Source organism: Schistocerca gregaria, chromosome 2 (assembly GCF_023897955.1).
Source record: "Schistocerca gregaria isolate iqSchGreg1 chromosome 2, iqSchGreg1.2, whole genome shotgun sequence".
Lineage (NCBI taxonomy): Eukaryota > Metazoa > Arthropoda > Insecta > Orthoptera > Acrididae > Schistocerca > Schistocerca gregaria.
In genome coordinates, this window is record NC_064921.1 from 513,835,509 (window position 1) to 514,123,866 (window position 288,358).

Below are 288,358 nucleotides of genomic sequence, written 5' to 3' on the forward strand. Positions count from 1 at the left end.
CATTCATTCACTGTTTCCCGTACTACACGTAGTTTTAGAGCGATGAGAAAGAAAGACAAAGACTTGCTAACCAACGTGAGAGGGCAAGAGAGAGTGGGAGTAGTGACCGTTTTGTCACATAATGAGTTCTTAGGAGAAAAAAATGATTTTAGCTGACAGCTAAAGGTTATAGGATTTCATCAGTGAAAAAGTTCAGTGCTACAGAAATCTACTTACAACTACAGGATTAGATTCTGATACTGTAGGTTTGGAGTATAGCACTGTACGGAAGTGAAACGTGGATTTCAGACAAGAAGAAACTGGGAGCTTTATATGGATGAACGACAAAAACCAATTTAAAAAAAATGTAAGAATGAAAATTAATCCAACGAGTAGATAGAAAGGAAACTATAGCTACAAGAAATGATATTTTTTAAGGAATAGTTAATTTGCCTATTACGAGTGCAGTGAAGGAGAGAAACTAAAACAGGGACAAGAACTGTATTATGTTACATAGGTTATCAGGAACATTGAGTGTAGGTCATGTGCGGAAATGAGGTTGGACAAAAAGGGAAGAGAAAATCGGGGAATAGCGTCGAAAGTGCCTGACGACTGATGCATATTAAAGAAAGAAGAGAAAGAGAAGCTGGGGACTCGTTTATTAGAACGGCTCGTTTTTGTAATCTATACTGTATCTCACTCTAGTAACCTGTAACGGAAACGTTGGGAGCTCTTATTTCTGTCACCGTGATTCAACGACACCTATGTGTATCGGTGAGCACATAATCACATATGTTTGTTGTGGTGTCAATTTGTGGGCATTATTTACAAGATGGAAATTTAAAACACAGTTCCTTAAAATTCCGGGAAGAAATGCTGGATGTCGGCACGATGCCGCCAAGAAATTTCGGCGCGCAGCCTTCTGGCCACTTTCGGGTGTATACTGACGAAAGGACCATGAGTTCCTCTATTTAAGACATCGTCAGTACGAACGTAGTGCAGTCGTGAGCCGCTGAGATGGCATTATTTAAGCACCCGCGGTGCTACTACTATAAGTCTCTGTATTGTCCCGAGCGTTCTATGTGGTGAAAACTTGTTTTATCGATATGACATCGATCATCTTCGTTCGATCAAAACGCAAGAAAGATGCCGGTCACGCAGAACGAATTTTCCCAACGATGGGATCCCGTGCGGCATCTAAATTGAAACCACCGTCCCAACTGATGAGGTCCTCAGGCAGTTGTCTCCTACTTTCATACCACACAGTTCTGTACAGTATTAGCCATTAGTGAAAATTTGACCAATATCCAGGTTGCCGAAAATTTTCCCCAAGAATTTTTGATAACGTAAACGACACTTTCACGTGGAAGTCTCGCAATAATGATCCCTGTGTGGTTATATAACGAATGTGATGTTCCTGACGTGTACTACGACATGAAATGTAACTAATTTCGAACGGACAATGAATCGCTTCACATTTGTTACAGAATTAAAATCACTATGCCATATCCAGGAGGAAATATATGAAAGTGAAATGGAGAAAGCGTTGTCATTTAGACGGAGCCTTTCCAAAAAAGCGACTCAATAACCAATCTAAATCTAAAACTTTAACATTTATTACGCAATATTATGCAATAATTTCAATGGTTGGCATAGTTGATGTGTTGCCACGCATTTATTACACACTCTCGAAACGCATCAGGTAGGCTAAGTTATCGACAGCTCTGTGTATAACTGCGGGTAGAAATTGGCCAGTTTCGTCTCCTGCTTCTGGAGTTAGCTGTCCACTCGTTTGGAGACGACGTGAGTAAACTTTAGCGTTACGACGGACCCAGATAAAAAGAAATATACCACATAAACTCGCATGGCTATTGGGATCAGTCATGTTCGTTTGTTCGCACACACAACAACAGTGTGGGCTTCTCATTGTCAGTTTAATAATGATTGGAAAGGTCAGAGGTGGAATACGATATTCAGTCATCTTCGGGAGTCTCCGCCTCTGTAAATGAGTGACCAACGTGGCTAACAGCGAGTAGGACGGTCCTCCGGTACTCTAAATGATTTTTTCTTGGCAGGACAAAAGGAAATGAGTGCACACTACCAATTGAGGAACTACTTGATGAGAAAAAGAAAATTACGATTTAATGTCCCGTTGACGGCGAGATCGATAGAGACGGAGCACGAGCCCAGAATGGGGAAGGATGAGGATCTGAACAGACGCCTCCGGAATACGAATCTGTTGCTTTATTGCCGCGCCATCTCTCTGGAATGATATGTTCACTGTACGCATACGGCCGTACGATGAGACATAATTATGCCATCTACTGATTACGCCTACAGCTGCTGAAAAAGCACGTGTCTTTAAAGCCCAAGCAGTTTTTCAGACAGCAAAGAATTGTGGGACAGTCAGTATAAATGGCGACAACCCGGAGCCATTTATCAAACAGAGAGCCGCTGGCACATTCGTTTCGGTTGCGATTGTGGCCGTGTGGAGTGTTTGGCGTTAACTCTGCGGCGGCATTTAAAAGGCGGTCGTGCCACTGTGAAGAGTTCCGCCGTGATTTATGGAGCGAACTGTCGGACGGCAACAGGTGACGATCTACGTGTGAACGGACTGACGGCCCGTCAATACAGGCGTGCCCGACATAGCACAACGCAGCGGAATGCGATGGAAGCGGAAAAACAGTGCGCTGGCTGTCACGGTTGTGACTGCATCGCGGGCAGCAGGCAGCATTCATCTTGTAGACCTGGACGGGTTACCGATGGCTTCTCAACTCACCTCTTCCTCCTACAGTTACAGTAAATGCCATGCGGTGTACGATACTAAAGTGAGTTAGCATGTTGTCTCCTTGAGTTCATTCTCTGTTTCCATAAGCACATTTGTTACTTGTATTATTGCGTACCGCCGTGAGATTTTTCAGAGGGGCCTTCGTTGTGCGTTCTGTTGCATTAATATACAGATAATCGAGAATGATGTGAGAAACTTAGGAACTCCGTAGTTTTCCTTGTAACTACCTGCGATTTTTATATAATTTCAATGCTCTAACTACAGAATGACGAACATAAAAATGACAGTTTCAAATGAACATTAATATAAGCCGTTGGTGGTGTACCGGAGCAGTCATCCACAAGCTGCTTTTGCCTTACTTCACTGGAAAAGTATCGTTACCACATTCGAATTGATACAGTTGACAAGCAGTCGGCTTGCATGCTGTTGTCAAAACACACGTTACGTTTGTTTACATTGAGTTACCCTAGGATCAACAATAATTTAGCGTTACAGAGGTGTTAGTTACGCTACAGACTTCTGTTGGAATCCAAATTTCGTGAAATGACCATGCGGAACATTTGAGTTTACAAATTTTCTCAAAGAGACGATTCTCATGTAGTTGTTTGTATTTACACACACACACACACACACACACACACACACACACACGCACAAACATATATACAAACAAGCGCGCGCGCCATGGTTTTCATGATTACAGTATACGCTTTCGTTGGGCATAAATCAAATTATTAACGCGCACGTGTTTTGACTCACTTATTATACATGGTTCAAATGGCTCTGAGAACTATGGGACTTAACATCTGCGGTCATCAATCGCCTAGAACTTAGAACTACTTAAACCTAACTAACCTAAGGACATCACATACATCCATGCCCGAGGCAGGATTCGAACCCGCGACCGTAGCGGTCGCGCGGTTTCAGACTGACGCGCCTAGAACCGCTCAGCCACACCGGCCGGCTACTATATATGGAAACAATCTTCGGAAACAAGGTGGACAAAACATCGCAACACACTTCCTTGGCTGCTACATCTGCCCTTTCATTCCCCGCACTACCCATGTAACCTGGTACCCAGCAGAGAGACATCTCCTTCACCGAGCGTTGTCGGTGGAGGAAGGCGTCGTGGAGATTATGAACGACTTCATATGCTGGTTATAAGCGTTGTGGAGATTGAAGGGCATCCAGCGAATCTAAACAGCCAAAGAATTTAGCGCTTCAGGCACATCTCATTTGCTCCAGTGTCCGAAAGGTAGCATATAATAGCCGGCCACGGTGGCCGTGCGGTTCTAGGCGCTGCAGACCGGAACCGCGGGACTGCTACGGTCGCAGGTTCGAATCCTGCCTCGGGCATGGATGTGTGTGATGTCCTTAGGTCAGTTAGGTTTAAGTAGTTTTAAGTTCTGGGGGACTGATGACCTAATATGTTAAGTCCCATAGTGCTCAGAGCCATTTGAACCATTTTGTAGCATATAATTCTGCAACGAGACAGTCGGACTTTGAGGACAAAATCTGGGAAAGCAACAAAGCATCCAACAGAGTCCCCTGCTTTGACTCATACGTAAGGACTACTGTAGAGTTGTGGTGCTCAGTTAAAACGTCACAATAACGTATTAGAAATATGCAAGAGTGCAATCTCTCTTGTACTGCACAAAAACGACTCTGGGCCTTAGTAGTAGCCAGGGTGACAGGTTGCTAAAACTCTGGATTTCGGTTTGTACGTGCTCCACACCAAGTGATGCCGGCACACGCTGCATGTGGATCCCAAACGGCATTGTTGCACTTGGACGATCGGAGAAAAGGCATTCCGGAGGTGGACGAGCAACTGTATGGTGTGCGGGTGAAGTCGGAACTGCGAGGAACTTACATACCTGACGCACGACGAGGAGCTGCCACCGGGTGGTGAGCGGCGGTTTCCCGGTCTCAGCACAGAGTCTGCGTACGGGGCTGGTCTTCGCTACTGTGAATCACATCTCCTCTATTGAACAAGTGCCCATAACCTCTTAAAGCACGCATCTTTAGAGCTCACGTTTACTAGAATCTCTTCTCGTTTGGTCTTTAGTATCACCTCTGAATGTAGCCTACTCTTTAAAATTAGCAACAACAGTATCAGTACATGAATTTCAATGTCAGAGGTATCAGAACGGTTTTGACTTATAACTTTCTACTCATTCGTTTCCGGCTCAAAGGCTCCTACCTTAAACTGATACATTTAGCCTCCTCCATTACCGTCGGAAGTTGGTAAGATCATCACGGAATCATCTTGTATATGCATACATTTACAGTCGTTGGCAGCTATAATTTTGGCACTCTGTAGCATTGTTGGATGACGTTCCCCGACATGGGTTCCTATGTAAAACTTGATGCCCTCTACGACCTATAGAAGTTTGAAACAATAATTGTGAAACACCCTGTATATGGCTTTGACTTAATGTACACATTTAACGTTCTACATTTGTTTTTGATTTCACTGATTACCTTTTCTCCTCTCTGTTTTTGTACATTTACGTATTGTACACTCACGCTATAAATACATATGGTTTGTAATCAAAATATTACAGTGAGTTTATGACCACAACTCTGTTTGTATTAGTGACATCTTCACTACCTGGATGTAAAACTAGGATCTCTGAGCATAGAACTTCAGCCTCTTGTAGTCTCCTGTCGTACGCCGCAATGAAGTTTGGAAAAAAGTATCGTGCAGACTGTACGTGATTGCTTAATGTTTATTTACCTTTATGTAATTCACCGTAACAGCGCCAGTAGCAAGAAACTATCGTATGAGGAGTAATTCATTAGAAATAGCCTACATAACCAGAATTATGCTTTCTTGCAAATAAGTTAAGAATTTTATAATGTCTCTTGTGATTTTATTGCTTTAAATAAAAGACATTTTTCCATTCTCGAGAAATATTTTGTGTGCTTTCTATTTCTATAATGTACATCATGCAGGAAAATGACAACTCATTGCAGCACTATTAACGAAATCCATTAGCTGTCACCTTGCACATTTTTCTCAAAATAGGTCACATGTAGTATCCAGAAGAACAAATAATCTTCCTTAAAACTTGGTGTTTGATGTATTACTTAAACGTCTGACTAATATTGTTGATTGCTACTGTATCTGAATAAGTTCTTCTTCACGATAAGGGAATATACGAGTAAGGCATAAGTGAAACAAAGCGGAATCGTTTTCTCATTAGCTTGGAGCCCTATGAGGTTTTAAAACCGTCGCAGGTTTTTTCCACTAGTTTAGCACAGCCTTTTTGTTTCTTTTCCACAAACCTGGAAAATCCAGTGTGATAGGATCGAATGGGAGCAGAATAGGAAAATATTTTCTCTTCCGTTCTAGCGCGGCTGCCACATTTTCGATAGGTAAAGAATGATATACGAGGATCTGTGGCCAGCACGATCAGACAGCTGTAGTTCGACTCCCAGACGGTGTGTTTATGTATATAATTTCTGTTTATAGTCAAGGAGCAGATATTAATGTAATTCATTACAGTGGCTTTTTGTTCTTCCAGATGTATATCTATCGAAGAACCCAAAGACAATTTCGCTTATTTTTCACACTCGCGATACATAAAGGGCATGTCACGAATTACGATGCGTACTTCAGTATTATGTTGTGTTGTTATTCTAATATTTATTGAGCCGTGGTGACTGGCGGTGGGGTGCTCTACTTGCATCGCTGATAACGTTCTATTTTTGACTGCTCCCCCTGGCGGTTTTCCGGGTGAACGTATGACGAGTGAGTCTCTGGTCGGCGTTCAAGAAGCCAACTTGTGTTGAAAACAAGCCCACGCCCGTAACCGTGTGCAGTGGCCTCGCCGTGCTCGCCGCCCTTGTCTTTTGTCGCCCCGGATGTACGGTGCCGATCATTGCGCGCCTTGACGTGCAAAATTGAGGTGGGTTCGTCGTCTCACGCTGAACAGCTTCCCGGCTCGTAGTTTGCAAGATCCAAGTTACGTATGACTTTTATTCTGTGATTAACTAAGAAGATTGTTGAAACTTATTGTGGCATGGGTAGCTGCCGGAGATGGTTCTGAACTTGGTTCCACAGTGGCTATTTCAAGGAGGCTGATGTTCCTCATTTCGTTTCTCATCATTTGTGGAGTGTGTTTTTAGTTGTTTTCATGCAAATTTTAGCTTGTCTTAGGACATATTGACCGCTTTGGGACTGGTTGCGGTTGTCTACGCGCCCAGCAGCGACAGAGTTAATGGTTTAATCAATTGTCACGGCAGCAGTTAGTATTTTTACTTAATGCTGAAAGTGCCTTAAGGCAACTGGAAGTGATAAGTTTCCTGCTAATTTACTGGGAGACGGGTAATGTTAGAGTACTGCTCCATAAGAATTTGGGGGCATGCTTATTATATATTCCAGTGTCGCTGTGATTTGACTGTTTTCATTGCAATCTATTTGTGCTGCAGGCCATTTGTTAAGTCTGCTTGTTTCCTGGCGTCGGTGCGGTTATGGATTCTTGTCAGCACCGCACATTGTTAGACCGGTCGGACTATACATAAATATATACTGCCTGCTAGTGAGCCTGTGCACAATACGTGGGGAGTGAACGCTCGTATTGCCTGCCGGCCGTAACGTTATTGCTTCCAAATACCGCTGTGGGTCTTAACGCGGTTCTGAAAAGTTAAGTGAGGCCATTTTGTTAATATTAGCGTTTCAGTACGTTATTTTACTGGTTGAGTTATTACTAGCCATTCTTATTTAACACTTATGTTAATCATTTGTGTATCTGTCATGAATGTGCAGCTTGTTATTTTTCCTGTGTGCCTGTTTTGTGAGCTTGGTTGGCCCACTTTGCGTTTTTAGTGTAAGCATTTTCACTGTGGACTTTTAGGTGGGCAGTTCAGCTTTATTAAGCTTTAAGATCTTTGTTTAATGAAGTTGTGGTATTCTGTGGCCGTGTAACTTTGGGTTGGAAGTTTATAGTGTTACTAGTCTTTTGAGATATGGTTAAACAAGAACGATTGTTTATGATTGATTATTCACCGTGCCTACTATCTATGATTTTGGTTGCGAACACAAAATTTGATTCTTATTCGAGTTTATGTAATTCAAGTAAAGTGAAGATTTATGTATTGGATCAGTAAGAGGTCAAATGTGTGAATTGAAGTTTATAATAAAGCCTGTTTTGACTCAAATTAAAATTGTAAAACAATCACAAGCTTGTCCATCACTAGTGATCCTGGGCTTTCTGTTCCCTTTAAATAACTGTAGTGAGATTGTAATTTTTGATTTCCTAAAGAAGTGAGTAGTACCAACGGTTCATTTAGCATTATAATCTGTTTTCTCGTTTGTACAATGACAGAAAAAAGTCGCTACACCAAAAACAAAGTAATATAGAGCAATGAAATTTCGGGAATACATTTTTCCAAGTGACATATTTAAGTGACTAACATTGGAAGATCACAGATTAATGTAAATGTGAGATAAGCCATTGCAAATGTGAAATGGAACGTTACTAACCTGTTTAACCGCCAGAATGTTGAACGCAGCCATGCAAATGTGCAAGCATTGTGTAGTACGGGTGCCGGATCTCTGTTTCTGGGGTGGAGTTCCACGTCTGTTGCACTTGGTGAATCAACACAGGGACGGTTAATGCTGGTTATGCGTGACGCTAGAGTTGTCGTCCGATGACGTCTCATGTGTGTTCGACTGGAGACCGATCTGGTGATAGAGCACGGCAAGACAACATGTCGATACTCTGTGGACTATGTTGAGTTACAACAACCGTTTGTTGGAAAACAGGCCTGGAATGCTGTTCATGTGTGACAACACAACAGGTCGAACCACCGGACTGACATACAAATATGCACCCAAGGTGCGTGCGGTACCCACGAGAGTGCTCCTGCTGTCGTACGAAATCGCACCACAGACGATAAATCCAAGCGTGGGGCCAGTATGTCCAACACGCAGACAGGTTGGTCGTAGGCGCTCAATTGGCCTCTTCGTAACCAACACACGGACATCACTGAACCGAGGCTAAATTACCTAACCACATCATGTATTTGTTAAAGAATTGTCAGTAGAATAGCTGGTTAAGGTCGAGCATGTATTGTGGTTAACTGTCTCGAAAGCCATGCCGACGCTTTTAAGGCATCTCATACCATTTTCCTTAGCTTGTTCTACCCGCTATTCATTGGCTCCTTATGTGATATTTTGACTGTGGCTCTTCAGAGTCGAGGTAATTTGACAGATCTGAGACGGCGTATTCTCAAACAGAATTTGTCGCCTGTGCCTGCAATGAATTTGAAAAGACACACTATTGGCGCGTCCAAGAGCCGAACGAGTCTTTGCTTCCCTTTATAGAATGTGTTCGCACCGCAGGTGCCACCCTGCAAATGGCCATTGCGGAACAGCAGATTGTTTCTATTATCTTAGAAGGGATGAGATCCGAGGACGGGACACGTAATTTTTGCCAGTAGAGCTACCACATTTTCTGAGTTGAGTTGCTGACTGTTGTCCAGCGATCACATATGCCCGTAATAGCTATTACGAGACCAGTTAAGGGCACTGCTATATTTGTAACACGAAGGTTATTGGATTGGAGCAGTTTAGGCCTGAAGATGACATAGTGTAAAGACGAAACTGATTGCCTAGAAGTAAACCTATACAACGGCGATTAGTACTGTTTTTATTGAACACTGAACAGCGGTAGTCCCATACTCCACCAGGAGATGGAGGTAAGTTTCCTGAATGAGAGGTCTGTAGACTCTGATTTACGATTTTTAGTCTTGACTTCAGGCTGATGTTCGCTTCCCACTGTTTCATGTCATTTTGCTGAACATCACAAGAACAGTTCATCGTTCAAGGCGGAGTCATATAAAGGGAACAGTTCTTTCGAGCCGTATTTGTTACGTCCATATGCTGCTCTAGTTTTTTATACTTTGTGCGGGTTACATGTATATCAATTTTTTTTATTCGTGCCCACATATTGAGACGCGTATAGTGATCAACAAGATCGAAGTTGTTTGTGCTCTGAATTAATGAAAGAGCTTTACGTATACAGTAGTGGTGTTTTTCCAGAATGTCTTTCATGAAAGTCGTAAATGTTGTTAGTGACAGTTATAATAAAACTTTTACATTGTGTACGATGCAGATATTTCGTTCTTCAAAGATGTTGTACTGCAATCAATTTAGGTGAAATAAAAGATTTTTTGACACATAATCATCTCATGTTACCTATTGAGTGAAAGTGGATGCACTTTCTTCGATGCTGCTGAAAGATACCTAAGAGCCGGCCGGTGTTGCCGTGCTGTTCTAGGCGCTTCAGTCTGGAACCGCGCGACCGCTACGGTCGCAGGTTGGAATCCTGCCTCGGGCATCGATGTGTGTGACGTCCTTAGGTTAGTTAGGTTTAAGTAGTTCTAAGTTGTAGGGGACTGATGACCTACTGATGACCATAGTGCTCAGAGCCATTTGAACCATTTTTGAAAACCTAAGAGCACAACAAAAACAAAATTGAGAGAAAGAAGAAAGAGAGAAAGAAAAAATCTCTTTAGAACTGATTTTGGCAATGAAATCGTTTCGGCTTACTAGGTAATTAAACCAGTGCTTCACAGGAATTGTTGCTAGAATTCCTTAAAAATTTGGATTCTGAATAAGAGCTGAGGTGCTGGAAACTTTTCTCTATCCATTTTAAACATACGATCGACTGTAGTATTAATATCAAATGAACACTTTTTTAAAAGCTATATCTAAAATCACTGACGAAATATGAGATCGTTAAGTAGGAGTACCTTTAAAAAGGAAACTTTTTTCGCCTATGATGAAAATAGGTAAGTTACAAAACTTAGATAACAACCTCTTAATTTAGCTTTTCTCCTTCTTCTTGCTGTTAGGGAGACTGTTAACCCCTCACTTGCTGTTAAAGGCACAGAATTAGTTACAACTACAATGACTGTTGGAGTTCCATGTTTCATGGTAGAGTCTGATAACGAAATGGAGGCAGTTATTTTTGACTGCGGAGTTCCTAACTTCCCTTCCTCTATATTTCTCGCTCATGCTTCGTTTCAACAGTATTGTTTTGGGCGATCAGATATGGGTAAGGGATAGTTCATGGAGAGAACATGTTTCGTTGTGAAATTTTTCTTGCCTAAAACGAAACTGTGTCTCGTTGCTTTACGACTATTAATGTTCGTAAAATTTAAGTGGGAAAATGTTGCTTTGAAAGGATAACAATATATATCATTTTATTGCGTTTATGGTTTCGTAAGTAACACATTTCCCAACAATTCCTAGACACAACCGTGCTCTTATTAATGGTTGAATATATTCCAGTTTCATAATGAAGTTTGCCATTGCTGTATCGTGTTTCCAGATTAATCTCTCACGCTATGACATTCCACGGCAGCTTTTATAAATGTTCAAATAGTATGACGTCATGCTAGCGTAACGACTGGTTTCGAGCATAATTACTCGAACTTTCCGCGAATAATCCAATTAGTCACTCATTATTGCCCTATCATTCGACAATAAATTTCAAAACTCGTATTTAATCACGTCTGTAGACTGTTCGTACAGTTCTAACGCATCTCAGCTGTACGCGACCGATCCGCACGAAACCCGAACAACAATTCTTCGTGTAGCAATCTGGCTTGAACGGCAGCTCTTGGGCGTTCAGCGAAAATAGCAAGACGGAGCCCCTGCTGGAAAAGGCGCACTCTGCTCCGAATGTTCTAGAGCACTAGCGATTTACTACGATACGTGGTACGATTTACTATGTCTTACCATTATCGGTATTTGTACCGCTGACTAGTTGATCCGTCACTTTCACACTAATTTTGTTTATTGGCTGTACAGTTTCGACTCCTTAGTTATTTCCAGTATTCCGTAATGCTAGAGAAAATGACTAAAGACTCTATAATACCTAAAGGGTATATCCAGGAAATAAAATATGTGTGAGCACTGACTCATAATCTTTATAGTCATATTTAGTGAATATGATCGCTCTATGCCAGCAACATGGCAAGTATGAACAAAGTAGATTAATGATATTGTGTGTATCTCCCGGTGGCTTTTACTATATTTATGATGAATTAATGCATAATTAGTGTCGAAGAAAGATACTTTTTAACTTATCGTTAAGCGCAATAGCAGCTTAGAACAAGCAAAACAGACACGTAAGATTCCTGTTCCAGTTTTAAAATATTCCGAGCTATTCTTTGATACTCTCAGCTTTTCCTCGGGTATTATCAGTCAAAATACGCAACATTTAATTAAGTCATGTGATCATAATCTTAGGCAAAATGTTGAAGGTTTCGCACTCTTCGCGAGATTGGCACAAGATTCTCAGATTTTCTTTCTCGACGATATTAAACGACCAGAACATCATACTGATGAATGTAATATTTAATGCTTCCTACTGTACACTTCTATGGTAATATGAACTGGTACGCAGAGCGTTCCGTCACCCGTCGTTGTCTTGTGGCCGGCAGTGTTAAAGTAATCGTAATATTCTGTAGTACCACAGCCATATCACAATACACTGAACAATACACGCTGCTAACATCAAACGCGCACTCCGAGGTTAGTATATCAGCATTTCGGCTTAAATCCAAAAATATTTCTTATTAGGGGAAATCACTCAACCATGTCTTTTGAATAGTGATGAAATTTCCCACAGCCGTTCCACTGGAAAGAAAAATCCGCATTTTTTTCCGTTTTAGCTCGACATCGATAGTTTTTGAGAAAATTGACTTCCTCACTGACAAGAATGACTTCAAATTTCTACTGCACACTATCCAAAACGTCACAATGGATATCGGCACAGAACTAAAAACGAATAAACAGACCTTCCCTGATACGAGTATACAGTAACAGGTTACGCTGAGCAAATAGTTCGGTGTTTGCCTCACTACTGTTCGAAAGATCTGAGTACATGTAACTGGAATGTCAAATCTGGCAACATTAAAGCTAAGATTCTAAGATGAGAATTTTAAGATCTGGTATGTCGATAGATACGTTCTCATAGGGGTGCAATATTTATCTGTGGTTTTTCCCCTAGCAAAACTTACTCGTACCTCATGCAGCATCCGGACGGTGGCAGCTCCTTGGAACGAAATGATCATAGACATAATCCCACCAAGTACAATTACAATCGGACGTGATGAGAGCTATGTAGTTGCAACAGTGGAGTATTGGTTGACTTACAAAGAACTTTAAATTGACGGACTGAACGTCCAAGGAGGTGGCCTTCATCACTCGAAAGCGGCCGAAAAGCTTAAGCTTTAAAAATTTTATATTATCCTTTAGTCTCACTTCCTACGTCGAAAACTTATTTGTGGTTGATGGGACACACAAAACTATATCGCGACTTACACAGGACCCAATAAAGAGCTTTTTCTTCGGCAAAACAGCAATGGAAATCTTAGATCAGTTGTATTGCAGAAAACCAACGAACCTTCCAAAAGTATCTGAAGAAAGTCTTAGCCGCTATATTAGTTAAGATGCTTCGTGTCATGCCAAAAAGAATGTTGTTTTATTCAGTTTCTTTTCGTGATTTCAACGGACAGGAATAATCACATCTCCCCGAGTACAGTAGAATATTACTTGTACACTCCTGGAAATTGAATTAGAGAACACCGTGAATTCATTGTCCCAGGAAGGGGAAACTTTATTGACACATTCCTGGGGTCAGATACATCATATGAACACACTGACAGAACCACAGGCACATAGACACAGGCAACAGAGCATGCTCAATGTCGGCACTAGTACAGTGTATATCCACCTTTCGCAGCAATGCAGGCTGCTAATCTCCCATGGAGACGATCGTAGAGATGCTCGATGTAGTCCTGTGGAACGGCTTGCCATGCCGTTTCCACCTGGCGCCTCAGTTGGACCAGCGTTCGTGCTGGACGTGCAGACCGCGTGAGACGACGCTTCATCCAGTCCCAAACATGCTCAATGGGGGACAGATCCGGAGATCTTGCTGGCCAGGGTAGTTGACTTACACCTTCTAGAGCACGTTGGGTGGCACGGGATACATGCGGACGTGCATTGTCCTGTTGGAACAGCAAGTTCCCTTGCCGGTCTAGTAATGATAGAACGATGGGTTCGATGACGGTTTGGATGTACCGTGCACTATTCAGTGTCGACGATCACCAGAGGTGTATGGCCAGTGTAGGAGATCGGTCCCCACACCATGATGCCGGGTGTTGGCCCTGTGTGCCTCGGTCGTATGCAGTCCTGATTGTGGCGCTCACCTGCACGGCGCCAAACACGCATACTACCATCATTGGCACCAAGGTAGAAGCAACTCTCATCGCTGAAGATGACACGTCTCCATTGGTCCCTCCATTCACGCCTGTCGCGACACCACTGGAGGCGGGCTGCACGATGTTGGGGCGTGAGCGGAAGACGGCCTAACGGTGTGCGGGACCATAGCCCAGCTTCATGGAGACGGTTGCGAATGGTCCTCGCCGATACCCCAGGAGCAACAGTGTCCCTAATTTGCTGGGAAGTGGCGGTGCGGTCCCCTACGGCACTGCGTAGGATCCTACGGTCTTGGCGTGCATCCGTGCGTCGCTGCGGTCCGGTCCCAGGTCGACGGGCACGTGCACCTTCCGCCGACCACTGGCGACAACATCGATGTACTGTGGAGACCTCACGCCCCACGTGTTGAGCAATTCGGCGGAACGTCCACCCGGCCTCCCGCATGACCACTATGCGTCCTCGCTCAAAGTCCGTCAACTGCACATACGGTTCACGTCCACGCTGTCGCGGCATGCTACCAGTGTTAAAGACTGCGATGGAGCTCCGTATGCCACGGCAAACTGGCTGACACTGACGGCGGCGGTGCACAAATGCTGCGCAGCTAGCGCCATTCGACGGCCAACACCGCGGTTCCTGGTGTGTCCGCTGTGCCGTGCGTGTGATCATTGCTTGTACAGCCCTCTCGCAGTATCCGGATCAAGTATGGTGGGTCTGACACACCGGTGTCAATGTGTTCTTTTTTCCATTTCCAGGAGTGTATTTGTCTTATCAGGAAAGGCTTTCTGTTTTTAGTTCGCCGAAGTATTCTTTTATTTGGAATTTCTGTACTCTTTCTCAGTCCAAAGATAACTAATTCATGCTTCCCGTTTCTTATTTCACTAAAAACTTTTTCTTTTCCCCTGGAAACACTTCTTGAGAAAATAATCACGTCGTGCAGGCGAGCTTGCCAAGATGGACAGGCTGTGAGAGGATGAACGAAGCTAAAGTGAAGAAGGCTTCGAACTCTTCAGTCAGACGACTGGTTTGATGCAGCTCCCCATGACAGTTTATCCTCTGCAGACTACTTCATCTGCACACAGCTAGTACAGCCTACACTCAATTGAACATGCGTACGCCTTCCACCCCCACCCCCCCAAACCAACCTCGTCCCCACAAACTTCCCTCTATTATTAAATTTGATAATTTCTTTATGTCTCATGACGTCCTTTAAGAACCGACCCCTTCTTGTATTCAGGCAGTACCATAAACTATTTTACTGTCGAGTTCGATTCAGTACCTTTTATTACTTAACAGTTACACGATGTACCCAACTAAAATTCATTACTTTGTAGCACCATACTTCAAAATCTTCTATTCTCTTCTTAACTGACCTGTTAACGGTCAATACTTCATTTCCACTCTAGGCTACAGTTGAGACAAATACTTTCAGAAATGACTTCCTAACGATGACATTTATATTCTGTGCTAACGAATTTCTCTTTTTCAGAAAATATTTTCTTGCTATTGCCGTTCTGCATTTTGTATCTTTCCTACTTCCACTACCGTAACTTAGTTTGCTTCCTGATTGTGTAAATCTAACGTATAAAACTGTACCTCTGGACCTCGCCTTTCATAGGATATCCTCTCACCCACTGAGCTACCCACGCACGGTCGAGAAGCTGCTCGCACGGCTTCGGTCCTACCATTTCCTTTTCAAAATTTCCAAACTTCACAAAATTTCTCCTTCATGCGTCGATGGATGGGCGCTTCCAGAAAAAGGAACATCAAGGAGAACTTGCTTTATCACAACCTAGGGTTTGTTCCTGGAGACAGAAGGTCTGGAATAAGAACTACGAGTTGCAGCACACTTCTGGGGAACATTTCTGAATAAGCTGTAAGGGATTCAGGTTAGGAGACTGAGATGACCATTCCGTAAGCGTATCGTATAACTTACTGCCCGAGAAGGAACTTTGTGTTTGCCGCAGTTAGGAACTGGTATTAAACCCTTTGCATAACATAATGATAATACTTGACACTTACTTACATGACGTTAGACTGTTTGACCGCGTAGGAGTTCACTCATCAGCGAGGTCTCGGCGTCAACCTACTAAGCCGGCTTCTCAGCTTCTCGCAGCACTAAATAAGTCATCAGCTGACGCTCAAAAGTGTAGCCGACTGCTACGTACGGATGACATACACTGATTCCTGAACTACTTGTCTGAATGGATAAAAAGTTTCCGGTAAACTTGCCGCGTCAAACTCGCATAAAATCCGAATTTGCCAATGACTGCTTCCATCGTCGTCGTCAGGTGCTAAATCTGTCTTTCACGAAATTGGAAACTTTTACACCCGGAGGGTTAGAACCGATTGGCTAAATTACGTCACAGAGATGGCGCACACTGAGGTGGCTGCCTTTGCGTCAATAGATTATGTTTGCACATGCTCTTAAGTGTCGTTTTCAGCGCCACCGCATCACGCGGTAAACTGTCACAAGCCTTCCTCTCTGCTCTTTCTTTGTCAAATGCACGCTTCCATGCACTGCTTTAGCCTAACTTCAACTGCATTCTTGATCACAGAGCGGCAATAGTTCAGCGCGTGGACTAACTTCCGACCGGCAGCTGACATTGACACCCAATCTACTAATTATCCAACAGAAAGCCCACAATAGCACAAAAATAATAACTGGGCGACCATGGGGACTACAACGTTCTACTACTCTTCACACGTACAAATTCCTGAACCATCCCAACCTCTGTTATGCAAATGTCGCATGGTTATTCGCTCCTCCCAAGTTCCACAAGTCCCTCCAGACCCTCGAATGCCATTCACTATGCCTCGCTTTTCACGTGAGTTTATCTTCCCCCACGAGGATATTTTAACAAGTCGTCACGATCCCGCCCTCATCACTCACACTGGACACTTCCGAACATTCTACACCATCTGCAAACTCGACTATAATAATGCTATCTTTTCCCCTCTCCTTTCTACAAGCTCGACTCCAATAATCCTATGTTTTCCCCTCTCCTTTCTAATTATCGTCTTTACGAACAAATCCCGCCAACCCTGCACTGACGCAACCTCTACAAAGAAGCTTCAACCATCTTCCCCTCCCAGATCATGAACTCCACCTCGACATTTACCGCTCCTACCAGCTACAGGTCCACCCCACGCAATCGGCCTAATCAGGTCTTGCTCTCCCTGCCATTCCCTACATATCCTTATCCCCTTTTCTCCCTTTTGCCTTTCTTACCCCACCTCCCTTTCCAAGCATCAATAAGTGCCACCAATTCCCCCTCCGCTCCACCCCTCTTTTGTCTCAACAGCCATTCCTACCCCGTTGCTGCAATGCATCTTTCATCCATCCTTATACCACCATATTCCTACCCTCTCCACCTGCCAACGTTTTCCCTTGAGCAACGACTTCCTATCCTGTGGCAGGTCCTTCCGACAGGAAATTGCTTCTTTTACGTATCAGTATTTCGGCAACATGCATTAAATGAGCGCTTATTGGATTTAATTTTACCTTTTACTATTACCGTTTTTAACTAGCAGTTTAAAAAGTCATCCAATGTATATATCAACCAATCCGTTTTATTACTCACCTTTAGAAAGTTTTAAATCCAGTATATATATGGTGTCCCAGCTATCTTGTCCACCCAGTATATCTCTGGAACAATAACAGCTATTGGAAAACGACTTTCACCGGTATCAATGTAGGGCTGGGGCCCATGAATGTACATATTTGGAAACATTCTAAAACGAAAGCATGTGTGTTTTTTAACACAAACTTATGTTTTTTTAAACGGACCTCCTATATGTTTTCTTCAGCAATCCATAGCATGGCAAAGCACATACACAATGGCGTTGATTGCATCGCAATATTCCCATTACATCCCGAGATATTAAGACGCGAAGTTGACGCTTGAAACACCCGACATGCGCTGCTAGCGCACGTCCTGAGGCTCAGGCGTGAACCCCATGCTGCCCGTAATCGCAGCAGGATGGCAGCAGACCGTATTATTCGTTTCGGACCTCTTGATAAGTATGGAAGTGTGATTACGCATGTCAATCACATCGCGATTACGGGCAGCATGGGATTCACGCCAGAGCCTCAGGACGTGCGCTAGCAGCGCATGTCGGGTGTTTCAAGCGTCAACTTCGCGTCTTAATATCTCGGGATGTAATGGGAATATTGCGATGCAATCAACGCCATTGTGTATGTGCTTTGTCATGCTATGGATTGCTGAAGAAAAAAATATAGGAGGTCCATTTAAAAAATATAAGTTTGTGTTAAAAAACACATATGCTTTCGTTTTAGAATGTTTCCAAATATGCACATTCATGGGCCCCAGCCCTACATTGATACCGGTGAAAGTCGTTTTCCAGTAGCTGTTATTGTTCCAGAGATATTTTGGGTGGACAAGATAGCTGGGACACCCTTATATATATATATATATATATCACCGCTATCTGTTTTTTGTTTTTTTTCACCTACGTCAGTATTTTACTGTCCATTGGCTCAAGAGCGGGTTGCCTGTACCAACCATAAAAAAAAAAGTTCAGCACTTGAGCAAGAGCTTCCGTTTATTTAGAGAATCTTGTGTTTATTTATGAGGGTGCGCTTGACCACCACCGATTTTTTCGGAATTTCTGTATTTAAGGTGATGATGCTCAACAAAAAAATCGGCAACAGTCCCATTTAACAGCTGTCACAGTCGGAACTAAAACTCTAAATCCGTGGTGCCTCTAGGCCGAAATAATTTTTAAACTGGCCGCCACGTTTCTTTAATTTTTCTTAATCGGAGGAAGAATGATCTGATTCCTTGCCTGTTTAGTCTCTGGCGACCATGATGGATTCTGTTATCGGAAACTTGAGATTTCAACCCAATTTGACGTGACAAGATTACCGACAACAATTTACTCAGGGACTGGGTGGCGAAAGACTTCGTTGTCTTAGTGATTTGGATGTCATTGTTTTGACCAGCATTTAAACTTTTTTCTCAACACGTTTGTATATGTCTAACGAGAGAAGATTCTCAATTGTCAATAAACAATCTTGATGAAACATGGCGAGGGTGCAGAGGGAGCAAATTAACGCAATACGCGTTTTTTTGTACGTGCTCAATTTCACATAAGCGGTAAAACACATCCCAGAAGGTAACTAGGCATATTAGTTTTGGAGAGAATATCTTATAAATGACGATATATAAAAAATCTATCAAAGTTGATTAGTAATTGAAGTTCTTGAAGACTATGCAATCGAAGTTCGTTATAATTTGAAATTTTGCAATGTACTCCATTCTGGAAAATGAAAACTTTACTTACAACGTAGATCGAAGAAGCTTTCAAGCTATGTACATCTGTGTTTCAGGAAGCTGGTTTCTGGAACGCCAATCTTGAAACATAAGCTGTACAGAATGTGCTGTCAGAGGGCTCGTGGGCATAGCTGCAATCGCGATATATATACGAGCTTCGATGTTGGACGACCATTGTGACAAGCTTTTCAGATCTGATTCTGTTGAATGATTATGATGTCTATCGGCGCATGAGAAACAATGTAATCAAGGTGCAGATAGTAGTACATAATCAGTTCTCTGCACCGAGGCTTAACAATGAACTGCAATATGTCTGATGTAAATTTAGATATTTATAGGGTCACTTGCGGCAATTTGCAATCCTACTGAATTTTGTTTTATATTGTGTTCTCTGTCGTGTGTATTATGTGAAGAAATTTCGTTCATTTTATGTGCACGGCGTAAGAAAATGTTATGTTTTAAGAGCTAATTTAGAGATCATCATTATTGTAACGGTTTTGTATCGTAATAATGAGTTAATTCTTTTTTTCAGCTAACAAAATATACTTATGTCAAACGATAAATTAAAATAAAGTTTGTTAAACGTAAAATAACAATTAAAAACGTAAAACAAATAGAAGTAAAATAAATAAATAAATAGAGTAATAACGAATGTTTAGATGGTTCAAATGGCTCTGAGCACTATGGGACTTAACATCTGTGGTCATCAGTCCCCTAGAACTTAGAACTACTTAAACCTAACTAACCTAAGGACATCACACACATCCATGCCCGAGGCAGGATTCGAACCTGCGACCGTAGCAGTCGCGCGGTTCTGGACTAAGCGCCTAGCACCGCTAGACCACCGCAGATGTTGAAAATCACACCACACCACACTGCGTAGAGCTTATTTTCGAGAAACGGTATTTTAGAAAATAGTTTCATTACGCAACTTGAAAGTTTCTTTAAGTTGTTAGAGAAATTTTCATTTTTCAAAATTAATTAAATGCTGGTACGTATTTAGCACAATTTCAGATTACTACAAAATTCGATTCCCAACGGCCTTGCCGTAGTGGTAACACCGGTTCCCGTCAGATCATCGAAGTTAAGCGCTGTCGGGCTGGGCTAGCACTTGGATGGGTGACCATCTGGTCTGCCGAGCGCTGTTGGCAAGCGGGGTGCACTCAGCCCTTGTGAGGCAAACTGAGGAGCTACTTAATTGAGAAGTAGCGGCTCCGGTCTCGGAAACTGACATACGGCCGGGAGAGCCGTGTGCTGACCACATGACCCTCCATATCCGCATCCAGTGACGCCTGTGGGCTGAGGATGACGCGGCGGCCGGTCGGTACCATTGGGCCTTCATGGCCTGTTCGGGAGGAGTTTTAGTTTTTACAAAATTCGAATATCCAGTTCTCAAGAGCGTCACTTACCTATTAGCTCTTATATGAGGAACATTTTTTATGTCATCGTTTGTAGGATAATGCCTCCAAATCTAATATGCCAAATTCCCTCCGGGGTGTGTTCCGCCCCTTTAAAACGAAACTGGGGAGGGACAAAAAATACGTCTTGAATTATTTTGCCCCCTTTACACACCCGCCTAGTTTCATCAAGATCATTTATTGACGCTTGGAAATACTATCGTTAGATATAAGAGGAAATGTACTTGTCTCCTTAGGCACTGAGAGTGTGTTACTGTAATTGGTTGCTATTATCTAATGCGATTTAGTTTGAAGAGATAAGTTGTGTGCGGAGCTGGTGAAAAAACGCCACGAGATGGCGACAGCACACAGTTTGCAGCGTGTAAGCATAATTCTTCGGTATTTCCACTCGAGCTGACGTAATGCGTGGCAGCTGGCCTGGGGAAGCAGACGGCCATTGGCCGTAGCGCCTGCCACTGATACAGATAGCTTTGTCATCGGCTGCGGAACTGGCGCACCAATTTACAGCGCTGGCCGCCAGCCAGGACAACCTGTTGCTGGGCCGGGCGTCGCGCTGCGAGTTTCGGCAGTCGACGGGAAACTCGGCTGCTTCACGGGTGTCTGGGCGCTGCGCAGAACTGCCTGTTGAGCACTGGAGGCAGTGAGCTGGGACGAACTGACACGTGATCGGCATCCAGATTCTTCAAGAACGAAGTAATGGAAGACCTCATCAACCATTTCTACGAGTTACCATAATACGTCGTCGTAAATGTAAATTCCGCATATCCCTAAGATTTAAATTTGATACGTCTTGACTTTCCCATTACGGTATATACAGGGTGACCCAGAACAACCGTTAATATTTCAGAATGTACTAATTCACGAAATAATGTACGTAGTGAGGTGAAACTTGACACGCATGATTGAAATGATATGGGATTTTATTGAAACCAAAAACGAATGAGGAAACCGGCGAACAGACGGCGCTGGACGGCAATGCGTCACTGACGCTACATGATAATAATAAGCGCGACGGGTACCTGGTACACCGATATGTTACGGAATCGCAGAATTCTAGCCCGGCTGCCAAACATCTGCTGGAGGGTAAGACTTCTAAGCAAGACGGCGCTCCACACAACACTGCTACGTTTGTTAACGATCTCTTGCGCATATCGTTTGGGACGATCGCTTGCTGAGCTGCTACTTCAGTCGTGCTTAGCCTACCGAGTTCCCAGATACCAGTGTGATTATTGGTTGTGGGATCGCAAATCTATCGTGATCCTCCTACCTCATTAGTGATGCTGAAGGACAACATCCGAGGGCAATTTCTCACCACACTTACTAATGTGCTGTACACTTCTGTGCACAACATTGTCTATCGACTACAGGTATTGTTGATGAATGATGGGCGACGTGCTCAGCATCTGTTACAAAGAAGATCGTCTTCGCTACAACTCAGTTGACATAAAGGTTTCCTGGGCTTGGTACCGCGTCATAATGTAAAAACTACTGCTGTTGCTATAGAAAAGCCAACGCTTCGGCCACGATTGCAGCGGCCTTCTTCTGGGTCTAACCGTGGTTACAGAATCGTGGCCGAAACGTTGGTTTTTCTATAGAAGCAGTAGTTTTTACATTATGACGCGGTTCCAAATCCAGGAAACCTTTATGTCGACTGACTGGCCGCGGAAGCCTACGAAATTATATTACAACTCAGTTGTTATGCTAATTATTGCTTTTGTGTCATGTGAAGCGTCATTTGTTGGTCATTTTGGACACTTTTCTGGTTTCAATAAAACCCGATGTTATCTCAAGCATGCCTGTCCATTCTTATCTCTCTACGTACAATATTCCGTGAAATATTGAATTTTCAAACGATATTGAACTTTTGGGTCACCCTGTAGACAGCTGCTCCGCGTTAAGTTACATGAATCCGTTGTTTGAAGTATTAAATGATAACAGTACTTTTGTAGTATCTACAGGACAAGGAATACTACCTTTATCTTAGTAATATACGTAACTGTGCATAAAGTGATCTAGAAGTAGTGTCCATAGTTCTGAGTGTCAGTAGACCAGCACTGGCCATATTTTTTTGTTGGTATACAGCGCGGTTACAATTAAACTTTGGCTGTTTGAGATGGTCCCCATGACGAATGAGTGATCACTGGAAAACAAAACTTTGTGGAAACAATTGCAACGACGTGCGGAACAAAAATAACGAAAAAACCTTTGAAAGAAACACATTTTAATTTCAACGTAAGACTGTAATATTTGTTAACTGCGTACCATGTTTACGTTCCAGTTTAGGAACGCTGCTCGATGTGGTGACCATCTGCACCCGCGACAACCTATATCCACTCTACAGACTGCACTGACTGCACTATTGCTGTCCCAAACAACACTGGACCATGGAATGTTCAGCTGTCGTCACACAGCTCGTGCACTGCTGGGAGATCGCACGGTGCGTCCAGAATTCCAGCCATGTCAACAGTAACTTCTTCAACAATTTGTGGTGCAATCTGCCATTCGTCTCTTCGTGGCAAGTCTAGTCAACCGTCTCATTAGCGACAAGTCAAAGATAATGATACGAACATAAGGACAACACAACATCCACTGGCGAGCGGAGAAAAATCTCCGACGCTGGCTGGAATCGAACCCTGGCCCATTCGCTTGGCAATCTGCTGCGCAACCGCGCAGCTACTGAGGCGGACAACCCCCAATTCTTGTAATATGTCGACGCTCGCAAGCAAGAGCACCGCTGTAGCTGCTGTTGTGATAAAAGCGTTTAACGAGTAAAGCTCTACACACCTTTTGCAGACCCATGTTAATTGTCTGCAGCTGTAATGCACACCGATCCTTGTGTTTCAACCCTACATCGGTACCAAACCGACATCGCCGTACAGGTACCGGGGTGTAATGTGAGCTCACGACATTAATACTGCTAACATCGCAAACCCTGCAGTGTACAGTCTGAACATTATTCCTTTTAAGTTCAGTGTCCAAACGCTAAATAGTTTTCCGTTTACACATGTTCAAGCTACGACAGATTAATTTCAACCCCTCTACATGTGGCATAAATTGGGAGCAGTGGTTGCTTTAGTAGTTACACGACCCTGAATGCTCCCTTTCATTATGGGATTTACGGAACATGATGTGTGGATCAGAGATTCAATGAACTGCACCGTCTAGCGAGGCCACAGGCACGGAAGCTAACGACTGCCATGTTTCATTCTCTGGCCATCAAATAACATTATTCTCTTCTCAAAGATTGTACGGTGAGCTCAGTCGTTTAAAGTAAGTTGGAAATTCTTTCCGTAAGATACTATGATTAACAGTATCGCATCAATATTCACAATATAAAAATGTTACGTAACTAGCTATACACCATGCTTCTCAACGGAAGACAAAGAAGGAACTTTTGAAACCATCGCTTTTTAGGGTTCGGTATCTCCGCCGATAAAAACGGCACACTTATATCATCACTTTGTTTATAAATTCGTTTTTCCCAGCCAGTAAATTAATTATAAAAGTAGCCTATCGACAAGAACGAAACAATTTCGTGAAACTTTTAATGCAGATAGTGAAATCAGTAAATTCGTACATCGTAGCCAATTAAATTCAGTGTGAGTTTGTATTCGTGAAGACAATAGGGGGAGCTTAATTCTATCACTGACGTAAACTTCCGAAAACAGTTCTGTTACCGATGTAAAAAAGATAAGGAAAAGCTAACAGCGCTATCCTTTGGTTCTCTGGTATACTACGTAACTAACAGCGCCGTCTACTAGTCCCTTGGCGTACTATACCATCAGTAAGGTAAACATTCGATTATGTAAACTATAGGTGGAATGGGAGAAAGGAAACGGAAGGGAAGGGAAGGGAAGGAACTGGTGATGTGAGCTGCATGGGGACTAACTCCCGAATCGGTGGCGAGCGAAAATATGTGCGGGAACGGGACTCGAACCCGGGATCTCCAGCTTGCTAGGCAGTTGCGTTAACCACTGCGCCCTTTTCTTAAAAATTTCCTTTTTAATAATAATAATAAAAACCCGAGAACATAGCCGAGAAACCACCACCAAGCTCACATGATATGTATGAACAATTTTTTTTTATGGTTTCTTTAGTAATTGTGTGATTCTTTTGTTACTTCCTGTTTCTAATAGAATCTAAAAGTAGAAGGAAAAGGAAACCAGATTACATTCGAAATAACAAACTAAGAAAAATCTTAATTTAATTACAAGGATTGTAGACGCTCATGTGTATCTATACTTTCTCTATACACATTTTACAGTAGAACTGGAGCGATGCTAAGTCAATACACAAAACACGACGAACAGGGAAACCAGTAGAGGGCAAGCGGAAGCAAATCAGATGTGAACATACATAACAAAGGAAACCACTTATCAGAAAAATTAACCAACACCTTGTCGACGAAGAGATTCAACATGTTGACGAAGAGGCCTCGGTATCGAGGGATTCGCAGGCATGTCCAATAAGCAGTGGTCATGTACGGCACGAAGTTCATGTGATCTTCCCCCTCGCCTTCTACAACACAAAGAAAGAAGTGTACTAGCAACCACATAACGGTATGGATTTCTGACCGTGGAAAGAAGAATAATCCTGGCATAATATGGTGTCCGTAGTGTATGCAGCCTCAGAAGATCGAGTAACGAAGGCCAATTGTCCTGATCCAGGACCAGTTTGCCATATGACCTCCATAAGTGATGTCGTATCGTATCGTATTTGGAGACTTACAACGACTACAGAAATCCATGTCACTGAGCCCAATAGGGAAAAGTCGCTCCTTCGTTGGAGCCAAGTTATTTACTACTTTATACATCGGAAGACTGATATTGAACCAAACTGTTGTCCAGTTCGTTTGCGGCGATTTTCTATCAACGGGTTTCGGGCAGGTGACTGATTTCCCAACGAGTCTTTAGGAATTTCATGGTGAGGACAGGTCTCCATAAGACGTCAGCCCCTAAATAGCTCACCGCGTTTTAACTTATAATTTATGAGACAAACATCAGTAGGAGGTTCAAGACTAGCAGGTCGGACACAGATAAATAAATGTGAATGTGTGAGTTTCTTGAGTCATCGTCAAAACAGTACGACGCACATGTAGCGTCTGGGTCTTCCTTCGTGTATCAGTCAGGTCCAGCCGCCAAAAGGAACGAGGCTTCGTGATCACCTCATACCGTAAACGAAATGTACATCTTTTCCATAAGAAACAACCAGGCAATTGTTGTAGTTTCTTCGCCATCATCGAGGGAAGCGGATAAACTTGGGACACGTAGTATAAGCTTTTAATAAGAGATATGTATCCAGTATTCGGACTTTCAGGAGCAGAGTAAGAGAACGCCGTTCATGCTCTAGTATGTCTCCCTGAATTTTTTCCGTAACAGACTTCCAATTGAGCGCCGCCATTTTGAGTGGACGACGTTCGATGATGATACTGTGAGACTTATGCCGATCCACCGCAGTTGCCCATGGAGCAACCGCGTCATCCAAACCTCGTAAAGGAGGAAGCTTGCATTGTAACTTCATTAAGTTTTGCACCTTAACTCCAACAAAAAACATCGATTACAGCTTTCAGTCTAAGTATCTCAGCGAGATTGCGAAGCAGAACCATCACGTCATCCGCGCATGCACGAACAGCTATAGTTCCGCCGAAAAGCGTTCAACCCGTCAGCTGGGATGCTAGCATCTGAAGTAGGGGTTCCAGAGACAACACAAAAAAAGTTATTGACAGCGGGCTTCCTTGAGGCACTCCCCTACGGATATTTATTGTGGGCGTCAGTTGGCCATTAACAACCACCGAAGCCGAAATACCCGTAAACAGATTTGAGAGCACGCGCCGTGTTTCAGCAGTGAAACCAATTTCGTCCAGAATTCGAAGCAGAAAAGTCGTGATTAACACGATCAAATGCCTTATCGAAGTCTAGAAAAGGAAGGGCACAATTGACGGACGTTACAGCAGCAACCGAAGCCACGTCACGACACGCGACTGTAGGGGTAAAAATGGTGAGACCAGGTAAGCAGCTTTGATGTTTTGCAACAATCGTCTCCATCAGAGCCGACATCCTTCTATTAACTGCCCTCGCCACAGTCTTATTGTCAAAGTTTAACAAAGTAAGTGGGCGAAAGCTATCAGAGGCAGCCTGTCCAGTGCGATTCGGGATTAAAACAATTTTTCCCACTTTGAACGAGGTCGGCACTACTCTACACCGTAACACTTCATTCAAAAGGGAGGTAAAGGTAGCACCCAACGACGCCAAAAGCGCACGTAAATTTCCTTGGTAAGTCCATCTAGACCTGGGGACTTTTGAGAAGGCGATCCCACAATAAGTTTGTAAACTTCCTCAGGCAGAAAGGAAGTTGAGAGCGCTGCATTATGTTCAGGTGCAATTTTCGTATCCAAGATGCTGACAAGTGGGTCGTAAAAGGTTTCACTGGACTCATCGACACTACTGGTGTAAGGTACTCTCTATAACAGCTTGCGCCGTTACGAGACGTCCATCATTTGTCGTGAGAGAATGAATACAAGCACGTCGGCGGTGGGTCTGAAGCTGAAGCAAATGATGTGAGGAAGTCAGCTCTTCAGTCACCAACGAACGCGGCTTCGATCGGATTTTAAAACCTTCCATTTGTATATTCTTCAAGGTCAACAATTTTGCTTTTACACGCCCAACATCCGCAATTCGCAGAGGGCCATGATCCGAAGCAGCATAAAGTTCACGCAGAATGGAACAGTTATATTCGTAAGTTCCCCGAAAGTCTCGCACTTTGGCAGCACAGAAAAGTATCAAAGTTTCCCTGAGCCTCGATTTTGCTAGTTGTGCCCACCAGTCAAGGGCGGAAGAGTATTTTCCAGTGCACTGTAGAGTACGTCCAACACGGCTCGCAACACGTCATCGAGCGACGGGTCAGGTAGGTGAGCGACGTTTAACATCCACGGAGGGCGAAACAATTTGACTGGTTGCCGTTCAAGATTGAGATTTGTGGCCACAGCACAGTGGTCCGTAAAGGAAGCTGGGATGACTTCAACATTAAGAATACTATCGCTCTGGCAATCAGATAAGTTCAAATGGTTCAAATGGCTCTGAGCACTATGGGACTTAACATCTTAGGTCATCAGTCCCCTAGAACTTAGAACTACTTAAACCTAACTAACGACATCACACACATCCAGGATTCGAACCTGCGACCGTAGCAGCCCCGCGGTTCCGGACTGCAGCGCTAGAACCGCACGGCCACCGCGGCCGGCGTCAGATAAGTAAAATCTATCTGACCTGCTATTAGAAGTTGCAGTAAAATGCGTTAATTTAAGTAACATCGGTTATATACATATCCAGACGTCTTTTAGGCGTAAAGAGCGGACCAATTCGTGTAATTCACGAGAGAAACTTAAATTAGGACATTGATCTGCAGGATGTAATACACAGTTCAAATCACCGCCCAACAGAATACCCCGTAGACTCTTACGCAACAAATAAACAATATCCTCTTTATAAAACCGCGAACGATCCACTGCGCGACCAGCGCCACAAGGGACATACAAAAGGTCAAGGTAAGATTAAAAAGTTGACGACGTATTCCCCTGCCAGAATCCAACATTTCCACATCAGCAATAGGAATGCCTTTGCGAAAGAATAAGGCGGTCACCGTAGAATATTCGGGTGCTACATTCAAGATCATCCGAAAATTACAAAGTAACACCTCCTGTAAGAAAATTATGTCAGCACATCAATCATAAATGAACTGACGAAGCGAAGCCAATCGCAATTCTTATTCCGCACGATTAACGTTTAAGGAAAGGAACGTGTAAGCTTGGGTCATTGATCACAGCTGTACAGGGATGTACGGAACCTTCCAGTACAATTAGTTAGACAACTGAGAGTCTAGATTCATTGCGGAATCCACAGAGGGATCAGACATCGGGCGACCAGAACCCCCTTCATCTCAACCTTTTTTCTTCGATTTCTTACGTGCCACCGCACGGTCAGGTTGTATACGCTGTTTCTGTCGGCTACGTGGGTTGTCGGCCTCTGCAGACGGAGGTGTGTGAGGGGTCGAAGGCACAGCTTCTTCCTGCCCCCCCCCCCCCCTCCACCCCCCACAACTAGGGTCATGTAATGCAGCGCCAGTCACTAAGGCAGAAGCATTCTGTGTAAATACCAATACAACAGATAATACTAGGTCGCTAATTTTATTCTCAGCGGGAGATGCTGTAGTCGGAAAATGCAGAAAACCGTCCGCAGCTGAAGACGAAGGAACAGGAGGACATGGCATGGTCTCAGACTGTAACGGAGAACAGAAAGACGAAAGGGGGAACTCTGCTCCCTCTCCACACACAGGGAGCTAAGAAGGAGCCATTTCGCGAGCAGGAGGGATGCTGGAGATAACTTCTTCGCCACTCCCTGTACTACGGACGGGAGGTATCGTAGCATCGAGAGGAGCAGGGGACACAATCGATGCGCAGGAGGTTGGCGCAGAAGGCACAGCCAAATCCTCACCATCACCCTCCTGAGTGCGCCGTCGCTCGTTTGTCGCCGTTATAGGTTTTATCCTGGGGCCAGTAGGATTCTGAACCTGTCATGGAGGTGAAGGCGGAAATTCATTGACACGATTATCAGATCTGACTGTTTGTTCATTATAATCACAAGCAGAAGTATGGCCGACCGCAGGAATGGAAGGAACAAGAGCAGCAACCGTCAATTCACGACGCTGCACTAATGATGGCTTTAAAACAAAACCCCTACGCGGCCAATCAGACCGAATGTGTCCTCTTTCATTAGATAGGAATCTGGTTCCCTCTTGACCAGTATACATGACACGAACGCGATAACCACACAGTAGTAAATGTGATGGAATATTGTGTTTGACACGCATTTCCACGGAACGAATTCCACTATACCAATGTAATCTGTGTTGAGTAGATCAGCGTTCGAATCCTGCCTCGGGCATGGATGTGTGCGATGTCCTTAGGTAGGTTAGGTTTAAGTAGTTCTACGATCTAGGGGACTGATGACCACAGATGTTAAGTCCCATAGTGCTCAGAGCCATTTGAACCAAGATCAGCGTTCACGACGGACGTTTTCCACGATACTGTGAGGAGTCAATATGTGCTACAAAACGTTGTCATCAACTTCCGGCAGGAGGTTGAACACTCTAGCATGGATATATTCGATTTCAGCATCTGCGAGTGACACCATACTAACGGAATTGTCGCGATGCTTGAACGGGACTAGAGAACCATGTCGCGACAGTAATCTTTCAACGTGAAGGAGATCCATAAGTTTCACATAAAACACATACTCATCTGCATCAAACCAAGCGGTGTGGACCTGATCAGAGTTCACTTGAATTTTATCAACAACCCAATCGTGGATTTCTAGTGACCCAGGCTGCTCGTGTTGCGTTGTTTTATTGAAAGTAAAACTCACAGTACCTTTTCGTGGAATACTCGTGGAAACCATGGTAACGATAGCGGAGCGGCCGACGCCGCTACAAGTAGGGCCTAGACGAACGCAGACACACAGTAAAGGCGGAGCGGAGGCGTTACCACTCACTCGGCAGACAGAACAACACTAACTAGGAAAACACACAAGCGACGCTGCGGCAAGGGAAGTGAACAAGAGCCTTCCCACTCGGCGCTCGAAAAGGTACTGCGCCATTCGAACACAGTGTTTATCACAGATGCACAGTATCTCGGCACGCTCCCCGGCTGAGCCACATTCCAACCTAGCACCGCCAACCCACAGTCCCCGACCACGTCCGCGCTCGCTAATTGTAGATTGTCTCTGGAGATGAAGAAAGTATATGAGTGTGTGGTGTCTGTTGTTTCGCACATGTGCGAAAGAATCAACACCATTGTTTCATATCATGCAAACATCCCAACTGCGAAGCTGAGCAGACTCAAAAAACTTAAAATTATTTTTTTGTTTGTTTTCAGAGTTTGACGAAATAATGCCTACAAGCTGACACAAACTACGCCCAGGTTATCTGCGGAAACGTTATGAAAATTCATCTAGTAGTTTTGGAGGTTAGCATGTTCAAACAGGCAGACACAGCGGTTTTTCGGATTTGTTATTAGTACAGATATAGTAAAAAAAGCAACGTTATGAATATCGTCTCATTATAATAGTAAGCCATGTGTATCACTTCATATCCATCACATGTAAGGAGACGTTCCGAATATGAAGAGAGCAAACTTAGTGTACCACAGCATTCTGCCACTGAACTGTAGATTCGTAAGTTAATTATTTTCCCTCTACACTGTGAGAACGTGCTATTTTTTGCCTTCTTGTAAATATTCCTTTCCAGAAGGGAAAAACTAATGAAACATTTCCTAATATTCAAAGAATATAAGTTGTTCGATTCTGAAAAGACTCAGTGCAAGTACTTCAGTAGTTTTCACAGAACACCAAGGGATGTAATAACAGTCTCTTAAAGAGGTAAAATCCGACAGGTAAATAAAATCCAATTTGGGATTGCGACATGATCAAGAAAAGTGCACCATTTTCCCATGTGATGTGGAACGTGTCGCTGCGCGCCTACAAAACACTACTAATTTTTTTTGGCTGTTTCACCAACACGTGTAGAAAAAAAATGGCTCTGAACACTATGGGACTTACCTTCTGAGGTCATCAGTCCCCTAGAACTACTTAAACCTAACTAACCTTAGGAAATCACACACACCCATGTAGCCGAGCGGTCTAAGGCGCTGCGGCTGGTCCCGGCGGAGGTTCGAGTCCTCCCTCGGGATGAGTGTGTGTGTTTGTCCTTAGGATAATTTAGGTTAAGTAGTGTGTAAGCTTAGGGACTAATGACCTTAGCAGTTGAGTCCCAGAAGATTTCACACACATTTGAACATTTTTGAACACATCCATGCCCGAGGCAGGATTCGAACCTGCGACCGTACCGGTCACGCGATTCTAGACTGTAGCGCCTAGAACCGCTCTGCCACTCGGCGGGCCAACACGTGTACATTTATGGCTTTGAAATCCTCACTACTCGCAGACATCGAATGGCCATAGCAAACTGACTGATCTTGGTGATCGTCTTCTTTGCTTGCTCTCAAATGACTAGGTTTCACCTGCCTCTCTCTATTTTGTCCACCATCACTGCGAACATGACAGTGTGTACCACCACGCGTGTAGCATTTATCTATATTACAATATTTGTACGTGATACACATTATTCACTTACAGTGAAGAACAGTGTGGGTGACAGAAGACTTTTCCAGTTCGATAGATGAACAATCTCCAGGGATCTTCCAGCGAAATAGTGTCAAATAGTGTCATCAGATTATTTTTTTACCTGTTAAATGTCTCCTATTTCTTGTTTCGTGCAGGCTTACAGTAGTCATTTCTAATTTTATAGCTTAGGTGACATGGTTTCTAACTAACCTAAGGACATCACACACATCCATGCCCGAGGCAGGATTCGAACCTGCGACCGTAGCGGTCGCACAGTTCCAGACTGTGCCTAGATCCGCTCTGCCACACTGGCCGGCTGGTTTTGATTAAGCAGATAATTTTCGAGGCTTAAAAGTACATTAGTTTAGTTTGTATTACTTCCCCGTAACAGTACATACTATAGCATTTTCCGCTGCGCGGTCTAGGGCGTCTTGTCACGGTCCGCGCGGCTTCCCCCGTCGGAAGTTTCGAGTCCTCCCTCGGGCATGGGTGTGTGTGTGTGTGTGTGTGTGTGTGTGTGTGTGTCGTCCTTAGCGTAAGTTAGTTTAGGTTGTATTAAGAAGTGTGTAAACTTAGGGACAGATGACCTCAGCAGTATGGTCCCATAAGATCTTACCATGAATTTCCAAAAAAATTATACTATTTTCACCGTAACACAAAGTCTGCTATTATTAGATATCGCCATACGCGGAAGGGCGACAAGTATTTTTTGCTGTCGTGAGAAAATGTCTTACCGTAAAAATTAATTACTATGCATCTGTAAATTAATTTGAATACTTAAATGTTTATTTCTCTTCAGACATCTGATTAAAGAACATAGCTGCATGAAACTGTAGAGGATTTCGTTGTCACCTGTTGACGTATTCCCTCTTAGCTATTGTCTTGTACCTTCAAAAGGCTTTTGTTTAATTACTTATCTTCCGTTTCACCAGCACGAGAAGACAGGCATTGTCAAAGATTCACTCTGCATTGCAAGTATTGGAGTGCCACCAGCAATGGAGGTTGAATCTTTGACAGTGCCAGTGCCTTGTGCTGGAGAAATGACAAACAAATCGTGAAACGTTCATTGACTGAAGATCCAGAGACGATAGCCAACAGCCAATACGTCACCATACCTGCAGACTTAACACATAAAACAGTTTAAGTATCCTTATTTTTTCAATATTTCAACAACAGTTTACTAATCAGTATTCGTTTCTTCAGTGAGAACAGTACTGAATTCCATTATTCCGACAGCCGAGTGCTGGAAAGGACACATTGTATTTTGGTCCTCTACTTCTATTTCTTGAGGGAAGGAGATTTTAGGTATAATTTAATTATTAATTAGTAAGAAGAAGTAAAAGTACGTATTACAAAAATAATTTGTTTGCATATCTCATTCCAATCAAAATTCATTTTATTACTGTTAATACATTATATTTTAATACTGCTTCAAAAATACATATGGGGTATAAAATAGGAAATGTCACGTCTTCTGTCAGTCAGCCAGGTATACTGCTGTAGGTAAATAATATTATTATTGTGTGAATAACTATTCCGTGGTCGCTGCGAATCACTGCATGAAAGGAAGGAAGCAATATCTTCTTCTGACATTGTGTTTCTCTGTATTTTCTATTGTTTTTTGTAACTATCACGGTAATGCAAAGTGTGTAATATTATGTGCTCGGCTTTTCCAATAAATAAATTAGTCGAACAAATGTTTGTGACATTTGCGACGCGATTTCGGTGCTAAACTTATCACATTTAGTACTGAACCGTCTGAATGGGGCTTTGTGACTGATGCAAAAAGTGGAAAGAAACTTACGTTTAGAGTAAATCTTAGCTGCATTATATTTGCTTTGTGTAAATGTATATTTCGACGCTTTGTGCATCTCTAGCTGTCTTAGTGTAAAGTGCTTATAGTTGCTACTATAGCAGGTTAAGATGGGTGAATGGCAAAAATCCCCGTTATTGCTGTGACAGGACTTTCTTGGAAACACACGCATACATAATAAATGCGTGGTAGACGCATGCATATGAGATGCGTATCTGTGAATGAGTTATGATTTCCTGTGAGGAATTCTCTGGTAGTTATTTAGCTCATTTTTTGACTGGGATACTAGTAACATTTATGGTGTAGACATTACGAAAAGACATTGCTGTAATGTATGCCAGTGAAATCATTTAAGTATTGGATGGATGATGGTCCACAGCGGCGTGCTGAGATCAGCACATTACTGGCGTCTAGCCGTAGAAAGCGTGAAACTGGTACAGGGCTGGGGAACGCACTGCAAAACCGTGGTGGGTTCTGGTAGGTACGACACCGGAGCGTGAAGCCAGGCCACCAGTGTGGGCGACTGTGTCCTGGAGAACCATGTCGGCCAGTTTCTCGCCAGTCATTACGATGGCGGCCGTTGGGTTGCTGTTGGGAACCACAGGGAAAACAGACGCGTCGGCTACGCGCAACGCTCGTATGCCACGCACCCTCAGTCGCTCGTCCACCACAGCCATTGGGTCGTGCGGCGGGCCCATCTTGCAGGTCCCGGCCTGGTGGTGCTCCGGACCGGTGGCCGTTCGCACCACACACCGCCAGTAGCCGTCCGAATCGAAGGGGACCTTCTCGCATCCCTTCGAAGGCTTGGTGTCCAGGCGGAAGCCGAGCTTCTTCAGTGGCGGAGTCTTAGCCATGCGCTGTACGAGGCGGATGCCGTCGATCAGCACGTCCATGTCGCGTTTCTCGCGAAGGTAGTTGGGCTGCAGCTCTGGCGGCTGCAGAGGGTCTGCGCTCGTGAGGCGCACGTGCCCGCGGCTCCGAGGGAACAGGTTGGTGGGTCGCGCCCTCACGACGCGCGGACCGCACTTGCCCGAATCGCCCGCCTCGCACTCTCCGTCCGCTCCCGTTTTCGAGCAGCGGCAGTTGTAGCCGTCAAAGAAGACTTGCACGTCCGGCACGCCGTTGGACGCGTACTTGCTCAAGAAGAAGCCGGTCACCTGCGTCAGGCCGGTGCTCGCCAGCGTCCCGTTGCGGTACCGCAAGAAGTCCTGGACGCTCTTGTTGGAGAGGCATCTCGTGAAAGGTTCGTCTGTGAGGAAGGGCACTGCGACCGATACCTGATTGTGCAGGTTCCTCCCGACGCCGGGCAGGTCCAGGACCAGCGGGACACCGAACTGGCGCAGGTGCTCTTTGGGCCCAACGCCAGACAGCAGGAGGAGGTGCGGAGATCCGATAGCGCCAGCAGACAGGATGACCTCCCTGAGCGCCCTCGCCTCCTTCAGCTGACCGGCGCTGTCGACGAACTGGACCCCATACGCTGTGCGTGTGGCGGGGTCGATCAGCACTTTGGTGACGTGAGCGTTGATTACGACTCGCAGACCACTTCCCGGAGCGCGTCCCGCCGAACGGAGGAAGCAGCGACTGGGCTCGTCCCGCAGGCCGTCCAGAACCATCATCTGGGCGCGGTTGATGCCCGTCATGTTGAAGCCGTTGAGGTCGCCCCTCCGGTAGCCCATCGCTTCGCCTGCCTGTATGATCGCCTCCGTCATGGGCGGCGCGTATGGGAAGAACTGCACCGCCATTGGACCCGAACTCCCGTGGTAGCCTGGATCCACCTGGTCCAGATTCAAGTTGCGTTCACCTTTAAAACAGAGAGACAGAGTTTTCAGAGGGCTTAACTCACAGGTAACTTTCCTCGGAAAAAATTAAGGAAAACATTTTGGTGTTAAGAAGACAGTTAGGGATGGGGCTACATCTTTTATCATAGCCAATTAACTTCCGTTTTGGTTCAAATGGCTCTGAGCACTATGGGACTTAACTTCTGAGGTCATCAGTTCCCTAGATCATAGAACCAGTTAAAACTAACTAGCCTAACGACATCACACACATCTATGCCCGAGGCAGGATTTGAACCTGCGACCGTAGCGGTCACGCGGCTCCAGACTGTAGCGCCTAGAACCGCTCTGCCACTCCGGCCGGCGTTCCGTTCTGATAGAGCAAGGAACAGTTACTAATTCAAAGTATACACATAGCAACAAGATTCGCAGACGACACAGACAACTGAACACAGAACGTACATAATAAAGACTCCGCACTGTTGTTTTTCTGTTTCGTAGAAACCACTCTCAACTACGTTTGCTTCCGCCAGGGTTGTAGGTTGATTGTAGCTTAAGGTAACAGTCGGATGAGTTGCCCAGAAGTAATGGGCAAATGTTATAATAATTCAACATTACCAATTATCTTCTTATTAGTAGTTTGGTACCCGTATTTTCTCCAGTGGACAAGATATTAGATGCGATCTTAGAAGTGGCTTTGAAAGAACCAGCTGAGGGCCCACTATATATCATACTGCCAAATGAATGGGTGCTTAATAACGGTCGCATCACGTTTCGTATAAGATATGTCATGCTCTGTTTCGAGGATGGAAACAGTAAAACACTTCTAAAAAACCCTTTGACCTAGTGATACATTGGATTTGTCCACAAAGCGAGTTAAAATATACATTTCATATTTTTCAAGCTGTCGCAGAAAGTGCCTGGTTTTAAAAGACGGCTAGTAATATTATTTGTATTACGATTACCTGTTATGTATAATTTCACAACCAGATGATGTAACAGTTAATCTGAAAGAATACTGCAGACATTATCTAAGTTGTTTCCGTATAATTCCAACATACCATATTAAAGACTAATTCCTTATATAATTCCATGCCTTATTACTATTGTTTGCTATCATCATCAATATCGTTGGCTATTAATACAGCGAAGCACCTGTACATTTTTGGTAACTTCCATCTTATGGATCGGAAATCTATTTTTACGTAGTGAAATCGCCGATTATTATACAATATTGACAGCTACAGACGGCCAATTTCTTTCAAGTCCACACAAAATTGCTATGAAATATAATTGTAAAACCTCGATAGCAGAAACCTGAAATTCTCAGGATAAATCATCTTTACATCTAAGGTCTGTATCGACAGCAGTAAATTAGAACAGTTTATTAAGTAATTGAAATGTTTTAGCTATGACATCATTTACTAACAAATATGATTGGGACACAGCACACAACATATAATATTTTTCAAAAATGCCTTCCATAATATATTGCACTCAGGCAAGGCACCACAGAAACGACGATAACTAGAGATGAATCTCAGTTTCAGATAGCAGAACTGAGGTTCCCACTTGCAATATAGGAGCATGCAAAACAATCAGACCACACATGTAATAAGAATGAGTCAAAACAGGGCAGAATAAGCTAGTTTGCGTTCTGCATCCACTGGAAGACGAGTTGAAAAATGTCTTGATGAAGTGGGGGCTGTTTAACTGTGTAAAGTAACAGGGTCTAATAGCCGTGTAAACTGGGTCAAATGTAGTTTGTTGCTTTCTTTTAATTCTGATGGTTTGTCATACGCTATGACGGTGAGCGCATTATAGAAGCTAAGATAGACACAAAACCTTTACGTTCGTTCGTCATAATAAATGTTTTTTTAGAAGCCTTGCAACTGTGGCATCAATGATTTAACCCTTTTTTGCCTGACGGTACTTAAAAAGTACCAGTAAGTTTTGACTCTCATTATTTTCTCGTGGTGCAGTTTCGTGATCTGAGAGCCTGTCGGTACGTAACAGTAACTCTGCTCTACTGTTTCATAGATGTTATTGTGCAATACATAGACCTTTCTGGCGGTCAGAGCTTGAAATTGTTTTTCGCGCGCTGCTGTGAAAACAGAAGATTGTATGTGCTTGTTTCCATGGTCTTGCCTGAATTTGTGTGCAATTTATTGAAACTGTCGTTGAGTTTTCCATTGTACGTACTTACCTTCTTTGTTTTTTTATAATAGTTTGAAGCATTACGTTACAACTGAATGAGATAAAGTGGAAAATATAAGGCGGACTTATTAGTACCGTCAGGTTGTGCGAACACTTTATTGCAGCAACAATGCGTTACCTCTCCCTAGTTGTTCTGTCCACTTTTTCTCACACAGAAATCCGGGAATACATTTGCCTCTGGAACAATTAGAACAAACAGGAAAGGTTTGCCAAGGAATTTACCTAAAGAAAAATGTCTAAACCGTGGGGAATCAAATCACAGAGAGTCATCTTTAGACCAAACAGTATTTCAATGGAGGGAAAATAAAGTAGTGTATTTTACGTCAAACTTCCATGGCACTGAACAGAGCGTAGTGACAAGGAAACAGAAAGATGGAACTAGTATGACTATACCATGTCCAGTTATTGTATGTGATTACAATAAACACATGGGTGGTGTGGATCATGCAGACAGATTACGTTCAACGTATGGTCTTGACAAGCGATCAAAGAAATGGTGGCACCGTCTCTTCTGGGGAGCAAAAGAAATTGCTTTTGTCAATGCTTACGTCATTTTCAGTCATTTACATGGGGCACTGCCACTGCTGGAATTCAGGAGTGCTGTGGCACTAGAGCTAATGAATGAACAGCAAGTGCCAAATCTCAAAAAGAGAAACTCTGGTAAAGATGAAATAACTCCCCCCAAAGAGAAGGAAGGATAACTTTTCTGTTCCGAAGAATGTACATCTTGGCAACCGAGAAAACCATTTTGTAGTGTTCAGTTGTACAAGAGGGCGATGCGAAATGTGTGCTAAAAATAAAATTCAGTCGAGACCACATTCACAATGTAGTTCATGTAAAGTGTATTTGTGCTACAATGAGAAAAATAACTATTTCCTACAATTTCATGAAGTATCACTAACATTAAATATGTGATATGTATATACTGTCTAAAATGTATAGCTAAGTTACTATGTATTGTGAAGTTGCTCTAGAATAAATTTATGCGAAATTTAAAAAAAATTCAGAAATATCATATTTCTGTTAATTAATTTTCTAATCTAAAAATATTCAATATTTATGTGGAATAAAGTACAAGTTATAAAAATTGGAGCATTTTTCTGCGCATATTGTGATTCTGTCCATGGTGTCTGACGGTACTTCTAAGCACCAGGAGAAAAAAAAGTTGTGAAAAATAAAATGAAATTTTACAAAAGATCCTACCGTCATTTGAGGCCACAATAGCATAAATTCTGCAAAGAAGGTGTTGCAAAGTAAATTTTTTATTATGTCAGGAAACAAAGGGCTAAATAATGAAACATTTCACCAGCTACGTTTCTTCACGCGTAGCACGATGCGTTTCACGAATTTATTCCCATTATCAGCTGCAACTATTTACATTGGTATAATAAGTGATGTATGCATGCGTGTTCTTCTGTGCTGCAGTCGTCTCTTTATGGGTTTACTGCACTGAGAATATCGAGACATACAGTCTAAGACAAAAAAATAAAAAAAAGGAAATCGATACACTACGAAGGAATTATCCGAATGGGACGCAAATCGAGAGAGTGATGAACAGACCAACAAACCATTACAGTAGAACTGCCAAATTATTCCAATGGCACTTTAGATAGTCAACATCCCGAGATGGTTTGGGGCTCCTGCTCATAATGCTCCAAACGTTCTCAATTGTCTAGAAATGCGGGGACCTTGCTGGCCAGGTAGGGTTTGATAAACATGAAGACAAGCGGTATAAACTCTCGCCGTGGGCGGACGGGTTTCATCTTGCTAAACATGTAAGCCCAGGATGGCTTGCTATGAAGGGCAACAATACGGGGCTTAGAATGTCGTCTACTTACCGCTATGCTGTAAGGGGGCCGCGTATGACAGCGAAAGGCGCCTTGCTATGAAATGCAATGGCATTCCACTTCTGGATGTCAGACTGTTCGCCAGGCGACAGTCAGGAGCATTTCCAGACATTTCTTCCGCCTGAAATCTCATTCACTGGCGCAGAAGTATCTTCGGTGATGGGTCACACTTCGAATTTATCCCTGATGGCCAACGAAGCCGTGTCTGAAAACGCCCCAGACAGCGGTGGTATACCAACCCGACTGTCGTCAGCTATATGGTGCGACAACTGGAAGTGATAGTCTTGGGCGTCATTGCTGTTCATAGCAAGATGCCTTGGTTGGCATCCAAGGCACCCTTGCAGCAAAACGGGCGTAGGCGGTATTCTACGCCCCGATTCGTTGCCCTTGTTGGCAAGCCATCTTGAGCTTACACTTCACCAAGATAAAGCCTACCTGAACACGGCGAGAGTTTATGCTGCTTGTCTTCGTGTTTGTGAAAGACCACCTTGGTCAGCAAGATCGCCTGATCTCTCCTACTGAGAACGTTTGAAGCATTACGGGCAGGGTCTTCCAATCATACTGGGATTTTGACGATCTAAAGCGCCAACTGCACAGAATCTGGCATGATATTCCTCAGGACGACATCAAACAACTCTATCAATCAATGCCAAGTTCAATGAATGTTTGGAAAGGGGCCAGAGGTGTACCAACACTTTATTGATTTGCTCAATTTGGGAAAATCTTTCTCTTAAATAAATTATCCTATTTATCTGGAATTGTACTCATGTGTTAGTCTGCACATGTATATCACATCTACCAATTTCCGTCCCATTTGGATAATTAATTCGTGGTGCGTCGTTTTTTTTTGTCTTAGATTGTATAAATCCTGTAATTTTTTATTCGCTAATGTTAGAGAATAATAACTTTTTTGTGCCCACTTACAGACTCTGTGGCTCATTCATTATGTAGAAATTCATACACACGCAAATCAACATTGCTCCTGTTTGTTTATGTAAAAACAATATATAGTACAAAGATATTACTACAATATGGTTTCCCAAAACATCAGTCTACATCTACGTCTACATCTACATCTACGTGAACACTCTGCTATTCTCAATAAAGTGCCTGGCAGAGGGTTCAATGAACCACCTTCAAGCTGTCTCTCTACCGTTCCACTCTCGAACAGCGTATGGGAAAAACGAGCACTTAAATTTTTCTGTGCGAGCCCTGATTTCTCTTATTTTATTGCGATGATCATTTCTCCCTATGTAGGTGAGTGCCAACAGAAAGTTTTCGCAATCTGAGGAGAAAACCGGACATTGAAATTTCATGAGGAGATACCTTCGCAACGAAAAACGCTTTTGTTTTAATGATTGCTACTCCGATTCACGTTTTATGTCTATGGCACTATCTCCCCTAATTCTCGATAATACAAAACGAGCTGCTCTTCTTTGTACTTTTTCGATGTCATCCGTGAGTCGCACCTGCTATGGATCCCACATCGAACTGCAGTACTTCACAACATGGTTGCAAGCGTAGTGTAAGTAGTCTCCTTAATAGACCTGTTGCACCTTCTAAGTGTTCTGCCAATGAATCGCAGTCTTTGGTTTGCTCTACCCATAACTTTATCTATGTGATCGTTCCAATTTAGGGTACTTGTAATTGTAATCCCTAAGTATTTAGCTGAATTTACAGCCTTCCTATTTGTGTAACAAATCACGTAATCTACATTTAGTGGATTTCTTTTAGTACTCACGTGAATAACAATACACATTTCTTTATTCAGAGTCAATCGCCACTTTTCGCACCATACAGATATCTTATCTACATCTTTTTAAATTGGTTTTGGTCATCTGATGACTTTACAAGACGGTAAATGACAGCATCATCTGCAAACAATCTAAGACGGCTACTGAGATTGTCTCCTACATCGTCAATATAGATCAGGAACAATAGAGGGCTTATAACACTTCATTGAGGGTGTTCCATTGTATATGGCTGCATCTCATGGCTTATCTCACAAACATCAGAATCTACTTACGTTATCGATTACGATTTATTTTCTATTTTATACATTTTGGCAGCATGTCAAATAGTCATGAAAAAATTTGTGGGTATGATTTTCTATGTCATTTTACTTACATTTTCCGTCCTGTTGTGCGTGTATCTCTCCTTCTTTCGTTATTCCGTCCCCTGTTCTCCATTTACATATTGAACTCTCATCATTTTCTCTCTTCACACATATTTTATGCAAAAGGAGATTTGAGTAAACATTTTCGCCTTCATACTCATTGACAACCGCTATTTTCGTGTCGCTCACTCGTCATCGTTTTGCTACTTTTTAGTGAGGTGCTAGTGTTTAATTACTATAATGTGAGGAAGTAGCTTTGTACAACTAAAGGAAAAGGATTGGGTTTTGCATAGGGCAAAGATCTTAAAGCAACCTAAATTCAAACATGAACGTAATGTCAACAGGAGCCTGTAAACCGAGCAAGGTGATCCTAAAATAACCATAGTAGATTTAAAATATGTTAATTTCTTCACACCTTCCTTGCAATATTTGCACCAAATAGTATGAAATAGAATGCAGACGGGTAATTGATAATTTAAGTAGTCAGTGGAATTAGCGATAAAGGTTATAAGTGACAGCTCGATGTAAAGGATGTAATCTACGAAAAATGGATCACTTCTGACCGTACCCCAACTGTTTGGCTGTACTGTCGTAATATCTTTGTCACAAATTTTTATGTCGCGTAAACAAACAGTGACTGTGGTGCTTTACGTGTGGTTGAATATCTATATGATGAAGGCAGCACGGAAACTGTAAGTAAAGACGCAAAATTAGCAGCAGCATCGAAGACGAAATGAATGGGCGTAAACAGCAGTAATAGGTTTGTTGTATCTTACGACATGTGTTGTTCTGCTGCACCCACCTCCATCTCTGGTAGGGAATCACTGCTCTCATCTAACCATCCTAGACATCGCATTGTAAGGGAAACGAAAATTTATTCGAATGGGGTTGGAATCCGATAATAGAAAGAGAAAAGGAAGGAAAAATAGGACGACAACAACAGAGGTAACAAAGAGATGGGAAGTCGCCTGGGAAGTTGCACAGGGCACAATTTAACAATTACAGCCACTGGCGTTAAGAAACATGAAAGAAGGCTGTATACGTGAAAGAAACCTATAGTCGTCTGAAGGTTTTAAACAGCTTACATAACGGCGAGACAAAGATTTGCAAAGGAGATTTCCACGGGCTCTGACGACACTTTATTGATTGTAACTTATAAACTGCAAACCGAAATTGCATAAACCGTAAAACTGTAGAAAGTTGAGAGTGTGTGATCTGGACAACTAGAAGCAACCAGAGTATTTAAAAGGATCGCTACGCACAGTCTAACTGAAATAGTTTAAAAGGAAAAAAGGCAGGAGATAGTTGCCTAGCTTCGAGAGGTGAAATTGTGAAGACAGCCGAGGAACAACAAGGTGAAACGATAAACCTCACTACGAATTTTTGGATAACACACGAGATATTGAATTCCACTGACGTAAAGAGAAAATACAAAAATGGAACAAATGAAGCAAACCAGAGAGGATTCAGTCGTCTATGCAACTGAGATTGACAGAAAATACAAAACAAAAAAGCAGTAATGGCTAAAGGATAAATAGAGAGTTGTAGGATTCGGCAAGTCTGTGGGAAAGATAAATACCAACTACAAGAAATATGTTGACTTTGGGGAAACGAGAAGGTGGTGTCTATGAGTACAAGAGGTCAGAATAGAAATCAGTAATAAGCAAAGAAGAGAAGGCTGTAAGACAGCGGGATAAATAGAACAGTTATGCAGTGGGAACGGATGGGAAGTGTATGAAAATGAGATAAAAGATACGATACCATGAAAAGAATTTGATGGACCACTAAAAGATCTAATTCAAAGCAAGGCACTTAGAGTAGACAACATTTCTTCAGAATTATTGAGATCCTTCGGAGAACTACAGGTGAAAAAATTTATTCCTCATGGTACGCAAGAAAATCAGAGAGGAAAATGTAACAATCCTAATTTCAAAGAAGACAGTTGCTGACGAGTGTGAATATTATCGAACTATCAGTTTAGTAAGCCATGATCGCAAAATACTTACACGAATTATTTGCAGAATAATGAAAGAGTAGTAGGGGTTGATCTCGGCGTTACGGAGAAATGTATAAATCCAGGAACTCGCGAGTATCCAGGAAGAATCCTCTTAAACTGGCACCGCAAATATTGCTTAAATGAAAGGTGCTATTGATGTGCAGTTCGCACAGAATTTGATAGTCAAGGGCTCGTATCGTTAACCAATCAACATATTGTAATAATGCTTAGAAAGTGTATATTTGGTGCAAACATACATTTTTAAATGTAATTATGCACATTGACATTAACAGACTAAATGTAGTGAAAATTAGAATGTTAATGGTGTTCGTTACAGTAGACAAGTGCGAGTCTGTTACGAGGTATGGTACATTCAAAAGTTTCCACACAGGTACTTGTTTGTGGCATTCAACCTGTATAGTTGCTATGTACAATGTTGTTATGATTGTTATTTTTTCTTACAGTGTGCATTTGTATTCTTTGAGCGAATTGCTAATCAGATAATGTGTGACAATCCAAGCAGTGGGTCGTGAATCTACGATGGGATTTGCCAATGCAGGAAAATTTGACATGGTCATGGTGTATGCACTTTGTAGGAAGAATGTTGTTTATTGTAAGGTGCACACGGCAAGATATCGCAACAGACGTCTACCATTCGCAAATATTTATAAACCTCTTCAAACAGTTACGTGAAAGTGGCAGTGTAACGCCTAGACAACGTAACAGAAGGAAACAAGAGACGACAAAAGAAGGGGAAGTTGATATTCTTGTTGCTGTTGCAGTTGATCCGCACGTTAGGTCCCCGGGCAATCGCACGAGGAAGTGGCCTGAGTCCGGCGTGTGTGCTGCGCATTCTTCATCAACACAGGTTGCAGTATCACACCTCTTTCCATTAAGGGCTGCGTGGAAACGATCATGAAAATCGTGTTAACTTAGTACACGGGCATTAAGGCAAGATTCTCCAGAGGTATCGTGCGTTTTGTTTAATAATAAAGCCACGTTTGTCGATCATGACCAGATAAACCGTAGCAACATGCACGGCTGGTCTGCTGAGAATCTGCTTTGGCGCCGTCAGATGGAACGTGAGCGTCCATTATGTGTAAAAGTGTGGTGTGGGAAAGTGAAACATCTGCTCGTAGTCCCGTTTTTCATAGACGGAACAATGAACGCGACCAATTATCGCAGCCTTCTAACTGGCCGTCTTCCGCGGATACTAGAAAGTGTTCTTCTGCAGACGAGGAGATACCCTGTGGTACCAATACGTTTGCTGTCCAGCCCATAATGCACGAAGTACTGCAGCATGTCTTCAAGAATTGTTTCCAAATCGTTGGACTGAATACAGAGGACCTGTACCTTGGCTGGCCCGTTCCTCGGTTTTGGCGCCCGTAGAATTTTTACTGTGGGGAAAGCAGAAAGACACTGCTTGTAAGGACATACCAACTACACCCGATGATGTTTTACGATGTATAACTGCAACCTGCTTGGACATCTCCGCTAAAATGTTAAAATGTGTGCCGTAGCCGTTCCATACCAACAGGAAGCACATATTGCCGAAGCCGGTGGTCATTTTGCACACAAAAAATGGTTCAAATGCCTCTGAGCACTATGGGACTTAACTTCTGAAGTCATCAGTCCCCTAGAAGTAATAACTACTTAAACTTAACTAACCTAAGGACATCACACACATCCATGCCCGAGGCGGATTCGAAGCTGCGACCGTAGCGGTCACGCGGTTCCAGACTGTAGCGCCTTGAACCGCTCGGTCACTCCGACCGGCTTTTGAACACAACCTGTGATTGTCAACTGGTCAGAATCCACGTAACTGATGTGTGGACTTGTGTTATTCTTTAGTGCTTGCTACCAGAGGTACTGTACAGGTGTTGCCATGGAAACTTTTCAAAATATTATATCTCGTAAACGACTTGCACTAGAGTCCTGCAAGGAACACCACTGACGTTCTAATTTACTCTACATTTAGTCTGTTAGTGTCAACAGGCTTCGTTACATTTAAAACTGTGGAAGTTTGCTTAAAAAAAAACATTTTAAGTATTATTACAACCTGCTAACAATACGAGCCATTGACTATCAACCCATTCTGTGAAACCCGAGGAGCAATAGCACTTTTCATTTCCGCAATATTTCCGGTCGAAGTTTCAGGTGATTCACTTCGTATACTGACCCTAAGTCTTTTTCTAACAAGTCAAACTGAACAAAGCCAACATGCATTTACAGCTTTTGGAGAACGTGTTTGACAGTGTTGACTGGACTATATTCTTTGAAATTCAGATAGATGTAGGCAAAATTAAAAAAAGAAACCATTTTCTTCATCTCATACGGAAAGCAGACTACAATTAAAAGTCTTGGAACACGAAAGGGAAGCAGTAGTTGAGGCGAAAGTGAGACAAGTTGAAACTTAAATTGAATGTTATTCTAGCTGTTCATTACACATACTGTGATGCAAACCAAGAAGAAATTTTAAACATGACTTAAATTTGAAGGAAAAGAAAACTTAAGGTTTGAAGATGACATTGAGACTTCAATCGACATGGCAGTTGGGCTGAACGGAATGGATAATGTCTTGGAAAGAGATTATAAGATGAAAGATGAACAAACGTAACTCAAGGGCAATGGGATGTAGTTGAATTAAACCAGCGATGCTGTGGAAATTAGGTTAGGAAGTGAGACACTAAAGCAGTAAATAAGTGTAGAACTGAAAATGGTCGAAATTGAGAGTATATCAAATGCAAAATTTCAGTAGCTACTGGTAGAAAAGCGTTTCTGAAAAAGGGATATATTTAAACATGCAATATAAATCTTGTTGCTAAACATAATTTTCTGAGAGTAATTGTCTTGTGAGTTGCTTTGTCTTGACAGTAGCTTTGCGTGGAAGTAAAACGTGGCCTGTAAGCAGCACATAGACGAAGAAAACATAAGCATTTGAAATGTGGTTCTACAGAAGATTGTTGAAGATTAGAAGGGTAAATAGGATAACTAATAAAGATGTACTGAATTGAGTAGGGGAACAAAGAAATTTATGGCATACCTCGTCCAAAGGAAGGGATCCTTCGAGAGGACATATTCTGTTGTACCAAGAAATAGTAAGTGTGGAATTGTTGGGCTAATAATTGTACAAGGAGATCAAGATTTGAACACAGAAATAAAGTTTGAGCGGGTATGGGCTGTAAAGATGAGGAGTCTTGCAAAGGATAGACTAGCGTGGAGAGCTGTATCAAATCACGTTTCCGACTCAGAAAAACAACAGTAATAACAAGAACGACCGCAGCAGCAGCAGTGTGTGTGACTCACTCTTGATGAAGTAGGGCAGCACCTCGTTGTAGGACCAGCCCGGGATGCCGGCGGCGGCCCAGGCGTCGTAGAGCAGCGGGTGTCCCCTGGTGTACATCATGCCGTTCATGGAGGAGGTGCCGCCCAACATGCGGCCGCGCGGCCACCGGCAAACGCCGCCCTGGCTCAGGCACGCGTTTTGCTGCACCGCCTGGAACACCGGCAGCCGAGAGGCCTGTAGGGGGCTACCAAACTCAGATCATCGCTAGTGTGCGCCTATTAAGTACTGCGTCAGAACACACTAAGATCACCAGACAAAATACTAGCTGCCTCATTAAAAGTACACTTTGCTCGGTTACTTGTTGAGTTGGCATTGGATTAAGACTGTACTCTCCACAGAAGACGAGCCATGACAGGGAAGTGATGTTGTCTTCCAAACGGTTGCGAGGAATCAGCGTAATAAGATGGATCGACACGAAGAAGTAACAGAATGGCGGAAATTGGCTTCCGTGTTCCAATGTTCCCAATTAAAAGACCGTAGTTCCTCGATGTGTTAGTATATCAACGCGGACCGCCGAATGTGTCTACAGGAAGATGTTCACAGCTCGCGGACGTCTATTTAACGCGACATAAAGACAATGGTAATAAAAATATCTTAACCTAACCGACAGGGTCCGGAGACGAGTATCTCGCATTATCAGTGACAAATGGATTCAAACGAGACAGGAATTTATACTGTAGGTGAGTGCATGTCCATTTTACCCATTTTACGAACAAACGTGGCGAAGGAAACTGTATGCAACGGGCATCTGGAGTCGGGTACCCCGAAAACGGCCGTTTTTCATAGCCGTACGTCTTGAGCGGGCCAGACAACAGGCGTGTGTGTGTGTGTGTGTGGGGGGGGGGGGGGGAGGGGGGGGGGAGGGGGGGGGGAGGGGGGGGGGCACGACTAGTCCCGCCCTGCTTCTTTTCCAATGATGCAAGGCGTCGATTGCAGTGACGATCCAATGAGGACTCTGACGCCCAGCGCGAGAAGGATGTTGTTCAGTCCAGAGGTCGATCTGTAACGTTTTATAGGTGGTTTTTGGACCGTGACATGGGCTCACTCATTCAGATTGCCATGGACATCACTCAGGATGTTTATTTCAACATCGTCAGTAACCAAACGTGGTCCTTCCTTTTACAGCTTTGTGATCAGTATGATGTCGACACTCCCTCGGCTGGAAGACCCGTCATCACTCAGGCAATCTACCCCACTTTGACCGCCTCGCCAAATCACCCGATCACATTGTCTGAGACTATTTCGAACAGCAGTTGAAACGTAGCAATCAACACCCTCTAGGTAGCTGTGCGGCATGTCATCTCCGACGAGTGGCTTCAGCTGAACGTGGCATATTTGAAGACACGTGTGGACTATCTTCTTCACTATATAGAGGCCCTTACGAAGGCTAGATGCTGTGTCACATGGCATCGGCGCAATGTTTTCTGGGTCTGACTGACTTTTCGTCTAATGTATTTATATTGTAATAGTGCTCGGTGTTGTAGAGCCGCATTAAAATTGAACCCACATGGCATGTTAGATGCTTACGACGAATTATCCATAAATATATTCAGTTTTATTATCAACCACCGTTAGGACTTCCCTGTATCTTAACCTATACCATCACACACTGTCCAGCCACATTAATTTGAGCAACTGTCTAAAGCCAGAATAACGACCTTATACAGTGCGGATCACGTAGATGCGTGCAGGAAGAGAGTCAGTGAGCTTATGGAAGGATTGAGGATCCATGGCACTAACGCCCCGCTATAGGTGGTCACACAGATTCTTTACATCCGAGGAGATTGGTGGCCAGGTGAGTATAGTAAACGTATCCTCCTGTTCCTCGAACGACGCAGGTACACTGCGAGCTGTGTGACCTACCGCGTTGTTAGGCTGATAGATGCTATCGTGTCGAGGAAAAATAAAGTGCATGTAGTGGTGGACATGATCGACAAGGGTAGATACATAGTTAGACTGATCCACTGTGCCTTACAAAATGACGAGATCAGGAAAGGAATGCCATGGAAACGTTACCTAGACCATAACGTTTCCTCCTCGGGCTTGGATCCGTTCGACGCTTTTTACAGTGTGTTTGCTTTCAGACGTTTCACACCACACACACCAACGGTCATTTTGTATCTGAAAAGGCCACCTATAGCCACTCAGTGGACGTCCAGTGGGGTACTGGCCTGCAAATTCCACCTTTTGTCGCCGATGAACAGTAGTCAGCTTGGGTACATGAACCAGGCGTCTGCTACAGAGCCCCATACGCAGCAACGGTCGTTGAGGAGACTCTGTTGGTAGCCCCTTGGTTCGTCTGGGCCGTCAGTTGCTCAACGGTTGCACGTCTATTCGGCCGTACGCATCATAGCAACAGTACTTCACCCCTGTCAACTATGGCCTATGGTGCATCACAGTTGCCTCGGCGTCGGTTTTATATAGTTTTGGATAGTTTCGAATTCGACGATTTCGTTCATACAACTAAGTTCAGCTTCACGAAACGACATGATATGGTGTTTGGAATCCCCATCATATCTGATTAAGGAAAGATATCGAAGTAATTAAGACATGCTGTTGGGATTGTTACTGACTAGTTCAATCTGTTCGAGAGTCTTACGGAAATGGTCCGTGAGCTTACATGGGATTCCTTAAAGGAGGATGACGTTATTTTTGTAAATAACGTTGAAAATGTTCAGAGAACCAGCTCTTTTGATAATCGGCAATACCTTTCTATTGTTTCTTACACTCTCAAGCCGGGAGGTTTTTGGGGACACAGAGGTCAGTACAGATGCTGACAGGCATTCATTTTCCTCTTGCTCCACATATGTGTGGAACAGGGAATCGAATGACTAGCAATGGTATAAAGTCACGTCCTCATTGCATCGTGTACCGCACGATTGCTTATGTAAATGTAAGTGCTGCTGTAGAAAGGGAATCAGCTATCCTAACGTTGTTTCTATTTTGAAGATACGTCCAGGAAGATCATATGTGTCATAAAATATAACTGTGTCTAGGTTACAATTCAGATTTCCTGAAATGTATCTATTTGAGTTTTAGTTCTGAAAACAGGTAGTTGATGTATCTTCTGAGCAGGGGGAAATTAAATTATCGGCTATACAAACTTATAACGAAAAAGACATTCGCAATGTGGTCGTGGCATGAAATGGTGGAGCACCCATTGGGACGTTTCCACCTCCCCTCCCCTATATACCACCTTAGAACATCACAAACAATTCATTATTAGACTGATCGATGGGTACGAATTTCTGACGGAGAAGTCAGTCAATATCAACGAAGCAGACCAGCAAGGGCTTTACGTCGCACTTTATCAAACTTTTTCCGAGGATGAAGAGCCTATGCGCAGTCACAACCGTCGCACATCTTCGGTCACCAGTGACAAACGCGAAGAGAGTTATGATTCTCTTTCAGTTTTTGTGGAAGTTCCCCGTTGACTTCCAAATGGTATTTTTTTTCTTCGTCCAGCAACTTTCAGACAAAATTCGGTCTAATGTTCTGTAATTTGGCGTCAAACCCTGCACAGTTCTTGAATGATCTGTCTGCCACCTCGTATTACAAGACCGCTCTACTTTGCGATTTTATCTTGTGTAAGCTGTGAGTAATCGTTACCCACACTCGATGTTCAGTTACTTTTAGAACGCTTGTACGTAACATATATTTCTTTCCTGACTAAAGTAGTTATACGAAAAATTCTTTTGCCTTCAATGAATTTCTGTAGTAGTTTTCTTGAGTTTCAAACACACATTGGTACAAACGGGACCATTTTTGCACCAGGCACCGCAAAGCTGCGAACTATTGTAATGAAAGATAAAGCCAACTACATAGGCACACAACAGCTGCTACATTAAATTAAGAGAACTGGGTGGGACACACGCAACAGTATTACCTTTACAACTATCCATAGAAGACAGTTCAGTTCTGAGAACTACTGAATACCATTTTGTGTATCAGTTCTGTCCTCCGTACTTATAATTTCCGGTTTTGAGGAAGACTCACCATGCTGCCGCAAGGATCCCTGAATTTGTGTGAAAGTCTAGTGTCTTGAAAGACGATAAAGTCATGTACATTTAGAGGTAAATGAAGTAAAAGTTTACGAAGAAGAATCTTTTTGAAAAATCCGTAAGGGTCTCACATTACACACAGAGATGTTGGACGATAGTATTTTGTGAATAAAAGTGCGTCGACTGTTGGTATTTCTGTTTTTTAGAATTTTTGTTTACGACACGTTTTACAAAGAGAAACCTCCGTCATAAGGGGTTCCTTAATTCACTGGATGCTTACCGCATTACCTGATAAAGCTGAAGGACCTAGGAGCGTTGTCTTGCTGTACAAATGGAAACACATATGAGCGCTCGTAAAAATAAACCACAGCCCTATAAAGTACCTGCACATTGGGAGCATCTGATTCACTAGTGGACCATTGCGGAGGATCTCTCAGCTGGTTTAAATTTCACGTATGTTGTTTATTACGATTGTTTACTTACATCAGTTAGTTAACGATTCTGAATCTACACTGTTTGCCGTTCCTTCAAATGACAACAGCAATTCCTGTCGGGTTCAAAACAAAGCAGAATTTAAAAATCGAACTACCATGTGAAACTAGTTTTATACGTCTAATTATAAATGAATTAATGTCTTAAATATTTGGCGTTGAACATGTAAGCGAGAAAAAATTTTGAAACTATGAGTAAAATGTTTTGGAAGTCGCTAATTCCCCTCATTCTCAAATACTAGATGAATAAGTTTGGGCGATTTTTGCGCTGTGAGTGATGCGGTATCAAGACATCCACTTATATTATCTTTGACAGGTGCGTTAAAGGTTTAACATGAGATTATATTTGTTAATGAGTAGATTGTGAGCGCATTTTTAGTTTTTAAATTCTGTCAAAAACTAAATGAAATACATAAAATAAAAGCTTGGATTCCCATAAAAGCCACTAGACAGGCAATGTGCAAGTGGAAGCGTGTTGCTGGTTAGTCATTTAGTAATGTACGGAATTATTCACTAAGAACGACACTTTTTGAAATTGTGATTTCCAGTTTAAAACATATCTTTTGCGAGCTTCCATGTGTGTGAAAATACCCAGTGCCAGTTTCATCATACAGTGACTCAGGCATCATGGAGGTTTCCTGATTTCTAAACTCATTAAAATTTTTACAGAAGTGGCAGCTCAGTTGTTCTGTTGAACAGAGAAATGGGTCGCCATCGCCGTTTCTCTTTTCAGGCTGTTCGCCGCACTCTGCGCAAGTATACACGATCAAAAGCCACCAAGAAGACAACGTAAAATGCAAAGTGCGGGCAATGTCGCAGCAGTACCGGCCAGTACTGAGAAAGAGTCGGAGGTGGCAGTTTCAAGACGATCTCAACGGTTGCGGTTATCTGAGACATCAGCTTCACGTATCATGAGAGAGGATTTGGGATTGCATCCACACAAAGTTGTACTGAATCAAGACTTGAAGCCAAACGATCACATTGTGTCGTGAGTTCGCTGAATAGGCCCTACAGCAGTTGGAAGCTGAATCTGATTTCAATGGAAAAATCATCTCCTCAGACGAGGTGCTTTTTTCTATTAATGGTTTCGTCAATACGCAAAATTGTCATTATTAGAGATATAAAAGGTGCCATTGTATTCAGAAAAACTCGCTGTTTGATGTGGTTTATGGCGTTGCCGCGCCATATATTTCGAGGCGATGATACGAAAACTGTTGCCGTCGATGGAAAACGCTACTGAACCATGTTAGGCTAATTTCTGTGGCAGGAACGTGAGGCCATAGATATTAAAAACATGCGGTTCCACAGGATGCCGCTACGCTCGATTTGCCAAGGGAGAAGTTTATCGAGCGCACCGAGTCAAGATATGAATCTGTGAAGTGGCCGGCACGGTCGTTTGATTTAGCATCGATGGATTTTTATTCTTTGGGGCAGCATGAAAGCCCACGTCAATGCTGACAAGCCATAAGCTTTTCAACGTTTGGAGGCGAACATACGTCCGGCTATCGCTGACATAAGGCCAATCATGTTGGACACAGTGATTAACAATGGGAGCCATCGTGTACGTTAGTGTGTTCACCGCCGTGGTGGACATTTGAGTGACATTTTGTTCAGAACTTAACTACACATATGTTGAGTGGTTTATTTTTTTTTTTTTTTAATTTCCTGCCTGGTTCAGCAAGAGTAATCCAATTTCCAAATAAAGAGGCAGTCTCTGTTGCAGTTAATTATTTAAAAACTGATGCGTGTCGCTCTAGTGACGCATGTTCAGTAACGTATGCATTACATGATGTTTTGATCGCGAGCTAATCCAACCCCAGCTAAGTAACAACTGACATAAAATTTAGAACAGTACAAACTTCATTAGTCAAAAGTGGAAAAGGAAAGGAGCTTAATCGCAGTCGACGAATATACAATCGGAAGCAATGAAAGGTAAATATTTTTTTATAAAAATTCCTTATAAATCTGTTTACTGGAACAGATCTTCTTTATCTACGTGCACGAGGAACCTAACCGGGAGTTATTAGACAGTCACACTTACCAAACCATGGAGGAAACTGGTGTTCGGATGGGCTTGCGGTTAACAGGCGTACAGCACAATAGTAATGAATAAATGCGGTATGCAGCATATTGGCATCGAAAGCAAGCAGCGTACCGATCTAACGCGAATGAACAGGCGATTGAAGTGCCAACCGATGGCGCTAGTCGTGTGTGGTATGTGACCATCGTTTAGGTAGTGAAGGGTATTTACAATAGTGGTAATTTAAAAGTACACTTCTGGCCATCAAAATTGCTACACCACGAAGATAACGTGCTACAGAAGCTAAATTTAAGCGACAGGAAGAAGATGCTGTGCTACGCAAATGATTAGGTTTTCAGACGATTCACACAACGTGCTAAACGTGCTAAATGAGGAAAGTTTGCAACCGATTTCTCTTACACAAAGAGCAGTTGACCAGCGTTGCCTGGTGAAACGTTGTTGTGATGACTCGTGTAAGGAGGAGAAATGTGTACCATCACGATTCCGATTTTGATAAAGGTCGGATTGTACCCTACCGCGATTGCGGTTCATCGTATCGCGACATTGCTGTTCGCGTTGGTCGAGATCCAATGACTGTTAGCAGAATATGGAATCGATGGGCTCAGGAGGGTAATATGAAACGCTGTGCTGGATCCCAACGATCTCGTATCACTAGCAGTCGAGATGACAGGCATCTTATCCGCATGGCTGTAACGGATAGTGCAGCCACGTCTCGATCCCTGAGTCAACAGATGGGGACGTTTGCAAGACAACAACCGTCTGCACGAACAGTTCGGCGACGTTTGCAGCAGCATGGACTATCAGCTCGGAGACCATGGCTGCGGTTACCCTTGACTCTGCATCACAGGCAGCAGCGCCTGCGATGGTGTACTCAACGACGAACCTGGGTGAACGAATCGCAAAACGCCAATTTTTCGGATGAATCCAGGTTCTGTTAACAGCATCATGATGGTCGCATCCGTGTTTGGAGACATGGCGGTGAACGCACATAGGAAGCGTGTATTCGTCATCGCCATACTGTCGTATCACCCGGCGTCATGGTATGGGGTGCCATTGGTTGCATGTCTCGGTCACCTCTTGTTCGCACTGACGGCACTTTGAACAGCGGACGTTACATTTCAGATGTGTTACGACCCATGGCTGTACCCTTCATTCGATACCTGCGAAACCCTATATTTGAGCAGGATAGTGCACGACCGCATGTTGGAGGTCCTGCACGGGTCTATCTGAATACAGATAATGTTGGACTGCTGCCCTGGCCAGCACATTCTCGAGATCTCTCACCAATTGAAAACGTCTGGTCAATGGTGGCCGAGCAACTGGCTCGCCACAATACGCCTGTCGCTACTCTTGATGAACTGTGGTATTGTGTTGAAGCTGCATGGGCAGCTGTACCGGTACAGGCCATCCAAGCTCTGTTTGACTCAATGCCCAGGCGTAGGAAGGCCGTTAGTACGGCCAGAGGTGGTTGTTTTTGGTACTGATTTCTCAGGATCTATGCAACCAGACGGCGTGTAAATGTAATCACAAGTCTGTTCCAGTGTAATATATTTGTCCAATGAATACCCGTTTATGATCTGCACTTCTTCTTTGTGTAGCAATGTTAATGGCCAGTAGTGTAGGTAAAACAAATATGAAGTTGAAAATCGAGAGAGTAAACACAAGTTCATAGTAGCGCATGAGATACAGCAATCCTGATGGACCGCCTGGTAGCAGTTACAGCTCTCCAAGGCGACCAGCGTGCTCTTTAAATGAGTGACTATTACCTCTGGTGAGCTAGCGCTAAGAGCAAACAAGACTAGAGAGTGCAGCTGAGCGGTCACTAACCGTGGTGAGGTTCCAGTCGAGGCGCGTGCGGATGGGCGTGACGGCGAAGGCGGGCACGTGCGAGATGGTGGGGTCCTCGGGCCCCGCCTCCAGCAGCAGCACCGTGGCGCCGCTCTCGGAGAGGCGCGCCGCAGCCGTGCTGCCCGCCGGCCCGCTGCCCACCACGACGAAGTCGAAGGCGCGGCCGGTCGGCAGCTGCGCCGAGTCTCGGCCGACGCGGCCGCACGCGTCCGACACGTCGCAGCGCGCCTGCAGCAGCGCCTGCAGCGCCAGCATGAACGCCGACGCGCCGCCGCCGCACGCGCCCGACAGCAGCGGCGTGTCGCCGAAGTCGCAGCTCCTGCACTGCGCCGACATCGCCGAGCGCGACCTGCACAGCAGCACGCGCTGTCAGGCTCTGACGGCGGCGGCGAGTACCAAAGGTGTAAAACGGCAGTGTATTTGCAGAGCTGTCTTTCCACTCAGGTGATTTATGCGTAAGGGTTTCCATCGTGACGGGAACTAACAGACTTTGAACGCCGACTGGTACCTGGAGCTAGACAAACGGAACATTCCATTTCGGAAATCGTTATTAAATTGAGTAATCCGAGATCCACAGTGTCCAGAGTATGCCGAGAATACCAAATGTTAGGCATTATCCCTCACCACCGGCATCGCACTGGCCGACGGCCTTCACTTAACCACCGACAGCGGCGTCGCCTGTTGTCAGTGCTAATACACGAGCAACACTGCTTCAAATAACGGTCGAAAACCGTGTGGGACGCACGATGAACGAATTAGCTAGGAAACTAAGATGAAATTCCGCGTTATTGGAGTTGGAGCGATATGTGACCCCTGATACGTCTAGATACGACTCTGATAGTTTACACGTGCGTAAGCATAGTGTCTGACCACCTACGTCCATTCATGTCCGTTGTGCATTCCGACGAACTTGAGCAATCCCAGCAGGGCAATGCGACGCCCCACACGTCCAGAAAGGCTATAGAGTGTCTCCAGGAACACTCTTCTGAATTTAAACACTTCCGCTAGGCACCAAATTCCCCAAAAATGAACATTATTGATCTGAGATGCCTTGCAACGTACTGTTGAATAGAGATCTTCACCCACTCGCACTCTTACGGATTTATGGACAGCCCTGCAGAATTCGTGGTGTCAGTTCCCTCCAGCACTACTTTAGACATCAGTCGAGTCCATGCCACGTGGTGCGGCGATTCTGCGTGCTCGCTTGGGCCCTACACGATATTAGTCAAGTTTACCAGTTTCTTTGGCGCTTCAGTTTAAGAAGAGTAATAGAACGAATCCGCAAAATTACAGACTAATGGCCGGCCTCGGTGGTCTCGCGGTTCTAGGCGCGCAGTCCGGAACCGTGGGACTGCTACGGTCGCAGGTTCGAATCCTGCCTTGGGCATGGATGTGTGTGATGTCCTTAGGTTAGTTAGGTTTAAGTAGTTCTAAGTTCTAGGGGACTAATGACCACAGCAGTTGAGTCCCATAGTGCTCAGAGCCATTTGAACCATTTTTTTTTTTTTTTTTTTTTTTACATACTAATACGCTTAACTTCGGTTTGCTGCAGAATCTTCGAGCATATTCTCAGTTAGAATATATTAAACTTTCTTGAGACTGAGAGGCTTATGTCCACGAACTGGCATGGTTTGAGAAAGCATCGCTTGTACGAAAGTCAACTTGGCCTTTTCTCACATGATATCCTGCGAACCATGGTTGAAGCGTAACGGGCAGATTCCGTGTTCCAAAATTTCCGAAAATCATTTTACGCGTTGCCCCACTACAGACTGCCGACTAAGGTACGAGCATACGGAAAAGGTTCCCAGATATGTGACTGGCTCAGAGACTTCTTAAGCAATAGAACCAGCATGTTGTCCTCGGCAACGAGTGCTCATCAGAGAAAAGTGTTTCGGTAGTAGTGCCCCAGAAAAATGCAATACATCCGCTGTTCTTTTATGTATACATAAATCACCTGGCGGACAGGTGAGCAGTAGTCTCCGGCTGTTTGCTAGCGATACGGTGGTGTATGGGATCGTGTCGTCATTGAGTAACTGTAGGAGGATACATGATGTCTTTGACAGAATTTATATCTGGTGTCATGAATGGTAGTTTGATCTAATCGTAAATCATACAGATTAATGCAGATGAGTAGAAAAACAGCTCTGTGATACTGGAATACAGAATTGGTGATGTGCTGCTTGGCATAGCCACGACGGTTTAGTATGGAGGTTCAAGTTTGCAAAGCGATATGAGATGGAAAGAGCACGCAAATGTTATAGTGTGGGAGGTGAAATTGTGTGAACACACAAACATACTTGCAAACGGAATGTCTTCAGCATCTTTGCCCTTAGGAGTCCTGTCATCAGTTTGTAGCAGCCGGCGTATTTTAGTTCTGTACTGTTCACCTAATTCTTAGTTAAGGTATTCATTTCTGGGGAACATAAGCACAAAAATATTTACACAATGTTCAGATTAGAGAAAGGGTCCATAATAATAACAACAACAAAATAGTAATCGGGCACACTGTGATGATTGTTAAAACCATTAATTGAGTATATTTGCCAATCAATTATGCACATAAAAAAAACATTGAAAATTAGTGCAGGAACAACTCTGTCCATGATCAAGGAACAAGATCTCCAATGAACTTACATTTTCCAGGAAAATTTACACAAAGCTCAAAATAGCATTTTCTACGAAAGAATAAAACAGATAGATTAGCCGAGAAGAGTAAAGCAATTACTAAAACGAACTTATTTTTAAAAAGACAGTTGAAACGCACTTGTTAATACACTATACGCAGTGAAGGATTATTTGGATAACATATCGTATGGATTTGGTAAAAATATAACACACGCAAATAATTCTAAAAATATAGCTATCTACCATTTCACGTACCAGAGCTTTACCGCTGCGGAGACACCGGTTCGCGTGAGATTACCGAAGCTAAGCGCTGTCGGCTCTACTGTTCACGCTGGGGCGCACGCAACTTTCCTGAGACGAATTGAGGAGCTACGTGACTGAGAAGTAACGGCTCCAGTCATGAACGCTAGCAACGGCCGGAGACATGTGTGCTGACCATGTGTCCCTCCATATCTGCACACAGTGACGCCCAGCCGCGCTGAGTGGCCGCGCGGTTCGAGGCGCAATGTAACGGGTCGTTAGGCCCCTCCCGCCGGAGGTTCGAGTCCTCCCTCGGGCATGGGTGTGTGTGTGTTGTTCTTAGCATAAGTCAGTTTAAGTAGTGTGTAAGTCTAGGAACCGATGAACTCTGCATTTCGGTCCCTTAGAAATTCAACAAAATTGGAACATTTGACGCCTATTGGATGAGGATGAGATGGCGGTAGATCGGCTCCATTGGGCCTTCTGAAGTTTTGGGAGGGAATTTTAGGGTTATCGTTTCACACAATACTTATCGTTCTCGTTTTAGTTTCTGGGTGTTGTGTACTGTCCTTAGGTTAGTTAGGTTTAAGTAGTTCTAAGTTCTAGGGGGACTGATGACCATAGATGTTAAGTCCCATAGTGCTCAGAGCCATTTGAACCATTTTTTTAGTTTCTGGAAAACCTTACTCTCTAAGCTCTGCAATATATGATACTATAACCTCACACACTTTCTGAGTTTAACGTCACACTCATTATACTGACTCACTTTTTCAACTTTTCAAAGAGCAAACTGCGACTGATTAAATGAATGCCAAACATCGTCGCAATAGTTCTGATGTCAGTTGATAGTATATTTAGTCTTACACCTGTACCTGTACAGAAAACTGGAATAGAGATGAACTTAAACATCATTTCCACCCTTTTTATTGCTCATGAAAACTACACAGCGCATGTTGTACGACCACACAGCGAGAACGTTAGAGGTGGCGGTCCAGACTGCTGTACACACCAGTACCTCCAGTAACCAGCAGCACATCTTCCAGAATTGATGCATGCCTGTATTCCTCGCTGCATACTATAAACAAGCTCATCAAGGCACTGTTGGTTCAGGTTATCCGACGCTTCAACGGCGATTAGGCGTCGACCCCTCAGAGTGGTTGGTGGGTCACGTCGTCCATAAACCGCCCGTTTCAGTCTATCCCAGGCATATTCGATAGCGTTCATGTTTGGAGAACATGCTGGCCACTCTAGTCGAGCGATGTCGTTGTCCTGAAGGTCGTCATTCACAAGATGTGTACTGTGGGGGCGTAATTGACCTCCATGAAGACGAATGCCTCGCCAATGTGCAGCCGATATGGTTGCAGTATCGGTCGGAGGATGGCATTGACGTATCGTACAGCCGTTACGGCGCCTTCCATGACCAAGAGCGGCCTACGTCGGCTGCACATATTGCCACCCCAAAAAAGCAGGGAACCTCCACCTAGCTGCATTCGCTGGACACTGTATCTAAGACATTCAGACTGACCGGGTTGCCTCCAAACAATTCTCCGACGATTGTCTGGTTGAAGCAATATGCGACACTCATCGGCGAAGAGAACGTGATGCCAGTCCAGAGCGGTCCATTCGGAATGTTGTTGAGTCCATATGTACCGCGCAGCATAGTGTCGTGGTTGCAAAGCTGGATCTCGCCATGGGCGTCGGGAGTGAAGTTGCGTATCATGCAGCCTATTGCCCACAGTTATAGTCGTAATACGACGTCTGTGGCAACACGAAAAGTATTATTCAACATGGCAGTGTTGTTCTCAGGGTTCTTCCGAGCCATAATCCGTAGGTAGCGGTCGTCCACTGCAATACTACCCCTTGGGCGGCCTGAGCGAGGCGAGGCATGTCATCGACAGTTCCTTCTCTGTGTATCTCCTCCATGTTCGAACAATATTGCTTTGGTTCACTCCGAGAGGCCTGGACACTTCGCTTGTTCAGAGACCTTCCTGGCACAAAGTAACAGCGCGGACGCGATCGAACCGCTGCGTTGACCCTCTAGGCATGGTTGAAGAACAGACAACATGAGCCGTGGAATGACTGGAAGTGATCGGCTGTCGAACCCCCTCCGTCTATAGGCGCTAGTCGTGTATGGTTGTTTACATTTTTGGGCGGGTTTAGTGACATATCTAAACAAAGGGACTGTGTCTGTGATACAATATCTACAGTCAACGTCTATCTTCAGGAGTTCTGGGAAGCGAGGTGATGCAAAACTTTTTTTATGTGCGTTTATTACGAAGTAGTGTGTGCATAACGTTGTGTAATGTGTACAGTGGGTTGTTGTGACAAACGGAGAACACTGCTGCACCTTTTTACGTTGTTAAGGTACTTTTTAGGAAAGAGTATTATACACTAGGGATAAACCGAATAAGATAGCACCTTTTTAAGTAGAATGGCATTATATTCGGAAGGATGGACGGTCCTGTCTTCATTCGACCTTCCTGATTAAATTGTCCATGTCTTCCCTAAATTACTCCAGGCAAATGCCAGAACGGTTACCATTACTGATACATGTCCAAGGCCGATTACCTGTGCCGCAATTCACAAACTAGACTCTTAAGTACGTAAATCGGTACGGTATATATACATAAATTATGGTACTGTTTTGTTCTACTACTACTGCTACTACTACTACTTGTAGTAGTGGTGGTGGTGGTGGTGGTGGTGGTGGTGGTGGTGCTGGTCGTGATGGTAGTGGTAGTAATACTCCATATAAACGGAGCTGAGACGAATAGGGACTCATTAGAGCTACAATACAGGCTACAAATAGAGAACTCCACTGACATAAGTGACTTTGACAAAAGGTAGACCCATATCGCTCGACACTAGGGAACGATCATCTTGGAACCGACGGAGCTGGTTGGTTGATCACGTGCTGTTGTCATGAGACTATGTAAAACTGTCGAAGAAGGGTTAAAGCACAAGTAGGCGACTCATCACGCAACGTGGAAGTCGAAGGCTTGCCCTCTCTTTAGTGCACGGCTCGCTGTCCTCTGTTGCGTGTAGGGTAACAATGATGGTGCAGGCACAAGTGTCAGAGCACATTTTTGAACTTGGGGCTCCACAGGAGAATACCCTATGTGTTCCCACTTTGACTCAACGGTATCGTCAGTTAAATTTTAAGTGAGCATGAGATCATAGAGACTGGACCGTGGATAAACGGATAGGTGTAGTGTGAACGGATTAATTGGCTTTTTGTTTCAGTAGGTCAATAGCCGTGTCCAGATACGCCGTCATCCAGTGGAACGTTCACAGGAATCAAGCGTTTACGTTTGGAGGACTACCAGTATACGATCATTACCTGAAAATAAATGTAAACGTGACACCACTCAAGGATTAAGCCTTAGTCCTGGCTCCTGACTTCATAGCAGTAAGAGGAGCGATCTAAGATCATGGTACGAGTAATCAGCACGTCGCTAGTATCTCCAGTCGTTACTGCCAGTAGGTGAGTCCTGATGAGGTCACAGCCTCTTTAGTCAAGCAGCTCCTCATTTGGCCTCTCAAGGGGTGAGTGGACTTGTTCCAAACCTCTGTACCTCAGAAAAATCTACGAAGGTACCGAGAATCGAAGGTTAAATTTTTTTCTGTAGCTTATTGCAGTAGTAACCAATCAAAAAAAGTTGGGAATCAACAAAAAGAAAATACGAAAACATCGCACCTCCATTCAAATAAAGCACAATAATTATTATCTATTTTCAGTATCATTCTAAAATTGATAGCAGCTTTCGAACTGTCTTTCACATTTGGGTCCACATTTTCATCTTTTGGTGAAGGAAAGTAATTAAATGTTAATCACTTGAAATAACACATCTCATACATTGTTTCATGCAGAGAATGTGGTAGTTCCACATACACTATATTGCAGCAATCCACACGGATGCGGATTTTATCGAAATGCAGTTTGTCTTTGACCCTATAGAATGTGGGTTGACGTCATAATTCATGGGAATATTATCGACTTTCATTATTATTCTTCCAAGACGTTTTCTTGCATTTGTTTTCGTGTGATACTCTTCGGCGTTGCCCAACGCTAAATTAACGTACTCCTCGAATCCCACAAAAAAATGTCTCTGAGCACTATGGGACCTAACGTCTGTGCTCATCAGTCCCCTAGAACTTAGAACTACTTAAACCTAACTAACGTAAGGACATCACACACATCCATGCCCGAGACAGGATTCGAACCTGCGGCCGTAGCAGTCGCGCGGTTCCGGACTGCGCACCTAGAACCGCTAGACCACCGCGGCCGGCTCGAATCCCACAATACAGCCTTCTATGTAAAGAGACACGTTCTCAGACAGCCATATTTGTAGTCAAGATCGGTTTTGTAAACATCTAATGGTAAGTCTGGTGGGCTGCACCACCATCATCTAAACTTTTTGAGGACCTTTGCAGATTTTTGTAAGAACGGAACACCACACCACCACAAACATGAAACGTGTAACGAAGGAATACGGTAACGAAGGCGGCTTATTACCTGAAAATTATTAATTATCTGTGCGTCTATCTTTCCAAACATAAAGAACAATTTTTTTTAACCATATCAAGTCATAAGAAATGAAGTGACTGTTCCATTTTTTCCATTTTTGTATGCTAACTTTAGAGCAATTATTGAACGACGGAAATTTATGATCCTTGTGTACAGTGCTCGTACAAGGTGAGAGAAAAATCCGTTCTTCATGTTTATTAACTAACAAATGGTTCAAATGGCTCTGAGCACTACGGGACTTAACTTCTGAGGTCATCAGTCCCCTAGAACTTAGAACTACTTAAACCTAACTAACCTAAGGACATCACACACATCCATGTCCGAGGCAGGATTCGAACCTGCGACCGTAGCAGTCGCGCGGTTCCGGACTGCGCACCTAGAACCGCTAGACCACCGCGGCCGGCTCGAATCCCACAATACAGCCTTCTATGTAAAGAGACACGTTCTCAGACAGCCATATTTGTAGTCAAGATCGGTTTTGTAAACATCTAATGGTAAGTCTGGTGGGCTGCACCACCATCATCTAAACTTTTTGAGGACCTTTGCAGATTTTTGTAAGAACGGAACACCACACCACCACAAACATGAAACGTGTAACGAAGGAATACGGTAACGAAGGCGGCTTATTACCTGAAAATTATTAATTATCTGTGCGTCTATCTTTCCAAACATAAAGAACAATTTTTTTTAACCATATCAAGTCATAAGAAATGAAGTGACTGTTCCATTTTTTCCATTTTTGTATGCTAACTTTAGAGCAATTATTGAACGACAGAAATTTATGATCCTTGTGTACAGTGCTCGTATAAGGTGAGAGAAAAATCCGTTCTTCATGTTTATTAACTAACAAATGGTTCAAATGGCTCTGAGCACTACGGGACTTAACTTCTGAGGTCATCAGTCCCCTAGAACTTAGAACTACTTAAACCTAACTAACCTAAGGACATCACACACATCCATGTCCGAGGCAGGATTCGAACCTGCGACCGTAGCGGTCGCACGGTTCCAGACTGTAGTGTCTAGAACCGCTCCGCCACCTCGGCCAACCATTGACTAAGATTTAGCGATAGCGGGAGAATGTAGGTCTTTATCGCCCTCCCCTGCACACTATACACTAAGGTGACAAAAGTCATAAGATAAAGGTATGCACATATACAGGGTGTTACAAAAAGGTACGGCCAAACTTTTGGGAAACATTCCTCACACACAAATAAAGAAAATATGTTATGTAGACATGTGTCCGGAAACGCTTAATTTCCATGTTAGAGTTCATTTTCGCTTCGTCAGTATGTACTGTACTTCCTCGAAGTAATGTTGACTTCGGTGCTTGTGTTAACATGCGACTCATTGCTCCACAGTACTAGCATCAAGAACATCAGTACGTAGCATCAACGGGTTAGTGTTCATCGCGGACGTGGTTTTGCAGTCAGTGCAATGTTTACAAATGCGGAGTTGGCAGATGCCCATTTGATGTATGGATTATCACGGGGCAATAGCCGTGGCGCGGTACGTTTGTATCAAGACAGATTTTCAGAACGAATGTGTCCCAACAGGAAGACGTTCGAAGCAATTGATCGGCGTCTTAGGGAGCACGGAACATTGCAGCCTATGACTAGCGACTGGGGAAGACCTAGAACGACGAGGACACCTCCAATGGACTAGGCAATTCTTCGTGCAGTTGACGATAACCGTAATCTCAGCGTCAGAGAAGGTGCTGCTGTACAAGATAACGTTGACCACGTCACTGTATGGAGAGTGCTACGAGAGAACCAGCTGTTTCCGTACCATGGACAGCGTGTGCAGGCACTATCAACAGCTGATTGGCCTCCACGGGTACGCTTCTGCGAATGGTTCATCCAACTATGTGTCAATCCTCATTTCAGTGCAAATGTTCTCTTTACGGATGAGGCTTCATTCCAACGAGATCAAATTGTAAATTTTCACAATCAACATGTGTGGGCTAACGAGAATCCGCACGCAACTGTGCAATCACGTCATCAACACAGATTTTCTGTGAACGTTTGGGCAGGCATTGTTGGTGATGTCTTGATTGGGCCCCATGTTCTTCCACCTACGCTCAGTGGAGCACGTTATCATGATTTCATACGCGATACTCTACCTGTGCTGCTAGAACATGTGCCTTTACAAGTACGACACAACATGTGGTTCATGCACGATGGAGCTCCTGCACATTTCAGTCGAAGTGTTCGTACGCTTGTCAACAACAGATTCGGTGACCGATGGATTGGTAGAGGCAGACCAATTCCATGGCCTCCACGCTCTGCTGACCTCAACCCTTTTGACTTTCATTTACGGTGGCATTTGAAATCTCTCGTCTACGCAACCCCGGTACGTGCTCGTATTGTGGACGACTGTGATACAATGCGCCATTCTCCAAGGCTGCATCAGCGCATCAGGGATTCCATGCGACGGAGGGTGGATGCGTGTATCCTCGCTAACGGAGGACATTTTGAACATTTCCTGTAACAAATTGTTTGAAGTCACGCTGGTACGTTATGTTGCTGTGTGTTTCCATTCCATGATTAATGTGATTTGAAGAGAAGTAATAAAATGAGCTCTAACATGGAAAGTAAGCGTTTCCGGACACATGTCCACATAACATATTTTCTTTCTTTGTGTGTGAGGAATGTTTCCTGAAAGTTTTGCTGTACCTTTCGTAACACCTTGTATACGCAGCATGGCTCAATATTTCCGTAGGGAACTTCGAACGACTTGTTGAGTCCATGCCACGTCGAGTTACTGCACTACAGTGGGAGAAAGGAGATCCGACATGGTGTTAGAAGGTATCGCATAACATTTTTTTGTTACGTCAGTGCTATTTTTTGGCCATAAATTAAAGTCATAAGAAATTGAGTGACTGTTCCATTTCTCTCCATTTCTGTACGCTAGCTTTCAAGACAACATTTAACCGGGGAAATGAGTGATCCTTGTGCACAGTATTTGTGTAGCGTGAGAGCAAAACCCGTTCATTGTTATAGAATAAGGTTTAGGGAGGCTTAGCACTTTAACGCCCACTTAATGCACACTATACATTACTATTTCAGAAGCAAGACGTTTCGAACAAGTATTTGAAATACATCCCTTCGATTTTTGTGACTACCTATTCTGTCTTTTGACCAGCTGGGCAGATGAAAGGATTTCACGTCAGTCAGTGGTTGTACGATTGTACTTGGGACAGGCGAGCGAGTGCGTATTATGAAACTGCGGCGTGGAGAATGGTTTCCGCCAGGGGCGGAGCCCGTGTAATGTTCTGAGTAGAGGCTGCGCTTTAATTACTGCAGCGAGGCGTCGGCCGCGGCTCCCCCAGCTGCAGCTGCATCGCACAATGCACCCGCCACGTGCAGCCGCCCCACGGCCGCTGAATGCAACCGAACCCAGCCCGCCGCTGCAGCGCCTCGCCGCCTCACTCACAGGGCAACCAGCGCACGGCGTCTGAGCGGCCCCGCGGACAATGTGGCTCGCTAAACAACTCACGGCAAATCTGTGCTTTCGAAAGAATCTCTTTTTCACCCTTATCTGGTAATTTGACAACTAAATACAGTCTGTCGCAGTGAAAATCTGCCACTTTCCCTCCACTGCTCGGTAATGACCTTGTCAGATATAGAGGGTGAGAGGGCTGAGACAAGTCGCCCCAACTATACCAGAGGTAAGCTGTAGCGGACAGTGTAGGGGACATCTACATCTGCATTACTGCTCTGTAATTCACACTTAATTGCATGGCAGATAATCCAAACAAATTTTGGTTAAACATAAAGCACGCCAGTGGCAAGACGCAATCAATACCTTCATTGCGCGATGACAACGGTGAACTCACAGATGACAGCGACACTAAAGCGGGGTTATCAAACACGGTTTTCCGAAACTCATTCACCAAAGAAGACGAAGTAAATATTCCAGACTTCCAATCAAGAACAACTGCCAAGATGAGAAACAATGAAGTAGATATCCTCGGTGTAGCAAAGCAGCTTAAATCACTAAAGCCAAGGCCTCCGGTCCAGACTGTATGCCAGTCACGTTCCTTTCAGACTATGCTCATACAATAGCTCCACATTGAGAAATTATAGAACCGGTCGCTCACAAAATGATACGTACCTAAAGACTGGAAAATTGCTCAAGTCACACCAATACCCAAAAAGGGAAATAGGAGTAATTCGCTGTACTACACTAACGTCGATTTGCGGAAGGGTTTTGGAACATATACTGTGTTCGAACAGTATGAATTACCTCGAAGAAAACGATTTATTGACACATAATACAGATTCAGAAGACACGTTCTCGTGAAATACAACTATATCTTTATACTCATGAAGTAATAGGTGCTATCGACAGGGGATGTCAAATTGATTCCGTATTTTTATATTTGCAGAAAGCTATAGACACCGTTCCTCACAAGCGTCTTCTAACCAAACTGCCTGCCTATGGAATATCGCCTCAGTTGTGCGACTGGATTCGTGATTCCCTGTCAGAAAGGTCACAGTTCGTAGTAATAGAGGGAAAGTCATGGAGTACAACAGAAGTAATATCCGGAGTTCCCCAGGGAAGTGTTATAGGTCCTCTATTGTTCCTAATCTTTATTAACGACATAGGAGACAATCTGACTAGTCCTATTAGATTGTTTTCAGATGATGCTGTCATTTACCGTCATCTAAAGTCATCAGATGACCAAAGCAAATTGCGAGATGATTTAGATAAGATATCTGTAGGGTGCGAAAAGTGGCAGTTGACCCTGAATACAGAAAAGTGTGAAGTTATTCACATGAGTACTAAAAGAAATCCGCTAAATTTCGATTACGCTATAAGTCACACCAATCTTAAGACTGTAAATTCAGCTAAATACTTAACGGATTACAATTACAAATAATCTAAATTGGAACGATAACTTAAGATAATGTTGCGGGTTGTGCAAACCAAAGACTGCGATTCATTGGCAGAAAAATTGGAAGGTGCAACTGGTCTAGTAAAGAGATTCCTTACACTACCCTTGCCCTCCCTATTCTGGAGTATTGTGCTGCGTGGGATCCCCATCAAGTGGGACTCCCGGATGACATCTAGAAAGTTCAGAGAAGGGCGGCTCGTTTTGTATTATCGCGAAATAGGGGAGATCGTACCACAGACATGACACGTGAATTGAAGTGCCAATCATTAAAACAAAGGCGTTTATCAATGCGACAGGATCTTCTCATGAAATATCAATCACCAGTTTTCTCCTCCGATTGCGAAAACATTCTGTTGGCACTCACCTGCATAGGGAGAAATGGTCATCACGATAGAATAAGAGAAATCAGGGCTCGCACAGAAAAAAATATGTGCTCGTTTTACGCGCGCCGTTCGGCAGTGGAACTGTAGAGAGACAGCTTGAAGGTGGTTCATTGAATCCTCTGCCAGACACTTTATTGTGAATAGCAGACTAATCAGATGTAGATGTAGATGAAGTGCCTGGCAGAGCGTTCACTGAACCATCGCAGAGTTTTCTCTACCGTTCCACTCAAGAATGGCAGAAGAGAAAGATGACCAGTTAAATCTTACCTTACGAGCTCACATGTCTCTTATTTTGTAACGATGGCTAGTTCTCCTTTTGTATATAGGAGTGAACAAAATGTTTTCGCGTTCAGAGGAGGAAGTTCGAAATTTCGTGGAAAGATCCCGCCACAACGAGAAACGCAGTTGTTTTAATTACTGCAGCCCCACCTCTCGTATCATATCTGTGGAACTTCTTGCCTTTCTCGCGGCAGTAAAACAAGATGCCCTTCTTTGGACATTTTCGATATCATACGTCAATCCTATCCTGTTAGAAACCAATTACCGTGCATAAATACTCCAAAATAGTTTTAAGTGTAATGTAGGGAGTCGCTTTAGTACTTTTTCGCATCTTCTAAGAATTCTGCCAAGAAAACGCTGTCTTTGGTTTGCTTTCCTCACAGTATTTTCTATACGATCGCACAGACTTAGGCTGTTCATAAGTGTAATTTCCAGGTATTTACTTGAATCGACAACCTTTAAATTTGTGTAATTTATCGTGTACGAGAAACGTAACGGATTCTTTTTCATTGTCCAGACTATCACTTTTAGCTCCAAACAGATACCTTGCCAAAATCACTTTGCAATTCGTTTCGGTCTTCTGAAGACTTTACTGGACGGGAAACGACAGCGCCTTGTGCAAAATATCTGAGAGACTTGTCCCGATTGTGTTCTAAATCGTTTACATAGATTAGGAGTGCAGTGACATCGACTGCATGGTTTTTCGATGGTTTGGATAGATAGTCACATTTCGACCTGCTTCTTCCTTCGATGTTAAGTTGGCATATGCGAATAGATGGTCCAGTTCTACGAACTTGTGCGTCCTGAGAAGGACTTTTTAGTTGTTTGCTCTGCATTCTTTGACCGGGAGGCCTTTTCGGGCAGTTGGGTCTCATCCTGTTGTTGTTACCCAGGAGGCACGTGTGACTTTGGGTATGTCACGGACGCGAGTAACCTTGCAGAACATCAGCGTCTGAAATCAAGAAAACCACCTTGGCCAACTGCACGACATCTTGAAGCCTCCGACTTTAACATCAACGAGGTATGGAGAAGTCAGTGGGAAGAATCGTCAGTGTTCAACGGTCGTCTGGTTGAAAAGCCTTCCATGCGAGTTCCAGGTTTCACACTCCCCAGACGCCAGTGGAGAACCATCAACCGATCCGAACAGGACAATGGAACTGCGGATATCTAAGGCACAAATGGGGCTGGATAACATCTCCAGATTGTAACTGTGGAGCTGTCCTGCAACAATGAATCACATTGTTGATGAATACCCGAAACGAGCCTTTGGGGTATCAATATGTGACATTCACGATGCACCACCTGAAGGGCTCAACTGGATCAACATATTAGACATAGAAATCTAAGAACTTGTGTAATGTGTAGATAATTTAGCATAATACTTTCAACATTTGATTCTGCACAACTATTCTGCATGTCATTTCTTACACTGTATACTCTTAAAATTATGTATTTGATCCATGCTCTGTATCATCATACCATAAATAAAATAAATAGATTAGGAAGAACAGAGTGCCTGTACCACTTCCTTGGGAAATGCAAGATATCATTTGCGTTTTATTCGATGACTTTCCATGATTTACCGTGTCTTTCACGATAAGAAACCACGAATCCAGTCGCACAACAGCACGGAATATGATTAGAAGCCGCTTGTGAGGAACGGTATCAAAACTGGAGTCAATATGAGATTCCCTGCCGCTAGCACTTATTTCTTCGTGTGAATAAAAATCAAGTTGCGTTGTACAGTGACAACGTTTTCCGAATCTTTGCTGCCGACTTAACCATTTGCAGCTGACGACATCTGACACAGGCACATTTTTATTGGAGGAATATATTAGTTCTGTGGTATTAATAACACCTTTCGAACAGGACTTCAGCAGTTTAATGGTAACAAGATAACAGATCTGCAGACACGGTCCCGCTGTTAGTAAAAGAGGTCCCACAGAAGTGTTCCATTTGTAACAAATGAAAGCAAATACTTAAATCAGGTACGGTTCGGTCGCTATTATTATGACTCTTATGTCAAGTGATGAAAATTTCAACTCTGAGATATCATAAATTCTGTCAACCGATTCTTGATAGACAGTACTGCATGTTGAGAATTTCATCTGCACTTATTGCAATACAGGTCTGCGATATACAGCATTTCATGCCTTACGGAATCGATGGATTTTTCTTGTAGAACTCTTTAATCTTCGCCATATGTGGAGCTCCAGAAGTATTAAGTCTGCTGCGTGTGCACAACGTTTTATGTTTCTCGTCACGACCGGCTCATCAAATGTTCTGTAAAGATCGTCGATAATGAGCTGTGGGGAATTGGAGGGGCAGCCGCCTGAGTAAAGATGCGATTCTTCAAAAACCCGAATCACACGTTGACAGACCAAAAACCACTGTCTATCGCCTTCTCTTAGCCAGTGCACTTTTTCAACTGACCGAAATTGCGTACTCCTCTTCCTTTTCTTATGCCTTTGTCCTGCATTAGCGCAGAATCGGCATGGTTAGAAACGGATTTGGCATGATAAATTCAACGGATGGCCGGTTGGCTTTCCTGTCGTCACCCCGATACCACGCCGGACGGAACATGAAAAAATAACACATTGACACCGGTGTGTCAGACCCACCATACTTGATCCGGACACTGCGAGAGGGCTGTACAAGCAATGATCACACGCACGGCACAGCGGACACACCAGGAACCGCGGTGTTGGCCGTCGAATGGAGCTAGCTGCGCAGCATTTGTGCACCGCCGCCGTAAGTGTCAGCCAGTTTGCCGTGGCATACGGAGCTCCATCGCAGTCTTTAACACTGGTAGCATGCCGCGACAGCGTGGACGTGAACCGTATGTGCAGTTGACGGACTTTGAGCGAGGGCGTATAGTGGGCATGCGGGAGGCCGGGTGGACGTACCACCGAATTGCTCAACGCGTGGGGCTTGAGGTCTCCACAGTACATCGATGTTGTCGCCAGTGGTCGGCGGAAGGTGCACGTGCCCGTCGACCTTGGACCGGACCGCAGCGACGCACGGATGCACGCCAAGACCGTAGGATCCTACGCAGTACCGTAGGGGACCGCACCACTACTTCCCAGCAAATTAGGGACACTGTAGCTCCTGGGGTATCGGGGAGGACCATTCGCAACCGTCTGCATGAAGCTGGGCTACGGTCCCGCACACCGTTAGGCCGTCTTCCGCTCACGCCCCAACATCGTGCAGCCCGCCTCCAGTGGTGTCGCGACAGGCGTGAATGGAGGGACGAATGGAGACGTGTCGTCTTCAGCGAAGAGAGTCGCTTCTGCCTTGGTGCCAATGATGGTCGTATGTGTGTTTGGCGCCGTGCAGGTGAGCGCCACAATCAGGACTGCATACGACCGAGGCACACAGGGCCAACACCCGGCATCATGGTGTGGGGAGCGATCTCCTACACTGGCCGTACACCTCTGGTGATCGTCGAGGGGACACTGAATAGTGCACGGTACATCCAAACCGTCATCGAACCCATCGTTCTACCATTCCTAGACCGGCAAGGGAACTTGCTGTTCCAACAGGACAATGCACGTCCGCATGTATCCCGTGCCACCCAACGTGCTCTAGAAGGTGTAAGTCAACTACCCTGGCCAGCAAGATCTCCGGATCTGTCCCCCATTGAGCATGTTTGCGACTGGATGAAGCGTCGTCTCACGCGGTCTGCACGTCCAGCACGAATGCTGGTCCAACTGAGGCGCCAGGTGGAAATGGCATGGCAAGCCGTTCCACAGGACTACATCCAGCATCTCTACGATCGTGTCCATGGGAGAATAGCAGCCTGCATTGCTGCGAAAGGTGGATATACACTGTACTAGTGCCGACATTGTGCATGCTCTGTTGGCTGTGTCTATGTGCCTGTGGTTCTGTCAGTGTGATCATGTGATGTATCTGACCCCAGGAATGTGTCAATAAAGTTTCCCCTTCCTGGGACAATGAATTCACGGTGTTCTTATTTCAATTTCCAGGAGTGTATATGCTGCCCCGTTATTCATGTTTAAGTGAGCGGAAGTTTCTCTGAATGATTGTGGATCGGAGACTTGGGTACCAGCCCCGTATATGTCAAGTGGGACGTCTAAAAATCACGTCCAAACTGGCCGGCATACCGACCCTCGTTGTTAAGCCGTCGGAAGGATCTGATCCGGGGCGGCGTACCTCTCCGTAGGCTCTTCAACTTGCACGGCTGTCCGGGCTGACTTGAGGGCACTATTACAGAAATAGAAGGAAAAGAGGAAGCAGCTGACGACGAGGTGGGAGATATGATACTGCAAATAGGGCTTCACAGAACACTGAAAGACCTAAGTGGAAACAAAGTTCCCGGAGTAGACTACATAGCCTCAGAATTATTGACACCTTTAGGAAAGCCAGAAGTGACAAAACTCTTCCACGTGGTGTGTAATATGTAGTTGTGAGGCAGGCGTAGTACCCTAAGATTTCCCGCAGAGCGAAATAATTCAAATTCCAGAGAAATCAGGAGCTGAAACTTGTGAATACGACCGGATGATACGTTTAGTAAGTCATGGCTACAAAACGTCGAACGAATTATTTACGTATGAATCGAAAAATTTCCAGAAGCTGACTTTGGGCAGATCAGTTTATCTGCCATCGAAATGTAGGAACAAGCGAGGCAATACTGACTCTATATCTTATCTTAGAAGATTGCTTGAAGAAAGACAAACCTAGATTTAGGACGTTTGTAGATTTAGAAAAACTTTTGATAGTGTCAACAGGAAAACGCGCTTTGAAGTTTTGAAGGTACCAGCGGTAAAAATGATACTGAGCGACAGATTGTTTACCACCCGTACAGAGACCAGACTGCAGATATAATAGTCGGAGGAGACGAAACAGAAGGAGTGGCTGGGAACGGAGCGAGACAGGGTTGCAGGCTACACCCGATGTCAGCAAATGACAGAAAATGATAATAGGAATCCGCGAAGGAAAAATATGAAGTTCTGCCTTGATGTTTTGCACTAGAGTACAGCGCTTTCTCGACGCAGGAGTCTGGCGGAGATTCTGTATACCAACGTCCTTTTAACGTAATATAATGATGGCTCCAGCTGAAACTCGAAGTTTTTTGGTCTCTGAAAATAAAAGGCGATCGAGACGTAACTTACGTTAAGTATTTTTTAAGAGGTTAAAAAACAAGTGGAGTAGTGTTTTCATATTAGGCTACGTGGAATTACCACATGAAAACCATTTCCAACAAAGCCTAAAATCTCAGTCAATCAGAGTTCGACAGAGTGCTTCTTATTTGCAAAGATCGGGAAATTCAATAGAACTGTATCACAGTCTCAGTTATACAACACAGAAAAATTTGGATAAATGCAAGATTACATGAACACTACCATATATTTTCAGCTACATTGACCACGGCTTACACGATTTACTTTTCTGATAATATGGAATGTATCACTCATCTACATACTCAAGTGCGAGGCAAAAATGTATCGAAAATACACTTTTATTGGAATAAACCATTAGAAAAATAAGAATATTTACCAACAGATGTGCAGACCTTGTCCATCCGGTGTTAAAATGCCACCTCCGGGACGGAGAGAGGATCCAACCCCTGATACAATCCTCCCAGCAGATTAACGACATGGGCCAGTCTGCTGGCCAACCTGAATGTGGTTTTTAGGCGGTTTTCCACATACCAACTAGGTGATTACCGAACTGGTACACAAGTCCCATCTCAGTTACATGATCCACAAATATCTAGAGAAACTTTCACTCACTTTCAAACGAAAACCACCATTCGCAGACTGTAGGGGCATATATATTCTGCCTCAGGAGGTAAGGGTGTGGCGACAGGAATTGCATCCGACTACCCCTTAAAGTAAACGTGCTAAATGCTTTAAAATAACTATGGTGAACCTGCGCCGATGTGAGACAAGGGCACAAGGAAAAAAAAAGAGGTTATGTATATGTCATGGGAACCACATCAACGAAGGAAATTTGAAGGTTTGACTAGATTTTGAAAGTAACCAATGATAGCCCGCAGTGAAATACAAAGGAAAGAAAACGAAGGTTCAAAATCCGATTGACTATGATGTCATTTGCGACCTGCTACAAACTCAAATTGGCCAAGGCCAGGAAAGAGTGACTCCCGTGTTCTTTTCGAAAGACGCGCACTGGCATTTTCACAAAACTGTTTTCTGCTGTCGTTCGGAGTCTTCAACCCCCTTCTCTTCGACTCGAGTCCAGTGTTTGAATGATAGTGGTGTCACGTACTGTCCGGCGTGCAATGAAAGAAGCATCCAGTCCACAGCTTCATCTCCCAACACCTCGCATGCGCATCTAATGAGGTTTTCTATGGACGCAGTAATGGCACCCTTCAGTTATGAAAAGATTTGGCTGAGTGGTACGTACAAACCTCAGCCTCTGCGAAGCCACTCTGGAAGAAAAACAACACTCTGTCAGGTGAGAACTACAGTGACCATGACGCGCAAGTGAAGTATCCTGTGGGCACTCCATTAATTAGCAGATACTGAATGTGATACTCATGGCAATGTAGCTGGGCCCTCTCTTGTTTGGAAATGAAACATTGCCCCTCATCTTGCACCGTGTGTTGGTGCACTGGTCAATCTTCATCATGTCCAACACGTGTCCTTTGTCTGAAATCTTACAAACATGGAAGCTTCTACGAACATCCGTTCGAGCATATGCATATTTTACTTCTGTAAAAGTCCCGCTTCATCACTCATAGTGATTCAAACATGCCAGCACTCGTCCTGGAGGAGTACGGAATCACTTCTGTAGCATCTTTCTTGTTGTTGCTGTTGCCTTATTGTTAGGATATTTATATACAAGCTCAGTAAGAAATTTTCATTTATGTTTTCCTTCACTTACCCTTTTCTTCTCAAAACATCATTTGTAGTCTACTTGGCCCCTTTGTCATAAAAGGAGCACACCGACCAAACTGGCGTCCAGAAGGACTCAATAACACTAAATCTTATTGCGTATCCTAGCACACGCTATTTACTGCAGCAGGCAAAGCCGTTGCTCATCGTAGCACAGTTCGAAGTGGGATTCATCACAGAAGACAATTCTACTCCAGCCAACGAGATTCCAGGCCAAAGATTTGTCTGGAGAAGCCCCGAACATCGGTGGGACACCAAGCTGACTGTCGCCCGCCGTACGGTTCTACAACCAGGAGCGATGTTCTGAGTTGAAGTTTCCTTTCAAAGCGAGACCTCTTTGGTTGTCATCAGCACAGCGGTACGTCGACGGTATTCTACGCCCCGTTTTGTTGCCATTCATACATATCACGTTGGGCTTAAATTTCAGCAAGATAATGCCCGCCCTCACACGTGAGGGATTCTACTTCTTGTCTTCGTGCTTGACAAACCCTACCGTGGCCAGCAATGTGGCCGGATCTCTTCCCAACTGAGAACGTGTGAAGCGTTAAACAGGCCCACCAACCAGCTGATGATTTTGACGGTCTAAATTGGACAGAATTTGACACGATATCCCTCAGGAAGTTATCCAATAGCACTATCAATGATTGTCAAGCCGAACAGCTAACTACATAAGGGCCCGAGGTGGGCCAACGCGTTCTTGGCTTGCTCAATTTATGAAGCTCTTGCTCTTGAATAAATCATACATTTCGAAACTGTAATCATTTGTTCATCTGCACATGTAAATCTCATTTACGGATTTCCATCCTACTCGTATAATTCATTCATGGTGAAATTTGTCCTAGAAAGTGCTTCAGTTGACTGCAGCAACAATAATAACAGTTTTCCCAACACAAGATTAGGTCAGATACACTGAGTGTTCTGTCGACCCATAACGGAGGTCCTCAAGAAATAGAATCTATCATAAAACAATACTACATATACTCCTATAAAAATGTTCTAAAATACCTTCCCCAGCTCCTGAAAGACTTAAGGCTACAATCAATTGATAGAATCGACAATTCGTCCCATGGGATTGCAGTAATATCATCAACTTATGTTTTGTGAAATATGGCCTTCTAAAGTAAAATCGTATGTAATTGAGCTAATCGTAGAATGTAAAGTTCCGAGAAAAGGAAATGTTTTATAAGCATATTTTTGAGCCTTATGTCGCACAGCAACGGAGAAGCATGAGAGTTACGCAGCAAACGAGACTCATAAAGCTCTCTGAAAATGTGTAAATTACTTGTAAACATGCCTCTTAATTCAGGTAATTCGCAGTAGTTGAAATACGCTTTCTGTGGAACCTACCAACTCTCTTCCATGAAGCCGTAAGTCTAAGTTATAAGGTGTGTCTCAGGCATATCTTCAGCACAGTAAATGTGGAGGCAAAGCAGAATAGCCTGCGAGAGGTAGCGTTGTTGGGAATTCTACAGACGAGGACTCGACCGTCAGGGCCCCCATAAACTCTCAGACGCCTTCATTATCGCTGCTTCTGGCAGAATATCGGAAACTCATTTCGCAGCGCCTAACTCGATTTCAAATAGCAATCACGGCGTCGGGTGCATCTTTATGGGCGGTACGCACAGCAAAAGAGATACAGATTCCTTTTCCAAACGCCGGTAGCGCGAAGTTTCCCGAATTTATGAGCGGGAATGAGTTGTGAAAGTAGTTGTGCCGTTTGCATTGAGAGCAGCAAAGCGTTTTCCCTCCTTCCACAAATTTTACGATTCTCTCGCTGTTTGGAGAGGTGGAGTTGTGGTTCCTCTCGGCTAACGTTATTCTTTACGTCAGGAAGGATCTTCACAGAACTGGGGCAACCTGTGATGTATCGAGACGTCCTCTCTTGGAAAGAGATCGTTTGTAGCCATGTTCTCCACATCGGTGTAATCGATATACCGCCAAAGTCAGCCCTCAGTGTACGATACGATGAAACTGTTTGACTGTTTGGGTGAATCGACAGTGCGCATGGGTCACTCTGAATTATAGATCAAAATTTCATTCTAGAAACAACCCCCAGGCTGTGGCTAAGCCACGTCTCCGCAATATCCTTTCTTCCAGGAGTGCTAGTTCTGCAAGGTTTGCAGGAGAGATTCTGTGAAGTTTGGAAGGTAGGAGGTTCTGGCGGAATTAAAGCTGTGAGGACGGGACGTGAGTCGTGCTTGGGTAGCTCAGTTGGTAGAGCAATTGCCCGCAAAAGGAAAAGCTCCTGAGTTCGAGTCTCGGTCCAGCACATAGTTTTAATCTGCCAGGATGTTTCATATTAGCGCACTCTCCGCTGCAGAGTGAAAAGTTCATTCTAGATACCTGAGGACTGTTGCCTTACTCTGTGTTTTATGTTGTACGCTTTGGTGATTGAATGTTACAGGCTTTTCCACTGGCGTGGAAATACTTTCTGAGAAACAAATGAAAGTGGAAATGGAAATAACTTGAAGTGACAAATCTGACATTTCTCAGCAGAATCGAAAAACACTGTATCTCTGTTTGCATATAACTGGTTTGTATCCCAGAAATTGAGAAGGCGTTCCGATAACACAGAATTATACTGTTCACCTCATCATCGCAAAAAATAGTGAGACAGATTGGAAAATAAATCTTTATTAAGAACGTTCTAAATACTGCGCCAGGAAACTGACTGATCGTAAGTGGCAATAAGAATATTTTTACTAGCAGATTCCTCCGAACAAGGAAACTGCAAGCAGCCACTATTAATACCGCCATTTATTTTCACAAAAAACGCCGTTACCGGTTTCGAACAAACAGGTTCATCTTCAGATGGCTGTTCACCTTTATGTCACATTTCTTGTTGTTTACATTAAGTGTAGGCTGTTTTTTTCAGCAGCTAATGTAAACAACAAAAATTGCAATATAAACATGAACAGCCGTCTGAAGATGAATCTATCGGTTAGAAACCGAAACGGTGCCCTTTATGCAAATCAATATAGTTATCAATAGAAGTCAGTTGCTGTTCTTTGCAAAAATCACCTTGCATTTTATACACGGCTACCGTCAAAAAAAGAAGGCAGTATTTGACAAAGTACAGAAAGAAAGTCTTAGTTCCAAGTGCCATTAACTCTGAGGCATTACGTTTCATTTGTGATAGTAAAATGGTTCTGAGCACTATGGGACTTAACATCTGAGGTCATCAGTCCCCTTGAATTTAGAATTACTTAAACCTAACTAAGGACATCACACACATCCATGCTCGAGGCAGGATTCGAACCTGCTACCCTAGCGGTCGCGCGGTTCCAGACTGAAGCGCCTAGAACCGCTAGGCCACACCGGCCGGCATTTGTGATAATACAAGAAGAGAAATACAGCATTCGCTATTTAACTAATAGAACTGTAGTCACCAAAAACCACATCCCATATCTTTTAAATTTTGGAACTCCATAGGGAATCACAGCTTGGCACGAAGACCATGCGCCACCTACTAACCCTTATATGAAAGAAGTTCTCTGCGGCTTGTACCGAGGACACAGTAGCACTAAAATAGCGCTTTGTTAAAAATGGCAAGTAGGAAGTTTTCCATATCCACTCTTCAAATAAAACTGGAGAAATAGACCAAGCAAATCATAATTACGTTACTACTTTGTAACGAATTACGAGGGGCTATGGGTCTCTCTTATGATACTAATACAGGAAATATGTCCGATTAGTCGCGTAAGTCTGTCGGTGGGGCTTGGCTTCGCACTCTGTACTGAAATTTCTACGCCGTCTGAAATATATCTCCTCGCTTGATGCCATTTCAAAAGCTGTCAGAGTAGACTCTTGGCCACTTTGATTGTAATAACCAAACCGCACTACCGTTCACACTATAAAATCATGGTGTCCCAAACGTAATTAGTTCATAAATATTCGACGCATTTTCACATGCTACACAATGAATCAGCACTGGCAAAAAAGTATTCCGTGTTAGTCTCAGGCCGAGCGGTTCTAGGCGCTTCAGTCTAGAGCCGCGCGACCGTTACGGTCGCAGGTTCGAATCCTGCCTCTGGCATGGATGTGTGTGATGTCCTTACATTAGTTAGGTTTAAGTAGTTCTAAGTACTAGGGGACTGATGACCTTAGGTGTTAAGTCCCATTGTGCTCAGAGCCATTTGAACCATTTTTTGTTAGTCCCAATGAATTTTGCCAAGCAACGTTTGTTTGTGATCCTTAGTCTCTTTTCACGGACGTTCGATGAACAGCATTTTTTTTTTTTTCAGACTGGACTCTGGAATATCTTACTTGGAATGATGATACTAATTTGTAATGACTATTATAAAAGTATTGTGTCTCTTTCAGTGCTAAAATAAATTCTTTTGTATAGGAGAAAGACTTCCGCAGTTGCGAATACGAACCACCATCAGCTGTATATGAGAATGACGACAGTGAAAACCAGTGCCGGACCGGGGTCCAAACCCGGATTTCCCACTTTGCGCGTTCGGTCTTCTCAACCGGTTTGGCCGTCGTGTACCACTCCAGGGCCAGACCCAAACTTCCATATGTCGTCGTCCCTCCGTCATAACCTGTACTCGTTCACGCATTGTGTAATTCCCGTGCAGTGGAAGACATGGATGCATGTCCGAAGGAAATTGCATCGTTGTTCTTAGCGACACAAGCACTGTAACATCGTTTTTATCCTCCGATACGAGGCAGCGACTACTGGTTAAAATGTCCTCCTCTGTACGGGAATAACGTAATGTGTAAACGAGTACAGATTGTGAAGCAGGAACGGCTACATATGGAAGTTTGGGTGTGGCCGTGAGTCGTGCATGGATAGTGAAAGCGGTTAAGGCGACCAGTCGCGTAAAGCGGAAAACCCGGCTTCCGTTCCCGGTCCGGTACAAATTTTCACTGTCGTCATTCCCTTATACAGTTGATGGTTGTTCGTATTCCCGACTGCGAATGCATTTCATGCGTTTCTTTAAGGCTATAGTCCTCCAGTGCCTGTTCACTCAGATATGAATGCGTGTCGGAAAGAACATTGCATCATTTTTCTTATCATTCTTCTTAACAACAAGGGCACTGCAATAACATATAAATTATTTTGTTGCCCTCACGGTTAGTGAAAGCATGCAATCACGCCTTAAAGATACCTTCTGACCGCTAGACGACACATCTGTTAGCAAACGATGATACTTAAAATAGAACAATGCAGGATATCACGTACCCGAATGACGAATCTGTGTTATCATTGAGACTAAAGGGGTAGAAGATTAAGAAACTTCCCGGCCGATTAAAACTGTGTGCTGGACCGAGACTCGAACTCAGGACCTTTGCCTTTCGCGGGCAAGTGCTCTACCATCTGAGCTACCCAAGCACGACTCACACCCCCGTCCCCACAGCTTAGCATCACGTCCCCTACCTTCCAAACTTCACAGAAGCTTTCCTGCCAACCTTACAGAACTAGCACTCCTGGAAGAAAGGATGTTGCGGAGACATGGCTTAGCCACAGCCTAAGGCATGTTTCCAGAATGAGATTTTCACTTTGCAGCGGAGTGTGAAAATCGGAGAGCTTCTGTGAAGTTTGGAAGGTAGGAGACGAGATACTGGCACAAGTAAAGCTGTGTGGAGGGGGCGTGAGTCGTGCTTGGGTAGCTCAGCTGGTAGAGCACTTGCCCGCTAAAGGCAAAGGTCCCGAGTTGGAGTCTCGGTCCGGCACACAGTTTTAATCTAACAGGAGGTTTCATATCAGCGCACACTCCGCTGCAGAGTGAAAATCTCATTCTGGGTAGAGGATTGTTCCACGGTTTCTAATGACGAGACCTGCGGCTATGCCACACGAGATCCTTTGCTGCGAAACGTCATGAGCAGCGAATGAAGAAACACGATCTGTTTTTTTCTAGTAGCAATCTGACAGTTGCTACAGGGATCACTTTCTTGGTTTGGTTAGTTGGGTGCCAAACACCACTGCACTTGTAACAATAGCCGAGCGCCAGATAAAATATTCGTACAACTAAATAAATTCATAAATATATCTCCGCAACTGCAGACGCAGCGGTGCTGACTCTGTCTTGAATCACAGTTACTCTAGTTTGATAGAGACTCATTCATTATTGTCTGATTCAGTACAGATAATTTTTCAGGTTTAATTTAAGTGATTTCATGATAACCATACAAGTGATCAGCTAGTTTTCGACTAAAACTCTCAGAAAATTTGCGTAGAAGCATATGTCTGGCTCAGCTGTCTGCATTTTCCTAGGGTTATATGTTTCTGTCGTGATAACCAGCTGCTCTCTCGTCTTTGTGGCAACACGTGAGGAGAACCTTACTCTCTCGGATCAAAACAAGTATCCACCAGTGCTGCCTGTTCGCAAGCAGGCTGGTCGTGGAGGCGTGCTGTCCCCCCCCCCCCTCCCCCCACCCCCCCGCAGTGAAACAAAAGATGGCGTCTGTCCCTGCTCTGTTTTTTCTTTGTTCTTCCGCAGCCGCTGTTCCGCGACAGCAGCCACTTGCCGACTGTTCTTGCTGTTTTTCTTCTGCACGCGAGCAACTGTGCCTGTGTGTGTGTGTGTGTGTGTGTGTGTGTGTGTTTGCGTGTGGCATGAAGACGGATGGTGCCATAAATCAGCGACGGAGCGTGAAGTCTCAGTGCTGGAGCAGCAGTTGCCGTCGAATGCGCGACGCCTCGTGAAAACGAGTTAAACCGCTGTGACGGTCTTACTGTCGGCGTGGCCTGGCTGTCGCAGCACGAGAGGACCTCTTATTTTCGCTTGTCACTCACAGAGATTACCCTTTTTAAGAATACATGATTTTCGACACTGGAAGCAAGTATTGTGACATCTATTCAAGTACGGTGGAAGTTAAAATGAAAGAATTTAGAGCAAAGCTAGAAGTTTCCAGGCAACATACACAGTCCAGTCATATTAATGTGACCACCACCTGTGTTCGACGTGACCGAGAAAGAACCACTCGCAGACGACATGTGTTAGCACTAGCCGTGGAGTACATATGAAACGTGCCGTGGGGGACGTGGAAAACATTGCAGTCGTTGTCGTAAGGCGTAAATGGAGCGACTTATCTGACGTCCAGAAAGTCACGTTCATTGGCGTTCAGCATTTACAAAGTGGCTAAATTTCTAAACTACTCACGTGCTGCCGTGGTTAAAATGCATCGCCCATGGCAAAATGGCACTATCCAAAACCGTTGCACCACAGGCGACTGATGACAGGGGTCAGCAACAGCTACGGAGATGAGTACCGGCGAATAGACGTGCAACTGCTGAACAACTTAGCGCCGCAGATGAACCAAGGGGCTACAAACAGTGTCTCCTCGACGATAATTTAAATGGCTCTAAGCACTGTGGGACTTAACATCTGAAGTCGTCAGTCTCCTAGGCTTAAAACTACTTAAACCTAACTAACCTAAGTACACCACACATATCCATGCCCGAGACAGGATTAGAACCCGCGACCGCAGCAGCAAAGCGGTTCCGGACTGAAGGACCTAGAACCGCTCGGTCACAAAGGCCGGCGACGATCATTCAGTGAACATTGCTTCATACGGGACTCTGCTGCAGGCACGTGGTTCATGTACCTATGCTGACTGCTGTTCAGCGCCGACGAAGGCTGGAATTAGCCCGCCAATACCACAATTACACGTCCACTGACTGGCGACAACTGGCCTTTTCAGATGAATTACTTTTCATGGTCTATCGAACAGATGGTTTTTGGCGCTTAAGGCCCTGCAACAGTCGTCGGAAGCGTTCAGGTGGGAGGAAGGAGCGTTAAGGTCTGGCGAATGTTTTCGTGGCGTTCTCTGGATACCTGTTCCATGATGGAAGGCACAATACATCAAGACGAGTGTGCATCTACCCTTCGGAATCATGTTCTCTCCAACTCGAGGTTTGTGTTTCCTCGGCACTATGGCATATACCAGCAGGACAATGCAAAGTGTCACACAGCTCGCAGTGTATGTGCGTGGATTGAAGAGCACTAGCATGAGTTTACTGTACCCACCTGGACACTAAACCACTTCGATCATGTCCCAGTCAAGAATTTGTGGGATCGTCTCAGTTACGCTGCCCGCACCATGGCTCCCTCAACCGTCAAACCTAGCGCAGCTGGCCACTGCACTGGAGTCGACAAGGCACCATATCCCTGTCGCTACCTTTTGGAACCTCAATGAATCTATTTCTGCATGTCTACGCTACAAAAGGGTGTTGTTCAGTGAATCAGCAGGTGGCAACATTAATGTGAGTGGAGCGTGTAGTATTGTAGTTACAAAATGATGTGAGAAAATATTCAACGCCCTGAATATATACACTATGAGATCAAAAGTATCCGGACACCTGGTTGAAAATGGCTGGCAAGTTCGTGGCGCCATCCATCGGTAATGCTGGAATTCAGTATGGTGTCGGCCCACCATTAGCCTTGATAACTGCTTCCATATGTTAAATCAGGTGCTGGCAGCTTTCTTGGGGAACGGCAGACCATTCTTCACGGAGTGCTGCGCTGAGGAGGGTGTCGATGTCGGTCAGTGAGGCCTGGCATGAAGTCGGTGTTCCAAAACACCCCAAACGTGTTCAATAGGATTCATGTCAGGACTCCGTGCAGGCCAGTCCATTACAGGCGTGTTATTGTGTAACCACTGCGCCACAGGCCGTGCATTATGAACAGGTGCTAGGTCGTGTTGAAAAATGCAATCGCCATCTCCGAATTGCTCTTCAACAGTGAGAAACAAGAAGGTGCTTAAAACGCCAATGTAGGCCTTTGTTGTGGTAGTGCCACGCAAAACAACAAGGGGTGCAAGCCCCCTACATGAAAAACACGACCAAACCTTAACATCACCGCTTCCGAATTTTACTGCTGTCACTACACACGTTGGCAGATGACGTTCCCCGGGCATTCGCCATATCCACACCCTGCTGTCGGATCGCTGCATTGTGTACAGTGATCCGTCACGCCACACAACGGTTTTCCACTGTTCAATCGTCCAATATTTACGCTCCTTACACCAAGCGAGGCGTCGTTTGGCATTTATTGGCGTGATGTGTGGCTTATGAGCAGCCGCTCGACCATGAAATCCAAGTTTTCTCACCTCAACCCTAGCTGTCATAGTACTTGCAGTACATCCTGATGCTGTCTGGAATCATATCTTGGGTATCGATGTGTGTAACGTCTAGGAGACTGATAACCTCAGATGTTAAGCCCCATAATGCTCAGAGTCATCTGAAATGCTAGCAATTCAGCTTGTTATGCCCACGACAGCGCATTTCCAGTCTTTCCTTCTGAACTGTTTCATGTCATTCCTCACAATAGAACTGTTATAATTTATATAGTCTCTGCAAAAAAGACGATTTGGTAAAGAGCATTTAATTAATTTGCCAATAAAAACAAAAATGGCAAACTAAATTTAACTATGTTGACTGTGACGCATAGAAAGAAGTTTTGGTTTAGTCCAGCTTAAATGTTTCCAGCGCAGACAAAAGGCATTACTGTGTCCTGGACAACGACTGCATCATTGAATAAACATGTTCACCTGAAGTATTTCCTCTTCTATCCATTGTGGCAGCTAGACTCAGTGAAACACATTGTAGGATATCTCAAATAAATACAGAGAATACACCCCAATTCATAGGTAACTGACAGTTTGGGTTGTATGCTTTTCGTCGCTCTCTCCGTATGTAAACTCTCTGTGTATTTGAGAAAAGTGTAAAAAACTTCTCCACAAAATTGTTAGTAGTAACAGTTCTTCGGGAATATTTTATTTGTATAGTTACCGTTGTACTGTGCTCCGTTAGCACAGAGTCCCCGAAAGGAATATGAAACTCAGCACTCTTTTCATGTCAGTGGTCTCTATTTTGGAGATAACAATTTACCTCGATCGTCTCTCTTGCCTCCGTGTTACTATTTTGTCTTGCACTAATGTGTTTTGTAGTCTGGCGTTTCCCATGAACTCTATATAGTTTAATAACGCTGGATACTAAACATTTACTTGCGACTCTTGTTATTGATGCTCTGTCTCAGAAGGAACCTGCAATTAGCTTTGGTTGAAAATCTATAAAATCCAACGTGACAATAAATAATATAGCATAGCCATGTACTAGTGAGTCACAACTGTCTCAAACATGCTACAGTACAAGGGGAATCAAAAGATGTCAGTTTCCTAGAGCTGTATCGCAAAAAAGTGTCGTGCATCTGCTAGTTTATATTAATTTCTCGGTACCCATGGATTCCTCTGAGTTAAAGGGAACGAATTGCATCATGCTTGAAGAAAACTATATTTAATATTCACAGGGAAGACAGTAAATTTAACGATTTATCACTTCGACAATTTTCTTAAATCATTAAAAAAGAAATGCATTCCTCGTCAGTTATGGAGCGGCAACACACAATGAATACAGCCATAACAACATGTTCTCTGTTCGTTGACACTGATGTCGCAAGCCCCAGTAAAATAGATCGTTAATTAGAAAAACTATTGTAAAACTCCCCTCAATATATACAAACGAAAATTATAATCAATTCATTAATATCCACAAGGTTCAGTGCGAAACAGCTCTCTCTGTTCGAGAAAATTATTTGTCACATAACGCAATGCGAAATTGTTTCACAACTGGTCCAACCAATTTAGTTTCCCGCAGCAAGTAATTACAGCGGCGCGCTTTAAAAGTGATTAACATCCCGTGATTTATGCACCAATAATAACATGTGCAAACATTGCGTATTACATTAAGCACTCTCCTGCAACCTACTATAATCAGGTCTACGGTAAAAATAATTAATATGAAGGGGAAGCAGCAATGAAAACACGCATTTATATTGGAACGTTTCATTACATAATACAGTTCGCCAAAGAGAGAAAATTTTATTTTTGGAAGGTTCATTCAGTCCGTAGCTAAGTCATCGTATAGCTTCTCCCAGGAACGCCTCCACGTGATTTCGAAAAAGGAGAAGGAGTGCTTCATGTCTGAATCTGCCACAGTTGAGGTAGCTCATCTGGTAGTGTGTTTTTCACAACAGGCAAATATCCATCTACATTTGCAACTAAATACACTACTGGCCATTAAAATTGCTACACCACGAAGATGACGTGCTACAGACGCGAAATTTAACCGACAGCAAGAAGATGCTGTGACATGCAAATGATTAGCTTTTCAGATCATTCACACAAGGCTGGCGCCGGTGGTGACGCCTACAACGTGATGACAGGAAAGTTTCCAACCGATTTCTCATACACAAACAGCAGTTGACCAGTGTTGCCTGGTGAAACGTTGCTGTGCCTCGTGTAAGGAGGAGAAATACGTACCATCACGTTTCCGACTTTGATAAAGGTCGGATTGTAGCCTATAGCGATTGCGGTCTATCGTATAGCGACATTGCTGCTAGCGTTGGTCTAAATCCAATGACTGTTAGCAGAATATGGAATCGCTGGGTTCAGGAGGGTAATACGGAACGCCGTGCTGGATCCCAACGATCTCGTATCACTAGCAGTCGAGATGACAGGTATCTTATCCGTATGGCTGTAAAGGATCGTGCAGCCACGTCTCGATCCCTGAGTCAACAGATGGGGACGTCTGCAAGACAACAACCGTCTGCGCGAACAGTTTGACGACGTTTGCAGCAGCATAGACTACCAGCTCGGAAACTGTGGCTGCGGTTACCCTTGATTCTGCATCACAGACAGGAGCGCCTGCGATAGTGTTCTCAACGACGAACCGGGGTGCACGAGCGGCAAAACGTCATTTTTTCGTATGAATCCAGGTTCTGTTGACGGCATCATGAAGGTCTCATCCATGTTTGGGGACATCGCGGTGAACACATATCGGAAGCGTGTATTCCTCATCGCTATACTGGGGTATCATCCGGAGTGATGGTATGGGGTGCCACTGGTTACACGTCTCGGTCACCTCTTGTTCGCATTGACGGCACTTTGAACAGTGGACGTTACATTTCAGATGTGTTACGACCCGTGGATCTACCCTTCATTCGATCCTTACGAAACCTTACATTGTAGCAGGATAATGCACGACCGCATGTTGCAGGTCCTGTACGGGCCTTTCTGGATACAGAAAATGTTCGAATGCTGTCCTGGCCAGCACATTTTCCAGGTCTCTCACCAAATGAAAAATTCTGGTCAATGGTGGCCGAGCAACTGGCTCGTCACAATACGCAGTCACTACGCTTGGTGAACTGTGGTATCGTGTTGAAACTGCATTGGCAGCTGTACCTGTACATCCTAGCTCTGTTTGACTCAATGCACAGGTGTATCAAGCCCGTTATTACAGCCAGAGGCGGTTGTTCTGGGCACTGATTTCTCAGGATCTATGCACCCAAACTGCGTGTAAATGTAATCACAAGTCAGTTCCAGTGTAATATGTTTGTCCAATGAATACCCGTTTATCATCTGCATTTCTTCATGGTGTAGCAATTTTAATGGCCAGTAGTGTACATACTCCGCAAACCACGCAATGGTGCGTGGCAGAGGGCACCAATACTAGTCATTTCCTTTTCTGTTCCACTAGCAGATACAGCGAGGGAAAAATGACTATCCATTTGCCTCCGTACAAGCTCCAATCTCTTTAATCTTATCCTCATGGTCGGTACGCGAAATGTGTGTTGGCGGCTGTAGAATCATTTTGCAGTCGGCTTCAAATGCCGGGTGGGCAACGCTCTTGCCTCAGTCGCTACACCGGTTCCCGTCGGACCACCGATGTTAAGCGCTGTCGGGGGTGGCTGGCACTTGAATGGGTGACCATCCGGGCTCTATGCGGTGCTGCCATTTTTCGGGGTGGACTCAGCCTCGCGATGCGAATTGAGGGGTTAGTCGACCGAATAGTGGCAGCTCCGGTCAAGAAAATCATCGTAACGAGCGGGAGAGCTGTGTGCTGACCACACGCCCCTCCTATCCGCATCCTCAGCTGAGGATGACACGGCGGTCGGATGGTCCCGATGGGTCACTTGTGCCCTGAAGACGGAGTGCTTCAAATGCCAGTCCTCTAAATTTTCTAAGTAGCCTTCCCTCTAGTGATTCCCATTTGCGTTTCCGCAGCATCTTCGTAATACTCAGGTGTTGATCGAACCTAACGGTAACCTAGCAGTCTGCCTCTGAAGTGCTTCAATGTCTTCCTTTAATCCGCCCTTGTGCGGATCCTGAACACTGAAGCAGTACTCAACACGGGGTCGCACTAGCGTTCTATATGCGGTCGGTTTTACAGGTGAACCATACTTTTCTTAAATTTTCCCAGTAAACCGAAGTCGACCATTCACCTTCTTCACTATAGTCCTTACATGCTCATTTCATCATACGTATATTTCTTATCAACGTTACGCCTGGACATTTAATCTTTATGAGAGTGTTGTTTTTCTTACTCCTGTGCATTAACTTACGTTTTTGCACTTTTAGAACTAACTGTCATGTTCGTGCTCGCGTTCGGAGCGCAGAGTTTTAACATCCTAGGAAGTGTCGTTACGCCGTGTGTTACAATGTCGATCTGTAGGATCATTTGAGCAAGACTCGATCCACATCTACATCTACATAGATACTCTGCAAATCACATTCAAGTGCCTGGCAGAGGGTTCATTGAACCACGTTCACCATTCCCTATTATTCCAATCTCGTATATCTTTCCGTACGAGCTCTGATTTCAATTATTTTGCCGTGGTGATCGTTCCCCCCTATCTAGGTCGGTGTTCGCATTCGGAGGAGAAAGTTGGTGATTGGAATTTCTTGAGAAGATTCCGACGCAACGAAAAACGCTTTTCTTTTAATGCTTTCCAGCCCAAATCCTGTCTAGAAATATCCGGCTAGAAAGATGACTGTAACAGCTAGAATAAGCTTGATTATTAGCATTCGGAGGCCTGTCGTGTGCAAATAGTAAGCGTTCGTCATACAGCAGCGGCTTTCTCTTTGTCCGGCTCCTCAAGTACTAGTGAAACTCTTCCTTGACGTTGTTACACATTTCCCACTATGCTGTTCCTTCTTCTAGTTAGCGCGTTTTATATGCCCCATTCCTCTTCGATTCTGCGGAAAACCTCCTTATTTCTTATCGTGCAGGTTCACTTAATTATCCAGTAGGTCTTAAAAAGCTGTGGTCGAGTGAACATCGTGTACGAGCGCTCTCCGGTAGCGTGTTTCTTATTTCCGCGTGCAGTGACTCTAGAAGTGATTGTTGCCCAACTGAGTACACAGTTAAACAAGTAAACAGTAGCGGTATAAAACATTGGCTGTAAGTGATATTTGGTGGACCCTACGGCGAAAGAGCCGCAGTCCACCAGGCCGTTGTGGAGAAGCAGACATGAACAATGTAATATTAGGATGTAGCGAAAAAACAGATGGGACACTTAATGAACTGAGTGCTGTGGGGTACAAAGGCCCCCACTGCGTTACTACTCTTTTGGGAAGAACGGACGTGAAGGGGTATAAAGTCATTACACAGCTCTCAAGGAATTAGGAACACCCGTATAAGGAGTCACGGCAAAACCTAGGTCCTGCGAGTACGGCAGGGAATAAGAGGAGATCGGAAGCACGAGACCATAACGTGCAAGACCGGCCATTCAGGAGAAAGAGGGAGTGGGTAAGGGGGAGGGGGGGGGGGGGGGGGAATGGGGCAGAGCAAAAATGGAGAGATACATTGCCTGGAGGACGAACTCGAATTTCCCAATACATCTCAATACAAATCGGACATATGAAGGATAGAATATTTATAAACTTGCTTTTAGTTGCAAGTAATTCATATTTCGCTGCAGCTGCCTACAATTTAAATCTTATACATTCATAAGTGTAGTCCATATATATAAATTTTATGAAAATTATACCTCTTTTGCTGCAAATTTATTTAAATTTGTACACAGATAATAGTCAAAACTGACAGCAGTTACTGATATCTCTAAACTGTGATTGGTTGTATGGTCAATAAATTGAAAGCCACCAAATAAGTAAATAAATATTCAGTACCGTTTTGCAACACCGCATCTCTAACGCTTCAGTTATCCTTTTCCCTGGTTTTCTCACAGTCGATAACTCGCTTCCGTACAATGCTGTGCACCAGACGTAAGTTTTCAGAAATTTATTCTTCCAAATAGCTGAGTAGCCGGCGTTACCCGGATATGTATTTCAAATCGGTTACTCAATCTCCTCCTTCCCCTCTGTCTGTCAACCTCCTCCATCCCTTCCTCTCCATTCTTTGGCCCTGTCACTCTCTATCTGCTACTCCATCTCTCACTCTCTCTGTCGATCTTCTCCTCTCTCTCTCCCTGTCCACCTCGTCCTCTTTCTTTTCTATATCCATCTCCTTCCCCCTTTCTCTGTGACGTACAATGATATAATTATGTAGGTACATTCAACGGCATATGTGGATACTATGTGGTAAATATGTCGCTAAAGTGTCAATATGAATGACGTAATAAATTCAAACTTCATTGGCGATGCGGAAATTTTTCACGCATCTCAGTGTTTATGACGTCATATCTCCTCAACTATGTGCTGCACAATGATATAAGGTTGCATGTATATTAAGTGCTGTATATGAACACTGTCTGCAAAACGTGTCGTGAACACAGTCAGTAGTAGAGAAGAAATAAATCGAAGCGTTATGCCTGACGAGGCAGTTTCAATGCGAAAATGTAGTAAGTGATAAACTTTTATTCGTTTCTCCATTGTGTGGGAGGTGTCAGCAAGGAAGGGTTTCGTTAAGGTTTGAAATTATGTGTAAAGTTTGTTCAAAGTCACTGAGTGCTCTCATTCTCAAATGCTGCATGGATAAAATCTGGCTATTCGCACGTCATGACCTACCTTTGTTTTCACCCTACCCTTACCGCTTTCATAGGTAGACGGTTTTTAGCCACACAGCGATTTTTTCCAGACCGTAAGTGGTAACTGTTCCAAGTTTGTCTGAAACCAGTCCAGTGGTTTCGGAGGAGATGCCGAATGTTCGTACATAAATACCTAAATATTTATAATACATATGAATATCTTTTTTTCTCGTGATCCGATTTTGATTAAATAAGCCTATACGGTGTCCTAGCTACACTGAATTTACCCCTGAAAAGCCCATCAAAATCTCTATCAGTGCTGCTCTGCTTTTTGGATCCTCTTCGCTTCAACCATTACTCATTTTAGCCCATGGTATCAGAATTACAGCAAAGCGTCTGCTACTTGCTCCCCAATGTTATGTTTATTGTTAATCTCGTTTCTGCAACTCCTCACTGTTTTTGTCTTTTTTCGTTTTTACTCCCAAAACATACTATTTGCTCAGTGGACTGTACATTCTATGAACACGGCCTGAAAGTAGTCCTCTCATCCACTGTGCATATTAATACCATCGGCGATTCATCACTGATACCATCTGACTTTGAATTTAGATTCCATCCGTGAACCCTCTTTTTATTCTCGCTCGCTTCTTCGAAGTTCAATTCCAACAGTAGGGGAGAATATTCCGCAGCCCTGTCTTGCACCCAGAACGTCTTTCGTGGTCTTCCTTTATAACCTATCCCCTCTTGGTTCTTGTACATAGCCAACGATATGTTGCCCGTCTTTACCTATAGCTTGCAATTGTTTTGAGAATTTTTAACATCACATGTCATATACGTTGTCGAAAGCTTTTCTCTGGATCACCATATCCTGTGAAAGTATCGCGATTTTTCTTTAATTTGATCACCTTTATCAAGCGCGACGTCAGATCTATCTCTCTGGTGCTTTTACCTTTCCTAAAGCCGAATTCATCGTCATCCAAATGATCAATTTTCTTTCAGTTGTTCGTTGTATTGTTCTTCTTAACTACTTGGATACCACAATTGTTACCAAGTTAACATCTCCTCCTTACAAACACCTTACTTAAAACAACCAAAGGAAGTAAAAGTTTTGAGACAAGTAATAATTTACGTATCTGGTGCCCTTTGAGGAGAGATGGCTAATTAAGACATACGTTTTCACTCTTTCCTCCCCCTTTTCATCTCTGCACTGAAACCATCAACAAGACACAGATACTTTTTTGACGACTGAAGGGGGACCAAACCACATTATGTGGGCGTGTATCACGAAAATTCAAGTGCAACATTCGAATTTCAATAAATGACTAGGCACAGAGAGTAAAGTAATACACCGAGTAACTCAAGCTGCTTTGATATTTGATGGTATTAACCGCTTTGTAGCCTGAATTCCTCTCGCAAAATGTCGATAATCGCTAAGGAAGAGGTTAATGCCAGATCGGAGAGTGAAAACGTCGTAACAAACTATACGCCACAAGGTAGCACAATATCGATTTGTTGGTTCAGCAAAAATAATAATTTATTCATATTTTCTCCTTTAATTTTCCTCTTTTCACAGTTACACTTAACTTAGAACTATAGTATGGGATTACTAGAATCGAAGACTTAGATTTATTGGCAGAGTTCTCGGGCCAATTGTAGAATATTGTTCCAGTGTCTGCAACCCTTAGCAAGTGGGAATGAGAACAGACATCGAACGAATAGGTAGATACTCTGTTAGGATCGTATCAGGTCGATACAGCCCTTACGAACGTTTAATGAAAATACTTAAGGAAGTTAAGTGGGAATCCTTGGTAGGACACGGTATAGTTCTCGCAAAACTATGATGATTGCCTGTTGGTGATCTACGCACGTCAAAAAGAGCTTTGCATCACCTCAGTTCCGAGAGTTCCGAAAATTGTACAGAAAATTGGAATACATATCAACATAAACATCATTTTCGGTCTTTTTATTGCTCATGAAAACCACACATTGCATGTTGTACCACCATACAGAGGGACCTTCGGAGGTGGTGGTCCAGATTACTGTACACACTGGTATCTCTAATACCCGGTAGCACGTCCTCTTGCGTTGATGCACTCCTGTATTCGTTTGGCATACTATTCACAAGTGCATCAAGGCACTGTTGGAACAGTTTGTCCCACTCCTCATTGGCGATTCGGCGAAGATCCCTCAGAGCGATTGGTGGGCCACGTCGTCCATAAACATCCTTTTCCAATCTATCCTAGGCGTGTTCGATAGGGTTCATGTCTGGGGAACATGATGGCCACTTTAGTCGAGCTATGTTATTACCCTGAAGGAAGTCATTCACAAGACGTGCGGGATGGGAGCGGGAATTGTCGAACACGAAAGCCTCGGCGATATGCTGCCGATATGGTTGCACTATCAATCGGAGGATGGCATTCACGTATCGTACAGCCGTTACGGCGCTTTCCATAACCATCAGCGGTGTATGTCAGCCCCACATAATGCCCACCCAAAACAGCAGGGAATCTCCAACTTGCTCCATTCGCTGGACAGTGTGTCTAAGGCGATCAGCCTGATAAGGTTGCCTCCAGACACGTATCCGATGATTGTCTGGTTGAAGGCATATAAGACATTCATCGGTGAAGAGAACGTGATGCCAATCCTGAGTGGTCCATTCGGCATGTTGTTGGATCCACCTTTACCGCGCTGTATGGTGTCGTTGCAAATATGGACCTCGCCATGGACGTCGGGAGTGAAGTTGCGCATCATGCAGCCTATTGCACACAGGTTGAGTCGTAACACGACGTCCTGTGGCAGCACGAAAATCATTATTCAACATGGTGGCGGGGCTGTCAGGATTCCTCCGAGCCATATATAAGGTTCAAATGGCTCTGAGCACTATGGGACTTAACAGTTTAGGTCATCAGTCCCCTAGAACTTAGAACTACTTAAAGCTAACTAACCTAAGGACATCACACACATCCATGCCCGCGGCAGGATTCGAACCTCGTAGCAGTCGCGCGGTTCCGGACTGAAGCGCCTGGTATATATTACTGATTTTATATGTGTGCTCATCGACATACCTTGTAAGTAAGTTTAGGTGGGTGTGGTGACCTCTGCGCTTGTTCTGTACTGCTGAGGACAGGACAGAAGCTGCTCACAGGCGGACACCGCTAACACGTCGGTCAGCTCAGTCGGGCAGTCGGAGGCTGCGAGCTGGTGATAACTGCAACGGAAGAAGTATGTCAGTGGAGGAAAATACCTACAAGTTGTAACAGAACTGGTCAGTAACTCAATTCCGCTACGTATAATACTTGTAAATACATTAAACGAAATGGATTATTCGATGCACTCCATAAATTTACTGTACAGTACAGACAGGTTCGAAATCGTAATTTCGAACTCCATTAGTTTTAACGACAACAATAAAATAGTATTGTACACTTATATACAGAACATGTGTTCAAACATGGCTCTTACATTAATAGTATTTACGTTACTTTCATGTTTGAACACATAGACTGCATGTAAATGTACAAATGCTCCTATTTTTTTGTACGTTAAATGTATTCACTCATGCGAATAATGGCAACTTCGAACTGTAGAAAGGAATGACGATGGTAAAATTTGGCCAGACCGGGAGTCGAACCCGATTTCCTGCTTGTTGCAAGCGGTCCTCTTACCAATTTCGGCTATTAGTGCACGCCTCACGGTCACATTCAAACTTCCATATTTATCTTATTTGCCGTACTGTCGCTAAAACTACACGGAGTGAGCGGTTTATAATTTCTAACTTGTTTGATATGTACCAAATAATCAATTTATGTTAATGTATCGATAATTGTTATTCATAGCGCAAGATGAATTCTTGACCAGTTCTACAATGATGTCTGTTATAGAAAAGTAAAAAACGCTAAACTGAAATTACTATTATCTCATGTGACCACATACATTAGTTGTAATAAATACAATTATCTTTCTTATCTATGTTGTCTCTAAAGGCCAATAAGACAGTATATTTTACAATAGTTGTAACACGTTAGGAATCTGAATTACAGCATCCTCCTTTTTGTTTTATTGTCATGTCATAACGTGAGATACTTAAGAGTATGGCTCGACGTCAGCTTGTGCAAGGCACATATCGACATGCATCACGATAACGTTAAGAAATTTTGGGATACACAGGTCATTCAAAATAAACAAACATTGAAGAAATTAAAATAACATATTACTTATCAACCCTATCGGTTTTGGTGTTTCCAGAAGCCTGTTGTTCAATTAGTACAACATTTGCTATGGAAACTCTTTTACAAGTGTAACTAAGCTAACAATGAAGAAAAAAGAATTATTATTTATTTTTGCATATGAAATTGTAGGGTCGAATAGAACTATTTGAAGCTTCCCTACACGGGGTGAACGTCAAGAAAACCGACAAACTGCGGGAATGCATTACTGACTGGAAATGGAGGAAAAAAGGTCCTATGAACATGTGTCCGGAGATGGCATTGACAAATGAAACGTCTCCTGAGCACGGGCCGTGTGTTGCTTTTATGTTTCAGGCTTTTTGATTGACTAAGCTTACTGTAAGCAGCAGAATGGTCCGTTATTCATGTCGGGAACAAGACGAGATGATGTTTGTGTACGACCGAGCTTATAGAAACGGTCGAGAGGCAGAACCTGACCCTCCAAATCGGGTGTAAGCGAAGTCCGTCTCCTGCCTGCACGTTCGTCTCTCTAAAATGACACATGATGACACAAACACTCAAAAAGAGATTGAAATGGGGTGTGATGTGGTGGGTGTCTGCGAGGGTACTATTTTTGCTGCCTCTCGATAGTCTCCATCTGCTTGGTCATACATAAAGACCATCTCGGTTTATGCCCGACATGAGTACCGGACCATTCTGCTGCTTACAGTACACTGTTTCAATTACACAGCCTACAAAAACCAGGAACACACGGCACGTGGCCACAGAAACTTCATTCGTCGGCGCCATCTACCATGGCAACGATGCTCTTCCGGACACATGTTTATAGGACGTTTCTTCTTCTATTTCCAATAACGAACCCGTTTCTGCAGTTTGTCGGTTTTATTACTGTTCACCCTGTACGTAGCCTGAGTACAATATGTGCAATAAATAAATCCAACTTTGACCGTAGTCGACGCTGTGTCATCGCTGAGATGAGAGATTTCCAACTTCTTAAATTTTGTCTTATCCATGTGATAAGTACAGCTTGCCCTACTATTATCAGAAAAGTCGAAATTTTTCACAGAAATGTTGGTTAGGTGGAATGAGACTGTTTTGAATGAAATTCTCCTCCCTACTACATACCGGTGTAAAGGTATCATTTTCGAAGCACTGGAAGACTGTAGGTAACAGAAATTAATGGAGTGTGTTTACAGTAGCTACTACTTAGCGTGTATGTTTCGCATCATCAAATGATTGGACATCCATTAAAAGGAGGCATCGATATGCTGAGATCATATATTGTCTTAGTAAGACGCCTTATTCACGACTATTGATTAACTCTAATTCAGAGCTACACACCGTAACGACAGCTCCACCGAAGCATTCGCAGTTACTTACAATCAAAACAGCCATAGGATATACACATAACACGCACTAAATTAAATGAAATATTTACGAGCACAAAAAAAACAGTGGAGTGCATTTTGCAGGCTTTCAGAAGAAGAGCATCGTCTCCACATATCATATCCCACACAACAACAGGCCCCTCCATAACAATCTCATCAAATCCAACCACTTAAGTCCTGTCTGGAAGCCATCTTAATCATCCCTCTTGATCTCCGCTTTGATTAATCCTTGCATCCCCATATTTATAAACCTACAAACATATATACCCCACATGTCGCACCACACGTATACAGCACAACACAAAAATACTAAAAACACCAGTAACAACTGAAGACATAACACAGATACTCGCAGAATAGAGAAACAATGAGCTTGATTATAACACTATGACATACCGTCACCTCAAAGAATATTTCATATCCTAACACAAATTGCTTGCAGTCCCTTACAGTATTGTCCTTTAGACAGGTTATTACCCAGAGAAGTGGAAAACTATCAAAGTTTTAGTTTTCATAAAACGTGATACATGATCACATCTCATCCTACTCACACCAGCCTCACTTCTGTTTGCACCAAAACCCTTGACACCATCCTCCAGAGCAAGGATTCCCAAAGCTTCCCTCCAACGGAACACTTTGCCAATACTTGTATTCTGATGGAACACCTTGTACATTTTGAAGGTCATTAAATATTTTTAGAAATGAGAAAGACTTGTTTTATTGAGTGATCATTACAATTTTAAATCGTAACTTATAATACAGGAATAACAATAAAATTAAAAAAAATGTAAATAGAAATGTCAAAATATCGAAAGATAAACTCCACTATGTTGTTATCAGTTATTCTCGGAGCACGTATTAACTTCCCGCAGATTACCAGTGTTCCCTGAAACACAGTTTGGGGAATTCTACTCTAGAGCAATGCAAGCTCATGCCCGATCCACATGGACTCCACGCGGCTACGGTGTGCGAGAGAGAGCTCGAATAGAATTCGCATACTTTGCTGGAAGTTTTCAAAGATAACCAGTGGTGCTTCGCCTAATGAGAGCCGAGTGATCACAGGTACTACAGGGCCACGCGAATGGCACAGCTGTGTGTGCAATACATTGTTGGTGCCATGCCGGATTTCACGCTCGTGCCCTCAGTTGCACGTCGGCTGCGAATGTGCAGCGTGCGCATTCGTGAGGCGCTTCCCTTACACCAGAGTTGGGCAAAATTTGTTCTAATGACAAGTAACGAAAAATTTCTTCTTCATCTGTGAATAAAAAGTGTAATGAACAACAAAGCTCAAGTCCAAGACCGTTTATTATTCCAGTTCTCTGTCCTTTATTAAATGAATGTACTTTTTTAAATTAGTTTTCAGAACAAGTCTTTTTTGTCAGGCATCTCAACAGAAACTTTATTCGAGTTTCGAAGCTTTGCCGTTGTGATACTAAAGAAAATACTTTCTACACATGCAATGAGGGTATCGATGCGTTGTTGCTCCAGAATTTTTCTTTATTTTAGGTTTGTATATGACTATCAACACACAATCTGCGTCAGCAAAAACTGAGAAATCATCAATTTCATTGTAGTTTTTGGCAAATAATTGGTAGTGATTCCACATTAGTTTCACTTCTCAAATGACATTCGAAATTAAATTTTTCTTTACGTCTTAACAGCGTTTGAAACTCGTGACACTATTTGTTCATTTCTTCGACTGTTGTATGTCTGCAGTTTGTAGTAAGCTTGTCTTGGTCACGGACAGCAATACAGGTGAACTATTTGTTTTTATATCCTGGATAAGACGTCGCTGCAATAAGTGTAGTTGGTGTAGAAAGGCAAAAAGTACTCAAACCCATTGTCTCTTCCGCAGTTTTTTGATCTCGAACCTCTATATAACTGCATAGATGCACGTCTGATCGAGAAACCATTCCTTGTTCTAAAGGAAAACTCATTAAGTTAGAGGTACTCAAGGTACCCTCCGCCACACACCGTCAGGTGGCTTGCGTAGTATGGATGTAGAAGTAGATGAATAAATCATAAAAGAGTTTCGAATGACTCTGCACATCGATCAGCACACAACAAATGTTTTAGAAATTCTTTAGATTTAAAGTCTGTTGACGTTAGTCATTAACAACTGAGTTCTAACTTTGTTCACTCATTTTGTAGCACTACAAGCGCTAGCCAATTGCATAAATATATCAAAAGGGAAACCCATACGAGACAGTGTCAGAGTTTTGGTGCAATAGAGGAAGGTGCTGTAGATCAACAGTTTCTGGTAGATGCATTCTCATCCTTCGGCATGTTAGCAGCGGTAGAGGGGAAGTAGTGGCAGTGCTAAGCCTGTTGAGTAGGGCCGCGTCAGCAGTGAACCAGCTGAGACCTCCCGCCTATGAAGTACTTTTGTGTTGCATGTGCTACGCTGTTAATCAAGTAAAGCTGAGTTCAGTCCGAAGTTTAGTCTGAACACTGCAATGCTTTACTAGGCAGTGCGTTGTGCCCCTGACGTCCAAAACGCCTGAACAGAATTATACAACCAGTTGCAGAAGACCTACAGTTAAACGTGTACTCCAAAACACAGTGCTACTTGACTTGCATTTCTCTCAATGCTAAAGTTCAAAGAAGCCGTAAGTAAGAGAAACATTTGGCTTTGTAATTAGGAACATAACTCACAAAGCCATCGAGGCACTTTTACGTACAGTCCGTTACTACGTTTATCAATCAGTAACATACTGAGCCAAGGGAACAAACACTAGTCACAAAATTTGGTACAACAAGCAAACAAAGAAGACACAGGGGCATTCTACGTTATTCGTTATTTAACTAAGAAATAATTTATTCACAATAATTTCGTTCGAAAAATCTACTTATTCGAATAAATATCCGGATAACAATTTATTTGAGTAACTCACACCTCTGTTTACCACCACACCTTGCAAGTATTTCTTTCCTTTCATTGCATATAATATTATCAACTGAGGAGTCCTGTTAATTTATTTGCTCTAGTTATGCACGTGGTCTTACAGTATATCTGGGCAGACATTTTTTTGTCAGTTTTAAAGAAAGTTGACAATTCTAATCAGTTGTCACGATCCCGAACATAAACCGTTCTCATTTGTTCTATCTACAATATGTCTCGATATTGGAGCGACTTTAGCAGCAGACTGAAACACCTCTAAGTTTCCACGATAAAATATCTTGTCGCACGTATCTATAAACTTTGACGATGTTCATACATTATTTAACTCTACGTACACTATTGGCCATTAAAATTGCTACACGAAGAAGAAATGCAGATGATAACGGGTATTCATTGGACAAATATATTATACTAGAACTGACATGTGATTACATTTTCACGCAGTTTGGGTGCATAGATCCTGAGAGATCTGTACCCAGAACAACCACCTCTGGCCGTAATAACGGACTTGATACGCCTGCGCATTGAGTCAAACAGAGCTTGGATGGCGTGTACAGGTACAGCTGCTCATGCAGCTCCAACACGATACCACAGTTCATCAAGAGTGGTGACTGGCGTATTGTGACGAGCCAGTTGCTCGGCCACCATTGACCAAACGTTTTCAATTGGTGAGAGATCTGGAGAATGTGCTGGCCAGGGCAGCAGTCGAACATTTTCTGTATCCAGAAAGGCCCGTACAGGACCTGCAACACGCGGTCGTGCATTATCTTACTGAAATGTAGGGTTTCGCAGGGATCGAATGAAGGCTAGAGCCATGGGTCGTAACACATCTGAAATGTAACGTCCATGGTTCAAAGTGCCGTCAATGTGAACAAGAGGTGACCGAGACGTGTAACCAACGGCACCCCATACCATCACCCCGGGTGATACGCCAGTATGGCGATGACGAATAAACGCTTCCAATGTGCGTTCACCGCGATATCGCCAAACACGGATGCGACCATCATGATGCTGTAAACATCACCTGGATTCATCCGAAAAAATGACGTTTTGCCTTTCATGCACCCAGGTTCGTCGTTGAGTCCACAATCGCACCTCAGCACGTGATGCAGCGTCACGGCTAACCACAACCATGGTCTCCGAGTTGATAGTCCATGCTGTTGCAAACGACGTCGAACTGTTCGTGCAGATGGTTGTTGTCTTGCAAACGTCCCCATCTGTTGACTCAGGGATCGAGACGTGGCTGCACGATCCGTTACAGCCATGCGGATAAGATGCCTTTCATCTCGACTGCTAGTGATACGGGGCCGTTGCGATCCAGCACAGTGTCCCGTATTACCGTCCTGAATCCACCGATTCCTTATTCTGCTAACAGTCACTGGATCTCGACCAACGCGAGCAGCAATGTCGCGATACGATAAACCGCAATCGCGACATTCTGCAATCTGACCTTTATCAAAGTCGGAAACGTGATGGTACACATTTCTCCTCCTTACACGAGGTATCACAACAACGTTTCACCACGCAACGCCGGTCAACAGTTATTTGTGTATGAGAAATCGGTTGGAAACTTTCCTCAGCACGTTGTTGGTGCCGCCACCGGCGTCAACCTTGTGTGGATGCTCTGAAAAGCTAATCATTTGCATATCACAGCATCTTCTTCCTGTCGATTAAATTTCGCGTCTGTGGCACGTCATCTTCGTGGTGCAGCAATTTGAATGGCCAGCAGTGTAATTCCATTTTGAAGTGATTCACGATTTCTGTTTTCAAAAAAAGAGAATAAAGAAAAAAACAGAGGCTGCTCTCTACTTGATAACTGTAGTGATAATTTTTTTGTATGGTAGTCAATGACCAAATTTCTGTGCAAATTTGACTTAATAAATGTTAAAAATGTTTATGTCGTCTTTATTCAACCAGTCGGTAGACCCTTTGCACATTGTGGCTCAGTAAACTGTAACAACCCTCACCAACAGTCTCCCACAATATGTTGACGACACCACTTACTTAGCTACCTATCACACCCTCCAACTCCATCAAGTCGCTCTAGTTTGATCCTCGATATCAAGAGGTAGGACTTCTTTGCGAGAAACCGAGTGGCGCTTGCTGTAATCCTCCCGTGCCGTCGCACTCTATTCCCGGAAGGCGGGGCAAATGGGTGGGGAATTTACAAAACGCTTCTCCGCAGTCGGAATGCCAAATGAGCGCTAAGCTGATCGGCGAGGCGCTCGCCGCCTGCCGCACGGAGTCTGCTTTCTCGTGCCGTAACGAGGCAGACAGCTCACGGGCTGGGCCCCCATTATCGGCTCACCAGTATCGTGGGCTGCCGCACTCCCAGGGGAGACAGTCAGCCGGCCTAAGCGGCTTACAGTACCTTCCGAGAAGAGCTCAGGGCGGTCCTTTTGCAGCCTTACGTTACCCTACCTTACCTCACCTCACGTTGCCGTAACCTACCCTGTCGGCGCTTGTTTGACAAACACTCGACAACTAGCGCCCAACTCTCCTTCATGGCGTAGGCCTGGGTACGAGTGGCTTCCTTTACCTTTAGTATAAACTTTGTTTTTTTTAATTATGTTCTCTGCAGTACTGATCAGCACCACTGCTGTAAAACGCTATAGCATATTATTTTTACGAAAGTCATTTTGCGAGAAAGACCGGCAACTGGCAACACGGGGACCTACGAACTTCTCTTCGCCGATTTGATTCCTACTAAGAGGGTGAGTAGGGCACGACTAGGATTTAAACGTATGTAAACAGGAAAACGCAAATCTCTACCGCTCTACAGAAATCAAGCTGAAAATTTTAGACGTGCTAGTACACTCTGTATGGTTGCTAGCATTCAAGGGGGCCGCAGCCTAACGAGTAAGAGCGACGTCTGTGGATCGAATCTCACTGTCGGTATATACTTCTTTTGTCATTCTCACGTAATTTTAACAACAGATATTTGTGGTACACCAAGAAATTGCGTGATTAGCGAGAACCGTCCATGAATGTAAACCAAGTTTCTTTTGGAAAAGATGTATCAAAGGAACGATGCACATGTAAGAATTAGGCATACGTCAAGTTTGCTGCACATTGCAGTAATTAATGTCTTCCATGTTACTACTGTGAATATCATCCAGATTCTTGCAGTGCTCTGTAGGCTACACATTATACCCGTCACAATTGTAGGTATTATGACATAAATAAAATGACTGTAATGATTTGATTGAAAGTTCTTGTGTATCACCTTTTTTATTTACAGTCTCCTTACCAAAATTTTTCTCTCATTTTTCAGGATTATGATAATAATGAATCTGTTGGTAATGATAATGAAGAAAAAGAACACGAAAGAATCGACAGTGAGATCCGATACAGAGACCTTGCACTAATGAAACTAAGAGCTTACTCGTTCGTCTGCAGACTCACTGAATGCTAGCAACCCTGCAAAGTATGAAGGTACACCTAAAATTTTCTAACCCGATTTTCTTGGAAACTGATGAGAGATGTGTCTTCCTATTTCCACATGTTTAAGTACTAGTCGTGCACTACGCATCCCGTCAGTGTGAACCAAATTAGTGGGAGCAAGTTAGTATTGTCTCCTTGTAAGCGATTTATTTATATTTTGCTACCCATTTCACTCTGCAAAATGACATGAGTCCCCAGAACAGCACCTTAGAATATGCATCCCATCTCAAGTATGAGACATATAATATCAAATCTGTTTCTAAGTCACAAATTTAGAAGCTGATTTGATCTTACAGGTTTTCAACTTGAAAATTAATATTCGGTATGAAAGTTTTAATGGATTATACATGCATACGCTAAAGTGATGTTTCGCGGACTCACATTGATATTAATATGCCAAAAATCCGCCCCAGTTGCGAACTGTTACAAGTCTTTACTCAGGTTTGAGCTAGAGTAATCTACACTTCTTCAGAAGCACGAAATAAACTAACACATGCCATAATAAGGCGAAAGCGGGCGGTTAGCCGCGGACGCTACTGTTCCAACGTTTACCACGAAGTGGGGTCTGTTCCTCAGCCAAGTAACGTAGCTTGACATGGTACCATGGTACTTAAGCTTTCTGCGTTTGGCCGTGCCTCATTCTGGAATGTATTAGTTTATTTTTTGCCTCTGAAAAAGGCTAGATTAGCTGAAACCTAGGTAAAGACCAGTAACATTTCGCAACTGAGGCGGATTTTTGACGTATTAATTTATCACAGTTGCTGACAGGGCTGCCACATGTTAAAAATTCTTACATTGATATTGTACCTCGACACAGGTAGCACAACAAAGAAATTCACTGCACTGCTGTCGGATTATGTGTCAACAATATTTCACAAAATTTGATAAAGCTGTGGAGCCCTGCAAGTCGAAACAAAACAGCTGTTAGTGATACCAACACCCTCCCCTTGCACACTGGACATGAAATTATATCATGTGTCTTCCGCAAACTCGATACCAACAACGCCATTATTTCTCCTTAAATCTAATTGTACCTTAAAAAAAGTAATTATAATCATGATAGTTTCTATAATTCGTCGCACCACAACGAAAGGATTTCTGTGTAGCCTGAGGAATTGTAAAACAGGTGAGACAATATTTCGATACTTTTGTTTTTACTGAAATTTTACAACTGTCGGATTTCAGCAGCTCAGAGAAGTAAGAGTTCAAAACAACCTCCTTAGAATTTAGTATTTTGGACATTATTCATATAGGAACTTTCATATTTCATTGGAACTGTTATTGGGTGATTCTGTTCCTAAAACTATTTACAATGGAGCTATTACTGGTCTTCAGATAAAAATATTGTTCTACAGAACTTAGTTCAGGCGTTTTCTCTGCGACTGCAGCTGATGTTGAACAATTTTATTAGTTCAACTTACAGTTCTTTCGGACAAATTTAATGCAGTCTTTCTTCTTGGGAAGAAATGGGTTTTGTGAAATATCAAATGGTCTTTATTTATTAAGGATGCTACTAAACGAGTATATGTTGTAAAGAATATGAGTCCACATTAGTGCGACGTTGTTCATGTAGATGTAGTCTGTTGCTATACTGGTGCCTGAAGACTTATTTCGTCACCTATGTTTTGCTTGTAATGAATGTACAAGAGTGGTGGCTTAAATCTTCTAATCACTACACCCGTAACTGATGTACTAAGTTAAATTCCAACCCCTTCTTATCATGTAGCAGAGAGCGAGTGCTTGTGACAGACCTGATGGAGATCCATCTTTCAAATGAGAACATTAATCCGAAGGCTCCTTTGGTGTTATTAAAGAGGAGTAGCGTGCGTACGGTACCGGAATTTATTATATTCCTCCTATATTTAACTCTCAAAAATACAAATAAGACCTTCAGACCTATAGACCTTCCTCGTAGACACCATACGATGCAGTTACATTTCAACCATAGCACTTCTACTTCGCCGAGTGAAGATGCCGAATGGGAGAGGAATAAAACAGACTTTTTTTAATTACAACGTTTGAATATCTAAAAGACTTACCAGTCACCAGTGCCATTAATATTAACGCTTATTTGAATTGTGGTACCGGTTGGATTTCGGTGAAAGTGTTGCGTGAACGTAAGAAGAAACGTTGTGGAGACACTGTGTCATAAAACTGAGGTCTGTCTGAATCTGATGGACGGCTACGATGATGAACAATAAATATTTGTTAAGAAAGAGATGACCATTTCTCTTCGTGCCGTCCGAGTGATGTATGATCCTTTGTCCGCCGCTGCCAAGACTTTCTAACTTGACAGGCTATTCGTTGCTCGCAGTTTGGCTGTATGCCGCCATCACCGCACACGGGAAAGACTTGATGGTGACCCGTTAGGAGCTGCAGATCATAAATTATTGCAGTGATAGGAGGCAAACATATGACACACATCTGCGGTCTCGCGAAGCTTAAGATATCTTCCACTGGAAAACAGAGGATTATGAAGGAGACAGATTAAAAACGCTCCATACATGTTCCCAAAATTGATATACGAACGCCACAGAATAGGAACGAATGCTGATTGTGGCTAAAGTATGATCTTAAACCACCTCCCCTTTCCATCCCGTGCTACCCTCGTCTGAAGCAACATCTCTTCCACTTCTCTTCCATGCCCAGTTCAAAGCCACACCCGTATTTGAAAACATGCCAATCAGAGAGCAACTAATTAAACACAAATGTTTAGCTAACCCAGTAACAGCCCAGTATTTTACTGTCTAATCCCATGTCTCAACTCCTTCTCAAGTCACACGCCGTTCTTGGAAACAGCTTAATCAGGCAGCTACTTTTACGCACACTGACGTCTCCCAATAATAGCTCATAATTTTGCTGCCATATCAGTTTTCCACATTTTCAAGTCATTCTTAAGCAATGCCCCTTTCCTGGAAAAGCCCAATCAAAGAGCTTCTAAACCAATACACATATTTAGCTCTTCCAATGACGACTTGGTATTTTACTGTTATATTTTTGCCACATTTTTCATCTCTTTCCGAAGCTACATCGCTTTCCTATAAACAGGCAACGACGTAGCTGGCTGTCCGTCTCACAGCTCAGTGTTTAATGCCATAAAAATAAAACAACCAATCAGCCAGCTTCTTACAATAACTTGCGAAAGGACATGACACCATTTACATACAGGAGTGACGGCAGCCTTACAGATTGGAACAGACATACATATCTTCTTCACTTGTCTGTCTGTTGAGCAGGTTAATAATAGGTATTATACGGTGAATTAGCGATTTCATAGCAAATTTGAATTCCTGTCCCACCCAACAGTTTGTGCCAGCGTGGCTCATACTCTCCAGTCATGGCAGAGGGTGCGCAGATTTGCAAGTCTGGCGAATGCAGTGCCACAGCGAGGCGAGAAGGTGCGTGCATGCAGAGCATAAGAAGTCTGGCATATGGAAGCGAAGTGGCAACTTCAACTGGGAGCCAGTGTCAGGTGACCATGAGCAGTGGCTGGCAATAATTCGGTGCTTCGTCGGCCTCTAACCTTCTTCCAGTGAAACTGAGAAGCATGCTGCTTCTGTTGACTGGCATAGTTTAGTCAGCATCTCAGTTTATATCGCAATACATAACTGCTCACACGTAGCAGATGATGACCTTCATGTGTCTTTCCTCTTCTATTACCCCTCACTTTTACTATCAAACAACTGAGAAACTAGGGTGGAATAAAGAAAAAATTGCTAAAAATAATCATTGTAGGGGAAAGAAGGATAAAGTGGCCAGGTTGGGAAAAAAGGTCACTGCTTATTTGATGTCTTCAACAGTGCTGCTTCCTATCGACAAGTGACCAAACTAGGTGTAGTAGACACCATTAATGATGTCAGTGACGATGACAAAGGAACCTTGCTCCCTTATCTTTCTGAGAACACGTTTACGTTTTGGGATAATTTGATGTAAGGTAAGTCACCCATACTTCCGTTGCGTCAATTTTATGTCGAGCAATACGTTTTAGTGATATCACTGTTCACGCAATGCCTTTTGGCTTACGAATATAAGCCGCTATCATTTTCTTCTGTTGTATTGTTTCGCGTGTGAACCATTGATAAAAACAAGGCGTCTTCTCGGGAAAATTGGCCATGTTACATGTCGGGAAAAGTAGGGAAGGTGGCCACGTTTCTCGACGTATGGCCAGTATTCCTGACTGTTCTTTTTCAGTCTATTTATCCCACTGAGAATTAGCTAAATCCATATTTCATGCATAGTCAACAATGGAAGTGAAGACGTTACAAATCGTTTTCTATACAAAACTGATGTCCGTTTGCAAGAGCTCCAAGATTCCAAGGTAATACATCTGGAAATTAGAGCAACAAACATGGGACACTGTTTCGATGCAAAAAGCAACTGAAGCAGTAAATAATGACAACATGCCTTTTCCAGCAGCAGCAAAACAATTCAGTATTCCACATAACACGCTAAAACGGAGGATTCTAGGGAAAAAATAGATGTCGTTGGCAGTAAAATGGTTATGGGCAGCTGAAGGGCAGTGTTCAGAGAAGAATAAGAGCAAGAAATACTTAACTACAGTTTTTAAAAGGAAAAGCGATTTTATACAATTACAGTCAATGATCTGCGGCGATTAGCATCCCAAGTGGCAGAGAGTAACAAAATACCATATCATTTCAACAAAGAGCCTCAAAAGGCAGGAAAAGCTTATGAGAACGGCATCCTAATATTAATTATCTGCCTAATATTAATTATCTGCCTTCATGGCTAGAGTACAACGTTTAGCAAGGTGGATGTAGACAAGTTTTTTTATAACCTTAAAACATTGCAAGATAAACGATTTCATCCTGATCATAGTGTGGATAAAACCGGGCAGTTCAACTCAAGAGCAAAAAAGTGTTTGGGCTCAGACGAGGACGACGAGTCGGAGCCGCTGCTTCTGTTGACAGACTTTTGCTGTCGACTCCTGTAGTGTGCGTGTCTGCAGGAGGATATTTCATTTCCCCTTTTGTGATCTTACCTAGGCGAAGAATGAAGGTTGAACGTAAAATTGGAGCTCCGCCGGGAAACGAATTTGCATGCCACCCTAGCGGGCGGATGCAGAGTGAGAGTTTTTTGTATCTCGGTTAGAACATTTTTTAAGACAGGCAAAATCAACTGCTCGAGATACAGTTCTACTAATGTTAGATGGCCACTCTACCCATACTAAGAACATAGGCCTCTTTGATGAGGCCAGAGAAGATCCTACACCTCTTGTGTGCTTGCCCCCCACACTGTAGACACAACCTCCGACCTTGGATGTAGCATTCATGTCTCCTTTTAAAACCTTCTAAACACAAGCTTGGGCAAAATTTGTTCGCAATAGTCCGGGAGGAACGGTTACACAGTTTCAACTAAGTGCGCTCTTGGCTGAGTCGTATCTTCGTGCAGCCGTTCCAATGACAATAATCAATGGCTTTAAATAGTGTGGAATTTTTCCTCCAGGTCCTAGCGTGTTTACCGATGAAGACTATACTGCAGCTGCAGTTACTGATATTCCTTTGGATAGGTACACTAATATTGCGCCTTGTTCAAATATTGGTTCTTCACATTGCGAAATGCTGAGTCTTCTGAAAGTGCTGGTTCCTCTGGATGCCTAACTGCTGTGTCTTCTTCAAATATGCCTACTGGTTCATCGCAGAACCAACTTGTTAGCTGTATTCAAGTGCAGGCAGCCTTCAGATTATTGGTGATAAGTCTTCTCCAAGAAAAGGTTCCCCTCAGCGTCGGACCAGTGAAGAACGTCCATCTTAGTATCCAACATAATCTCAAATCATGTAAAACCTTTGCCTAAGAAAGAAACTGTGAATCAGAGACAAACTAGGAGTAGAAAGGAATCGATTGCCATAATCACTCCAAGCCTTTATAAAAATATGTTGACCGAAGTTAAAAGAAAGACGAAAAGCTTATAATCAAAGAAAACAGGAAATTCGATGAAAAACAGATAATGCCAATAATCGACAATGTAAGGCAGCACAAAATAAAAGTAACAAGTTAAAAGTGATACCAAACGCTAAGAGAGTTTCTGTTAAAAAGAAACTTTTTCAAGAAGAAACGGAAGTAGAAAATTCCACTGATGAGGACAGTGACTTAGACTGCTTTGGAGGCGTTTTCTAGATCTAAAGAAAATGAAGGATACATAAGATATCGTAGCCGTTAACGCTGGGCTCAAGAACTGTGCTCTGGACGTGATGAGGACGCTGACAACTTCACGTCTGAATTTTGTATATGACTCAATATTATTTCTAAGTAGATAAATTGTGAATGAATTAGACTGAAATAGTAACCCATATGTAACACTGATTTTTTTACTTACATCGTTAGTAATTACTACTTAGCACTCATATACAACCGCTCGCTCACCGATAGATCTGTACCTACAGATTGGAAAATTGCGCAGGTCGCACCAGTGTTCAAGAAGGGTAGTAGGAGTAATCCATTTAACTACAGACCTATATCATTGACGTCGGTTTGCAGTAGGGTTTTGGAGCATATACTGTATTCAAACATTATGAATCACCTCGAAGGGAACGATCTATTGACACGTAATCAGCATGGCTTCAGAAAACATCGCTCTTGTGCAACGCAGCTAGCTCTTTATTCGCACGAAGTAATGGCCGCTATCGACAGGGGATCTCAAGTTGATTCCGTATTTCTAGATTTCAGGAAAGCTTTTGACACCGTTCCTCACAAGCGACTTCTAATCAAGCTGCGGACCCATGGGGTATCGTCTCAGTTGTGCGACTAGATTCGTGATTTCCTGTCAGGAAGGTCGCAGTTTGTAGTAATAGACGGCAAATCATCGAGTAAAACTGAAGTGATATCAGGTGTTCCCCAGGGAAGCATCCTGGGACCTCCGCTGTTCCTGATCTATATAAATGACCTGGATGACAATCTGAGCAGTTCTCTTAGATTGTTCGCAGATGATGCTGTAATTTACCGTATAGTAACGTCATCCGAAGACCAGTATCAGTTGCAAAGTGATTTAGAAAAGATTGCTGTATGGTGTGTCAGGTGGCAGTCGACGCTAAATAACGAAAAGTGTGAGATGATCCACATGAGTTCCAAAAGAAATCCGTTGGAATTCGATTACTCGATAAATAGTACAATTCTCAAGGCTGTCAATTCAACTAAGTACCTTGGTGTTAAAATTACGAACAACTTCAGTTGGAAGGACTACATAGATAATATTGTGGGGAAGGCGAGCCAAAAGTTGCGTTTCATTGGCAGGACACTTAGAAGATGCAACAAGTCCACTAAAGAGACAGCTTACACTACACTCGTTCGTCCTCTGTTAGAATATTGCTGCGCGGTGTGGGATCCTTACCAGGTGGGATTGACGGAGGACATCGAAAGGGTGCAAAAAAGGGCAGCTCGTTTTGTATTATCACGTAATAGGGGAGAGAGTGTGGCAGATATGATACACGAGTTGGGATGGAAGTCATTACAGCAAAGACGTTTTTCGTCGCGGCGAGACCTTTTTACGAAATTTCAGTCACCAACTTTTTCTTACGAATGTGAAAATATTTTGTTGAGCCCAACCTACATAGGTAGGAATGATCATCAAAATAAAATAAGAGAAATCAGAGCTCGAACAGAAAGGTTTAGGTGTTCGTTTTTTCCGCGCGGTGTTCGGGAGTGGAATAGGAGAGAGATAGTACGATTGTGGTTCGATGAACCCTCTGCCAAGCACTTATTTGTGAATTGCGGAGTAGTCATGTAGATGTAGATGTAGACTACCCAATTTGTTGATCTTTTTGTGCCCACAATGTACTGCAGCATGTTTCTTTCTCAATTGTGTTATTGTTCTCCTAATAATTATCTATGGTGAAATAAAAACTATAAGTTTGCCCATTTTTAAACTAAGCAGTTTATTTTGGAATGGTGGCAAAGGACTGGCCACTTCACCCCATTAGTTGGTGAAAAGTGGCCAATACATAAGTATTCAGACAAACGTTTATATACCCTATAAAATATACATTTATCTTAGCTATAAATATTTGATGTAATACCCTACATTATGTAGATTCGAGATGTATATGCCACAAGCATCTGTGAATAGCCATGGTTTAATGGAAACTGAATTTCACTTACAGTGGCCACTTTACCCCACCTTCTCCTACACACCGTATAGACAAGAAATTGGCGCAAAAACAGCTATTTAGCAGATCAAACCAACTAGAAATTTGCATACATTCTAACTCCATACTTGAAGAACAAATTAAAACTCACTTTCGGGTTAACGTAATCACTGAAAGCATCAGATTACGTTCGTCTTGTTTGAAAAGAACAACTGTTTCGGAATTTGGCTACATGTTTGACATCTTTCTATATCATAAAGTCGACTCTTACAAATGTATAGCTTCATACGATGTTATAAAAAATAAAAATAGCGAACGGTAGGGCTTCATTGGACGATGTCAGGTAGTCCTCACTTGAAAATGTGAAAAATGCATCATTATTCAAAGCTTCATTTACTTGACCTAGAAATATAGATGCATATTGCTGAGGAGATATGGAATATATGCATACGTTCTTAAACTTGAGACCATTTTCTTGAAGGAAGAAGCTAATAATCACATTCGTTCTTCAGCACTTGCAAAGGCTAGATATAAAGAATCTCCTTTTATCTGAAAATAGACCACCATGTTTTAGTTTTTGTGGTTGTAATCCGCTTTTGTCAGAAACAGGACTGATGGGAAGCTTAAGTGATAGAGCTAGATCTGCATCTTCAAAAGCATTAAGTGCCCTTCTGTCATATAGCAACTAATATAAGAGAGTTGTCTAGATTCCAGTCATTTGTAGGATAAAATATGAACAATGTTCACGAAGGACGAGAAGAAGAAGCAACGTAGATATCTCCTCAATCGTGTTACTAACAACTTACCTGTAGAATCTTATAAGCCTGGCTACTAATGCGAGATCAAAGATGGTGAAACTATTAAGAAAGTAATGGTGGAGAAAGTTCATAAAAATAACTATTTGCTCTACGAGTATTTCTCCACAACGATTCCAAATCGATTGAGACAGAATATCACTGGTCTACTGCCTCGCTAGAGACGTCTGTCGCTGGAATATGCGTTCTGAAAGTGGCTGGAATTGCCTTAATTGAGAATTGTGCACTTCCCTTGTTTTTAGGAATTCATTATTGTCTGAATAAGTAAGTTACTGATCATGTGCACAGTCTGAGAACTGCAACACTAGTAAAAGGATATCCATCTTTTACGCCAAGTAACGTCATCGCATCGCAGAATGCTAGCTGGGAACTATGGAGGATCTAAAAGAATTTATAATAATGATGAACGTTTCAGCTTCTGCGACCGACTAACTACGACACTTGGGATAGCAAAGGATCACAAAAAACTATTTAATCGCTCGCCATGAACTGGTAGTCAATCGCAGCAGAGAAGACACTAACTGTATTACCTCAGATAATGTAAGCACTCAATCGAAAAAAATATGATGGAAAATGAAAGAATCTCGAGCGTCCCAGAGAGAGAGCAAATATCGTTGTGGAGAATATTAAAAATTATCTGCGCCTGAGTCTGGTATTCCATCATTGGAATTTAACTGAAAGCACAAGCAATAAATGCGTGGAGGTGCCAGATTAAATGCTCTCGAAACAGCAAGACGCGTAATTTTAGCTTTTCAATCAGCAGGAATTCGATTTACAGACACTGCAGCATATCCGATGTAGTAAACACGCAAGAGTTTAAGATACATCTGAATTCGTCTTCATATCCTGGAGAGAACCACTCGGTCAATTTTAGCATGACAAAGACTGAAAAATCATATAACATTCAGTGCAATTATCAGCCACTGATTTATGAAGCAGGAAGACTAAAAGGCGGAATAGAGAATTCCAGTCGTCGATCGTACAGACTTCTAACTGTGGCCCATACACTTCATCCGTTGTTCATAACAAGGCGACGAAATACTGAATTCTTTTGCCACTGAAATGAGAATCGAAATGCCAATGAGATAGTAATTCCCATGAAATACGACAGCATAGTACCTAGTTATTTATGATGATGTTAGTAATAACCTCTCCAAACATATGGATTGTAACAAGGCGCAGCCATATATAAGAGATTTGTTGTTATGTGTAAAACAAGAAACTTTGTACATATTGGGAAGACTATGAATTAAAGAAACAATAATTTTTAAAAGAAATTCATTTTCTGTTATTTACATTTGTCCTAGATCTGCAATTCCTTTTTGCAGTTACTACCACTCAACACTGATGACGTCCGAAACCCACCTACATTACGACAAAATAACTTCTTCGTTGCTGAGATACTTGAATTCATCTTCTTTAATAGGTGCAAAACGTAATTATGTACCAGTCACCAAATCAGTTACCATTGCTGAGCTGAACTTTGTTGTTATTCGACACACACCACTCATTTGATTCTTCTCTCCTTGTTGGTAACTGCTGAACTTTTCATGGATTTTACTTTCACCACACCCAGTTGTTTTTCTGTATTCAAAACCTATTACCTCTCCTCTCTTAAAGTTATATATAACCTGATAGCAATAAATAAAATTAATTTTCCGGCAGTAAGGATCATACAAAAGCGTCCAAGGTGGGATTTTCTTCCTCATCATTTGCTCACACCTTTTACATTGCAGCTGGAGGGCTTTCTCAGCATTTGCAGAACCCATACAGCTTCGTCACCCCCCCCCCCCCCCACACACACACACTCACACACACACACACCACACATGCGCACACACACATTCCTAGAATAGGAGTAGTATTTGTCATGCATAGCACAACTGTAAAGCTTTGTCAGCATTCGCATAACCCACACCACTTCATCAGCGCACATCCGTTACTCAAAGATGGGGGCAGCAAAATTGGTTCAAATAGCTCTAAGCACTGTGGGACTTTACTTCTGAGGTCATCAGTCCCTAGACTTAGAACTACTTAAACCTAACTAACCTAAGGACATCACACACATCCATGCCCAAGGCAGGATTCGAACCTGCGACCGTAGCGGTCGCGTGGTTTCAGACTGAAGCGCCTAGAACCGCTCGTCCACACCGGCCGCCTAGGGGCAACAATAGTCAAATACCCGTACAGTACATCTGTTGACTTTTTTTTCATGAAAGTGATACGACTTAGGAAAGGAGAAGGCGGGATAAGGGGAGAGAGGAGCATAAAGTGGAGGGGAGAGGAGTTCAAGTTCACATTTAATTCACAATTGGCATTCCATTTCTAGTACCCTACACTGAAGCGACAGAAGTCAGAGGATACCTTCTAATATCGGGTCAGTCCTCCTTTTTCTAGGGCAGCACAGAAACTCGATATGGCATGGACTCAAAAAGTTGTTAGAAGTCCCTTGCAGAAATACTGAGCCAGGCTCCGTCTAAAGCCGTCCATAATTCCCAAAGCGCTCCCGGTGAACTCGAATAGTCCGGGATGTTCTTCAAACCCGTTACGAACTGCTGTGGTTCGGCCATTGTTATTTGGGAGCGTGAATGGCTGCAAATGGTCTCCCAGAAGCAGAACATAACCATTTCCAGTCAACGATCGATTGAACTGCCTCAGAGGACCCCGTACGTTCAATGTAAAAGCAAGCCACACCATTTTGAAGCCACCACCAGCTTGGGACCACGGCTTCGTGTGGTCCGTGCCACTCTCGGACCCTACCATCAGCTCTTACCAACTGACATCGGTACTCGTCTGACCAGGCCACGGCCTTCCCGTCGTCTAGGGTCCAGCCAATATGATCACGAGTCCAGGAGAGACGCCGCAGGGCATGTGGTGCTGTTACGAAAGGCACTCGCGTGGGTTGTCTGCTGCCATGGCCCATTTACGCCAACTTTCGCGGCACTGTTCTAACGGATACGTTCATCTTACGTCGCACATTGGTTTCTGCGGTTATTTCACGCAATGTTGCTTATATGAGTACTGACTACTATACGCAAATTCCGTCGCTCAAATTTGGTACTCTCGGCACAACTTTGACACTTTGGATCAAGTGATATCGAATTACCTAACAACTTCCGAAATGGAATCTCCCATGCGTCTATCTCCAACTGCCAATCCGCGTTCAAGACCTGTTAATTCCCATCGTGTGGCAATAACCACGTCGGAAACGTTTTTACGTGTACCACCTGAGTGCAAATGACAGCTCCGCAAATGCACTGCCCCTTTATAAATTTGCTTACGCGATATTAACGCCACCGTATATGTGCATTTAGTTACCCCATGACTTTGTCACATCCATGTACGAAAGTTTTAAGGGGAAGCAATTTTGTGTGCACAGTTTTAACTTAGGTTTCTCTTACACCATTTCTATTTCAGATTTTGCTTCTTTTCTTTTTTTCTATTTCTGAAAGTAGCAAGAATAAAATATAGGTAGCGAAAAGTTATCTTAATGACTAGATTGCAGTTATAAGATTTGAAGGTCATCGAAGAGAGTGAGTTAGCGTTGTAGTCCATCCTCCACGTTATTCAATCTGTACATTAAATTAGCAGTAAAGGAAACCAAAGAGATATTTGCAAAGGGACTTAAGATTCATAGGGAAGAAGCTGAAACTAATATCTGCCGATGTCACTGATTCTGTCAGACAACTTGCCGGGTCAGCTTAATGGAGTAGGTAGTGTATTGAAAAGCGGTTGTGAAATAAACATAAACAAAAGTTAAAGTGCTGCAAACATTATGAACTGCACCATGTCGAAAATTATAAAAACAAATTCTTATTATCGTCTTCTGGAAGATATATTTCATTATGATATAAGGTCTACCCACTTCAGGAAATAGTTTACAGTTTTTTCTGTCGTAGGAAATAATAAGTACTTCTGGCACCTGTTAGGATTATATGCATCAAATTTTTATATGTGAAACCTTTTTGGCGAAATAAGTTAATGACTTTTTAAGGGTATTGTAGAAAACAAATTTAAGAAGACAGTGAAACACAACGGCAGACTTACGAACATTTTGAAAATTCAGATGGCAATTCACAGATGTCGTCGGAAGTTCGTTTTGCAAAAATGTTTAAACCTAACTAACCTAAGGACATCACACACATCCATGCCCGAGGCAGGATTCGAAGCTGCGACCGTAGAGGTCGCGCGGCTCCAGACTGTAGCGCCTGGAACCGCTCGGCCACTCCGGCCGGCTTCGTTTAGCAGTTATTCACTTTGATAAACAGGTAAATGCGCAATGTATGAGGAAAATTGTTAAGACGTAAGTGGAGAAAGATACGAAAATCTTGTATATACTTCAAGTGGACTTTTTTATTCGTCATGGCTAGGTTAGTTTCTATTTGAGGAAATAAAACTCATCTCCATTGTGTTCCAGGTTCATGAAATTCTTGTGAATTTAAGCCACGCGGCAGAAAGAGCAGCCACGCACGGTTTTGATTAGGTGTGTTGATACTCACGTGAGTGTTCTGGGAACCTGGCTTTCCACTAGGCTCCCTGACACTGCGCAGTTTTCCTAGAAGTCTAATGGTTATTACCTGAAACAAAGGCACGCAGCTGCTGAAGCCTTTTTTTCCCCTCTGTTTGTGTTCCGCTGATGTAAACCCTTCACTCTCAGCCGCTCCCTGCGACACGCAGCTCACTGCGGCAATGACGTGATACAGGTTAAGACGTAACCAATAACCAGATTATGTGTCATGAATGGTAGAGCCTTCTTAATGTCTATGCTGCAGTATAATTTACACTGAGGAATTACTTTGCGCAAATAACAGAGCGTTCATAAGCACACTAATGGATTCTTTTCACTGGCGTATCTTATTATTTGATGTTGAAATAGTACAAATATTTCTAATGATTACAGCAACAATGAAACTACAGCGGAACTTGGTAGAAGGGAAATTCTACTCTTAGTAAGCCAGAATGCTAAACCAGAGTACTTTTTATTAGTGCAGTGTCCGTAGTATTTACTCTGTAAACTTTGCTCTGCTGTCGTTTGTACCTGTTCTCTTGAAATCTATACAGTCCTTTCTCATGCACGTTTCAAGTTGTTGCACTGATCCCAGATATATTAATTACTGTGTATGAGGATAGGTGTCTTTTCCAAGAAATGGTTTTTATTTTGTAGACACAAACGACGCAATGCAATGCTTAATGATACTACAAAATGATTTAGCGAATTAGTTATACAGAAAACAGAAGCATACTGTAACGTTTGGATGACGTTGATGCTGTTTATTTTGTGGTTCGGATAAGGAATGATGAGGCAAAATCCTATAATAGAAAACAAAATTTTCTTTTAATTTCATGTCAAAATTTATTGCTTCGGTGTTACTGTAGGAAGTATATTAAAGAGACCAGTCTCTAACAACACTACCCGAATTCGCCAATGCTCACCTGTAGTGTTACTTGTCTTATTGTGAAAACCAAGTGATTCCTCGCACTATTACTTTCAAAACTGAACTGGCACTCCACGATATATCCTTAGTTCCCAATTTATTGCACAGTAAATCCTGTGGTCACACTTCAGAAATTTTTGCGAATGGTTTTTCACGTCATTTCGGAAGTTAGTGTGAAAGAGGTACATACAAATTAGGTCTACGTTTCCAAAATTAATGCATTTTTCCTGTAGTGGGAAAAGATTTTTTCCATATCTTATCTGAAGTGATAGTTTATTTCCAAAATGTTAAAATAAATTATATTTGTTGGTAATATTTCTCTATTCAATGTCAAGAGTTATTCCGCATAAATTGTTCTTATGTAAGTTTATGCAATTTATTATTACCTAGAAAAAATATTTCACTTCGCAACGGAATGTACCTTAGAATGGTAATCCTTCAAAGAAAGAAAGTACGAGCCCGAAGCGAAAACGTAAAGGAAAAGTGCTGGTAGCCAAGAGCTTTGTGCTGGGCAGTGAGGCGTTGCCCACGATAGTAAAACACATTTCCAATCCAGGTTCTGCACATGATCAGTCGCAAAGTTTCCCCTGATGCGCTTTGGGACGTGGCTGTCACTCCAAAATATGTTTCAGAACCCCAATAATCCATGCAACAACTGTCAGAGGACAAGAAACAGCCATAACTCGCTCTCTTCCATCCATTCATGTTTAAGGAATCCAGGCCCGGATCGGTAAACAGGGAGGACTAATGACCGCTGGTCTGGTATATCAACAAGTGCAAGTGGTTTTTATGCGGTTTTTTACACTCGTTTATGTAAATACTGGGCTAGTTTCCAATCCTTGCCTCAGAAAGCGATACAAAACACTTCTAATGTAATAAGACATATATCAAAGTTTACACGATTCACGGGGAGATTGGGCGCACTCGACTTCCCTCGCATAAGTCGATGACTATGGCGAAAAGAATTACTACCAGCCAGAAATATAAAATAAAATAAATCTGCCAAATCATGAAAACAACAAACCTCATATGAAGGGAGAAGCTCAAAGAATGTGGGAAGATTCTAGATGCTAAGTGCTTCTTGTAACAAACACTACTTTATGTCTATAAGATCTCGTTTTTCCTTTTTCTCTTATAGTCATTTTTTTTTATCTAAACGTACCGTTCCGTATTAAAGATGTTCGTTATGGAGGATGTTTTCGTCAAAAGTTCCTATTCCATTTTCTTTAATATTTACCATGTCATCTCGAATACTTCCGTTTGCAGTTTCTTCTGCTACAGTTTATTTTGCGGACTAGGCTACTTTTCTTTCGTGCAGTTTACGTTGTTCGTTATTATCTTATGAATGCCTTTTGTATGCTTAACTTCGCTTCATTGTTGTAAAAACCAAATTTTTGACTGTGAAGCGCTGTGACAGCAGGTCATAGGATAACGAGCTTTTCGCCAGGTCGTGAGGATGTCTATCGGCCGCCATGTCTTCCTTTGTCTGGCGGCGCCATGCAGGTGCAGTATAGGGGGCATCTGTTCAGCACACCGCTCTCTAGTCCCTTTTGCAGAGTTCCCAGCCCGTGGAACCGCTACTAGGCGGTCAAGTAGCTCCTCAGTTGTTATCACGAGGCTGAGTGTGCCCTATACCACTCCTCCGACCAAGGAAACATCCATGACAGTTTTGGGAATCGAACCCGCGTCTTCCGCATGACGGGCATCTGATCACTCAGCTGCGGAAGCAGACCACCTTAGACGATGGCTGGAGAGGAATACCTCGCGTCGGTACGTTCTTTACAGGTGGAGCAGATGTATGTTTCTCATTTTCACAACTGTAGCCTCTGTTTGCCTATTTTATAAACAAATCACAGTCTACATCCTGTATTTTTATTTGGGAACTCACACCGTCTGACACCATCGGATACCAGCGATAGCTACCATCCTCTTCATATTTTAGTATCCACGAGGCGGCGTTTCAAGTCCCCGGCAGACCTTCGAAATTTATTTTCTCCGTGGTTAACCTAAACCACTCATGACGAATGCTGGGGTGAAACCACTGAAGGGAAACGACCGATTTCTCTCTATTCTTTCCGCACTCCGAGTTTGCGAAAGGTCTCAAACGACCTCGTCCACGACGAGAAGTTCAGTTCTTTCTTGTTTCCCTCCTTCTTCACGTTTAGATATGAAGATGACCTACGCTAGCCGTAACTACTCGCTACAGTAAAAATGTGGGACATTTGTTCAGCAAAGAATTAAAAGTTTCCCGCGGTCAGCAGTCTACATCGCTTTGTCTGAATTGTGGTGAAGATGTACTCACCATTTCGCAGTCGCATCCATGATTTCTTGGTGAGTCATGATTTGCATAAATCTGTTAATATAGCTTAAAATCTTAAAACGCTTTTCACTGTAATCTTGCATCATCGTTTTTTCTGATGCTTGCAATAGATGTATTTATAGTGTTTGCTTGTGTCGGGAAGATCGTTCTTCACAGAACGTTTTAATTTGAAATGGTGGTAGCCTATTCTTTACAGCAGTTTCCGTCATTACTCTGATTAAACGCGTATTGTTTGCTGTGATGTCTGATATTCGACTTTGCCTTCTGCAACATTTCAAAACCCATTTCTCCCTAGTTTCGACTTTGCTACATTTGACTAAAAACATCTCTCCACTGCTATCTGTAAAATGGTTGCCAGAAACGTAAACTTCCTTCGTCGATTTGGATACCCATTACTGATTAATTTCAGTAATGGAGCTTCCGTTTCTTTGCCTCTGGAAATGTAGCATTTTCTGTGGCGGTTTCCTCTCCTTTGGTAAACGCGCCGCCGCTCTGAAGCAACCGAGCAGCGCTTCTCACGAATTGCCACAGCTTCTCCAGGGTACCGAGCCCTCCTCGCAATTACACGGATTTCGCAGGAGGAACGACGGCTGTTCAGTAAACCACACCCTCTTGTGGAAATCATTTACTGCGACTGCTTCCTGATAACTGGAGGACGCACTCCAAATATCTCAAGACCTTATCTCCTGTCTGTAACATTTATACGTTGCACACAATAATATCCCTGCACACGATTCACACGTTAACATTTCATAAATGTAACCTCAAGGCCTGCCGGCATCAGACAAAATTAATTTCCGTTTTCGCCAAACTGAATAAGCACCCGTTGCAGCTACGGGTCTAAAACAGTTTCAGTCTTGCTAACGACAACTTATTTTTAATGTGCTTCAGTAGTTTCTGTTGCAGAGAGCTAACCTTTCAACATAAAGCCCACAACAGACTAAAATTACTATAGCTATTAACTGGCTGAATATGGGGACTGCACCATTCCATGGTCTTGCACTTATACAAATCCCTGATTTGCCTCACCCTTTGCTATGCAGATGCTGTACATATCTCCCTCCCTCCTAAATTCGGTAAGTCCCACATTCACTTTCCATCTGTCCTCGTACATAGTATAACCGTACATCTATTCTAGCAACACTGAATGCAACCTACACTCTACGCCCCCTCCCCAAAAGGCTTCCCTCCTCCTCCTCTCCCCACACCTGTCCTGTCGGTCACCCACCCCTTTTCCTTTCAAATCTGTAGATACCAATATCAGATACCCCTCTTCCCTGCTCCCCACAACCACCTTTGTCTCATCACTGCCTCTTACCAGCACTCATTCCTCGTCACTACCACTCTCTATTCTCCATCTGTACCAAGCCTTTCTTTCCCCTTGAACCTACCGTTCCAGGGTAGGTTCTTTTCCAGATTTAATGAAAGCGTTCAGTGGTCCGTTTTTAATGGTAATTGTGTCTACTGTGGTGTTCACTGTTTTCTTTTCCAAGTTTATGCTTTTTTTTAGTATTTAGTGTTCTTCCAGTGTTTCTCTAGTGGTTTTAACTGTGCTGTCTGTCTACATTTTTATCACGGTTTTTGAAAAGTTCAGCAAGACAGCATTATACTACTGTTTTCCCCAATTACCTTCAACTTTCGGAATAATTTTAGTTCACAGTACATATGTCTCCTTGTTTTGCTTTTGTTTGCTCTCTATGTTAGAGACATGTTCAACTGGCTGAAGAGTGGGTGGTTTGTACCGGTGCCAGCCCTCCCAACCCTCCACCTTTCCCACCCACATGAGCGAGGAAGGATGAAATAACTATAAAAGAAAAAAATCATTTTCCGTATCCAACTTCGCTTGTGCACCGTCTTTAATAGTTTCGATATTGAAGAGGTTTTAAATTTCAGCCTCCATTTCCTCATGTCAGGAGGAGCTGAATCAGATTCCAGTATAGCTGTCCGTTGTAGAGTTTCTTTGCCTTCACTAAATCATTTCAAATCAACGTCCCAATCGTCCTTTCTAGAAGCCGAAGTTCATCTGTTTCACTAAGCTTACCCAGATGAAGTACCGCACCGCCGCTAGTAAACCAGAGGCTGCCTCTGACATAGAAAACGGCATCCCTACCCGAATAATCGTCAGCAAAATATAATATGCAATAATTATTGTCTTACGAGCCATTCAACCATTTTCAAGATTATTGCAGAAATATCATGTCTAGGTATGCGGAAAGTTTCGCGTAATGATGAACTCCCAATACTTCACAAAATATGATTTTAGAAAGACAAACAAACCTTTCACAAAGTTTTGGTAAGCAAACGGGAACTATCAACAATAATATATCGATGACGATAGTGGTAGTGCTCGTTGACTGTGAATTAAAATACTTGAATAAATACAAAAACTAGCAATTTTTTTAATTGTTTCATTCACGCATAGACGCTTTCCAGGTTTTCACCCATCTTCAGTTGGTTAATACATTCACATCTTCGTGAATACAGGTGAAGATGTAAATTTATTACGGAATATGAAGGTGGGTGGAAGTGGGTTTTGGAATAAATAATGTTGTTGTTGTTGCGGTCTTCAGTCCTGAGACTCGTTTGATGCAGCTCTCCATGCTACTCCATCCTGTGCAAGGTTCTTCATTTCCCAGTACCTACTGCAACCTACATCCTTCTGAATCTGCTTAGTGTATTCATCTCTTGGTCTCCCTCTACGATTTTTACCCTCCACGCTGCCCTCCAATATTAAATTGGTGATCCCTTGATGCCTCAGAACATGTCCTACCAACCGATCCCTTCTTCTGGTCAAGTTGTGCCACAAACGTCTCTTCTCCCCAATCCTATTCAATACTTCCTCATTAGTTATGTGATCTACCCATCTAATCTTCAGCATTCTTCTGTAGCACCACATTTCGAAAGCTTCTATTCTCTTCTTGTCCTAACTATTTATCGTCCATGTTTGACTTCCATACATGGCTACACTCCATACAAATACTTTCAGAAAAGACTTCCTGACACTTAAATCTATAGTCGGTGTTAACAAATTTTTCTTCTTCAGAAACCCTTTCCTTGCCATTGCCAGTCTACATTTTATATCCTCTCTGCTTCGACCATCATTAGCTATTTTGCTCCCAAAGTAGCAAAACTCTTTATTACTTTAACTGCCTCATTGCCTAATCTAATTCCCTCAGTATCACTCGACTTAATTCTACTACGTTATCCTCGTTTTGCTTTTGTTGATGTTCGTCTTATATTTTGGAATAAATAAGACTATACAAAAAATGGCTCATGACCTTATTTCCTCAGGAAACTTAACAACAGACTTTCATTATATTTGAAACATGCTTCTTAAGATAAACTACCACTTTGATACACTCTGAAACATATTTTCTTTCGTTTCTGCATTTCATTGCACCATACTGCGTATCTCTTTGTAGGCATCCACTACTTGTCTGTAGGTGAGATCTCCTCAGTGAAATGACTTGCTGTGACTTACGTTTTAGGTCCTTCACATGGATGTGAAGTTACATTCTTACCATGAGTATCTAGCAGTCCTGTTAGAGGCAGCGTGGAATCTATGTATGCTCCTCGTTTGTGGTCTCATTGCCCTGATAATAAATAGTTTTTGCGCTGAAATTTATTTAATGTTGTAAATATTTTCAGGTACCACTTTACAACTTTTTTCTTTCCCATGGAGAAACGTTCCAGTATCTTTTCTTTCAGATCAACACTACCCGAAAAAGAAATATAGTCACTGATGCAACGGAATTTTCTTGCCTATTTGGAATGCTGTAGCATCTATATCCTTACAGAATGTCTAAATAAAAGTCACCTATTTCTTGCTCTTTTTCGGCACCACAGCTACCTAATCAAAGCCGTCCGCAAGAGATGCGGGAGGGGGCACCTCAAAAGGGTGCACTCGGCCCTCTCCGCTCCCATTGGAATCTGGACACAGACTTTTTATCCTTTACAGTATTCTCACACGCTTCCAGTTACAGAAGTAAATGGACAACCACTAATTCTCTGAAGTATAATACACTTTTTATCTCACCTATAAAACACAAATACCAAGCCATTTGTATCAAAAATGCTAATTTTAAGTTCGCTCTTTCCCTGGATAAATTTCTGCGGACGCCCATACCTTTGAGTGTTCAGCTGAAAGTCCACTGTTTCCTTTACGTGCAAATACTCACCGAAATTGCAATCCTTTAGGACACACCAAATGCGTCCATTTACCACGAAACACTTGTTAGTGTATAGTCATTTTGCTGGTTTCCGTCCATATCGACATCGCGATCGCTCTGATGGCACGAATGTTATTCAGGCAGTGCTTATGGTAGGATAGTGGTGCGTGTTGAGACGTACTCGGGATTAGATGCATTGACGGTCAGTGTGTCTTGAAAATTGAAATCACTACAAAACGGTCCCGAACGTGCTAAAGGACGTGATATTGAAGTGCTGGATATACGATGGTGATTCAAATGAGAACCTTAACAGTGCAATTAGTTGGCAGTCTGTTGTTGCATCATTGAAAACGGAAGTGTGTCAGTGCAAATGCGGCTGCTCCCCTGTCGATTTGAACCACGTTGGAGCAGCGAATTGTTATACGTATTTTGAGTAGCGAAGTATGTCCCAGTATGAAGACACAATACAGTGATTACTGTGTGTACCTGGAGCAAGTGTACAAGTGCCACAGAAAGTATAAAATAGGAGTAACGTCAGTGAATGCTACTCCATGCTCGTGTCAGGCGCACCACGCATTGACGAACGAAAACATTAAGGCGGTGAAAGGACTTGTGAAAGAAAATAGGCGGATTACTATAAGCGAATCCGCAGCTATTTTGTATACATTGATGATGACGTGCTGTGATTCAACGAAGTGCCCGCAAGACGGGTGCCATGTCAATGACTTTGAATTGAAAGACCATCGCGTCAGTGCCTCTGACGAACTTTTGCATTGTTTCCAAATTTCAGTAGAAGGATTTCTGGACAAAACTGTTACAGGAAATGAAAACTGGTTGCTCCATCACCACCCAGAAACGAAAAGATACTAAGTTCATGGCTTTTCGCCGAAACAAAAGGTGTTCCACACTCAGCCATCGTCAGAAAAAGGCATTATGACTCTCTTTTGGGATGGAAAGCGCGTAACTTTGCAGCATTATATTGAAAGGGATTAACAGTGTTTGCTGATTTATTTTCAAATCTACCATGAAATCACTTTCACTCTGCCATCAGGACTAAAAAATGAGGGCTGCAGACTGCAAATGTTCTGTTGCAAGACAATAAGATAAGTTGACAGTGTTCGCCCAAATACTATCCGTTCGACCTTAGTAACAACACAGATCCCAAAACATCAGAGTCTGCAACACACACCTTACTCACCATAACTCGCCCTGAGTTACTTTCATGCTCTTTGACGGATGAAAGAAACGATAAAGAGGCGAAAACTGCATTGCCTGAGTGGCTGCATCCATAATCAAAAGAATTATTCTCACAAGGTAGACACATACATCGGAAGCGGTGGAGTGCTTTCATTATGCGTTACAGGGATTACATCAATCAGCAAAATTACTTACCTGTAATTCCTCTGTATTACCTCATTTCGATACTAATAAATATTTAAGGTTTAAATTTTCATCACATTTGTATGTGCCCTTTGTGGAATAAGTCTATGAGCGCTTCAACAGTACTGACGTTCAAACATGCGTGTCGTCATGATTAACAATAAAAAAAGCACTCCGTCTTCAGGCCACGAGTGGCCTACCGGGACCATCCGACGGCCGTGTCATCCTCAGTGGAGGATGCGGATAGGAGGGGCGTGGGGTCAGCACACCGCTCTCCCGGTCGTTGTGATGGTATTCATGACAGGAGCCGCTACTATTCGGTCGAGTAGCTCCTGAGTTGGCATCACGAGGCTGAGTGCACCCCGAAAAATGACAACAGCGCATGGCGGCCTGGATGGTCACCCATCCAAGTACCGACCACGCCTGACAGCGCTTAACTTCGGTGATCTCACGGGAACCGGTGTATCCACTGCAGCAATACCGTTGCCTTATGATTAACAATAACATAACATAATGGTTTCGAGAGTCTTGATGCTTTAGTGTGAAAGATCAATGCAAGAGAAACTGTTCGCCAAATTAGAATATATCACGCGTGGCTGAATATTGCCTACGTTATCGTTTCGTGGAGGAACATTCCTCCGCGATGTTACTGTTACGTGGGCCCGCTTGAATAGGAAATGTGTGTTTTGTAACTACTGCGAACTGTGCATATGAAGACGAAAAATACTTGTTATCTGCCGAACTTATCTGTCAGACTGAGATTACAATGCGGATAGCTATATACTGTGAACAGTGAAGCCCACTTTCAGGTATATCCGAGCTCTGTAGACATTAGTTAATTACGCAACTGTTGCTACACCAAAAGAACGTAGCTGTGAGTGTCGTGGCAGGTCAGGTATGTGGGTATTACAGGCATCAGTCAGCAGCAGTCTTCATAATAAAGGATGTTCGTGCATAACCACCCATACGCTACTTGAACAGACTTATTCGGACACCTGTTACTGGAATTTAATGTGGCGTGTGTCCACCTTGCGCCTTTCTGATGGCTTGGCGTTTGTTGGGGGTACTTTCCATGAGGTGTCGGAATGGCCGTGGAGGAACAGAAGTTCATTCTTCCTCAAGAACCAAAACAAGAGAAATTAGTGATGTTGGATGCTGGCGCCTGGAGAAAAGTAAACGTTCTAACCAATCCCAAATGTGATCCATTGAGCCCCGGTTGGGACTCAGGTCGTGGTAGTCTATTTCAGGAATGTTGATGACAAAACATTGCTTCACAGACCTTCGTTTGTGAATGGGTACATGTGGTGCTGATACAAACTATCATTGTTGCGTAGCTATTCCTCTACTGTACGCAAATACTGTAAAAAAGTGCTCATATCCTTTCGCATCAAGCATTTTCCGGACGTAATACAGGGACCACACCCTAATCACGAAAAACACTCCATTACCATAAACCACCCCCTCTATACCTCACAGTCTTCAGCTCGTGGTCTCGCAGTCGCGTTTTCGCTTCCCAAGCACGGGGTCCCGGGTTCGATTCACGGCGGGGTCAGGGATTTTCACCTGCCTAGAGATGACTGGGTGTTTGTGTTGTGCTCATCATTTAATCATCATTTATGCAAGTGAAAGATTGGACTGAGAAAAGATTGGGAATTCGTAGAGGCGCTGATAACCGCGCAGTTGAGTGCCCTACAATGCAAACATCATCATTATACCTCACTTTTGGCAATACACGTAATTATGTGAATGTGTGGGGCGTCCTACAGAACAGACAATACGAATTCACATAATTGATTCGCCTCGATGGGCAATGAATCTACAACTTCCATCGCCGAAGCACAATTAAGTTCGACCTCCTGCAGAAATCTCGAAGTAGTGAGCGTGGAGGACATGGATAGGATGGCGCTAGATAGGACTATGTGTTGTCCAGGAGGTATCTCGAGATATTTCGTGCAATTTAGATTAATACTGTGTCTGGATGGTGTGGTTAAGGCAGCTGCCTACTAACCAGGAGAGCCCATGTTCGAATCCCGATCTGGCACAAGTTTTCAGTCGTCGCCGCTGATTCGGCACTACGTTCCGACGCTACTCACATTAACAGCTCTTTATCCTTGCTATTCGTCCCCCACCTTCAATTTGCTTAGAATACTCGTAATGCAAAGTAATGTTCTCCAAGCATTCACCAAATCCAAACCCTTCCACTTCAAGTGTCGCTTAGCATTGCTTATAGAAATGGGTTGGCTTATGATGAGCTGCTGTACAATTTTACCCCTTTCTTTGTTCCCCATGCAGAGTCAATGTGCTATCTGGGCTATTGACAGCACTTCATGAGTGATTCCTTCCGCTTATTTCATGCGATTTTTTTACAACCACCCTCCTTGACGGTCTCTGTCTTCACGTCATGACGTCTGTCTGGTTTTGGTTTGTCTGTGGTTGTTCCTTCGCGTTTTCAATTCATAACCGCATCACCAACAGGCGCCTTGGCAATTTTAGAATGGTTTAAATGTCCTTGACCGATTTGTTACTCATGTGACCTCCAACAACTAGTCTAAGTTAGAAGTAACTCTGCTCTCCTCACGGGTCCCCCTTTCCCCACCATGTACTGTTCTGGTCTCTCCTAACATGTAGCGCTCAATTCCGCTTTACATAGGGGTGTCTGGATACTTTTGATCAGCTAGGGCACAGCTGTCAAGCCGCTTATCCACTCTGCGTAACTCTTGTTAAAGTCAAGAAAACAGTCACGAAACAGGAGAAAGCGCAAACTCAGTACCAGCGCTCTCGCTGTTCATCTTCTCTGCACAGCAGTTCTTTTTACTTTTCTTCCAGTTCTATCTACAAAGAGAGCGGCGGCAGCGTCCGGCTTATGTGCGGCGGCCGCCGCGAACCTGCACGTCTGCAGGCGCCTTGCTGACCCACGTCACGCGCCCGCCGCTAAACCCCGCTTACCCGGCGCCACACAAACTTGCAGCCGCGCGCCTAGCCGTGCCCAGGCGCGCAGCAAACCGCTGCTATCCCCGCAGCGGACACGCCCGGATTACGCTAGGCATCCAGGCGCTGCACGGCGGTACCAGTTGCCCCTCTACTACACTCGCCTGTTCTTTTTAAACGATAACCTCCCGTAGTCTGCTCTACTCAATTTATTCTAGGATGCAGGGGTTTGTTTTGGAACGTATATTACACAGCTGGCCGTTGCAAACAACGCAGATTTATTTGCATCGCGAGTACAGCACAGTAAGAAGCATACATAATTAAAACTGTATGTGTGAAATTCAGGAGACAGAGGCGGCATTTCTGGCGTCAACAGTGGCTGTAAACTGAGTCGAATTCAGATTGGATTAGAGACATAGGTACATCATTACATTGTACTTCAGTTCTATGCCAGAGTTCATTAATGGTAGAGCGTGTCGGCGGGAGGTGTGCTAGTTTCTCTGCAATCCAGTACCGGATGTTTCAGATGGGAGACAGATCTGGAGAACGTGCTGGCCAGAGCAACATTCGAACACTCTTCGTATCAAAGTACTTCAGTACAGCATCGGCGTTGAAAGATAACTCCATGGAGACATAGAAAACGGGTCATAGCCACCGGCCTAAACACGTCAGAATGTAACAGCTGCTGCAGGCGGTCGCTACTGTACATTCGATAGAGTCAGCCGGCTGGAGTGGCCGTGCGGTTCTAGGCGCTACAGTCTGGAACCGCGCGACTGCTACTGTCGCAGGTTCGAATCCTGTCTCGGGCATGGATGTGTGTGATGTCCTTAGGTTAGTTAGGTTTAAGTAGTTCTAAGTTCTAGGGGACTGATGACCTCAGATGCTAAGTCCCGTAGTGCGCAGAGCCATTTGATAGAGTCACTGGAGAGTGCTGCCCTCTCTGTAGTTATTTATATCTGAGGGACAATGATCAGCAGGTCACCCCTCCAAGGGCGCCTAACAACACACTTGCCTCTACAAGTGTGAGAAATAGATGATGATTATGATGATGGTTTACGTGGCGCTCAACATCTTGGTCATTAACGCCCGTACAAGTTCCCAGTATTTCCAGTTCCAATCTCGCCGCTTCCCGAATGATGATGAGATGATGAGGACAACACCTGATCACCGGGCGGAGAAAATCCCCGACCTGGCTGAGAATCGAACCCAGGACCCCGTGATCCAGAGTAGTCACGAGCCACTAGACATCGAGCTGCGGATTGAGAAGTAGAGGTGCGCCTAACGGTTATTTTGGAATATCAGTTATCGCAGTTACGGTACTTTTTATAATAGTTACATTTATTTACAACTGACAGTTATTTTTACCACCGGACTCGCCAGACGGGGGTTCAGTTCAATAACTCAGTAGGTGGAATACATCAATTTAGTTTATGAGTGTAATTAAAACTTCGGGTATTGCGAACTCGCAGGAATATCGTCTGAATCGTGCCATAACCGAAGCTAATTTTGTCCACTACATTTCAGTTGACGTTTGAAGGGTTACTACTGTTTTATATTACAAGTATATATGTCATCGTTCACTGTTAGAAAATAATTCTGGATAGTGCAACAAAAAGTTTGCGAAATGCTAACGAGGTGCTTCTGCAAGTATGAACTAATATCTAAGGGGAATACTGTAGGCAAAGTTCGAAATGTAATTTCTGGAACTGTTCACTTACTGCAGTAAGTGAAGGGCGATGACGTACGAAACAAAAGTAAACATGACATGATAGAGTCGTTTACTCCAGCACAAGATATTCCATTTGATAAAATTGAGGGCATGGTGATAAAGATATATGCGAGATTTAAAAAACTGCTCGATTTCTGCAAAATTTCTTCAGCTACCACAGGGTCTTAACTTTTTAGGGTGTAATGAGTAATTTCGTTTCATCAGGCTCTCAGACTGCATCATTATTTATAACACGGTTTTAAAACGGTGTAGAAAGTATAAAATAATTTCTCCTAGCCTCAGATTCCTAAACCCATTCAGATAATTCTGAAAATTTGTTCTTGTGACTTTTTAATACCTATGAGAATACCTGTTGAAAAAAGGAAGAAAGAAAAAGAAAAACGAGGGTGCATTTAATGGATAACTGATGCTTGCATAATTGACCTGAGTCACTAACACTTTTATTGTACTGCAAATGCATGCGCTCCACGTTTTTATTTTTAAATTTTACAAGTATTATCACAGCTTTTAAAAATTCATATACACAAATTTTCTGGCATATTGCATGTGATTAGAAATCTGTATGGGACTAGGAGGAATTAATTTATACTTTTTAGTACATTATAAAAAGTGTTACATTAAAAAGCTTTTATTTTATTATTTCCTGTTTCATAGTCTTAAATTTTTATGAAATTTTTCAATCGATTTCAAACATTTTGATGATATTACAACAGAGACATTTGGTGAATTTTAGATTTATTTGTTTCTCTTCACCGGAGTCTACCAGTACATTGTTACTTACTACGTATATATCGCAATAAGACCACGAAGGTAAAAATTTGAGAGATTCGAGCTCACATGGAGGCTTATCAGTAATCGTTCTTAGCGCAAAACATATGAGCCTGGAACAGGAAAAAGGGGAAATAACGTGGGTACTAAAACTACCCTCCGAGTTAATATTGCACTGTCATCCACTTCTGAGCTAAGTTGAAAGTTTCTGGTCTCTAGCTCATCGGGAAATTATTTTTAAATCAGTTCTGCAGAATCTACCGATTGCAGTCAGTCGGTTATTTCCTTAGAAGTACGAAAATACTTGTTTCATTCTAATATCTGTCCTCTCTTGAAATGTCATCGTCTGCAACGAGCTAGCAGCGTCCGGGATGCACTTACGAACTTCCACTACCAGTAATAGTAGCCCGTAACTTACGCAGAAAAGAAAGTGTATGCGAAAATTAGCTGACATAGAAAAATAACTTACTTGTATGTCTTGATTAACTATGAGGCGCGGAATGAGGGACGTAGAACACTTTTGGGGGCGCTGTGAGCAATTTGACTGTTGTTGTCTCGGACTTGATGAAAGAACAGAACTAAAATTCTGCACCCATGGTCTTAATTACGACTTCCGTGAACATAATGAGGGGCATCACTAGAGGAGAACATTTTCTTATCACTGTCTGAAAGTGCATAGACGATGTGCATTGCAACTTTCCAGCGTTCGCCAAGGCCGCTTCCCAGTTTTCGCAAGGCTCCTTCTCGTGACTGGGGTAGACTGACATCCTCATACAACATATGTCAGCTAAATATAGCGTACCGTATCGCTGCCACTCATTTGTGGTAGCGAGGTACAACCATATTTCTTGCTACCTGCATACGTTTACAGTGGAAGAGACGGTTCAGTTTTGTAACTTTTTTTATCACACCTATAAAACGAAGCCCACGATTTACATTACCAGTAGAAGACTTTGGGCTCGTTGCATTTCACTTAACTACTGACGTTACTCGCGGATATCTCTATAACGGGGCTGGTTGCAGTTAGGATACTACAGTTTTAGTGCTTCTGAACACTGTTTTCTGTTAACATGGGCGTACAGTTCAACGGTATCTTAGAACCGACAAAATATTGCACCTCGAGTGTTATTTAATATGTTTATTTACGATCACGATTTCGGCTATTGTGCCATTTTCAAGTAACATCCGTAACAACATAAACTGTTAAAGGACCAGTTCAATTCGGTTGGAATTATTACAATAAATAATTTGTTTGTAAATTCGTTGGATGAATTTGTGTTTAAACTCAAAATTTGACCTAATTTTTCTATTTCATTGAAGTGTTATGGTGAAAAAGTCTGTTTTGTTATGAATATGAAATATGTTGACATAACTGACACGTGGGGTTGGCATGAGGACGATGTAATATATTCCATAGCGATTCGATTTTTTGAGATTTTAGAGATCTGGAGTTTTTGCAATTTAAGTTTTAGAGGAGTGTTCAGAAAGGTGCAAAGCGGAAGTCGTGACTATAAATAAATACATTTAATAACAGTTCCACCTGGACGAAAGGTCTGACTGTTGTACTTCATCGATGCAGCAATGCAATCTGTTCATTTAGTATTCTTCTTTTTGTCTGACCATGCGTGTCTGCTATCGCTTGACAATTATCACATACATTTCAATATATGTAAATTTACCGGGTTTTGTGACAAGCTGGAAACTGTTTTACTTATTCCACATCCTTGTCCGCCCCCGGTAGCTGAATGGTATTGCCAACGCTTTTATGGAACACTACGGTCATCTCTATGAAGAAGCGGAACACGATCAGGCAGCCTTTCATGAGGTCCGACGAACGCTCTCCGCGTGTCTCGACGAGTCGGCCAAGCTGGGGTTAACAGGTGAAATCACAGTTGACGACGTAATGGAAGCGATTAATAAGGGAGCGTCGCACAAATCGCCGGGGCCCGACGGGTTTCCGTTAGAGTTCTGTCGTACATTTAAAGATCTCATGACTCCACGATGGACTGCCATGTACTGCGAATTGATGTCTCCCAACGTGCCTCTTCCGCCCTCCTTCGTGGAAGGAATGATCATCCCAATCCACAAACCATCTGGCGGCACAGGGATACAGGCCTACCGGCCACTGACCCTTCTTAATTGCGACTACAAGATCTACGCCAGGATACTTGCAGCACGCTTTAAACGCGTAATACGCCAAGTGATTTCACTCGACCAAACCCAGCTAGGAGGAGATAGCAGTATACCAACGGCACTCACCGACTACCGCGATGTTATCGCACTGGCGTCAACATGTCGTCTACGGGGTGCATTGATATCGATGGACTTCGATCGCGCATTTGACAGGCTGAGTCAAGTTTATCTCACGGACGTTATGATGAAAATGAAGTTTCCGGAAAGTTTTGTCACCGTCGTCATGAGACTACTCCACGGCGCCGCATCCAAAGTGCTCATCAATGGACGCTTGGTGGGGCCCATCACCATCTCACGATCGGTCAGACAAGGGTGCCCGCTGTCAACGATATTGTATGCCATCGCTATCGAGCCGCTGCTCTGCGGGCTCCGGAATCGACTCCAAGGAATGACGCTAAGGCACAACAAGTTTATATGCTGAACATACGCAGATGACCTAGTGTTTTTAGCACGGTCAGGCGACGAGGCAAGGGTGTCCTCGCATTGGATTAATTTGGATTGTATGGCTACGGGAAGTCGCCGGAAAATAGCAAAGTCGGGAGCGATGAACATCGGGAGAGGACTCCCGACAGGAAGTGTAGCACCATTGCAGCCGATCAACAAGATAAAATGCCTAGGAATTATCTTCACTACAGACGTTCGACGCACGGCTGCACTGAGTTGCAGACATCTTCTGCAAACAATTCGTGTGAATGTCCGAAGTCACAGGTTATGGGCACTGGATATGATTCAACGGGTCACCTTTGCAAACACTTATCTAGCCTCTCGCATCCCCCACCTGGCACAAGTTCTTCCTATGCCGGTGGTGTTGGTCCGCCGAATCCTGGTGGCTCTAGGATATTTTGTGACCACAGGTCTGCTTTTTAAGGTAGGATACGAAACCCTCACCCTTCCTCGTAGTCGTGGAGGTCATGGACTAGTCCACGTACGCGACCGAGCAGTGCCTGTTTATTTAACCACAATGATAAAGATGTGGACACGACACCAGACAAGTCTGACGGGCACCTTGATAGACGAACTCGCTCCACCTTCTCGTTCGGCTCCGGTAGCGGTGGCTCACATCTCACCATCGGCTGCCCATTGCGAACCTTTTTTGTGGAACACAGTTATGTACATATGGAACTACCGACTACCAGGACGGCAACGGCACGTGATATATATCACATCTTGACTCGACGACGGCCGAATAATGCCGTAGAGAGCCGCCAACCAACAGTTACGTGGTCAGTGGTATGGCGTACAGTGCACCACCCACACCTTGATACGGGAACGCGCGCACTGTGGTATCAGGTGGTAAATGGGAAATACGTGACTCGTTCCAGGTTGCATACAATTCATATGGCGGACGAGCCACTGTGTCCGCAGTGCAATGTTATAGACACGGAGGAGCATCGCCTAATATGCGGACCTTCGGCAGACGTGTGGTGTTTGGTCAAAAAAATGATCGTCTTCCTCCTTCGGGTGGGGCCGCAAACAATAGCACCAAGGAGACTACTTCTCCCAGATGGGACATATTATCCCCGAACAAAGATAAACGCAGTGACTTGGATTTGACTGTGCGTTATCTTTTCCGAGACGGCAGTAAGAATGTGCTTGACTTCTGGGCCTTGTTACAGGAACATCACTCACAACTTATGAGACATCCGAGATATCGAACATATTACGCAAATTTTTTAGGGAGTGCCTTGCTTGATCCCCCCACCCAGTTGGGGTGTCCCGGGTAGGAGAATGTAATTATTATCTATAAGTATCAGAACAACAAACGACCAGGACAGTGGAGAGGATCCACAAACATACGTGAAGACGTACCCGACACCATCGCGAGGTATAACGGGATTAGCGAGGTACGCGCCTAAAAGAGGAACGTAGACCGTTATTGTTTTGTACTGACAGAAGCAGGATATTTTTTCACTATTATGTAAAAAAAAGTGCACTTATTTACGTTTCCCAGAAAAATTTATGTTTGTTACTGTTACACCATCCGGCAACAAAAAAAAAAAAAAAAATAGGTAAGCGCAACAAACTGTCAATTCTGAGGGCCTGGGTTCGATTCCCGGATGAGACGGAAATTTTCTCATCTCAGGGACTGGGATCAAATCAAAAGACTTGCACCCGACGAACGGTCTGCCCGACGGGAGGCCCTAGTCAAACGACATTTTCTTATCTTCAGCTATTAACTTCGGCATGTATACCTGAACTGTTGTTGTCGGTGTTGGTTTGCTGCTTTTTCTGATAAAAATAACGTCGCTACAAAAAAAAAAAAAAAGTCCGCGTGACGGATTGTCAATCATCTGGGCCCGGGTTCGATTCTCGGCTGGGCCGGCGAATTTTCTCCGCCCAGGAACTGGGTGTTGTGCTGTCATCATCATCCTATCATTATCATCGACTGCAGGTCGCCGGCCGGCCGCGGTGGTCTCGCGGTTCTAGGCGCTCAGTCCGGAACCGCGCGACTGCTACGGTCGCAGGTTCGAATCCTGCCTCGGGCAAGGATGTGTGTGATATCCTTAGGTTAGTTAGGTTTAAGTAGTTCTAAGTTCTATGGGACTGATGACCACAGTAGTTGAGTCCCATAGTGCTCAGAGCCATCTGAACCATTTCTTTCAGGTCGCCGAAGTGGCGTCGAATTGGAAGACCGGCACCCGGTGATCGGCCTGCCCGCGGGGGCTCTAGTCATACGATTAAATAAATAAATTACACATCCTTGAAGACTTTCACTTATGATCTTTGAAAAGAATGCATTTTCTTCTACGGTAAATATCTATATCCCCCCGGTATAACAAGTTACCCAGTTTACCCATCTTAGTATTAGCGTGGTACCTCTTTAAGATCTGCTTGGTTATTAACGAAACTCAAACGGATAATATTTTCTAAAACATAGTTTCGTCATTTTCTAAAAGTCTGAAAGCAAATGTTTATTTTTATTAGCGCAGAGCCCAAAGCTGCCACAGAGGCTACTGTGCAAAACACCTGAAATTACTTCTACGCATGTTCGCTTGTTGATAGTGTCGCGTCCAGATTAAAGTGCCGCCTTTCAGCTGAACGTGAGCTCTCAGTTCTCTCACGCACCTAGTTAGTTAGCAGTCAATTAAATGCTTTTCGAAAGCCAATAAATCATTTATTTAACGATGCTTCTACAGATATTAACGGTGTGAAGCCGCTGCAAGCTAGGTATCTTTATATTAAGCCACACTGTAAATGTATTCCTTTTACAGACATTTGAAATATTGAGTACGAAGTTTAAAACAGACAGTTCAAAACAACCGACGAACATTTGTGTGTGTGTGTGTGTGTGTGTGTGTGTGTGTGTGTGTGTGTGTATGTGTACTTCCGAATGTATCTGCCCGTTTTCAAAGGCCGGTATCAGGGTCCCTGTAATTCGTTCTGGCTACACCATTTCCTGTCGTCTTGTACTTTTATTACTCGAGAGACCAGCCATTTGTGCAGTGAACGAAGTTACGGCAGCTTTTCCGACAAAACGCGTAATCCGGCATGTCGGCTGAGTGGCGGTCCGCGGTTGTCGGCGGACATTACATTCGATTAGAGCGGCGCACAGCTTCCTCCTTCCCGCTGGGAGCTCTCACGGGCTCATTCCGCGTAAAGCTCTTTATCCGCGGCGAGCTATATTGCGCCTTAACGAAAATCCAATACCGCGAAAACAATTTCACTGCCTTGGAGGCGCCAGATAGGGCTAATCCGCAGACGCCTAGCGCCTCTCATTACATGATGTAAATATGTGTGTGTGTGTGTGTGTGTGTGTGTGTGTGAATGGATGGCTGGACAGACTCTCTAAGCCTTTACCCTGACGTCCCGTCTCATTTGCCGAAAAAGAGCCTCTGATGCATACACTCATAATGCGAGCGACGAATTTTTCCTTGAAGTTTTCTGCACCTCGAAGCAAGAATGTCAGAATGCGGAGCGACACAGCAACACAACGTGTAAGATGTTCTGTTACAGCATGACACTGCTGTACCTAATCACAGGAAAACTAAAAATTTTCACAAACCCATTAATTTTTATACCCTAAAGTGTATGTGATAATTTTTAGGCTACTGTAGACACGCGTCATAGAACAGAAAGCACTGTATAACACTTACTTAAACAGCTCGCATTGTTGCATTTATGGAGTGCAAAAGTCGTATTTCTCGTAGCATTTCAATAATTTGAATTTATTAATGAAGAGCAGTTGAACGGAATGCACAGTGTCTTGAAAGGAGGATATAAGATGAACATCAACAAAAGCAAAACGAGGATAACGTAGTAGAATTAAGTCGAGTGATGCTGAGGGAATTAGATTAGGCAATGAGGCAGTTAAAGTAATAAAGAGTTTTGCTACTTTGGGAGCAAAATAGCTAATGATGGTCGAAGCAGAGAGGATATAAAATGTAGACTGGCAATGGCAAGGAAAGCGTTCCTGAAGAAGAGAAATTTGTTAACATCGAGTATATATTTAAGTGTCACGAAGTCGTTTCTGAAAGTATTTGTATGGAGTGTAGCCATGTATGGAAGTGAAACATGGACGATAAATAGTTTAGACAAGAAGAGAATAAAAGCTTTCGAAATTTGGTGCTACAGAGGAATGCTGAAGATTAGATGGGTAGATCACATAACTTATGAGGAGGTATTGAATAGAAATGGGGAGAAGAGGAGTTTGTGGCACAACTTGACAAAAAGAAGGGACCGGTTGGTAGGACATGTTCTGACGCATCAAATGATCTCAAATTTAGCATTGGAGGGCAGCGTGGAGGGTAAAAATCGTAGAGGGAGACGAAGAGATGAATACACTAAGCAGATTCAGAAGGATGTAGGCTGCAGTACGTACTGGGAGATGAAGAAGCTTGCACAGGATAGAGTAGCATGGAGAGCTGCATCAAACCAGTCTCAGGACGGAAGACCACAACGAAAACATTCCAGTCATTTGAATTTATTAGTAACATATACATCAATTGGTTCAGTTGAGAGTTCTTCAGAAACAGATACTTTAGGCTCCTCTTAAACTATACTTCATAAATAGCTAAACATTGCACGATCACTACGAGTTACTGAAAATGTGTGTTCCTGAACCATGGAAACCTTTCTGTGCCAAGTAAGTGACTATTACATTATTCTTATTCCTAGCACATATTCAACGAACTTAGTAGCTGGTCTGAAAAAAGTTATGATGTATATAACACATTTCACTATGGAATAAATAACTGGGGACCAGCAACTACTACAAATTGTTCGAGACGTACCTAACGCTTCAGGCATTCGCTTTTTCTGGAGAGCCTGAAAGAAGTTTATAACTTTCGACTACATTCGTAGACGCCACCCAAACTTGTGCCACATCGTAAGTTACCATGATTACAATGAACGAAAGTGTGCGAAGGTGAATGCCGATTGTGCGTAGCATGTATCACAGTTTTCAGTGTTACGAGACGTAAGGCTACGTTCTCGGAAACAAAATACCTGGAATGTGAAAAACGCGATGGTTGTAGAATTATTGTAAGGCTGCAGTGATGCATGTAACAAAACCATTTCTGTTTTTTAAGAACTGTAACAGAGAATGACGGGAAATCTCTTTAGTCCCATCCAAATGAAGTCGGCACGAATAGTCATAGGATCTTTCGATGCACCAATTACGGTAGTATCAAAAAATACACAACGCTATAAATGTTTGAACACAAGTGAAAAAAACTGTGTGCGAAACTAATACTCCAAGACGAGTCCTGCGTTTCGCGGGCATTCTGCTACTTGTTGCGTTATCCTTGTATAACAGGTCAACTTAATGTTTTAGTTTTCTCTCGTATCCCTTCTTCGTAACATGTCACCTCAGGAATAGGAATTTTGTCCTCAGCAACTGTTAAGCTGTTTACAATCATCTTCGCAGAAACAGTTATTGCATTATAACCAGTTGTTGCTCCGTGAATCATGGTTTGATGCAGGGAACACCTATATGCAGCGGAATGACACTGCATGGAAGTGGGTGTTACGATCTTGTCAGTTTTTGAGCAATAAGGTCTGCAAAACAAAGACTTAAACGGCTTTCAAGAAAGCTTTCAACGTTGGCTGAAGTATTTGTGCTTAAAGTTGTCGCTGCTCTTTGGGAGGAAGGTCTTTAGTTTCCACGCGTTAGTTAAAATAAGTCACCCGAAGCTTCTGTCTTTGTTCTTAAAGCAGATACAGTCATATGAAGTTTGATAAATCTGTTTGAAATACTGTATATTTCGAGGGCTTGGTGATTAAGTTAAACTTACTTCAATAACAAGTCATTCGTGTCTAGTAATTATATAGCAGCTTTGAATCATATTTTACCAAGTCATTCGTGTCTAGTAATTATATAGCAGCTTTGAATCATATTTTACTTCTACAAGATATCAATGCTAGAAATGGAAATATACCATTTCCAATTATAGTAAGCAAATTTCGAAAACACGGATGTAATGAAAACTGTCTATTACTCTGGTTTTGCTATTTTTAACCAGTTAAAAAGTACCAATAGATTATTTAGGAAGAAAGACATACATAAATTTACTTGGTCAGCAAGAAGGTATAGATCTGTTATATACTACATAATGACAAGTGAAGTATTTCCTGGACAGGTTAATGATGCGAAAGTTTATCGAGGAGAGGATATTCGATAATAACACTTCTTACTGGCGTCGGTAATTGACACCTATGGAAAATAGAGATAACTAATAAACCAATGAAGTATGAAAACAAAGAACAAGTTTTAAGGTTCACCTTATAGAAGACAGCAGCGTAAGAGATGTCTACCAAAATCTTATTAGAAATCAGCAAATTTGGAAACTTGGTAGAACACATGGAAAAACTTAAAATGAGCTGTATCAGACATAGCTAGTGAGGCTCTCGGGAAGAAAAGGAAATACAAGAAACGTAGTAGTAAGGATTTGCACGCCAGAGGTGAAAACAGCAGTTAAAGAGAAACAAGAAGCTTTCAAGACCTACGTAAGTAACCTCACAAAAGAAAAGAATAATGAGTATAAAAAATAAAGAATGCGAAATACATAACTCGGGAAGTGCACGCAGTATCATGGGAACGCTTTATTAGCAATATAGAGCATTATTTGGATGGTAGACAAAGTATCGCTTATTACGTGATGATAACCCTCAACGGACACGAAAATGATCGTATACATGTCAATAATATAGGGGAGAATGAACGGGTAGCTTATTTTAACAAATTAAGATATGATGGTATTTTAATTCAGTCGTTACCTGAACTAAATGATAAAAAAAATGGTTCAAATGGCTCTGAGCCCTATGGTACTTAACATCTGAGGCCATCAGTCCCCTAGACTTATAACTACTTAAACCTAATTAACCTAAGGACTTCACACACATCAATGCCCGAGGCAAGATTCGAACCTGCGATCGTAGCGGTCGCGCGGCTCCAGACTGAAGCGCCTAGACCCGCTCGGCCACACCGATCGGCACTAAATGACACAATAGTCCTGGACGATATTGATGTAAGAGAACTGACGGAAGATCTAAAAGCTAAAAAAATAGGAAAGTCACTGGTTAAGATGATATTGATTTGGAACTTCGGAATTATGGAGTGCTATTCTTATATCTAATGCTTCTGCACATCTTCAACCAGTGTTGGAGAAAGAAGAAGGTACCGAAAGATTGGCTAAGAGCCAAAGAATTATCTATAAAAGTAGCGACAAAAGCAAGTCGAGGTATAAGCCTTCTGGGTTCAACCTACAAATTATATGTCAAAATCTTGAATACCAGACTAAAAAAATCATAGAAAACCTAAAATCTGTCAACTATTGACAAAGTTTTGCACTACAACAAGTTGTAGAAAAGAGACTAGAATTCGATAAGGAAATCCATTTTGCATTTGTGGATTTTGAAAATGGTTCAAATGACTCTGAGCACTATGGGACTCAACTGCTGTGGTCATCAGTCCCCTAGAACTTAGAACTACTTAAACCTAACTAACCTACGGACATCACACACATCCATGCCCGAGACAGGATTCGAACCTGCGACCGTAGCAGTCGCGCGGTTCCGGACTGCGCGCCTAGAACCGCGAGACCACCGCGACCGGCGGTGGATTTTGAAAAGGCATTCGATAATGTGAATAGAGAGGTGGTATAGAGTGTCATGGCTGAACGAGGCTATACACCTCACCTCATAAATACTGCTACGAGTGTATACGAAAACACGGAAATTGTTATAGATATGGGAAATATACCAATAAAGCCAGTGAACAAAATGTGGTACGATAAGGATGCTGTATTTTTCCTATTGATTCTCTTTCTCTCTCTCTCTCTCTCTCTCTCTCTCTCTCTCTCTCTCTCTCTCTCTCTCTATACATATACAGTAACTGGAAAATGTTGGACATAAAAGCAATTTTTTAAAACGTGACACTAGGCTATATGTAATTTTATATGCAGATGACCTCAATCCGGTTACAGAGAATGAGCATGACGTTCAGATGGGAGTCTGTAAGTTGCAGCAAAGAGCCTCAGATTACAACCCAACGTTGTCAATAGGTAAAACGAAAGTGATGGCATTTCATGGCAAATAACCAGTAGGATTGAATGAAGTTCTGAATACAAAAATCTTGGACGAAATAAAGCGTTGCAAAGATGTAGGAAGTGACGGTACTTGCGATTAAAACTATGAAATGGACTAATAATTAAATAAATTTACATATGTGGAAACATAGTTAAACGTTTTCAGAATAAAGCTCGGAAAGGAACCCAGATTAAGTTTTATAAAAGAAATAGTAGTACGAACCATTACTTCTGGAGGTGAAGCATGGGTGCAAGAAGACACCAAGGAAATAGAGCTGTGGCTTAAAAAATGATGTTTCTAAGAAGGGTGTTAGGCTGTACGAGGGAAGGCCGTAACATAAATAATGAAATATGAGAATATTTAGGAATATATAACCTAAATGAAAAAATCAAGAAAAATAGAAGAAAATGTAAGGAACTTGTGGACCGTTGTGTTGGAGAAAGATTCCCGGTGAAGGCTCTGTTACAAATGCACTGGAAGCAGAGATGTAGGAAGACCATAAAAGAGATAGAGTACCGTAACAAGCAGTTTTCATGATACATGAAGTGAAGAAGAAGAACGAATAGTAGGTGGGTTACGGCCGCACTGGCGGAAAAAAAAAAAAGTATCACGCCTGGTGGTCGTAGCAAACTGTGAGTTGATGAGTAGCCAACCTTCACCTAACTGTGAAAGTTCACTGGAAAACGCGTTTGGCTGCTGTAAATACCTCATACTATCTCTTAATAAAAGTATAATTTGCGCTGCTACGAAGCCTCAGTTGATTATTCATAGCTTATTACGTTGTAATATATACGCCTTATTTTCAGCTTACCACGTCATGTAAACTCTTGGCTCGACGCTATGTTAAGATCCTAGTTTCATCATGTGCAGTCTATTATGAAACATACTGTGTTATTAAATATGCAGCACACTGTTTGCAAAATTAGGACGAATATCTACTGTTGTTCGTTACAAAGACGTCTGTCACGCAATTATACGCGCAGGAAACGTTTTGGGCAAATCGATTTTTGCGTACAGCAGGTGGTATCCATTATAAATGTGTTCGAAGCTGTCTGGGTCAAGCTAAACCATCAGATAAAAAACAGCTATGTTCATTTTCTCATAGATCAGAACCAATAATAAATCCAAAACCTGGAAAATTCCCTTAAGTGACATCGTATCACTTCCACAAACTTCACTCCCGCTGCAAAACACAGATAAATTCGGTTCACCAACTTCCGCGAAATCCACACACGCCAGTATGAGTGCCACATCGTTTACAGCTACGCATCATCCCATGAAATCTTTGTCTATGATGTTTGATGTTTAACCGTCTTATCTGCATTTGTGTATCCCAGAGTGCATAACCTGACTTCACACAGCAACGCTAAGTCAAATATACTGCCTAACAACGCCCATAAGGGGGAGAGGAAAACAAATAAGCTTCACGAGTTGAGAGATCATGTGATGTTATTTCAGTGATTAGAAAATGGGGTCAAATTAACAAAGAACTTAGCAGCATGGTTCCATTTATCAATATGATTTCACAACATCTCTGGTGTGGATGCAGAGGATAGACCGGGACAGGACTCATGAAGTCGATGTATCTTCTACCTAGGGAAGCTGTTCAACACTATAACTGTTTGATATCGTGGATACTGGCAGTGGCACGGAGTTGATGTTCGAGGTGGTCCAACACATTTTGTATTGAGGACGGTTCTGAGGATCTTGCTGGACACGAGAGTATCTCAACATCAAGTATTCCTAGAGGTAATACCTACAAAATAGACTCCCTGACACTTAAATTTAATATTGATGTGAAAGTATCTTTTCTTCAAAAAAGTTTTTCTTGACATACCCTGTCTACTTCTTCATTTATTTTGCTCCCTAATACTTTTAGCGTCTCTTTTCGTAATATAATTCCTCAGTTCCAACTGATTTATTTGTATTATGCTGCTTTAGCCTTGTTACACTGTCATCGACTTTCATATTATAACCCGTTTGGAAGGCACCTTCTACTGCGTTCAGGGGATATTGCAAGTTCTTTGACGTTTCCTTCTGTTTTATGATGTCATCAGTAAAGCAAGCTTTTATTTCTTCACCCTGTCCTTTAATTCCGTTCCCAAATTTCTCCGAATTCACTACTTGCTTTGTATAGTCTGAAGAACAGCTACAACCCGCTTCTCTGTTAGCATATTTCATATCCATTCTAAAACATAATAAAGTATTCTGTGTATCATTGGCTCAAAAAGAAATGGAAGAAAGGCAACCACATGTTGCGGAAATGTCAAACCGTTGTGTGCTTCTGCCATAAACGAATCAGCTGGTTGTTCTTCTTCTTTTTCTTTTTCTTGTGCATTTGTCCCACATCTGCGCACAGTCGACGCCATTAGGAACCCAAATGATATGGATAATTTAGTAAGTGGAGAGATGTCATTCCTGTCACCATCCACTTCGACCAGGAACGCAAAGTTTTTAAATGTTCGCGTATCTTGTAACTGAGGCAGGACTCAGATACCACACCGGTATTCACCTAGTGGAACGTGAAAAACCGCCCAAAAACCACATACAGGCTGGCTGGTACATCGAGTCTCGTCATTAATCCACCGGTCGAGTTCGATCCGGGTCCGGCGAACCCTCCTGTTTCGGAAGGGACGCTTTGACATGCACGGGTATCCGGGCGGCTGTACTCATCAGCCAGTTCCATCTTAAAATTCTTCTACTGATACTTTGGATGGTCCAGATCCTGAATAGGCACAAGTAAAATGCCGTATGTCTCAGGGATGTACAAAATCGTTTCGACGCTGCTCTCAAGGAAAAAAGGAAGAAAGATTAGGATTTAACGTCACAACGAAGGCATCAGAGATTTTCACTGACTCGGATCTCAGGTTGGGAAACATCCTGGCATTTGTCTTAAGCATTTTAGGAAAACCATGGAAAACTCTGAATTGCCTGTTAGGAATATGAGCTGCCACCTTCATCTCCGCCGGTTAAGAAGGCAACGGAGTGTAAGACAGCCCCTCGATGGAAGGAAGTCTATGTCATATACAACGCCAAGTTGATTTGTCTATCTATGGTTCATACGTTAAACACAAAACGTAATTTCCCAGTAATACTGTTGTTATCGCAATGCATTTAGCATACCGTTCTACAGCATGTCATTTGCAGTACGGGTTGTATGTCATGTTTATGAGGAAAACGTTTAATTTACTCTTGAGGGTCGCAGTCGATAGCTTTTAATGAGTTTGAAAATCATACGATCATTTCATAGTTCATATAGTGGAAGGTTTCTGTCTGTCGTTAACTTTTTTGAGTCGTAAACGTAAGGCGATCCTACAGGCAGGTGGCACACTTTGTCTGTTTAGTCCGGATCTCTTTCATAACGCTTTCGAGGCCTACTATTACCGCTCGAGCTGCGCCAGTACGTGCTGGCACTTAGCATAATTTGCACAGGTAGCGCGCCGTGCAGGAGTGCAGCCTTACAGACGTACAGCGTGCGAGCACCTAGCCCACCATGTAGTAGACATTTGGCTTCGGCATTGTACATTTGTAATACCAGGTCTCCGACTCATAACATCGAATTTTGTGATACGAAACTAAACCGACTGACATAAATTAATAACATTGTCGTAAAATTTTGTGATCTGTAACTGGAATAAATACAAAAGTATGTTTTACCTTCCTAGATCACTGTGGATTTTACATGCGCCTACCTCGCAGCTCGTGAAACAATTTTCTGTTCGTAGCAAGATTTGTTGATGCACGAACTTAATTTTGGAGTGTCGTGTTTTGTCTGCTAGTAAGTAATATTACAGGTTTCTTGCAACTTTAGATACAATTCATATTTTTCTTTATATTGGTGGCTGTGACAATGTCTTGCTCAAGCAATAACGATGGGAATATTTATGAAATATTGCTATGATTTAATATACAGGGAGATTCAAAAGTAACTGTACACACTCCGTGGGTGTAATGCATGGATCAAAATAAGAGTACAATTTAGTCTGAAACTGCTTTATTTCCGACTTATGATGCATAATGTTATTTGTGGTAGTCATTACAACATGGGCCAGTACAAGCTATTGGCGTGTGGTGTTCGCCTGCACATCGACTGATGTTCCTTTGTCGCCGATGCCCCTGCACATATCAGTGAGGAAGCAAGAGAGTACCTCAAACCTGCTTGTCCCGTTAACTGGACAGATCGTGCTTGGACGCCAGGTCTCCGGATCTTACGCCCAGGACTTCTACCTTTGGGGCAACTGAAATTATAGGACAACTACACATGCGAATTTAAAATACTTATGCAACTTTGCAGAATGAGATGAACCGAGCGTGCAACATTCCGAGAACGGTCTCTGTCCGTCTGCATGGACCTTTGTTTGAAGATGTCTTAGGGGTAAATGTAAAATACGTAGCTGAGGTGACTTTCTTGCCTCTTCATGTCGTTGCTTTCTGAGAAGAATCAAGTTTGTGTTGCACTTGTGATCCCTCGTCTACTGAATAACTCTGACATAAAGCAATTTCAGACAGCAGTTTATTTAACGTTTTGTTCTTATTTTGATGCATACAATGCACCCACGAAATGTTTACTGTTACTTTTGAATCATCCTGTATACTGAAATAGTCACTCGTTAGTAATATTTTAATAGCACGACGAATTTTGTCAGCATACTGCCATCATCAGGTGCATTTATAGTTAGTTTTACATTGTAATTAACATGAACTGAGGTTACTTTCCTTTTCTGTGTTTGCCAGTGCTGTGTGTCGAAAAAGGCGCTTTTTCACTAAGATAAATATATTATAGTGTCTATCTTCCTGAACAGGCGTCTTTTTCGACACATAACCTCACTGGCACACACAGCAAAGGAAACTAACCTCATTTCATGTTAATTACAATGCAAAAGTAAATTCACCTGACGGCGCCAGTATGCTGCCGAGACGCGTTGATCTAATAAAATATTAATAACAAGTGAGTATTTCAATATATAATACAGTCGCAGCCCTCAAATAACATCCATATAACACGGATAAATATACAATGCGATTGTTAAACTATTACAGCAGTGCATTAAGGCTCTACTGGACACAGCAGTTTCTTTTTCTGCTGGAGACAACACATAGTACAAAAATTTAAATTTGTACAGTTTGCTTCCTATAACAGCCAATGTTGCAGAGGACAAGGCATAAATGGGATGAAAAAAGCATGAAGAAAGCCGTAGAAAAAGTAAAATGTATAAGATGACAATTAAGGAAGCGACAGAGAAATATTCAGTTTCAAGAACTAAGTCAAGTGATAGACTTGAAGGTGTAACACCGCACTATGCGGAACTTCTCTGCAGCAGGGCGGCAGAGCACGACGCGCCCAAATATTGTTTACCCGAAACCGTATGAGACAGAACGCACTGTGCGGCAGTGGAAATGCGCGGCGCAGCACTGCAACGCAAAGGTGACGAACTCGCCAACTATATCGCGCCGTGCGGCTACTGTGTTACCACCAGTGCTGTACAGTAGGCGTCACGTGATTGCACGCTCATTCGAATGTGGCTCTTTGAAGGGTCGAAACAAAAGTTTGTCTACCAAAATGCACGAGACAAGGACAAAGTAATTTACACACACGTAAAGTGCATACGTAGAGTTATGTGATCTTCAAAATGAACATTGTGTGAATAGTACTAGATAAAGCAACATTACAAAAAAAAAAAAAAAAAAAAAAAAAAAAATCCAAGGAAATGGAAATAAACATAACGTACGAGTTGCTAAAAATTATATACGCTTTTTTATGTGTGAAACGGATGACTAGATATTTATTTTTTATGACCGCACGCTTATTATTAGATCTTTGTACCACTTGTTTTCTCTTTGACGACATTCTCTGTTCACCATGTCATTTCGTCATACCAAACTAGCCTGGAGAGCACTGAAATAATCTTTGAATCTACTCCATATCTGTATAGCATTATTTACGAAATTGCCTGCAATATGAGAAAGGACTCGTAATTGAATCTCTTCGTTCTCTGCATTCTCAAACAACGCTGTATCGTGTCTGAGAAAAGCGTGCAAGACGCAAGTGACAACAATGACGGTCTCTACTTGTTCCGGACTCAGATCTTGCGATAGTAAAGCTTAAAGTTTTGGCACAATGTTCCAAAACTGTTTTCTGAACCCCTTCTGGCTCTTTTTTTGTCTGTAGCCATGTGCTTCTTGCGATTGATTATGTAGTTGAGTACTAGGGTAAGGTCTCATCAGATAGGTTTTTTAATAGAAAAGCTTTGTCTCCAACAATCACGTTACACAGTGGAACTCTCGTGATTGGTAATTATTTTGGAATTGATATATTCAAGGTATTTGTGTCCAGTTTTGTTGTTGTTGGAAAGATCCCCTCGTCACTATTCTTCCTAAGGTCATCAACGTTCACTTATATAAATTTATAGTCTTCTTCCTCACACAACAAAGAAATTTTCGCGTCCATATCACCTTCGTCCATTTATCTCGGCGGTTGCCGAGCGACATACGTACAGATTTTGCTACGTATTTTAGTACGACTACAGTTAAAATGCTGTGTACTATACAGAAGCGCCAAAGAAACTGATATAGGCATGGGTATTCAAATACAGAGCTATGTAAACACCCAAAATATGGCGATGTGGTAGACAACGCCTATATAAGACAAGTGTCTGGCGCAGCTGCAATTGTCCTACAATTCCAGCAGGACAATGCAGCACTTCACACATATAGAATTTATTGCTACAGAGAGGCTCCAGGAATACTCTTCTGAATTTAAACACTTCTATTAGCCACCAAACTCCCCAGATATGAACATGACTGAACATGTCTGGGACGCCTTCCAACATGCTGTTCAGAAGAAATCTCCACTCTGTCGTACTCTTGTGGATTTGTGGATAGCCCTGCAGAATTCATAGTTTCAGTTCCCTCCAGCACTACTTCAGACATTAGTCATGTCCATGCCACGTCTTGCTGCAGCACATCTGCTTGCTCGAGGGGACGCTACACGGCATTATTCATGTGCATCAGTTTCTTTGGCTCTTTAGTGTAAATAGAGCGCATCGTGCCGCGCTTCTCTGCAGGACAGTTCCTCTCGTTGCGGTCTTACCTTCACGAGAAAAGAAAGAGGTGACAATGACACCTCGTCTAGGAAGTAAGTTACTTCCGAGCAAATATAGTGATGAACAGGGTACAGTAGTGTACGAACAGGTTAAAAATATACAGTATCTGGTCGGCAGCTGGTTGCTACGGTAGAAAATGGGTGTGCTCTTGTAGCCTCGCGGGCAGCGTCCACTGCTGCTGTGCAGGTGATTTGCTGGGTTGGGCTGTGGCCGGCCGCTGGCTGGACCGGCCGCAGCGGCAGGCGTGCGCTGGCGGCCACGGTCAGGGCCACGAGGCGGGGCCGCCGCGCGATCGATGCTGCGGCCCAGACGCCGCCGCCTGGGCGACGCGGCGCGCCGTTCTGCCCGCGCCCGGCCGCGGCCCCGGCCCCTGCCTCGCCCGCTCGCTCACCACGAAACGCAGCTTCTACGCACGTCAGTACACCACCACGCATATTCTTCAAACAGTCGAATTCCCTGTATAAAACGGCGCAACTACCGAACTATGCGTCGTACGACCATATAAAGAGGCAACGCGGAAGAATTATGGGAACGAGATGGAAATCGGTAGGCGTAATGCACATGTACAGACAAGCAAGTGATTAGAATCTCAACAAAAAAAAGGATGATTACAGAGAAAGAGTTTCATAAACTGAGCAAGTCAGTAAGGCGTTGATCCACCCCAGGCTCTCATGCAAGCTTGGCACTGATTCATAGAGTTGTTAGCTGGTCTCCTGAGGGAGATCGTCCCAAATTCTGTCCAATTGGACGTTACATCTTTAAAAGCCCAAGCTTGGTTTCAGGCTCGAGCCCAAAATGTTCCAAACTTTCTCAGTTGGGGAGGGATCCGGCGACCTTGCTCACGAACGTAGGGTTCGGCAAGGAGGAAGAAAAGCTTTAGAAACTGTCATCGCTGTTTGCGGGCGGGCACTATATGCCTGAAATGTAAACCCAGGATCGCTTGCTACTAAGGGTAACAACAAGAATAACATCGTCGACGTACCACTTTGCTGCAGATGGCAACCAAAGGGTACCTGCTGTGGAAGGAAATGGCGCTCCAGACCATCACTTCTTGATTGTTGGCCGTATGGCTTGCGATATTCAGGTTGGTATCCCACTGCTGCCCACACACGTCTTGCGCCTGGAATCTCATTAGTTGGAGTACAGTTGTCTTCAGTGATGGTTAAAATGGCTCTGAGCACTATGGGACTTAACATTTGAGATCATCAGTCCCCTAGATTTAGAACTACTTAAGCCTAACTAACCTAAGGACATCACACACATCTACGTCCGAGGCAGGATTCGAACCTGCGACCGTAGCAGCAGCGCTGTTCCGGACTGAAGCGCCTAAAACCGCTCGGTCACAACGGACGGCTCTTCAGTGATGAATTCAGCTTCGAAATGAGCTTCGATGATCATCGAAGACGTGTCTGCAGACGGCCTGGGAAGCGGCGGGATACCAATCTGACAGTCGCCCGCCATACGGCCCAACAGCCAGGACTGGCCGTCTGGGATGCCATTTCTTTCCATAGCAGGAGCCCTTTGGTTGTCATCCGGGGAACACTTATGGCACAGCCCTACATCAATGTTTTACGCTCTGTTTTGTTGTCCTTCATGGCAAGCCATCCTGAGCTTACATTTGAGCGAGATAGTGCCCGCCTGCAAACTACAGCTTGTCTTCCTTCTTGCCGAACCTTACCTTGGCCGGCAACGTCGCTGCATCTCTCCCCAGTTGACCTTTGAAGACAGAGCTCTCCTACCATCTCGAGATTTTGAGATCCTAACGCGGAAAACTGGACAAAATTTCGCACGCTATCTTTCAGGTTGACATCAAACAATTCTATCAATTAGTGTCAAACCGTATAACTGCTTCCATAAGAGCAACAGCAGGACAAACGCGTTATTGACTTGCGCAATTTATGAATCTCTTTCTCTTCAATAAACCACCCAATATTCCTGAAACTGTAAAAATTTGTTTAACAGTAGATGTTCATCACATTTACTGATTTCCGTCCCAGTCGCACCCCCAAAATATAGTTAATATAGAGCTATGAAGTTTCGGGAATATATTCGTCTACATAACATATTTTAGTGAATAACATTGCAAGATTACAGGTAAATCGAAGCACGAGATAAGCCATTGCAAATGAGAAGGGTTGGTACATTAATGACAGGTGTACCCACCAGAATGTCGAACGTAAGCGTGCAGACGTGTTGGTTGGTTGGTTGGTTGTTTGGGGGAAGAGACCAAACAGCGAGGTTGTCGGTCTCATAGGATTAGGGAAGGATGGGGAAGGAAGTCGGCCGTGCCCTTTCAAAGGAACCATCCCGGCATTTGCCTGGAGCGATTTAGGGAAATCACGGAAAACCTAAATCAGGATGGCCGGACGCGGGATTCAACCGTCGTCCTCCCGAATGCGAGTCCAGTGTGCTAACCACTGCGCCACCTCGCTCGGTGCAGACGTGTATGCCTTGTGTTGTACAGGTGCTGGATGTAAGTTTGTGGGATGGAGTTCCATGCTTGTTGCACTTGGTCAGTCAATATAGAGACGATTAACGCTAGTTTTAGATAACGCTGGAGTTCTTGTCCGATGAGCCTTATATGTGTGCTCGGTTGGAGACAGATCTGGTGATGGAGCAGGCCAAGGCAACTTGTCGACACACTCTAGAGCTTGTTGGGTTTCAACAGCGATATGTAGGCGACCGTTAATCTGTGGGAAACATCGCCTGGGTTGCTGTTCGTGAATGGCAGAACAACACGTCGCATCAGCTGCCTGACGTACAAATGTGTAGTCAGGGTGCGTGGGTTTGCCGCGAGAGTGCTCCTGCTGTCATGCGAAATCGCATGCCAGAGACCATGGCTCCAGGTGTAGCTCCAGTGTGTCTCCAACGCAGACAGGTTGGTTGCAGGCCTCCAACTCGCTTCCTTATAACCAACATACTGCTGTCACTGGCACCGAACCAGAACCAGCTTTCATCAGGAAACACAACACATCTCCACCCTGCCATCCAATTAGGCTTCGCTTGACACTACTGAAATCGAAAATGGCAGTGGTTTGTGGACAGCGGGAGGTCTGGCTCGGAGCTGTCCTTGAAGTAACATTTCGTTATGTCTCTTTATGTCACTGTGCTTCTCAAGTTGCCGCCATTGATACAGTACGATGCACCACAGCCGTACGCCGCCCGGAACCCGTTGCGACAAGTGTTAATAGTGATGATGGGCTATCACTCACTGTCGAGTATCATTGTCCTCTTAGAAACTCAGTGTCTGTGGGATCTTAGGTGACTACACAAGCTATTCATATGGGGTTGCAGATTTTTCCACATTCTTGGTACACTTTTGTTCTGATGAGGACTGACTGTGTAGTGTTGCTTATCTTTGGGAACTCCCGCTGTTTCCTAGCATTACACTTGTCAGTTTCTGTTTTACGCCTCAGTGGCTCGAAGCTCTGTATTCCTTCCCAAACACTGCGACCCCATACTGCACTATTAAGTGCAGGGATTTTCCAGATAACAGTTTCAATTTGACCTGTTGTCCTTTAGCATATCTTTTTATCGTTGTTGTGGTTCTCCTAGTTTCGTTTGAGCATATTTTAGCTGGAAATACGTGCTTTGTTTTGGTACACGGGTACAATGATGTGGCTCCTTGGTGATCGTGGCTTCAGTAGCACTAGAGTTTGAAGAAGTAATGATGAAATTTGAAAATGCTTGTGAACTTAGTGTGACACCTGGAGAACGAAGGCGTCCTATCCCAGTAGAAGTTAATTGACGATATCGCTGTTGTTCTAACTGACCATGCAGCGCATTCCCCGACCAGAGCTTATTCTCGTGCAGCGTCACTAGAATTTTATATTCCTTGATAAACACTATGGAGAGTTTTGCGGTCTGTATTACACTGGTACCCGTGCAAGACCCTGAAGGTGCAACAACTGAAACCTCATGATCCTCAGCAGCGTTCTGAATTTGTTTTTCGGTTTCTGGCATGAATCGAAGTTGAAATCATGTGGTTGGGCAGTAATCTATGTAGTGACGAGGCTCATTTTGAAGTACAGGGTATAATGAGTAACAAAACTACTGAATTTGGGATATTTTTAAACCGCTTGCTGTGCAAGAAGAGCCGGTGCACTCACTGTAGCGTTTTGGAGTGTTGTGACACCTGCATAATAATGCGACCTCTTTGTATAGCATGTGATTCCTGCTTTGGAAGAGCGCGCGTGTGTGGAAACCACTGATTCCATGCAAGATGGTTAACGATAAAATCAACATTATGCCTTTCTCACTTGTTTGATTTTTTCTGCCCACGACTCGTTCCTATTCTATTACATATAGAAAAATTTCTTTACGTCTTTCTTGCATTCACGGCGCCAGATTTACACTGGGTGGCGAAAATTGAAACTAATATTTTACATGCTGAATCGGATCTGCATTAATGCATTAGCATATTTACCAAGTTTCGCTGCCATAGCCGTTGCTCTGGCTGGGTAGCCCCTATGGGGAGAACCCCCGTCAGAGTAAGTTGCATGATGGCGGATATCGTGTAGAAACGTTCTCCACTGAGTCCCTGATTTACAGTCGAACAGAAGAAGTTTTCTCTCTCTCAAATAAGCAAATGTTCTTTGTGGAAAATGTTGAAGACGTAGAAGTGCTTCCATCTTAATTAAAACTGCGAAAGCTACCCAGCCCCGTGCTTTGCCATCTTGTAAGGACTTGTGGTGTCCCTACTACACACCGTAGGAGTCTAAACATGGTAATGGTATGATTTTCGCAGGAATTAAAAGCTGCAGAGGGGAAAAAAACTACGTGAAAATTTGGAGAAATGTAGGATCCTTTTCGTACGTCGGGGTCCGCTAGACAACATGCTTGACACTGGGGAAAACACCTTAGCTTCTGAGGATTCGCTTCGAGAAAAGGTCAAACTCGTGATTTAGCGCTGAAATATGAAACCGTATTTTCCATCCCCGATGCGGTGTTTTGAACACCAGTGGTTCGGCCATTTGTGATCCTGGGGTGCTTACGACCCGATTCGTGGAGATTGTGGTCTTCCAATTATCGAAAACTCAACAAGTGCGCTTCTAGTTGCCTGTGTTAATCAGGAAAATTACCACCCTCCTCTATCCGCGAAGTGTGCTAAGAAAATTAAGGAACGCAAAATCCAGGAATTGAACGTTTACGCAGTCTCCAATATTCTGAAAAATACTATCACATGTATACCCTGTCTGAGTGACATCGAAGTGCGCCACTGCTATGGCCAAGTCGTTGATAGTACCAAGCACATAGACTATGGGAAGCAATAGACTCAACAAAAAAAAAGATTCAAATGGCTCTGAGCACTATGGGACTTAACATCTATGGTCATCAGTCCCCTAGAACTTAGAATTACTTAAACCTTTCTAACCTAAGGACATCACACAACACCCAGCCATCACGAGGCAGAGAAAATCCCTGACCCCGCCGGGAATCGAACCCAGGACCCCGGGCGTGGGAAGCGTGAACGCTACCGCACGATCACGAGATGCGGGCCACAATAAACTCTGCCCTCTCTAGGTTCCTGCAGCATTGTTTTCGGGAACCTCTACTCTCCTCACCTGGCCGGAGGAACAGCATCTTCCTTCAGCATCTATCGGTGGTAGGGGCCCTTGCTGGAACCATCTTCCTGGAAATCTACACCAAGCATTGGTTGACGGAGCCATGAACTGTGGATCCCAGGGTTGCATGATCCTCTTCACTTCTTATATCCATAGCGGATAAGCCCCCATAGGATCCTCGACCGCCAAAATCTGTGAATGAGCACAAGATGAAATTTCGGAAGAAGGCTACTCCGGTAACCACGGAGGCATCTAATAGCACGACGCCTTCAGATTGTGAACCGAAGGTCATTGATGTTGATACATACCCAGAAGTGGTGTGTAACACATCCTCCTGCCTTCTTGGCGCCTAACAAGTGTGCTCTTAACGTGATAATTCAATGTCATCGCAATACATATTACTGTCACCTTCTGGAGCTTTAATAATTAATTTCCTCCGGTTCTATGATCTGTGCTACTTTCCAATAAACATATTTTACTGCTCCAATTCTTCGAGGCTACGGTGCATTCTTTTAGAACAGTTCCACATGTGAGAACATGTGGAGGGTTCTGTACACTGGTTCACACAGCTGTCATCACTGAATGGATTCCTCTGTGTCCAACATTGAAAGAAATAGCAGTGATAGTACAAACGACCCCAGTGATCACCATTTGTAACGTTTATTTATTCCCAGAAACAGCACTTACATAGTTTGACATGACCATCTTAATACAGAAATTCCTTGCCTTCTGCTTTTCTCCTACCTGGGGAATATTTAATATGCACGATCCCCGTGGGGCTTGTATGAGCCCTCTCGTTGATCAACTTCTTTCACGACTTCATTTGTGTTTCCTCAGTGACGGTACCCCGACCCACTTCAGTGCCACCAATGGCATCTTTTCGGTTATCGACCATATGCCCTCTTCTTTCAGTCTCAGATTGCGTCATCGAGGTTGCGGGAGACGTTTATAACGCGACGCTGTAATTGCTATTCCTCCATCTATAGGTACCCTCCACCACTGGCCGGTGCCATGGTACTCAAAAGACATTGCAACAGCTATTCAGGGTCGTCAAAGAGCCGGGAAACATATCAAGCAGCATCTTTCAAGGACCAGCCTCATCACATTTATGTGGCTCCGGGCTCGCTATCTAGTTAAATAGAGTGAAAGTAAGTATTGAGGGCACTATGTCTCTTCCTTGGTAAAGTATCTATTTTCATCCTAGGTGTAGGCCAAACTTAATAGCCCAGTGGGCCGTCGAAGATCAACAATTGTTCCGGTTATCCTTCTTGACGGTAGTATTTGTACCAACGAGTTGGTTCTCAACTGAATACCTTTCCACTCACTTCGCGACAGCATTTACACCCTCTTCGCACTAGACTACGTTCCGAACACATAAAAAGGAAATTGTCCTTTACCGTCCTTCTCACGCCGAATTATATAATGACCCTTTCATTGACTGGGAAAATCACATGTTTCGTATGCAGGCTCTTATTCGATTCACAATCACATGATTCAACATCTGATTTCCCCAGGGTCTTCAACCGTATTTGTTTACAAGATGTTTAACTTCGCAGTAGCGAGATGATATCATTGTTTCTATCTTTAAACTAATCAAAAACCCACGTCCATGGACAGCTACCGACTGATTAGCATCACCAACGTGCTCTGCAGTCTGTTTGACAAGATGGTAGCCGTCAAAATTTATGCTGGCGTCTCAATTATGTGACTTTTTGTCCTCTATCTAAATGGTTCTTGGAAGGCACTACCTAGTTACTTTGAAAACTGCAGTCCAAGTGTTTTTTCCTAAACGCCGTCACCTCACTGAAGTGTTTTTGACCTACATAAGGTATACAACACCGTTTGGCGCCACGAAAATTTACACACACTCGATAACTGTGCTTTCAATATCCCATACTGATTTATATCAGCCAGTTTTTTATTCCACTGGTTGTTTCAGCTTAGAGCTGGCACATCACAATTCCCAAAGGGATGAAGAGAACGGCGTCCCAGCATCCCGCATGGCTTAATGCTGAGTGTTACACTATTCCTCATCACCATCAATGGACTAGTGACCTCCATCGCACCTCTGGTCATCCCTACTCTGTATGACGACTACTTTTGCGTTTGTTATAGCTCCAAATCTGTAGCCTTGGCAAAACTACAGCTATATGGTGTAATCCAAAAGACATCTGCTTCGTTTTCAGTTCAATTCCGCGAAAACGTGAGCCATGCCAGCTGTCATTATACCTCGGCTCTACTTGAGTACACACGATCATGGACGTCGTTGCACATTCCCGACTTTAGGGACCCCTCTTTGATAAAAAGCTGACATGGTTTGCCCACATTCGCCAACCAAAGACTATCTGCACATGACAACTTAATGCTCTGTGCTTCCTAGCCCACACATCTTGGAATGCAGATCACACTACTCTTCTCCATTCTTACGGGAATCTGGTCTCGTCATGATTGTGCTATGGTTGTCGGTTTATACCTCAGTGGCACCTTCAGCTTTGAAGTTATTGCACTCAGTACATCACCACAGAGTGAGACAGGTCATTGGCAGCTTCCAGATTAGTCTCATAGACAATTCTCCTTGCTGCAGCATGGAGCCTACCTCAGCAATTTCGACTCTACCAGCTCCTTCTCATTTACAGAGTCACCATCCAACAATTTCCTAATCGTCTAACTTATCAAATTGCTTTTGCATAACAGAAGACATCGACCCCAACAAACCCATCCTTGGGTAACATTTTCACTTCGTATGTGTCTCGAGGCTCTCTGCCAGGACTTCCGCCTACATCACTAAAACGTGCTCCCCGTGTTTTCCCGCATACCTTCCCTTGTTTGGTAACCGGGCAACGACTTAGAACCCATCTATTTCAAAGACCTAAAGTTTCAGTCGCGCCAGTGACGTTTTAGCGACCGTTCCTCTCAGTTGTTCAAGAGCAACTGGAAGATACCTTCATTAACGCTGATTGAAGTATGGATAGGATGGGATATAGTTTCAAATATTCCCCCAGTGAGGAACAACATTTGTTGCTGGGAACCTGTAGTGTTTCACGGTTTATCTGATAGCCATTAACAGAACCCTACTTTTCATTAAACTGCCCTCCCTCGACCACGTTTTAGTTTATAGCCATTCAAGGTACTGATCGATGTTGCTCTTGTCGCCCTGTGATATCTGCTTCTCATAATCTTGTTCTGACATCATTTGTCTTTATCTGTGCCCCTAGATAAATGGATATTCTGAGAAATGAACTGGCCCAACGTTTGGCAAGGGAAGAGACTCTCGTCCAATGTCCCCTTTTACAGATTTTCGGGAGGAAAACACTAGCCATTTGAAAGTGGCCACGAGTCTGACTGGTGAAATGTCGTGGAACGTTTACGGCTTGACTCAGCCAGACACCTGACAGTTCTACAAACCTCTTTCACTCTGTTTTAATTGGTTCTGTACAAGGTTTGCCCTTTTTTCTACCGTACGCTACTTTCGAATAAAGCGCTAGCAATCCAATGAATAGTGGGTGCCATTCCCATCTTTTACACTTGGTCTATAACGGATCGTGGAGTAAGACGGCTGTGGGAGGGGACGCTCCCGTCTCGTGCGGGGGCCCTGGGGGGACACTCGCAGGGCCCGGCATCGCACAGACTGATTATTTCTCTCACCTCATTTCATTATTGTTGGTCCAATTCTTGTACAATACGTTTAGCTTTCTCACTTTTACTGTCACGTACTTCCCGGCTAGACGCCATTCTTTACTCTGCAACTGTCTTCGCGCTTCATCTGTTTGGCGGGAGGTCAGATGCAGGTGGGGTTTCTCTCGCCACAGATGATCCCTGAGGGGGGTCGTCGTCTGCTCGTTGACCTACGTACTGTCATAATTCTATAAACGATTTCTCAGCCCTGGCTATAATATTGGTTACAATTCTTCGATTTTACCACACCTACATACTCCCGTAATTCTATAGAATTTGTGGCTAAATTCACTAACTCCAAACGAACTGTCTCTTGATCGAGGAGCTGACGGTCTCGTTATTTAGTTACTTAATCCCCCGTCCCCAACCAATCACGCAACGTTTGCAGTCACTGGTGCAAGAACTTCTATACAGACAGAGATTCCTTCGATATCACTGCTACAACAGTGCGATGTTTTAAATCGAGGTGGATCATCTAAACTTGAGTGCAGACTTCATCTTTGAGTTTAATCCTGAGAAAACAGATCAGGGGAGTCAGGCCAACTGATAACGCCTTCACATTCTATCCGGTGGCCGGGAAAGAACTGGGCGAACTATTTCCCCTCCACAAGCGAATAGTGAACCGGGCACGCATTATACTGGCAGCACATACATCTAAGTATTTTAACTGGGACTCCCTCCGGGAAAGTCGATAGCAGTACGGTAATAAATTGTGCGTATCTTTTACCCGTTACTGAAGTAGGTAACGGTGACTTGGTCCCCAATATCCCCGTACCAAACATTCACACTCCACTGCCACTGATCGTTAACAAATGGTTCAAATGGCTCTGAGCACTATGGGACTTAACATCTAAGGTCATCAGTCCCCTAGACTTAGAACTACTGAAACCTAACTACCCTAAGACAGCAGACACATCCATGCCTGAGGCAGGATTCGAAACTGCGACCGTAGCAGCAGCGCCGTTCCGGACTGAAGCGCCTAGAACCGCTCGGCCACAACGGCCGGCGATCATTAACAGCCTCAGTCAGTGCGGATTCTTATTGGCTTAATAAAGCGTATTACTTACATACAAGTTTTTATGATTCTTAAAGGTACGTTCATTGGTAAAGATAATTCTTTGGGGAAAGAACCTATAGCCCTTATATAGCATCAGAACCGAGCGACGGAATTCCATGCGCCTTCTGCAGTCCCTCTGCTTAACCGGCTGGTTAAGTAACACGTAGAGGCACTCCCGTTAGCACATGGATTATGAGCAACAATTTCGTACACTCCTCTCGTTGCATTCTTCCTACTTACGCTGTGTCTAGTACTCTTCCAGTAGTAACTCTTTTCTCATTTGCTGAATTGTGAATCTTGTTGACACAGTCTGTCGGGATAGCTTTTCACGCACAAGTCATCTGTTGTCCTCGTGTTCCTTCCTCATTCTCCATTAATAAGTTCCATATCTAATTGCTCTTAGTTTATGAATGACACTTTCTTTTGTAAGTAATGGTACTCGACGGGGGTGAACGACACTGGCAGAATGAAAGCCACATTTCCTCTGTGCTCCATTTATGCTAGCATTGTGGCGGAGTAATGTTCAGTTTCCTTCTTATCTGATGTTATGTGTTAGCTTATTTGGTTATGAAATCACGAACTTCGGCATAATACAGGAATCGGTTTCATCTTCAAAACAGATAAGTCTTGTTCTAAATATTATAATTACTCAGAAACTAGTAATCGGTTTTGGAAAGTGAAACGCTGTGGAATCTATCTCTTCTAGAATTAAGATATAATCCGTGGAAATGATTATAGTTTCATTCCAAAAAGCGAAGTTTACGCTAGCGTCTCTGTAACTAATACAGCTAAGAAGTAAAGTGAAAACTTTCTCAGAATTACAGTATATTAAACGAGTACCGATATTTTGAGATGAAAATGTTACGTGAATCACTGTGTATAACATGCCACTGAGAGACAGAGAGTGTATTGAAAAATATTTCGGTATACAGAAATAAGAATAATAACTATTTCAGAAGTAGTTTCTTGAAGGAATAAATCTTAGCCTAAACCTTTATTTATTTTAACATTAGCTTTAAAAATTCATTAATGTTTCTGGCTCTTGCAGAGCTACGGCATTGGAAAATTTGTAAATTTATGGAACCAAACTGCATGGATCATCGGTCCATAAGCTTACACACTACTTAATCTAACTTACGCTAAGGACAACACACACACCCACGCCCGAGGGAGGACTCGAACCTCCGACGTGGCAAGCCGCGCGGACCGTGACAGGACGCCTTGGACCGCCTGGCTACCCCGCGCAGCGCTACAGCATTGATAAAGCGCTCTACAAGATAATTAATATGAATTCCACTCCGATAGTATATATTATTTACCTTTCTAAAGTGTCTGTGTTTGTTATTCGCTTCAGAAATTCATGTATTCTGTAGTTTTGAGATTTTCCTAATTTTGGTCAGAACATTATAACCACTGAGACTAGCGTCAAATCATAAGACATAGAAGGCATGTCTCAGAACATGATTTAATATACTTCGAAATGCACTGTAGGAAGTTAGTGTATTTTAACTATTGTCTGCTGCTGTTCACAGTGTAGGACTATTATTAGAGAGGAATTAAGGTTGTCTAATCGGATTTAGGTTCTCCGCATATTCCCGGAATAGCTGAAGGCAAATTTGAGCACGCTTCCGTTCACAACAACACGGCCGTTGTCCTTCCCCATAATCTTCCACTCGATTTTAATACTTTTGCACGAAGTTTAGAAGCAGCGCAGAGCCTATCGATCACAGAGAGTGAAATGTAATTACCGTTTATGCCTCGTGGATTAACTAATTTCGAACAGTCAATAAATTATTTGGTTACACTATAAAGAGAACAAATTATATAATTAGTTGACCTTTAATTCAACTGTTTCTTATAAGTTCGAAGTAGAGTAACTCATATCTAGAAATATATCTTCCATGTCTTCCGGTTTCATGCTGAGGTTTTTACCAAAATTAAGAAAATTACTGTGCATAAGTAAGATATTCATTGCGCACATATGATTATTCTATTTACTTATTTTGTGTTTTATGTTTAATCAAAACAATTACGGAGAGCTGTAAAGATTATCACGTTGTTCAGCGTCTTTGCTCAAAAATTATAATATCATCGGTGGAACGTAATACTCTTCATAGTATCTCGAAACGACGAGACACGTTTAGCTTGCTAAAGATGCAGTGCTACACTAGGGTCTGATAAAGTAGTCCACTAACAGTATGACGTGACGAGTAATCGACCACAGAAAATCAGATATTGATCTGTTCCAATAGAACGTTGTCATCATCATCATTACCAATAATGCACTGTTATTTCACGATTTCCGTCAATTAAGTACTTTGAAATTGGTGGATATTCGAAAGTGGGAAAGTTACCTACCTCAGTGAAAGATGTGCGGAAACATAAACACAGCGAGATACCAGTACTTGCCGTTCTTAGATACTAAACAATGTCACTTGATTGGATGCTACACATGTAACAAGTGTGTACAGACGTTCTCAGTCTTCCTACACTTGCGCGAGTCTAATATTTAGAACTTCGAAGTAAGATGGACGTCTGTCCATTGACTAAAGATGACGAAGGGAACCCCACATCGTAACTAGAAGAGACAACCAATCGTTGAAAACTGTTTTGGCAACCAGCACTGCTCTGTTTCGACGCTCACGACAGAAATTCGTGCTCTATCAGCACCTAACACATCGGCGAAGGGAATGGCGTAAACATGGTTCTCACAGACCAGCAACTGATGTGTGCCTCACGTAATGCGGACACATGGCGGAGTTGACACTCGCTTAATTTAAAGCGACTCCAATTATTCGTTAATCAGTGGAGAAAACAAGATGTGAAGTGAACAGTAACGGATTCTCATGTTAAATTTTTACAGCAGTGTTCAAGTACGAAGAAAACTGAGTACATTGCATATCACGGTCTCTCTAGAGCCTACTCTAAAATGTACAGATGTTATGTGAAATTTCTTACGATAAAACAAACAGGAGAATGATTTCATTCAATGAACATGTAGGATATGGATGGACCTCTTCTGAACTCATTTTTAAGTGTGTCTTTGCTTCAGTATTATTTGCAATGTTAACTTGACGTTGGAGCACAAAGCTTTAATTGGACTGCTCTAACATCAATTTTTCAAGAGAGAAGATTTTTTTTTTTCGTTTGCTTTTTCATTTAGTCGTGTCGCTCATGTCTTCGTTCAAGCCTTTGCTTCTTGTGTGTCAAGACCCTCAAATGTACTTGTATCGTAACAGCTACTGTGATGGTAGTGGAGTATTCTGTTTGCTCTGTCGCTGTCAATCATGATGAAGATATGAGAAAGATGACAACAGAAATTGTGCCGACACGTAGTCCACCGCTCTCGAAAAGTACAACGCGAACCACTGAGAAACCTTACCCTCTCATACGACGGACCTTCATCATTAGCAGTGCCACGGTTTCTCATTTCATGAGACACTGAGAAGAGGTCTGAAAATTAACCTTAATTTCACGTTGGTCCAAAGTCAGGTAATCAGAAATTTGACTGCCTCTACCGTTCCTCCTCGTGCCCATCCAGTAATGATGAAAAGTTTGTCTTCTACCTGGACTCGAATATCTGTCTCTTTGTGGAGAGCCTGCAAACAGGCGAGAGATAGTACCCGGCAGAAAAAGAGGCAAATGTTTCTGTAAGTAAAAAGGCATGTTCAAAATCCACTGCACTACATGAAGTGAACTACGAATCTCTTTACCTGTAATTTTACGTAGCGTACATATCCCACTTTAAAACCGTAGGCCTTACTTTGAACAGAAATTTCTGAGATATGCGTTTATGAACACAGCATTCTATTTAAGTGAATCACGGACTGAGGGAAAATTTGGATTTGAGTCGTTTGATATATGATGCTACAGGATGATACTGAAAATTAAGTGCACTGATAATATTGTGGAAGCAGGCAGCTGAGGCCAGTCTGAAAACACGTGACTACCCCTGGAAGTTATAAAAAGAGAAGTACAGTTTTATATACTACAAGTAGTTGCACTTGGTGCAAACTTTCCATTAGTTTCTACAATCGCTACTGAAGAAATTATCGTAGAAAAAATTCTACGTCGTGATACAGCTAGATAGTAGTACATCAATTTCATTACTGTTGAAAGAAGATTAAAACACAAAAAGATAAGACTGTCTTTTGCATGGCATGAGATCCTTCTTTTCTAATTTTCACAGCTCTTTCTACCTTTCTGGGAATGCATACACTGTATTCTCTGGTTCACGCTCAATAATGTTACCATCTGAGTCAGACATACAGCAAGAACCGGTAGATCGTAGAATCATGCTGTTCACACTGCTACTGAACAAGTACATAGCTACCGCTGGCAGAGTAATAATCCCTAAAGCCTTTAATATCTCTTAATAATATGCCACCGTTCGTTTCCATCACTCCCAACTTGGATTGCGAGATGCGTAATTGAACAACAGTAAGGGTCTCTGTATTATATCTCCTATGCTTTAATAAAGTCAGTTCAGGTGAAGCATAGGCATGCGTGTGAAACCGAATCAGAACCACTTCGTTTCTATGTCTGTACCTCCTACTTACATTTTCACAAAAGAAAATGATTCATCCGCTACAGGAACTGAAAGATTAATTTTTGTTGCAGTAATTCTCAGATCTTTGGTCACAGGAAACGGCGTATTATTTTAAACTCTGACATAAAAGCCGAATTAAGAAAAATATGATTTGTCGCAAACTAAATAAAAAGTATTAAATGAGCAGTATAGTAGGCTGAATACTGCACCAGGCATATATGAAACAGTTTTTGAATGGAAATGAAATACATTCATGGGTACAGAGAATGTTAGTGGAGCTACCTCATACGTAACAATATTATCAACAAAGGAACGAAATAATGTAATAATAATTTTGAACGCATGAAACTGCGGGGATATAGACGCAAGGTTATTGACGATACTAGTTTTAAATGACTAAATTAGGAGCATATTGTAGGCGATTCACAGTGTTATTACCGACTGCTGATAAATTTATGTTTAGGAACATCTGTATAACGAGAAACAGTCGTGAACGTTGGCGTGTGAGTCATAACGCCAAATGCTTCCGAACGTAGGAACGTAATTCATCAGCATACTTTTAAGCAAGGTGGATACTGGGAGCAGTCAGGAGAGATTGACACAGCGGAATAGCTCAGTACCAGGAATTAGCGTGCAACGTGAGATAGGACCCCGCGGTTGTAGAAAATGTGAGGGGAAATTGTGTGAATAGAATATTGCGCACAAGAATGACGGGAGGAGAGATGTAAGCAAGAGCTATAATGTAAGTAGGTCGTGAGAACAGAAGACCAGCTGAACCACCAACAAAGACGTAGCTAACTAAACAAGAGGAAGATCTGAGAGGATGAGGTTGACCAAAACAGCGTTTACAAAAGCACCAAATAATGCAAAATGGGGACTGGTGAGGAGATTACTGAATGAAGTTGCTCTTCATCTTTGCATTGAGTAGGTGTCACTTAAACATGAATTAAATACTGAGAACGTACCTTCAGTGGCACTTATTATGTCTCTGTACTGTCGCTGAAGAGAATAAGTTTCAGGAAGTTTTCGTACAGCAGAAAACAAGAGAAAATCATACAAATGATGTTCACCGCTGGACGACTTCTCTCGATGACATACGTACATACGAGGTAGCACTGTTGCTTTCTAACAGTGCAGTGAGAACAAATATGGCGCGGTGCTGTTCTGCGTCAGAAATGTGGTGACTAATGAGCATCTGCTTCAGTTTATCGATGATTGTCAAGGGCGCTGTTGGACAATGGAGGTTGATTGCTCTGGTCGATAGTCGACGAGTGTTCAAGTCAATCTCGTGGACGCTGCAGTGGCACTATGATCAGACCTAAACCTGAGACCTCAGTGTGACTAACGCCGTGTTCAGTAAAACTAAATTTAATTCACGGAAGTGATCACATTTTTGTATTACGAAATATGATCTGTTTCGTTACTGAAACCTGTGCACTCATTACTCTCAGCTTCGTTCATGACGTTAATTACGAAACACCTGAGCCGGCCGAAGTGGCCGAGCGGTTCTAGGCGCTACAGTCTGGAACAGCGCAACCGCTACGTTACCAGGTTCCAATCCAGCCTTGGGCATGGATGTGTGTGATGTTCTTAGGTTAGTTGGGTTTAATTAGTTCTAAGTTCTAGAGGACTGATGACCGCAGAAGTTAAGTCCCACAGTGCTCAGAGCTATTTGAGCCATATGAACCCAATCACCTGAAGATACTTAAAAGATGTAGCAGGCTAGAGCAATGCCACGAAAAATCAAAAGCAAAACGTGAATTTAGGATTTAAGCCGAAATGTAAAGGGTATTGTCACTTTTGGGCTGAAGAGGATAGAAGTAAAATCTTTAACTCCTCGGGGTGACAAGTTAAGCAGTTTCAGCTGCGTCAACATACTACATTGCAAGGTCTCTAAAGTTGCAACATCCAGAATACGTCTTGCAAGAAACGTCAAGTCGGCATATTGGCTACGACATATTACAATATGTAGATGATTAGTATTTCAGCACAACTGTACAAATTAGTTAAGGGTAATGCCATCTACGTTCTTTATATAAGGAAACATTACTCATCCTCTTTCTCATTCAGAAGTTACTTTTCAAGGTTACTTATTTGCCTCGTGTTAGAAGGAGAACGGTTTGCCAGAAAGTGTCGGAATTCGACTGCGGCAGGATCGTGCCCTGTCCAGATTGTGAATCATAAATGAGTGATATGGTTTCTCGCGTTGCTCGGGATCCCACGACGGTCATCCGAATACAGAATACATCGATTCTGTAGGATAATTCTCAACGGTATGCAAGATCTCAAAGTTCCACGTGACCGTCACCCGAGAGGGCAAATATCGTTCGCCCGACTGTACACAACCGTATAATCACGAGAAATAAGTCTCTTGAGTGTGAAAATCGGCTTGTTCCCAGCAATATGAGCAGACACACTTCCAGCGCCACGGCATCTGGTTCAACAACGGACTGTCAGGACGGCGAGCGTTGTTGCGTTTTCCCTTGAGGGCGCAACAGAAAGAGGTGCGGCATCAGTGATGCACTAAGCGACGGTAATGGACACGGCACTGGCACGTAATCTTTTCAGTCGAGACTCTGTTCTGCGTACAGCATCACGATGGACATACCCGTGTTCGGAAGCACCAAGGAGAACGAACGTTGCCAGAGTGCAGTCATCATATTCATGTGGGCTCAGCGTCTTGCTCCATAGTATGCGTGCCATTGCTTACACAACAGCTTGTGGATCGCATAGCTGATAATATGGACAGTAGCCGTCACATCTCTGATGATTTCAGATCGGTGGCTACGCCCCATATTCGAGACCTTCTTGACGGTACCCTTTCAACAAGGTAACGTGTGTTGCCTATGTTCGACTGTCCTACGTCGACAGTAAGGGGCTTTCGTCTGTTGTAATGGTCAGCACTATCTCTCACGTAGTGAAAACATCTGATCATTGGTTGCTGAGAGACTGGCACATCTTTCTCCAGGTGATAAGTAGCGTGGAATGACGTGCACGTATCTGTCATTGAAGCTCAGTTCGACCCGATGTCCAGCAGGGTTACAGCCATTGTTGTTGCTGCAAGGCGCAGCTCTAGGTAACGAATCTCAACCTCTGTAAACCCCCCCCCCCCCCCTCATAAACAAATTTAATAATGTATTTTTCCTGCTTTACTATGTACGCATAATAACAAAAAGTTTCTTTATTTACTAACTGATACGTCAATATTGATTGTGCTCTTATTACCGTCGATGGCACAAAAGGTTCCGCGTGGCTCCCTGATAAACTAGATCGCACCTGTAGCTTTTTCATAACTTCAGTGATTTTGTTTCTGGAACTTGAGAAAATATCTCTCAAAACAATTATTGCGAAAGCAAGAATGAATAACAATTATTATTATGAACTTCTCTTGCTAAATTTAATAATTGGAATTTCACTTCAAATACATCCTTTACGTAAAGTGAAAGTTGGGAATATTATTCTGAGATCATAGATATACACTCCTGGAAATGGAAAAAAGATCACATTGAACCGGCGTGTCAGACCCACCATACTTGCTCCGGACACTGCGAGAGGGCTGTACAAGCAATGATCACACGCACGGCACAGCGGACACACCAGGAACCGCGGTGTTGGCCGTCGAATGGCGCTAGCTGCGCAGCATTTGTGCACCGCCGCCGTCAGTGTCAGCCAGTTTGCCGTGGCATACGGAGCTCCATCGCAGTCTTTAACACTGGTAGCATGCCGCGACAGCGTGGACGTGAACCGTATGTGCAGTTGACGGACTTTGAGCGAGGGCGTATAGTGGGCATGCGGGAGGCCGGGTGGACGTACCGCCGAATTGCTCAACACGTGGGGCGTGAGGTCTCCACAGTACATCGATGTTGTCGCCAGTGGTCGGCGGAAGGTGCACGTGCCCGTCGACCTGGGACCGGACCGCAGCGACGCACGGATGCACGCCAAGACCGTAGGATCCTACGCAGTGCCGTAGGGGACCGCACCGCCACTTCCCAGCAAATTAGGGACACTGTTGCTCCTGGGGTGTCGGCGAGGACCATTCGCAACCGTCTCCATGAAGCTGGGCTACGGTCCCGCACACCGTTAGGGCGTCTTCCGTTCACGCCCCAACATCGTGCAGCCCGCCTCCAGTGGGGTCGCGACAGGCGTGAATGGAGGGACGAATGGAGACGTGTCGTCTTCAGCGATGAGAGTCGCTTCTGCCTTGGTGCCAATGATGGTCGTATGCGTGTTTGGCGCCGTGCAGGTGAGCGCCACAATCAGGACTGCATACGACCGCGGCACACAGGGCCAACACCCGGCATCATGGTGTGGGGAGCGATCTCCTACACTGGCCGTACACCTCTGGTGATCGTCGAGGGGACACTGAATAGTGCACGGTACATCCAAACCGTCATAGAACCCATCGTTCTACCATTCCTAGACCGGCAAGGGAACTTGCTGTTCCAACAGGACAATGCACGTCCGCATGTATCCCGTGCCACCCAACGTGCTCTAGAAGGTGTAAGTCAACTACCCTGGCCAGCAAGATCTCCGGATGTGTCCCCCATTGAGCATGTTTGGGACTGGATGAAGCGTCGTCTCACGCGGTCTGCACGTCGAGCACGAACGCTGGTCCAACTGAGGCGCTAGGTGGAAATGGCATGGGAAGCCGTTTCACAGGACTACATCCAGCATCTCTACGATCGTCTCCATGGGACAATAGCAGCCTGCATTGCTGCGAAAGGTGGATATACACTGTACTAGTGCCGACTTTGTGCATGCTCTGTTGCCTGTGTCTATGTGCCTGTGGTTGTGTCAGTGTGATCATGTGATGTATCTGACCCCAGGAATGTGTCAATAAAGTTTCCCCTTCCTGGGACAATGAATTCACGGTGTTCTTATTTCAATTTCCAGGAGTGTATTTTACTGCTACGAAAAATTATCTCTGTAATGGATATTATACAATTTTCTTTCTGAATTGAAATAAATTGAAAATCCATTTAATTATCAAATATTGCTTAGTCAGGCTCAATCCAAAGTTAATGAAAGCTTCTGCTAGGGTAGTTTTACTTAAAGATAAGTTTTCAACAATCAAAGATGACCGTGCTGTGTTAACTGTGAAATCGTGCGTCGTAGATGACTTTAAAATACAGGCTGTTCAGAATGTAGAGCGCGAAAAATGAAAGAAAACTAATTTTAAGCTACTTTTGGAAATAGATTAAAATTCCATGCGAGCTTTCGTCGTTATCAAGCTCTGGCCGCATTTAAGTAAATGGTAAAAAGAGGAAAAAAGTTCCAATTCAAAGCAAGAACAAACTATTAGAATTCGACACTGATAATTGTTATTTAGCGGTAATTCAAATTACACGAATATGCAGCAAGCAGCATGCAGTGCGAGTGGCGTACAGAGCCACGAGTGCAAGACGAGACCTATGCAACAAGATCATGAAGACAAGGGATAGGACAGAAGAAACATGGCCTCTATGTAGTAGTTCATAGAATGTCCACCCCTTGTGGGCTGTTCGCCCTCTGTATTAAAAAAACTGAGTAAAGGAACCAACAATCAACTTGAATGGCTGTCTTGTGACGTCCGCCCAGACCAAACGCAAGGAACAATACCGAAAAAAAATGAAGGAAAAGAAAAAAAGTGGTCAGCGCGGAGAATGTCAATCCTTAGACCCGGCTGGGTCAGAGATTTTCTCCGCTCAGGGACTGGGTGTTGTGTTGTCCTAATCACCATCATTTCATCCCCATCGACGCGCAAGTCACCGAAGTGGCGTCAAATCGAAAGACTTGTACCCTTCGAACGGTCTACCCGAAGGGAGGCCCTAGTCACACAACTGTTACTTTATTACTTCATAGAATCTTTATATTTCACCGAGAAACCTGAAGTTTCAATACATTATTTGTGGTAAATATTCATTGTTAAGCTTATGTCACTGTAATCACTTTTACCACTAATTAGAAGTATCACATTGGCGCGCTATAGTACGGAACGGCCGACAGTGTTTGGTACGAGTGTCGTCTTCGGCGTGATTGTGACCCGATATCGTGGGCTTGTGCTGTTGAAGGCTCCGTGTTATGACAACTATGGATCCTACGGTGTGAGAATGGGGACTTTTCCTACCTATTGCATTCGAACTGGATAGCCTCATCGTAAGCTATGTCGGCTGTACTTCCTACTGACACTACGGTGAGCTCGCTCTATCCAGTCTAATGTTGATAGCGAACGGAGCGGTTAAGTTTACTCCTGCTAGTTGTACGAATGTCATACTTGAGATTAGAACTGTCCATACAGTCATACCCTTGTGAAGTAAAGAACCTCCATATGTAGTCAACTATGTCTCTACAAGCCGCACTCGAACATTCATTATGTACACTTAAGAGCCAAAGCAACTGGTACACCTGCGTGATATCGTGTAGGACCCCCACGAGCATACAGAAGTGAGCAACACCACGTGGCATGGACTCGACTAATGTATGAAGTAGTACTCGCGGCAATGACACCACGAATCCTGTAGGGCTCTACATAAATGCTTGAGAGTATTAGGGGGTGGAGATCTCCTCTGAACAGTACGTTGCAAAGCATCCCAGATATGCTCAATACTTTTCATGTCAGCGGAAGTGTTTAAACTCAGAAGAGTGTTCCTGGAGCCACTCTGAAGCAATTCTGGACGTGTGGGGTGTCGCATTGTCCTTCAGGAATTGCCCAAGCCAGTCGGATTGCACAACGGGCATGAATGGATGCAGGTGATCAGGCAGGATTCATACCTACGTATAACATGTCAGAGTCGTGTAGAGAAATATCAGGGGTCCCATATGAATCCAACTGCACACTCCCCACACCATTACAGAGCCTTCACCAAATTGAACAGCCCCCTGCTGACATTCAGGTTATTTGGATTCATGAGGATGTCTCCATACCCGTACGCGTCCATCCACTCGATACAATTTGAAACGAGACTCGTGCGACCAGGCAACATGTTTCCAGTCACGAACAGTCCAATGTCGGTGTGGACGAGCCCAGGCGAGCTGTAAAGCTATGCGTCGTGCAGTCATCGAAGGTACACGAATGGGCCTTCGACTCCGAAAGCCCATATCGATGATGTTTCGTTGAATGGTTCGCACGCTGACACTTGTTGATGGCCTAGCATTGAAACCTGCAGCAGTTTGCAGAAGAGTTGCACTTCTGTCCCGTTGAAGGATTCGTCGTTGATGTCGTTCTTGCAGCTTCTTTTTCCGGTTGCAGTGAAGACGGAAATTTGATGTTTTCCTGGATTCTTGATATTCACAGTACACTCGTGAAATGGTAGTAAGGGAAATCCCCAGTTCATCGCTACCTCGTAGTTGCCGTGTCCCATCGCTTGTGTGCCGACTATAACATTACGTTCAAACTCACTTAACTCTTGATAACCTGCTATTGTAGCACAGTACCCGATCTAACAACTGCGCCAGACACTTGTTGTCTTATATAGACGTTGCCGACCGTAGCGCCGTATTCTTCCTGTTTACATATCTCTGTATTTGAATATTAATGGTTTACCAGTTTCTTTGGCGCTTCCCTGTATATTCCCGTACAGGAGAGACGTTTTAATTCGAACTCGCTTGCCCAGAGTCGGCGGATACATACGAATATGCAGTGCCTATTTTGTTCTTAAGTACGATGCTATATTCCTTTGTACATGCACGAGTGTACGAAGGAACAGCCACTGCAGTTAGTACAGCCATTATGAAATACATGAAATGTATTCGCAGTTGTGAATATTGACAAGCATCAACTGTAAAATGAAACGACGACAATGAAAATTTCCTATACATGAATACACATAACGAATGTACGTGTGTAGGTTGTAGATAAATGGCTGACGACATGGAATTTTGGGTCTGCCCGTGAGTCGCGCTCGCATAACCCAAAGGTAAGGCGACAGCTCCGCGACACGTGGGAAATGCAGATTCGACTCTCGGTCCGGCAGAAATTTTCATTATTGTCATTCCATTATACAGCTATGGTTGTCCATATTCGTAATTGCGAATATATTTCATGTATTTCATAACGGCTGTAGTCACCACAACGCGGAAACGTTGAATTACACTTCTGAGCAACACAGGTACTGCAATATCGTAACTGTCTTTCCTTGCTAGCCTACTTGGTGTTTACCTGACTCTTAATGCTTAAGATTTCCTGCACTTCTCTTTAACTCGAATTGCATCTAAATTCAGACAGCTGCCTCTGCTCTCTTTTAAAGGATTTAACGTTAAAAATTTTAGGTTTGCCTGTGAGGTGCTGTTGGCTGACAGATACAAATGCGAGAATGAGATTTTCACTCTGCAGCGGAGTGCGCGCTGATATGAAACTTCCTGGCAGATTAAAATTGTATGCCGGACCGAGACTCGGACTCGGGACCTTTGCCTTTCGCGGGCAAGTGCTCTACCAACTGAGCTACCCAAGCACAGCCTGGGGGATGTTTCAGATTGATATTTTCACTCTGCACTTTCTCATTCTGGAAACATCCCCCAGGCTGTGGCTAAGCCATGTCTCCGCAATATCCTTTCTTTCAGGAGTGCTAGTTCTGCAAGGATCGCAGGAGAGCTTCTGTAAAGTTTGGAAAGTAGGAGGCGAGGTACTGGCAGAAGTACAGCTGTGAGGACGGGGCGTGAGTCGTGCTTGGGTAGCTCAGTTGGTAGAGCACTTGCCCGCGAAAGGCAAAGGTCCCGAGTTCGAGTCTCAGTCCAGCACACAGTTTTAATCTGCCAGGAAGTTTCAGATACGAATGCGTTTTGAATACTTGACTGACCTTGTTGCCATTGCTTATGTTGACAGTGATATTTGTGTAAACTGCCTTCTTCAAATTCTATTTCAATAGCACTTTTTTTTTAAATTGTGTGTTTGTTTCTTTAATACATTTTCTGATTATAAAGTGCAATAATTTTCTCCTTTTTGAAATTCTTTTAACTAACAATTTCTAGTGCAGTTATGAATGAAAACGTCTTTGGTTATTCCTTACTGCTTAAAAACAATGAAAATTTTTTAGTTTTATTGAAATAATCATGTAGCCAGCGTCATTTACGAATAACTATAATTAATTCTGTATATAGGGCCTCCGACCGGGTATTGTTTACGGTCTGATTACATAGAACAAATAACTATTTATTAACTGTAATTTACCTTGTTGTATCATGTAGTGTACCACACGTCAGCTGTTCTTAAATTATTCTGCAGATATCGCTGCCGAAATTGTCCTTGTTGTGTTTAGTAAATTATTAAATAAATAGTATAAAATGTGTGCAGAGACTTATTACAAAAGGCTTAAATACCCAAGTCCAACCTCAGATTCTGTATCACTGTCCTTTACTGTGATGCAACCATTTTGCTGTTACTTTGGCGCTATTATTAATTAGTTCAGTCTAGATCGCAAATATTTGTTTTATTTTGTTCATTATACACGAACAGCTTTGCGTTTGTCATCATCACAATCTTGTCACAGTACTGCGTACATATTATTGGTGTCTGAACACATTAAAAACTGGATAAAAGGTGAAGAAACGCGTAATTCATACGATGAACATTCATAGATATCGTTTTAAGGTCTGGTTTCTGAAACGGAAAAACAAATGTTGCAGTAAAAGTGAGAGAAGCGCAGCAGATTTCCTCACAAAACCCTCATGTTCATCATCGCGGCAGGAAACATCTTGTATTGGAAGCACGTATATCATCCAAGCAGGCATTCATCCTCGACTCTAAACGATCACGACTGGCAGAAGACATGCACTGCCTGAAAGCCTTCAGCCGACTTTACCAAAGAATGCGGCGAAGAGGCTGCATAGTTGCGAACGCAGCCGCTGAAGAGCTGCGGACGCCGACGTTTTACTTTTTTCGATGTCATGCTTGCTGGTTGCCTCAGTTGCGGGGAACGTGTGGCAACGCGGCCGTCTACTGGCGCCAGCTGAGGAATACTGATTCCTTGGCGCCGTCACGCAGCTGACAGGCAGCGTAACACAGCTACTAAGAGCTTTGAGCTATAGCATCTGTTTTGCTAGAAAGAAATTGAATCATTTTCTAAGGACAGTCAAACAGAAATGATACAGATAGGGAGAAAAGTAACTAAACTCTGTATTGTTTTAAAACTAATCGCCCTACCTCTTTGAGGTAAGCCGGTCAGTACCACCATGGATAAATGTCTGCGGATGTCTACGGAACCTTGACCATTTCTCAGGTGTGCACTTCTTCACCTGTAGCTAATCGATGGTCACGAATGTCTATCTTCAGGGCTCCAAAAATATAGAAATCTAATAGGGATACATTCGTAGAGATCTTGTTGACGTAAGGCTATATGGACGCAACGTAAGGTCATCCCGCCCACAGGCTGCCAAGGTTATTTCGACTATACGCAGTAGTTTCGCTGGGAAGCCTATACACACCCTGCGTATACACTACTGGCCATTAAAATTGCTACACCAAGGAGAAATGCAGATGATAAACGGGTATTCATTGGACAAATATATTATACTAGAACTGACATGTGATTACATTTTCCCGCAATTTAGGTGTATAGACCCTGAGAAATCAATACCCAGAACAACCACCTCTGGCCATAATAACGACCTTGATACGCCTGGGCATTGAGTCATACAGAGCGTGGATGGCGCGTACAGGTACAGCTGCCCATACTGCTTCAACACGATACCACAGTTCATCAAGAGTAGTGACTGGCATATTGTGACGAGCCAGTTGCTCGGCCACCATTGACCAGAGGTTTCCAATTGGTGAGAGGTCTGGAGAATGTGCTGGGCATGGCAGCAGTCGAACGTTTGCTGTATACAGAAAGGCCCGTACAGGACCTGCAACACGCGGTCGTGCTTTATCCTCCTGAAATGTAGATTTCGCAAGGATCGAATGAAGGGTAGAGCCACGGGTCGTAACACATCTGAAATGTAACGTCCACTGTTCAAAGTGCCGTCAATGCGATTAAGAGGTGACCGAGATGTGAAACCAATGGCACCCCATACCATCACGTCGGGTGATACGCCAGTATGGCGATCACGAATACACGCTTCCAATGTGCGTTCACCGCAATGTCGCCGAACACGGACGCGACCATCATGATGATGTAAACAGAACCTGGATTCATTCGAAAAAATGACGTTTTGCCATTCGTGTACCCAGGTTCATAGTTGAGTATACCATCGCAGACGCTCCTGTCTGTGGTGCAGCGTCAAGGGTAACCGCAGCCATGGTCTCCGAGCTGATAGTCCATGCTGCTGGAAACGTCGTCTAACTGTTCGTGCAGATGGTTGTTCTCTTGCAAACGCCCCCATCTGCTAACTCAGTGATCGAGACGTGACTGCACGATCCGTGACAGCCATGTGGATAAGATGCCTGTCATCTCGACTGCTAGTGATACGTGGCCGTTGGGATCCAGCACAGCGTTGTATTACCCTCCTGAACCTACCGATTCCATATTCTGCTAACAGTCATTGGATCTCGACCAACGCGAGCAGCAATGTCGCGATACGATAAACCGCAATCGCAATAGGCTACAATGCGACCTTTATCAAAGACAGAAACGTGATGGTACGCGTTTCTCCTCCTTACACGAGGCATCAAAACAACGTTTCACCATGCAACGCCGGACAACTGCTGTTAGTGTATGAGAAATTGGTTGGAAACTTTCCTTATGTCAGCCCGTTGTAGGTGTCACCACCGGCGCCAGCCTTGTGTGAATGCTCCGAAAAGCTAATAATTTGCATATCACAGCATCATGTTCCTGTCGGTTAAATTTCGCGTCTGTAGCACGCCATCTTCGTGGTGTACCAATTTTCATGGCCAGTAGTGTAGTACCGGTCTCTTCCCATGTGATTCCTATATGTTTGGAAGCCTTCGGACTAAGGGCTACACTTCTGGTTACAGTCATGGTTCCATAGGCAACCGCAAACATTTTTCCAGCAGACAGTAGCCTGCTTTTCTAACAGAGGGGGAAACGTGTTAACAGCTATGGCGACTACACTTCTTTTTGCCGTTCGTCCAGTTTTCATTTGACTAACACTTATACATTTGAACAAAATGTTTCTCCTCCTATGAGACCCATTTTATCACTTCAGACAAAAGTCTCTAAGGACCCCTGCAAATATACTGGCACTAAATTGTAAAACACTATTCTTGATCGCCAAAATAATTATATTTATCATAAAATGGCGCGTTTTAGGAGAAGCCAAGGCGTAAGACAAGGAGTTCTGACGTTTCCCCAGGTAACGGAAACGAGGCAGGAAAAATCAAGAAACTTTCATGGGATTCGTCGATCTAGTAAAAGTTTTCGGTAATATAAAATGGCGCAAGAAGATCGAAATTCTCAGAAAAGTGAATGTAAGCTATACGGAAAGACGGCTAAAATACAAATATTTAACTGAGAAAGATCAATAATAATAGAAAACAAAGAACGAGGTGTTCTCATTAAAAAGGGTGTAAGCAGAGACACAATCTTTCCTCTCTACAGTAAAATACGACGTGGAAGAAGCAATGACGAAAATAAAAGACAGATTCAGAAGTGGAATTAAAATTTAGGGTGAAAGGCTATAAACGAAAAGATTCGCTGACGACGTTGCTATCCTCACTGAAAACGAGGAAGTATTCCGGGATATACTGAATAAAATGGTCTTCTGAGCGAAGGTTGAATACTGACAATAAAAGGAGCAAAGACGAAAATAATGAGTAGCAGGTATGAGATGAGTGATAAAGTTAACAACAAAATTGAACACATGAATAAGATTAAGTTACGGTATTCTGCTACCATGGGAGCAAAACGACGCGTGACTGGCGAAGCACGTGGAACATAAAACGATGACTAGCGCAGGCAGAACTCTACCAACATCGCAGAATCCCCTCTTGCCTAAACTACATCCTATGCACTCTACGGGTTAAAAGCTCTTTTCGACTGTCAATGCACTCGAACCCTTGCATCATGGGAAGGGAGACAAACTTACGACTCGTCGGACCATGCTACACGTCTCCAGTCAGTTATTATCCAGTTCCTGTGTTGTTTGGTCTATTGAAGATGTGCGGTTTTGTGTCTCTGTGACCAATGACCCTTTGCCAGGTACCCAACTCCAAATGTCCACTGCAAGCACTTGCCACTGCAATGATCGCAGCAATTCTTGTCAGGTTTGAAACCAACTCTCTCCTGTTCCTGTTGGTTTGTATCTCTTGACGACAACTAATTTTATGCTAAGTTACACAGCTGCAAGTTGTTATAGACACACCCGATAATCCGCGTTGACATAACGAATCGAGAATCTTCGTTCAAGGTGTGGTCATGGGCGCGTTCAAACACAATTCTCTCATTTTTCGACGTCGATCCATGTATCCATGCAGCCAACTGGCAACTACACATCACTGCACTGCCACGAATTACATCGAAGATGAAGGATCACATGACTGCCTGACACTTGTTCTACACCATTAAAATACTCTAAGACGGCCACCTAATACCTTGCCCGGTGAGTTTCTGAGCTCCGTGCTGTCTGGAACCCTTGGCCGACTTTACCAAGGAATGGAGCGAAGTGATTTCACAGTTGCGAAAGCAGCCGGTGATGAGTTGCGGTGCAGACATTAGCAGGTTTAATGCCTGCTGTTGGATAGACTAAGGGGCGATACGAAGGTCTGCTGACAGCAGCTGCGGAATACTGTTCCGTCACACTGCTGGAAGGTGAGCCACCAGTGACAAGTAAGTGCTGTAACCACCTGCGGCATCTGTTTTGCCCGAAAGAAGTCAAATCGTAAATAGTTCCCAAGTTACGTAGCAAAAAAGTTACTTATTCTGTCTTGAAACAGAAAATCTTAACATTTCTCAGATTTTTCAAGTTGAAATTGCTTATAAAAACGCAAGTGAAAGATTTGTGCGATAATTAGCTGTCTTTTTGCTGTTGTTCATGGTTGCTGTGCGAGTTACAAGAAAGGGCCCCCCATCGCACCTCTTCGTGCAGATCGATGAAACAATCAAATAGCGTGACACGTTTTGTGGTCGTTACGAACAAGAGTGTTGGGAACAGGGTCAGATACATCCTTCTGTGCGAAATGGCTAAATGAAATTTTTATCAGCAAGTGCATTAACTGCACCTGCATCGTAATTCTTTTATGGGCATAAGCGAATATTAAAACTTTTTGCACGACTGTAACACACACGATGTGTTGGAGATCTGATGGTAGGATTGCCCCTGGGCTAAATTTTCGTCTGATGACGTCGGAGCTCAGTTTGGCTAAGAATGTAGAGCCAGACCGTGACCACATTTTAATACAACATTACTTGTCATATTCTACAAATGTTTTGTAAGTTACTTATTTCTGAAGCGTTAAATGACAAATATTTTGTAAAATTTCTGCGGAAAATTTATCTTACAACAGGAAGTGAACTGCAGTCGTGTTACAAGCTATTGCCACATATCGCATGCTATATTTAGTCATTTACCGTTCTTCACATATCAAGTGTACGTCAGTTCATCAAATTGTCAAATTATGTTAACGTGCCACACTTCTCCGTTTAATAAGCATTGCAGTGTGTTCAGTTGCAAATAAATTTATGAAAAATCAACTGGTTTTGTATAAAAACACAAGTTGCGACTTGGTCGCGAATGGAACAGTGATCGAAAATACAGAATACATTTCTCTGTTTTATGTCTATGGTCACAACGACTACAATATTTGTGATCATGGACGTGAAATAACGAAATTTATTTTATATAAAAATGATAATTATATCGTATGTGATAGACAAACAGGAGGCAGACCATGAAGTGAAGTTTCTAATAGATAGAGTGTCCTTCCTATGACAGCATTAATGTAGACGCAAACAGAACACACGTTAAAAATTGCCAAAAATCGGGAAGGAGTACATATCACCATCTCAAGCCTTTGCAAGAATCAACAAGTATCTAATCTTTCCAAGACATTACATACTTAAACCAATATAGTGACAGTCCGTCACAAACATTTAATAATAAGGACTTCAGATACGCGGTCCAGTCACATTAATGTGATCACCTGTCACATGCATGAATAACCGTCTTCTGCACCGCGGACGTACAGGAAACTAAGTCAGTGACGTTCTGGAAGGATGTGACAGAGATGTGGAGCCATGCAGGCTCCAGTGCCGTGGCAAGCTTTACTAGGTTTCGCAGATGAATATCCATTACACATACTGCCCGATTGAGGTGTCCCGCAGATATTCAAAGAGGTTAATGCCCCGGGAATTTAGTGGTCAGGGGACTACGGTAAACTTGTAGTGTGCTATTCGAACCAAGCACATACCTCGCGAGCTGAGTGATGCGTTGGTAGACGACATTACGCCGAGGAAAAACAAACTCCATTTAAGGGTAGACATGGCCCCTACGGATAGATGCATACTTGCGCTGATCCATTCCCCCTTCCAGAATGACTAGATCACTTAAGAAAAGTCACGAAATCATTCCACAGACTTTAATGCTCCCTTCCCCACACTGGATCCAACCGACGATTGTTGCGGGATGTTTGCTTTCAGACAAATCGCGCCGTACACGCCAACGATCATCTCTCTGATGGAGCATAAGACATGAACTATCTGAACAGGACACCTGTCACCACACACTGAATGTTCATTTGCAGTACTGGTGTGCAGATTCCAGTACTCATTGGCGATGAACAGGAGTCAGCATGGGTGCGTGAACCAGGCACCTGCTACAGAGGCCCAAACGCACCAACGTTCGTTGAACACTAGCTAAGGAGGCATTATTGGTAGCCTCTTGTTTCATCTGGGCTGTCAGTTGCTCAACAGTAGCACTTCTAGATGCCCATACAAATCTCCGCATGCGTCGTTCACCACTGTGCTGCACACAGTCGCCTCGACGCCGGTTTTGCATTCCGACATTTGGCCATGCACATTGTACTTTCACCACTGTGGAACACGAGCAGTTCACAAATTTAGCCGTTTCGGAAATCCTTCCTCCCTTGGCCAAAGGCTTTTTGGACGTCAGATAAATCGCCCGTTTCCGCATTATGACACTCACTTCACCATTGTCTGCATTCCCCGATACCCTTCCATCCCCTCCACGGCTAGTGCTGCCGCCTGCCATCTGTGAGTGATTACTGAACGTTGATTGGTGGTCCATTAATGTAAGTGGAGAGTGTAGTAATAATTGTTACTATCAATCCAATGTGATGAAAATAGATAATAATTTTGTTATTGACACTGTTTTATACCTTTCAGTAAGAAACTAATACATCCCAGGCTTGGAGAAAATGTTTGGAGGATTAGTATTCCACAATTCTTGTGGGAAAATTTCGTTCCTCCCATTTTATAGGTATATATTTTGTTGATGAATGTGGTCAGATAATGAAGAGTGAAGTAACAGATTTTTTTAATGATTTGTCTGAATGTAGCACAGTTGTAATAATTTGTGACATGAAGTTCAAATTTTGTGTTTTCACTCAATCCTGCAACTTCTAAAGTTTGTAATTCGTAATACGATATCATAATTTTTCGATTTTTCAGAATATTTTCTCGCTGTTCTAACTCGTAATGTGGTTCATATTTAGCAATTGGTACACGAATTTCCATCCATTATATTACGGTTTTTCCATCGTTAGGAAGTACATCTTTAGTTTCAGCTTCAGCATCATTATAATTAGGTCATCTAAGAATTTTATCTCCAGAGCTAGAAGACTTTGTGCAAATTACTGTTAATCTCCTTCCCAAATAATTTCTCTATATCTTTAAAAAATGTGCAAAATAGACCAAGTGGATAAAGTACCAAAGTATCCTTACTACTTATTTTTCCATTATTAAGAACATGTCATTCCAAGTTTATTTTATCAGTAACACATGAAGGCAAATATAACATAGCTGTTAAAGAAATAAAAGGATGTTAGATTCTAGATAAAATATTATTTCCTTTCTTTATGGTCATAAAATCAAACAGTTTTTTCACATAATTATCGATTCAATTTTTATTGCATTTTCCACCAGAGACGTAAGGAAATAGAAGCTTTATGCTTTCATCTACCAAGTTTCAGGCACTTTTTAATCTAGCTGTTTATACACAAATTTAATATAATTTTTGTATTCTAGGGGAAGTAGAAAATGAAATTTATGCTACAGAATATTCTATAACAGGACAGCCTGGAAGTAAAACGAAACCAACCAACGATAGATTTGGGATATGGTTACTTACAGAAAATTTAAACAATGATAATATTGTTACAAATATTGGCAATATTATCGACACAAAAGCAGAAAAAAATTAGAATAATTTGAACCAAAAACAGAATCTTTTTGTAATAATATTAAGGTTTTTGAAATAACAGGTTTTATAGATTGTGAAGAAGAAAAAAATGGAATGTTTCTTGTAAAAAACCCAGCATGTGGTAGACAAAATTTTTTTAAGATATAGATTTTCTAAATTTAATTTGGCAAGACATGAACTTATAGAAAAAATTCCATATTTATTAGTTTATAATGTACAAACAATTAATGGCATTAAATAAATTATTATTAAAGGTATAAAAATTCCTTAAAAAGATATAAAAAAATTCACTATTCTTTATGTAATAGAACTGGCCAGTGTTAAATTAGATACACTTTTAAGTGAATTACCAGATATTTTAAAAGAAATTATAAAAGAACATTACTATTTATTAGGTTTAAATATAACGCAAGATTTTGCAGGTACTTTTAACAAAAAATTAATAAATAACTTTAATTTTCAAGAACAAGGAGAATATAAAAAAGATAGTAATGAAATACTAAACAACGATATTTATTTTGGATGAGATGGTTTACCCTGGATTAATTCTAATGCTAGAGTAAAAAATACAATAAAATTACTTGCCAGTTAACAAGTCCATGAGTAAATATATAACTTGGTAACCATATTACAGGTTTTTTTAATTGTATGGATAAAAGACTAAAGACAACATTTCCTTCTAAATTTTATAAAGAAAATGGAATTACAAAATCAGGATACCCAACTGATAATTTCATTAATACAGATTAACAAAAAGAACAAGAATTTGATCCATTAACAAATTGTTTCGATTTAATAAGTAATAACAGCGAATATTTCGAGAAAACTCCTTTTTATTCTGTCCCAACATCTAAAATGTGGGAAAAATTAAGATTCCTTAGAAAATACTTTTTGCACTGTTTTAATTATCTTCTACAGTATGTATATCTGGTGATAAAAATACTATAAAAATAACAGGAATACATAAATTAAAAGAATGAGGGAACAGAAAAATTAGTTACTTCTGTTTTACCTGCATTTCGTTTTTACTATATACCTGTTCACCATATCGAAATTTTGAAGAGACAAATAATATAATTTATGTAACCCAAAAGTATTTTATCAGAGCTGGAGAAACATATTTTTCTGAATCCCATAGCTTGTTTTCTTCCATAACCAAAAATATAAATATCGAAGAATTAGGACTAATAAAAACAACTAATTTTATTCCATTTATATCCAAGAAAAGAATAAATATTGCCAGAAACTTTGCCTATATATAATTATAGAAACTGAACCAAATAGTAAGGTATATTTAGAATCCACTAAAAAATGAGGACAAGAATTAGAAAATTTTACCATACTGGAAAGAAAACTAAAATATTTGTATAATACATGACATTTAAAGGACGAACACAAAATATTTTGGGTATAGTAAAGGAACATTACATGGTATTTACACTTCATCACTTCAAATAAAATATGAAAATATGAAGAAAATAATTTATTTTCATCCAAAGCAAACGGATAAAAACAGAATGTTTAGAATGTACTTTGTCATTCAGTTTTCAACTATATATACAAACTATGATCGAATACATTTGCTCCGACAGTGCTCCAGCCCAGGAGTGGGCTTGCCACCCAAGCAGTGGGGATCCTCAGTCATCAAGTCGCTGCTGTTTGAGTTCTGCCCCCGCAATTAAAGATGACAAGACCAGATGCAACAAAGGACAGCTACCTGGACCTCGAGATGGACGACGAAAAATCTCAGAGAGTAAAATGAAATAAAGACAGTAATGTCAAAAAAAAAAGTCCTCTGGGTTCCCTTCATATGGCGCTGAAGGTTTTTGGACTTTTTGAGAATGATTTTTTTGTTTAAATTAATTGTAACTGCCCAGTTAATAATGAAATATACTGAACTGAAAGCTGGTAAAATTTTAATATGAATTATTCTTTGTTAAAATGAATAAATTTTTTTGGTTTAACTGCCCCTTTTATAAAAAAAAGATTAAATTTATTATCCAACATTCACCTTTTGTGTGAAAAAAATAGTATTATAATAAATTAGCGTGATAAAAGTAGTAGTCATCTTTATTAATTCTCTAAGTAATTTAATATAAAACAGACATTTTTAAATTGAAATTGTGTGAGGGACACCTAAAATTGTGGACTACAGTAGCTATAAAGAGTAGGTCCTAGGCAACATAGGTCGGTCCTGATGTGAGACAGGACTTAGACAAGTGAGATCGAACCTTCACTTTATAGCTGCTGAAATGAAAAAAAAAAAACTAGTTTTGTGTTATGGGAATACGAATTAATATTTTCGGATTTTTTCTCTTTACTTTTATATTGAGACCTTGCTTCTTGCTAATTTTGTGGTTCTGATGAGTGAGTTTGCGAGTGTCAAAAAATTTTTATAAGTGGCCGTTTCCTTTGATTCCATCGTCTTACAAGCTAAATTATTTTACATGGGTAAGACCACAGACTTTAACATGTGACGTAAATTTCAACTTGATACCTATACCCGTTCCTGGGAAAAAGTAGTCTTAATTGTTAGATAGGCTGATAAACGGACAGACAAAGAACAAAGTTACCTCCGGGTTCCGTTTTTACCGACTGCAGGACGGGACGCTAAAAAAGGAAGCAAGCGTAAAATTTAACGGCCCGTCGACAAGCAACTCATTGAAATGGTGCACTAGGTCTGCCTGGAAAAGGAAACTGGAAGTGTACTTCTTCAGGGACCATTCCGGTATACATATTTAGCGATATGGAAGAACCGCTATCACAAGAGGAAATTTGTACAAGCGTAGAATTTGTTATAGGGATACACATCTGTTGCTGAAAGAGAGTCACTATGTATATCAAACTTCTATAATTACATTGAAGATACAGCCACATTCTTCGTCTGCCTCCATCCCCGGTGCGGAGGAAAAAAGGTATTGTTCTGGGAACATGCAAGAAAAAACTGTAGAAGTAAAACGAAACGTCACAGAACTATCTACTGCCTCCTCGAGCAGGACTAGGAGACTCGTGATGTTGAAAAACTGCTGCTTCAATTAATGCCTAAATATGTCAAGAGACGACACTACTCAAGGCGCATGACTTTTGTGTTGCATGCCTTTTATGTTGCGTTTCAAAGGCGGAACTGACGCTTTATCGATTTAGTGTTCCTCGCGGTGCTTAGAGGATTCTGTGATTTTAATTTCACCACTGAGAAAACACTTCATCAGTAGCAATTATCAAATGAATTCTGTGAGAAGCGTTTCCACGGATGTGCAAGACTATCTCGTTATCAGTATTTATGAAAGGTTTACTGGATCTCTAACCGAGCGAGGCGGCGCAGCGGTTAGCACACTGGACTCGCATTCGGGAGGACGACGGTTCAATCCCGTCTCCGGCCATCCTGATTTAGGTTTTCCGTGATTTCCCTAAATCGTTTCATGCAAATGCCGGGATGGTTCCTTTGAAAGGGCACGGCAGACTTCCTTCCCAATCCTTCCCTAACCCGAGCTTGCGCTCCGTCTCCAATGACCTCGTTGTCGACGAGACGTTAAACACTAACCACCACCACCACCACTCGATCTCTAATCTGTACACATCCGTGGCTCAAAAACATTCAACAAGGGAAAATACATTGGCAAGTTGTTCTCGTTATCACTACTGATATGCGAATGAGCTTGGATGGCCCTTTGAATGTGCTGGTTGAAACGATTTTAAGCGTCCGGTGAGACAATAACGCCTCACTCGTGTTTGACGTAGTAATGCCCGTTGGAAACCGAACCTGCAGGCAACAGTGTTTACCTGTTGCTCGCTCCGACACAGCTATGCGACCTGCTTACAGCCAACCTAAGACAGGGAAGCGAGATCGCGGGCAACTCATGGCCGAGTTGTTACGCAACGGACGACGTCTTGGCTGCCGGATGTTCCTGAGGAAAGAGAAGTGTCGCTCTGGAAGACAGAATGCGCAAAGAACTGGAAACAGAGGGACGCTCACCACCGTCATACTCACGCTAGCCGCAGATCTTTGCTTTTGTGCCGTTACAAGCTCAACCACTGTTTGAGGCCGCCGATGTCGGAGATGCAGAAGCAGCGTGTGCAAGCGCTATACCGCAGCAGACACTTTTGTCCACTGCCTATTCAGCGTTGCTTTACCTAGGTAGTCAAACGTCAATGGACGGAGCAATTTAATAAACCGAAGGTAATATTACTATAATATAAACTGCACTTTATGAATGACGCATTCAGTTCGATAAGAAAATTGTTACGAGAACCACAAAGAATGAAGTACGCTGCTCCGAGTTTCTTCCGCAAGTAGTAAAAGAGAGAGGCACTGTTGGAACGAGAGCAGAATACGAGAACTAGAAGTCTGTTTATGAACATCATCAATAAGGCAATTTCCCCAATGGCGCACGAGGAAAGAAACGTTGCAATGTGTTTACTCCTGCAAGTAATGATTTTCTGAACAGCGGCCAATAAAAAAAACTTACTTGAGAGGACATAAAGTGCATACTTGTATTAGCGAGAGTGATACTGCCTAGAAAAAGCAGGTAACACAAATTTAAATCTTACGATGCGTTTTTGAAAGTGTTCGTATGAAAGGAACCTTGTACGGAAGTGAAATATAGTCGATAAACTAGACAGACTAGAAGAAGATACAAGCTTATAAATTTGGTGTCACAGAATGATTCTGAAGATTAGGTGGACAGACCGGAAAACTGCTGAAGTGGCGCAGAATCAAATCGGGGGAAAAAAATTTGTGGTGGAACTTTACTATAAGAAGGAATCAGTTACTGGTAATCGTCCTGATGCATCAAGAATTGGTTAATACAGGTACATCAGGACTGGATTACAGGAAGCAGGTTCAGATGTGTGTTAAGTTACAGCGGATATGAAGACACTTGCACAGAATATATTAGCAAGGACAGCTATATAAATCAATATACGGACTGAAGACCGCAAAAACCCAGGAAAGAGTTTGTCAGAGAACAGAAACACAAAAATGAAGCATGGAAGGCTGTTTTCTAAAGGTAAAGAATGAAATCTCAAAATGAAACTGGTTTTCAACTAAAAAAAAAAAAAAAAAAAGGAGAGAGAGAGAGAGAGAGAGAGAGAGAGAGAGAGAGAGAGAGAGTTAGACCCTCGCAGTGGCGGCTATTATCAGGTAACTTTTTACTATCCAAGAAGACCAGAATTGAAGAAATTAAAATCTTCGAAATAATAAAATCACTGACAGTATTTCGCTCACACGCGTAATCACAATTCCGTGCACACATATACGCTACACACAGTCACTGAACAAAAACAGCAAGGAAAACATGCATTATAATCAAACAATTAAACCAAGACAAGAGATTCGAAACGTATTAAAAGGCACCCCCATCAAATTCTAAAGCAACAAAGACTTAAGAAATTTTTTATAATATACGCCAAATTTCTGGCTCTTTAGGAGAAAACAATGTTTATACTAACACGAAAACTATTATGCCTGCCACAGCTGACACAATACATACGTGCAGCGTGTAGGATTTCCCTCTGAAGCAGCGACACAAGAGCATAGTATCCCGTATGGACCTGCAACATAATCGATTCATTCTCTCTGTTCGGACGGAACGGCACAACTTCAGTTAACCATAACTGATAACAGTCCACTGCTCAAAACACACTTCTGCGGTGCTGTCTACTCTAGTGATAGCTGGTAGTAGACAATGCAAGACCAACTTGTAAGACACAGTTTTTGATCACCAGAGCGTGCGCCGGTGTAAAATAGTAAATCGTTCCGCATTGATTCATCGAGTATCGGCGTATGACACCGATGGTACTGGTCAGCACTTCAGATCGCGACTATCAAGCCATCTTGGTTCTATTCGAGAGAAAAAGAACATGTCATTATCTAGCTTCCCACTCTTCATTGCCTGCCATATCCATAATTAATCATAACAAAAACTGCGCTGAACTAGCACCCACATGGTCACCCACACTTCTACCTTGCTGTAACAGTACGAGTACGTTCCACACACTTTCACGGAAATAAAAATATCTATGGTTATACTCGAATTCATGACTAACGCTCAAACTGCTGCTTATGCTTGACTGTTTCCCGGAATTGAGGTAGTGTTGTATTAGGAGCTGGCTTTGTATGTTGACTTGCCAAAAGATAACAAGCAGGATCAAAGCACAAACAAACTTATAACGAAGCAGCGACCGGTACTTGCAACACCAGACAAACTGACATGTAGATATCAACGAAAGCGGCTCCTCTTATTCCCTAAACGCAGGAAAAATAGCAGACCTACTCAAACGATGGTCTTGCTTGTAGCTCCTTATCATATTTTATGAACCTCTATGTGCTTTTTCTGCTTCGTTTCTTCAAATGGAAACTGTAATAAACCTAACAGATAGTTTCTTAAGACAAATTGTTACAGTATGCCGAAAAGATACAAAAGCTTATGAACTGAGGAACAGCTACGTACCTCATTACTATATTACTGCCGTTTTGAGGTTATTTCTTACTTATTTCTTAGTACATTAACCGAATATCTGTTACAGTAATCACATACAATATTTATTCTGCATATTTACTGCAGTACTAACCATAATATGTTACATATTTGTTTATTTACTGATTTTGGCAATATGTGGGGCATAAAGTCTTATGCTTGGTTATCTTCATCGATATAAGATTTTGTATTCCAAGGCACTTGCAGTACCTATTACGGATTTCTAGATGTACTGTGAAGAAAGTGAGAGTGGGAGAGAGAGAAAGAGAGAAAGAGAGAGAGAGAGAGAGAGGGGGGGGGGGGGGGGGGGAGGGAGAAATAAAACTAAAAATGAGGCTGAGGTTCAGTGGAAGACTTCTCAGGAAATGTAGTCCACCGGCAAGCACACGAACACCGTCCAAACAGGCCTTGAAGGCCCAAAGGCCAGACCTGCTGCTGTGTCGTGTCATCGTCAGCCCTTAGGTGTCTCCAGATGCGAATACGAAGGGGAATGTGGTCAGGCACCGCTCTCCCGGTCGTCCTCAGTTTTCGAGTCCAGTGCCCCTGCTTCTCAATCAAGTAGCTCCCCAGTTGGCCTCACAAGGGCTGAGTGCACCCTGCTTGCCAACAACACTCGGCAGACCCGGCGGTGACCCATCCAAGCCCGAGAACGCTTATTTCGGTATCTGACGGGAACAGGTATTACCACCGTGGCAAGGCCGTTGGTAGTACATCAACAAAGGAAGTAGCTTACGACAGGGGTTCCCTAACTTTTACTTTGACGGAACACTTAGAGAATCCTGGTACTTTGATGGAACACCTTGTTTATTTTGAAGGTGAAGAAGTTTTTTAAAGAATATTCAGTGAATACTTCGATTCTAAATTATAATAACACAAAAGTCTTAATAAAATGCTTAAAATAAGAAAAAATGTTGGAAAACGCATTCACACTAATAGTTTTTCCCGGAGCGCTTATTCACTTCCACCAGATCACCTTTGTTCCGCGGAACACAATTTGGGAAACCCTGGTCTACAAAACGTTCGTTCTATCACGAACTGAATATTGCTCATCAGTCTGGGATCCATAGTAGACAGGTTGATAGAGGAAATAACGAAGGTTCAAAGAACAGCAGCACGTTACAGGTACATCTAGTAAGCACGAAAGCGTCACGGAGATGATTAACCACCCGCAGTGGCAGACGTTGCAAGAAAGGCGTTCTGCATCATGGCGAGGTTTATTGTTAGAGTTCGAAAGGTGCACTTTCCTAGAAGAGCAAATGAAGATATTACTTGCTGTTATGTATATACCACGATATACAGTGTGTATCATAGTTAATGGTGTAAACACATACAATTGAAAGTACATGATACTAGAAGCAAAAACGTCTCAGTAAACAGAGTCGAAAACGCATACCTTAGGAGCTGCGAGCAATTTCTCACCTTCGATACTGTGAAACAAGTCTCTTCTACTGCAAGTTCTTTGCTTTCCATATTCTGAGAAGTGGTAGTATGGGCCAAAATAAGAAAAAAATGTCCAGCAAACGTTTGCTCTAAAACACATACTTTAAAAGTTATGAGCACTTGATCATTAGAAGAGCTGTGTTTGAAAGTAGCAAAGATGAACAAGTGCTCATAGCTCTTAAGGAATACATTTTAGAGTGCATGTTTACAGGACTTTTTTTTCTTCTTTAGGTCAATACTAACAGTTCCCAAAATATGGAAGGGAAAGAACTTGCAGTAGAAGAGATTTGTTTCAGAGCATCGAAGATGAAAAATTGCTGGGTGAAACGGAATTCGCGCACTCGGGCATCGCAGCGCAGCTCCTCACGTGCCAGCGATAAATAAATGTTCTCAAAACTTCGTCCGATGAGCACATCCGCAGAAAAAGGATGTTAAAGAGTGGCACTATGGCAAAAAATGTAACCAAATGTAGGGTAATTACATCTGTCAAGATTTGTCAGTCGTGCTGTACAGTTGGTACAGTGGATTAAGTTTAGGGTTAGCGTGCAGGAGATCGAGGATTTGATCCTGGATAAGGGCGCATTTTTTTTATTTGCTAATTTCATTCTGTATCCTAAATTTACAAGATTTTGCAACGCTGAACATCACAAATACTTGATTAGACAAATAAAAAAATAGACAGTTGAAACAAATGATCTGTCATAGGACAGGAAAGCTACAAAAAACGACATCAGTTTCGAGATGCTAAAGATGATAAGACAGTGCAGTAACACAACATCATCTTGTCATTTACACTACATGTAATATGGGCACTCAGATGTCGGACATTAGCAACGAGTGACAATAATAATGTCCATATTAATTATTGCAACACCTTCCCAACAGAATATATTGTCCTCAGAACGACAGATGCTCAAGAGGACCTCCCTGCACGTCCAAACATTGTGCAAACCGCCGGATCTTACAGCTCTGGACCCTTCGCAGCAAAGCTGCGTCCACAGTAACAAGAGTAACATGAAGACGCGCTACCAATTCTTTCACATGCGTTGGCGGAGTAGTGCTCCTGTAGGTGTCCCCACAGGAAGAAATCCAGGGAATTTAGGTCAGCTGAACGTGGCGACCGTACAACTGGACCTCCATGTCCGAGCCATTTTCCTGGAAATATTCTGTCCAAATACTGTCGCACATTAATTACAGAGTGTTGAGGTGCACGCACCATCACGTTGGAACCATATTCTCTGCCTACATGTAGTGGAGCGTCTTCCAGTGCGTCAGGCAGACGGTTTGAGAGGAATTCGTGATACCTTGATACAGGTAACCGGTCAGGCAATATGCAAAGGCTCGAACACCTGTCGCCCAATATTCCGATCCAGACGTTGATACCAATGCGAACTTGATATCCATGATGGCAGGTGACTTACAGGTTAACCTCACATCAATGGTGGACATTGTGGATGTTGACGACACCCTCACGAGTGGACGCTGTCTCATTCTTCCTGTTGTTGTTGGAACCATTCACAGAATGGTATCCAGTGATGGCGATCTGCAGGATGCAGGTGTTGAGTTAAAGCTTAATGGTAGGGTTACAGCTCATGCTCGTGCAGCACGTTAACGACCGTGTGTTGCGAGACACGCAGCTGCCTTGCTACGGTACGTGTCCTTCGCTGAGGTTGTTTGTGTATTTCCTCCAGAATAGCTTCCTTAGTAGCTGGAGTACGGCGAGTCCGTGGATGACCTCTGTCACGCGAAGGTGGAAGGAGAGAACTTGACTCCTGAAGGGGCAGCTCCAGACGACGGAACACACTTTTATTTGGATAGCATTGACGATGATATCTAACAGCATATTCAGAAGCAGCAACACCATCGCGGTTATTAGACGCATCAAGGACCAGAAGTATATCCACATATTCATCGTTAGTGTATGTCATACATCTGACACCCTGGTTTAGAGATTTACACTGAAAAAATTCTATACATCTATGCATGTACATTGGTGTCTGTCACGGGCTCGTTACTCCGCCCGAAACTAGTCTCTGTCTGGTGGACAGCGCAAAGATATAAACACGCCGTCAGTCCTGCGCGCTGTTCCGCCTAACACACATTACATCTTTGACAAATATAGCTCTGCATGATTCATCCCGACACCGCCAATTGTGAAATATTCGGTTTCGAATTACACTGTTACCCCAACGGTAACAGACGTGACGTTTCCACAATCCCATTTATAGAATAATAATAATAATAAATTGTGATACATACTAAACAGCATGCGACTACCATAATCAATGCTGAAAGGCATGATTAGTGGGACTATGGTGATAACACATACATATAGTAAACGAGTTTGAACATGATTCACAAAGCATATTCCTAGTCCTACTGGTGATGTAAGGCACTAACGAAATGTAATGGACCTGAAAGAGGAAAGAATAATAGTTGGTACTAACCTATGGGACATTGGAGGAGGGCACAAAGAAAACAGGTTTCGCATCTAGTAGATGAAGTGGTGGGAATAAATTCAGGCCCACGACGTGGAAAGGGCATTTTTCAAAGCTGAACTATATTCCATTTCTACGATTGTAGTATGTTAGTGCAAATGTTTCCTAGAGGATCCGCTGCAATGACTGTTGTCGATATAGATGGCAGATACCGCAGATACCGCACCACCTGGACGACATATACCTCAACGCAGGATCGAACCATTAACCCCCTGCTTGCTAATCCCAAACTCTATCCACTGCACCAACAGTACAGCAGATCAACATGTGCTGAGAGACGTACTTAACATACATGAGGTTACAGTGTTTCCAGGTTGCCACTCTTTAACGCCCTTTTTCTGGGATGTACTCGCCGGGTGAAATTTTGTGAGAGACATCTTTTTATCACTGGTATATGAGGAGTCGCGCAGCGAAGTCCGAGTGCGGTAATTTCGCTTCACCATGTGTGTGTGTGTGTGTGTGTGTGTGTGTGTGTGTGCACCACCCCGACAATGCCACGAAGATAAAATTAGGGACACTCGAACCCACAGAGGGTTTCCCGCGAACCATTCGCAATTGGAATAGGAAAGGCGAGAGTGACAGTAGTACACAAAGTACCCTCCGCCATACACCCCAAGTTGTCTTGATAAGTATAGCTATAGGTGTAGGCTGTTGGAGATAGTACACTCTAGGTTTCCTTGCACCTGTGAACTTGATCACAAAGTTGTTAATCGTTACATCTGAAATTAGCACGGAACTCAAGACATAATACAACTTGAAATTTTCCACATGGTATTTTTCTGATTGAAAATCATCTAAAGGGAAAGAAAAAGTTCTATGACTGCCTGGGGACCGAATAAACAATCGGTTTTCTACTCTGGAAGTAGTACATCAAGCTGGTTGTGAAGCCTGTGTCATTGGGCTATTACATTTGATTTCAGATTTGTTTCATACTCTGCCATCAATGTCCCTATCTCTTGTGGGTATCCCAATCATTCATACAGTCAACACATTCTTGTATACTTTATGCGGTACTCATAGTACCTTCTTTCATTGCTTGTAGTACATTATTCAGCGTACCGTAAATGGAAATTGGCTGTCCGCCCACTGCTGATGTATTGTGTTAGCCGGCCGCGGTGGTCTCGCGGTTCTAGGCACGCGGTCCTGAACCGTGCGACTGCTACGGTCGCTGGTTCGAATCCTGCCTCGGGAATGGATGTGTGTGATGTCCTTAGGTTAGTTAGGTTTAAGTAGTTCTAAGTTCTAGGGGACTAATAACCACAGCAGTTGAGTCCCATAGTGCTCAGAGCCATATTGTGTTACACCACAAAAGCCAACGTTTCGCTATAACTCCATTAATGTCAATACTCGTCATAGGGCAAGGACTTTCGTGTCCGCTCCCTCCATTGGCACAATTCCTTTTTGTGTTGTTTTGCAAGAACTACATACCTAAAGCCTTGCAAGCAGAGGATCAACTTCGCGAACAAGGCAGCTGACACGTATTTGGCAAGCAGGGGTTTCGTATTCCCACTTCGCCATTCTGACTTAAGTTTTCTGTTATTTCCCTCACGACACACTTAAAAGATTAATCGACTATTCATCTACTTCTCCTCGTCCAGCTCCTATAGCGCTCAGTCCCTAAGATATCGATGTCGATGTGACACTGAACACAAACACTCGATGTTCTCTTTTATAAGACAGTGAATGAATTATTTTTGGAACGTATCCAGGAATATCTGTACACTGACTTCCAGAATGTTTTCCACAATGCCTTGCAGTACGTCTGTCTACGTGTAATATCAGCATCTTGTGAAATGCAACTGGGATGGTGTGCAGCTGTACGTTATTACCTCTTCGTCCGTACCACTCAGTTCCACTGTTCTAGAATAGCCAACTCTTATTTTAGACTCAGCAGTAAGAGATAGAGATATAGGCTTACGCTCGAAGAACACGAAGGTGCTTTTCTGGCTGCATGCGGATTGGCAGGCAGCAGTGTCACGGACTCCCTGTTAGAGTCACTAACGCCAACGCCAAAGACCTAGATGCTCCCGGAAGACGTAGTAGCGCAACATATTTATCAAACATTCGCCTTCTGTATGTAAGACGTCCTTTGTAATCACCTACTTCATTCTGTTCTTCCTGATCACAATAACAGGATGGCCCGGAGGAAGAGATATGGGGGAGGGAGGGGGGGGGGGGGGAAGAGGGGTCTTGCCGGTGGCTGAAGCCGTTTTATGATGGTCTTCCAAACCATGTTGGTAGTTACTGGTACATATATAAACACGTAGCATAATCATAATTGTTAGAAAATATTTTCCGAAAATATTTGAGCAAAATGTATCTCACGTGAAACGTGAACAACAAACGGTATAGGAAAATCGAGACTAGAAGCTTTTAAAATGTAGTACTAACGAAGAATGTTGAAAACTGGATCGGTAGATCAGATATCTAATGAGGAGGCACTGAATTCGACCGAAGATAAAATAGATTCATGGCACTAGTTTAATAAAGGGGTAGACTGACAGGGGTGGTTGCTAGGTGCCAAGGGATTTCAAGTTTTGCAATGAAGGTAAGTCTGGCGGTACTACGGTAAAAGGCGATCAAGTCTTGAATACAGTCAAGAGATTCAAAAGTGTGTGGGTTGCTGTCGTTATGAAGAGAGAAAGGGACTCTGCAGCGGACTTCCGAATCAAAACCACCATCATAGCAAAACAACAACAACAACAACAACGAAACACCATGCTATTAAAATCATTTAAAGTTGAGTATCCCTTAACAGTAATTACCGGCTTTTTCCTTTGTTGCGATTTAATTCTGTTAATATAAGTCTAAGCACCTACCAATGTGACACGCTTAAATAAACAGATGTTCCTTGTCCTTTCTTTTACCTGTCAGAAGAAGCGTTGATGAGGTAGGTGTGTTCGAGGTTGGATCTGTGATGTTTGATAAAGTCCTTTCGAAATTATACTCGTGAAAACTGGGACCATAGAACTGCGAACTGCTCATGGCTCGCCGTGCGTAGAAGAGACTGTTGAAAATGTTCGGTGAATGAGGTTCCCGTGCGTTGCTCGATATTTCATACGGGTCAGTGTATTTAAGTCCATTAGACATTTTCAGTAGTACTTGACGGGAAATGTAAACTAAGTAACGGTCGTGGACATCAGCAGCAATAAGATACGCCTGATAATACACCTTCAGTTTGCACCGGAAGTATGGAATACAGGAGAACACAACACAGAATTCATTAAAGTGTGCACAGATTCGCGGGGAAACTCAGGACGACCAATTTTGAAACCACACGGAACGTCCGATACATATAAAGTTGGTATGCATCCTTCGAGTATATTCGCAAAAGCCAAATGCGAACCATTCTACCATGTGGTTCAATCAAAGAGGCACACTTTCAACTCATAGTTAAAGATGATAATCTTTTGTAATCAGGAAGGAAATAGACCTCTTGGCCGGATATGTACCATAGTTTCTGGGGATACGAATTCAAATAATAGGGACGCCAATAGCAAAAGTACGGTAATTCCTTATGCGTCGTTAAAAAAAATGGTTCAGATGGCTCTGAGCATTATGGGACTTAACATCTTAGGTCATCAGTCCCCTAGAACGTAGAACTACTTAAACCTAACTAACCTAAGGACATCACACACATCCATGCCCGAGGCAGGATTCGAAACTGTGACCGTAGCAGTCCCGCGGTTCCGGTCTGCAGCGCTAGAACCGCACGACCACCGCGGCCGGCCCTTATGCCTCGACTTCACAGTGTTAGATTTACAGACACTGAATATGTATATCGTACTGAACGTCCTGTGTGTTATCTTGTTCTTCCAGCACTAGCGCTGCACCTACCGTCAAGTAAAAGACGCCATGACGTTATCACTTACATAGGCTTCTTCCCTAAACCTATTTCAAATTTCGCAACTGCCCATTGTTTACCTGAAATTGTCTCTAACTAACGTCACTTCGAACAGATAAATATGCCTTGGTATATCTCTTACTTGTACACTCTGTTAAGTCTGCTGAGAATTCTTTAAACCAGTAAACAACAGTCCCAGTAACAGTTTTACGTCATCTCCTAGCGAATATACGCACCTTTTCTTCTGAACCAAATAATCATATTGTTGTGGACTGACATGAAACAAAGTCGTAATTATTTTTTTATCAGTTGCATATTCCTGCAAGTACCTAATGAATGGAACATTCTGGGAGATTAAAAAGCTGTGTGCCGGATCGAGGTTCCAAGTCGGGACCTTTGCCTTTCGCGGGCAAAAGCTCTCTTCTTCTACTAACGAATGCTCTCAGCTTCTTACCAGACAATTCTCCTTCACGCTGTTTTGAAAGTAATGGTATTTAGTTTTTTTTGTGTGTAAACGTTGCTACAGACTTCTTGACGCTCGCTTTGCTAAGTGATACCACTGCACTGGTCCGATTTAGAATAATGTCAAGTCCATTGCGTCGTTGTGTACGTCAATGATTTGTTTCCCATCGCCTATCCGGTCCTACCTCTCGTTGCCACAAGGAACCTAAGTAGTGTACTCGAGATAAACATCCTCTGCACTTGCAGCTGCTGTACACTGCACGTGGCGGTCGTGATCGCGAGGTTACGTAGCACTCGTCGTGACTGAAGCAACAGTCGGCTGCGCGTCAAAGTAGAGACTCGTGAATATTGGTATCTTCCTGTTCTTACACACTTCTGTAAACCTGCACTGTTCCGTTTATTTGGAAATTCCATCATGAAATTCATAATTTGATCGGGTTCAAATAATCCTTCGCTGTCACACCTTTTCCTGTTACTCGCGCAGTATAGACCTACTGAATAAGAACGTTGATTAAGCATAAACCGACAGTTCTTAACCGTTAACTACTCTAATGAGATGGTCTTACACTAACACTAGTGTTGTCGTGAAGCACCCCAGTAAATGAAACGAAACTGTAATTTAAAGAAATTTTATTTAGATTTCTAATTGAATATTGTAATCGGTTTTACACATTATAGATAAGATTACGAGCAATTTTGGCACAGTGCAAACGTGTGACCGGGACAAAAATGTTTTGAGCATTTTTCTTACACTATTTTGGTTTTCTTGTCTGCATTTCTTGCACACATGTAGCATCTTGTTTTTCTCCGGGATTCTGGCTCAGAAGATATTGAGGCAAGCGGTGTATAGCCAAGTATAATAAGAACATCTCTCACTTGACAAGTAAGGGATCGGACATCTCGACGTTGTATGTGGGGTTCACTAAATCCATTCCCAACCTTTGTGCGGTTCTCTTCTTTTTAAATAATCCGTTTCATCATTTCTTTCGATGTACTGAAAGAAGATGGTAGCATTGACTCGTACTATGTTTGAAATGGCATAAAATAGAGACACTAGCCGTCTGTGTGTTCGTCGTGATATTCACATCTACATCTACATGGATACTCTGCAAATCACATTTAAGTGCCTGGCAGAGGGTTCATAAAACCGACTTCACAATTCTCTATTATTCCCATCTGGTATAGCGCGTGGAAAGAATGAACACCTGTATCTTTCCGTACCAGCTCTCATTTCCCTTATTTTATCTTGGTGATCGTTCCTCCCTATGTACGTCGGTGTCAAAAAAAAGTTGTCGCATTCGGAGGAGAAAGTTCGTGATCGGAATTCCATGGGAAGATTCCGTCGCAACGAAAAACGCCTTTCTTTTAATGTTGTCCAACGCAAATCCTGTATCATTTCTGTGACATTCTCTCCCTTACTTCGCGATAATACAAAACGTGCTGCCTTTCTTTGAACTTTTTCGATGTACTCCGTCAGTCCTGTCTGCTAGGGATCCCACACCGCGCAGCAATATTGTAAAAGCGGACGGACAAGCGTAGTGTACGCAGTCTCCTTAGTAGGTCTGTTACATTTTCTAAGCGTCCTCCCAATAGAACGCAGTCTTTAGTTAGCCTTCCCAACAACATTTTCTATGTGTTCCTCGCAATTTAAGGTGTTCCTTATTGTAATACCTAGGTATTTAGTTGAATTTACGGCTTTTAGATTAGACTGATTTATCGTGTAACCGAAGTTTAATGAGTTCCTTGTGCCAGTCGTGGGGATGAACTGACGCTTTTTGTGACATTGTAATAAATGACAACTTCAGGTTTGTTCTTTCAAGTCATAAGTTTCTGAGAGTGGTACACAAATCAAGACAACAAAACAATTCGACTTTTCCAAGGAGCATAAGAACAAATTGTCTTTTCTTTGTTATGCCACAATAATGCAGATTCTGCAGGGCGCTTCCTGTCTGGTTTGAATTCTTCTAGAATCTGTGGTTTATTTACCTCCAGAGTACTTAAGACAGTCAAGATTTTGCCTTTCATTTGATCAGAGAGCTCAAGTAGCACGAACAAGTTGTCTACCGTCACATTTCTATTGCTTCCCTCAATTGGTGTTACTAATTTCAGAACACCCTGTGTTGGAATTGATAATGTGCTTCCATTTATACTTCTACCTGTGTAGACATATGCATTCCATAAATACAATGTTCACGCATTACGATAGTAATCCAAAAAGTAAGGTCTCTAATTTTTATAAGTACATATACCTGTTTATTTCTACAATTGCTTATATCAGTTTACAGCTTGAAAATTCAGCTATTTTTCGAAATAATTACCATTTCTGTCGATGCATTTTTGCAGACGCTTTGGCAGTTTTCGTATGCCCATGACATACCAGGTCCCCGCCTTGCTGTTCAGAAACTTATCAATCTCCTTTTTCATCTCGTCGTCGGAGCTGAATAGCTTTCCGGCCAAATGTTCTTTTAACCTAGGGAACAGATGATACTCACTGGGCGCCAACTCAGAACTATAGGGTGGGTGGGTGATTATGTTCCACTGAAAGTGTTGCAGGAGAGCAACGGTTTGCCGAGCGATGTGTGGGCGACCGTTGTCATGGAGGATGTGTACTCCCTTGCTCAACATCCCTCTTCTCCGGTTCAGCGTTAACTGTGATCCCAGCGATTCATCTCCGACAACGAGGTGAAAGAAGAGATTCATAACTGTCTGAACAGCATGGCGGCGAGCTGGTATGTCATGTGCATACAAAAACTGCCACAGCGTCTATAAAAATGCATGGATAGAAAAGGTCATTATTTCTAAAAATAGCTAAATGTTCAAGCTGTAACCCATTGTAGAAATAAACAGGTCTATGTACTTATAAAAAATAAGATACCTTACTTTTGTGATTACACTGGTACAAAGGCACATAATTTTGAAGCCGTATATGGCTGGGTTCTAAGGCATATGCATGCGAAATTTGCACCTTTCCCGAAAGGATACTAGGATTTCATCAATTATTAAGTTTGCTCTTCGATTATAAAACTTTTGATAAAACTATATAAAAAATTCCCATACATCTCGAATCTCTGGAAGTCAGTGTTCCTGGCACCCCTTTTAGTAGCACAGTCCAAAAGGAAGCAAGGCAAAATGAATAAAAATGTATGAATAGTAACATTGGCTGAAACACATCACGACCAGTCCCATTAGTAGCAAAAAGTCCAACGTCTTTTTCATGAATAGATTTCATTATTCCAGGCAAATATAGCAGACCTAGAAATGCTCTCAACTCTATTACATCTAACAGTTTTATGAGTGCTGGTTGAGAAGCTCTGTATTTGTTTGACATGTTATGTATCTTGATGTTTGTATTGGTGGGTATAAATCTACAGTAATGAGCAATTACCAGGCAGATAATATGTTCCTTGAATCAAGCATTTTTACTTTGCATCTAGCGCCTGGAAGGTGACCAAGTGTATTGTGATCAAGGATACGTGTTGTAGGAGCAGCTTCTTGTGACCACATGTAGCACAGCTTTTTCCAAAAACGCACTTGTCAGCAGAAGTCACGTAACACTCCTCTGCATCTGATTCTTCACAACTACTTTCTGACGTCATTTCAGGTGTTGAATCATGATCACTTGACAGAAATTCTTCCACTACTACTGTGCTCTCCTAAACAAACTGCAAAAACGCAGTATCATTCATTATTCTCTCTAACCCGTCAGCTGTCAACGCTTGAATGATGCCACCCTACAAGATAATGTGTACATACATAAACATTAAGATTCTCATTGATATTTTACTTACTTCGAAGTACGCCGAGACTTCAGCCGCACAAAACACTAATAGAAAGAATGAAAAATAGCTTACGTATAAATTTGGCGGGGTATCTGAGACCTGTTTATCTCAGAAACTATAACAGGAAACACTCCACGTTAAACGGCGTAACTGCACTGAGAAATACCGGGAACACGCCTAGAGTTCTCCAGGACCACACTAGAGCGCTTATGGGTTAATAATACCCGCAGCACGGCGAGTTGCTAATACAGTTCAGCAACGCAACACAAATTATGCCGCTACTGGAGGTCACATTAACGGTTCACGGCGGCACTCGCCCAGCTGGTTCTCTGCATAACGGATCCAGCGAATTCGTTTCTGGGTCTTACTTGTATAAGCTCCCGTCTCTTCTACAACCGTACCGTGTGACAGCCATCCATTGGTTGCGGAAGTCGGAGTTGGTGTACCTGAATGGGCGTTCGCTATTTCATGATAATAAATCGTACTATGGCCCACACCCGGGTGAAAGTCTTTCGACTAGAATCCTCGTAGGCAGCTTAACGGATCGTCAGCTGCGCACGAGGAACTCAGTGGATCCTGTAGTTGAGCACTTCAGTATAGGAAACCTACTGTTTGACACTGAATATCGCTCCCGGAGGTTAGCCATCAACCAACAGTAGCAATAATCTCTATAGCGTGAAACCAGTTGTAGCAATGGCGAAATATAAATACCAATAGGACTATTGACTGACTATATATATATATATATGATGCTCGAGCTCTGCATTGTGAAATAATAAAAATATCGCTTCTCTTAAGTTCCCGAGCGGATAGCCGCTCCCGTTAGCACCTCGCTTCCGGGACTCGGGCGCGCCTGCCGGTCTGGATCGAAGCCCCCTGTTGATTAACGACGAGGTCCAGTGTGTCGACCAGTCTAATTGTGGTTTTTAGGCGGTTTGCCAAAACCGACGAAGTGAATGCTGGGTGGTACTCACATCCCGCCTCAGTTCTACGATTCGCGAACATTCAGAAACAATTTGCATTCTTTCAGATGGATAACAGTACATGCAGACAGAAGGGCTTCCGGCTGTCCTCTGACATTACATTAACAGTGCCGCATCAGATAATAACCATGTGACCCCCATGTATGTAAGGGATGAAGGCAAATGAAAGTAAAGAAGACCTTTTCTCTTACGTATCTTTTTGAGATTTCTTGTCGTTCTTGTAGACTTAACCGCTATCTAAAATTAAGGACAGGAATTTATTCTCCATAAGACGTCTTTACTTATGCTTTTTTCCAATGCTTTGCCATTTGGTCTGTAAATCATCACAGACACAGCCCTGTGCCAGTACCGAATGAAGGAATCGGCGGAGACTCAGCTGATATCACCATCTCAAGCTAAGAAGTAACGGCTGACAGCTTTTGAGACACTACAGTCTACATTCAGTATATTGCCAAATGATCATAAAAATGACTACTGTGTGAGAAAAGATTCGAAACACACTTGCACAGCAGCGTAAAATTTTACTAGCGTTAGAAGACGTACTTCACACACTCGTAGAGCTACCACAAAGAAATCTCTCTGTTGCCGATTTTTATGTAGTAAGTCACCAGTTGTTACTGATGGTTGTAATATACTTTCAAATATATATACTGTTAGACAAAGGTGGAGTTGTGAAGTGACGCTGAGCGTACTTGAATGGCGGCTATATGCTATTCCTCCAATGGAGGTTTGGATGTAGAATATTACGCAACGTATTACGTGTGAATTGTCAGACGTGGAATACAGACTCTGATTTTCAGTGACTTTCGATTAGAAAGCAAAAGTAGGGAAAGTGCCAAAAACAACGCCACTACAATCTCAGCTGTAAAGCTGCACCTGAAACTGCGCGAAAACTTATCACGAAATGGTTGACATGACTTAAAGGAGACTAATATCTACGAATGCCTTTTTGTGTTTTTTTTTGTTTGCTTTCACTTTAGAGGTCTATATAAAGGGCGATTCAGCTGACCTTACCGATTCATTTTACGCAACGCACACTACTTTTGTACCAGAAACGGTATCCAGACAGACGACAGGCACGTAATCGATATAAGTTCTTTATCAAAGCCTTAAGTGACTGTTAGAAAATGTAATAAACCGTACAAAATACGAATAACGATTGACAATGAGTTACACAGTATTTTTGGAGCAAGATATACCATACTGCTGCTATATTTATTCCAGTTTCTCCGGTCTTTCTTTGTGTAATTAGAGGTGTTATCATACATTTGGATGTGTCTGTAAGTTTATTCTGTTTATAGTATTTAATCTTTCGTAAACAGTTCATTACAAACGACGAAATAAACGGAATATATAAAAATGGGAGGCATGTAAAAAACAACTTTCCAGTATATAACTCAATGAAAAGATGTGTATATGTACGGTGATTCAGTTGCGACTACCGATGTCGTTTTATGCTACCCCCACGTGATAGAAGAATTTTGTTGGCCAGTTCGGTTCGGAGACGTGAAGTAGATTGTCAGAATGTCTCACAAGGAGTGGCAAACTATACGAAGACAACTTGACCTAGTGTACAAATTTTGTTTATGAAACTACTTTAGCACATAAACGGGACGAATCATTTATTAATTTTTTCATTGGGATGTGTACTGGAAAATCGTTACTTCCATATTTCAAATTTTTGTGTCTCGTTGGTGCCGATAGTGAAACACACATTATAAGGCAACGTTGCTGAACTGTTCAAGAAAGAAACGGAATAAATTTACAGAGACATCCGAAAACTATAAGACTACACGAGTAATTACTCAATGAAAGATTCGAGGCACTTGGATAAGCAAAGCAGAAGTAAGGAATATCTTGGTCCAAAACCACTGTGAAGCTCATGGCTACTCTTCACTGGTATTCTTCGCAGTATGATTCCGTTTGCTAACAGTCACCCAGAGCTCGGGACTCAGACCGGTTATGTGGTTCTCGCCCGTATGGTCACTGTTCCTGATTCAGACGTAGTGCTGGCAGCATAAAAATGGTTCAAATGGCTCTGAGCACTATGGGACTTAACATCGGAGGTCATCAGTCTCTTAGAACTTAGAACTACTTAAACCTAACTAACCTAAGGACATCGCACACATCCATGCCCGAGGCAGGATTCGAACCTGCGACCGTAGCAGCGGCGCGGCCGGCGAAGGCAGCATGAAACTGATCTGTTGCGGCAGGTAAATCAACCAGAATAGGTAAGGATTGTGATTACCGTACAATTTGGTCTAAACATTTATAGTTGTATTTGTTCCAAATATAACATACCGATTTCAGAGGTAAAATAGTCTGCCGTGACGGTTAGAGAATATCGAGACATGTCTGAGAGACCGTAAAACTGAAAACACTTTGTGTCGGTGAAGGCAATGACGCGAGGCAGATGGTGCGCTCTATCACCCCGTTTACATGTTTAAACACTTGAAAACCGATTCTGGAAATACGCTTCTGGTTGCCGGTTTTTCAATTCCGCAACTGATTTTCGCTCCCATATAAACGCAGGTTTCGTCTTGTTTTCAAAAATTTTCAGCTAATATGGACGGAGTGGCTTTTTGCATAGTGTAGGACAAGTAGAAATATTAGACTGACACAGATTACAGCTCACCTAATTGAAGAGAAATAGCGACTGTGCTGAGTAAATCATAAACTCCAACAGCTGTTTTCCAGGCGCCATGTTTAACTGGGCAAGCAAATCCGCTTTAGACCTTAACGTGTAAACACGAGAGCGAAAAGCGGTTTCCGTCTTTCTGAAGACGTGTCGCATGTAAACGTAGTGTACGGGAGACGCCCTGTGAGCGCCAGCAGAGGCCGCGCGTGAAATGAGGACGAGCGCAGCGAGCTCAGTACTTACGGTTGCGGAGGTCTGCGGGCTCGCCGCACGGCCGCTGGGGCTGGAGTGTCGACTTGTCGGCGCAGAGCTGGCGACCTGCTGGCGCTTATGTAAGGAGGACAAGCCGGGTATTGGTTGTCTGCGGACACCTGCTGCCTCTGGGCCCCCGCAGAACTCACTGACTCTGGAAGAGGCGCACCCGCCATCACTAGCGCCGCTATGGAAACCTAGGGAGACGACGGCTTCTTGTATATGAAGAGAGCGGCTCTCAGGAAACTAACTGTTGGCGGTACAATCACAGTGTCGGAGACTTGTAAACGGCGTCCTTTACGGCTACTGGTGATTTCCTCGTTGCAAACTTTTTAGCCTTCAACCGTGGTCATGTACCGTATAACCAGAAATGGTTATGTAACGGAACAGTATGGCTCTTACCTTTTACAAAAACATCCGAAAGATTTAGTGCCATCATCATATGGACATAAAATGCGAGCGACCTGTAGAGATAATGACGGTATATTGTGTTGATAGGTGACACTTAAAACATCTTGTACTGTGCTTCTGGCAACTCTGACATCGTTAGAGGTGAATATTTGCGTCGACAGTCATGAAAGAATACAACCAGGTAACAAGGATGCATAGGAGCTTCTTTCCCAAGCTTCTCACTAAATCATATGGTATGGCTACTAGAAGCTGTATGAAGCTGTCGACACACTCCTACATGTGCTGCTGACGAGGTGAGGATCATGAGCCGCTGATTGGAAAGATGTTTCTCGTTCCCTTACCGAGCCAGAGACCAAGTTCTTCATATGAAGTTATTGTACAGTCCGCACAATATCCAGGGAGATATCAAAGCATATGTAACACTTGTAGTTCAAGGCGAACCATTCTAGGTATACTTGCAGCCATGCTCAACACACTACGAGAGCGCGATTATAGTCTGCTGTGATGGCATCTGCAGAATGAAATGTTCTTTCCACTGATGTGGTCAGATCTTGCACGTATGTAAGTGACTGTAACGAATGTGTACGGCGTGGTACTAATTATGTAATGTGTCCGCTTTTTACACAAACTCTCTTTTCATGACTGGTGTCAGTACATTTAGTTGCAGGTACGACTCACATTTTCCTTCGCTGTTTGTTGCAATAAAGATGCCCGCCATGCTGTCAAAGTTATTGGCCGCACGCTGATGTCATAAGTTTTTCAAGGAAGCTTCTTTCATTATCGTTATGTCCGTTAATATGCCGCATGTACAACGCAATCACTCTTCTTCGTATCTAAAAAATGTTCCTGCCGCAGCACGACCACTGCAAAACCTTTGGAACATGGTGGAAATGCAATTGAGTCGTTAAACGAACTACAGTAACAGGTGCTAAACGCTATGGAGCTTGTCGCGCACAGCCGGTTGTCAGCTGTATGCTTGTCTTCACGATAGCATACAGCCCACGTAGCTCCCAGAGAAGGAGTGAGTTTGTATGAACCTTGGAGTACCGCTCTAACTTACTGCTCGTTTAATACAACCACTAGCCATCCCTCCAGCCTTTAAAAAAATTATATTCTCCTCTAATCTTCTTTTCGGCACTGTCTTTGAAACTATGAATAGCAATCGGTGATGAAGTTCACGCCATTCGCAGCACTCTAAATGCTTGATCACACAGAATAAGCCCGCATCTCGTGGTCGTGCGGTAGCGTTCTCACTTCCCGCGCCAGGGTTCCCGGGTTCGATTCCCGGCGGGGTCAGTGATTTTCTCTGCCTCGTGATGGCTGGGTGTTGTGTGTTGTCCTTAGGTTAGTTAGGTTTAGGTAGTTCTAAGTTCTAGCGGACTGATGACCATAGATGTTAAATCCCATACTGCTCAGAGCCATTTGAACACAGAATAAATTCCTACTCTCATTTCAAGCCTCTTATTTGTCTGAACGTGACCTTGACCATGGAATAATCACGTAAATCGCCATATTATCGTAGAAAACATCGATTTAGTCCAGAAAGCTGTTGTTGCCCATATCCTCATCGTTATTATTCCCCACACAGCCGTTGCAGCGTGACGCTTCAAAATTACTCTTCATGCGTGAATTTTTGTGTTCTGTGTTGCTGTTTATCACTGTGACAGATTGCTGATCGTTCCCACAACCTCAGTCAAATAACCGATTACATAAAGAGCCTCAGCTGTGTAAGCAGGTTGCTTACGTTTTTATGTTGCTAACGGCACGTAGCGCTCTGTATGAAAATCACTGACTGCGCTGTGTGGTATTGTTGGAATATTATCTATTGTAGTGTTGGGCGGATGTGAACAGCGTGTGTCGTTTTGCAGTTGGAGGTGAGCCGCCAGCAGTAGTGAATGTGGATGTGGAGAGAGAGATGCCAGAGTTCTGAGCGCACAATATCGACGTGTGTCCATCGGAAAAAGGAAATTTGTTAAATTGGATGTCACAAAATTATATATATATTCAGGTAAATACTTTGTTTGTTCTCTATCAAAATCTTTCATTTTCTAACTATGCCTATCAGTAGTTAGTGCCTTCAGTAGTTAGAATCTTTTATTTAGCTGGCAGTATTGGCGCTCGCTGCAGTTCGAGTAACGAAGATTTTTGTGAGGTAAGTCATTCACAAAAGGTATAGGTTATTGTTAATCAGGGCCATTCTTTTGTTGGGATTATTGAAAGTCAGATTGCGTTACGCTAAAAATATTGTGTGTCAGTTTAGTGACTATCAGAATAAGTAAAGAGAGAAATGTCTGAGTACGTTCAGCTGTCTTTGTATCAAATAAGGTAGAAGTTTACGAGCACAGTAAGTCATAATTTTTTTAAGAGGTCTTTTCAACTGCTACTACTACAAGCTTTGATCCTCGGGAAAGATATGGCACCAATTTTGAATACTCTGAAAGCTGGCTTGTTTTCATTCTTCCTGAGCCATGGTGAGTATTCATCAATAAGACGTACAGCTAATACTATAGTTCATCCGGCAGACTTTCAGTATGGTCAAGTCAAGGTTTCGAGCAGCAGATCAAGCAAATTCATCTTCTTCGAAACGTATAGCTAGTAATATAGTTCATCGATCAGACTTTCAGTATGGTTAAGTCAAGGTTTCGAGCAGCAGATCAAACAAATTCATCCTCTTCGAAACGTATAGCTAGTAATATAGTTCATCGATCAGACTTGCAGTATGTTTAGGTCAAAGTTCCGAAAAGCAGGTCATACAAATTCATCCTCCTCGAACCTCGTGCAATAGTTCTTGCCTTGTGGACGGGGAAAATGCGATGCCATGGTGTGGAAGCATCCTGTTGTCTACTTGGTTTTCATACCTACCGTTCACAGATTTTTCACGAATATCCCCATTCATTACGCCGTCGCTCAAGACTAGTCATCTGAGCCTATATCAGAAGGAAAATACATTCATTTATTTTATTCTGTTATCTAGCTAGAAGACCAGACCAAATATTGCACATGAATCGGCGTGAATGTACGAGGGTTGTCCAAAAAATAAGTTCCGGTCGGTCGCGGAATGGAAAGCACAATGAAAATAAGAAATGTTTTATTTGCAACAGTTAGCTACACCTTCCAGATACTTCTCTGTATAGTCACCGTTCCGACTTACGCATTTGTCGCACCGCTGTACCAGCTTTCCAACACCCTCTTCATAGAAGGCGACCTCCTGTGCATTCCGACACTTTTCTACGCTAGTCTGCAGATCATGTTTTCGCAGTCAGCAGAGATGAAAACCTGACGGGACCACGAGCGGGATGTATGGTGGGTGTTCAAACAGCTCCCATCGGAAAACTGACAAGAGCGTTTTCATTGCCCCTGCAGTGTGCGGCCGAGAATTGAGCCGGTGGGTTTCTGGCGCCAGACGATATCGATTCTTACTTCCATCTTTGATCGTTGTCCCTGTACCTTGTTCTCTTTGCGGCTTTGAGGCAGGCTATGTATGGTAGCGCGTGCGCAAATCAAGGAGAGTGGGTCCGCGCGTGAGCCGAGTCAGTCTGTGACATGACGTGCTTTCGATGTTGTCGTTGTGGGGTGTTGGCGGCACCATGTCACGTGGCACGGCCGTATGCCGCGAGGACCAGTCGAGTTGGAGCGACGAAGAAGCATGGGCCGCTGCCGAAAAGTATTAAAGTTGTATTGACAATACTGGCCAGTGGCGACCAGGATTTGCTAATACCTCGACAGCTATACGGATGGATGGCGTATGAATTTCACATGAAAAAAAAAAAAAAAATAATCGCCAAGCTTTCGTGGTGGGTTCCTCCTTCAATATACAGTGAACATTATTGTGTTCTTAAGGACTGTTGACTTTTGCAGTTGCTCGTGCTCGTGGCCAGCAAAACATTCACTGCAGTGGTGGCGAGGCGAGTTTTGTTCTGGAACAGCCATGAAATTATGTTACTAAAGTGGCTAGAAACAGCGCCTCGCATTTGTAAGTCTAGATTTGGTGCTTATTGGCACGCTGAAGGTAGCTGGTTCACTTTAACGTCATATCTTAATTTAGTTACAGATTTGGAATTTTCTGGTTTTATGAATTAGTGGTAGTTGTTGTTTCTTAATAATTTCTGGTGTCTATTGAAGGCAAGTGGCCATGATAAATATAGGTCACATTGTGTTTTATGGTCAGATAGACGCCGTGTATACTTTGGTCTGTGACCATATGGGCCGTGGTTATTGCATTAGCGACCTATTGAAGTGACATTAGTTTTCTATTGCAATTTCAAATACCTATCTGAAGGTTGATTTTCACGTTAGGCGCTGCACGTTTGATTTACGTGGTTCAAAAATGGTTCAAATGGCTCTGAGCACTATGAGACTTAACTGCTAAGGTCATCAGCGCCCTAGAACTTAAGAACTACTTAAACCTAACCTAACCTAAGGACATCACACACAGCCATGCCCGAGGCAGGATTTGAACCTGCGACCGTAGCGGTCGCGCGGTTCCAGACTGTAGCGCCTAGAACCGCTCGGCCACCTCGGCCGGTATTTATGTGGTGTCAGCCATTCAGCAAAGACAGATAATCTTGTAAGGTGGATCTTAAGTCATTGGGTGTGGACTGACACATCTTTTCACGTAGTATCTAAACTTTTTTTCTTTTTTTGGATCAAAGGAAGCTAAGCTCCTTAATTCTGTTCATTGGTTAACTTTTAATATGTTCATATTAAGGTATTGATTTTCTATATGTATATTTGTGCAACTTGTATATACTACAGTGTGTCTGCCGTTGATGTGTTCCTGTTTTCATAAACGTATATAGTGGTCGACGCGAGCAAACCTCGCCCCGCGAGCTTGCAGTGTGACGGAAATCTCAGGATTTGAACGCAGGGCCGCCCGGACCCCGTTGACGTGAGATTTCTCTATTCCATTCAACGATAGGGTTCTTTTAGGCAGAAGATTTCTTGCTGCTCAAAGTTGAGTACAAGTTCACTCTTTGGATCATGTGTTTGTCAAATCGTAATAGATTAACGTTTGCTCGCGTCCATCACATGTTCATCAAAGTGACGTTTTGCCTTAAGCTTGCATTAAGTCTAGAATCTTCCGGACCTTGAGTGTAGGAGCATGCTAAGTGTAAACAGAACAATTAGTAGTACCCTTCAGATCAGATAGCATCAACTTCGTTTTACCTTTTCAGTAAGTGTAAAACTGAATGAGAAAGGAGATAGCCGACATTGTAAACATTTTGTTACCTATTTCACCTATTATTTTGTTTGTTGTTACCGGCATGTAAAGGGGCCGTTGTCCTAAGTGTGACGGTTAATATTGTAAACACTAATTGTGGAGCGGGCCTTTATATGCAAATGTTGTTAATTGATTATTACTGCTTATGAATTCATGTGTACGCGTAAACAATAAAGAAGTGTTGCAACTACAAAGTGGTTGTGTTACTAGTATACAGGGTTAGAGTGTGCAATCGCCACGCTACGTAACAGTAACTTTATGTAGAGTTGTATGAAATCAGGCGACATCTTGGAGGGAGAGAGGATTTTCTAGGCATCTTCATGTGTTCACTGTGCGCTCAGAACAGCAATGTGCAGTAGGCCGCGGACGATGGTCGTACTAGAGACACTACCAAATACTTCTGAGGAAAGCTTCATCGGATTGTAGCTGTGGTGTCCATTTCGCGACTGACTGGAACCTACTTTCTGGACACCCTTCTTAGCACTGTAGCAGTGGGCTGTAATGCACACAACGACCCGATTCAAATCCTAGTGGATGAGATAATTTGCAGAACTGCTGTGTTTCCGCCAAAGGGGGGAGTGGTGGCGTATGTTGTCTGATCACCAATGCCAGGTTTAAATTCCAAATCTCTTGTCAATGTCTTTTGTGAGTGTAGGGGGATCTTACTATTGAATGGGACGTAATACTCGGTAACTCTCTTTGTCTGAGGTAAAATGCCCCCAGAGTCCTTCATTATGTTTTTATTTTAATGCCATATTAATGTAAAATACAACACATGCGGCACTGAACCACACACGCATTGCCTCAGTCGTCCACGTAATGCAGATACACACTTGAATCTTGGTGTAAATGGGAAAAAAAGCAAAGGCAAGTCATATCAGTTGGTACTTATTCGAGGTATCAGAGCAGAGTTACCACATTGCTACCTTACCTGGGTCTGACTTTGACTTGGACACTCCCTGTCAGCCCTCCCCCCCCCCCTCCCCCCTCCCCTCTTCCGACCACCCCCAACGTCCAACCACGTTCAAATAATTTCACTGTCGTCACAGTATGCTCAGATAAAAAAAATATTTTCGCCTCCTATCCCTATATAAACTACAATAGCTTACCACCGCACTAACCTTCATCCACTGTTCTACAGATCACTGGCGGGTTCGTTGTCTCGATCAGTAACTTTTGACCAGTAGTATGGCCAATAAACTGGAATCCTACCGTCCTCTTACGTAGGTTTTAATTTTTTAAATTTAATGTTGGTCATGATAAATTGATACCCGTTAGTTCAGTGCGCTTTACAGTCAGAAAACACGTCTCTTAGACACAACGTATTTCCACATATGTCCCGTTAGAGACCTTGATAATACCACACACAGCTTGCTCACCAGGAACTCCGACGACTTTTGGCAATATATTGTATGCTATGCTGAACGAGTGACAGATGTAATGGCGTGGGGCGCATTTGGATACCTAAAAGTACAACATAGGTACTCAGACTTACATGTTATCTGTTATATGTTATCTGTTTAGGGATAGCTGATCAAGTACATTATTACGTCTGTTATTGTTTATTAATGTATATATTGTTGAGGTGGATATTCGATATCTTCCTTGCACTTGACAGCAATAATTTGCAGCTCCATATGAAGTCGATTACATTATTTTAAGTAGTCCTATTAAGCATTAGCATTGTGATTTGATACTAATTTGAATATTCGTCTGGTATTGGGAAATTATTCTAGAAACAATTACTATGATTATGTAATTAATGAAATTATAATATGACGAATGTTTTGTACAGTAACAATAACACAATACTGGCAGCACAGTCACGGCCAAGAAGAGATTAAAGTGGCACCAGAGACCAATGAGTACTTTCGATAATCGTAGCTGCTAAGAATCGTAAAGTAATTGGATAACGAAGGTCATCTCGCTACCAACTTACGAGCGGAAGATAAAGATTTTTGCAGATAATATTTACTATTTGCCGAGAGCTGTTTAACTCCATGCAGTGACAAACGTATCGAATTGTGATTACTGCAAGAAACAGGCTTTATGCAAGGACACTGAGTTGACTGACTTGATCTGCTGCACCTACAGTACTCTCTCTTAAAAAATTTTCCGCGTCTTCCGAAAAACCATATCGCAGCAGAAGCTCCATCAGTAGTGGACCGTGCGCGGCACACACATTCATACCAATTGAAGTTCAACGAGCAGACTATCGTCTCCAGGCCAACAGTAACGCTCACACACAAATACAACGCGCAGCTTAGCTTCAGTTGAATTACCAGGTGTGTATGTTCCACAGCAGGTAGCTAAGAAATATAATCCTACACATCGCATGATGTGGGAGGCAACACAAAATGTTATTGTTTTGACATGTAATGAATAGCACAACATAAAAAAACCATTAATTTCGTCGAATTATCCCTAAAACTAATTTGGGAATAGCAACAAAATGCTTACATCGACCCGGTGCCGGTTTCACAGGAAAGATAAAACACAACTTGGTCGTTATAAATCCAGTGTCAGGCCTTCTGGGACTTGGAATTACTTTCATGGGCCATGATCGATAGTTTGCACGAGAGGTTCACTTATGTGGCAGGGATCACCTCAACAAAGTTTGGAGAAAACCAAGATGAAAGTCAGTGAGAAGTCTGTCGAATTATTGAGAGATGTTGTAAGCGGTGAATATACAGATTCTTTCCAAGGCGATAGTGTGTGAAATACACTACCACAGCCTCAAGCTTTTCGAATATGCCAAAGTAGCTGCGTCAGACGGAAAACCCCATATTTCGCTATTGGTAAACACCTGAGCTACTTTCTGTTTTATTGATCGAACTCCTGCCAGCATCCCAAAGATATTGTTAATAAATATACGTGACTCCTGAAACAAGTGACAAGTTTCATGACGGCAGCGTCAGCTCATTGTTCCGAGACACTGTGGACAAGTCCTCTCTGACATATTGGAACTGTATGACACAGCCAGAAGCGAAAAAGGAATTTGACGTAATTATTAAATTAGTTTTAAATTAGGTCACCGTGTTATACCTCACGCACCTATTGACGTCACCTACGCTTTAAGTCCTGCAGCTCAGTTCTGCCACCGTGTTGTCTACAGGTATAGAGTATTCCAAAGAACAGCAAAAAACAGAAGAAACTTGTTATTCTGGCAGAGCTTTGTGGCAGATTCATTTCATTAGCACATAAATCACTGTTCAATAGTCATCCCCGGATTCCTGTTTATAGCATCAGAATTGCGCTCATCCTGCAGCTCAGTTCTGCCACCGTGTTGTCTACAGGTATAGAGTATTCCAAAGAACAGCAAAAAACAGAAGAAACTTGTTATTCTGGCAGAGCTTTGTGGCAGATTCATTTCATTAGCACATAAATCACTGTTCAATAGTCATCCCCGGATTCCTGTTTATAGCATCAGAATTGCGCTCATCCGCAACGGCGAGTTTAGCAACTACAGTCATTGCAACAACAGAAATGTCAGCTAAAAGGATTAATGAAGTGTTTGGTTTAATCTTAACCACATCGCAATGTATAAAGTGGGCACTCGCGTCAGCCCCCTTGCAACTGAAATATATTGTTAACCGGTTACGGACAGTTTCAAGAGAAAGGAAAAGTGCGTGTCCGCCAAATAGCGAGTCTCAAGGTCAACCGGTGCAGTAGAGGACTACTTTTAAAAAAAAGGAGAAATAAAATATCCGCCGCAGTTAGTTCCACTGCTCACGTAATATTATCCACAAAGACACATTCAGCAGTATATCACAGAAAAAATATCACAGAAAAAAAGAAGTGCAGCCTTGTTGCTCATCACTGCTAGAATTCTGTCGAGAGTGGTATGAAAGCAGCTTCTCAAACAATCTTCTGCTTGTAAAAAATAGTAGCATATCTGGTGGTAGGTACCTGTGAGAAAGTGTACAGTTGGACTAGATTGTTCGTAAATGCAAGGAATTATACGAGACTGAACGGTGAAAGAGTAATCTAAGAGACAAAATGAAAGGAAGCGACGCATCAGGACGGAGCTAGGCAAATGGGTGACAAATCGATATTCATACAGGTATCTTCAGAAAGTGCAAAATTGTAACCTTTGGCGGCGGTAGATGAATGTGTGATGCTGCAGCAAAATTTCACTGCGCAGCTGGCAAGGATAGCAAACTGGGGCCACGTCGATACTAGGGCCTAAAGTCTCTGCGATTTTCATTCTGTGTACTCAGTTGGACAGTAACTGTGCCTCGAACCTCATTGACTGGAGTAGAATTGTCTTCAGTGATGAATCTCGCTTCGAACTGAGGCCCGATGACCACGGCAGAAATGTCTGGAGAAGCCCCGGACAGCGGCGTAATATCAACAGGAGTGTCGGCCACCAAACGGCTCGGCAACCAGGAGTGATGGTCTGGGGTGGGTTTTTATTTCATAACAGGATCCATTTGGTTGTCATCCGCGGCACCATTACAGCACAGAGTTATCCGAATGCGACGGAAACCCATTAGATGTCTGGTCATTTGGCGGGTTAGTCAGGTTGGTATGTAACGGCTGTCCGGGGCACCTCCACACACGTCTTCTGTGTCATCGGGGCTCACAGCACAGCGATACATCGACAATATTCTACACCCCGTTTTGTTGCCCTTCATGGCAAACCATCCTGGACTTACATTTCAGCAAGCTAAAGCCCGCCCGTACATGACGAGTGTGTCTACTGCTTGTCTCTGTACTTTCCAAACCCTACTTTGGCCAGCAAGGTCGTCGGATCTTTCCCTAAATTAGTTTGGACTATTACGGGCACTGCTTTCCAAGCTGCTCGGGATTTTGATGATCTAACGCCCCAGGTGGACATAATTTGGCACGATGTACCTGTGGGAGCCGAGTAACTACTTAAATAAGGGCCAAAATCCAAACAGCATTTGTTCGATGAATGACAACAGCCTGGTTGCAAATGACGCTACACACATAGTCCATTAGCATAGTTGATTAGTGGGTGTGTCCGGATCAGCAATTGATCGGCACTGTTGCGAACGAGATTTCTTTGGTGAGAGGATGGGATTCTCTCAACTTCTACAACTGGGGAGCCATTACAGGGAAAAGCTGAGGCCAAGATTTCGGATACAAACGTAGGATACAAGATGAACCGTGTAATGGTGTCAAGTGAATCCGAAAATGAACCACCGCTCTGTCTCTTGGCTAATGTCATTGGTTCTGTGCCTTTTCTGTAGCCGAATTCACCATTTCGAGCACAGTCTTCCTTCTGTTTCAGTTATATGTAACAGCATTTCAATGGAACGATGACGTTCAGCTGGCGGTAAGTGACCTCCTTGACACACTAACAGTGAAGTAGTATGTACTCCCATGCTGACGTTGGACCGGATGTTCTGTAGGACTCTAAACTCCGTTCTGACAAGTCTCTGAAGACCCAACGATACCAATCGAATACCGTCTCATCCTCAGCCGATAGGCGTCACTGAATGTGGATATAGACGGGCGTATAGTCAGCGCACCGCTCTCCCAGCGGTTGTCACTTTTCGTGGCCAGAGTCGCTGCTTCTCAGTCAAGAGCTCCTCAATTGGCCACACAAAGGCTAAGTGCACTCTGCTTGCCAACAGCTATCGGCGTACCCAGATGGCTACCCATCCAAGTGCTAGTCCGACAGCGCTTAACTTCGGTTATCTGACGGGAACCGTATTGCCATTACTGCAAGGCCTTTGGCCTGTAGGACACTACGTGAAATGAAATCAGCATGTGTGGTCCGTCATGTAGTAGGTATGTGCTGTTGATTAAAAGTCGGTGCTTCTTTCTCTAAATGGTTTTTCGTGTATTTCACCGCTGATGGTGAACTTAAGGAAACCCAGGTGTTAAACAGTATATGAACGTGACACATCTTCTAGGTAATGGCTAATATCACTTCGCTGACACGAGTAATTTTTTTACTATAGCACGACTGCGTTTTTTTTTTTTTTATCATAGACTCATACTTCAATGTACAGTAAACGTATTTTTCTGTTCTGAAGGTGAAGGCTTCCAGTAGCCTTAATGGAAAGACATTTTCTAAAGCTCAGGATGTTCGGTATAACGCCATATGAAATTATCTGTACTGCAGAATAATTATGCCTCCTATTAACTTCATTGAGACGCTCCATCATTGCGTTCTGCGTCATTTATTGGCTACCCTCCGTCACTGTTTAATATCGATGGGTCGCGCTTCAGTCTGGAACCGCTAGACTGGTACGGTCTTGGGTTCGAATCCTGCCTCGACCATGGATGTGTGTGATGTCCTTAGGAAAGTTAGGTTTGAGTAGTTCTAAGTTCTAGAGGACTGATGACGTCAGATGTTAAGTCCCATAGTGCTCAGAGCCATTTGAACTATTTGTCACTTTATTCCTGTTCATTAATTCCCACAATGCACATCTACCAATTCATAACATGTTTTGCCGACTTATGTTCCTTTTTTTCTACACTCCTTATTTTGATATCTCTTGCCTCTTCTGTATCCCTTAGTATATATTATCTCACTACTGTGAATATCATTCTTACGTATTACAGGCTTCCGATCACATAGGACTACCATGTCGTTATTCCTCTTCTACTTCCTTCACTGAATTCGTTATTTTCCGTCAGAGAGGTCACAGTTCGTAGTAACTGTCGGAAAGTCATCGAGTAGAACAGAAGTAATATCTGCCGTTCCGTGAGGAAGTATTATAGGTCCTCTGCTCTTCCTGATTTACATAAACGATTTAGGAGACGATCTGAGTAGCACTCTTAGATAGTCTGCAGATGATACTGTGATTTACTATCTTATGAAGTCATCATATCATCAAAACAAATTGTAAAACTATTTAGACATGATATTTGTAGGCCGACCGTGGTGGCCGAGCGGTTCTAGGCGCTTCAGTCTCGAACCGCGTGGCTCCTACGGTCGCAGGTTCGAATCCTGTCTCGGGCATGGATGTGTGTGATGTCCTTAGGTTAATTAGGGTTAAGTAGTTCTTAGTTCTAGGGGACTGATGACCTCAGATGTTAAGTCCCAGAGTGCTCAGAGCCATTTGACCCTTTTTTTATATTTGTACAGTATGAGAATTGACAGTTGACTCTAAATATTGAAAAGTGGAAGCCATCCACATAAGTACCAAAAGGAATCTGATTATTATCGGCTACACGATAAATCACACAAACCTAAAGGCTGTGCATTCAGCTAAATACTTAGGGCCTACAATGACGAATAACTTAAGTTCGACCAATCACACAGATAATGTGGGTAAAGCAAACCAAAAATTACGATTTATTGACAGAACACTGGACAAATACAACAGATCTACTACAGGGATTGCGTACACTACCATTGCCCGCTCTCTTCTGGAGTAATGCTGTGCAGTGTGGTATCCACATCAGACACCTTTGACGAGGGACATCGAATAAATTCAAAAGGGCAGCTCGTCTTTTGCTATCGCGATGTATAGAAAAGAGCACCACGGATATGATACGTAAATTGGAGTGGCAATCATTAAAGCAAAGGCGTTTTAGTGTTGAGGCATGATCTTCTCATGAAATTTCAGTCACCAACTTTGTCCTTAGAGCGTAGAAGTATTTTATTAACGCCCACCTACATAGAGACAAATGATTATCATAATAAAATAAGAGAAATCAGAACTCGCACAGAAAGATTTAAGTGTTCGTTCTTCCCGCGCTGTTCAAGAGTGGGACGGTAGAGAATTAACTTGAAGGTGGTTCGATGAACCCTCAGCCAGAAACTTAATTGTTAATTGGGTATTAGTGGTGTAGATGCAGGTGTAGAAACAGATGTAGATATTCCGCTTTCTCTCATCAGATTGTGGTGTGAGCGTGGTGACAGGCGTTTCTTCGATTCAATCCTGAGCTTAATAATTTGTGCATCGTGATCGCCGTAGTAACTCGCACTCTTACGTGTCTTCCTGTTCAGAAGACGGACATCACTCACCAATACTATTATTAACCTATAGCCATCTATTACACTTCATTAACCCATACTAGATGTCAGTCCATTTTACATTTAAGATCAGCGTCCTCACAAAAATCATATTCCATGCTCCAACTCCTGGAACATTTGCACTGTTAATACGATTTTATTTCTTTTTACTTAACTTCATTCGAAAATTGCGAATATAAATTGATGTCAGTTGTACTATTTGTTAGTGGCAAATAAAAATATGTGCCGAACCGGATTCCAACACAGATTTCCTACTTAATGCAAGCAGTCCCTGGAATTATAGACATACATAAGTATGTCTGAAAGAGCATTGTATAATGTGAATTGTAAACACAGACATTGTAAAGTAAAATAATTTGCCTTATGAGTCCTTCTCGTAATCCCCTCGTCTTTTCACCCCCAAACTGACAAACACCAGTCGAGAGATCGGGACGTAGATATGTTTTCAATCATGTCAGCACGAGTTCACTATCAAAACATTTATCTTTCGCTTTAGGATAATTCTGAATATTTATGTAGCAGTTGCTCATGCATCAGGCATTTGGTTGCACCCGTTATCTTAATTGTCTTCACAGTTCTGTGTAAGAAGCAAGCGCAGTCACATAGTAGAAACGCAGTACACACACATAAATTTCAAGTAATGAATAAAAACACCCTACTTCAAGAGCAAATGAATAGTGTGTTGACGCCTCATGGGCAAGTGCCAGAGTGAAAATCCAAAGAGTAGGAGGTCGAACCGCGACTTGTCACGGGAATTTTTATGACGAAGTGATTCTCAAGTCTATAGCTGGGAACTTCGAAGTCAGACACAAGGTAGCTTTTGAAAACTGTAAGAATAGAAACGGAAATATTGCGAGAGGTTTCGTCGTCTACATAATGTACGTGCGGAAAGATGAATTTGTAAAATCACAGTTTGAGTCGTAGAGGTAACTACAGAAGAAAATAATTAAGAATAAATTTTACTCCGACATGACATGATGAAAAAAAACTGCACAGAGAATACAAGGCAATTATGAACCACTTCTTGAAAAAGAGAACAACAAAAGAAGTTTACATGATCAAAAGCTAACGATAAGCTGCCTCATGGAATGCCAGTGCAAAACAATTGAAAATCGAGCAGTATTTACCACTCTTACTATCTAAATCGGAACCTTCCATTTATAATTTAAAAAAATAAGACACATTACCTTCAGCCTTCCTAAGTAGTAACGGTAACGGGATTAGACGACAAGACTAGTGCGTTACAAAACTGGCTGGCATAATTTAGCTGCAAGCTACGGGGCTGTGATTTATTACTTGAATTTTGAATTTATTCTTATTAATTGTGTTTCCTTTCTAGTCGTTCTCTATCCTGTGAATATGACATGGAAATGTTGCGGAAACTTTTCACTCAGTGAATGAGTAGACCGTATAAAACGCTGTCTGCTGAGATAATGTGCTTACATCGAGTGACGCTATGCTTTTTAACAATCTCGGTATACAGTAAGCAAATACTTAGTTAATATACAAGTTCATTATACGACTAACAGAACGTTTAATAAAAATTAATGTACTCTCTTACGTCAAAAAAGTCGTAGCTTTAGAGCGGTCGTACGGCAAGGAAAACATCACCATGAACTTCTACAAGATAACGAAACAATATGCGCGAAACAGACTGGAACTTTGCTTTGTGTTTGTTAGTTATTATACAACTCTACAAACTTCGTTACACAGGTTCATCAGAACTGTTCTAGATTTAAATAAAAAAAACGTGCGTTGTTATGATGACGTGACAGGTGTGTTTTCGTACAACGGCATTCTCTGAAACGTAAACAGAAAAATAGCATCCCCAACAAATAACGTAAATAGCAAATACCTGGAGTTCAGTCAATGTTTACGCTTCCTTGACAATTTCTTAACTTATACTGTAAAGTAATATTTTTTTGCATTTTTGCTTCAAGTTACTTAGGTTACAATTAATCCGAAGTTACTTTCATAACCTTGTTACAAAAGTAGTAGAAGGTGAGAGAGGTACCATAATTTTCTTCCAAGAAGGAATTAAAGAGGCAAATTGGGATTTGACAATAAATAGAGTGATTTTATTTCAACGTTCCTTCGACGCCGAAGCACAAGTTCGAATGGGGGAATGATGAGGAAGCAGAGTGGGTGTGTTCTTTTCAACGTAGCTATCCTAGCATTTGCGTAAATGGGGACTTGAATCGCCGTCTTCCAGAATGAGGGTCTAGTATAATATCCACTGCACTAAAGTTTCATTTTATTTTTCTGTATTTTATTCGTTTCATTTTCCTATTTTTTATTTTTTTTATTTTGGTATTATTTTATTTTAGGTCCTCCATCTTCCCCTAACAGCCCAACTCGTTGCTCAAAATGACCTGCATCATTGTCCGATTCTCCTGTCATTTAAGAAACGAAAACATAGTCAATAAGTTTTTCTGTGTATGTGACCGCTTTCTCAATGAGTAAAAATTCTCCGACGTTTCGACCACAGTCGCGTATGGCCTAACTCGGGGTGTTTCAGCGCAGAAGCCTAAGCTTAAAATTATAAACGCACTATTTGCCTACGATCTTTATTGTTAATCCAGATAATTTGATGAACAGTAAATCCGTCATCTAAACGGAAGTTTTTCCGCCAGTGTCGATGGGAGTCATTGTCGCCTTGGCTTGAGGGTGCTGAAATCAAATAAAGCTTCTGTTAAACTGAAATAGACTGACACATAACTTAATAAGCCGAACTGATGGTTACGTTGCACTCCTATAGCTGCTTAAGTCACGTGTCTGTCAGCCGAATAACGTAATACAGAGGGACCATGTTAAAGAGACACATCCTCTTTTGTAGTTTGTAGAACGAAGGGTGTGAGATTCGGTTTAAGGAAGGGTATGGAGATGGGACGATTGGTTGGTCATGGTTAAGAAGTGTACATCAAATGCGGATAAAATTATAAAAGATATGTTAGTATCTTAATGGTGTGCTTCCGGGTGTTCTTCCGAGTTGTTGTTTCAATGTTATGTACGATACTTCGACAACCGACCCAGCCGTCTTCTTCAGGTGTTGTAGTCGTCGAAATATTGTGTACAAGATGGAAACTTAACTCGCCAGAATATCCCGAAGTACACGTCTAGATAACCTAAGAGATCACATGTTAGAATCTCGTCTGCATACATTTCGTCAGGTTTCAGTGCCGAGATGTGCATTCGATAGCGTACAGTAGACCAAGTGTCCAGCCAGACAAACGCAGTTGTAATGTTTGGCAGGCGGGAAGACTTCCCAGCAGACTGTAACAAATGTGATGTCGTGATTGCATAAGGCGCCGTCCTGACGGTGAGAGCCAACTTCTTCACGATCAGTTCGCAACATCAGTTTCGTCCCACCACAATGAAACGATGTTCGTTGGTATTGGGATTTTTGACAATAAATGTAGGGCGAGCTCTCTACCAATTTGCATCGGTTCAAATGATCGTAAGTGGGTGCCATTCGATGTAAGACATGGCTCCATAGCCAGGCCAAAATGAGCTGCGCGAACTTTAGAATGTAAGGGGTTGGCGAAAGGCAACAAAGCAAAGTATACTTCCTGAATGACGTGGAGGTATGAAGTACTCCTTCACGTAGTTGCTTCCGGGCCTGAAGAGAGATGGTAACGTATTATGGTATAGTTATAGTAGCGACTTCCCGGACAGCGATGGATCGATATCCTGGTGGAAGGATTTGTGGAGAGATTTTCTGACATTGCTGTCTGCACCATCCACTATCTTGTATGCCCTTCAGCTAACTCTTTCAGTATAACGTCGGCTTTGGAATGGACTTTATTATGTTTTATTGTCAGACGCACCAAGATGCTTCAGATGGGGTTTGCCGTTCGATCACATTGCGGTGGACAATGCTGCTGCTGTGTGCTGCAGTCGAATATAATGTTTACGAAAAAGTGTTTTATCGAGGCAACTGAGGTACGGCATACTTCGACTACGTCGGGGGACAGATACTTTGCACGTTAATGCACCAGTTGAACTTCATCACACCCTTGTCAAAGGCAGTAAAGAATGTCCTTACATGCTTTCGGATGTCTAGTCGATGCAACTGGTGGTGTGCAGTTGTCGGACTATAGGTAAGATGGCAGATTTGCATATATTCAAAGGTGCGCCTCCGTATCGTAAACAGTTTTCTAGAATCTGTTGGGTGAGCTGTGTGTCTCTGTCATCTCGGGCTATCAAGATCGCATCATTTGGGTCCGCTCGGAAGATTGTTTTCAGCTCCTGCAGATTGGTGCCTAAGAAAGGTGGAGGTAGTGGAGACCACGTGGCGAAGGTGAACAACTAACGGATAAAGGCCAAACCTTTCACAGTCCTGTGTGAAAAAGATTTGTCTTAATGAGCATTTTATTTATTTTTAATATTTAGAATGTGCCACTAGTACGTAAGACGAGGACTTCAGTAAACGTAGAGTGACAACTGAGAGCAGACGCTGTGTACAGTAGGTAACAATGATATATTCGGCCATACACTCTTCATGGTTCTGCAAATGTGATGACGGTTGATGTGTGTGGCTGCTAGGTCATGTATACAGTGAAAGGGTAAAATATTAAGACAACATGTTGGTCCACCTCTGGAGTGCAACATAACAGCGATTCAGCTTGGCACGGATTCGACACGTCCTTGATAGGTTTCTGGAGGTGTGTGACAGCACATGCCTAAGTACAGGTCACGCAGTTCCCTTAAATTACGGTCCGATGGTGTGTACCACAGAGCAGGCACCGGACAGGGTCCCAGATGTGTCCCTTGAGACTTCCATCAGGCGAATTTGATGGCGGACATCAAACTGAGCACACTATCATTTTTCTCAAACCACCGTACCATGATTCTGGCCTTGCGACTCAGACCGTTAATATACTGAAAGATCGAACAGTCCACGTGTGTACTGCCGCTTCGAAGCGTCCAACAATACTTCGGGGATCAGACATACCGCCATCGTCAGGTCCGTTGACGAACTGCCCTCGGGGCGCACGGCCGACTTACATCCCTTCTCTCACGCAAGCCGTTTTTACGCGACCCGCGCTGGAACGCGCGTGTCGGCGGCCGAGGAAGCGATGACGTCCGCGTCTGCGGTCAGTGACGCCCGACGGGGCGCCCCGGTTGAGGAAGAGTGGGAGCAGTTACTCCGTCTGCCCTGCCGTCAGAAGGTTTCCGCTACTGTATCCCTCCTTTATTTAGACCCAGCTCTCGTTCCCTACCTTGCTTATATCCACTGTTCAGATTGATGAGAACGCCTCTGGTGCGTATTACGGTGGTCTTTCTAACGACGCTGTCCCAATACTTCGAAATTTGCGGCTAAAAATCTGGTACTTTCGTACACCATGACGTTAGTTTCCGACGAACAGTGTTCTGCCACCGTTGACTTGTTGAGACACGTTAGTAGTATGTGCCACTGGTGTTCTCGGTATCGATCTTAGATGGTGCACACTATTTGTCCAATATATGTCCTCCCATGTTGGTAAGGAATCTGATTCGCCCTGGGCTATCGAAAACAGAGATTAGCTTTGGCGCTCGGCAATGACGTTATGACGTGCATGCTTTATTGGGCGAGCAGAAGACTATTCTTACTGTTGAACCCTGCCTAGCCGTCAAAGATGGGGTGTCGAGGAAGCCTGCTCTCTCGGATCATTAGACAACAATTCAAGCAAATCTTATTAATAAGTTTTATTACCAAAAATAAATGACAATATTTAACTTTGAGAAACGCAGATGTGTCACAAGTAAAGGGCACGTACGAAATAAACAATCTCTACAGTACAACAAATCCTCGTTTGAGCTACATAGAATGTATGAACAAAGTAATAAGCGTTGATTCTTCTATTCAGTTCGGTAGTCTTGAAACTCCTCTAGAACTAGACCGCGGCCAGTCGGGTACGGCGCTTATGATCTTTCTGCAAAGAGGCAGCTGATGTCGCGTTGTCGTCCTGGAGAGGGGTCGGTCAGCGTGTGATTGGCTGACGTCTTCTTCACATCCTTCTCTGCTCTCTCGTTCCCGACTGGCGTTCTGGCGCTTTGACCTTAGGCCGTAACACTTAATTCTTGTCCGGTATTCGCCCGGTTTTCCCAATAGTGCGCCGCTGTGCGGTGAAAGGGCAGTAGCTGCTTCCTTCTACATCGGCTGTACTTATTGGAATGACACAGAGCGCTCCTGTTTTGCCATTCCGAGTAACCGTTTTTTCGGCACACAGTTCCCAGGTATTCGAATTCCTGGGGAAGACTCTCCACATCTGAGATGGTGCACACCCTATGTACTAGGCATTTTCGTAGCCCATTGCTCTGCTCAGGGTAGTGACAGCTGCCTGTTTGCATGTGCATGTCAGACTGCGTTTTCTTTTCTACATCTACATCTACATCCATACTCCGCAAGCCACCTGACGGTGTGTGGCGGAGGGTACCTTGAGTACCCCTATCGGTTCTCCCTTCCATTCCAGTCCCGTATTGTTCGTGGAAAGAAGGATTGTCGGTATGCTTCTGTGTGGGCTCTAATCTCTCTGATTTTATCCTCATGGTCTCTTCGCGAGATTTACGTAGGAGGGAGCAATATAGTGCTTGACTCCTCCGTGAAGGTATGTTCTCGAAACTTCAACAAAAGCCCGTACCGAGCTACTGAGCGTCTCTCCTGCAAACTCTTCCACTGGGGTATATCTATCATCTCCGTAACGCTTTCGCGGTTACTAAATGATCCTGTAACGAAGCGCGTTGCTCTCCGTTGGATCTTCTCTATCTCTTCTATCAACCCTATCTGTTACGGATCCCACACTGCTGAGCAGTATTCAAGCAGTGGGCGAACAAGCGTACTCTAACCTACTTCCTTTGTTTTCGGATTGCATTTCATTAGGATTCTTCCAGTGAATCTCCGTCTGGCATCTGCCTTACCAACGATCAACTTTATATGATCATTCCATTTTAAATCATTCCTAATGCGTACTCCCAGATAATTTATGGAATTAACTGCTTCCTGTTGCTGACCTGTTAGATTGTAGCTAAATGATAATGTATTTCTATGTGTTCGCAGCACATTACACTTGTCGACATTGAGATTCAATTGCCATTCCCTGCACCATGCTTCAATTCGCTGCAGATCCTCCTGCATTTCAGTACAATTTTCCATTGTTACAACCTCTCATTATACCACAACATCATCCGCAAAAAGCCTCAGTGAACTTCCGATGTCATCGACAAGGTCATTTATGTATATTGTGAATAGCAACGGTCCTACGACACTCCCCTGAGGCACACCTGAGATCACTCTTACTTCGGAATACTTCTCTCCACACACCGTGGTCTAGAGTGCGATAAGATCTTCTCCTGACCATGCCGTGAAGGAATGGTAACCCTGATTGTACCTCGATCTCGGTAGTGAATTTGAAGTTGAGATGTGCGAGGAAGTCATTGAGTTTATCCCATCCATGGGGCCAGATGACGAGGGTGTCGTGCACCTAACGGTAAAAGCAACTGAGTTTCCATCTGGATGACTTCACGATTTCTTTCTCGAACTGTGCTAGGCTCCCCATTTGTACTAGACCTCCAGAAACGTCTCAGTTTAGCCGGTGAATCCGTAGATATGGGGCGTAAAGTATAACTCGCCACGCTTTTATGATAAATAGGACAGTCTGTCCTTGAACTGACTTAGTGAGATACCACCTAGTAACTCCTCCTAGCTGTTATGAGCAGATGGTGTCATAGTTTTATGTCCTCTTACAGAGCCGTAGCAGCGTCGTTGATTTCTGAAAGTGCAACACTACGGTCTATATTTTAAGTAGCTAAACGGGGAGAAGTTTTATTGGTGCAAATAATTTTTACACAGGATGTCATTATGATGCATTTATCTAAGAAACTTGTTCACACTGATTATGAACTAGCTATTAACGGGTCTACTGCATGACTAGATCGAAAGGAATCCTATCGACGACTGCCGACTGTGGCGCACAGTCTGTAACTTGAGCGTGCGATCGGTATTGTTCGTATAAGATCGTACATCTTTGTTTGTGTCTAAGTTATTCATTTATTTATTAATATCAACATTTCCAGGCATTTTAAAATTACTGAAAGATATTATTTATGACCCGTAGACTGCTAATATCTTATAGCAAAAGGCAACTTTTGTTAGGAAATATTTATAAATAATAGTTACTTGATTCGCACCAGAATAAATGTACTTTCCCTATGCATCTCTTTTCTGACGTCAGCAACGATTTCTGCACCGGGACCTCGTCCCACTCGCGTTGAAAGTGCCAGATGGCCAATTGCCTCTGCAAGTCAGCGTGGGAAACTACCTCTTCCTCCTTACTTCGTACTTACCGCAACGCTGATGCACTCTCTCCACGTACGTGTTACAACAAAACTGGAAATAAAGTGAAAAGCGCTGTTACCTGAAAATAAGGGGTACCTTACATGTGCCACATATACAAATTCTCAACCACGGCGAGACTAATCTGCCCATTGCGATTCTCATTGTTTGTTCGTAGCATTCCTAGTTAAGTAAAACTTACCTGAATGTCAAGACACGCCTGGAAAAGTCGGTCAGTGTGTTCATGTCATCTCGAAGAGCACCGTTGAGATAAGCATAACAATGTCAAAGCTCTCCAGGATATCTGTATTTGTTCAGGCGTTTCACAAATTATACAGACACAAATTCCCGACATATGGACTAAGTATGATTTTTAGGTAATTTGCCAGAAAATATGCAGAAGCCTTAGTGTTGATGACAGTGGATCGTCGTGGGAGCTCATCTTTGTGGGCCTTAGGGAGGCCATGAAGTCTTGTCGATGCAGCGTATTGTGGCAACAGTTTCCTGATCACCTTCTCTGGCAAATCCGAGTTCTCTAGAATCCTGGTTCTGTTCTCCACGTTCTTGTTGGTGTTAGCATTGATCCTCATGTGATGATCCGCATCTAGCAGGCTCTGCATCATCTCACAAATATTTTATGTGAGAGAGATTAACAATAGTGTTGGATTTATCAGTACGCAATCACAGCAAGCATGTAATCACAGCAATCTCAGGTCCTAAATGGCAGCTCTCCCTCTGCTGGCAGTGCTTGATTCGGTAGGCCTAATTATCCTCAGAGCACGGCAAGTTTCACGACGCACTTCGTCAGCTGTTTCAGTAGGCAGTTGAGCCATGACCTGTTCTACTGCGCTGATGATGTTTGCGACTGGTGTGAACTCAGTGGTAGGAGTAAAGTTGAGACCAAACCCAGTACTGAAATGGCATCACCATTCAGCTGCAAGTCGGTCAGATTGATGACAGTCTTGCAGGGGGTCTCCAGTGATGATTTCTCAGCGAGATGTAAAAATTGCGATGATCGACGTCCTGTAGGCTTCGTATGCGTGGGATCGGCTGCCACCCAGGTAACACTATCAGTCCAGTCTCACATCCAGGAATTAAAACTATTGGCCAAATGTAAATGTATTTTATTTTCTTCGTGACAGTTTCTCTCAAGGTTACGGCGGGTAATGTTTATCCTCTCACATACCAAGGCATAACTAGCACGCTTCTTGGTTGTTCTGGCTTCTCCAGAAACGATCTGATGTGTCACTTACGTAAAGGATGGAACAACTTCCTAGGCACGAGACCTCGTCAGAACTGTAAGAATACTCAGCAAATGACATGTCCAGCGGCGCAGCTTGTCGAACATCTTCCTGCTGCGATACGTCCCGTCCCCGTTCCTATGTCATTTGTGGTGGAGCTTCTGTTACCGTCTTCAAGAGGTCTCTTTTTCAGTAGAGTACCCTACAAGTTGCATTATGTGCAGCTGTCAGTTCCGGTTTTAAAGCAAACGCTGTATTGTGCGATGTGAGTCTTCAGTTTCTCGTGGCGTATTTGTTGATCGATTAGTCCACGAGTATACTGCCAATTCGTAGAGTCCAACAGCCACAATATTTCGCTGATCAGACATGTGGAAGTCGTCAGGTGCGTTGAAGAATTGACCTCCTGGGGGTGAATGGCTAACTTTTATCCTCTCCCACTACAAGCCATTCTATAGGAGGCCTACGCCTGATGGCGTGAGTCAGCGGTCACGGAAGAGATCACATCAGCTTCAGTGAATCAATCCACATGGAGTGGGGGCTGGAGGGGGGGGGGGGGGGGGGGAGGGAACGGGGGGAGGATGTAACTCGGCCGTGCACACCAAGGAGGTCAGTTCGTGAGCACACCTGACGATGGCGACATCAACGATATATTGTGCCTGTTGGACCCGATGAACCGACAGTAGATGTGTGGGCTGATCGATAAACAGATATCCCAAGTGGAACTGAAGAATCACCTGCTGAAAGATGCCATCGAAGTCGGTGAGGACATAAAGCTTGAAGAGATCCAGGTGAACTGCAGTAATTTTGAGATGGACAGTCTATTACTACCACAGGCCCCATAAAAGACCAGATAAATGTATCCCATAACATTAAAACTGACCCTAGTGACCTGCGTCCGAAGCCTTTCACCTGAAAGACAGGGTATTTGGACTCGAGCGTCCACCTGGCGTAGCGAGAATAATATTCATCGGACCAGGCCACACGTTTCCATTGATCAGTCTTAACTGACGACGTCGTTGGGTCATCATTGTAGCAATCAGAGGTCGTCTGTTGTGGGGCCCTCTGTTCAACAGAGTCCGCTGAACATCGTTCTCCGAAGCACATGTGCCTGCATCAGCACTGTACACTGTCGTCATATCTGCCACAGATCGCTGTCTATCATGTTTCTCAGGGCTGTTAAACCTCTGAACACCGCAATTTGTGTGTTGAGGTGTCGACATCCGACACTTTGTCGCATACTCGTCATTTCATGTACCTTCAGTCACACGAAGAGCGGACCAGCCGCAGTGCCTGCGAAGTGCTCGTCCCCAAGCACTGGGCCATAACAATGCACCCTTTGAAAAGTCTTTCACGTCAGTGAATTTTTCCATTTGCGGTGTGCATCGTTGCTAGAATGATTTCCGGCTAGTCTTTGTTCCATACTTTCCTTACCTCGTTACGTGCCCACAACGCCACCATGCTGCATTAAATATCGCGGCGAGCAGTGGTCATAACGTTTCTGGCTCGTCAGTGTATTGGGTATGTTCCAAAGCACATGCTGGAAAAGGTTTCAGTCTATTGTCAAGAGCGCATGTAGCAATTAGAAGTCAAACAACGTAATTGGCCTCAGGGCTTCTATGGCCGCGTCGTTCGGTATTTTGGAAATGAGTACTGTTATACGCAGAGATGATCCGCTGGTTTAACCCTCCCACTCGCCTCAGAGCCAGGGCGCCACGGTCATTTTCTAGGGACAATGCTGCAAATTGTGAGATTAGTTGAAAATCCATCTGCAAAGTTGGTCTTCTCAATCTTCCCTGCCAGTCGTTGGAATGACCCAAGTATGATTTCGGAGGCCAGGCACATCGTTTGTTCCAATGTGTGCCACAATCTATACTTGGTTGCTCCCTGTCCCCTCAATGCATGCTGGAATAGCCTCTTCAACAAGTCCACAGGCATACACACTGACTAACCTCCCTTGTTGCCATTTCCTAAATCGGTACTATTATTCCATTATTGATCGTACGTCTGAACTGCCTGCGATTAACGGACCCCTGCCCTTTTACGTTTGCCGCCTCTTGACACAGCACACAGTAGCTTTCCCTAAAGGTGAAGCAAGTATTACTTGCTCCGATTCGGACTTAGTGAAAGACAGCACCGTGAACTTGTTGGTTAGTGTGATCGATAAAACACACTGAGTTCTATCTGGTCACTTACTCCCATGTACAGGGTGCTTAGCCCTACCAGAAAATTCTCTTTTATTTTCTGGGTTTCATAAAGTAACAGTATCATTAATTCCCTTTAAGAACTGAAGGAGTTAGTGCTCAGAACGAGATTTCTGTGAGTACAACAAAAAAAACCTGGTATAAATGTTACCAATTTCCCGAAGCTTTTTTGAGGTTATAGTCGCAAATCAACTCTAAAATAGCGTTTATTTACTATAAATATCAATAATATACCCTCCATTTGAAGGTAAAAGCTAGATGTAACACTATATATTACTATTAATATGTGTTACGTAACTAAATCACAAAATCTGACTTTCCACGAAATGCGTTATGCACAACACTCGTAATTTATAAAAATTCTCAAATATATAATTCGTAAGCATTCGAATATTCTCAGAAATATACTTGTTCTTTTATGGAATTATGCAATGAAATTACGGAACGATTGTTTTTGAACGAGTATGCTGTTGCCAAAAGTCTCTAAAAGCATAAACCAAGTTTACTATTCACTTTACAGTAAGTCTTCTGCGGCACTCACAAACGTTCGAAAATACGCTGTAAATCAGGATACACACGAGTACTGACACAATGAGAGGTTATTCGAAAACTATGCAAACAGTAAAACGTGAGACTCTAGAACTTCGATTCGGCACACGTTCTGGCACATGCGATTTCACGCAAAGGGAAATTCAAAAGTCTGCGTATATCTGTAAATAAACGCGCGAACTGCACTGATCTCTTACTTAGCTTATTTTGTGCCAACTTCTAGACTGAAGTGCCGAAATTTATCACAGTCAAAATTGCGTAAAACGTAGAGCACCAAAAAAGCACATCTTCTGCGTGGGTCTGCTATCACTGTCTACAATCTTCACTTAAGAGGACGCGTTTGATTTTCGAATAAAGCTTAGTCATCTACATTGTAGTGCGGTATGCTTCTTCAAATTGGAATAGAATTTAGCCTTCCTTTGTAATCAGTTCAAAAGCGCATGTCCCAGTGGACTGTTATATCCAGTTGCACTTGAGTAATTCATGAGCAATATTGGCATTCGTCCCCTTTTCTCATTCAGTTATATGTGAGTAAACCGATTTGGTAAAATCAGTTTTTATGACTACTGTATAACCTTTCTGTATTGTCCCCCTCTGTGTAATACCAGATAATGCTTATAATCGCCTTTCTAAATACGATTGTTTTGTATCTCATATAACGAACATAGACTGTTTTTACACAAGTATTCACATTCGTTTGGTTACTATGTTGAAACACCTTTTGTTTGTTCTTGAAAACACTTGTCTTCGCGCGTTCACGACCTATACTGGATATATCCTAACTTCATCTCCTGTTTAACGGCCCTGTTTAAACTAACAATGTACTCATTTAGTAGCGTCACACGCTTTCCTCGTGTTTTATGTAGTGTCTCTGATCTGGTAAGTATTTGTGTCGTCGTTTCCTGACGAATACAGTTCCTCCGGAAGCTCGATTTTTAGATTAGTCCTGTTACCAATTCCTCGAATATCACAAGAGTTCAAAAGTTAATATTTTTGGAGCGTGATCTCAGGTTTCATCGTTAGTTAAGACCTCACAGTTGGCATGTACATGTATACTGTATGTGTCTTTGCCTCTAAGGAGAACCTCTTTACACTGGTAATCATGGTTGAGATTCTTAGCTGAGAATTCAAATTAACGTTTCAAGACAACTAATAGCTTACAAGATGAAGATGTTGACGCAGCAGTTTGACTCCTGAAACCCTGCATCCTTAATCTAGTACCCGTGGTGTCATATTTATTCAGACAGTCGATTCGTATACGGGGAAATTGATCTTTACACACACAACCGCCCATCTTGATATTGATTTTAGTTAGTTTTCTTTAAACTGCTTAATTATGGATTGATGAATTAGTCAGATTATGTCCTTCTCTTCCTCTTGCTTCCCTCCTCCCACTAACCAATCCCAAACGATTATTCTCAGTCTCTCCTAGCGTTGACTTGATATTCTCATCCATTCCTTCTTCAGAATAATAATTTCTGTTGGAAAGTTCGCACTGGCATCCAGCTTGTATTACCAACACGAGTGTCTCTCATATGGTTTGTTCAAATGGCTCTGAGCACTATGGGACTCAACTGCTGTGGTCATCAGTCCCCTAGAACTTAGAACTACTTAAACCTAACTAACCTAAGGACATCACACACATCCATGCCCGAGGCAGGATTCGAACCTACGACCGTAGCAGTCGCACGGTTCCGGACTGCGCGCCTAGAACCGCGAAACCACCGCGGCCGGCTATGGTTTGTGAGCATATAATAGACAGAGCAGTTTTTAAATGAAAGCAATGCTATTTTTTTTACAGTCGTATTGACCAACTAGGATCACGTTAACAACTTTAGTTCATCTTCTTCCTTTGTTGTTGTTTCCTATTTTTCCAGTATTCCCTGATTTTCTCCCCATGAAGTCTCTTGGTTTCTTCTGTCCATGTTGTTCCCGATTTTTTATTTCTTCTGCTGTGAAAGCCTTCCAAATTTAGTATTTTGTTTTTAAAACGGTTTCTTTCTGCTATTTCTGATTCTTTGATGTTGTTGCTTTCAAGATCTTTTCTTACTTCTGTAATCCGTGCTATTGTCGATTTCTTCTTCCAGAAATATTATTTTCTTCCTTCCCGTTGGTGGGGAGGCTTGCGTGCCTCAACGATACAGATAGCCGTACCGTAGGTGCAACCACAACGGAGGGGTATCTGTTGAGAGGCCAGACAAACGTGTGGTTCCTGAAGAGGGGCAGCAGCCTTTTCAGTAGTTGCAGGGGCAACAGTCTGGATGATTGACTGATCTGGCCTTGTAACACTAACCAAAATGGCCTTGCTGTTCTGGTACTGCGAACGGCTGAAAGCAAGAGGAAACTACAGCCGTAATTTTTCCCGAGGGCATGCTTTACTGTATGGTGTGGAGAGCTGCATCAAACCAATCTCGGGACTGAAGACCAAAACAACAACAACATATTGTTCAATTAGCTGCAACCCACATTTGGAAGAATTGCCAGTTCTGTTGGCAGCACACAAGGAAGACCGACGCTGTAGTTGTTACGTCAGACTCACGTTACACGTAACCATTGTTTTCGAGAAACTGCTGCTCTGTGGTAGCGTCATAAGAAAAACTTCAACTGCTTACAAACGTGACATTCTAGGCGCGTGAGAGCCATTCTAGTAAGGGAGATGAAGCTTTATATAACAAGGCTGAAGGACATTGAAGGTCTTCATCATTGCATCATATCATTTACAAATGTCGTGACTGAAGCTGTGTTGTAAAACTATATAGCAACATAACCGGCCTTCCTCTTTACGAGCAACTGCTAGATATCTAACAGACAAAAGCATACCTACTGAGATGATTCCCTTTCACTTAAAGTTTCCGCACATTCAAAATGGTTCAAATGGCTCTGAGCACTATGGGACTCAACTGCTGTGGTCATTAGTCCCCTAGAACTTAGAACTACTTAAACCTAACTAACCTAAGGACATCACACACATCCATGCCCGAGGCAGGATTCGAACCTGCGACCGTAGCAGTCGCACGGCTCCGGACTGCGCGCCTAGAACCGCAAGACCTCCGCACATTCACTAGACAGTCTTTCATACAACGGTTAGAATAGTAGTTGGAAAGTATTCCATGAGGTTTAGAAATCTACAGCATGTGCTTGTCAATTTACCTAACGCATATGCAACACCACTCTCAACAAACTAAATACGACGTAACGTCAACAGTAAATAGTGAAATTTTAGATTTTCGATGAAATAATTTAGGTATGATGTGGTGACCAGCCTCGCTAAATAGCTAATAGGTCACGAAAAATCAGTCGATCCCAATTGTAGCCTACCTTGCACGCAATACGGGTAAGGTAAGATTACACGTAAACATTCACAATTGACGCATAAACAGTCAATTACGATGCTTCCTATTGTTAATGCAGAGGTACCTGCCGCAAACAGGAGTGAAGTCGCACAGTTAGGAATTGAAAACACTGTTGTATGTAAATTCACAAATATTAAAATATTATGCGCTATTATGCAGCGGTAGGATGAATTTCTTAGAAACAACAACCATCTGCACGAACAGTTCGACGACGTTTGCAGCAGCATGGACTATCAGCTCGGAGACCATGGCTGCGGTTACCCTTGACGCTGCATCACAGACAGGAGCGTCCGCAGCTCGTGGTCGTGCGGCAGCGTTCTCGCTTCCCGCGCCCGGATTCCCAGGTTCGATTCCCGGTGGGGTCAGGGATTTTCTCTGCCTCGTGATTACTGGGTGTTGTGTGATGTCCTTAGGTTAGTTAGGTTTACGTAGTTCTAAGTTCTAGAGGACTGATGACCATAGATGTTAAGTCCCATAGTGCTCAGAGCCATTTGAACCATTTTTGACCAGACAATAGCGCCTGCGATGGTGTACTCAAACGACGAACCTGGGTGCATGAGTCGCAAAACGTCATTTTTTTCGGATGAATCCAGGTTCTGTTTACAGCATAATGATGGTCGCATCCGTGTTTGGCGACATCGTGGTGAACGCACGTTGGAAGCGTGTATTCGTCATTGCCATACTGGCGTATCACCCGGCGTGATGGTATGGGGTGCCATTGGTTACACGTCTCGGTCACCTCTTGTTCGCATTGACGGCACTTTGAACAGTGGACGTTACATTTCCGATGTGTTACGATCCGTGGCTCTACCCTTCATTTGATCCCTGCGAAACCCTACATTTCAGCAAGATAATGCACGACCGCGTGCTGCAGGTCCTTTACAGGCCTTTCTGGATACAGAGAATCTTCGACTGCTGCCCTGGCCAGCACATTCTCCAGATCTCTCACCAATTGAAAACGTCTGGTCAATGGTGGCCGAGCAACTGGCTCGTCACAATACGCCAGTCATTACTCTTGATGAACTGTGGTATCGCTGCATTGGCAGCTGTACCTGTACACGCCATCCAAGCTCTGTTTGACTCAATGCCCAGGCGTATCAAAGCCGTTATTACGGCCAGAAGTGGTTGTTATGGGTACTGTTTTCTCAGGATCTATGCACCCAAATTTCGTGAAAATGTAATCACATGTCAATTCTAGTATAATATATTTGTCCAATGAATACCCGTTTATCATCTGGTTTTCTTCCTGGTGTAGCAATTTTAATGGGCAGTAGTGTATGACGACTTTGGCCCAGGATTCTGGTGTTGTTCACAGCATTGTTTTACGTGCATGGTGAGCGTTCCGAACCACAGACACTGCTGCCCGAAGGAGAGGAGATGGTAAACCACAACACTGCAGTAGCAGATGACCGCTACATTGTGCAATAGGTAAGAAGGGTCCGATTTCAAACAGTGGCTGCAAAAGCAACCACCCATTAATATTAGTGCAAGGCACGCTTCTCAGTGGGGTGACCTCTTTGCCCACGACCAGTGCCTTGGGTTCCGTTGATACCCTCACGTCGCTGGCACCTTTTGCATTGTTGCCAATAGCGTAAGTGCTGGGCCAATGAGCAGTTTCGTTAAAAAGAAATACAAATAAATAAACATCGTCTTCCTGGATGAGAGCAGATTTAGAGTGCGTAGCGAGGGAACATGTCATGCACCCAGGCACATCATCGAACATATTCGTTTTGGTGGTCCAGGTGTTATGGTGTGGGGAGGTAAAATGTTACAGGGGCGTACTGACCTTTAAATCTTTGAACAATGTACGCTCACTGGTCAGCGTTATTACTCCATCCTCATGTTCATTTTCTCAGCGTTGCATTTGGACCTGATTTAATTTCCATGGATGACAATGCTCGACCGCATGGAACAGCGCAGGTGGAGGTCTTCACTGAACGAAAGAATATTCGGCGAATGGAATGAACTGCCCATTCCACCGACTTAAATCTCATCGAGTAGGTCTGGGATGCATTGAAGGACGTGTCCACCGACGACCAGACAGCAGCAGTCACTGCGCTGGTGGAAAAAACGGTGTCCTGTAACACAAACCTCGTACCAATATCGTGGGTAGCATGGGAGCGTGTTGCAGGGCGTGCATTATTGTCCGTCTTGGTCACACTCCCTGCGAAGGACTATGTCCCACCTTTTTGTAATACCCAAGGGACCATCATGAATCGGGATGTCTTTAGTGCCGTTATTGCCTCTGAATAAAAGTGTAATTTCTCTTCGTCTCGGTGTGTGTTTCTCAGAGCTACTTTTTACACTATAGCGCAGCAGTTCTTTCTATGTATGGTCCAAGTTTCATTGAGCTGTGTTATTTGACAGTAACACGTCATGCGAAAGCTACTTCCGTCCTAAGGTTTTGCACACCAGTGTACAGTTGAGATGGCGTTACTCTTATTAACGCCGGCCGCGGTTGTCTCGCGGTTCCAGGCGCGCAGTCCGGAACCGTGCGACTGCTACCGTCGCAGGTTCGAATCCTGCCTCGGGCATGGATGTGCGTGATGTCCTTAGGTTAGTTAGGTTTAAGTAGTTCTAAGTTCTCGGGAATTGATGACCACAGCTGTTAAGTCCCATAATGCTCAGAGCCATTTGAACTCTTATTAACGTAGAGCGGTTGCGCCATGATGCGAAGCTCCAGCCTGGGTGGCCGAACGGTTCTAGGCGCTTCAGTCTGGAACCGCGCTACCGCCACAGTCGCAGGTTCGAATCCTGCCTCGGGCATGGATGTGTGTGCTGTCCTTAGGTTAGTTAGGTTTAAGTATTTCTAATTTCTAGGGGTCTGTTGACCTTAGAAGTTGAGTCCCATAGTGCTCAGAGCCATTTGAACCAGGATGCGAAGCACTTGTATGTCGAAACATGGAGCACACTTCATGGCAATTTGATGTTTGTTCCATGCCGCTGTGTTTTAATAGCCAACAGTGTACTACCATATTAGAATGAATTGTTGCTATAGGAATCATCTTCTATCAAAGCATTTCCACTTATGTTTATTTGAAGTTACGTATTCCATAGCTTCTCGGTTTCCTACGGCATGTACCAGCGAATTAATATCATGCTGTCTCATGGACAACGTAATGATGGCAATCTATTTCTTTGGACTTCTTGCCACTCTTCATTTTTCTAATCCAGTTATGAGATACAAGAATCGATATTTTATCGTTTCGCATGACACCGGTAACTCTCCACCCCTGATTCTTTAAGACTCAAGCTCCCGTGCATAAAATAGTTAAAGAGTTCTTGTTACTTAACAAATGAGTTCATTTGTTAAATCTTTGATATTAAGCCTTTAAGAAAGATCAGAAACGGTTTAAAAAGTTTGATGGAAGTAGCTAAATGCTCTCATTATCAAACACTGTATGAGAACAGATCGTCTGAGTAACTTGCGTTCCGTTTTTCACTCATCCCAGTGTTCGTGACGTAATTTCTCCTGAACTATATAATTATGCGGGTCATTCAGTGGTATCTTAGGGTAACGTCTGCAAAATATGATGCGAAGAGAGTCAGTAATAAAGAACTAAAAAAATAAAAACGCCGTGCATGACGCTGAAATTTTACTGCATTAGCAGAAAAAATGTAGTAACTGATAAAAATTCTTCATCTCATGATTTTTTGATGACGGATGTCAGCAAGAAATGTTTCAGAAAGGATTCGAAGTTTGTATAAAATTTGTTGGAAGTCGCTAAGTGCTCACATTCTCGAACACTGGATGAATCTAGTCTGCGGAATTTGCGCACCCTGAGTTACACTTCCTCAAGACATATACAGCTCCTAATTGACGTGATGTCTTAAACCTTTAATGCAGATTATACAATAGGACTCAAAAGTATTTTGTAGAAAGCATTAGTTGCAATTACATAAAGATAAGTGGGTAATAGAATAAAAACTGCAATTGCATAATTGAAAAGTATCCTTGTAGGACAAACTACACTTACTTTAAACAAAGTTTCCTTACATCAAAACAGAAATAACAGTTCTTCTGTCTCTATAGTAATTTGTAGGTGTAAATATGTAAGAATAAAACAAAACTATTTAGGAATCTGAACAAATCAGTATTTCGTTGTGTACCCATGGACTTTGATCACAGCTGTGCATCTCCCTAGCATTGAATCCAGAAGTTTTTCCTACTGGCCATTGGGAAATTTGGACATCCGTCCAATAAGATAGCAGCAAATTGAACCTTTTTTGAGTAACTTCTACGACTAACACGTCGATCCAGAGCTTTCTAGAGGTGTTCAGTTGATTTAGATCCGTCCTCTGGCTTTGTCACTGCAGAAGGTAGATTTTTTTGTGAAAACAATTCTTCTAAATGGCCGGGGGTGCGTTTCGAATCATTATCCTGCCGAAAGATCCAAATATGTGGCATATTCTTTCTCATATGTGGAATCGTATTCTTTTTTATAATGCCTTTAGTTCTGACTAGAGGACCAAACCCTCGTACAGAAAATCACCCCCACAGCACGACGCTGCCACCACCGTATTTAATGGTCGTATCTGGTGCGTCTTGTTGTCCCTATGGTTTTTGGTTCGACGTATTTTCTGCACACCATCAAAAGACAATCCATTCAGTTTACTTTCATCACTCCATAAAACCCTGGAACAGCCTATAGCATTCCATGTTCGATGTTTCTTCGCAAACTCTATCCTGACCTTTCTGTTCTTTGAATATATAAGCGGTTAACGGGACGATAGTCTACTACAGAAATCACCTGCTACGAGGCGACGTTTTACTGTAGAGACATATAAGTTCAGTCCATGGTGCTGCTACGTATTGTCCCTAATTTGTGGAGCCGATTTTCTTGAATCAGCTGCCGACTGTTTAGAAATCATTGTGTCCTGTCTGCTTGTGTTTTCCGAGGATGTCCTGACCTTGGGTTCTTGGTTATTGCTGCTCCCTGTTGTTACCGTCAACTTCACACACTTAAAAGCAGGTGGGATATATCACAGTTTCTTGCAATGCTGGACTGCGACTTTCTCTTTTTCGATGCGTGTAAAATAGCTTGTCTGCCAACAACCGAGTATTCTTTGTGTTTTGACATGTTTCTAGCTGTCTCTGCAAAAAACAAACACTGGCTGAATACCAAAGTAACAGTAATTACTCTAATGACCAGAGCAGTTTTGCGCCCTAAAACCAAAACAAACAAAACAGTAATTAATGAGCACCGTACCACCAAAGAAAATTACGAAATACTTTTGAGCAAAACGAACATTTACTTACAATGTTAAAGTATGACCCTGCTTGTTTACTAGATATCTAACCACAGCGGCGTGAAGCTCTTGAGGGAATGACATAGTTATAGGTGTTGCTCTGTTGTAGTTGCTTGCAAACAGTACTGACAGCCTATCTCCACAACTACATACAACTTTTGTGCCCTACTGTACATCTTAATGTGTAGACTGTAACAGCGTTTTAAATTTTTAATTCAGTGAGTAACACTATAAAACACTGAAACCCATTTTTTTGTTCCTAGAAGTTATGGGATACGCAACCTGCAACTGAAAATGCAAGACTGGGTGACTGTTTGAGCTGATTGTTTATACAGACATCCTAAATACCCTTAATTATTTTGGATAGTTCCCAGCCTCAACAGAAACGATTAAGGTCTTCCTCAAAGTAATGCAATTCACGCCTTTCATAGTGTAGTAAGTACTCGTTAGAATAGTCATATCACGAAAGATTCTATTCGATTAGTGGTGACTACTTTCAATGTAGGGCCTTCTGTACCGCAAAGAAGTATTGACCAAACACAAGTCAAAATGAAGAAACACTGGGATGGGCGCAAGAAATGGTACATGTTGCACGTATACCATAACTGACATGAATTAAATAAAAGAACTGGTGCAAGGGACGACAATGAAATTTCACAACAAAATAAAACATTTTCTGCGTGCCTATACAAGGGAAGTCCGCAGCTTGTGTCTCGCTGTAGCGTTCTAGCTTGCCGTTCTCGCGGTCCCGGCGGGGTCAGGGATTTTCGCCTGCCCCGAGATGACTGGGTGTTGTTGTGTCGTCTTTAACCTCAACATTCATCCCCATTACGATCGGAGGAAGGCAACGGCAAACCACCTCCATTAGGACGTTGCTTAGTACGGCGGTGCGGGCCTCCCACATCGATCCCCTACACTCTGTCGAGAAGCATGGAACTACATTTCCATACAAGAGAAAAAGTGATTCAGCGACGTTCAGCTGTTCCTTCGTAAATCTGAATTCTACCTAGTCGAGTATGAATGATTCTCAGTCTATATTCGAGAGGGTTTTGATAGATAATAACTGTATTGGAGGAAGTTTTTAAGAGTATTTAATGCACGCATCAGTAGAAGTTTTGTATCACCCCTTTACTCTGAAATTCATGATACAGGAAACAAAAATCGGCTCCGAGACAAACGTATATATTAATTTACAATGTGTGCAGATCACCAAATCAAAAAAAGTAAATAAATAGATACAAAATAAATAAAATAAAATAAAATAAAAACACATACTAGAACGTCGCCATGCTTCAGTCCTTTGCGGCATGAGATCAGCAAGCCAGCCAGCCCTGCTACAAATTCTTCCATTCTTCAGTTGCGATTCCGTGTAAGTCGCACAGGATACTTAGTCGTTGTCAACATCCAAAAACTTCTCATTTCAGAAATGGTTCAAATGGCTCTGAGCACTATGGGACTCAACTGCTGTGGTCATTAGTCCCCTACAACTTAGAACTACTTAAACCTAACTAACCTAAGGACATCACACACATCCATGCCCGAGGCAGGATTCGAACCTGCGACCGTAGCAGTCGCACCGTTCCGGACTGCGCGCCTAGAACCGCTAGACCACCGCGGCCGGCCTTCTCATTTCAATCGATCGCACACGTTCGACTGGGTTCATGTTTGGGGCAGACCACTGCACTTTGGTGATCCATGTTGCAGGAATGTGTTCACGACAACAGCACGATGATGAGGTGAGTTATCATCCATCAAGGTGAAATTATCACGGCGATAGGGTTCCGTTATTGGTCGCAGAATCTCGACCGTGTACCGTAGAGCAATGATATTACGCACAACAACAACAAGAGATTTTAGGTAGAACCATGTAATGCTACTCACCTCCACCTTGATGCACTTGTAGGACACAGTTTTGGAGGTGTTCGATGCTACAAAGTTGTCACCAGACATGTTGTTACGATTATCAGAATACAAACAAACCAGAGTTTCATCCACAAATAACGTCCGACACTAATATCTGGAGAGTCCATTCTACATTATTTCTTTCCCACCTGTCACGGAGACGATTGTTTTGTGTTCAACGGCGGGGTACTCGGCATGGTTGTCGGGGATGGAGGTTTGCGTCATGTCGTCATTCCCTAACAGTTTGATAAGATAGATGATATCCTGTAGCGTCTTCGACCGGCGAATTCAGTTGTGCAGTTCTGGAGCAATCAGCCTACTGTTTCTTTGACTCAAAAGTCGTAGATCCAACTTCCTGTGCAGCTGTCGAGCGTGGGCGGCCTGTGCGGTGTAAGTCCTCAACACAACCAGTTAAAGTTAAGTCAATTCCATGTCCACAACACATCACTTTGATTCTGGTGTACACGTCGAGTAACGTCTCTGGTTTACAAGCTTTCTGCTCATAACGTGAAGGTGCACACGTGATCGTTAATTGCGGTTTTCCTTTGTGGCATGCTCATTCAACTATTTCACAGACGTCTCCGATGGGTCCCTACTGGTAGTTTACTTTCGACAGAAATTCTGTAACCCATTCGAGTGCCGCGTAATGCTCGTAGGTAGCTCTCTTGAAGCCTGTGGGTGTGTTCACAGCTTCAGGGTTAGCCATCCGATCTGTACTGGAACAATCACAATATCAACACACCTGCACGACCTATCACGCTGACGCAACACTTTTGTTGATGTGTGTTTATATGCCTCTATAATGAGTATGTTCATAAATCTGGAGAAGATGTGATATGAAGTACGGAAATGTGCACGGTCACGGTCACGGTCAAACCAGTTAACTCATGGCTCAATGTTTATGTATCAGGAAATCTTAAAGGCAGAGTCAGATGCAGCAAAAAGCAATGATGCCCATTAAGCAAATGCGAGCCTGTAATTCTAATGTAAAGCTGTTCTTATTCGTACAGTAGTCGCTACTGAAAACTCAGGCTTATCTTACATATTAAATCTGAAATCATGGTAATTAGATAATAGGTCTAAAGAAGATAGCGTTTTACTTCCCGGACACGGAAAACAAATCGGCGTAGGGAAAATCTTTGCCTTTCCCATGGAACTACAGCGTCATTCTTCTTACGGGGCTTAGGGAAATCACGGAATCCGTGAATCTAGATGTTCTGACGGGGTTTTGAACCGCTGTCTCTCCAGAGATGCAGCTCTTTGAATGAGTAAAATCAGTCATCTAGCACAGCTCCAGTTACTAAGTACCAAAGGTGAATCGTTGAAAGTAAATGTAATGACTACTGACTAAGGAATCTGCACTCGTTCTGTAAAAGTCAACGGAAAGACGAAAACCGACCCATATCTGTGAGTATAGTTTTCGACGCTGCGTTTGATTCCGATGTATTAAAGAACAAAACTATATATACTGTGGGTTGGTAAGATAATACGCACATCCTCCCCTCTATTTCCGTAATACACTATTAAGTACTTTAATTACCTTTGTCGGTGCAACAGTGATAAACTATAATGCATTACAAGAAGTGTAAACAATTTTTTTATAGTCTAGTGCTTTACATTGTGTTACGAAAATAGTCCTACATCCTGTTTGCTACGTAATCATTGTATGCAGCTGCCTTATGCTTATTTTTTACCTCCAGCGCGGCGAATTAACGTTACGTGTACTCGCCTCAGGATGCTTTTTTGTCTATTTCCTAGTCCCACTTTGTGAGTCACTCTTTGTTCTTCCCACTTTTTTCCAAATGTAAAATATGAACAACACGGCTTAGAAGTTACGTGTTTCTTTCATCAATGGAAAATGTAGTCAGAGAAAATGCTATTGCTGACATTATGTATACTGTCCAGGAACGTTATTCTGACGATTAACTAGTACTAGCATCAAAGTAACCGTCGTCAGCCTGGATTTCATAGCTCTCCTTGCTATCTGTAGAGTTTTCGATATTATGTTCAAGGCTACATGGCCGTGGATTATCACGGCTACCAGTGCAGTCGAGCTGATCCTTCAAATGAACAGTTGACTACTTTGAGGTCGAAGCAGATACGTTGAAGTATTGAATTCCACAGAACATTTATAGTTCTATAAAAGGTCTTGTTATTTTCTAGACATATTCCATCCTCCCCATGGAAGACAATCAGCATGATCTGCGTGGCCAAACCTGCGAAGAGTGCCTCCAACACAGTGATTAGAGTTCTTAGAAGTCGAGAGTAAAGTATTGTTTCTCTGGTTGTTATCAATAACAAAATCATGAAACTATTAGTATAGACTTGGCGACATGACTCGCACCTATCGCTATTCGACGTTGTTCCGTTACCTGCCACTATTTCATGGTTATTCTGCTGAGTGTACTAGACATTTGAATATGAGAAGAGCTCTTTGTGTTTTTCTCTCTAGAAAGGTGACCACCTGATGGGGTCTCAGTTTGTGTTTGTTGTCAGTAAGCGCCAGCCGGAGTGGCCGTGCGGTTCTAGGCGCTACAGTCTGGAGCCGAGCGACCGCTCCGGTCGCAGGTTAGAATCCTGCCTCGGGCATGGATGTGTGTGATGTCCGTAGGTTAGTTAGGTTTAATTAGTTCTACGTTCTAGGCGACTGATGACGTCAGAAGTTAAGTCGCATAGTGCTCAGAGCCATTTGAACCATTTGTCAGTAAGCAGTCAGGGAGTCTCATTAGGAGTGGCGAACGTCATTGGGGAGTTGGACAGTTGTCGCGAAACGTGTTCTGTGGCCTGCTCCGTGCTTTTCTTGGCAGAGCCACGCCCACTCTTGTATCGGGCACAGGGCGCCTTGCCACCATTTCTGTCCTTAGAATATAACTGAGCATTTTGCCTTTTCTTTATGGGCATCGAAGGACAGGACTTTGTGGCTCCACCTGAACGGCGTGGGAAACTCGGTTGTTTTTGCTCCAAAATTTTGGTTTTTCTAGTCGAATGAGTTACCCCGCCATCGTGCTTGGTGTGGAGAGGGTGAACAATTCAACAGACACTAAGGAGTACCAACTCCATATTTGATAATGTGTGTTTTATACGTCAAGAGTGGTAAGTTACCCCGTATTTCTCATAAAATAAGCGATATTCCCGATCGTTGCAATGGAAGCAGCACTGAGTCATCCCCTTCATGGAGAGACTTTAAAACAAAGTGAGCACTTGTGGATTTTTGAACTAACAAGGAACCCCTTGAGTACGAGGTCACAAGAGACCAATGATGTTTTCGGCATCGGATGTCCCACATATAGTCTACCACGCAACCACAATATTGGCTGCTAATGACAAAAGGGGGCGGGACTGGATGTATCCCGTGGTGAGCACAGCATGAGGCTACGGAGCGCAGGTGAACTGCTCAGTCGACGAGTAACTTACAACATTGGTAAAGCGCTAGTGGCTTTCATACAAAGCAGAGCAATAGCAAAGATAAACAAAGCAAATGTTGTATTATGTTTACAGCAGCACCTGCTGAAAACGACATTTTGTCAAAAAAGAACCCACAGAGTGAGAAAAGGAATGGCAGATGAAATACTAACGTTTCTGGAAGATGAGTCAGTGGAATGTGTAGTGTCGTGACTATATGCGCTTAACAAGTGAAAGTGATATTGAAAGAGGTATCGAGTCATGTAGTTTATCATCCTTGTTGGACAGGGAGATACAAATTCCGTCTCCAGTGGAACGCAGTAAAGCACAAAAGTTGTCCAAGGAGCGGGTACTGAACAATGAATACGTACATGGAAGGTACTCCGCAGCATAGTAAAAAAAGAATTTTAACAGGTTTCAAATAAGTTCGCAGCAGTGTAACCGCGAACTGTATCAGAAAAGCTACAGATATTCAAGCGAGGACAAGGCTCACTTTTTACGTAACCTGCTGTCTGCACGTTTCTAGGATGTTCGATGCAATTTACAGGATGTGCATGATAGTGGTCTACTACGTTATGTACATCAAATTAGCGCGATATACATTACAGTGATGTCAAGGCAAGCTGTGGATGGTTGCATAAGTTCAAATAGTGCTACACAACTGGGAGACGTAAGATAACGAAATTTGAAACAAAGCGGCAACTTGAAGACGCACAGCAAACTGCGGAGTCGGCTCGAATATTTGTAGATGGGATAAAGAAACTTATCACATTGTTCAGTAAGGAATTTTCTTCAGCTCCGATCAGTCGCGATTTGAAGAGGAAATGCATATGAATGGATCCCTGGAAAGTAGACGTCCCAAGAGATATGCATCAACTAACATCAATACCTTAACGCATTCGTATACAGTTATGCCGACTGTTAATATGCATGGTAAATTGGATGGAAAGTTATTTATTGTGCTACGAGAAGTTGAACGTGTTCTGACCTCTATGATTCTTTTTCCTGCATGTGAACTTGCGAGGGCAGTATGGAATATTTACCTTACAACATGCAAGAGCAGAAAAAAGGGGGTAAGAGCACAACAACTATGGTATGAGCATTGGTTTTGGCCAACAGTTTGTCAAAATAGCTTGCTTTTGCTTAATTTGTGGCCTGTGCATAAAAATCATTCGCCTTCAGAACAGACAACCCCTCCTCAAAAGGATGTAACATTTCATTTCGTAGCACCTAGAGCCACTGACGAAATTCAGCCTCTGAATGTTTTTCCGTTTTTATAAAACATATTTTCGCACTATATGCATCCACACTTTAAGGAATAACCAGTTTCACAATAAACTCCCGGACAGACTTTTTTCGTATCTGGTTACATGCCATTACTTTCCATCGGTTCTCGCCTCCCCGTTACATCAATACGATTATACATGCATTCTGCAAGAGCGGATACCTAGCTGAACTCCCTGCACGTTTTGTAACTCCCAAGGAGGTCACTTTCGATCTTGAAGGCGTGAAACTTCGTGATCACTGTGGCTCGCCATTTTTTAGTCGTTGTTCATGGTGCAAGTTAATGGCTTGTTTTGAACTTTTCCTAAAAGTTGACGATGTCCATTTTGTGAAGTGTAATACATACATCGCATACAAGGTTGTATGCTGCGGAGACATCGCCAAGCACTCTAAACGTCTTCGAGAAGTCTCTGGGCTACAAATGGACCAATTAAGCCTTCGCCGATGAACTCTATTCAGTGAGACAGAACTTGCCAAGAGACTGCTTGGGAGACGTGACTGCCTTTTAGAGATTGTAAATTAATATTGTAAATTAATATTGACTGCAACAGGTGAGAGAAACACACCGCAGATTGCACCCAATGGAGGAAACAGCAAAGTTTCACTACGGAGCCTAGTTCAACAGGCTGTCTGTGAAAGAAGAGTGTAGACACGCTCTTACGACGAACTTCTTAGTACTTGTCCAACCTGTCAGCGCTTAAACGATTCTCGCACTGGTTTTCTCAGTCACCAACTAAAGTGCTTGCGTGATGCTACTGGAATCTTTCGTGAGGAAGCCTAGGGTAATTATATAAACGACTAGAAAGTCAGTTAGATTCCAGAGGCTATTCACAGAGGAAATAACTGTGAACACGGAGTTCATGTCGTTGGAAAATTTTTAGCAAATGAAAGAAGGCTTGAAGATAATCAGCACTTATTACAAAACTGGTATCTGATCGGCTACGTGACTGAATGTGATGAGATACGCGTGAAGATACGAAATGGCTCGATATCTATTGGCTAAAGGATCGTCAGTCAGTCACTGGAATCGGTAACAAACGTCAAATGTGTGGGAACATCGCTCCGAAGCGATTTAAGGTTGACTGTCCACACAATGACAGTGTGTGAAAGGTAGACGTTTAGGTGCGAATTACATCAAAAGTACTAGGGAAATAAAATTAGTTGAAGAAAGCCCCTTACATGGCTCTCGTTCAATCATATCTGGAGCATTAATCTTCAAAATGAGATATAGAGCATTAAGAAAAGGACAGCGCGCTTCGTCACGAGTTTGTTTAGTTGCTGTAAGGTAAATGCTCAAAAATTGCAGTGGATGAGAGGCGCTGAACATAATGCAGAAACATATGCCCAAAATTCAGAGATCACATATTCCATCACGTGCCCAGAAATGTGTAATATATATCTTACTTATATATCACATAATAGCTTACGAAAGAACGTTATCGGAATATGGGTTGAGGGTGGGGGTGGGGGTGTAGGTGATGGTACAGACCTCCAGTTCACTAATTGCTGACGGAACAAGTAGTAACGTGCGTGATTCTAGTGCATTATGTCCCATGTGCCACACTCTGTACATTTGGGGAGCACAGGTGTAGATGTAGATTTTAAAGTCCTATCATTAGCATCATCCGTGTGCTTCCAATTTCCAAGAGAAATATGATTTACTACACGGTTTTGGCAGACGCGAGTTTGGTTGCCCTCTGATGTATATGGACTGTAGATATTCAGTTGTAGCGTGAATATTGGGTTTCGGGTGTACGTTCAACTTGTACGTAAGTGGCACATGTAGCTCCGCAGTTTCTGCTGAGGCTGTTCACAGTAATGATGTTAGCCTATTCGCGACGCTCTTCGCGTCTTAGACATACGAGCAATTCACAAATTACTCCATTTCATTAATACACCGTCCAGTCACATTAATGTAACCAGTCACTATATTCAATGTCAACGAGCAATACCTTCTTACAGACGGCAGGTGGCAGCATTAGCAGTGGAGGGTATATGAAACTTGTCTACATCTACATCCATACTCGGCAAGCCATCTGACGGTGTGTGGCGGAGGGTACTCTGAGTACCTCTATCCGTTCTCCCTTCTATTCCAGTCTCGTATTGTTCGTGGAAAGACGGATTGTCGGTATGCCTCTGTGTGGGCTCTAATCTCTCTGATTTTATCCTCATGGTCTCTTCGCTCCTCGGTGAAGGTATGTTCTCGAAACTTCTACAAAAGCCCGTACCGAGCTACTGAGCGTCTTTCCTGCAGAGTCTTCCACTGGAGTTTATCTATCACCTCCTTAACGCTTTCACGATTACTAAATGATCCTGTAACGAAGCGCGCTGCTCTCCGTTGGATCTTCTCTATCTTTTCCGTCAACCCTATCTGGTACGGATTCCACACTGCTGAGCAGTATTCAAGCAGTGGGCGAACAAGCGTACTGTAACCTAATTCCTTTGTTTTCGGATTGCATTTCCTTAGGATTCTTCCAATGAATCTGTCATCTGCTTTACCGACGATCAACTATATGATCATTCCAATTTAAATCACTCCTAATGCGTACTCCCAGATAATTTATGGAATTAACTTCTTCCAGTTTCTGACTTGCTATATTGTAGCTAAATGATAAGAGACCTTTCTTTCTATGTATTCACGGCACATTACACTTGTCTACATTGAGATTCAAGTGCCATTCCCTGCACCATGCGTCAATTCGTTGCAGATCCTCTTGCGTTTCAGTACAATTTTCCATTGTTACAACCTCTCGGTATACTACAGCATCATCCGCAAAAAGTCTCAGTGAACTTTCGATGTCATCCACAAGGTCATTTATGTATATTGTGAATAGCAACGGTCCTACGACACTCCCCTGCGGCTCACCTGAAATCACTTTTACTTCGGAAGACTTCGCTCCATTGAGAATGACATGTTGCGTTCTGTTATCTAGAAACTCTTCAATTGAATCACACAATTGGTCTGATAGTCCATATGCTCTTACCTTGTTCATTAAACGACTGTGGGGAACTGTATCGAACGCATTGCGGAAGTCAAGAAACACGGCATTTACCTGGGAACCCGTGTCTACGGCCCTCTGAGTCTCGTGGACGAATAGCGCGAACTGGGTTTCACAGGACCGTCTTTTTCGAAACCCATGCTGATTCCTACAGAGTAGGTTTCCAGTCTCCAGAAAAGTAATTATACTCGAACATAATACGTGTTTCAAAATTCTACAACTGATCGACGTTATAGATATAGGTCTATAGTTCTGCACATTTATTCGACGTCCCTTCTTGAGAACGGGGATGACCTGTGCCCTTTTCCAATCCTTTGGAACGCTACGCTCTTCTAGAGACCTACGGTACACCGCTGCAAGAAGGGGGCAAGTTCCTTCGCGTATTCTGTGTAAAATCGAACTGGTATCCCATCAGGTCCAGCGGCCTTTCCTCTTTTGAGTGATTTTAATTGTTTCTCTGTCCCTCTGTCGTTTATTTCGGTATCTACCATTTTGTCGAGGGGACGTGAGAAACAATGCGGCGTTATCGTAATGCGGCAACGGAGCGATTTGTCTGACGCCCAGAAGAGCATGGTCATTATATTTTGGGCCAAGAGTGAAAGCATTTCGGAAACGGCTAAATTTGTAAACTGTTCGCATGCCACCGTGGTCAAAGTATACCGTACATGGCAAATTGTCGCTATGCAAAACCGGCGCCGAGGTAACTGCGGTGCAGCAGGATCATGGATGCCAAGGGTCAACGACGGCTGCGGAGACCTGTACGGCGAACAAACGTGCGGCTTTTGACCAACTTACTGCCCAGATGAACCACGGCGCTGCCAACAGTGTCTCGTCAACGACCGTTCAGTGAACTTTGCTGCGTATGGGCCTCCGCGCAGAGGCGCCTGGTTTATGAAATCATACTGACTGCTGTTCATCTGCGACGAAGGCTGAAGTTCGGACGCTATTACCGTTGCTGGACGTCCACTAAGTGGCGATAGGAGTCCCTTTCAGATGAAATATCATTTATGCTCCGAAACGTCTGAAAGTTAACACCCTCGACAATCGTTGGAAGAGTTAGTGGCAGAGAAGGATGCGTTATGATCTAAGGAATGTTTTCGTGCGTTTTCCTGCGAGATCTCGTCATTCTGGAAGGCACAACGGATCAACACAAGTCGGCAACTGTCCTTACGGACCATGTCCATTCCCACATGCACTTTGTTTTTGCTCAGCGCAATGGCATCTAACCAGTAGAACAATGTAACGTGTCACACAGCTTGCAGCGCGCATGCGTAATGCGAAGAATACCAGGAAAGTGTTTAACGTATTGCCCTGGCCACCTAATTCCACGGACTTGAGCTCATTGTCAATCAAAACACCGCGGGACTCCCTCGATCAGACTTTTCACTCCATGGATCCTCAACCGAGAAACCTGGAGCAGTTGGCCACGGCGCTGCAGTCGCTGTAGTCCTATCAGTACTCTGTAGAACTCTCTTCCTGCAGTTCACACAGTGATGCGCGCTGCAAAACGTGGTTATTCTGCCGTTTCTGTTACTAAAATGCTATTTCATCACCAATGTAACAAAAATTATTCTCTAAATTTACACACTTCCATGCCATTTTCAATAAAATTTTTAGACAGCAAAAGCACTCGAAAACCTAAAATTAAGCTTTAATTACGACACAAAAATTAAGAAATTCATTGTCACAGCAAAGCAATAATATTTATAAGCATTTAACATGTATAACAACTCAAAAACAAACTCCCCCAAATCTAATTATGTAGATCGGGAAAAAAGACATGTCATTGTATCTCCAAAGCAAGAGCTGAATGGGTATATTATGGAGATTTTTGAATTCACCGAGTATAAATACGTAGGAATCAGCTAGTTTTGAGTCCCAAACATTTTGATTGTTGCACAGGGTTATCTGTGAGTAATCGTTGTACTCCTGTTTCTTATAATCGTGTATTATCAATTCGTAAAGTTGTTTCTGTTCGAGACCCACCACCATATATGGCATCAAATAGAAGGTGGGGGCAAATAAAAGTGACCCGGACGAGTGGATGCGACTGGACGTGAATATACGCATACAACCTCACCCTGTGACACGCTTAACACGTGGGCGCCTGCCACGTGATCCACACCGGTTCAGAGCCTAGTGCGGGCTGTCTCAGTGTGAGTGCATCAGTGCAAAATGAACGATGGACCTCACACTGGAGCAGCGGGTGTTCGTTGTGGAAAGGTACGTGACAACAAAATCGTGGAAATGGTGTGGTCAGTTGTTTGCTGAGAAGTTTAATGATGTCAAATTGCCAGCAAAGAGTGACATGCAACGCTAAGTCCGAAAATGAGGTCATACAGGACCCATTTTGCCCACGTTAAAAGACATTACTGTACGGGCCCGCGCACCAGAAAATGTGGCCGTAGTTCACCAGAAAATGCTTCAGAGTTCTAGTAAGTCAACCGACGCCTATGCCAAAGACGAGCATATCACGTCGATCATGCGGGCGAACAGTCCACCTGGACCTGCACATGCATCCCTGGTGCATTAAGACCAGCAGATGCTTCTCAGCGCCTGCTGTTTTGTGGGCGGCTGGTCACTGAGATAACAGTGAATGGCTGGGACATTGATCTGCTGTTTATGTCTGATGAAGCCTGGTTTTACATGAGTGGTTATGTCAACTCAGAGATCCACAGGTTCTGGGCAGCGGAGATTTCGCGTAACTTCTACGAAACACCGTGGCATGATCCAAATGTTAGGGTTTGCTGAGCTGTGTCTGCAAGCTGCGTTTTTGGTCCCATCTTCTTTCATCGGAGGCCGACTTCTACGAGTTTCATTGCCAACATTTTAAAACCATTTGTGGCAGAATTAACGGAGAAGCTGGCTGAAAGTTGGATGTTCACGTCTGATGGCGTTGTTAGCTGAGGTCAGCCGAGTCACGACTCTAGCTCGTCACCCAGGTCATCTCACCTGTTAGTGCGCAGTTACTTTGCGTGGGGAATCCTCAAGTGTAATGTGATCGCAATAACCCTCATGGTCTTCAAGAACTGCAGCAGAATAATTCGGTTGAGACTGCTACATTTCCTGCAGTCCCGCCTTCAGCAATTTGTTTACCAGTGCGGAAAAGTGTTAAGAGATGAATGGTGGTCTCTTTTAACTGCTTCAGTAGTCCGATTAGTACCGTATTTACTTTCATTTGGTTTGTTTCTTTGTACTCTGGAACTCTCTTTTCCGGGTCACTTTTACTTCCCCATCCTGTAACTGATTAGGGGACGAAGTTCGCCTCTGTTACTGTAATGAGTGTGTATATGTGTCTGTAGTCGTCATGCAACCCTGCTCCATCATTCAATACATAGTACTTAAAGACCTAATGGTGGTGATTTTTGTAGTCTGGAAAGTACAAAATCGTAGTTACATGCGGAACAACACCGTGGCACAAAAAAGCCTAGTTCCGTTAAATATAGATGAGGTACTACAGTTATTCCACGACTTTATTCTTTCCACACTGGTGAGAGAAAAATGACGACCACCTCTTAGTAACACGTTGCCCAATTTTGTAAGGCAACACGCCAGCGCTTCTGTGCGGAGAAATTCCGACAACTTCTTGTTAGATTTGCGAAAGTATATGACGCCAGATGTCTACGGTCATGTCACGCAGTTAACTATGGAGAGCTGTGGTTTGTGAGCGCAGAGTCAGTGCCCAATAGCGTCCCAAATGTGTTCAATCGATTTGAAATCAGGCAAAATTGTTGGCCGGGCCATCAATGTGAGATCAGTATCATCCTCCTCGAAGTACTCTAGTGCCATTACAGCTTTGAGGCATTCACAGTGATCCTGCTGTAAATACCATCGCTGTCGGGGAGGACATCAAGCATGAAGGATGACAGTGTTTCTCAGTGATATTCATGTAGTCCAAATCTGTCATGGTGCCTTCAATTTCTACCATAGGTCTCCTAGAAGAAAAAGTGAGTGTTCCCCGTTGCATAACACTTCCCCCGCCGGGCTGCGTCCCTGGAGCGCTGCATGTTACGAGCAACTATTTGCCTGGATGACGGTGTATCCGGGGTCGACAATCGACCTTGTGTAGCAAGAAACGTGATTCATCCGACTAGGCGAATCGTTTGCGATGATTCACTCGATAATCTCATGACCACTGCATTCGCAATTGATGATGTCGTCGAGTCAACATGACAACACACAGGGTCGTCTGCTGCGGAAGCCCTTGCTCAACAATCTGCGCTGAACGGTGTGCATCGAAACATCTGTGTCTGCAGTAGCATTGTATTGTTTGTCGTCAGATGTGCCACAGAGTGCAGCCTATCATGCTTTACGCAGCAGACCTGCACTTTCTGTGATGAGGCGTGCACGTCAACTACTTTGTCGCCTATTCATGTTTCCACCGCCCTTCAACCATTTTCCAAAGATGTTCACGACAGCAGTACGCCAACAGCCGACCAACTTCACCGTTTCCGAGAAACGTGTTCTTAGATACCAGGCCACGACAATCAGCCTTTCGTCAAAGTCGCTGAAGACAGTGGATTTCCCCATTTGCGTCCCATATTGTAGGTAATATATTCCCCAGTCATCTCTATTCAGTTTACATACTTTCCTTTCCGTGTTACGGACACACACGACTAACAAAGAACCCTGTATCTCTCACTGTGTAGTCTGTAGATTAGCCTTCTACAGTATAATTTATGTGGTTTTGGATTATACAGTTCCTTTTAATATTCAGAATATCTGCAACGCCATCTATAGATCTAAAGCTTTCGTCCTTTAATTTAGCTTTTGAAATAACATTTTCACGCTGACCGTAACATCTGGTTCTCTAGAAGTCCTGGTAGACAGCCTAACATTCCATATATCGTGGTACAAAAACAATCAAATGTTACTATAAAAACACAAGTGACTTATCGATTATATTTGTGGTTCATTCAGACTGTTGCTCTATAAGATACCATGATTACATTATAGCAGCGTTACGCAAAAAATATGAAGTGTAGACGACTAAGGTAAGCTATATGCATATGTCATCACCTTGTCAGCAGAGATAATATAACATTGATTTAAACCTCCACATAACTCTGTCATGCTTTTCCTGTTGTAATTAAGAAGTAACGAAACGATACAGCGTATAGAAAATTTGCTAACGGTACTTATTCACATCGTTATCTCAATAATTATAACGCAGCGTAGGTGTAGGCATTTGTACGTGAATGCAGAAAAGTATCCACGAACAGAGGTTAAAACGTTACTTACGTAAAGACGCAAGAGCAATAAGACTTGTGCGGAAGTAAATTCAAGTCACCTTGTATTCGCGTACAGTATCTCGAGATCAAAACTGGTTTGACGTAACGCGATATCTGGAGCGACGGGAGAAAGTTGGCGAGCCGTTACACTAGACTGTATGTCATGGTTTCCTACTAGAACTAGAGTCAGTGAGTTTTTTGCCTAATTTCTACCGATTTCTTATCGATTGCTTTCTCAGGACCTTGTGAAGGGCGTCAGAGGACCATCTTAAATACATGAAACGAATTCGCACTTGGGAATATACGAAAAAGCATCAGCTGCGTAAGGGAATGAGGACTATGAAAATCTGTGCCGGACCGGAACTCGAACCCAAATTTTCTTTCTCATCATTCCCTTGCACAGCTGATGGTTGTTCGTTTTCGAAACTGCGACTACACTTCATGTATTTCATAACGGCTGTAGACGCTGCTGTGCCTTTTCCTTCCAATATGGATGTGTGCATGGCTAGCTGATGCATAGAAACTGTGATGAGTACACGAACTGGTTGTGAGTGAATTCTGAACGGAGTGAAGTGCTGAGGCCGTTTAAAAATGGCAAATGGCAGACTCGTGGCTAAACAGCAACACTCTTGACAACATGACGAAGCAGGTACCTAGATTAAGAAACGAGTGCATAACTGTCAGGAAAGAGTCCATGAAGAAAAGACAGCGTCTGTTTTACAAATTTTTTAACAGGGATTTCAAGTTGTAATAGATAAATACCTAGATTTCGCTGCCAATATGTTAAATTATGAGAATTACAAGAGTGCGTTGTGTGGAGCAGAAAGAGAAGCTATTGGGAAGACCCAGAAATCTAGCATTACTTCGGAGTTTCAGCTGAACGAAGACATTTTGAAATTAAATTAGGGTAATAGTTTTTTTAACTCTCGATGTTTCTGTTTCTGACGAAAGAATCGCTGTGTTCGGTTGTGTATAAGCGGAGAAAATCTTGAGTGACAATGGAACTGTACATGTGGACGGGACATTTGACAGGTGTTTGAAATAATTCGAACAACTCTAGACCATACATGCTGGAACCGAAAGCACAGAAGAAGAGTCGATGGTGTATTCTGTTATATTTGCTTTGCACCCACACAGTCAGAACAGACATGAAAGACCTTCTTCGGGCCTGGGTGGTCAGCAAAAACTGCAGTACTACTCTGTGAAATAGCTACAACCAATGGTATGAAAACAATGTTGCACAAATCATCCCTTTCCATTTGAAATATTTACTTCAACAAGTGTCTGTGGAAGACAATAAAAGCACTGGGATTACTGGAGGAATATAGCGATAGAAAATAAGTTCAATTGGTTGGCCACAGTGCCACAGTGGCACATCTTCCACCAAACAGATTGGAATTGATAACTGCCGGGATTCGGTTGGAAAGCGAGTCCACAAATCAGTGCATGTACGATGTACGTTGCATACAGGTTAAGCCACTTGCTGACGATCTGATCGCGCAATTACACCACACTGCGGGGAAGCTGATGTCGTCGTTTTACCCGCTGTTATAACAGGTCCCGCAGATTTTCTGTGGGGTTCCATTCAGGTGATTTTCCAGGCCACTCGAGATGTAATAGTGTAGGGCAGTGTTCAGGAAACCAGTCACATATTCTTCCAATCCGAAGAACTTTGCTGTTAGGATCCTTATGTGCCTATATGAGCAATGGTCTGTTGGAGCTGCCCGCCTCCAATTGTTCATTTCATTCAGTTCCCGTCGCAATGTTCTCTCGGTAGCATGTTGTGATGAACTTTCATTTACTGCCTGCAGCGATTCATATCGGGTTTGGAAGCAATTTCGACTCACAAGAGGAAAAATACGTCTCCTGCCTCTCTCAGTCGGTATCTTTTCCAAGCCACAATTCTGAAGTCGTGCTTCGTGACCACCTGTGTTACACCACTGCTTCTAGACACTTTGAGCAGCCGCCGCGAAACACCAACAAATCCAGAGACTTAACACACCATATGGCCATTTCCATGGGCAAACACGGTTGACCTTTTTGCCATTCTGTCACATCCTTACTTTTACCGCTGGTTACGTAAAATATTCGCTTGAAACATTAATGTCACAGCGATCGTCACTGCCTTAGGATCCCGTAGAGGAAGTGCATTTGACTGAATCGCTGCGCCAACAGTAGACGCTTAACAATTCACTTGTGCGTGAGCACTGGGGAGAACAGTTTTTTGTCTGGTGAGCTTATAAAGATCTTGACAAAAGTCAAACGACATTATGACAATATGCAACGATTCTAAGGATTTAATAACATGCTCAAAATCTCAGGCTCTCTTTCATATAATTGAGTGAGAGATTATAGTTAATGAAATAAGCAAGGAGTTTAATCATTAGCTACAGTAATGTTGTAGAAAGAAGGAAGATAAAACCGAAGAGTAAAATAAAGCATATAACGTGCCTATGTACTATGTGCACATCCAGTCCTAAACCTGGATAAAATGTGAAAGTAGTTAATTACTATAAAACGGTCGGCAGAGTCAGCTCCCCTGTTGATATTTGCTTTGACGGTCGGAAAACCCAGGGGTGAAATATGTGTGGTCGGAAACACCACGTTGACGTTGCGGGTCGCAAATCCCACTGTAGAAAAGCTCACGATACCTAAATTTCGGGAGCAGTGAACCAAGCAGCAGGCGTTACCTTATAATGCTGTAACAAAATTTTTATCTCTCTGTTTGACGTCGTCTGCACATGAATGCTCTTTGAACGTAGCATGGTACATCGATTAACTGCACCACTTTTTAAAAAATTCTAATGATCTATGTTTGGCACTTTTATTAAGAACAGACATTTTTCATTATCATCTTGTTTTCTGCGAGATGAAATCTGCTTCAAGTGAATATGTGTGCAGTGTTTGATACCGGTATCTACATCGACTTCTACACCTACATACATCAATCACTGTGAAGTCACGATGGAGCACGGATGGAGTGATTAAAACCCCGGTGGACGCTATGATAATGTCTTTGCAATTTTTAGTGGCTGAAACATATTCCTAGCTTCTTTACTTAATACACACTCTTGAAACTTTGTAATTAGTGTACCGTGGAGTAGTCGACGTATATTTTTAACTGTCTGCCAATTAAGGTTTTCCAACATTTCCGCGACGCTCTCCCAAGAGTCAGTCAAATGTGTTGCTGTCCACCTTAGCACTCGTACAGTACCCTAAATTAGTTCTATATTATGTAGGTTCACACACATGGGTAACATTCTAAGACACAATAGACGAGTATTTTGTAAACAGTCTGCTTTGTAGACTAACTGCATTTTACCAGCATCTAGCCAATGAATCGAAATCTGCTAACAGCTTATTACAGCTGAGCCTGTTTTCTCATACTCATAGAGTTACAACCCAAAGGTATGTTTTACTTCCGCCTGGGATCAATGTGCGTCGCCACGTCACAGTTGATCTCGTCGTGCGAAATGTTTGTTTTGCTGATACACGAAGGCTATTGCTATTCCGTTGTTGTAAATCTAGTGTTACGTGTGATAAACGCGTATGTTAGTTTGAGAATTAGAAGTAAGGATTGTGGGTTGATCTTTCACTGGAGTCATCAAAATTTCAAGGCTAATAAATTATTTTACGGTGCACTCCCATGGAGGTTAGATTATGCAGACGACAAAACAAAATCATGTAGCCAGGAAGAAAGATTCAGATTGACTAATAAATGTGCTGAAAACTGTAGCGGTAGTATCTTCATAGCGTTCTTGTAACATAAATGTGCTGAATGAAAAAAAAAGAAAACGATGAACTTTGGGTCTAGTAACATGATAAAAGTGTAAACACAGATGCCACATGTGAATTATGGTTATCGGGCAGTTTGAGGTGTTACCTGAACGAGGAGTGGAAGAGCCTCAGTCAGTAACTTTATCTTGGAACTATTCCATTTGGTCCGTGCTTGCATAGAAAAACAACAATATAGGAACTGAGTCCTCCTCGATTCAAAACACCTTGTTATTTGCTTACTTGTATATTTCCAAAACTACTTTCGGCGATAAATATCACCATTATCAGTGGGTTTTTTAATCTAAAACATGCAGAAAATTGCATAATTAAAAAACACAACAAAACACATTATTACATTTCGATCTTTTAAACATAGTTCTCTGTGTATACTTTCATACTACCTTACTTATTGTATGTTATGGCATGTTTGAAGAATTATTGTCGCTGTGTGAGGAATATTTTCTGTGCTTTTTTCTGTTGCCGTTTTACTAAAAGATGAACTTAGTTTGTTAGCATTATACACTTGGGGTTTCAGTACTGCTGTGGAATCCACCTCTGACGTGTACTTGGCTGTTACTCAGTTATTTGTGCACTCACATTAGTTGGACGGCATATAGCTGATTCTATACACAGAAAAATGACACTTTCGCAGTTTGTTTATGATCAAGAAAATTATGCAATCTTGCTGCTCGCGTGTATTGCGAGAGGTGTATCGCATGTTGCGAGAAGGTTATCAAACTACTCCTGCTACAGTTTCATATCGCATGTTGCAAGAACCCTATGAAGATACTACCGCTACAGTTTTCATATCGCAATGTTGCGAGAAGGCTATGGAGCTACTTATGAAACGTCCCCTTAGAACAATTTATACACGACTGTGCTTAAACTGACACACAATATTTTTAGCGCAACGCAATCTGACTTTCAATAATCCCTACAAAAGAATGGCCCTGACTAACATTAACCTATACCTTTCACAAATCACTTACCTCACAAAAAATCTTCGTTACTCGAACTACTGCAATACAGCGAGCACCACTACTGCCAGCTAAATAAAAGATTCTAACTACGGAAGGCACTAACTACTGATAGGTATAGTTAGCAAATGAAAGATTTTAATAGGGAACAAACAATGTATTTACCTTTATAGTCATAATATATATATCAGTTCATGACACCAATTCTTACAAATTTCAAAACTCCGCCATCTCTCTCCCCACGTCCACCACTGCTGGCGGCTCACCTCCAACTGCGCAATGCTACGCGCTGTTAGCATCCAGCTGCCTCTGCTCAACACTACAGTGGCAGACAACAATGCAAACTAAACACACACTGCGCACAGCACAGCCAGTGATTTTTCATACCGAGCGCTAAGCGGCGTTACCAATAAGAAAATGTAAACAGCCTACTTACATAGCCCCCATGCTCCCCACAAAAAAAATTACAAATTGTTTTGGGCCGTGGCCAATACAGATTTGAAAAATTTTTTCATAATTACAATAACAAAGAAATGAAATGCACACACTTATCGATACAATGTTCGTCAAAAGCTAAAATTCTCTCACAGTCCATAAAGACAGTCCTGATCATTCATCAAAGTAAAATTGCAGTGTTTTTCTCAAAGTCTGAGTAGTAAAAGAAAATGCGCACGGAAGTAGTGGATTTCCATGCAGTCTTGAAGAAGTAGTGTTGTCCCTCCAACGAAAGACAGTGCTGACTCTTGACATGCAGACAGGTAATGGGCCACAACAGAGTCAGTCGACGTTGAAGACTATCGGTAGGTAGGTCATCACAGAGCAGACCCACTGTAGTCCTCTTAGAGATTACGGTATTGGTGGGCCACCAGAGGTGCAGACCGATTGCAGTCCTTGTAGAAATAATGGTATTGGTGGGTCATCAAAGGTGTAGACCCACTGTAGTCCTTGTAGAGATGGCCAGCAGCCATTTGTTTGACTGTGCAGGCGCACAATCACCATTGAAGAGTCTTGCGGATAATATAACAAGTCCATAACCACCACTTGTGCACTCAGAAAAATTGTTTTTGAAATGTCCTTAGAACCAGCAATGCTGTTATCCAGTCCCTTACTGAGTTATTAACACATGTGCAAACACTATCAGTCCCTACTTCTCACATATTGTCCATATACTATAACCAACAGAAACGTGTGCAGTGAAATGTAATTTACAAGTTACTTAATTTGATGAACTGGTGTCAATTACAATTTTATAACATAAGAATACAATAACAAAGGTACAAAATACATCTATAAAGAACATAAGACTACAGATATCATTTGCAGTAGTACAGGCTTTACAATAGAATCGAAATAACAAATACATCAGTGTTACAAAAATTTCGACATAAGTACATACATAAAAGATCAGAATAACTTTTGAAACATCAACTTCACACATGAGCATTAGAACAAAACAGAATAAATTATGTGTAAACATCTTTACGAAGTAAATAACATGTTATTAATGCAAATTATATTTGAGGATAACAGTATTCCTCATCATAGTGAGTGTAGCTGAATATTAGAAAATTCTACAACATAAGTCTTATCAGATGAACATATAAAGACAGGAAGAACATAAATACACAAGGGTACACAGACACATAGTGGGATAAAACGAGGAAAGGGAAGGGTTTGTTTTACTGCAGTATTTTGCAAACAAAACTTTCTTTACTTCTCGGAGATCTCACTTCGTTCTTCATTATTTCCAAAAAGTCCTATCTATACCTGCTTTCTGTACTTTTCTCATATAACCTCTCAGTGCATTTCTTCAAATTCATCGCAACTCATTATCTTGTATAGGCTACCCCCTCTTAAGCTAACTTAAATCTACTGAGCTCAGATGCTTAACTAAGGGACGAGGCAATGCAGCACCACAAAACAATTTACACAAGCAGCAATGATAAAAAAATGGAAATTGGCAAAAAAAGGCAGCAATATTACAACTAATATAAGTCAATGCGCAGTAAACAAGAGAAATAAATCAGTAATAAAATTGGCTTAACCTAGTAATACAAAGTGATACTCAGTAGCACTATGCATGGCAAACAGCCGCAGCAAATGCTATAACTTATACCTAAACATGACAAAGCTCAAGCAGAAAAAATAGTACACTAATGACAACAAAGCAGATAAGGGAAATGTATATTCACATCTTAATGTCTATGTAATTAAAATGGTGCACCACTTCTTATTCTATTAAATAAATTACCAAGTACTTGAAAAGAAAATTATGTATGCAGTTCCTGTTACTAGTCCCTTCTTATTGTTCTTTCCTTTCCAAGTGCTCCTTTTTTTTAAGAATGTGGATCATAAAATTATTATTTAACAGATCTGTTGACAGAAAGTTTTCACATTAGCAAATGCATTTAATTTTATTTTATAAAACCAATGCTGTAACACAGCTGGAAAACAGATATCAAATGAAATAAGCAATTATGCAAAGCAAAGAATAAAAACATCATTCAATAGCTATGTGGCATTTCATAAGTCAGTAGAAGTTCTCTCAATTCTCGTAGAAAGACACTTGTTAATCAGGTGTGCAGATGTAAGAATGTTTCCAAGTAATGAGCATGTCGTATTTGCGACGATTTCAACAAAGAAAGGTCAATAGCGAGGATAATGGCTTCCCCTTTTTTTTTTTTACCTGTGCCTCTGAGAGGCACACACTAATGGCTTGTTTCCTGGTGGCTGTCGCCCAGCTGGGTGCCCACGACGCATTACGCGCAGGTGGTCTCTTAACCGTCTTACCGAAATATTTACGACACCAGTTTCCGCTACAGTGGCAGTCTCATATAAAAAATTTCACAGGTCAAGAACTTGCGTTACAAATCTGTAGAAACAAAATCCTGTAAATATAACAGTGTCCAAACAATTTTCGGTGGCATTGTGGTACATTCACGCATTTACATACATATCATCTCTTAAAGTACGATTCTTGGTTTCCAACCACCTTTTTCACAAACCAGAGTCCCTAACCACTACTCATTATTCTTTACCTTATTACACATATACATATTCGTCCACACTTCTTCAATATTTCATCATAACAAATACGTATATGTAGGTAGGCTGTTTACATTTTCTTATTGGTAACGCCGCTTAGCGCTCGGTATGAAAAATCACTGGCTGTGCTGTGCGCAGTCTGTGTTTAGTTTGCATTGTTGTCTGCCATTGTAGTGTTGGGCAGAGGCAGCTGGATGCTAACAGCGCGTAGTGTTGCGCAGTTGGAGGTGAGCCGCCAGCAGTGGTGGACGTGGGGAGAGAGATGGCGGAGTTTTGAAATTTGTAAGAATTGGTGTCATGAACTGATATATATATATTATGACTATAAAGGTAAATACATTGTTTGTTCCCTATTAAAATCTTTCATTTGCTAACTATACCTATCAGTAGTTAGTGCCTTCCGTAGTTAGAATCTTTTATTTAGCTGGCAGTAGTGGTGCTCGCTGTATTGCAGTAGTTCGAGTAACGAAGATTTTTTGTGAGGTAAGTGATTTGTGAAAGGTATAGGTTAATGTTAGTCAGGGCCATTCTTTTGTAGGGATTATTGAAAGTCAGATTGCGTTGCGCTAAAAATATTGTGTGTCAGTTTAAGCACAGTCGTGTATAAATTGTTCTAAGGGGACGTTTCACTTCCACTACAGTTTTCATATTGCACCTTGCGAGAAGGCTGTGAAGTTACTCCCGCAACATGCGATATGAAATCTGCAGTGGGAGTAGTTTCATGGCCTTTTTCACAACATGCGATATGAAAACTGTACCGGGAGTAGTTCCATAGCCTTCTCACAACATGCTACATGAAAACTGTAGCGGTAGTACTTTGATATCCTTCACGCAACATGCGATACACCTCTCGCGACAAACGCGAACAGCAAAATGGCGTACTGTTCTTGATCACAAACAAAGTGCGGAAGTTTTGTTTTCCTATGTATAGAATCAGCTTCATGCCGTCCAACTAACGTGAGTACAAGAATAACAAAGTAACAGCGCAGTATACACCAAAGCTGAATTCCACAACACTACCGCAATCCCAAGTGTATAATGCTGACATACTAAATTCACCTCTTAGTATTTGTTCACTAACAGCCGCTCACACAGTTGCAGATGACATGACGTACTTTGAGAAAAAACGGCAACAGAAAAAAACACTGAAAATATTCCTCAGACAGCGACAATAATTCTGAAAACATGCCATAACATACAATAAATAAGGTAGTATGAAAGTATCTACAGAAAACTATATTCAAAAAAATGAACAGTAAAAATGTGACAATATATTACTGTGTATGCATAACTACGCTATTTTCTGCATGTTTTGTATTTTAAAAACACGTTGATGATGGTGATATTTTTCGCCGAAAGTAGTTTGGGAAATAAAAAAGTAAACAAATAACAAGCGCTTTGCATCGTGGCGGACTCAATTCCTATATTGTTGTTAGTCTCAGTCAACTTTAGAAACATATACAGCGCATCAGACGAACGACGTTAAATCACAAACGTCGTGAAATGTGACTGGAACAGAAGCAGCAAGTGACGATGGCAAATGCGTGTTTTTTGAAGATAAAGTACAGACGTTACTGCCTCCATAGTTGTCATAGTTGTCAGCTGAAGATACCAGGTTAAATAAGCTGCTGTTAACTATGTAAAGTCTTGTATTTGAACATGCTCTGTTTACGATTTGGTATGCTCTAATCATTGCTTACACATGGACAGAGGATTACCTGATTTTCTTGCAGAGCGTTGTAACCAAATACACAATATTAAAATTATGTATAAGCTATCACCTGGGACAGTGGTTCCCAAGCTGTTGTAATTACCCTGAGGGGTTAAAATGGAAATTTCTGTGGGCTAAAAGCAAAAGTGTTTGATCGTGTTTTTTTAAAAGAATACTCCTATTAACATTAGTTCATAAAACTGCGATACTGTTACATAAGTTAACAACAATTAAATTAAAAAAATACTGGAATTGACTTGTGATACAATGTGATGGAGTTTACAGCATGTGGATCGAATGTATAAACAATGTCTTCGTCACATAGTCCACCAACATACACATACTTTCTACTTTGATCCACACATGTATGACAGTAAACTTGAAACACACACATTGCATATGCCTAAGTATCTCATTAAAACATATTTTTCTACTTGTAGGTAGATCGCTCAGCGGACCAGACAGTGTTAGATCCTTCACTTTGCAGCAGGTAACAAACTAATGGACAGCACAAAACAACTGTATCTACGTAATGGTTACTAGACTGCAATAGGGCCTATCCTGTGTTCTTATTTTTAGTGGCAGTAGTCAGACACAAAGCATTAGCTGCCTCAAATATTCCCATTTCTGCTACTTTAGAAATAAGGAGCCCAGTAATCGAGTGATTTACAGGCAATAAGTGTGATGCACTCATTTAGCTTGTTCGTTTTCAAATGTGTATGGGTAAAGCGAGTGTCGCTAAGGAGAGGAGTTATGCAGATGAAGCATATTTTGTAACAAGAATCTAGCCTCAATGTCACTGTACGCTTTCTTTGCTGAGAAGGAATCGTAGGTAACACTCCCGATTTCCGGGAGAATTACTTCGTAATTCCACAAGAGAACGTTGACTCAGTACTTCGTGGTTTAATAGCACGCCAGGAAAAGCTAAATACTTCATTTACCTTTCATCATCATAAAAATAAGAGGGTTGAAAGAAAATTGTTTTTCGTACTCAAGTTAAGCAAGGCGCTAATGTTGATGATGATAGGCGGTAGGAGGAGGTGGTTTCAGTCTAATATCTGATTACATTGGGAGGTAATGATCTCAGAAACGTTGGGAAATACTGAACAAGGAGTATAAGCAAAGGAAAAGCTTAAGAAACTGGTAATCAGTAACCGCAAAGGAATACGCCTGAGTTGAAGACCTCGTCCGGCGTCTAATGTAAATTCGAATCATTCAACAAAAATAAAATAAAATAAATTCATGGCTGGAAAAATAGCTTAAAACATTCTGTGAAATACAGATTTTGTTTTAGAAGATACCTAAACCGACCAAATCTTTTATTTTTATGTTTACAAATAATGCCACTGCGAAATAGTATACGTTCCAGACTCGAGACTTTCCTCTCATCGCGTCCCTCTCATTTTTAATGTCATATTTTATAAAGTGTACTGGATTCTAGTGGATGTTGTACATTTCTGTGCAGTTACATGGGCGACTACGTGGCTATTTAGACGTTACCACAGACTTTGGGGCTTGCTGAGGCAGAGGTGACTGCCGACGTCCTAACTACGCTCTGCATGGGGCAAGCCCCATAACTCGCGGTCTGCAGGGAGCGCTTATCGCCTGTTTGCGCCTGTGCATTGGAGGGACAGTTTGTAGTCGACATTAGCGTTATGGAGAGCCGATCAGCTGCGTGTGGGGGCGTGCCGCGCGTAGTATATGTCCATAGTCACCCGACTGGAAACCAGACAGAGTCGTGCTTTCAGTGGCTGTTAGCGTCATTAGTCGAATATGTTGAGGACTAGTTACTATGTTAAACACCGTGTCTTTCGTAAATGTCAACTTTAGCTAATTTCTTCTTATTCTTCATATTTGACATACCCACCTCCATCACATATAAAAACGATACCTTCTGAGTCAGGACGCAAGCTAAGTAACTGGAATAGGCATTCGCTTCTATGTCTGTATCCGCATTTCCCACAAGGAGCGTGATGGCGGATAATTGGAACACACGTATCACTATATCCTTTTTTGTGCTACGAGGGAACAGCGACTGAAAATAAACTTGCATAATCAACTCGAATTTCACTTCTGTTAATGTCAAGTTGATCGTCGGTAAAGCAGATGCCAGGCTGAGATTGATTGGAAGAATCCTAAGGCAATGCAATCCGAAAACAAAGGAAGTAGGTTACAGTACACTTGTTCGCCCACTGTTTGAATACTGCTCACCAGTGTGGGATCCGTACCAGATAGGGTTGATAGAAGAGATAGAGAAGATCCAACGGAGAGCAGCGCGCTTCGTGACAGGATCATTTAGTAATCGCGATAGCGTTACGGAGATGATAAACTCCAGTGGAAGACTCTGCTGGAGAGACGCTCAGTAGCTCGGTACGGGCTTTTGTTGAAGTTTCGAGAACATACCTTCACCGAGGAGTCAAGCAGTATATTGCTCCCTCCTATGTATACCTCGCGAAAAGACCATGAGGATAAAATCAGAGAGATTACAGCCCACACAGAGGCACACCAACAATCCTTCTTTCCACGAACAATACGAAACTGGAATAGAAGGGAGAACTTATAGAGGTACTCGAGGTACCCTCCGCCACACGCCGTCAGGTGACTTGCCGAGTATGGATGTAGATGATAGACGATGATTACCGGTAATATATGTGTAAAGAAGTAATTTGTTCCATGATTTTGCTTGCTGTGTACTGCCCAGCAATTTTAAAAGTCAGTATCTCAATAATGCTGTGCGCTGCTCTTGAAATGTCTACCAGTGGTGTAAATTTAGCATCTCCGTGACATTTTCAAACACCAGACCACGCGCTGGCGAAACATGTTGCTCTTCCTTGGACTTTCTCTGTGAAACTCTGTTAATGCTAACTTGTAACGGTACCAGACTGATGAGCAATACTGAAGTACCGTTCCCGTGTGGCGTTTGTAAGCAGTTTCTTTCGTGGATGAATTGTATTTTCTAAAAATTCTCTCAGTGAATCTCAGTGTGGCAGCTGGCTTTCCAGCAACTAGTTTTATTGGTCATTCCACAATAAATCACTCCTGACACATTGCCTAATGGACTTCAGGATTATGAAATGTTTGGAGTGAGTGAGTATCAGTCACATAATCAAGCAATATAAGTATGAAGCACGACATTATAATTGTGTTGAGATGCCCGTAATAGACGTATTTATTTAAAAAAATAAACTATATCCAACGCAGTGAGATTTACGTATACTGCCTGAAAAAAGTGAAGCTCCGAGAAGGGGAGGAAGATATGTAATGTTACTGTAGTGAATGTTCAAATGTGTGTGAATTCCTAAGGGACCAAACTGCTGAGGTCATCGGTCCTTAATCTTACACAGTAGTTAAATTAACTTACGCTAACGTCAATACACACACACAAGCTCATGCCCCAGGGAGGACTCGAACCTCCGGCTGGAGGGTATTGCCGTGATTACAAAACCAAGCCAAATTTATATCAGCTCTGGCCTGTATACATGCAGTGCTTCCATTTGGAAGTATCCCATACACCCCTTGTACCCGTCCTGACTCTAGATGACCTACAACTGCTCTATCTGACCTTTTACATCTTGTATACTGGCACTGGTACGGAACTGCCATCCGAACTGATTGCACACATATCCGTCAGGGACAGATCCGGAGATCTTGATGGGCACTTGAGTACCTCAGCGTCACGCAGACAGTTCATAGAGACACGTGTCACGTGTGGACGGGCATTATCCTGTTGAAAAATGGAAGCACGACACTGTCACATGTTAGGTAACATTGAGAACACAGGATGTTCGTGACGTGCCGTTTTTGCACCAGACTTTCCTCAAACACTATCACCAATGACGTCAATTCATAACCGATGACTTCCCACACCACGACGCCACCTTGATGCCTCTCCTAAGCATTAGAAGAATTGGACTATTTAGAGGTCGCTATGATAATCGCCCGCTACGGTTATCCATGATAGCACAGAACCACGATACATCGCTGAATGCGATGTGGCTCCATTCATAAGTGGCCTATGCTTTCCGATCACGGCGCCATTCTATATGTAGCAGTTTTTGTTGTGCTGTTAACGTGAGCCTGCGCTGGGGTAACAAATCTCTAGTCCGGTTACTACTGGTCTCTGACCAATGATGCAGGATGACTCTGAATATTGTAGGGAGTCCCTGATTTGTTTTCATATGGAAGGCATAGATTTTAAGGGATTACGATGTGCTTGGTTTACAGTACAATGATCCTTCTTTGTGGAGGTCAGACGTGGTCTATCAGAACCTCGACAAAGAGTTTATCTGCCCTCAGTTACAGCAGCTCAACGATTTATTTTCATGCATTAAAGAAGAGTAGCGTTTTCCATTGCGCAGGTAAGTATCAATTGCAGGACCAAGATAAACTTTCGTGTGATGTGATTAAGAAACAGTAATCAGTTCTAAATCTTTCATCAAATCTGAAGGTCGCATTTTTTGGGAGTATACAGATTTGATACGCAACAGCGAATGATTGTATCTCTTGATTGTTGATGAAGAAGTCATTCAGTGTGTTAGATATAGCTACCCTTTGTATTCAGTTAAGAATCACTTACAGAATGTCGGCCGGAGTGGCCGAGCGGTTCTAGGCGCTACAGTCTGGAACCGCGTGACCGCTACGGTCGCAGGTTCGAATCCTGCTTCGGGTATGGATGTGTGTGATGTCCTTACGTTAGTTAGGTTGAAGTAGTTCTAAGTTCTAGTGGCTAGGGGACTGATGACCTAAGAAGTTAAGTCCCATAGTGCTCAGAGCCATTTTTCTTTTTTTAAACTTACGGAATATCTAACTGAGTTTAGAGTAATTAAATTTCATTTATTGATCGAAATTTATACAGTTAATGTTCATATTCAAAAGCAGTATACTTGTGAGACTTCTAGGTCACGGCATACTGGTGACATAGTAATCATAATTAGAACATTTGTTTCTTCTTTCTAAATAAGACACTAACGCAATACATTGCGTTTATGTAGAATGAGGCAGCATTGATTATTTTATTGAAACACGGTTCAAAGGCGATGTTGAAATTACAATTGGAGCAGCTTATCCTACGTTTTTAGAGAAGCACACTCAAACATTACACAGGGAGGCATATAAACTGAACGATTCTACTTCTGCTTCAATATAAGATCGTATAACGGTTGTAGTGAGGACTTCACTGGAGAGAGAAGCTTGGACAGTGGACATTACTGCACTTTTCACGAGGAGCTTTTCTCTCTCAGTTTCTCATGAGAAGTTTACACCCAATGCTTTCAAAGGGCCAGTTTGCTTCCGTACACTTCCTAAATTCGAGCTTGTGCTCCGTCGTTAATGACTTAGCTATCGACATTAAACTCCTCTCTTCCTGCCCACCTTCCACTGCGATCCAGATTTCATGGATGAACACAGAGAACTGAGCACATGCTCATCGTATGTTGAATCCATGTTCGTTCCTGCAAGAGGTTTTTTGGGTATCCAAAAAGGTCATAAATAGCCAGTATATAACGTGCTTAGTTCTAAAACAGAATAATATCATCTATGGAGGTCCATTGTTACACTCGTGCATCCAACATCCATTCATGAGAAAGGGAAATATCTGATCATTTTTACAATCACTTGGAACGGTTAGTTGCTCTAGCAGCCAACGATTCACTGCTATAGAAGAGCAGGAGATGATTGTTCTTCAGTTCCGCAATCACTTATTTCGTTATACAGGGTGAACCATAGCTCCACTAACAAGCACTCAGATGTAGTAGTATGGACCAAAACAAGACAAAAGATCCAGTAAACATGGCCTCTACAATGCATTCCTTGAGAGCTAAGAACACTTACTAATATTTGCTAACGTGAAACACATTTCTTCTACTAGGTGTGTGGCACGATGGCCTGTAGTTTCGATTCATACTATCATCTCTGAAAGATTGTATGTATGGTTCTGGTTCACCCTGTAGATTATTATTTTTTTACAAAAGAATTTTGTAAGACGGGCTTTAGTAGTTTGGGCTTCTCCAACATTCTCCGACTGAAGTCACCACCAACTGTGAGTGACCTTATAGAAGACATTAATCAGTTTACTGAATCTACATAAGATCACTAATTTTTAGGATTCTTCGTCATTTCGATCGACATAAGTGTATTTTCACGTTCATTGAACATTTCTTGCATTTCTTTACGCTGTTTGCCTTCCTTCATCTTTGATAAGAAGACTACTTTTGGAATGAAATGTTCACTGTGCAACTGAATGTGCGCTGATACGAAACTTCGTGGCAGATTAAAACTATGTGCTAGTCCAAGACTCGACCCCAGTACCATTCCCTTTTGAGAGCAAGTGCTACCAACCGTATTTTTTAGGAAATGTGTAGAATGTTTGTTTTATTTATTTATTGTTTTTTTATTCTGTTATTATTAGTAATTATAATTTTTGTCCCTGTTGTGCTGAATAAGTTTATACTTTTGTAACCTCTCAAGAACCACAAAAATTGGAGACACACGACAAGAAACAAAAACAAAAACAGGGGGAAAAGGAGAAAACAAAGACAGATGAGTTGGAAGACACACAGTGCACTTCTTCTAGCGCGTCTCCTGCTCACTAGCCGGGGCTGGCCTGTTACACCATACCGTTCTAATAAATGGTACACCCCAACTGAGAGGGGCTTCGTAAACTATACAGTGTAGGCAATTAGCAAATTGATGGCGGTTGTACGGCGTTCCTTCGAGTGCATTGTGAGCATCTAAAATTCGGTACCAAAAATCAAGCTTGAAGTGGTATGCAATCGTCAGGCCCTTGAACTATCTTATAGCGTGGTGTTTGATTAGCGTAAAATGTGTGTCCTCCGGAAGGAGAAGGAACTGCGGGTTGAAGTCGTTGGCGGAGCACGGAGATAACATGCCAGTGTCCGTTGCACGAGTCCCATACATCACGCGTCAACAGACATGTGACGCGTGAGTCCGTAACGGTGATCCGGGCAGTCCAATAGGGTGAAGACGCTGGTTTATTGAGTCTTTACCATTAATGTTGCGGTACCACAGGGCTCGTGCATCGGTTTCAAGAAAGGGACATGGTTGTTTTACGACACTGTTGTCCAACAGATAACTGAGCGGAGGTTCTCCAACATATTGCGGGCAGTCCATAGCGAAAACAACTTGAAAAGTCTTTTGCTTGTGGTTCGCGGACAGGGACGACTGGCATAAGAATCTCCAAGAGGCGTTGCGTAAGGGATGTGGAAGCCCCACGCCAGTGCCTTGTCAAAGTAGTTTAGTATAAAGATTCCTGGCTCTAATATTGACGAGACCGAGTCCTCCATGTGAAGTGGGGAGTTTGAGGGTCTCGTAGCGGACCTTAAAGACGATCCCTGCTGATACGAGGTACCCAATGGCTGCCTATAATTGTCATACTATGACCACTGCCAGAGGGGAGATATGGGCAACGTGTACCAGCTATGACATGATATAGGTGTTGACGTAGTCCACTAGCTGGACTTGATTCAGGCTGCGGTGGAGGTAAGTTTGAACGTCGGCACGTATCATCTGAAGGAAACCGCGCTAGGCGTATGCCGCTGTTCAGTAGGTATGCCCAGTAAATGTGATACCCAAATAAAGGAGTTGTCCACCTTGGGCAGTGGCAGTGCCCCTTGGTTTTGGAGGCCACGACCGCTAATTTGACCACACTGATGATGCTTCCCAAAGTTCTGCCACACTGTCGAATCCACGTGGTGGTGATTTATATTTTTGTACATGTGCATGCCAGAAGCAGGAGGTCGTCTGCATAAGCCCAGCGTAAAGTCTCTGATAGCCAATGTTGCGTCAGTGTTCTTGATTCATTTCCAAACATTTCCACAGTGTCACATGTAGTGAGGGCATGTGACACTGTTGATGGCAACCCATGTGTTGAACGGGGGGCGTAAAGCCCGGCAACGCCCTTGGTGTTCTTCGACACTAGCAGGCTACGTGCGTTGACTGGGTCTCACCCTCTCCTGCTTCTCAACATCTTCAGCACAAATACGACAGTATGCTACACACGCGCACTTTACAGCCACATACACTTAAAAGATGCACTTACATACACAGCTTTTATGCTCACGAAGGTAAGATGCCTGCAGACGCGAAGGAGACGGAATCCCTTTTCTATTAAGTGGTTGAACCTGCCTTTGGATTTCCCCGGTCATTCATGCCATACGACTTTATGGCCTTTTACTTAGCACTACAGAGAAAGTATCCAGATCAATGTCCGCCTCCCACGACCTGCGGAACAGTCTCACCCAAGAGATCGCAAAAATGTTTTGCCTCAGCTTCCGCAGAAGAGTGACAAGAGAATTTCGTCCTCTCAACTACTGGGATCCTGTGAAGAACGGGCCATCCCAAAAGTATCATTGGCCGATCAAAGAGGCCCATGACTAGTTGTCATTCTATCAAATGAGAGGAGATAGCCATTTAGAATCGGCTGTCTCTTCTTGCACGTCAGAGAAAAGAGCTCGCAAAAATAGCGATCTGCCAGTCAAGACCCTCGACCAGTTGCTGCCCTTTGGAACAAGAGGATGACGCGTTCTATAATTTCTCTCTCTAGTGACACTTTGAAGTACTGGCCACTTCAATGAAAACAAAAAGAAATCCGCTTTAGAAGTGTTTAAACAAACAACGACAATGTTATACAACAATATGTCTCCGTGCTATTGTGTTAGCGGCGATCTCTCTCCCAGTGTCGCTCTATCTAGCCCATACTGTGGAGCCCTTCCACGGTACATAATAGCAGGTCCATGTGACGAGGTTTTGCCTGCAGTATCGCGTGGGAGGTATTAGCGATTTGTAAGGTGCCAAGACATGGGGACTTACACGTCAGCCTACCAACATTAGTATTAATAATAAACGGACTGGCCAGGGCCTCAGATCATGACTCTATTGAATTATGATAAATATGAGGCACTCTTGAGGAGTGTTCCCTGCATGTCTGCAAGATTGAGCCGCTAACTTAAAGCGGGCCACTAACTTAAAGCGTTGGTGAAAAGTATTGGAAGTTGAGGATTGTGCAATGTAAAGTCTGCAGATGGCTCGCCGGGCTGCCGTGGCGCTCACCGGAAACGCGGGACAGTACGAAGCTTTTGGGGATAGCCCGGGATCTGGAGCCACCTGTGCTGGGCAACACGTGGCGAAGACGGGAATTTCGTCTGCCTAGGGGCGTTATGACCTACTCGATGACTAGGTAGATCTCAGTGGAGGGATTTCGGCGATGATAGAGCGTTCGACATTGGCCGAAACTGAGTATTCTTCCGCCGCGTTTTCGTACCCGTGGGAGACGAGAGAATTGTGGAAGGACTTCGCCTTCAGCCCTCGAGCGGTACGGACTTGGAGACGGCGTCTAGGCCATCGACTTCGAAGGGAGATACACGGTCTGTATCGCAGCATTGCACCATCGCGTCTTCCTTACAGAGTTCTGCGGTTAGAGCTCTTTGTATGCTCAGAAGCTAGATTTTCACTAACGCCTAACTACTTCCCACAACTTACCTAATATTCTCGATCTAGAAGTTATCCTTGCGAGGTGCCGAGTATTTATCAACATCAACCCAGCTGCCGGTAATAGGGGCGCGTAATTGCAAATTCTTAATATGCCATTCTCAGGAGTGTGTGGGTGGACAAAGATATTCACACTTTTTTTGTAAATTTTGTCAGTTGTGGGAAATATCAAATTGAAATGCCAATATTTCGATTGAATTATCGACTTCATTGTAGCTAGCATTTACCCTGTCCCAGTAAGATTTACATGCATTCTAGTCACTGCACAGCTTGCCCAGACGAGAAGGAAAGAAGGTTTGCAGTCTTCTACGTCGGCGACTGACTGATAGGTTTACACATTTTGGAGGAAAACAGACTCACTCATCTCAGAGGAGCTCAACTTAGACTCAACCGGCGGGAACAAGTAAGACGGAAATACTATTACTTAAACAGAAATTACTCATTCATTACCATAGGAAGGGATTCATCAACAATACACAAAGGATGGGATAACTTGTCAGATAGCAAATACTTCTTATAGATTTGATTCATACCTGCTCTCATACCAAATCAACTGACGGAATTAATCGTAAATGCTCGCAGAAATTAATCTGCTTGAAACTGACCAGTGAGACAATTGGTGCACGTGTTCCAAGTTCATTGTCTGCTTGAAGTGGCTGATTTTTTCAAATGAATTTTCTTTAAATGAGTACCCGGATGGCCGCCACAGCACACGCTTCGACAACACACGGGACGCTGTTATCTTATATTGTCAGCCTCTATGTTGGTGGTAGATACAAATTGTTGTTACTACAGGGGCCAGTACTTCCCCGAACAACACCTACGAGGGCATTCTGTTGCCCGACATACGTCGACAAGAGCATATTTTAATCGGAAAGCGTACAGTTAGAACGTTCATCACTGACGATGTTTTTTCTTTTTTAATCAAATGACGATCGTTTTTGTCAACTTAGGCGGGCTGAGAACCTTATCTAGCCAAGCCGATTGTTACTCTGAGGCAATCTGTAACTTATGACGAAGTATTTATATTTGTACTAGAAGATGTAAATTGAAAGTTGCGAAACCGGTTGTATGGGTCTGTGATCGACCTGAACAAGCACACCTACAGCAAACCACTGGAAATTTTATTGAGTTTTATTTTAATAGTTTCAACACCAGTATTTCAAAAAGTTGTTAGCTGTATGAATTATCAAGTAATCATGTATTCTTTAAATAGCTTCCCAAACCAGTAGTCGCTTTCAGTTCGCTGGTTGAACTTTTACAGGCAAGACGTGCCTTCTTGAGCTACTATAGTCAGCCCTTCAGGCCACATGGATCTTCAGCTTAGGCACCATGTTGGAGTAGTTTACCTCAGTGCACGAGGCCTCAGGAGCTCTGGCTTAGGTGCCAGCTTTGTCGGAGGAAACCGTTTACAATCTTGCTCCTCGCTGGTGACGACAATAAAGTGTACTGGAATTACTGTAGTAACTCTTAATTACGAGCATATCTCAGCCAAAGACGCTTCCGTATTGCTGATAAGGTAATTTTTGGCTTTCTGCTGCCGTGTTTCTTATTAGAATGCCTATCACTCACGTCATGTTTAATTTCTGTAATTGTATACTGAGCGTCCCAGAAATGTTGCGATAATCTTCAAGGAGTTGCAGACAGTGTCCTGAGAAACAAATCGAGATTGGAAACCTGAGTTTGGAAACGTCATTCAATGGCGCCATAGAGCGTCGACGTTACAGACGCCCGTGCCTACCACTAGGTGTGACTTTGTACGCTGATGTACTTTAGGCGGAACGCCTCGCAATGTTGTTTGTTATTCAGTGTTCGCGACTCAGTGGCATGATCGCCAGTCGGGAAGACGGATCCAGCTGCTGAGTAGAATGCTATGAATGTAATGCTCTGTTGCCTTAGTGGACGACAGTTTCGGGCACATGTTTCTATTCCCTATTTGTTTTTCCCCTGGAGCCCTCTAATATCTCCAACGCTTTTCGGTAGAGAGAGAAAAAACAATCTGAAAATGGAAACCCTTGTCCAGAACCATCATCCACCAAGGTAACACAGCATTTCATTTATAGGAGAGAAGGAAGCAGCTAACTCCACGTCCTCCTCTAGAGACCGTAGCAATCAGTCGCTATTGCTGAATAACAAACAACACTGTGGGATGTTCCACATACGATCCTTCACTCACGTTTGACGCTAAAGGGGTAGAAATGAAATGATTGTATGGCATTGTTCGCCGGTATGTCCCAGTCTGATTCAGTGGCCAAGTGCAAATCTTATTGCAGTCATACCTACATTGGGCGACTATCGGCCTGTTATGAAGACGAAATGATGATGAAGACAACACAACACCCAGTCCCTGAGCGGAGAAAATCTCCAACCCGCCGGGAATGGAACGCCGGCCCACTGCATGGGAAGCAAGCACGTTACCACCCAGCCAAGCGGGTGGACTTCCGAAGCAGTGTCCTAGTGGCTGGCTCCGATGTCTGTAGCATTGTTGAATGACGTTTCTGGACACTGGTTCATATCCACGATTCGATCCAGAAGACACCCTCTACAACGCTTTGAAGTCTGTCGCAACATTTCTGGACGCCCTGTACGTGACATGTTTTCTTGTAAATAATTTTTCCATATTGACCAAACACTGTCTTTCGGTCCCTTAATCACTGGTTCCACACAGTAACAGCGCTTTCGTTACTCATTTCAGTTATTTCTAGTTTATTACACGTATAAGCTTTCTTGAAAATGTGTTTATGGGTCTGTAGGATACAATATATCTACTAAATTGAATCTGTAGACCATTCTTATTCAAGTAGTTCTGTGCCTTCCTCTCGTTTCTTTCATTTTAATCATGTTTGGGCGCCTTGAGTATGATCAGGGCTAACACCCAGGAGATTAACGTCTGCGGTAGGTGAAGAGTTTGATGCTCTAAGCAACTCTTTGGGCAGCCAGCTAGAGTGGCAGGATTGAAGCCATAAAGACAAACGCAGGACGCATTTCACCATTTTGAAATTTGAAAATTTGTGGTAAGGTCTTACGGCACCGGCCAGCCGGGGTGGCCGAGAGGTTCTAGGCGCTACAGTCGGAAACCGCGCTACCGCTACGGTTGCAGGTTCGAATCCTGCCTCGGGCATGGATGTTTGTGATGTCGTTTAGTTTAGTTACGTTTAAGTAGTTCTAAGTTCTAGGAGACTGATGACCTCAGAAGATAATTCCCATAGTGGTCACAGCCATTTGAACCTTATTACGGGACCAAACTGCTGAGGTCATCAGTTCCTAAGATTGCGCACAACTTAATCCAACTTGAACTAACTTACGCTAAGGACAACACACAAATCCATGCCCAAAGGAGGACTCGAACCTCCGACGGGGACAGCCGTGCGGACCGTGAGGTATATTGTGGCTTTTCACATGTCATCGTATCAGTAATCATATTAGAGCGATTGAATTTTTGGATTACGGGAAAACCACTGGCCCCAAACTGCATTGAACAGGAGCTTGTTGGTGATAAGAGCGACCGATGACTATCGAGAACTGAAGAGCCGATCAATTCCCGAAACGGTACCTAGACTGAGGTGAAACCATATCTCCGTGATATAATTTCTTCTAGGAGTATAAGTATCTACGGGAGCATCTGTGATATTTGAAAATTTAAACATAGAACCCGGCAGAATTGAAGCTGTGTGCCCGCACGTGCACTTGTGTGTATGAGTGTGTGTGTGTGTGTGTGTGTGTGTGTGTGTGTGTGTGTGTGAGGGAGAGAGAGAGAGAGTGAGAGAGAGAGAGAGAGAGAGAGAGAGAGAGAGAGGGAGGGAAAGAGAAGAGGACAGGCAGCATGAGTTGTTACTGAGCAGGTTAATCAGTAAGACTTTTGCTCGTGAAAGATATCGCGTTCAAGTCCCGGTGAGGCACAAATAAATTTGGTCTGTCATTAAGTTCCACTCTCCAGTGCAAAGAGAAAAATTCATTTAGATTTGTTAAAATTCATGGTAAAACCTTCAGCTGTCGTTTATTTTCCACAGTTAGCTAAGCTTGATAATGGTCATTGACTGAAACTAGTAACGAATTGTGCATTATAAATGACATCAGAAGGTTTCACCACTAATTTTAACAATTATTTTGAAGCTGAATATCCCCACTCGCAAACAAAGGTCAATCATTTCGATTTGTGGCAGTTAATTATGATAGAAACGACGTATGGAACATGGGAGTAACAAACTTCAAGTGTAATTGCTAATAAGTGTTGTAACTGTTAATGTAGAACTCGGCATTTCGGGTGGCGGAATAATGGAGAACGGTAGAAATTAACGGCCTCTGTTGGCACCTGCTTCCCTCTCCAGGGACTTGGCGGCGGCAGCTGTGGTCAGCACGCTGTGGCGCGGCCTGCAACAGTTTGTGCGTTAATCTCGACCGCGGGGGCGCGTTAGCCTTGCAAATGAGACATTTGTTTTGGAGCGCGTCGTTAAACCGGCAGACTCCAGAGTTACCGCCGAATTGTAAAGCCTCTTTCAAATGCATTGCTCTCAATATAACATGGGCCGAGGAATTAAAACGACCCTGCGGCCAGACTGCGGCGTACCAGAAGGAAATAAGAATTTCATGTCCGCGGAGATCTGCCTAATAGGATACGGAAGAAGGACCGCCCGAGGGGTGCAATGTAATTCCGGCGTGTTTCGAAACAGCAGCGGCTAAACAGCAGCGAGATTCAAATGGAAGGAATTCTGAATTTCTCCGGAGGGAGTTTAAATGGACAGATTCCAGATCGAATGTGGAAGTACGCTACAGGCTGCCAGAAAATGAAACATTAGATGTTAGAATATCTCAGAAGAGCTGCTCTCCATTATCTTGAATTTTTCTGCGGTTTTTTTTTTCGCTCATCAGCACGTAAAAACGAAACACTTGAAAGAAAAGAGATGTCTGAGTATTTAATAGAAGACCTAAATCAGTCGATTAATTTAAGACTAAAATAATATAGTGGGCATGATATTAGAGTTAACTCTCGTAAACAGAAAGAGTGCCTGTATGAATGATGTCTTACTTTTTTAATCTCTGTGGATATACATTTCCAGATGCTTTTTCTGAGTATTCCCAAGTGATGTGCTGGTTTTACTGTTTTCATCGCATTTTTTTATTGTAGAGTGGTAACGTAGGTTCATAACTTGTAACTACACAAATCTGCAATTAAATATTTTGTAAGACATCCACATTTTATGGATCTTACGTGAGCTTGATCCATAACAACAGTACGGTAGAGTCTGAGATCCTCAGAAAATAACAATTACATTATATCAACAAAGGGCAATTACAGTGAATCTCAAGTGCCGAAAACTAGCAAAACAATATCTACCAACATATGGACAGGGGCATGAATAAATAAGTTAAAGTGAAATGCATTTTGGAAATGAACCGAGCAGGTGGTTAATGGCATCGGAAAACCCATTTAACAAGAGAACGGCGAGCTTCAGTGCAGAAAGGGATAAGGTCAGAACAATACTTTATTCCTTTTAATGTGAATACTGTTGGGACCGAGGGTTAGTGGCTGCACGGCACTAACAGGGCGAGGCTGTGACCCAGCAAGAAAAATAAAATTCACCTCTAGGAAGACAGTGATTGGCAGATGCCATACTGGGCGACGCAGACGCGACACGGCAGGGAGATCCCCATTATATATAAGCATTTTGAGAGCTAAAATGGCTAGATTTCTCTCTCGTCTCGTGGTGGACAGCACAAGTGTGTGGAAATAAGCGAGGGCGTTGAGAGCTTTGCTTTCTGAAAAGTGAGGACGATACGCGTCACGTATCTTGGTGACAGATATCAAAGAGGCAGAAAATTACTCCTGTGGGAATTTTTGTGGGAAAAAAAAATTGTGCACGTCGCTCCAACACTTTGAGAGTGTGCAATAGTCATTATTTCGACTAGGGAAAGATTAACCTTCTATGGAACGCAGGAAAGTTGAGACTGAGTGAATTCAGTGAAGGTCAGACTAGGGAAATAGAGCTTCAGATCCAGCACGGAGACAACACCGTTGTAGCGCCGCTTGGTAAAGTACCTTTGCGCATTATGTCACAGTAAATCTTCAGTCTAGAACTGCTCACTCCAACCTGCGTACACTTTGACTATTGAATATCAAAACCTCGGATACTAACCTATCCTCACATTGAGAACATGAGAGTTGTTTCATTGGTACAAAAAGTAAATGTATTCTCCATCAACTCAGTGCATTGACCAGCCGCGACAATGTAGATGTAAATGAGTTGATGAAAATTTTTAATCATTCTTCCCTGTGATAAGAAATTTTAAATACAGAGATAACTACTTTAAAAATCGCTAGTTCAATATGTGCAAGAGTTAAATATTTTGTTATTGAGTGTCAAACGTAATTGAACATTATTGTTGTGTACCACTTGACCCCTGAAACACAGTTGATAAATTATATGTTGAATAAAAACGGGAATAGCTGTTTTGTCTTTCTAGAATAGACCGCAACTTTCAGAGTTATTAATTCATGCATTATAGTTACGTGACAACAACATTTTAATGATTTTTGTTACAATCCGCACCTGGTATTTTGCCTTAAGGACCACGTTCATATTTATTTAGAATGTCTGTTTGACACCCTGGGCTTGAGAAGACCAGATGTTTTGTCCATTTGCGCACTAAGTGGTTTGCACACATTAGTACACTCACTGTGCAGATACAAAGGTCGGAAAATGACAACTTTACACTAAAAAGTCCGAAGAAAATGACAAAATGCTGCACGTCGTTCACGAATAGCACACACATACAGTATATAATACTGTATAAAAGCATGTGTGAACAATCATCTACAAATGAGAATGAATTGTGAGAACATGTCGTGCTAATGAAAGTGAAACAGTCATTATTAAGAGACTAGTTGCAGAAATTCACTTCTATGAGAAATAACCCAGTATTAATAGAATCACAGGTCTTCCCACAACCGTTGTACAATGGATAAGGAGGACAACATGACGCAGACAAAAGAACGCAACTTCATCAGTGACAATCTTTTTCGTTACATAGGCGAAAATTTTTTTATCTCTTATCCTTCGCCGAACTGGGAAGGTTAAACTCTTGTCTGGAGGAGCGTTGCAAATCCAAAAACTACGAATATGCGCCTGTTGGTATCATTCTTGTCTTATGTGTTCTTGTACGGCTGCCAGACATAGACCGTGGTAACTAATGACAAGGGCCTAATTGATGCTTCGAGATGTGGTGTTGGTGAAGGATGTTACGTGTACCAGGAACAAAAAGAAGAACCATTCCAATAGAGAAGAGCTTAGCATCAGAAGAAATTTACCTTCCCGTGTCAGCCAAAGACATTTCCAGTTCCTTTGGTACATTCTGAAGACAAGAGGGGATAATTCAGAAAATACGATCTTGCAAGACAAAATAGAGGACAGAAAACCAGGCGGAAGAACTGGAAGTAAATGGCTGGATCAAACTAAGAATATTACGAACCAACACCTTCGCATTATATTACACACAGCTGAAGATCGCTGTGGATAGAGACGTCCAGTCGAAGATTCAGTTACTTAGGAAATGAATGTAGAAGTGTCACGACAGTCGTCAGTGAGTTAACCGACTAATGACGATGACGGTATTTTATTTTTTGACCTCGGAATATGTTCCGGTGTAAATGTCAAGGGCCGGCGCGACGGACAGGAACGGTAGAGCAGAGACGTCTGTGAAGAACATGTCAGCCAATAGTACGAAGACCGACCCTTCTCTAGGATGACACCGAGACGGCAGCGACCCCTAGGCGAAGAGAAAACCAGGCCGCCGCCCAGTTCAAGACTAGCCGTTCTAAGAGCTTAGCGGAACGTTGTGTGCCATCTGTTGGCCAAAGATCACACTTAATCCTAAGAACCTTGAGTCTTACACTGTCGACGAATTATAGTCTATCTGCGGTCGAAGTAATGAACCACAGATACTTACGTAAAAGGAAGCAACTAAAGGAACTGCATTGTTTCACTTCTATTAGGAATTGTGTGTACTGAAGAGATTTTCTTATTTTTTCTGCGGCCCATTGATTGCGACACACCACTGGAAATTCTAAAAGTTACGTATTGTCATTTATCTTAGTGTAATAGAAATTCGCTGATACGATTTGCTTGAAGTGTTGTCTAGCGAGCCGGACGCTGTGGCGAAGCGGTTCTAGGCGCTTCAGGTCGGAACGGCGCTGGTGCTACGGTCGCAGGTTCGAATCCTGCCTCGGGCATGGATGTGTGTGATGTCCTTTGGTTAGTTAGGTTTAATTAGTTCTACGTCGAGGGGTCTGATCACCACAGATGTTAAGTCCCATAGTGCTCAGAGCCATTTTTTGTTGTTGTCTAGCGATCCGAGGCACCCCATATTAAACGAGTAGGCAGAACACAACGCGACACGTCTAAGTTTTCACGATAAAATATCTTGTCGCACGCATCTATAAAATTTGACGATGTTCATACATTATTTCACTCTACACACACTACTGGCCATTAAAATTTCTGCACCAAGAAGAAATGCATATGATAAACGGGCATTCATTGGACAAATATATTATACTAGAACTGACATGTGTTTCCATTTTCACGCAATTTGGGTGCATAGATCCTGAGAAATCACTACCGACAACAACCGCCTCTAGCCGTAATAACGGCCTTGATACGCCTGGGCATTGAGTCAAACAGAGCTAGGATGGTGTGTACAGCTACAGCTGTCCATGCAGCTTGAACACATCACAGGTCATGAAGAGTAGTGACTGGCGTATTGTGACGAGCCAGTTGCTCGGCCACCATTGACCAGACGTTTTCAATTGGTGAGAGATCTGGAGAATGTGCTGGCCAGGGCAGCAGTCGAACATTTCTGTATCCTGAAAGGCCCGTACAGGACCTGCAACATGGGGTCGTGCATTATCCTGGTGAAATGTAGGGTTTCCCAGGGATCGACTGAAGGGTAGAGCCACGGGTCGTAACACATCCGAAATGTAACGTCCACTGTTCAAAGTGCAGTCAATGCGAACAAAAGGTGACCGCGACGTGTAACCAATGGCACCCCATACCATCACGTCGGGTGACTCGGCAGTATGGCGATGACTAATACACGCTTCCAATGTGCGTTCACCGCGTTGTCGCCAAACACTGATGAGACCAGCATGATGCTGTAAACAGAACCTGGATTCATCCGAAAAAATGACGTTTTGCCATTCGTGCACCTAGGTTCGTCTTTGAGTACACTATCGCAGACGCTCCTGTCTGTGGTGCAGCGTCAAGGGTAACCGCAGCCACGGTCTCCGAGGTGACAGTCCATGGTGCTGCAAACGTCGTCGAACTGTTCGTGCACATGATTGTTGTCTTGGAAACGTCCCCATCTGCTGAGTCAAGGATCGAGACATGGCTGCATCATCCGTTACAGCCATGCGGATAAGATACCTGTCATCTCGATTGCTAGTGATATGGGGCCGTTGGGATCCAGTACGTCGTTCCGTATTACCCTCCTGAACCCATCGATTCCATATTCTGCTAACAGTCATTGGAGATCGACCAGCGCGTGCAGCAATGTCGCGATACGATAAACCGCAATTGTGATAGGCTACAATCCGACCTTTATCAAAGTCGGAAACGTGATGGAACGCATTTCTCCTCCTTAGACGAGGCATCACAACAAAGTTTCACAAGGCAACTCCGGTCATCTGTTGTTTTTGTATGAGAAATCGGTTGGAAACTTTTCTCATGTCAGCAAGTTGTAGTTGACGCCACCGGCGCCCACCTTGTGTGAATGCTCTGAAAAGTCAATCATTTGCATATCACAGCATCTTCTTTCTGTCGGTTAAATTTCGCTTCTGTGGCACGTCATCTTCGTGGTGTAGCAGTTATAATGGCCAGTAGTGTGTATTAGTGCTTCTGGCTTTTTCTACAGTTTGTAGTAAACAAACTTTTTTCTTGAAACATAAGTTTAAATTTTTTAGTAACAACTTGTGATAATATTCCTTGGAATAGTTAGTTCGCATATTTTAGGCTAAAAGTAGGTATATCTAATTTTTTTCGCAATATTTACTAACATTCGAAAATATCACTAACTGAAAATGCTGTAAGTGGGTGAGATTTTGATAACCACGTAGCTTTGGGACAACTGTAATGAAATAAGGCTACACAAATGGGTCGTCCGGTGGTTGGGTAAGCAGAGAAATAAAGGGTCTTGTGATCTGCATGAACAGTCGGAACATAGCGCCCAGAGCTGATTCTGCAAACCTCCTTTCAGAAAAGATGATGAGATTCCTTTAAATCGCAAGTTAGGACCATAACAGTTCACAGAAATGCGTAGGTCTGAAACTTAATATGTAACCATTATGGCTAATTATGACCGCACTGTGTTCTTTTTCCCCTCTGACAATTTCCACACGTAACAGAGCAGGGCTCTAGGACCATGTGACAAACAGTAGGAAATTACATTGGTATGCAAAACCTTAGAACAAAAATAACTTTCGCCTGATTTGTCAAGAAGAAACTTGGATCACACGTAAAAGGAACTACTAAAATACAGGGTGATTCAAAAAGAGTACCACAACTTTAGGAATTTAAAACTCTGCAACGACAAAAGGCAGAGCTAAGCACTATCTGTCGGCGAATTAAGGGAGCTATAAAGTTTCATTTAGTTGTACATTTGTTCGCTTGAGGCGCTGTTGACTAGGCGTCAGCGTCAGATGGCGACCGCTCAACAGAAAGCTTTTTCTGTTATTGAGTACGGCAGAAGTGAATTGACGACAGTTGTTCAGCGTGCATTTCAAACGAAGTATGGTGTTAAACCTCCTGATAGGTGGTGTATTAAACGTTGGTATAAACAGTTTACAGAGAATGGTCCCTCTTTCTTCGAAGGTGCTACTGTAAGTGGACTACAGTATCTGGAGATGTTAGAGAATTGGCTGTTCCCTCAGCTCGAACAAGAAGCACAACAATTCATATTTCAGCAGGATGGAGCGCCACCACATTGGCACTTATCTGTCAATAACTACCTGAACGTCAACTACCCGAGGCGATGGATCGGCCGCCAGGCAGCCCGTGACAGAGCACTTCATCACTGGCCTCCAAGAAGCCCTGATCTTACCCCCTGCGATTTTTTCTTATGGGGGTATGTTAAGGATATGGTTTTTCGGCCACCTCTCCCAGCCACCATTGATGATTTGAAACGAGAAATAACAGCCGCTATCCATAACTGTTACGCCTGATATGCTACAGAGAGTGTGGAACGAGTTGGAGTATCGGGTTGATATTGCTCGAGTGTCTGGAGGGGGCCATATTGAACATCTCTGAACTTGTTTTTGAGTGAAAAAAAAACCTTTTTAAATACTCTTTGTAATGATGTATAACAGAAGGTTATATTATGTTTCTTTCATTAAATACACATTTTTAAAGTTGTGGTATTCTGGACAAAAGATGAGACACGGTTCCTAATAGGGAGCGTGATCATCATGGATGGCTTGCTGTTTAATGTGCTCCAATGACGGCCACAATGTTGTTAAGGTGTTGTTGACAACAGATAAATGGTAGTTGGTGGGTGTGGATGTGTAGCAGAACGTCTCCACAAAGCATTCCACAAGTGACCGACGGGATTTAAGTCCATTCTCCGAATACCCTCCTCTTCCAAGAGGTGCTCCACGTACACTGTTCGGTGCAGTCGTCCAGTGTCATACATAAAAGTGAAACCATCGCCGAATGTAGTCCTGAAAAGATGCGTATGGGGGAGGAGTATAGTGTGACAATAACGATGACTGATGAGAGTACCTTGTTCAAAGATTTGCTGGTCAGTACTCCATACAACATTATGCCTTCCAAAACCATGAAACCGGAACACGAAAGGGATCATCTTCGACAACTCATGTTCGACAATTACCCTTGTATAGAGGAGAGGTGGGAACGCGTAATGTATACAGGAACATTGTCGAACATGACTGTTATGATAGTGCAGGTGTTACGATGTGGGGATGCAGAATGTTGCATGGGTGAACTGAGCTCCAAATCTTTGAACACTATATACTCACTCGTCAACTTACTGTGACATTGTACTCTTCCCGCACGTGCGTCATTTCAGGGTTGGGTTCGGCCCTGGATTCATTTTTATGGATGACAGTGGAAGACCGCTACGAACAGCAGAGATGGGGGAACTAACGAGAGGATATTCCGAGAGTTGACTGGCCTGCCCGTTCCCCACGACTTAACTCCCAACGAGCACGTCTGCAATGCATTGTAAAGACGTATTGCAGCACACAAACATGCTCCAGTGACCATTCAGCATCTCTCGACCGCTCTGGTGGACGAACTAAACTCATTACCAACCTCGTGACCAGCGAGAGAGCACGCTGGAAAGCATGCTTTGTCGTCCGTGATAATCACACACCCTATCAAGAACCATGACCCATCTTTCGTGATGTGCAGGGGAGCATCACGAATCGCAGTGCCTTCAGTGACATTACTACCTTTGAATAAAAGTGTTGTTTCTCTACGTCTCAGTCTCTGTTCAAAGAAATACGCACGAAGTTATCTTCTGTGCTATGCTGTAGCAGTTATTTCTATGGGTGGTAGAAGTTTGATAGATATATGTTACTTCAAAATGACTTTCGGTCTGCCGGCCACGCCGGTCTCGCGGTTCTAGGCGCGCAGTCCGGAACCGTGCGACTGCTAGGGTCGCAAGTTAGAATCCTGCCTCGGGCATGGATGTGTGTGATGTCCTTAGGTTAGTTAGGTTTAAGTAGTTCTAAGTTCTAGGGGACTGATGACCACAGTAGTTGAGTCCCATAGTGCTCGGAGCCATTTGAACCATTTTTTGACTTTCGGTCTTAAGTTCGCGCACTAGTGTAGAAGTAGTTCGTAAAGGACTTGTGTGCAACACTGTTTTAGGGAACTGCAATGGAAGAGAATATGAAACTACAACACAAAATAAGTCTCGAAAATGTCCGTTCTTCACCTTCTAAAAGACGTCGGTTTTGATTTCAGGATTAAGACGACCCATCGGAACAAGAATTCTATAGGCGACATGAGAGTCCTTGCACGCTGTCGCACACGGAGTCTCTCATAAATACACTATAAGACAAAAAAAGAAAAATTACCAAAAAATGATACTCCACATCCACCAAAGAGTTATCCGAATGCCACGGAAACACGTAGATATCGGGTCGTGTGGGGGAGCCAGTCACATTGCTGCTATGCACGGCTGTCCGGGACACCTCCAGACACGTCTTCGCTAGTTATCGGGGCTTACAGCACAGTGGTACGTCGAAGATTTTCTACGCCCTGTATGTTACCCTTCATGGCCATCCATCCTGAGTTTACATTTCAGCAAGATAATTTCCACCCACACATGCCGAGAGATTCTACTGCTCGCCTTCGTGCTTGCCAAATGATATCTTGGCCACCAAGATTGCCAGATCCCTCCCCAGTTGAGAACAATTGAGGCTTATGGACTGAGCCCTTCAAACAGCTCGGGACATCAGTCTTCTGACTGGTTTGATGCTGCCCGCCACGAATTCCTCTCCTGTGCTAACCTCTTTATCTCAGAGTAGCACTTGCAACCTACGTCCTCAATTATTTGCTGAATGTATTGCAATCTCTGTCTTCCTCTATAATTTTTCCCCTTCACAGCTCCCTCTGGTACCATGGAAGTCATCTTAAAAGATGTCCTATCATCCTGTCCCTTCTCCTCATCAGTTTTTCCACATATTCCTTTCCTCTCCGATTCTGCGCAGAACCTCCTCATTCCTTACCTTATCAGTCCTCCTAATTTTCAACATTCGTCTGTAGCACCACATCTCAAAGGCTTCGATTCCCTTCTGTTCTGGTTTTCCTACAGTCCATGTTTCGCTACCATACAATGCTTTTCTCCAGACGTACATTCTCAGAAATGTCTTCCTCGAATTAAGGTCGATATTTGATATTAGTAGACTTCTTTGGCCAGGAATATCCTTTTTGCCATTGATAGTCTGCTTTTGATGTCCTCCTTGGTCCGTCCGTCATTGGTTACTTTAGTGCTTAGGTAGCAGAATTCCTTACATTCTTCTACTTCGTGACCATCAAACCTGATGTTAAGTTCCTCGCTCTTATCATTTCTACTACTTGTCTTTACCTTCGTTTTTCTTCAATTTACTCTCAATCCATACTGTGTACTCATTAGACTGTTCATTCCGTTCTGCAGATCATGTAATTCTTCTTCATTTTCACTCAAGATAGCAATGTCATCAGCGAATCGTATCATTGATATCCTTTCACCTTGAATTTTAGCTCCACTCCTGAACTTTTATTTTACTTCCATCACTGCTTCCTCAATGAACAGATTGAACAGCAGGGCCGAAAGGCTGCATCGTTGTCTCACCCTTTTTAATACGAGCACTTCGTTCTTAGTCGTCCACTCTTATCATTCCCCTTTGGCTGTTGTACATATTGTCTCTCCCTATAACTTACCCCTACTTTTTTCAGAATTTCGAACATCTTACATCATTTTATATTGTCGATCGTTTTTGACAGGTCGACAAATCCTATGAACGTGTCTTGATTTTTCTTTAGTTTTTCTTCCATTATTAAGCGCAACGTCAGAATTGCCTCTCTCGTGTCTTTACCTTTCCTAAAGCCAAACTGATCGTCATCTAGCGCATTATCAATTTTCTTTCCTATTCTTATATATATTATTCTTGTCAGCAACTTTGATGCATGAGCTGTTAAGCTGATTGTGCGGTAATTCTCGCACGTGTCAGCTCTTGCCGTCTTCCGAATTGTGTGGATAATGCTTTTCCGAATGTCAAATGGTATGTCGCGAGACTGATCTGTCGCATCTGCCTTATTTGATCTGAAGTTCTCCAAAGCTCTTTTAAATTCTGATTCTAATAATGGATCTCCTATCTCTTCTAAATCGACTCTTGTTTCTTCTTCTATCACGTCATACAAATCTTCCCCCTTTCAGTGTATTCTTTCCACCTATCCACTCTCTCCTCTGCAGTGAACAGTGGAATTCCCGTTGCACTCTTAATGTTATCGCCATTGCTTTTGATGTCACCGAAGGTTGTTTTGACTTTCCTGTATGCTGAGTCTGTCCTTCTAACAATCATTTCCTTTTCGATTTCTTCACATTTTTCCTGCAGCCATTTCGTCTTAGCTTCCCTGCACTTCCTATTTATTTTATTCCTCAGCGACTTGTATTTCTGTATTCCTGAGTCTCTCGGAACATTTTTGTGCTTCCGCCTTCCATCGATCAACTGAAGTATTTCTTCTGTTGCCCATGTTTTCTTCGCAGAATGGACATTTCTAAAAAGGGTCCTTCACAGAAGTTGGGAAGGAAAACATAGGTACAAAGAAGATAACTGCTTGCTCAGGGATCAGAGATGGACCAACGAGTTATTGCCTTCCTCAATTCGTATAGCTTTTGCCCTGTCTGTCGCATGCATCACCGAACTCTGAGAATGCTCACATATATATATATATTTTTCAATCCAAATATGTTAGCACTACTGACTTTTTCCGCATGTTGAAGTAAAAAAATATTTTTGTTCATATCGTAGGTTTTTTTCACAACGACTGAAAGACTATTCGTTATAGGCTAAAGAAGGACATAACCAAATACGTTTTCGCTATATTTACTAGCATTTGAAAACATCTCCAAGTGGCAAATTTTTTAGACATGAGATGTTCTTGAATCGCCTTGTTTCGTAATGGCCACTGTAGTAATTACGACTGGTGATGACACAAATCGGCTGTACTGCAGTTATGTAAGAAAAGAAATGAAAGATTTCGTAGTTTGCATGAAGAGACGGAACATAATTCCCGCAATTTGTTCTGCAAATAGGGCTTACGAAAACATGGGATGATGATGGGGTTCCGCTGCAAGTAAGGCAGGTCCGTAAGTCCGCAGAAATACGTATGTTTGCAGCCTACGATGGAACTTCCGCGGCCAGCTGTGATCCGACTGTGCTCTTTTCCTCCTCTGAAAATTTGCGCGTGGAACGGTGCGCGGCGCTAGGGCCAAGTGACAAGCGCTGGGAAACAACTTTGCACGAGCCACGTTCTCGCGCAGCCACGGCTGCAGCAGATTGTGTCATTTGTTTGCTCTCCATAATAAGACTAACAGATCTCCAAGCGACGGCACAGTGGCGGGCGCGCTGGCGGTATCTGCACGCCGCGTCTGCTTCGTCTGCAGTGCGTGGGAGGTGGCCGGGCCTGGCCAGCAGGCAGCCAAAGCTAGCGAGGGCCCCGTTCGTGTTGACACAGCGCAGCGCGGCCAATCCCGACTGTTTGCTGACCGCAGCGGTTACCTGCGGCTGCGGGACGCCGCCAGCCCCGCACACGCAGAACGTGCCCTCTCGGCGATCGCGCGCTCGTTGCTGTTTCACGGCAGTTTGTCCCCCAGATTATTGCGGTGCCGAAGGATGCCCGTTGGGATACTGCACTACGGACTGGGGTTAAGCCGACTGCTCGCTTCTGTCGCTTTGTTCCTGCTGATACACCGATGGGTCAAATGGTTCAAATGGCTCTGAGCACTATGGGACTTAACTTCTGACCTCATAAGTCCCCTAGAACTTAGAACTACTTAAACCTAACTAACCTAAGGACATCACACACATCCATGGCCGAGGCAGCATGCGAACCTGCGACCGCAGCGGTCGCGCGGTTCCAGACTGCCGCGCCTAGAACCGCTTGGCCACCCTGGCCGGCACACCGATGGTTCCATTAGGTTCCTAAGTTAGTACTGATTTTGCAAATGTGGGCAGTGAGATTCATGTCATCTAGTAGGCGCTTTCTCAGGGGCCAGTAGAGTTGTTCAGTACATCCGATTAACCGACGAGTTTCCGAGTAGAGCACTCCCTTCGGTTACCTCAGACACATCCGTAGGACGTGTTCGAACACTTCTGCAGAGAGACGTTTCTGCGCAGCCTTGGTATCTTGCATGTGATGACCCGTTTTTTTTTTTCAGTGAAAGGTGTGTGTGTGTGTGTGTGTGTGTGTGTGTGTGTGTGTGTGTGTATGTGCGTGTTAAAAACTCATTTATTATGATGATAATTAAAATAAAGTCCTGAAGCATTAATTACATCATGCAGTAACATGTTAAGTTTATACCCTAGAAAGAAAACTGGAAATGCTATCTGACCACAAACATTTAACGGGATAGTCACAAACATACTTGCTTACATAATCTAGGCGTATCTGGAATGAATGTTGCATTGCTGACTGTTCAATCGTTAAGAAGTAATTAATTATTCATCAAGAAACAGTCAAAAAACGG

General features: G+C 42.9%; 1 protein-coding gene and 2 pseudogenes across 2 annotated transcripts; 1 reads left to right on the plus strand and 2 right to left on the minus strand.

Moving 5' to 3' along the window:
* Positions 1-20,333: 20,333 nt before the first annotated feature.
* LOC126337175 (5S ribosomal RNA) lies at positions 20,334-20,451 on the plus strand (annotated as a pseudogene).
* Positions 20,452-33,265: 12,814 nt separating this feature from the next.
* On the minus strand, positions 33,266-203,765 carry LOC126329483 (glucose dehydrogenase [FAD, quinone]-like). Of its 2 annotated transcripts, none has more exons than XM_049996160.1 (5): positions 202,771-203,765; positions 93,995-94,137; positions 55,363-55,732; positions 46,963-47,152; positions 33,266-35,506 (listed from the first exon to the last, which is right to left on the minus strand). In XM_049996160.1, exons 3-5 carry the CDS (start codon positions 55,717-55,719, stop codon positions 34,116-34,118), a joined length of 1,938 nt encoding a protein of 645 aa, XP_049852117.1. In that variant the 5' UTR covers positions 55,720-55,732; positions 93,995-94,137; positions 202,771-203,765; the 3' UTR covers positions 33,266-34,115. The 2 variants fall into 2 exon arrangements, with proteins under 2 accessions (XP_049852117.1, XP_049852118.1); XM_049996161.1 differs by lacking the exon at positions 202,771-203,765 and adding an exon at positions 160,970-161,225.
* On the minus strand, positions 125,439-125,556 carry LOC126337223 (5S ribosomal RNA; annotated as a pseudogene).
* Positions 203,766-288,358: the final 84,593 nt, after the last annotated feature.

Excerpts from the sequence above, each read along its gene's own strand:
- LOC126329483 (XM_049996160.1), bottom strand. The coding sequence starts at position 55,719 with ATGTCGGCGCAGTGCAGGAGCTGCGACTTCGGCGACACGCCGCTGCTG. Across the intron at positions 47,153-55,362 it reads TCGACTGGAACCTCACCACG|GCGGTGCAGCAAAACGCGTG; the intron begins GTTAGTGACCGC and ends CCGGTGTTCCAG. Across the intron at positions 35,507-46,962 it reads GCTGCCCTACTTCATCAAGA|GTGAACGCAACTTGAATCTG; the intron begins GTGAGTCACACA and ends TCTGTTTTAAAG.